This window comes from Musca autumnalis, unplaced genomic scaffold, assembly GCF_047663935.1.
Source record: "Musca autumnalis isolate F117 unplaced genomic scaffold, ASM4766393v1 scaffold_1, whole genome shotgun sequence".
Classification (NCBI taxonomy): Eukaryota; Metazoa; Arthropoda; class Insecta; order Diptera; family Muscidae; genus Musca; species Musca autumnalis.
Genome location: NW_027411644.1, coordinates 211,190,996 through 211,479,353, shown reverse-complemented (window position 1 = coordinate 211,479,353; position 288,358 = coordinate 211,190,996).

Here is a 288,358-nt window from a genome sequence, read left to right as displayed (position 1 = left end):
TTTGGTACAATTTGAATTTTAGTAAACGGATAGTGTTGAAATTAGGAATTAAGATTACTGTAGGAGTGTAGTATTGAGGAAATTTTGAAAAGTCGTACGTATGGGTAAGAGAAGTACTAAATGGTACTAAATATGGTACAATATGGATTTGGGTGAACGGGTAGAGCTGGAATCTTGAAATTTTTGTTTGGGAAAGAAATGGTACTAAATTTGATACAATTTGGATTCGGGTGAATTAATAGAGCTGGAATCCTGAAATTTGGAATTACGATTACAGTCGAAGAGTAGGATTCAGATTGTTTTGAAAAAGCAAACTTATGGTTACGAAAAGCACTAAATGGTACTAAATTTAGTACAATTTGTATGTAGGTGAACGGATAGCTGCGGAATCCTGCAATTTGAAAGTATGATTATTGTAGCCCTGTTGCGTTGAGGAAGTTTTGAAAATTGGTACGAAAATTATAAATTGTTCTAAATTTAGTACAATTTTAATTTGGTTTAACGGATAGAGTTTGAATCCTGAAATTTTGAAGTAAGATTACTACTAAAGTGAAGGATTGAAGTAGTTTTGGAAAATCTTACTTATGGGTAGGAAGAGTTCGACTCGATACTAAGTTTGGTACAATTTGGAATTGGACGAACGGATACAGCTGGAATCTTGAGATCTGTAATTATTATGGAATTTACTGTAATTATTTTGTATTAATGTCCGTGTATGGCTGAGATATGTCGTCACAATACGTACCATAAGTATACGAAAATTACTCAATGGTACTCAATTTGTTTTTGGGTGTAGGGACAGTGCTGGAATTTTTATTTTTTGGAGTTAGGGTGTGTATTGGTGTGCAACGTTGATCTCGCTGTTAACGTGTAAGGGTGAGATACGGCTGATCTTTTTGAAAATCGAACTTAAGGGGTACGTACAGTACTAAGATAAAAATAAATATTTATTAAAATTGGTATTAGTGCGACCAAATTTTCAGTGTTTGTCATTTCCATATTATATATTGTTTATTTGTTTTTTTTTATATCCTTTCCGCATACGAAGTAGCGGGCATTTTGCTAGTACCTCATATATTGAAAAATTTGTAAAAAAAATCAAAATTTTACTGTTTTTACTGTCGTATATCTTACTTAACTTTATCAACTAGTAATTTGTGGTTTCACTAGGGACATTTATTCACATAACGAGATAAGATTTTATTCTGAATTCAATAAAGTAATACCTTCTAACGGACGGGTAAGTGCAATGTTTACATTATTAAATGATTCTAAAATAATAATTGATTGAAATGTTATTAAACTAAGAAGACATCAGGTTTTTACTAACAAAGAGCAGTATGAATTTGGAATGGAATTAGACGATGGTGTCATGGGTCTAGGGATGATGATAAACTTCCTAAACGCAGGAAAACATTACATGCTAAAGATTCTACATGATTTGCAGACAAAAACAAAATATGCAGGGAGTTGGGGCAGAAATACTTGGGAAAACAAAAAAGGACACTATTTGGGATTACAATGTAGCTAAGAAACCACGTACATTAACGGAATTAATCATGAAAATAAATTGAAGGAAAAGGTCGTAAGGCAAAAATACAAGGTCGTAAGTACAACGTGTCATGTTTTATATTAAATATTAGCCAAACCGGTCCCCTCTGCTGGCCCTTGAAACAGTTTATGTTACCTTTTCTTATGTCAATTATATTTTTTGCATCGCAAATTAGTTAGAATATGCAAGTGACTATCAATAACAAGTAAGAACGTCGTTAAATTCGGCCAGGCCGAACTTGTTATACCCTCCACCATGAGTTGTATTGAATTTTACTTCAATTAGTTTCCTTTCGTTTATGAAGTAGACTAAATACCAAATATCAGCAATTTCCGCAATTCAACAAAATATATAGCCTCCTTCCACCAAGGGACATCCCTGTGCATAATCTGAAAATTACATGGAATAAGTACTTAGGGTCGGAGATTCAACAAGCGTTGCCTCGCAAATTAATTTTCTGACCGATACTTTCATAACTTTTGCAAAAAAGCATTTTTTAAAAAATAGGGCCTGCCCCCGACCCCTCCGTAATTCAAAAAAATATAAAGCTTATTTTCACCTCGGTTGTTCCTCGTATATTCTCTGAAATTTTCAAAAAAAAAATCGGTTCAGCCGTTTTTGAGTCTATGCGGAACATACAAACATACACGCGTTGTATTTTATACGAGGGCAGTTCGGAAACTTCTTAGCCTAGCACAAAAAGCGCGGTATAAACAGAAAAAAGTTGAGTGTTTTGGAAACTTCCATCTCTGTTATGAACACATGTTAAATTTTGTTTCGGTCTGGCAACTCTTTCATACAGAAACAGGTGTTCAAAAAAGACGCGTCCGCAATTTTTTTACAAAGGAAAAATTAGAAATGCGTGCTGTCATTAAATATTTATATAAAAAAGGTTTATCGGGACAAGAAATTCATAAAGATATGGTGAATGTGTTAGGTGAAAGTGCTCCTTCATATGCAACAGTAAAATATTGGGTTGCTGAATTTAAACGTGGTCGTACAAGTATTGAAGATGAACCACGTAGTGGACGTCCAAAAACAGCAACAATAACAGAAATTGTAGCCAAAGTGCATGATATGGTATTAAATGATCGACGAATAAAAGTGCGTGAAATTGCTAATATCATGGGCATCTCAAATGATCGAGTCCATTTAATTTTGCATGAAGAACTACAGATGAAAAAGCTTTCTGCAAGATGGGTGCCGCATTTGTTAACAGTCGATCAAAAACGCATAAGAATGAACATTTCTCAAGCTTGTTTGGATCGTTTTAAGCGAAATAAAATGGATTTTAAGCGTCGTTTCATAACTGTTGATGAGACATGGATCCACCACTATACTCCAGAGACAAAAGAACAATCCAAACAATGGACTGAAGCTGGAGGAAGTGCCCCAAAGAAGGCAAAAACAATTCAATCGGCTGGTAAGGTTATGGCAACAGTTTTTTGGGACTTCAAAGGTATTTTATTGATTGACTATCTGCAAAAGGGTAAAACAATAAATTCACAGTACTATTGCAACCTCTTGGATCAATTAAATGTACAAATTCGAGAAAAACGTCCTGGCTTACAACGCAAAAAAATAATTTTTCATCAAGACAACGCACAAGAATGTTTTAACAATTGCTAAAATCAACGAATTAAAGTACGAGTTGCTTGACCACCCACCTTATTCTCCTGATTTAGCTCCCAGTGACTTTTACTTGTTCCCAAATCTAAAAAAATTCCTTGCTGGCAAGCGTTTTACCTCAAATGAAGATGCAATTACAGTTGTAAACCACTATTTTGAAGACCTTGAGGAAAGCTATTTTAATCAAGGGATAGAATTGCTAGAAAAGCGTTGGACTAAGTGTATTGAAGTTTCAGGAGATTATATTGAAAAATAAAAATATTTTTGAAAAACTAACTATTCCCTATCATTGATAGGCTAAGAAGTTTCCGAACCGCCCTCGTATATAAGATTTCACCCAAAAGTTTTTGTCCATTAAACCCGCTAATAATTATCCCATCACCATGTTAAATTGCAAGCTTATTCTTCGTCTTAAATTCAAATCATTCTTAAAATTTCGCTCCGATCTGTATATTACTGCGATCTACAGGACAGCTACAAAGTCGGGTAAAAATTGCGGGTTTGGTCCATTTCACACCTTTCGATCATAACCAACATCTAATGGGGTCATATCTGGTCGAAACCCGACCTCTCCACGAAATTCCGTGACGATCGGTCCAAAATTGAGGCCTGGAGTTTTATTACAATTGTTAATGGATGGACGGACACACATAGCTAGATCGCTTTATCTCGTCAAGATATGAAAAAATGGCAAGGGGAGGGGGTCTACGACGAATACTTCGCTATGTCACACGAATATTGGACAAAACAAACTTATAATACCCTTTCCATATTGTTTTGTAAAGTATAAATATTTTATTTTAAAAACGTCCATAAATTGTAAGAAAAGGTCGTAAGTCCCTAGAAAAATACAAAACCGTACAAGGAAAAGGTCGTAAGTCCAAAGACATCCAATTATCTCCCAAACGCGACGGAATTTTATTAAACAAAGTACAGGTATTGAAGCGGAATAAATAAATAAAGAATACTGCCTTTATCACCATAATAAAATCTTTAATACAGAAAGCGCTGGAATGTTTTTTCTTCCTCCTGAAAAATTTATTGAGAGAGACTTACGACCTTTTCCGACGGAGCAGACGATATATCATTTTATAATATATATAAAATTATTTCGTATATCATAAAAATTAAAAGTGGTTTGAGCGGAACCTTTTCCAATATTTATGTGAAATAAAAGTTATTTTAGTCATTAATAGGCAAAAGGTCATTCATTCGTGCAACAGGAAGTAATTTTTTGAGAAAAAGAATTTCATTTCATAGTACTTTTCCAAAAAAAAAATCAAAGTGGATTGTGCGGAACCTTTTTTATAATAAAATGGAATGAATGTTATTTTAGGCATTAGTAGGCAAAAGTTCATTCATTCCCATCACAGAAAATAATTTTTGAGAAAAAATTTCAAAAAGTCATAAACCTCGAGCTTGCTCACCTATTAATTTTTTTCCCATTACTTTACTTAAACCCGGAACCCAACAAAGTTTAAGGATATTGCATATATAATGCAACGCTTTCTTGCAGTCAAAGCTAGCTCGATATTTAATGGTCTGTGACTTGAGAGCCGCTTGACTATCGTCGTGTATAGGCAGCCTAAGGAGTGCTTTTAATTGAGCCGGTAATCAGTATTGATGCAGTCCTCTGTACACTTGATAGTTTAGACAGTAATGCTTTATTCTTCGGTGCATGCTACCAAAGAAGTCCACCGTAGGTTAAAATGGTCTGAACAACGATTACATACAACCAGTGTTTGACTAGTGGTCTCAGTCACCAATTTTTCTGAATATAGTTGTTGCAGGAGTAGGGTGCAATTAGTCCTTTCTTCGTCCGCTTTTCGATATTCCTTTTCCATCTCAATTGGGCAGGACCAAGGTTACATAAAGTCAGTGTATGATTTGCCGTCTCAACCCAATTGAGTTCCTGCAGGCGTAGAGTGCAATGCGCCCTTTATTCCATTTCCATGTTAAGCGATGGTCCAGGGTTGCACCGAGGTAATTTGCTTCTGGAGTGCCAAGCAACTCATCCAAAAATGGAGGCTGAAAATATGGAATTTTGCGTATCCTTGTGAATAATACAATTTCCGTCTTCTACCAAAGCACTTTGCAAAAGGCCAGGCAGGGTTGGCCATCATCGGCATAGGCCGCCCCACCTTAGTCTTCAGCCGGTTGAAACACACAAGAATCTCTGCACCTCTGTTAACTATTTTCCTCACGGAACTCTCTCCTATGTACGTGTTGATGATTCCACCAGGATAGAGGAAATTCCTCTATTGCTGAAAACAATGAGGATGGATTCAAGCTTCACATTTCTGTCGAGAAAAGACGTCATTGTCATGTTTGAATTCTCCACATTCCATTGGTGGACTATTTTCATAGTCTCAAATTCACAAGCTTTTTGGGTTTTAGGTTTCAATTCCTTATCCCATTTCTGACTCAATTCGTCCTCGTTGGCGGTGGCTTTGCGTTTTCCGCAGTTCGATTCCAAATGGGGTCCCTGCTCGGGCGCCATTTGCAACTTGGTTTTCTCGTAGGGGTAAGTCCATTCGCGCTTGGATCTCCATAAGGACCCACTAAACCTCATGAAATAACAGACTTGTTTTATCCCTTCTAGGGGTTCAATCGGATATTTATTGATCTAAATTCAAGTATGTTCTAATTCAATGACGTGTGAAAGAGATAGACTTGAGGATCCTTGTAGTAAGGCAGGTGATAAGGGTGTCTAGTTGCTAGGCGTGATCGAGACTGATGATGTTGATTGATGTTTCAGTAATGACGATGTTCGTTAATAAAGAACGAACGGCCGACGACGGTCGTGACCTCGGCTGATGATAATCGGGAACGACTGTATGATGGAGTTCGGGAACGACGATGATCGATGAGAGTTGTCGATGATCGGGAGAGACGAAGCTGGTTAATTCTACGATTTAGTGATGATCGGGAACATGTTGATTGATGTCTTCGGGAACTCGGCTGATGACGATGATGTAACAACTAGCTAACGCTACTATAGTTACTGCTACGATCTCGTACAAACTACTAAATACAGAGGGACTGACTACCGAAGTATTTGTAAGGGGCGGAAAGCTGAAGCTTCGTGTGAGACAGAAACCTGAAATATCTGTGGGGGACAGTAAAAAATTACCAACACCCCACCTTGGTGGATAGCAAGCCGCCAGCAGTAGCAAACTGACTTCAAATGCGAAAACTGAAATGCTAAAGGCTCCACTGGTATGAGTAATTGCGAATTATTCTGGACTGGATTCACCATAGTTATGAGAGTCTTGGTTAGGGAATCCACAGCTATCTCGACTTCCTCCACAGTGTAAAAGCTATTGCTGCCGCACAATTTTAAAAACCGTCACAGTTTCGAATGTACACCAGTCCGTTCTCCTGGGATTTCTACGGGACTTTGTATTACTCCAAGTGTAGAGATTTGGAAAAGTATTATCCTGTGATCTGAGAAGAAACACTTTTCACATACCCTATTTTAGGGTCGTCCATATTGGTTATGGTTATATCAATCACTTCTCCACTTGAAAAGATGTTACCCCTGTTACATAACCGTAAATTATTTCGTAAAATGAAATTGAATATGTACTCACCCGTAACATTGGTGTCACTGCTTCCCCAGTGACAGTGGTGGGCATTTGCATCACATCCAAAGGTGACCCAGCCTATGCTCCCCAGTTCATCCATCAGCTCCTGTGTGACCTTGCCTAGTTGTTCGTGGTCCATGTAGATCGAAGACAGTATCAAAGGCCGGCTGCGACCTCCTTCCAGTGATGTCACCTCTACTGTAATTGGACAGAGAAATTAAATATTTAGCTACTGTCCATGCTCTCACCTTGCCCCCATTCGAGGCGGAGAACACTTGCCGCTTAGTCCGCTCACCTTATTTTTGTACAAATAAGTTTCCTGGACTAGGGATGTCAATGGTCGAGTGGGTTACTAGGAGCAGCAGCAGATTTGCAATGATGTAGATTTTTCTGCACAAAGCAAGGCTTTTGCTGCTTGCTATTTTTACTGCTTTAGCGTGATTCGGATGCACAATCTTCTATCCCGACTTTTTAAACACCCCTCGACTTTTTGAGTTGTCCTCTACAGACTTGTGGGTGGCAAATTTGATGACAAGTCCGTCGTTCTCCTGAAAGGAGTAAAGAATCCTCCACTTTGAAGACACTGTGCGACAACAACAAAAATGACGAGGAAAATCGAGTAGATTATGAAAGTAGAGCTAAAAATATGAGACACGTGTATCGGCGTTTTAAAAGTTTACGTCGGAAAGTAACCAAAATAGGCGGGGCAAGTTCCGCCCATTTTTAATTTTTTCGAAATATTCGAGTTAAGATATCTTTGAATCCTTGCATTTCAGGTATATAGTGTCTTTGGCAATTTTACAGAAGAGTATGTGGGCAATATTTTTGTTAAAAATTTTAACCCTCATGCGGTTCATCAAAGGGGTCTTTTTTGTCCTTTTTTCAAAAATCTTTCAAAAACTCCTTAAAAATGTGATTGTATCAAAATCAAATATTCTACAAAATTGTTCGCCATAAAATTTTACTATAGGTCTCAGAATACACCAAATCTGTAACTCTTGTCTAATCGCCAGGAATCTCTAAAAATGAAAAACACGTTTTAGGGTTAAAGTCGGACTTCATCTGAGTTTATTTAAAATTGTCCCACAAAACATAATTTTAGAGAGATGATGTCAGAGACAAAAATATTCTTCGTCAAATTTCACTATGGGTCACCAAAGAAATGAAATGTCTATTTACATTTTATAGCATGAAAATATCAGTATCAATTTTGCTGAAAAAACATGAAAATATTTCCCAATTTTTTTGATGAATAATTTTTCCTTCTTTTTTCGAGTTGATACATGGAAGTAATATAAAACTTGGTTATAGGTTAAAAGTGTCAAAAGATGAAAAATTCTACACAAAATTTCACTATGAGTTTCAAAATAAACCATAAATCTATGTACACTATTTCCTTAAAAAAATTAGATTACAAATTTATATATATTAGGATGAAATTATATGCTTTAATTTTGGACTGTTAATTTTACATAATTCCATACTGGATCAAAATCAAGAAAAATCCTTTACTTTTTGGGAATATTGTTAAAGAAAGAAATGTTCCAAATTAAATTTCATTATGGGTCTCTGAATAAAAGAAATCTGTGACCATAGCATATAACATTCTTAGCAGCACTTGTTTTTGATATATATGTTTTAGGGCTATATTTCCCAATTTTCATACAGATTGTCGTTGTGATTGGATACTGTAAATATCATATTGATGGTTTTTCGTTGTGAATTCATACAGAAGATGTTCTGCGTTCCATTCATAATGCTTTGTGGTGCATATATATTTGGAATATAAAAAACCCACATTGGACCTGCCCAAATTGCGTATTTTTAGTACTTTCAACTTAAATTCCGTAGTTTGGATAAGCCATTGGTTGCTTATATTGTAAGTGAAAATACATTAGAGGTCTACGGCTACGGGTCAAGTGAAAATATAGGTGTCATATGGGCTTTCACATGCACAATTTGGTGTGGCCCAAAATACTACATGGATGGGACTAGGTCCTACTTTGGTGGCATTTACGGAATTAACACTAGCATTTGACATAAATAGCTGTATCATGAATGGCCATAACGAACCCAGTTACGATATAGTGATTTATGTCAATTTCTAAGGTTTATTCCGTAAATGTCACCAAAGTATGAATTAGTCCCATCATTGTAGTATTTTGGACCACACCAAATTGTGCATGTGAGAGCCCATATGACACCTATATTTTCACTTGGCCATAGCCGTAGACCTCTAATGTATTTTCACTTACAATATAAGCAACCAATGGCTTATCCAAACTACGGAATTTAAGTTGAAAGTACTAAAAATACGCAATTTGGGCAGGTCCAATGTGGGTTTTTTATATTCCAAATATATATGCACCACAAAGCATTATGAATGGAACGCAGAACATCTTCTGTATGAATTCACAACGAAAAACCATCAATATGATATTTACAGTATCCAATCACAACGACAATCTGTATGAAAATTGGGAAATATAGCCCTAAAACATATATATCAAAAACAAGTGCTGTTAAGAATGTTATATGCTATGGTTACAGATTTCTTTTATTCAGAGACCCATAATGAAATTTAATTTGGAACATTTCTTTCTTAAACAATATTCCCAAAAAGTTAAGGATTTTTCTTGATTTTGATCCAGTATGGAATTATGTAAAATTAACAGTCCAAAATTAAAGCATATAATTTCATCCTAATATATATAAATTTGTAATCTAATTTTTTTAAGGAAATAGTGTACATAGATTTATGGTTTATTTTGAAACTCATAGTGAAATTTTGTGTAGAATTTTTCATCTTTTGACACTTTTAACCTATAACCAAGTTTTATATTACTTCCATGTATCAACTCGAAAAAAGAAGGAAAAATTTTTCATCAAAAAAATTGGGAAATATTTTCATGTTTTTTCAGCAAAATTGATACTGATATTTTCATGCTATAAAATGTAAATAGACATTTCATTTCTTTGGTGACCCATAGTGAAATTTGACGAAGAATATTTTTGTCTCTGACATCATCTCTCTAAAATTATGTTTTGTGGGACAATTTTAAATAAACTCAGATGAAGTCCGACTTTAACCCTAAAACGTGTTTTTCATTTTTAGAGATTCCTGGCGATTAGACAAGAGTTACAGATTTGGTGTATTCTGAGACCTATAGTAAAATTTTATGGCGAACAATTTTGTAGAATATTTGAATTTGATACAATCACATTTTTAAGGAGTTTTTGAAAGATTTTTGAAAAAAGGACAAAAAAGACCCCTTTGATGAACCGCATGAGGGTTAAAATTTTTAACAAAAATATTGCCCACATACTCTTCTGTAAAATTGCCAAAGACACTATATACCTGAAATGCAAGGATTCAAAGATATCTTAACTCGAATATTTCGAAAAAATTAAAAATGGGCGGAACTTGCCCCGCCTATTTTGGTTACTTTCCGACGTAAACTTTTAAAACGCCGATACACGTATCTCATATTTTTAGCTCTACTTTCATAATCTACTCGATTTTTCCCATCATTTTGAAAAAAATTGAATTTTGTTGCACAGTGAGATAAAAGTTTTGCTTCCCGACTAACATAAACATTTGTCGCAGTTATATCAAAGGCATATCATCGAGAAAGCGACCCAAAGCCATTAACTGTTTGAACAAGAAAATTTGCTGATTCCTTGTTCTCACAGCTTAACACCTTGACTTCCTTGAAAAGAGCAGCCAGGCCAGCCGCACATTTCTCTGGTTAGCCATGTGCGACATGAGGATGTCCTTAAGGATTACATTCGGTAAAAGTTTCTAAACGATTTCTGAAAAGTTCTTGAGCCCTTGAGAATTTAAAAACTAAAAAATTAACAGAATATAAGTTTAATTAGTGTTCTTATATGTCTTATTCAAACTCAAGAATATTAATGTTGTGTTAACACAATTTCAAAACAATTCCTTAAATGGAAATTAATTTATTTCGTTTTACACGCCTTATTCGAATTCAAAAATATTATTGCCATTTTAAAACTGCTTGCAGACACAAAATATATTTTAACTTATTTACTCAAACAAATTATTTAAAATGCTACACAAAATCAAAGTCTGCAAAAATTATTTTTACCCCAATTCCCCATGCCAAATATGGTTGCGAAAAATTTACATCAATCTATGAAAAGTGAAAATAAAAGTAAATTAACTTTGTTGTAAATGATATTATGAACTTCAAACATAATTATGGCAAAATACAACAACAGACGCCATCACCACCACACCAAAGACACTGGCACCGGCACCATCAACGTTGTCAAACACCTATAACGCCCATCTGCATACAGCAAATTGGCCAAAAGAAGACCTTTTTATGTCTGTTGTTGGACATCAAAATGAGCATAAATAAAAATCAAATTAATATGCAAATCACAGAATGTGCGTGCATAAATTACGAACTAATTTATGTATGTGATGAAGACCATAAAAAACGCTTGCTACTTGTCGATCATGTATTCACAAGACTTGTTGGCTGGCTGGCTGAATGGTTGTTTGACTGCCTAGACAGGCCGTTGACTGACTGGTTGATTGAATGAGAATGCATGAATGGATGGATGGATGTCATCTAAAAGCCATAACAACGCCGTATTAACCCCGGCTAGAAAGAAGATTCGTCTCTCACATCATTATATGTGCGTATGTAAGTATGTGTTGGCTTCTGAATTCAGCTAGAGTGGTTGGTCCCCTTTTCTACGTTCATGTTGTTTTAATATTAACTTCAATGAAGAAAGGAATTTAATGCTGTCAACTAAATAAATGCATTTATTTATGCTTTATTATCGCTTCACTTGTTCCGTTTCGTTTAGCATCAATAATTAAATCATAATAAAAAAGGATGAATATTTACCATAGACCCTTTCTAAAAAAATCCCCTCCGAAAGAAAGGGTGCTTTTAAAGACCCTTTCTAAAAGAAGGGGTGCTTCTAAAGACCCTTTTTGAAAGAAGGGGTGCTTTTAAAGAACCTTTCTAAAAGAAGGGGTGCTTCTAAAGACCCTTTCTAAAAGAAGGGGTGCTTCTAAAGACCCTTTCTAAAAGAAGGGATGCTTCTAAAGACCCTTTCTAAAAGAAAGAGTGCTTCTAAAGACCCTTTCTAAAAGAAGGGGTGTTTCTAAAGTCCCTTTCTAAAAGAATGGGTGCTTCTAAAGACCCTTTCTAAAAGGAGGGGTGCTTCTAAAGACCCTTTCTAAAAGAAGGGGTGCTTCTAAAGACCCTTTCTAAAAGAAGGGGTGCTTCTAAAGACCCTTTCTATAAGAAGGGGTTCTTCTAAAGACCCTTTCTAAAAGAAGGGGTGCTTCTAAAGACCCTATCTAAAAGAAGGGGTGCTTCTAAAGACCCTTTCAAAAAGAAGGTGTGCTTTTAAGTAACCTTTCTAAAAGAAGGGGTGCTTCTAAAGACCCTTTCTAGAAGAAGGGGTGCTTCTAAAAACCCTTTCTAAAAGAAGGGGTGCTTCTAACGACCCTTTCTAAAAGAAAGAGTGCTTCTAAAGAACCTTTCTAAAAGAAAGAGTGTTTCTAAAGGCCCTTTCTAAAAGAAAGAGTGCTTCTAAAGACTCTTTCTTAAAGAAAGGGTGCTTCTAAAGACCCTTTCTAAAAGACGGGGTGCTTCTAAACACCGTTTCTAAAAGAAGGGATGCTTCTAACGACCCTTCCTAAAAGGACGGGTGCTTCTAACGACACTTTCTAAAAGAAGTGGTGCTTAAAGGAAGGGGTGCTTCTAAAGACCCTTTCGAAAGTAAGGAGTGCTTCTACAGACCCTTTATAAAAGAAGGGTTACTTCTAAAGACCCTTTCTTAAATAAGGGGTGCTTCTAAAGATCATTTCTTAAAGATGGAGTGCTTCTAAAGATCCTTTCTTAAAGATGGGGTGCTTCTAAAGACCCTTTTTGAAAGAAGGGGTGCTTTTTAAGAACCTTTCTAAAAGAAGGGGTGCCTCTAAAGACCCTTTCTAAAAGAAGGGATGCTTTTAAAGACCCTTTCTAAAAGAAAGAGTGCTTCTAAAGACCCTTTCTAAAAGAAGGGGTGTTTCTAAAGTCCCTTTCTAAAAGAATGGGTGCTTCTAAAGACCCTTTCTAAAAGGAGGGGTGCTTCTAAAGACCCTTTCTAAAAGAAGGGGTGCTTCTAAAGACCCTTTCTTAAATAAGGGGTGCTTCTAAAGATCCTTTCTTAAAGATGGGGTGCTTCTAAAAACTCTTTCTAAATAAAGGGGGTGCTTCTAAAGACCCTTTTTAAAAGAAGAATTGCTTCTAAAGACCCTTTATAAAAGAAGGATTGCTTCTAAAGACCCTTTCTTAACTAAATGAAGAGGTGCTTCTAAAGACCCTTTCTAAATGAAGAGGTGCTTCTAAAGACCCTTTCTAAAAGAAGGGTTGCTTCTAAAGACCCTTTATAAAAGAAGGGTTGCTTCTAAAGACCCTTTCTTAAATAAGGGGTGCTTCTAAAGACCCTTTCTTAAAGAAAAGGTGCTTCTAAAGACCCTTTCTGAATGAAAAGGTGCTTCTAAAGACCCTTTCTAAAAGAAAGGGTGCTTTTTTTTTTTTTTTTTTTTTTTTTTTTATTTTTTTTTATTTTTCTTTATTTTGACAAAGTTCATTGTTACATATATTTATTGCTTCAGCGCCATAAAAAGGCATTGTAGAGGCTATTGACAACTTCACGTAACTGTACAAAATTCAAATAATTATTGATTCTATTTTTCATTTTGCTCTTCATAATTGTAATTGTTTATAATATATGAAATTATAATTATTTATGATACATAATAGTACATACATAAATTAGTTATCATACTTGTTTTTTAAATACATTTTACATTGTTGTTTAAATAATGAAATCCGGTCTATATTTTTAATGGAAGGGGGTAGTTCGTTGTATTTTATGCCACCAACATAATCTATTCGTTGCTTTGTTTTTTCGAATCTACATCTTGGTACCCATAGATCAGTTCGATTTCTTGTAGCAAAATTGTTTTGATTCTGTCTGAAATCAATTGTACAATACCCAATTCTGTTAACTGATTTATACACAAACAGAAGAGTTTGATATTCATATAAGTTTTTAATTGGCTGAACATTTTGAGCAATACTCCGATATAATACATTCGTGGGGAAATTTTGCGATAAATTATGAATTATTTTCAATGCTCTGTTTTGCATTGTTTGAAGAGATTTGAAAGCTGAACTATTGGAATTGAATCCGTAAACAATAGTCATATAGTTTATATGAGAATGTATAAGCGAGTTGAAAATGAGGTATTTCGTTTTCTCATCCAATTTTCTTTTCAATTTGTATAACAATCCAATCGCAGGAGCTATTTTCTTTTTTAATTCATTGATATGTAAATCCCACAATAAATTATTTTGCAGAGTTACTCCTAAATATTTTACTGATTCACTTTCTACAATAGAGTTACAATCAATAAAAACACTGAAATCAAAAGTTACTGGGCGACATCTAAACCTGACCATTTTAGTTTTCGACGGATTAAGTTTTAGACCATTCAATCTCGAATATTCAAATAAAAATGAAGCATCCCTTTCAATAACAGTTTTAAGAACCAAGTCATACTTGTATGGATAAAGAAGGCAAATATCATCTGCAAACATATATAGTTGACCGGCTAATCCTAGATTCTGCAAATCATTAATATAAATTGAAAACAACAACGGTCCCAAACCACTCCCTTGGGGCACTCCATACTTTACAGAATCCAAAGTGCTTTTGCATTCATTGATCTGCACGAATTGTTTCCTGTTAGAAAAGTAGCTTTGAATGAGTGACAATTCTGGTCCACGAACGCCATAATGTTGCAATTTTTTTAACATAATTTCATGATCAACCAAATCAAATGCCTTAGTCATATCATAAAATACACCAGCAACACCACTATATCCGTCATCAAGACCTTTACATACACCCTTTAATACATTCAGGATTGCAACAGATGTACTGGACCCTTTTCTAAACCCAAACTGGTTACGATAAAACATATTATTGGTTTCAAAATATTTTGAAAGTTTATCATAAATCACTTTTTCAAAAATTTTATCTATAGAAGATAGAACGGATATTGGTCTATATTTATCTTCTTTGGTAGCGTTTATTTGTTTTGGTATAGGTATAATTTTGTGTATTTTAAGCTGATCCGGGTAATCAGAGAAAATTAACATTTTGTTAAAAATTTCAACCAAGCATGGGGCGACAACATCGCAACATTTATTTAGAGTTAGCGGCAAGATATTATCACTACCAGCACATTTATTTACTTTTAAGTTTTTCGTAATATTTATTATTTCCGGTAAATCTATATTATCCATTTCAAAAACACTATTAGTGTGAGGCATTGTATTAAAAAAATTATAAGTTTCATTTGGCCCAATATTCAGCTGGCTTTTTAACTCATTGATAGAGGATACAAAATAATTATTAAGCAAATTGGCTATTTGTTCCTTACTTTCGACACGATTTTCCTCATTATCTGTGAGAATGACAGCATTTTCTTTAGTTCTTCCTAGGGTTTTATTAATAAAATTCCACGTCTTTTTTGTGTCATTTCCAATTTTTCTCAGACTTTCTTCATAATAGCTATTCCTACATTGCTTATTGGCCAAGCTTATAACTATCTATCAGACTATCATTAATTTCAGGTTTATTTTTGAACTTGCGTCTAAATTTCAGTAATTTCTCCTTTTTCAGAATTAGTCCTTGAAGGTCATTATTTATCCATGGGGTCAACATAAATCTACAATCTTTTTTGTATGTTGCGGTCACTGTTGCCTGGTTAGTTGCATAGTTAATACATTCCACTACATGTTTTGTTAAACCTGTGGCAGTATATGGTATTGATTCAGATGGTAACGGTAAATAGCGACGCAATAATGACTTCAGTGTTGAAAAGTTACAAACGTCTTTTTTGTACTCTAAAATGTTTGTAGTTTTGCTCAGCAGTTCTACTTTACAAGACAATAAATTATGATCCGAATTAGAGTTTTCAACTGAATCAATGGAAATGCTATCAGAAATATTGCTAAAAATGTGATCAATGCAGGTTTTACTTTCTGGTCGTGTTATTAACTGATGGGCACTTCTACAATCATAATTAAGAAACAAAGTCAATAGATCTTGATTGTGCATGTTGTTAAATATATCAATATTTGAATCGCCACATACAATCAGAGGTCCTTGAGCATTATTGTTTAAAATAATATCCATCATATTCAAAAACAAAACTTCGGTACATTTCTAAAGACCCTTTCTAAAAGAAAGGGTGCTTCTAAAGACCCTTTCTAAAAGAATGGGTGCTTCTAAAGGCCTTTTTTTAAAGAAGGGGTGCTTCTAAAGACCCTTTCTAAAAAAGGTGGTGCTTCTAAAGACCCTTTCTAAAAAAGGCGGTGCTTCTAAAGACCCTTTTTAAAATAAGGGGTGCTTCTAAAGACCCTTTCTAAAAGAAGGGGTGTTCTAAGGACCCTTTCTAAAATAAGGGGTGCTTCTAAAGACCCTTTATAAAATAAGGGGTGCTTCTAAAGACCCTTTATAAAATAAGGGTTGCTTCTAAAGACCCTTTCTGAACTAAGGGGTGCTTCTAAAGAACCTTTCTAAATGAAAAGGTGTTTCTAAAGACCCTTTCTAAAAGAAGGGTTGCTTCTAAAGACCCTTTATATAAGAAGGGTTGCTTCTAAAGACCCTTTCTTAAATAAGGGGTGCTTCTAAAGACCCTTTCTTAAAGAAGAGGTGCTTCTAAAGACCCTTTCTAAATGAAAAGGTGCTTCTAAAGACCCTTTCTAAAAGAAAGGGTGCTTCTAAAGACCCTTTCTAAAAGAAAGGGTGCTTCTAAAGACCCTTTCTAAAAGAATGGGTGCTTCTAAAGACCTTTTTTAAAAGAAGGGGTGCTTCTAAAGACCCTTTTTATAAGAAGGGGTGCTTCTAAAGACCCTTTCTAAATGAAGAGGTGCTTCTAAAGACCATTTCTAAAAGAGGGTGTGCTTCTAAAGACCCTTTCTAAAAAAGGGGGTGCTTCTAAAGACCCTTTCTAAAAGAAGGGGTGTTCTAAGGACCCTTTCTAAAATAAGGGGTGCTTCTAAAGACCCTTTCTAAAAGAAGGGGTGTTCTAATGACCCTTTCTAAAATAAGGGGTGCTTCTGAAGGCCCTTTATTAAATAAGGGTTGCTTCTAAAGACCCTTTCTTAAATAAGAGGTGCTTCTAAATATCCTTTCTAAAAGATGGGGTGCTTCTAAAGACCCTTTCTAAAGGAAGGGGTGCTTCTAAAGACCATTTCTAAAAGAAGGGATGATTTTAAAGTCCCTTTCTAAAAGAAGAGGTGCTTCTAAAAACCCTTTCTGAAAGAAGGGGTGCTTCTTAAGGCCCTTTCTAAAAGAAGGCGTGCTTCCAAAAACCCTTTCTGAAAGAAGGGGTGCTCCTAGAGGCCCTTTCTAAAAGAAGGCGTGCTTCCAAAACCATTTCTAAATGAAGTGGTGGTTTTAAAGATCCTTTCTAAAAGACGGGGTGCTTCTAAAGGCCCTTTTTTAAAGAAGAGGTGCTTCTAAAGACCCTTTCTAAAGGAAGTGGTGCTTCTAAAGACCTTTTCTAAAGGAAGTGGTGCTTCTAAAGACCCTTTGTAAAAGAAGGGGTGCATCCATAGACTCTTTCTAAAAGACTCTCTCTGAAATGAAATGAAGCTTCTAATGACTATCTCTGAAAGATATGAAGCTTCTAATTTCTCTCTCTGAAAGACATGGTGCTTCTAAAGACTCTCTCTGAAAGAGATGAAGCTTCTAATGACTCTCTCTGAAAGAGATGGTGCTTCTAAAGTCTCTCTCTGAAAGAGATGATGCTTCTAATGACTCTTTCTGAAAGAGATGGTGCTTCTGAACGCACAAACCACTTCGAAAAAAATGAAAATTAAAAAAAATCTCAAAAATTTATTTCCTTTTACACGAATGAATGACCTTTTGCCTTTTAATGACTAAAATGACTTTTATTCAATTCAAATATTGAAAAAGGTCCCGCAGAAACCACTTTTAATTTTTATGATATATGAAATAAAGTTATATATAATATAAAATAATATATATGTAACAATACGATGACAAAATTAGTGAGGAACAAACGGTTATGTCAGATTTGGTTATGTCGTGTGCCCCTATACCTTGTATTAGTTAAATATCAGCTTACAGTGACTTCAAAAATGTTCAAAAGTTCTGAAAAATAAAAACTTTAAAAGATTTTTGTCCGGAAGCTTTTTTATCGAATAACTTTATAACGATTTTATGTACTCCTATGTAAAAATTCATCAAAATATCATGCACGGATACGAGGTTATAAAACAGTTATAACCCTAGTGTGCATACCACTGCACAACGGTGCTATCCTCTCCGAAAGGAAGAGTGCCTTTATGAAAAAAACGTGCTTCTAAGGACGCCTCAGTAAGAAAGGGTGATTCTAAAAACGCGCTGTAAACAAGGGTGCTTCTAAAGACCGTCGGTGTATGAAAGGGTGCTTCTGAATACCCTGTCTGAATAAGAAGGTGCTTCTAAAGACCCTTGGTGTATGAAAGACTGCTTCTGAATACCTTCTCTGAATAAGATGGTGCTTCTAAATATTCTCGCTGAAAAAGATGGTGGTTCCAAAGACTTTCTCTGAAAGAAATGGTGATTCTAAAGACCCCTCTGTAAGAGAGGGGAGCTTAAAAAATCCCCTCCGAAAGAAAGGGAGCTTATAAAGATCCTCTCTGAAAGAAATGGTGCTTCTAAAGACTCCCTCTAAAAAATAGGGTGCTTCTAAATGCCCTCTCTGATAGATAGGGTGTCTCTAATATATTTAGCTCCCTGTCATAGTGAGGTTAGTACAGCAATATGTCGGCTGTAGAATAATAAGTAAGCAGGCTACCAGCCGAGCTGTCGGAGGCGACGAATTGATAAGGTGTATGCATCAGCTCTTTACCACCATCTGGCAGGAAGAACGCATTCCTGCCACTTTAGGTGGTCACTAATGGATTTTGTGAGCTTTTGGGTCATTATGGCCGAAAATATGGAACTGCCCACGAAAAGAAAACTTATATCATTGTAATCAAAAACACTTGGACAACCTTCGACAAAACATTTCAAAGAACTCCTCAAACTAACAAGTAATAAAGTATCAGTCGGCTTTGCCGACAGAGATATACCCTCAGCCTGTGTGGATTGAAGGGTGCCACCGTGGTGCAATGGTATGCACGCCCGCCTTGCACGCAGAAGATCGGGGGTTCGATTCCCCAGCCAGGCAACATCAAACATTTTTCAACGGTGGCAAAATACCCCTCAGTAATGTTGGCGACATTTTCTGAGTATTTCAGCCTTGAAAAACTTCTCCACAAGTGGTGTCTTAAGACACGCCGTTCGGACTCGGCGATAAACAGTAGGTCCCATATCATTGAGCTAAATATGAATCGGGGTGCACTCATTGATATGAGAGAAGTCTCCCTTGTCCCGTATGGGATGTTGTGGAACAATGTTTTTTTTTTGTGTGGATTGAAATACTTTTTTCCAAAAAAAAAAACTTATGTATTTATGGGGTTTTCAAAATTTTGGGCGTATGAACCGACAAAAGTCTGGATAGGATTAAGGCTCAAAAATTTGCGGGGATAACGATAGAACGGGTTTTTTATTACACTAGCCTACGAAAAACATAATATCGCTGTAAACAGGGCCACTAGGAAAACCTTCGGTAAAAATGTCCAAAGGATCCTCGAACAGACCCTTAACCACACAAAAATGTTGAACATTTGTGTGGGTGGTACTACAAGGATTGGACAGATAGGGCCCAAATTTGAACATAATCAAAGACTCGACAATATTTAGAGATCCAAAGTTTGGACCAAATCGGTTGCTATGTCTATGAGAAATCGCGCGTACCATTTTAGCGAATATTTTCGAACTTTTGTGGGGGAGGTATCGAAAGGAGTGTATCAAATATTCGAAGAAATAATATAATATCCCAAGTGTGGACGAACGCAGTATTAGGTTCGAGCTCTCCAGCCACTCATATGGTGCCATACGGGTTTTTTACAACTTTCGGGCTGTTTTCTCAAGAAGTATGGACTTGTCCCTGAAAAAACTGTTACTGTCGTAATTGAGGCAGTGAATGCAAGTTGCTTTAACAAAAATCAAAGTGATTCGAGAGCAGGTACCATTCAGGCTATTTTCTCAGGAAGTATGGACTTGTCCCTGATGAAACTTGTCCCATCGTATGGGGGCGGTGAATAAAAGTTGCTACAACAAAATTCAGAGCGATTCGAGAGCAGGTCCTAAACTGAACTATTACGAAATTTTGTGTGGGAGGTACCCGAAGGAGTGGACCGATTGAGTCCATATTGGAACCTTATCTAAGTCCGGTAGAAATTTCACGATGTGCAAAGTATGGACCAAATCGGTCACTCTCATCAAGGGTTATCAGACAGACGGACATGGCTAAATAAATTCCAAATTGTCTGAAACACATTTCTTCCAAACATACTTGGGGTATAAAACCATTATTTCGATGAGGCAATTTTGCCCGTATGAAAGTGTATATACCCTCGTTAGCATAAATGCTGAGGGTATAAAAAATTAAGCTTTTTTGAAGGAGGTACCTGAAGGTGTTCTCCGATAAAGACCTTCTGGTAACGTACATCAAGTACGTTTGAAAGAATTATACACTATGCAAAGTTTCCCTAGGATTCAGTTCGTTAGTTTTAGTGCTCATCAGTCATTTTAGTTGGTGCCGGCACGTTTTGATAGGGCTCTTGTGCCATTATCATAGGTAATATGTCCTTAGTTTGCACTTGTGCGACAAATTATGAAATTTTTGAGGGAAGTATTGGAAGGAGTGGATCGATATTTCCCATCTTCGAATTTTATCTAACTTTAGACAAAATATTACGACAACCTATGTTTGGACCAAATTGGCTTAGCCACTCGAGAGTTATCGTGTGTTTCGTCCATCCAGGCAGATGGACATTGTTTATGTACATACGAAACATTACTGCAAGATGGTAGTGTTACGAATCGATATTTACTCCTCAGAATCATCATGCCTCAACACAGTCGATGAGTAGCTTCTTACCACAATATGATCATTTTTAATGTTTCAATATTCAATCTTTCTAAATCTTCTGCATTTAGTTAATCAGGTTTAGTGGAAGAGTTGAAAAGATGCAGTGTGTCGTGTAAAGCTATACTACATGCGACTGTCAAAAATATTGTGGTTTGCGGATTCAGCTGACAGAATCGAATGCTTGGGGTGTAGTCATTATAAAAAAAACAGAAAAAAATAACTGACGTAGAAAAATCAAAATGAATAAACTAACAGAAATTAATTGCAACGATAAAAAACGATTACCAAGGCATTTATTTATTCAATTAATTGAACCATTGATGTTTTAACGAACAAACCAAACAAATACTCTTAACTCCACCCCTGGACGCGGTTAATAATTATTATTTATATTATTATTAACCATCGACTTCACATGAATATATAATTGACAGAGAATTTTCCACAGAAAATGTTAATGAATTAATTTACTTTGCAATGCCAACGCTATTCAACAGCATGTGTAATAGGGTGGGGCGATTTGAACACCACCACGGGCGCCTGGATTTTCTGATTATTGGGATTGTACTGAACAAAAAAGTCCACTAGACCATATGTCTACGGTGAAAATCGAGCCCTCGGATTTTGACTTGAAGTTTCTATTCAAGTTTTTTTTGGATATTTTGGCATGTATGTAACAGCCAAACCACTGAGATTTTCGATCCAACACAAAGACAAAAATTTTAGCCAAGACAATAATTAAAAGCTCTCTAGTACATCGCAAAAGCATTGGAATGCTCCTTCAGGCAGTTATGGTCCCGAGAAAGTGCACATTTTTCGGAATATATCGATAAATTACACTGTGCTACAAAATTTGACTCAAAGTCAGTGGGTGGAAATTTCCTTTTGGAGATGAAAGCCCTTGGTGCACTAAGAACGCAAAAGGAAATTTTCAGAATATGTCAAGTTTCTGAGATATGGTTTGGCCAAAATATCATTGAAACAAATTTCAAGTCAAAATCCGGAGGCTCGATTTTCACCGTAGACATATGGTCTAGTGGACTTTTTTGCTCAGTACAATCCCTAGAATCAGAAACTTCAGGCGCCCACTATCACGTTTTTCCTTCCATACAAATCGCCCCGGCCTAATGTGTAAGGGCCATTACCTAACCGTGGGGATACAATATCAAATCACTGTTTGTTAACTAACTAGGGGGGCATCAAAATCAAAGGAAATGGTAAACTGTATGACATTCAGATATATTTATTTATGTTCACATTTTCTGCTATTAAACATTAAAGGTTAAAATTGAATTACTTTTTAGAAGTATTTTCTTCCGCAAAAAACTGGGGAACCCCAGCAAAATTTGAGTGAAGGGGTTCCATGCGATGACGTGATTTCCTCATTTATATTTTGCATACTGCTGGAATTGAACATCCGAACTTCTTATTTGTAACTGAACGCCCTATGAACTGTGCCACTCTTACCAACATCAGGGGTTGTTAAGAACCTTAAGCGTACATCAACAACTCTTCGTATTTTTGACTCTCTTCAGATTTTTGCCTCTATTTACCAAAAGTTCAAAAGTTAGCATGTTCAATTCCATCGGGGACAAAATTAAAATATGGAATGTGGAGATAACGAACATAAGTTTTAACAAGTAAAAACGGTTTTAAGTTCGACTTGGTCGAATTTTGTTTACCCACCCCTTTTAATTATATTGAAACAAGTAAAAAAATATCAGTCGACTTTGTCGACAAATATATACCATCAGCTTGTGTGAACTGAAACTTTAATCTATTGACAATATCGAATCGAATACTGACTGCGCAGTTAAAAACTTTTTCCCCATTAATTATATATTTAAGAGGATTTTAGATTTTGTGGCCCTTTTTGGACATATGAACTGGTGACAAAAAATATTTTGAATTGAAGCACAAACGATTTGCGGAGGAGGTACTTGAAAGAATGGACCGACATAGTTCAATAAATATCGGGCTTAACAGTCATTTCAGTTGGTCACCGTATAACATAAAGATTTTGACCCACTGCCAGAAAGCATGGACTTGCCCACGAAAAACATAATATCGCTGTAAACAGGACCACAAGTAGTCGACAAGAGTACATCAATCTTATTAAATCTTTGTATGTCGACAAAGGACCATCCTATAGCAATATGAAAAACTCGCCAAACAAGTAAAAAAGTATTAGTCGGTTTTGCCGACTGAGATATACCCTCAGACTGTGTGGATTGAAATACTTTTTTCCCAAAAAAAAAACGTATGTATTCAAAATTTTGTATTTCAAATTTTGGGCGTATGATCCGACAAAAGTATAGATAGTATTAAAGCTCAAAAATAGATAGGCCTTTTTATCACACTAGCCTACGAAAAACATAATATCGCTGTAAACAAGGCCACTAGGAAAACCTTCGGTAACAATGTCCAACGGATCCTCGAACAGACCCTAAACACACAAAAATGTTGAACATTTGTGTGGGTGGTACCACAAGGATTGTACAGATAGGGCCCAAATTTTGAACATAAACTAAGTTTTGACAATATTTAGAGATCCAAAGTTAGGACCAAATTGGTTGCTACGTCGATGAGAAATCGCGCGTACCATTTTAGCGATTATTTTCGAACTTTTGTGGGGGAGGTATCGGAAGGAGTGGACCCATAAGCACCACCCTCGAATTTCATATAATATTCGAAAAAATATTATAATATCCAAAGTGTGGACGAACGCAGTATTCGGTTCGAGCACTCCAGCCACTACATATGGTGCCATAGCGGTTTTTTACAACGTTCGGGCTGTTTTCTCAAGGAGTATGGACTTACCCCTTTAAAAAACTTTTACTGTAGTAATTGAGGCAGCGAATGCAAATTGTTTCAACAAAAATCAAGGCGATTCGAGAACAGGTCTTAAAATGAATTTATCCAAAATTTTGTGTGGGAGGTACCCGAAGGAATGGACAAATATAGTACATATTCGAACCTGATCTATATCTGGTAGATATTTTAGGATATGTAAAGTATTGACAATCGGTCACTCCCATCAAAAGGCAGGTACCTGAAGGAGTGGACCGATATGGCTTATCTTTGATTTTAAACTAAGTTTGCACAAAATATTACGAAGGCCACATTTTGGACCGAATCGGCAGATCCGTTCGAGAGTCATTGGGGTTTTTGTAACTTTCAGGCTATTTTCACAGGAAGTATGGACTTGCCCCTGATGAAACTTGTACCGTCGTATGGGGGGCAGTGAATACAAGTTGCTACAACAAAAATCAAAGTGACTCGAGAGAAGGTCCTAAACTGAACTTTTCCGAAATTTTGTTTGGGAGGTACCTGAAAGAGTGGACCGATTGAATTCATTTTGGAACCTCATCTAAGTCTGGTAGAAATTGCACGATGTGCAATGTATGGACCAAATCGGTTACTCCTTCAAGAGTTATCGTGCGCACAAATTTTCCGAACATTTTCGAACTTTTGTGGGGGAGGAACGGAAGGAGTGGACCGATATAACCAATCTTCGAAATTAAACTAAGTTTGAACAAAATCGGCCGTTGTGCCAGAAAAAATAAATGCCGTGCTTGAACGAATAATGCGAGATCGCCATGTTATATACCGTGAGATAGAGGTATCCTTCGGCATTTCTTCCACCTACTAACATTTGATAATGAACACCTGGCCGCAAAATTGGATTTTTCTCGTTAGATCCGGCCAAATTGGACAATCGCTGTGGATTGGTTCAAAGAAATTATGCATAAAATCGATCGCGGTGCTTCAAACGACGTTTATAAGATCGTCACAGACGAATCTAGGATATATGCTTAGGATCCCAAAACAAAGCAAGAATCGGCCGTTTGGGTCATCGAAATCGAGCCAAATCCAACGAAAGTTGTTCATGTAAGAAGTTCTTCAAAGAAAAAGGTCGCCTGTTTCCTCAGCAAAACTGGTCGTGTGGCTACTATAGGGCTTAAGAAATATAGGATGGTTCATTTTGAGTAGTACACTACAATTTGTTTGCCTGAAGTCTTCTGAGAAATTCGAGAAACTGACAAGAGAAAACGAATCATTCTGCATCATGACAATGTGGGCTTTCACACATCGATTCAAACCAGCTCCTGTTTTACCGGACAAAACGTCGAGTTGATGGGTCATCCGCCGTACAGCCCTGACTGGGAATCCAATGACTTCATTTGATTCCAGCACATCAAAAAAAAACGCGGTCAACGATTTTCGTCGCCAGAAGATGCTGTTTTGGAGGTGTCTCAATCGGAGTGGAAGAGTTGATTCTACAATTGGTTTAAACGCTTAAAAGTGTGTGTAAATCATGCTGGAGACTACTTAAGAAAACAATAAAACTGTTTTTGATCTAAATATTCGCGTTTTCATTGTTAGGCTTAGGCTTAGTTTACATATTTCGCGCTACATGTCCTTGTTAAAATAATGGGTTAGTAGGGGGTTCTGTAATGAGTATTTTTTCTGGGAAGTTTTACTTCGGTAAAATTTCATTCATTCGCCGTCTCGTCAAAAATAGACGACACCAACTATCTGCTTTCGTTACATGTTTTATTGATAAACTAGTAAACCACCGCATTGGTTGAATTATATTTAAGAAGAAGAATTATCTGTAGTAAAATTTGTTTGGTTTTCGTATTTTTAAGAATGTTGGTGAAGTCAATGACATATTTATTTCACAAAAATGTTTTATGGCCGATAGAATGGCAACAAAACACCGGTAGCGCACATTCAAATTACTTAACCAAATTTTTATGATGATTTACTTACAGTCGCGTCCATATAATTTGAATTTCAACACTATCCCGTAAATATAATTCGAATAGTTATAAACAAAATAATTTTATTATAAATTTTGACAATTATGTGTACACTTCCTAGAAAGAAATCAGTTGGGAAAATTTAATTTTGATAAAGAGGAGGAAAAACAAGTGTTGGTTGAAAAAGACTACCATACATGAAAAATGCGTGATCTCAAGATAAGGTTAAAACTGTAGAGTTTTAAAGTAGAGTACAGGATCTGTGATCTGTGTTTCAATTCTTCTCCTTAATTAGCATTATCTAGAGTTTACTGTGTACATAATAAAGTCTCATTTTGGGTATAGAAGTAGTTGGTCTAATTTATCACAGCACCCAATTAAACAACAACAATAAATTAAATAAGACAAGTTTAAACCGTTATTCCCAAAAAAGACAAAAATCACACAATACATGACCACGAAGTGATATTTGTTATGTTGGCGTAGTTTACCTGTTCAAACATAGCAACCGGTGGCGGGCAACAAACAAAGCAACTGATCATGTTGTATGCGGAGTGTACGTTTCCCCCAAACAACAATAAAGTCATGACCGCAGTAGTTGTTGTTTTTTTAATTCTGATGCTTATAAAAATTCCCCAAAACAAAAAAATAAAAAAAAAAACACACACACAGTTTTCAGATTTATGTGAAATTCTTGATTTGAATGACAAATCATCTGTCAATTGACGACAGGTTAACATTATTTGTACGTAAATATATAAAAGTTACACAAACGTATAGCATTTTTCTTACGTAAATAATATAAATTGGGCATTTGGAAACAGATCATTCATTACTCAAAGGCTGAATGAATTCTTACTTAGCAAATTGTGGGGCAAAGTCATAGACTACGGCGGATTATTAATTTTTTTCCGCGGTCACGTAACTCAAACCCGAAAACTAAAAAAGAAGAGGATTTTTGGGGAAAAGTACAATATTTTCTTGGATATTTTTATTTGAGGATATAGTTCCCATCAGAAACTAACCCTAGGTAGACTTTTATCAAAACAAAATATTTGTAAAGTTGTATTTTTTGGCATTTGATATCGAGTTTCTTAGTTAACACACCCAATTCGAATATACTCGGTGAGAGCATTCCGTCGTCTATAAATTCATTAGTCTATGGTAAAGTCAATATGTGTAAGTCACATTTTATTTAAGTAAAAATTTTGCGAAAAAGCCCTATTTATAGCTGTAATTCAAACTACACCCAAAGAACTTCCTGTGGACCCAAGCTTAGGCATTGAGAACAAATATTAACTGCCGCACCCTATCCCACAGCAAAATATAAAAAAACATGGGAGACAAAAACTCGGGAGACTCGATTTCACCGCAGACATATGCTCTAGGAGACTTTTTTGCTCAGTACAATCCCATGAATAAGAAACGCGATGCGTCCATTAAGGTTTTTTCCTTCCATACAAATCGTCCTGGCCTACTATATACCCTCGTTAGCATGAATGCTGAGAGTATAATGAATCACCTATATACATAACTTATTATTTTTCAGGCACTTCGAATAATTTGGATAAACCCAGAATTTGCTCTAAATTTCACGGATATTATTATTACCAACCCTACGAATCTAAATTTTTTTTGCAAAAAATGCCAAACATGTTGCAAATTTATGTTAAACGTTTTTTTTTTTTTTTTCTTAGAAGTTCTAGGAAAAAACCTCAAATGCTATTGAACTTTTTATAGCTTCTAAAATTTTTGAAAAATGTTTGCAATAATAATTTGCTTTTCTTTTTTGTATAATTCGTAGACAAGAAGTATCTAATACTGACTACTTTGTATTCTTTTCAATGCGTATCAATATCGGTAATAATTGTTTGTTTCAAATGTGCGGGTATTGTAATTTTTCGTTGGTTGGTTCTCCCTACTAATTTATATGTATAGTTTCTGGCAGGCTGTGGCACAATTTTTGAATTAAAATCTATTATGATGGTCGGTCGGTAATTTGCATACCTCATCAATTAGCGTGACGTTAGATTCGTAGTGTAGATAATATTGTTGTTGTACTTCATTTGTAATTGGTCACACCCATCTAGCGCCTAGACTACCTTGAAGTATTTCTCTTTGCCTTTGGACAACAAAAGAAATTTCTGACAAGAATACAATAGTCAAATTATATAACCGTTATGCTTATTATGAAAGATTTGTTATGTAGGTGTAGTTATGGAACATAACCACATAAGAACGTTTCAATATGTACCTTTGGGAATAGAAATAAAAAGAGTCGAGCTTTTGATTTTATCTTACATCATCACAGTGTGGCCCACATATTAAAAGTTGGTTTTGGCTCAATAATTTGTAACATATCGTAATAATGACCGTAGACTTTCGCATAGGAAAGTAATTTTTTATTGATTTGTGTTTTTGAGTTGGCTACCTGTTAGAGATGATTTTTTACAGAAACCATGGTTATGAGCGGTCATTATTTAAAGCCATATTTAAAACTTTAAGCCCTATGGAGTAAAACATTAAAGTTGGTGCATATCAAACAATTTGTGCAAAATTAACAAAACTCCCGGAAAAGTACCAGCGATGCACAATAAAATACAAATACATAGACACATTGAATAGGAATTGTATTTATGTTGTCTTTATGTTTTTTTCGACTTGGTCCATTATGGAAGTGGATTTTATTTTGGGAGTCATATCTTTTCGATAGATGTCGCACCCACTGATAATTTCAGTGGGTTATCGTATAACTTTTGGACCGGTATGCCAGGAAGCACGGACTTGTCCAAGGAAAACATAATATAGCTATAAACAAAAGAGCATCGCTTTAAACACGACCCATGCTGTTCGTGTTTAAAGCGATGCTCTTTTGTTTACTTTTCCAAAGGGTCTTCGAACAGACCCTAAACTGCACTTAGACACAAATGTTGAACTTTTGTGCGGGGAGGTAACCTAAGGAGAGGACCGATATGGGCCAAATTTTGACAAAATATTAGGAGATCTAAAGTTTGGACCAAATTAGTTGTCCCGTTCAAGAGATATCGTGCATACCATTTTAGTGACATTTTTCAAATATTGGGGGAAGTACCTGAAGCTGTGGACCGGTATTGCCCATCTTCGAACTGAAACTAAGCTTGAACAAAATATGACGGAGCCTAAATTTTGGACCAAACAGGTTTGTCAGTTCGAGAGTTATGGTGGTCCCCAGCCACTACATATGGTGCCATAGGGGGTTTTTTGCATCTTTCAGGCTATTTTCTCAGGAACTATGGACTTACCCCTGATGGAACTTTTACCGTCCTTCGAGAGTTATCGTGCTTTTCAGCCAGCCAGAAAGACAGACGGAGGGATATGGTTGAATCAATTCCAAATTGTCGGAAACTGATTTCATCCAAACATACTTGGGATCTGAAAGCATTATTTCGATGATGCACATTTTGCCCGTTTGAAAGTGTATATACCCTCGTTAGCATAAATGCTGTTTTATTAATAAATGCATTAAACGCTAGAAAACAAGTAGTATTTTCTTCTTCATGATGGAATCTCTCAAATAAAACGCTTGCGTTTAAATTGAAAATTGTGACAAAAAAATTTCAAGAAAATCACTGATAAAAATTGATTTTAAATATTAAATCGCGAAAATTGCATCCCAGATGTGCAAAGACTTTTTCTATTTTTTATTAGATAGCTGATAAAAAAAAATAAAAAATACAAAACAAGATTTTTTCTATTTGGACCAATATTAAACAAGTCATGACTAGGGTAGAGTCTCGATAATCCGGACACCCGAAGGAGTGGACCATCTTCGAATATAAACTAAGTTTTGACAAAACATTACGAAAACATTCGAGTGTTATCGTGCGCACCAGCCAGACAGACACACACAGACATACGGACGGACATGGCTAAATCGACTCCAAATTGTCTGAAACGAATTTCGTCCAAACATACTTGGGGTCTAAAACCGTTATTTCGACGAGGCACATTTTTTGTTGTATCAAATACTTTTATATTCCATTTCCAAAAAAAAAAAAAAGGAATTTTCTGTTCGCGCTACATCAACGATTTTTGGTACATAGGTTAAGAAAGAATACCCCAGTACAAATCCACTCGCGAGAAAATTGTTTGTTGTCGCGGAAAAAAGTTATCACGGTCGTACTTCTGCTTTTAAGAAAAAAATATTATAAAAACGCTAATTCGTTTAACGAACACAATTGTCACTAAAAAGTTATCACGAATCGACGTCTGTGAGTAGATTTCATAATATTTGTAAAATGTTGCTCTGTATTCGCGGAATTTAAAAAAAAATTTACAAATCTTTAAATGTAATCCAACTTTTTTTTCAAAACATAGGCGCATTTAACCGTCAAAAATTACAAAAAAAAAATTTTCGAAATAAAAACATAACGGGGCATCAAATGAGACCAAAGCTATAATGATCGGTATAATAGTTTGGGTGTTATATGCAAAATATGCACATATTTGGAAATAAATTTTGGTTTTAAAAAAATGTTTTCAAATGCATTCTAGAGTTGAAAGTATTGGAAAAAATTTACCCCCAGTTATTGTAACTTATTTTTGTTAATTCGTCTATATCTATATACATAAAAATCAAATGTCGTTCGTTGGTAATGGCATCAGTTTAGAACGGCTGGACCAATTTCGATAATTTTTTCTGTAAAATGTGCGCCATAATCCGACTTGGGTGTTTATGCAAAGAAATTTTGACCACACCCACTTTTTTAAATTTTGTCATTTCTACAAAAACTACTGAACCTATTTTTCTGAAATTGCCAGGGAATGTACAGTGATGGCCCCCGGTTAAAATAGGCTACAAAAAACTTTTACCGTTGTAATTGATACAGCGATTGCAAGTTGCTTTAACAGAAAACAAAGTTAGTCAAGAGCAGGTTTTAAAGTGAACTTATCCGAAATTTTGTGTGAATGGAAGCAAATATAGTCCATATTCAAACCTGACCTATATCTGGTAGATATATTAGGATGCCTAAAGTATGGACCAAATCGGTCCTTCCCTACAAGAGTTATCGTGCGCACATTTTTTCCGAACATGTTTTAACTTTTGTGGGGGAGGTACCTGAAGGAGTGAACCGATATGGCTTATCTTCGAAGTTAAACTAAGTTTAGACAAAATATTATCTAGGCCAAATTTTGGATAGTTTGAGGGTCTACAATGATTATTTCGAGTAGTTACAAACGGAATGACAAACTTAATATACCCACCATCCTATGGTGGAGGCTATAAAAATGTGCGAAATTGCGCGCACTGTGCCTCATCTTGTTGCTAAAAATTTAATTACAAACTCTGCATTATTAAGATAGTTTTAAATCTACCAAAGGATACGAGAGCATTAAAAACTCTCCCAGAGATGCTCCAAGTGTCCCGCTTGCAGGAGGGGAATGTGTGCACTATGGAATACTGGAAGACTGCTTGACAGATTTGTTGTGTAATTCGGTTTATGATAGTTGCCAAGGCACCAAATGTTGCATAGGAAGTAATTTAAATTATAAGTTAACTGAAAATATTATAACATAGTGCAGCTGTTGAGACGTTGGACTCAAACATTCAGTTCGTTAAAATTCGTATAATTATGAGAAACAAACTTAACCCCAAAAAAGAAAGCCGGAGATTCGAACCCACACAACCACTGTAACGTGGTTTTCTCGTCGGCTGGTGTAATCTCAGTCGCGTCCAAGGTCTCCATAAGGACCCACTAAACCTTACGAAATGAAAAGACTAGTATTCTCCCTTTCCTGGGGGCTAAATCGGGGATTTATTGATTAAATATTAATTTACAATCTACTTGTGTTTAAATGCGATAAGAATGAATTCAATGGGTATATATTTGGATTAATAGTTTGCATAAGTATCATGCAGACTCGCTGGGGTTTGGCAGCTGAGGAGCTCGTTTTGAATTAGCGGGTTAGTCTTCGGGGAAAACGGTGTTGTTTGTGTTCGGGTGTGAATGATGTATTCGGTATTCGGCTGTAGATGGTCGGGAAGACGATGAATTCGGTGTTAGTCTGCAGATGATCGGGAAGACGATGAATTCGGTGTTAGGCTGCAGATGATCGGGGAGACGATGAATTTGGTGTTCGGCTGCAGATGATCGGGAAGACGATGAATTCGGTGTTCGGCTGCAGATGATCGGGAGACGATGAATTCGGTGTTCGACTGCAGATGATCGGGGAGACGATGTATTCGGTGTTCGGTTGCAGATGATCGGTAAGAAGATATGTTCGGCTGCTGATGTTTGGGAACACGATGGCTTCGGCGTTCGGCTGTTGATGTTCGGGAACACGATGGCTTCGGTGTTCGGCTGTTGATGTTCGGGAACACGGCTTCGGGTGTTGATGCTCGGGTATCGGTTTTCGGGAGGCGATATGTACGGCGTTCGGATATTGGCGCGATAAATTCGTCGCTCGGGTGTTAGTCTAGGACTACGGTGTAGTTTCTACAATGTACTACTACTACCCAAACAGTGGAACAGATGACCCGAAGGCCCTGTAGAACTGAAAAACCCGAAGGTCCAGTGCAATTTATTAGCTACCACAATTTAATGGGTAGCTGCCAAAAAGTATTCCCAACTCGGTAACACCAAGGTGTACGTTGGCGGATTCAGAACAGTCTTTAGTTCCAACCCGTGTAGCTAACTCCCTGCAGTAGCCAGCTCGCCATTTGCCTCCAAAACTGAAATACTTTAATAACTATGAGTATAAAGCGAATGAGAATTATTCGCCCTAAGTATAAATTACGATGGTTGCAAAAACACACTGGAGTTAAATTTAGCAGTGTGTGACCTGTGATGCCACTAGTGTCAAGTAGACAAGTGTTGTCGAAGCGATGTATGTAGGGGCGTTTCTTGGTAATAGTTGTTGTATTATGTACGTGAACATATTGTCACGTTACACCACCCTAATTATGTGACTAGTTTCGCTGATGGTTTGGTAGCTCTTCAGACATATCGGCTGTGCAGTGGCTTCACTGTCATCGAACTTTTGGTTTTTTCAAATGCAAATGTGTTTTATATAATAACGGATATTTGGCCGTTCAATTGTATTTCTTCAAGAAAATTAATAAAATTAAAGTTTTTATTTTAATACAAAACATATTTCCTTCTATAGGTGTATTATTTCATTTTTGGGTACCAAACAACTAGACTTTAACTATGTCACTATATATTCACTACTGTGAAGATAAAATTTCTATGCGCATGACATTAGTACTGTTGATCTATTTTTAAAAAAATTTTGTTTCTTTTTCTGAAAATTATCAAGGATGAGATACAAAAAGTATTCACAAAAAAATTCTCAATAAAATTTCAACAAAACACAAACTCTATTCGCCGTATTTTGTGGTGTATCGCTAACAATTAAAAATTCTCAAGAATTTTACAACATTTCCTTCCTACAGTGCAAGAAACCAAATATCAAAAAATCCAGGAATCGACATCAATTTAAAGTGAAACATAGTAAGGCAATTTAAAATTGTGTAACCACAATTATTTTCGAAACAATACTCCGCATACAATTAGTTTTGAACAAGTAGAACATTTCAAAATTAACCTGAACTTCTATAAAATGTACAACAACCATCAACGGCGACCACACCAGAAAGAGCAAACCATTGTCAGTAGACAAAATAAATTTGGCTCCAAGGCATTTCATTGCCGAGAACTGAAGAATAAACCAAAAGAGTGAACAACCACAACAATAATAATAACAACAAAAGCAAAGAATCAACAAGAATACAAATGATTATTTGTTGAAGAAATATTTAAACAAAATCAAGAACAACAAATTCTCTTTGGCACACCACAAGAACAACCGAAGAACACCTTGAAGAACTTTCACCAGAATTGTTGAGAAAAATACTTTTATTACTCCACCCAGTTGTGTTTCTACCGGTAACCAGAGGAGCTATTATGGAAGTTATTGTTGTTTTTGTTACAGCTGTTAAAATTGTTGTTGTTGTTGTTGCTGTTATTATTCATTGACTCAATCATTTGTTGGACATTTTGTCAATCGTTTTGTGTGTCCCTTTTCATAAGAAATCACTCGAAATAATTAATGACATAAAAACTTGATAGACAGACAGCCAGCCAGCCAGCAAGAACTAATAGCAAATGGCCTCTGTGTAGGAATCTGTAGAAAGTTGTTATGTTGATTTTTCTACAAAAAAAGGTTATTATTTAATTGTGAAATTATTAAATAATAATAAATAAATATATTCTTGGAATGGCCGTTTGGACATGGAACTAATAAAGAACTAGAAAGCGTCATATAATAAGGAATGCAATTCACAATTTTGTGGATTATGCGTGCAAATTAGTAATTTAAAATAGATCGGTATAAGTTAAGGTTAAGTTTCATATAGCACTATTACAATTTTGGTAACACTTCTCAAACAATTTGATTAAAACAATTAAATAATATTATACTGGTCAAAAAAATTAACAATGTTTGCTGTTTCATTCAAACTTTTTTTGTTTCTTACTCAAATCGGCGTCCTAGGCAACACGCAATGTCGTCAGGCGTCATTTGACATTTTTCTTTTTTTTTTGGAAAGTTTGACAGGTTTTAGCCTAAGCGTGCTCAGTAGAGTTGGGCAATTGAACGACCTAGTTCACTGTCCTAGTTCAAAAACGTATGAGTAACATCATACAAACTAACGTGAGATATTAAGTATACGCATTTTGTTCATACAAACGACCGGTGTCCAATGAACTAGATTGTGAACTAGGTCGTTCAATTGCCCAACTCTAGTGCTCAGTACAGTTTGAGCTACGACAATGTATTGTGTTGTTTATAGTGACTTGAAAAAATCACTTTGCAAAAAAAAATTAATTGGAATTTATAGCATTTCCAAATTAAATGAAACCTTTTCCAAATTGAATGAAACTTTTTCCAAATTGAATGAAACCTTTTCCAAATTAAATGAAACCTTTTCCAAATTAAATGAAACCTTTTCCAAATCAAATGAAACCTTTTCCAAATCAAATGAAACCTTTTCCAAATCAAATGAAACCTTTTCCAAATTGAATGAAACCTTTATTTTTATTAAAAGAAAAAAGCCAGAATATTTTGAAAACAGAAAGAAATAAAAAATATATGGGTTTTCAACGATTTTTTACTTAAATTCTAATCTTAAGTAATGACATAAAAGTGTACCTCCCTGCATGCTTTGCTTCCTTGAATTTAAACATTTCATAAGTTTTGGGCATCAATTAAGGTTATAGCGAAATAATGCTAAAGAGAGATTTAAGGGTTAAAAAATTGCTAATAATAACAGGGGCTAATTGTATATTACATAATGAAGTGGCTTACGATTTGCTGCTTTGCATTGAAAATTCCAATGGACATACTCATTACATAATTGGAGCAGTCCTGTTTATTGAGCTGTTTGTTACTATGCTCAATCACGTCAACGATATTAAAATCTATTGTCTGATCGCGTAGTACCACTCTGGTACACAATTTTATTTTTGAAAATACCTTTACTATTGGGTTCAACATTGCTGAATATGGCATTCAAAATTTCAAATTACTCGGGGTTAATTCTATCATTATGTGTATTCGTTTACTTATTAAGGTATTGCATAAAAATTATCCTAAAAAAAATTTTCAAAAATAAAAATGTGTGCCAAAGTGGTACTACGCGATCGTACAATAGATCGTAATACGGTTGACGTGATTAGGCATAGTATCGAACGGCTCAATCAACACGACTGCTCCATTTATGTAAGGAGCATTTTCATTGAGAATTCCCAAGCAGCAAATCGTGAACCACTTCATTAGGTACTACAATTAGCCCCTCTTATTACACTGTGAACAGAAATCTTGGGGCAGAGATAATTCCTTTTGGGGATGAAAGCCCTTGTTGAGTATATTAATAATCGTGATTCGAGATTCGTGTTATGGCGTGATTAAGTTTTTGGCGAAGACCTTAAAACAACTGTTAAGAAAGATATAACGTTAATTTCAGATGCCTTACATGGTCTTCAGCAGAAACTTAATCAGGCCATAACTCGGAACTTCGACTCACGGCTGATCTGTCCTTCGGGATTCTTAATATATTCAAAAAGGGTTTTCATTCCCATAAGGAATTATCTCTGCCCCAGATGTTCGCCTTCATTTTGTGTCACAGTGTTATTAGGAATTTTTTAAAAATAAATTCTCTCTTTAGGATTATTTCGCTATAACTTTAAAAATTATGAAATGTTTAAGTTCAAGGAAGTAAAACGTGCAGGGAGGTACACTTTTATGTCATTACTTAAGATTAGAATTTAAGTAGAAAAGTCGGTGAAAACACCCATAATTTTTTATTTCTTTCTCTTTTCAATATATTCAGGCTTTTTTCTTTTAATAAAAATAAAGGTTTCATTCAATTTGGAAAAGGTTTCATTTGATTTGGAAAAGGTTTCATTTGATTTGGAAAAGGTTTCATTTGATTTGGAAAAGGTTTCATTTAATTTGGAAAAGGTTTCATTTAATTTGGAAAAGGTTTCATTCAATTTGGAAAAGGTTTCATTCAATTTGGAAAAGGTTTCATTTAATTTGGAAATGCTATACTTGTGAACATTTTCGTCCTATAATTTTTCACAACGTTCGACGTGGATTATTACAGTAAGAGTGCATCGATAAAATTAAATCGTTGTATGTCGATAAAGGGCCATCTTATATTACTATGAAAAACTGGTTTAATGAATTCAATCGTGGTCGATAATGCAAGACCGCCATGTTTATATACCCTGAGATAGAGGCGTCCTTGGACATTCCTTCCACTAACTAGATTTGATATTGCATGAAAACCTGGTCGCAAAAATTGATTTTTCTCCATAGATACAGCAAAATTGGTCAATCCCTCCAAAAAAGGCTCTTGTCGATTTGTGCAAAGAAATTGTGAACAAAAACAAAAGCGATGCTTCAAACGACATTTATAAAATCGCCGCAGACGACGAGTCCTGCATCTATGCTTAAGAGCCCGAAACAAAACAGGAATCATGCAAGTAGTCCTTCGAAGCAAATGGTCACCTGTTTCTTCGACAAAACTGACCGTATGGCGACTATACGGCTTGAGAAATGTAGGACGGTTAATTCGGAAGTCTACTGAGGAATTCAAAAAACGTACAAGACAAGACGAACCATTTTGCATTATGACAATGCGAGCTCTCACACATCGATTCAAACCAGCGCCTGTTTGATCGGACAAAACGTGGAATTGATGGATCATGCGCCGTACAGCCCTGACTGGGGATCCAAAAACATCATTTTATTGCAGCACATCAAGAAAAAAGGCGTTGTCAACGATTTTCTTCGCCAAAACCCAAGTTTTGGACGTGTCTCAATCAAGCCGCTGAAAACAACCCAACACATGTTAGCATATCAAACTGTCCTGACTACACTTCGCTAAAAACTGCCAAACTTTCCAAAAAAAAAAAAAACGTCAAATGACGCCTGGCGACACTGCGTGTTGCCTAGGCCAGAAGATTTTTTAGTGTCCCTCTTATATGAGGAAAAGTCAACATTTTTTAGTTTCCTATCAAAAATATCTTAAAAACTTTAAAAAAAAACTTTTTAAAGCTACATGAAAGATTTTTGGTACACTGATTGAGAAAAAATTCCCATTCCCAAATCTGTTTGAGACACTAATTTTAGTTATTGCGCGCCAAATGTTATGGTGGTTTTAATTATGATTATAAGAAAAACAAGTAAAAAAGTATCAGTCGACTTTGCCGACAGAGTTATACCCTCAGCCTGTGTGAATTGAAATACTTATTTTTAAAAAAACGTAGGTATTTAGGGGGTTTTCAGAATTTCGGGCATATGAACTTGCCGACAAAAATATGGATTTGGGTTAAAGCTCAAAAGTTTTTTGGGGGAGGTACCTAAAGGAATGGTGTGTCGGTCCATTTTGGAATTGGGTCTTATTTTGGGAGTCATTCCTCTCTATAAATATCGCGCCCACCAGTCATTTCAGTTGGTCCCTATATAATTGAGACCCACGAAAAACATACTATGGCTGTAAACAGGGGTACTAAGAGTACCTTCGGTAAACATTTCCAAAGACATAGATGAGGTTCCAATTGCGTTGCTCACGGCTAATTTTATAGTAGAAATTTCCATTTCCCTGTTGAAATTTATACTTTTTTAGCCGAAGCACAGTGGATCCACTTGTATGGAGAATGTGGCCAAAAATATTTAGAGTGTAAAAATCAAGCCAATGCGCCGGTTACAGTTTTGTGCTGCTGCGAAGAGTGTTTTAAGAAACCACTAGCGTAACATTCTTCCCCCTTTCTCCTCTGGAGGGGGTATACGGTAAGAATTGTTTTATGCTGTTAATACAAAATGACATGAACAAAGGTCCGTATTATCTTATGATTCAAAAATAGGGTGGGGTAAACAAAACAATCTCCAAAACAACATAAAATCCAACCTACTTAGCGGATTAAAAAAATCAACAATTTTGTCTGAAAATTAGTAAAATTTTTAATATAGATCTTATGGCGTTCTTCCTGGAAGGCACGTAAGACAAATTTGGAAGAAGATTTCTTCATCTTTCCACTGATGCCAATTAGGTTAATGTACGTGGTCAGATAACAGAGTTATACGCTAATATATCCATAGAAACCCTATTCTAGGGCAGCTTTAGTCAACAACCCACCATTTATAGTCTGGCACTAGATGGCAACTGATTTTAATACTGAATAATCTTAAACCCATGGCCTACTTTGGAAAATTATTCCCGAGGTGGGCACTGGTGGGCATCATGACTAAAACCTTATGTCAAATTTAAGTATTTGATCGAATTGGCATTACAAAATACACTAAGAAAATATGCAGCTAACTAGAATTCCACAACACGCTAAAACACTATTTTTAATGAAAATTATGCTATTACATGCTCCTTCAAAATCCACTATAATATTTTGCTATACGTATTAGTTTCGCGATATTTTGAATATATATACTTGCACTTAAAAAATAGGTTGTACTCACAACAAAAAATATTATTTAAATGTTCCAAATTTTGAAGCTATTCTTAAGAAGATCTCGTTCGAATGAAACAAAAACTAATATATTTTTAAAAAGGTCCATGTCATAGCTGTCAGCGTTGCCAGATGTTGTACCAAAATTTTGACCTTCATTTTTTTATTTTTGGCCAATGGGTGGATCCACTGTGCAAAGGTTCAAAACATTGTTATTGAATGAATTTGACAAAAATTGTTTAGCTGTTTGCATATTATAGCAAAAACATGGCACTATTACACAGGTAGCGGTATCTTAAAATTTTGAATATGAAATGTCAAAATTTTCTTTATGTTGTTGGGGAAATTACAATTAATAAAGTGATTTGACATTTCATATTCCAACAGTAGTGCGATTCTCTACGTCATTTTTTGCAAAATTATGAATGAAAAGTTTTATAAAAGTTGACAGCACTGTTACTATCGGTAGAAGTTTACGACTACTTTTTATTCGTCGCTAACTTACAGAAAAATATCGTTAATTACCGAATGTATAAGCGTTTTAATTTTACCGATTTTTGTCGGTAACTCAAAAAATGAGTTAGAGAATCGCAGTATAGATGCACAGTGCGAAATATGGGAACTTTACTCAAAAACTAAAGTACATAGAACTACCTATATTCTTGTCGGGATCCATTGCAAAGTATCCCACGACAAATGCCTCATATTCAGTTTTGTAATTTACCCCGCGAAACAACTAGAAATGCACTTAAAAGTTGCACTTTTGGTTTACAATATTTATTATACCCTACACCACTATGTGGGGAGGGTATTATAAGTTGGTTTTGGCCAAAAAGTTTGTAACGCATCGAAATAATGGTCGTTGACCCATACTTATATATACCAAAATGAATGTCTCGGCGAGCTGAGTCGATCTGGCTATGTGTGTCCGTCCGTCCGTCTGTCCGTCTGTCTGTCCATTTAAACCTTGTAATCACGCTACAGGTCGCAATTTTGATCGGATCGTCAAATTTTGCATGTTGATGGGGGTCCCGGAGGGGAAGAAGCCTATTGATTTTGGTGATGGTCGGATAATATTTAGAGGTCGGAAAGGGCAAAAAACTTAGGTGGATAAAAAGACAATGTTTCTTTCCAAAGCGAATATCTCAGATTCTCAGCAAAACCTGACAATAAAAGCAGAAAATATAACCTTTCTAATGATGTAAAGTAGGTGCTCGTAGGTGATCAAACAACGAAGATATTACAATAGTAGCAAATAAAACCCCAATTTTCATTTTTGCGATTTTAATTATATTGACGAATATCACAGCTTTAGTTGTAAACTTTCCAAAAGCAAAGCCTGACTATGAAATTAGAAGTTCCCGTCTTTACAATGATGCAAACTATGTCGGCGTAGGTAACCAAATGACGGAGATATCGCAATAGTCGGTAATTTTTCTATTTTTTTTTGGAAATCATGCTACAGGTCGCAATTTTGATCGGATCGTCACGAAAAGTTGAGGGTTAATGAGGGTCTCACAGATGAAGAAGCCTATTGATTTTAGTGATGGTCGGATAATATTTAGGGGTCGGAATGGGCAAACACTTATTTGGAGAAAAGTCAACATTTTATTTCAAAGCCAATATCTCTGTTTCTTTAAGAGGTATATCAAAAGCAAATCTAGGCAAGGAAAGTAGAAAATATCACCTTTACTACGATGTAAAGTAGGTTGTCGTAGGTGGTCAAATAGCAGAGATATGGCAATAGTCGATAATGCATCCCATTTTCCGATTTTTTTGTAACAGGTCGCAATTTTGATCGGATCGTCACGAAATGTTGGTGGTTAATGGGGGTCCCACAGAGGAAGAAGCCTACTGATTTTAATGATGGTCGGATAATATTCAGGGGTCGTTTTATGGGGGGTTTTATTTCAAAGCCAATATCTCTGTTTCTTTAAGAGGTATATCAAAAGCAAATCTAGGCAAGGAAAGTAGAAAATATCACCTTTACTACGATGTAAAGTAGGTTGTCGTAGGTGGTCAAATAGCAGAGATATGGCAATAGTCGGTAATGCATCCCATTTTCCGATTTTTTTTGTAATCACGCTACAGGTCGCAATTTTGATCGGATCGTCACGAATTTTTTGGGAGTGGATGCGGGTCCCACAGAGGAAGAAGCCTATTTAGTTTGGTGATGGTCGGATAATATTCAGGAGTCTGAATAAGCGAAAAGCTTATGTGGAGGAAAGTCAACGTTTTTTATATGCGAATATCTCCGCTTCTGGTTTTAGTATTCCAAAAGGAATACCCGTCAATGGAAGAAGAAAAGATCTCGTTTATATTGATGCAAAGTATGTTGGCGTAAGTGAGCAAACCGAGATATTGCAAAATTCAGTAATAAACCCAATTTTTCCATTTTTTGTAATCACGCTACCAGTTGGAACTTTGATCGGATAGTGACGAAATTTTGGGGGTAGATGGGAGCCCCACAGAGAAAGAAGCCTATTGATTTTGGTGATAGTAGGATAATATTTAGGGGTCGGAATGGGGAAAAACTCATTTGGATACAAATTCAAAGTTTTATTCTTTGTTAATATATCGGCTTCTAGTAGTGGTATTCCAACGGCAAAACCTGTCAATGGAAGAAGAAAATATTACCTTTACATTGGTGTAAAGCAGGTTGGCGAAGGTGGTCAAACAAGGGAGATACCACAATAGTCGGTAATGCATCCAATTCTTCCATTTTTTGCAATCAAGCTACAGGTCGTAATTTTGATCGGATGGTCACGAAATTTTGGTTGCTTATGGGGGTCCCAGAGAGAAAGAGGCATATTATTTTTGATGGTAGTCGGACTATATTCCCTAAAAGAAATGTTTACCAGTGAAAAGCTTATGCACAGGGGTAGTGGTGTAAGGTATCACATGGTCGGTCCCATGCCGACTATAGCCTTTGCTCACTTGTTTTCCTTAAAATTGCTTCTAGCTTTGCTTAAGTAATATAGTGATACAAATAAATGGTAAGTTAATTGACAATATTTTTTGTCGGTGTTATAATTCTTGACAATGTTTTAATTATTTGGCGTTTATAGAGTTGTAATATCTTGTTTAGTTTGGTTGCTATTCGTTCCCCAAACTCTACTAAATATTTTTATACCATCCACCATATGGAGGGTATAATTAAATTTGCCATTGTAACATATCGAAATATTTGTCGGAGACCCTATAAAGTATATATATTGTTGATCAGCTTAAAATTCTATGTCGATTTGACCATGTCCGTCTGTCCGTCCGTCTGTTGAAATCAAGATACAGCTCGCAATTTTAAAGATAGAGAGACAAAATTTGGTACAGAAGTTTTTATTACTTGCAGGATGGTTGGTATTGAAAATGGTATATATATATCGGTCCACGTTTTGATATTGCCCATTATAACGGTACCTCCCGATTTTCGGTATTTTTAAGGTTTTAGCTTCATTATCCTACTAATATGGCTGAAATTTGGTACGTAGTCTTCGTTAGGGGTATAAAACTTTCCCCCAAAATTTTGTCGGTATCTGTCCACACCTTCATATAGCCCCCATAGAACGGTACCTCCCGATTTTCGGTATTTTGAAGGTTTTAGCTTCATTATTACACCGAAATGGCTGAAATTTGGTACTTAGTCTACGTTGGTGGTATAAAACTTTCCCCCAGAACTTTGTCGGTATCGGTCCATGCCTTCATATAGCCCCTGTGGTGGCACTTTGTATTAACAGTAACTGTGCTTATAAAAATAAAAAATATTTAGTAGGCTAAGAATTTTGTCAATAGGAAAAATGTAAACAAAAATATTTTTCATGAAATAAAATTTAGTTTTGTTATTGAAATTGAATTGAACACTCGTATCCATACTACATTGGTGACCCCGAACGAAAAAATTAAAAAAATTTTCAATTATGTCAACCGAAAATAAATCAATGGAAATATCCCGAGTTGCTGTACGCGTTCCTCCATTTTGGCGACAAAATCCACGACTATGGTTTATTCAATTGGAGTCCCAGTTCGTAACAGCAGGAATATCTTCTGATGAAACGAAATTCCACACGCTAGTTGGGTCCATGGAGAGCAACATCCTAAGCCATGTGAGTCATGTTTTGGAGAATCCTCCTGAGAAGGACAAATACGAAACGCTAAAGAAGACATTGCTGAACGAATTCATGGAATCGGAAGAGAAGAGACTACGGCAATTATTGGAAAATGTATGTATTGGTGACAAAAAACCCTCTGGATTGCTAAGAGAAATGCGGGAATTAGCATGCGGAAAAGTGTCCGAACAGCTTCTGAAGACATTGTGGATTCAACGCCTACCGCAAACAACAAGAGCTATATTGTCTGTGAGCGAAGATACTATTGATAAATTAGCAATGATGGCAGATAGAATACATGACCAATCGGATGCTTCTGGTGTAGTCAACGCAGTTTCAACAAATGATGATGGCCGATTACAATTTCTTGAAAGGCAAGTATCGGAACTTCTATCAAAGGTAAATAGCTTGGCAGTGTCAGCAAATGGTAGAAACAAAACGAATTATCGCCGCTCAAGAAGCAGTTCTCGGACAAGATCATCTATATGCTGGTACCATTTCAAGTTTGGTAAGAGAGCTACAAAATGTCGGCCGCCCTGTTCCTTCAAGCCATCGGAAAACAATTAGGCACCTCATCTACGGTGACGGATGAGAGTGGCCTACATATAAGTCGCCTGTTCATTCAAGATAAACAATCGAAGTACAGGTACCTTATAGATACTGGAGCCGACATTTCAGTATTACCACCGACGAGTGAAGATAAAAAGAGTCCACCAAAATCATTTGTGTTGTATGCAGCAAATAATACCAAAATACGAACATATGGAACGAAAATTGTGAATTGCAACATTGGTCTACGACGAAAATTTCTCTGGTCTTTTATTGTTGCTGATGTCGCACAGCCAATAATTGGATCAGACTTTTTGAAACATATTGGACTTCTTGTGGATGTTAAAAATAATCAGCTAATTGATTCAAAAACGAACCTCAATGTGACTGGTCATTGTTCCTTGGATCAGAATTTAACACTGAAGGTAATTTCCGATGCTCCAGGAAAGTATAACACAATTGTTTCCGAATTTGTTGAAGTCACGACACCGAGTATCAAGTTACCACCGGTTAAACATCCAATAACACATCATATTGATACGAATGGACCAGTGGTTTCCGTTAAGGCACGCAGATTATCTCCAGAAAAACTCAAAATAGCAAAAGATGAATTCGAATACATGATACAGTTGGGGATATGCAGACCATCAAGAAGTTCTTTTGCGAGCCCATTACATATGGTTCCCAAAGGTGACGGCATGTGGCGCCCTTGTGGAGATTATCGTTCTCTTAATAAAATAACTGTTCCCGATCGTTACCCGGTAGCAAATATCCAGGACTTTGGATATATGCTGGCTGGTAAGAAAGTATTTTCAAAAATTGATTTGGTCAAAGCGTACTTTCAGATTCCTGTAGCTGAAAAAGATGTCCCAAAGACTGCGATAATTACACCGTTTGGATTGTTTGAATTTACTCGTATGCCATTTGGTCTCACGAACGCTGCGCAAACATTCCAACGCTTTATTAATGAGGTTTTACGAGGACTTGACTTCTGTTTCGCTTATATTGATGACATACTCGTCGCATCTGAAAAAGAACAAGAGCACGAAAATCATCTCCGGCAAATATTCTCCCGGTTACAAGAATATGGTGTAACTATCAACAGTGAAAAATGCGAATTTGGCAAGAATTCCCTTGAATTTTTGGGATACTGTGTTACTCAAGATGGCCTTATTCCAAGTCCAGAACGTGTTTCTGCAATTCTTCAGTATAAATTGCCCCAAACCGTCAATGAATTAAGTCGATTCTTGGGAATGATAAATTTTTATCGACGTTTTATACCGAAAGCCGCTCAAGCTCAAGCAACTTTGAATGCCTTAAAAAGCGGTCAAAAGAAGAACGATAAAAGACCAATAAATTGGACTCCCGAATTACGAAAATCATTTGAAGATTGTAAGAACCAGCTTGCAAATGCTACGCTTTTGGCATATCCTGTCGAATCGGCCGAGACATCTTTATGGGTAGACGCGTCTGATACTGGTATGGGAGCTGTTCTCCAACAACGAATTGATGGTGAATGGAAACCACTCGGATTTTACTCTAAGAAATTGTCTGAGACGCAAACACGCTACAGTGCCTATGATCGCGAACTTTTTGCGGCTTATTCAGGAGTTAAGTATTTCCAACATTTTCTTGAAGGACGTCAATTTTGCATATACACTGATCATAAACCGCTTACATTTGCTTTTAATCAACGTCACGATAGAGCATCTCCTCGTCAACTACGTCATTTAGATTTTATTGGACAACATACTGTAGATATTCGCCATGTACCTGGAAAAGATAATATCACGGCAGATGCTCTATCCCGCCTCGACGCAATATTATTTCCATCTTCCTTGAATTATTCAGAACTAGCTGAAGATCAAGCGGAGGACGAGGAACTCAAATGTATGGTTACACGCACAGTACCGTCAAATTTGGAGCTCAAATCATTTGAAATTCCTACATCAAAGAAAGAAATCGTTTGTGATGTATCAACATCTAAGGCAAGACCGTATATCACACCTCGTTTCCGGAAACAAGTATTCGACATGATACACAACATATCACATCCCGGCTCAAAATCCTCAATAAAGATGATATCGGATAGATTTGTTTGGCCAAATATGAGGAAAGAAATTTCAACTTGGGCTAAATCATGCTTAAAGTGCCAGCAAGTCAAGGTAGGACGCCATGTGAAAAGTGCTGTTGGTCAATTTCCAATTCCAGACGGACGATTTAAAGCAGTAAGCATAGATATAGTTGGACCTCTTCCACCGTCGGAAGGGTATAGATACTGTCTAACTTGTATTGATCGATTTACGAGATGGGCCGAGGCTATTCCATTACAAGATATAACAGCTGAATCTGTTGCAAAAGCATTTTTAAGAGGATGGATGTCAAGGTTTGGAGTGCCTTCTCAAGTAGTGACAGATCAAGGGCGACAGTTCGAATCTGCATTGTTCCGAGAATTTTTAAAATTGATTGGAGTTCGTGTCGTTCATACTACGCCTTATCACCCCCAATCCAACGGTCAAATTGAACGTTGGCATCGATCACTTAAATCATCTATAATGTGTCACGCAAAAGATCGTTGGTCAGAGGTCTTACCAATTGTAATGTTGGGATTACGTACATCTATTAACCATGACTTGAACGTTTCGCCTGCGGCATCTGTTTACGGTATGGAGTTAACGTTGCCTGGTGAATTTTTTACGGAATCAAAAAACACGAAAATAAGTTCAGAATGGGTTACGCAATTCAAAGCTGATATGAATAAAATCAAAGCAACGAAGGTGCAGCGTCATGGCCATTCTAAAGTTTACGAACCGGAAGCATTAAAACAAGCAAACTTTGTTTTCATCAGAAATGATGCTGTACGACCTGCATTGCAACCTCCCTGCACCGGACCATATCCCGTGATATCCAAAGGAGTGAAAACATTTTTGGTTGACGTAAATGGGAAGCATAAAACGATATCAGTCGACCGCCTAAAACCAGCTTCAATTTTAAAAGATGACAATCCATTAGACGAATCACCACCACTTGCTGTTCCACCTAATATTCCAACGCGAACGCTTCGATCTGGAAGAACTGTACGAATAAATACCTAACGTTGTCACTGGGGAAGGAGTACTGTGGTGGCAGTTTGTATTAACAGTAACTGTGCTTATAAAAATAAAAAATATTTAGTAGGCTAAGAATTTTGTCAATAGGAAAAATGTAAACAAAAATATTTTTCATGAAATAAAATTTAGTTTTGAATTAATTCTCTTTCGAGTTGAGCTATTTAGACCTAATAGGTACATTGAAAAATTAGGAATCCACCGAAGTCCCACACATTCAACCACTATGCTACGTTTCACGGGTGGTTAGACCGATCATCAGGCATATTGAATGGTGTTTTTTAGTGGGTGGACGAAGGCTAAGCTTGGAGACTAGCATTTATATCACAAATCATTCGAAATTTGTATATTCGAATTATTTATTTATTTTAATGTTAGTCATTTAATTCCAAACCTTTCCTATAGCCCGACTTGGCTGGTAACCCTATTTTTCAATGCTTTATTACAAATACTAAGGCAGCTTTTTTCCACCTTTATTTTATTTGTTCTTCTGTATCAGAAGATTTTGATCATCAATATTTGTCATCGGAATGACAAGTTGATGGTGGCTTAGAACGCTAAGACGCCTGCAACCGTGTCACTTGGTTGTTGGGGTCCCAGGTTCGAATCCCAGCCTGGCTCATGCTGAAATCATTTTTTTTTTTTTTGTTTTGCCTTATTAAGGCGAAGGTCATTTTTAGAGTGATATTTGAATTAATTCTCTTTCGAGTTGAGCTATTTAGACCTAATAGGTACATTGAAAAATTAGGAATCCACCGAAGTCCCACACATTCAACCACTATGCTACGTTTCACGGGTGGTTAGACCGATCATCAGGCATATTGAATGGTGTTTTTTAGTGGGTGGACGAAGGCTAAGCTTGGAGACTAGCATTTATATCACAAATCATTCGAAATTTGTATATTCGAATTATTTATTTATTTTAATGTTAGTCATTTAATTCCAAACCTTTCCTATAGCCCGACTTGGCTGGTAACCCTATTTTTCAATGCTTTATTACAAATACTAAGGCAGCTTTTTTCCACCTTTATTTTATTTGTTCTTCTGTATCAGAAGATTTTGATCATCAATATTTGTCATCGGAATGACAAGTTGATGGTGGCTTAGAACGCTAAGACGCCTGCAACCGTGTCACTTGGTTGTTGGGGTCCCAGGTTCGAATCCCAGCCTGGCTCATGCTGAAATCATTTTTTTTTTTTTGTTTTGCCTTATTAAGGCGAAGGTCATTTTTAGAGTGATATTTGAATTAATTCTCTTTCGAGTTGAGCTATTTAGACCTAATAGGTACATTGAAAAATTAGGAATCCACCGAAGTCCCACACATTCAACCACTATGCTACGTTTCACGGGTGGTTAGACCGATCATCAGGCATATTGAATGGTGTTTTTTAGTGGGTGGACGAAGGCTAAGCTTGGAGACTAGCATTTATATCACAAATCATTCGAAATTTGTATATTCGAATTATTTATTTATTTTAATGTTAGTCATTTAATTCCAAACCTTTCCTATAGCCCGACTTGGCTGGTAACCCTATTTTTCAATGCTTTATTACAAATACTAAGGCAGCTTTTTTCCACCTTTATTTTATTTGTTCTTCTGTATCAGAAGATTTTGATCATCAATATTTGTCATCGGAATGACAAGTTGATGGTGGCTTAGAACGCTAAGACGCCTGCAACCGTGTCACTTGGTTGTTGGGGTCCCAGGTTCGAATCCCAGCCTGGCTCATGCTGAAATCATTTTTTTTTTTGTTTTGCCTTATTAAGGCGAAGGTCATTTTTAGAGTGATATTTGAATTAATTCTCTTTCGAGTTGAGCTATTTAGACCTAATAGGTACATTGAAAAATTAGGAATCCACCGAAGTCCCACACATTCAACCACTATGCTACGTTTCACGGGTGGTTAGACCGATCATCAGGCATATTGAATGGTGTTTTTTAGTGGGTGGACGAAGGCTAAGCTTGGAGACTAGCATTTATATCACAAATCATTCGAAATTTGTATATTCGAATTATTTATTTATTTTAATGTCCACTAAAAAACACCATTCAATATGCCTGATGATCGGTCTAACCACCCGTGAAACGTAGCATAGTGGTTGAATGTGTGGGACTTCGGTGGATTCCTAATTTTTCAATGTACCTATTAGGTCTAAATAGCTCAACTCGAAAGAGAATTAATTCAAATATCACTCTAAAAATGACCTTCGCCTTAATAAGGCAAAACAAAAAAAAAAAAAATGATTTCAGCATGAGCCAGGCTGGGATTCGAACCTGGGACCCCAACAACCAAGTGACACGGTTGCAGGCGTCTTAGCGTTCTAAGCCACCATCAACTTGTCATTCCGATGACAAATATTGATGATCAAAATCTTCTGATACAGAAGAACAAATAAAATAAAGGTGGAAAAAAGCTGCCTTAGTATTTGTAATAAAGCATTGAAAAATAGGGTTACCAGCCAAGTCGGGCTATAGGAAAGGTTTGGAATTAAATGACTAACATTAAAATAAATAAATAATTCGAATATACAAATTTCGAATGATTTGTGATATAAATGCTAGTCTCCAAGCTTAGCCTTCGTCCACCCACTAAAAAACACCATTCAATATGCCTGATGATCGGTCTAACCACCCGTGAAACGTAGCATAGTGGTTGAATGTGTGGGACTTCGGTGGATTCCTAATTTTTCAATGTACCTATTAGGTCTAAATAGCTCAACTCGAAAGAGAATTAATTCAAATATCACTCTAAAAATGACCTTCGCCTTAATAAGGCAAAACAAAAAAAAAAAAATGATTTCAGCATGAGCCAGGCTGGGATTCGAACCTGGGACCCCAACAACCAAGTGACACGGTTGCAGGCGTCTTAGCGTTCTAAGCCACCATCAACTTGTCATTCCGATGACAAATATTGATGATCAAAATCTTCTGATACAGAAGAACAAATAAAATAAAGGTGGAAAAAAGCTGCCTTAGTATTTGTAATAAAGCATTGAAAAATAGGGTTACCAGCCAAGTCGGGCTATAGGAAAGGTTTGGAATTAAATGACTAACATTAAAATAAATAAATAATTCGAATATACAAATTTCGAATGATTTGTGATATAAATGCTAGTCTCCAAGCTTAGCCTTCGTCCACCCACTAAAAAACACCATTCAATATGCCTGATGATCGGTCTAACCACCCGTGAAACGTAGCATAGTGGTTGAATGTGTGGGACTTCGGTGGATTCCTAATTTTTCAATGTACCTATTAGGTCTAAATAGCTCAACTCGAAAGAGAATTAATTCAAATATCACTCTAAAAATGACCTTCGCCTTAATAAGGCAAAACAAAAAAAAAAAAAAAATTTAGTTTTGTTATTGAAATTGAATTGAACACTCGTATCCATACTACACCCCCATAGAACGGTACCTCCCGATTTTCGGTATTTTCAACGTTGTGGCCTCAATATTCCACCGAAATGGCTGAAATTTGGTATTTAGACTTCGTTGGGGGTACTCAACCTTCCCCTTTAAATTTGTCGGTATAGGTCCACGCCTTCATATAGCCCCCATGGAAAGGTACCTCCCGATTTTTCGTATTTTGAAGGTTGTGTCTTCAATATTCCACCAAAATGGCTGAAATTTGGTATTTAGTCTTCAATGTGATATAAAACTGTTCCCCAGAAATATGTCTGTTCAGGTCCACTCTTTAATATTGCCCCATTTCTGACTAAAATTCGTCGGTATAGGTCCACGTTTCGATATAGCCCCCATAGAACGGTACCTCCGGATTTTCGTAATACTGAAGATTGTCAAAATCCAACCGAAATGGCTGAAATTCGTTATTTCGTCTTCCAAGAGTTATAAAATATTCCAGAAGAGTATTATCAGTATAGGTGCACGTCTTCCTATATCCCCATAGAAGCTTACTTCTTGATTTTCGGTATTTTTTTAGTTTTAGCCACATTCTATATACCTACATTTTTGAAAATTTGATAGAAGAACCAGCATTAGACGTCATTGTTGGTTTCGTTTATGCCAAAATGGCTTCACCAATACTAAGAAATGTTGCTTTTTATAGTTTGAAGGCTATTCATGCTAATTTCATTCACATTATATAAAAATGTTCAAATTTGAGCAGTTTTCGCAGGACATCGTAAAGTACCTAAAACAAATCATAGTTACACCATATGCTTTTAGGCGATGGCCTCATTTGTAGACGCGTGTAATAAGATAAACATATCCTCAAACGAACAGTTCAATTTGTAAAATGTATGATATATCAATGACACTATACTAAAAAGAAAAAATCTCAAAAATATATTTTTTTGATTTTCATTTTTTAATGTTTGTGTATGTTTGGGGGAAGGGCGGTTCGGACCAAATCAAGGATCTATACTGTAAATTGTTTTATTATTACATTTTCTATTCAACGAATACAAATTTTCAAGTAAACTAAACTCGGTTGGCAATAATAACCGAACACCTTCAAAATATCTCAAATGGGGGACACCTCATATTGGAGCTATAGCAAAACGAGAACCTACGTTGCTAATACTTTGCAAAGCGCCTTTCTACCTGCGAAGAACAAAAAATGCCAAAATACAGTCAAATAGGTTGGTAATTGTGCCGTACGGTACCGCTCAATGGGGACTATAACAAAACGCGAACAGATATTGACAATATTTAGTACATATGTTCTCCATCCACTGAAACTACAATATACCAATTTGCAGGAAAATTGGTTGAAAAATGAACCGAATACGTAAAAACGGTCGCCACGGTACATGAGCGCAACCGAAAACCGAGGTTCTATCTGGCCTATATTTAGCACCATGCCACCCACTTATATAAGAAACGTTTTTGCAAAATTTTGGTATCCTACGTCCTTTAAATTAAAAGTTATTAGTAAAGTTCCACTAAAGTGCTCATATTTCGCACTGTGAGCTGGTGTGATGCCACTACCTTGGTAATTGTGCCATGGGCAAAAACAAAAAAATAAATTGAGCAAATTTATAAAATTTGTGTAAGATAAAAAATATTTTTCAAATTTGTTTTGTGAGTTTGTTGAAAAAATTGTAGGAAAATAGTTTCAAGTTATTCTTCTATTTTAGTCAATTTTTACGCAAAAACGCACATATATTATTGTAATTAATTCTCGAATCCATGTTAACATCATGCGGAAGATATGTAGGATGTTCAAATAAATTTTGGGTTCCCTAAAATGGGGAATAATTTTGAAGTTAAACGGTATCGGGTTATATACATTTTGTAATGCGTGTAAATTGCGAAATCCTAAAAACCAAAAAATCTAGCGAATTCTTCTCTTTCAATTTGTAGACATTAATCAAGATATACTTCGGTGGCTGCGATGTAGCATCGTCTACAGTTTAGAGTTCTAAAATCTGTATGACGCTTATGACTTGCATAAAGTGCACGCCCTTTTTATGCGCATCCGATTTCATTATCAACCATGAAAAAAATACATCGATCTAAACCTATTTCAATAAAATCCATCGAGTACCGTGGATATACATACACAATCAATTTTTGGGATAAATCTGATACAGCTTCCCTACCGCTAAACTTGTAAAACCGCAAATAACGCGAGTGATGTGTCGGTTTCTTAACTGAAAAGAAACGATCCACAGACAACGAGAACAAATCAACGATATTTAAAAAAAATCGCAAATTTCTAGTTGATGAATTTTCACGATGTACGATTTATATCATCCGTACCATAAAAAAAAAACTAAAATATCCCACAATCAAGAGGATTTGAAAAAATATAGAACTTATTTTTTGCAAAAATATCACACTATTTTTTGGCCTATGGCATTTGATTACTATGATGCTTTGTGGGCTATATAGTCATTATACATATCAAATTATCCGCAATCGCAGAGCCAATGATTGGCTCTTTGAAATAGGCGAATGCACCTCGCGGCCATATTAAAAATACAAAAAACATATGAAATACTTTTACTTTGGACAGATATCCGTAATTTAAAAAACTTCATAAGCTTCAACGTGTTTTTTATTTTTATACCCTCCACCATAGCACTATGGGCCCAATGACAGGTTTTTGAGGCAACAAGTCACTGGAAGCTGCTGGACCATTCAAATTTAGCTCCGATGTTTATAATGAGCATAAAAATACATCTGCAAAATTTGGAAGGAATCGGTTCAGATATATGTATAGCTTTCATATATATGTTTCAACCGATTTTATCCGATTTTATATTTAAGGCGCACTAAAATCACAAATTGCATCCGATCGCTTTAACATTTGATATGGTAAATCCTGTTCAATTTAATATCACGTCGGAAATTTTGGTTCTGATCGGTTCAGGTATATATTTCTAGATATATGTATATAGAAAATTGTTCAGGTCTGTGGGACATCAGACATTTGGTTGGCGGGGTTGTTAAATGCGATAAGAACGAATTCAATGGGTATATATCGACACCTCCAAATAATAGTATGCTAAGTGTAAAAAGTGAGTTTTGCAGGAGAAGCTCTCAAAGTGTGGACATTTTTTGAACTTCAGTACTATGCTAAGTCAATATTTGTTTATAACTTCTGTTCGGATTGACCGATCATTACCAAAATTTGACAGAATTTAAGTTAAAGGACGTTCGACACCTCCAAATAATAGTTCGCTAATTCTGAACAGTGAGTTTTGCAGGACAAGCTCTAAAAGTTTGGAAATTTCTTTGACCTTCAGTACTATGCTAAGTAAATATTTGTTTATAACTTCTGTTTGGATTGTCCGATTATTACCAAAATTTGACAGAATTTAAGTTAAAGGACGTTAAATATAAAAATGTAAAGAACTTGAAAACATGCTAAGTCGACTTAGCATACTATTGTTTGGAGGCGTCGATATTTGGATTAATAGTTTGCGAGCAGCTGAGGAGCTCGTGTTGAATTAACGGGTTATTCTTCGGGGAAAACGGTGTTGTTTGTGTTCGGGTGTGACTGTTGTATTAGGTGTTCGTCTGTTGATGATCGGGAAGACGATGTATTTGGTGTTCGGCTGCAGATGGTCGGGAAGACGATGAATTCGGTGTTAGGCAGCAGATGATCGGGAAGACGATGAATTCGGTGTTTGGCTGCAGATGATCGGGAGGACGATGAATTCAGTGTTCGGCTGCAGATGATCGGGAAGACGATGAATTCGGCGTTCGGCTGCAGATGATCGGGAATACGATGTATTCGGTTTTCGGCTGCAGATGATCGGGAAGAAGTTGTGTTCGGTGTTCGGCTGCAGATAATCGGGAAGAATATGTGTTCGGCTGTCGATGTTCGGAAACACGGCTTCGGGGGTTGATGCTCGGGAACACGGCTTCGGGTGTTGATGCTCGGGTATCGGTGTTCGGGAAGACGATTTCGTCGCTCGGGTGTTTGTCTAGACTACGGTCTAGTTTCTACAGTGTACTACTATTACTCAAACAGTGGAACAGATGACTCGGAAGCCCTGTAGAACTGAAAAACCCGAAGGTCCAGTGCCGAATGGAACAGATGACCCGAAGGCCCTGTAGAACTGAAAACCCGAAGGTCCAGTACCGAATGGAACAGATGACTCGGAAGCCATATAGAACTGAAAAACCCGAAGGTCCAGTGCCGAATGGAACAGATGGCCCGAAGGCCCTGTAGAACTGAAAACCCGAAGGTCCAGTGCCGAATGGAACAGATGACCCGAAGGCCCTGTAGAACTGAAAAACCCGAAGGTCCAGTGCCGAATGGAAGAGATGACCCGAAGGCCCTGTAGAACAGAAAAACCCGAAGGTCCAGTGCAATTTATTAGATACCACAATTTAATGGGTAGCTTCCAAAAGTATTCCCAACTCGGTAACACCAAGGTGTACGTAGGCGGATTCAGAACAGTCTTTAGTTCCAACCCGTGTAGCTAACTCCCTGCAGTAGCCAGCTCGGCATCAGCACCCAACTCTGAAATATATGAGTGCCTCGAGGTATGAAGTTAATGCGAAATATTCGCCCTAAGCACGATGGTTGCAAAAATACACTGGAGTTAAATTTACCGGTGTGTGGCCTGTTATACCAGTGTTAGTGTTGTCTAGCGCTGTTTACCCATGACTTTAAGGGGTTTCTTGGTAGTTACACTATCTTATGTTAAAACAAGTAAGCAGCGGCTATAGCTGGGATGGAGCCCACTATGTGATACCCTACACCAGTACCCTCTTGCATAAACTTTTCACGAATCCAATTTTTTTAGGGAGATACTAAATGTTTTTCGCCGGCCTGGCTTTTTATAACATATGAGTAAAGGTATTTTAATGAATGAACATACGTCGATTACATTACGACCATTGCAAACTTTTAAGTCAGAACCAACTTATGATACCCTACCCATTGTGTCACGCGTACGAACAGTAATGGTTGTTTAAACGCTTACATGTGCAAAACCAACTCTTCGTAATTTTTTTAACAAAAAAAAAATTGTTTGCCGACGTGAGCATTAAACACACAACCCTCGAATTTGTAGTTGGACACACACACTCTCTGTTACCGCACTCATTACATAGCAAGTAAGTAGTTTTTCCTTTTAAAATTTTTAAGAAACAAGTAAAAAAGGATCAGTCGGCTTTGCCGACAGAGATATACCCTCAGCCTGTGTGAATTGAAACACTTTTTCCCAAAAAAATTTATATATTTATATTCCAAATATCGATTTGGATAGAAGCTCAAAAGATTTGCGGGAAAAGTTTCTAAAGGAATGGACCGACATAGTCCATTTGGAAGTGGGTCTTATTTTGAGTGTCATTCCCCTCGATAGATGTCGCGACCACCTGTCGTTTCAGTTGGTCACCATATAATTCTGAGGTTTTGGACCATTATATCAGGAAGCATGTACTTGCCTACAAAAAATATAATATCGCTGTAAACAGGGCCACTAGGTAAATATTTTTAAGGACTCCTCGAACAGACCCTCAACCGTGTTGCTCTTTTTATGAAACATCGCGCGTACCATTTTAGCGATTTTTTCGAATTTTTTGTACAAGCACTACCTTCGAATTTCAATTTCATCTAATATTCGAAGAAATATTACGATATGCCAAGTGTGGACCAACTCAATATTTGGTTCGAGAATTGTCGTGCTCTTCAGTCACTACATATGTTGCCCTTTTGGGCTGTTTTCTCAATAAGTATGGACTTCCTCAGAAAAACTTTTACCATCGTTATTCAGGCAGCGAATAAAAATTGCTTCAACAAAAATTAAAGTGATTCCAGACCAGGTCTGAAAGTGAACTTATCCAACATTTTGTGTGGGAGGTACCCGAAGGAGTAGACAAGTATAGACCGTATTCGAACCTGATATATATTTGGTAGATATATTAGGATGTGTAAAGTATCGACCAAATCGGTCACTACCATAAAGGGATATCATGCGCAAAATTTTTCCGAAAATTCATGAACTCATGTGAGGGAGGTACCTGAAGGAGTGGACTGATATGGCTTATCTTCGATCTTAAACTAAGTTTGGACAAATTATTACGAAAACCAAATTTTGGACCGAATCGGCAGATCCGTTCGAGAGTTATCTTACGCTACCACCACTACACACGGTGTCATGGGGTTTTTATAACTTTTAGGCTATTTTATCAGGAAGTGTGGACTTGCCCCTGATGAAACTTGTACCGTCGTGCAGGGGACAGTGAATAGGAGTTGCTACAACAAAAATCAAAGCGATTCGAGATCAGATCCTAAACTGAACTTTTCCGAAATTTTGTGTGGGAGGCACCCGAAGGAGTGGACCGATTGAGTCCATATTGGAACCTCATCACGATGTGCAAAGTGTGGACCAAATCGGTTACTCCCTTCAAGAGTTATCGTGCGCACAAATTTTCCGAACATTTCCGAAGTTTTGTGTGTGAGGTACCGAAAGGAGTGGACCGATATAACCCATCTTCGAACTAAGTTTGGACAAAACATTACGAATGCCAAATTTTGGACCAAATCGGTTCTTCCGTTCGAGAGTTATCGTGCGCACCAACCAGCCAGACAGACAGACGGACGGACATTTCTAAATCGACTCCAAATTGTCTGAAACGGATTTCGTCCAAACGTACTTGGGGTCTAAGACCATTATTTCGATGAGGCATATTTTGCACGTATGAAAGTGTATATACCCTCGTTAGCATAAATGCTGAGGGTATAAAAAAACTAACTTTAAATACAGGGTGGCTGCTTATACCTGGAAGTCTTTGCGGATTCTGAAACACCAATGTTCATAGATGAGAAAAAAATCTGCCGGAGGGCTTTTTAAATAAATCGCGGTCAAAGTTCACAATGGGACTAAAGAATGTTGTATCAGTTATAATTCTCTACAGGAATGATCTCTATGATATTTTCGTAGGTTTTACCGTTTTTGGGATATATAAGTGCAAATTGGGACAATGCCCTGACTGTATCACCTCTTTATGAAACAATGTCCTTCACGTTGCGCCTTAACTAACTTTAAATGAAAACCGCTTACACCTAGGAAGTTTTTGCGGATTCTGAAACAGCAATGTTCATAGGTGAGAAAAATCCAATAGCAAGAAAAAATCGCTGGGGGATTTTTAAATAAATCGCAGTCAGAGGTCACATTTTTAGGGGTTTTTAGGTTTTCCCGAGTTTGATTGAAAATGGAAAAATCCTATCGAAATGGGCTTTGAGAAAATAATGTAACTGTGAAAATTCTCTACAAGATTGAACTTTGTGATATTTTCGTATGTTTTACCATTTTTGAAATGTAGAAGTTCAGAGGCTGGATTCTTGTTCTATGAAAATTTGAAATGAAAAATATTTCCTTTATAATTTTTTTCATTTGACAGTTTTCTCCTTTATAAAAGTTTTCATTTCACATTTTCATAGAAACAGAATTGAGCCCCAGTAGTGGAATTCTGTAACTCATTTTTCGAGTCACCGACAAATATCGGTAAAATTAAAATGCTTATAATTTCGGTAATTAACGAAATTTTTCGGTAAGTTAACAACCAAAATAAAGCTGTTGCTAAATTCTACAAGTGCAGTCAACTTTTATACATACTTTTCATTCATAATTTTGCGTTTTAATGTTACCGATTTTTGTCGGTAACTCAAAAAATTAGTTACAGAATTCCACTACAAGTCACATTTTTCGGTTTTTTGATTTTGATTGAAAACAGCAAGTCTTATCGATATGGGTCTACAGAAAATCTTAAGGCCTCGACACATAAGAAGCATGGCATTCGTGCTTAACCCATATCTGGTAAATGACTAAATTTTGAAGTCTTTTTATTAGGTCGAACTTGGTCTTTAGTCTTTTATCAGATATGACTTAAGCAAGAATGCCATGCTTCTTATGTGTCGAGACCTTAATAGCTGTGAAAAGTCTCTACAAGATAATTTTTCCTGGGTCACACCATTTGTAAGATATACAGCAGAATATTAATAATTCGTACCTCGATAAATCGAAATCTTCGATAATTCGTATAAAATTGCCGATCACTTGGATTACGAAATATCGAGTTTCTACTGTGTTAGTTTAAGTTGGGGAATTGAGCAGAGCATTGTCCCAATTTGAACTCCTATATCCCAAAAACTGTAAAATCTACGAAAATAGCATACAGGTCAATCTAGTAGAGAATTTACACTTCTATATTATTTTTCTTAGTCCCATTTAATAGGTTTGGCTAATAGTGCTTCCCAATTTTTGGTAGATAGTAGCATGATAACAACGGTCACTTTCCACACAACAACCAGTAGTAGTAGGTTTGTAAAGGGGAATTATTTAAATGTCATTTCTCATTTGGCCAATGATGTTGTTGTCTGTCGTTGATGTTGATTTTGAAAGAGTAAACAAGAAATTGTATTGGGAACATTGAATGAATAATTTATCGAATGTAAATTTTTCAAAATTTTATACAAACACAAGTTCATTGAGTATGAAAATTGTATGACTAGTCATTTGAGTGTCGAAAAGGTAATGGATTTTTGATTTTTAAGCAAATCGATAATTCATCAAATGTTGACTTGATTTAAATTTAAATTACTAGTAATATTGTGGTAGGATATGTACTTATTTGAGGCAGCTAGTTTTATGCTATGGTTTTAATTTGAATATAGACTTAAGGCAGTGTGCGATTATTGAGAGCAAGTGAGCATACATTTCAATGCATTATTTACGCTCACTTGCTCTCAGTAAGCGCACACTACCGGTCGCTGGAGCAAATACATATTTGCGTAATGTGATCTTACCTTTATTTCGGCTTATATGAATTATATAAAATGTGAGTTGCCATAGATTGTAAATGCAATTAAAATTTTTCGAATTATAACTGAAGAAAGTGTACAAAAGCATTTCACATCCGGTAAAAAGGACGCTAAAGAATAAATCCGTATTCCTAGCAACCTAGCATGTTGTTCAACTTTTACTATTACTAAATTATAAGCCTACTATTACTAAATTGGGTGCCACGGTGGTGCAATGGTATGCACACCCGCCTTGCACACTAAAGGTCGTGGGTTCGATTCCCTGACCAGGCAACATCCAAAATTTCAACGGTGGCAAAATACCCCTCAGTTATGTTGGCGTCATTTCCTGAGTATTTCAGCCATGTAAAACTTCTCTACAAGTGGTGTCTTAGGACACGCCGTTCGGACTCGGCAATAAACAGTAGGTCCCTTATCATTGAGCTAATATGAATCGGGGTGCACTCATTGGTATGAGAGAAGTCTCCCTTGTCCCGTATGGGATGTTTGTGGAACAATTATGTATATAAATTATAAGCCTGTGACTTTTAAAGTTTCATGTTTAAATATTCCTTCTCAAAATATCAAAAAATCTGTTATATGCCCATTTTGACCCAATGCACAGTGCGAAATTTGGGAAGTTTAGTGGAACTTTAAGGTATTTTCAAAGTTCATGAAATTAATTAAACTTTTATTGATTTCGTTAGCTAAGTACTCCTCTGCAAATGGTCCATACTCAGTTTACCGATTTACTCCACCAAACGACTTAAAAATGCACTTAAAGTTGCATTTTTGTTTAATAATTTTTTTTTTTTTTTTTGTAAGAAATGTATTTTTTATTTCATTAAAAAAATGGAGTGGCGCGGACAAGTGGTAAGTCAGTATGCCATGATTTATTTTTCTTAATATTTTACAAAACATTTATGATATTTTACACTTTAAAAAAATGCAAAAAAAACTTATTGTTTTGCTGCAATTTTAGTCGGAAAGAAGTGATTTTTTATGTTTTCAAAATTATAATTTTTTTATTTTCCGTGGACATTTCAAAAGTGAGTTCCGTACATTCACGTGTTAAGACATATATAATCTAAAAGTTTGGATTCTCCTCTATTCTCAAAGCTATAAAACTGCTGCGGTATCGCGCGGTCTTTGGAGATATTCAAGATTTTCTAAAAAGACTTCGGGAATTTGATTCCGTTGCATTTTACAAAAGTGGATGGTAAACGCGACAACGAACGCCGTTGTTGACTGAGTTTTGAAGAAATGGACTCACTAATTCTAACAATGATAATTTCTGTAAAATTAAGAAAGCTCTCGCAATTTTTCATAGTTTTGACCTCTAAATGTTGGTGATTTACATATAGTGCAACATTTTTAGATGCTGTGGTGCAAATACCACCTGAACTTGATCTTAGAGATATTATTAACAAAATTAATGGTATAGACCCGCCGAATAGACCAATAAACATTATAGATACAAATGAAAACAAAAAATATTGACATTTTACTCCTTAATAGATGTGTAGGGTTGTGGGGCTTCACCCCGAAGTGAACCTATGTTGACAGCTTTTGTGGGAGGAGGTTTTTTATTCGCTAACATCTTAAAATTTACATTTGCATCAAAATCGGCTGCAATTTTTGTCTTTAACCTTTAAAATATTCCAAAAAGCGAACCTATATTGAAAATATTTTGTACATAAGTTTTCTATTCGCTAAAAACTCAATATACCAATTTGCATCAAAATCGATTGAAAAATGAATGTAAAACTTAAAAACGGCAGCCACCGTTACATGAGCGCTACAGGAAACCGCGGGTCTATGTGGCCCAATTTGAGCCCCAGACTGTCCACTAATATAAGAAACATTTGTACAAAAATTTAGGAATCTACACCTTTTCCTTTAAAAGTTATTAGTAAAGTTCCGCTAAAGTGCTCATATTTTGCACTGTGCAATGGCCTAAATATTATACTTCATTTGCATTAAATACGTCTGTAATAATTTAAATATTTTCTTATAATTAATACTATTAATATTTAAATTCTCTGCGGTTCAGCAAATTTAAGTTCATTTACCTGATTATGCATTTTCGACTACACGCTGTACGGTTCTACTTTTGAAAAGAAATTTCTGTGGAAAATTTCATTTAACAAATTCATATAAAACCACATTAAAATTAATCCCTTATTATATTCTCTGAAAGTAAGAATACAATTAATTCATCTACTTATGTGTAACATTTTATTTGGTGTTGTTGTTGTGGTTTTTCACTGCAAAAATATAATCTTTACACAGCTCACCGACCAGTCCAAATAAATGAATTCGATTCAAATTTGTATTAATTGAATATTTTATCATCAAGCTGCGTTATGTGGCAGCTGTCCATTGGACTTGGTCTTAAGCCTTTTTTGTTATGTAGTTTGAAATACGTTTTAATGTAAATTATTATAATAATATAATTAAAATAAAAAATAACAATTTTGATACAGTGGGATGCCTTCCTTGTAAGAGTGGTGTAAAGAATGATGATGGAAAGTGAGAATTCACAGAGCCCTATATTCCAGAGGCAGCTTGTATGAGGGGAAATGTGACCAAGAATTTCAAAATACGTACAACGTAACGTAACGTCATATGGGGGCTATACATACATACATACATATAACTATATAAGAGAAAGACAAAACAATTTTGTTTCCATTAAGCTAATACGCGAACTATTGTAGCTTAGCAATTTGACAAAATAATTTAATTCGCTTGGAAGTTATGGCCGTGTAAATGAATAAATATAGATAAAAACACGTTGAAGCTAAGGAGGGTTTTTACAGTCCAAAGTAAAAGTAGAAGAATACAAAATGTAGATTACATTTCCAATGTATCACTTTTCAAAATTTCCAATGCATCCACCTTTTATGGATGCTGATATTTTGAAGCCGGATTTGGTACGCTCATTCGGGTATTTCAAAAAACCAATAGTAGGATTAAAGTACTCGTGATTACGCATAATTTGATATGTATGGTATGCAGCGTGGTGCAATGGTATGTACACCAGCCTGGCATGCAGAAGGTTGTGGGTTCGATTTTCCGACTGGGCAACATCAAATTTTTAACGGTGGCAAATTACGTCTCAGTAATGTTGGCGACATTTCCTCAGTATTTCAGCCATGTAAAACTTCTCTACAAGTGGTGTCGTAGGTCACGCCGTTCGGACTCGGCGAAAAACTGTAGATCCCATATCATTGAGCTAATATCAGGGTGCAATCATTGATATGATAGAAGTCTCCCCTGTCCCCCCTGGGACACACACGCAGCATCACAGTAATCTACTGTCAAATGTCAAAATTTAGTGCGAGATTTTTTCTAAAAAACATATTTTTTGGGTACAGTATTTACAAAATCCGTTTGATTGTGCTGGTACACCGCGATATTTTAGTTTTTCGACGGTCCGGAGCATATAAATCATATTTGTAAAGTTGTGGTTTCATTGAAATCTTTGTGATATTTAGATTACGTACATATTTTTTAAATATTTTTGAGATGCATAAACATCTTGGATTTTATTAAAACAAGTTCCAAACTACCAATTTTTTTATTCTTATTCTTATTTTCCGCGGAAATTTACAACTTTTTTACTTAAGTTGTGGGACCTCAGTAATCATAGAGTACGTAGGAAGCCATTATTAGTTAACAATTGAATCCGCCATAACTATTGCGCGCAATAACCGAAATTAGTATCTCGAACAGATTTGAGAATGGAAGTTGCTGTATTTTGGTATTTAGGGTCTTCAGGGGGTATAGAACATTATTTCTAATTATGGGGGTCGTAGGTCTACGTTTTGGTATAGCCCCGAGATTTTAGTTATTTTTAGGATATTCTTCACATTTTCCAACCAAATTGTCTGTACTTTCGTATTTCGGGTTGTAACAAAACATCTATACATCTATGTACTTAGGTTCATGTGTTGGTATTTCCCCCATACAAATGCCCTGCTTTTAATCACGAATTTTCATGAAAAACTGATTTATAAAATTATTAATAACACGAAAAAGGCAAAAACAAGACAGATGAAATTTTGGGAGTAGATCGTCGGAGTATGTCATTTAATACTAAACAAGTAAAAGAGGGCCATAGTCCAACGGAGCCGACCATGTGTTACCCTACACCACATCCCCTGGGCACTAGTTTTCCGCGGAATTTATTTATATGATTACGAAGTCTCCCTTGTTCCTTCGGGGATGTTGTGGGTATATATGAATGTCTGATTGCGTCGTTATATATTATTTTAATTATTTCGTAAAGGACAGATGACCATTTTGGCTACATATAAATACAGATTTCTTAAAAAAATTTAAAATTTGTATTAAGAAAGACAAAATGCCAAACATATTTAGAAATATCGTTTGGTGATTTTATCCGTTTGGATCAATGAAAGAGATCAACATTTCGAGGTATTACGTAACTTCTAATCAAAGGTAGCATAAAAACTTCAAAATCCCAATACAGCATCGTATATTGCATTAATAAAAAAAAATTGGAATTCCTCTATCATGGCTTTAATACCTTTCTATAATGGTTGCGAAATTTTGTAGCACGGAAAGTAAACGTAGTCCTTTATAAACAATCCAAAACTATAAAGGAAAACACATTAATATGTCACGATGCACATGAACCAACTTTAAATGGAAGGTGCTTACACTTAGGAAGTTTTTGCGGATTCTGAAACTACAATGTTCATAGATGAGAAAAAGGAAAAAATCGCCGGAGCGCTTTTTAAATTAATCGCGATCAAAGTTCACATTTATAGGATTTGTTTAAGTTTTCACGATTTTGCTTGAAAACCGCAAGACCTATTGAAATGGGATAATAGAAAATTCTTTACAAAATTTACCATTATGAGTTTTTCCTAGCTTTTATTATTTTTGAGATATAGAAGTTGAAATGTGATGCACGGTGCGCCTTAACTAACTTTCAATGGAAGGTGCTTACACCTGGCAAGTAATCTTCATATATGAGAAAAATCAAAAACAAAAGAAAAACAAGTAAGCAAAGGCTATAGTCGGACAGGGCCGACCATACGATACCCTACACCACTACCCTGCGAGTTAGTTTCAGCAAATCAAAGTTTCTTTTGGACAAATAAGCTCATTGTAAGAAATAAATTTTTGGAGTCTGCAACCTTATCACATTAAGTTTAAATAACAGTATAATAATTGTTCCACAAACATCACAGAAGGGACAGGGCGTGCACCACGATTCATATTACAGCAATAGTATGGGCCTACTGTTTATCGCCGAGTCCGAAAGGTATGTCTTAAAACACCACCTGTAGAGAAGTTGTACATGGTTGAAATACTCAGAAAATGTCGCCAAAATTACTGAGGGGTATTTTGCCATCGTTGGAAATTTGATGTCTGCTGGCCGGGAATCGAACGCCCGACCTTCAGCGTGCAAGGCGGGTGTGCAAACAATTGTACCATGGTGGCACCAATAAGTAATTCTAGAACGGACACTTAGTCTGGACCTAATTTTTTTGCATATTTTGACATATTTGCTAAACCATATGCAAGACTTTGTGCCCTAAATATCCCATCGAATTGGCTGAAAGTTTGTATTAAGTATACGTTCATCACAATTTTCGACCTGAAATTTATCGGTATAGGTCCAGGTCTTCATATAGCTCCCATAGAACCGTACCTCCCGATACCCGGTATTTTGAAGGTTGTGGCCTCAATATCAAACTAAAATGGCTGACATTTTGTATTCAGTCTTCGTTGGAGGTAAAAAAAACTTTCCACCTGAAATTTGTCGTTATATACATAGCTCCCATAACCAGTGTAACTCGTTTTTGGTTACATTTTATATTATATTTAATTTATTGTTTTAATTAATTTAAATAATGCCTATTTCAAATATTAACGGTCAGAAAGGCCACCTAGCGAGGATATTAAACATCAACACATACATGCACCCCTGGCGGCTAATAATGAGACTAAAGCGACAATTAATAGTACCGCTGACAGAACAACGTACTGTAAACATTGCCTGTGGGAGAGCAGTGAGTGGATGAATGAGCGGCCGTTCTGCTATAAAAGGAGCTGTTGTTCACACATTCTGGGCAGTCGTCTGTTGATGGCTGATGAGTTAAGTGTGATTGGGAGGAAGAAAAGGTGCGCAACTTTGGTTGGTCTGAGCCTTAGTAAGCTGAACAATAGGCCTTAACTCTTTGGTGGTGACTGGACCGTGCGCAGGGCCAAGTGGGGGCTGTAGCAATACACCCTATTCTTCGGGCTGCGTTGACGCCTGACTGACCGCAGGGCCAAGTGGGGGCTGTAGTAATACACCCTATTCTTCGGGCTGCGCTGACGCCGACTGAACGCAGGGCCAAGTGGGGGCTGTAGCAATACACCCTATTCTTCGGGCTGCGTTGACGCCTGACTGACCGCAGTGCCAAGTGGGGGCTGTAGCAATACACCCTATTCTTCGGGCTGCGCCGACTGACCGCAGGGCTAAGTGGGGGCTGTAGCAATACACCCTATTCTTCGGGCTGCGCCGACGCCGACTGACCGCAGGACCAAGTGGGGGCTGTAGCAATACACCCTATTCTTCGGGCTGCGCTGACGCCGACTGACCGCAGGGCCAAGTGGGGGCTGTAGCAATACACCCTATTCTTCGGGCTGCGCTGACGCCGACTGACCACAGGGCCAAGTGGGGACGGTAGTAATACACCCTATTCTTCGGGCTGCGCCGACGCCGACTTATCGTACATTGACCGTGTCGGCATAGCGTCACCAAGTGTCATCGTTGTGAGCTTCGGGCAGCTGTTGTGTCGAAGCTGCCGTCATCATAGCGTATCATCAGCGGGCAGTTGTTGTGCCAAATCTGCCACCATCATAGCGCTTCATCATCGGGCAGTTGGTCAAAGCTGCCGCCATCATCTTTATCGTGCCGCTACTGTCCAAGTGGCCAATATCACCATTCGTCGTCATCCGCATCGGGCCGCCGCTGTACCAAAGCCGCCGCCAGTAAGAATCTACGCCATCCACATCGGGTCGCCGCTGTGGCCAAGCCGCTGCCAATACAACTCGCCGTCATCCAACCTAACTCATCGTCCCGCTGTTGCTGCATCTCGTTAATAACTTCAACAACAGATCCGCTGCTGAATTTACAATGCTCCCGTATTAACGATAAGCTGTTTTTGTGGTATTGTTGCCGTGCAGTCAAAGTGTTCAGTGCAGTGTAGTGATAGTGTTTAAGTAAATAAAGACATTTATAACGATTTATTAAACAAAATATGTCAGTGTGAGTTTCTCTCCCTTACGTCCAATATCTGAAATAAATTCTTGTGACGACCCTGGCCCCCGCTGAACCTACCCCAGCTTCAAAGTGAGATAACACGTCGTCACACCAGAACCAGAAAACTTTCCACCTGAAATTTGTCGTTATATGTCCACGTCTTCATATACATAGCACCCATAACCAGAACCTACGGATTTTCTGTACTTTGGTCTCAATATCCCTCCGAATTGGCTAAAATTTGGTATTAAGTCTTCATTGGGGGTATTAAACTTTCCATCTGAAATTTGTCGGTATAGGTCTAGACGTTCATATAGCTCCCATACAACGAAAGCTCCCCATTTTCGACATTTTGAAGATTGTGGCTCTGGTTACAGATTTCTCTATTTTATTGACTTGTCTGAAGTGAATTTCAAACAGAAAAATGTACACATAAACATTTTAGAAGATATTATTGAAATATATGTAGCATACGAAAATATGTGAAATACAGAAATTTTCCATATGCAAAAATAATATTTGCATATGCATAATTTATACATTTCGCATATTTTTGCATATGTGACATATTTCGATTGGAATTTATTTAGAAGCCAAAAATATGCAAATTTTACAAAAATAGGTGTTGCATAAAATTCCGCTGTCTACATATCATTGAGCTGATATTAATCGGGGTGCTCTCATTGATATGAGAGAAGGCTCCCTTGTCCCTACTGGGATGTTTGTGGAACAATTATATACAGTATATTTTAAGAAATATTCTTAAATTTGAAAATTGGCGTTGTTTAGCAATTTCTGCTACATCTTTAAATTTTGAACAATTGGACAGGTAATATGATAGGGTTCCACGCAATTTGTAAGAACTTGGAATTTGTCTGTCATGATAGAGAAAATTTGTAGCATCGGAGGAGGATGTGGTTCTCTTCACAAAACTCATTATATCTTAGGTAGTAGGTCCGTTACCAAGAACACATATTATTGCAATTTTCATTAGAGGAAAGACCGGTAGTAAATTTTTCATATATAGGCGACTTTGTCGGTATATGGCCTCCAGGGATTCAAATATGGACCAAAAACAAAATGTTTTTATTTAGCATACAAAAGTAATGGTCCATTGCAACCGCTAAATAATATCAGATCATCATCAAAAATTGTAGGCATCTTCTTCGACCTAAACCCTTACCTCGTGCAAAATTTCGTGACTATTGATCTATAATTGCGACCTCTAGTATGCTTTTGATTACATTACAAGCAAAACACTCGATATATTAGGATGTAACTCTGTTATCTGACCACATAAATCAACATAATTGGCATTAATTGAAAGGGCAAGAGTTGTCATTCCAAATATTATTTATGTGGGCGGAATGTGTGGTCCAGGAATAAAGATATTACCGGTATATTAAAAATTTTCACAATTTGCACACAAAGGTTGTGGTCCATTTAACCCTCTAAACATCAGCCGATCACCATCTCAAATTGCAAGCTTCTTCTTTGTCATATAATCTTACATTTAAAATTTCACAGAGCCGCTACAAAATCGGATAAAAATTTTGTTTTTGGTCCATTTCACCCGCTTAATATTTCTCGATCATCACCAATAAGAATAGGGATCTATTCTGTTCTGACCCCGCCACCATAAAAGACGGAATAATTATTTTCCTCCATGTCCACAATTTAAGGCGGAGATATTTTGTGACTATTGTTACCTAAATAAGCTAAAAACAAGTAAGAAAAGTCTATAGTCGGACGGAGCCGACCATGGGATACCCTATACCACTATCCCTGGACAATCGCTCTCCACGGAAGTTTTTTCAATGATTGTGCAAATTTAATTATCAAATATCAGAGATGTAATGTATAATACTTATGACCAAAACCAAAAAGTTATCTAGCATGTCAAAGACATTTTTGCAGCAGGAAAGGTTAGTTAGTTCACACAAACTACAATGTAATCAAACCCACTTATGTAGTACTACTACTTCCGTTGTTTAACCGCTACGTTATTGAAATTTTTACCAATTTCACACAAAAGTTTTAGTCCATTTAACCCGCTAAGTATTATCTGATCTTCACGTTGGTTTGTACGCTTCTTCTTCATCATAAACTCAAACTTTGTTTAAAATTTTGCGGGTTATTATTTTGACTTACAGAGACGCTACAAAATTGGTTAAAATTGTGTTTTTGGTCCATTTCATCCCCTGAACATTTCACGATCATCACCAAAAACTAATTATTTCTATTCTGACCCGAACCCAACCTCCTTAAAAAATTCGTTACAATCGGTCCATAATTGCGGCGGACACACATCGCTAAATCGCTTTATCTCGTCGAGATATGAATTTCGGCATACCAAATAAGGGGTCTAGGACGAATATTTCGTGGTGTTACATAAACTTTTGGAGAGACAATAAGTAGCATGGGATAAAAATGTGGTTCTCTACACAGAACCCATTATATTTTAGACAGTAGGCCCGTTATCTAGCAAACACTTTATTGTAATTTACATCAGAGGAGAGGTCAGTAGTTTTTTTCCATATGTAGGCTACTTCGCGAAATATATATGTCCTCAAGGAATTTAAATATCGACCAAAAATAATTTTTTTTTTTATTTTTCATACAAAAGTAATGGTCCATTTCACCCGCTAAAGAATACCTATACTCATACCCGGTGCAAAATTTCGTGACTATTGATGTATAATTGCGACTTCTATCGAGTTTATTATTACACTACAAACAAATAACGGAATATATTAGACTGTAACTCTGTTATCTGATCATGCACCAACATAATAGGCATCAATTGAAAGGTCAAGCGTTCCACTTTCAAGTATATCTCACTTGTCCGGAATGTCACTTCCAGGAATTAAGATATAAGCTGTATATTAAAAATTTTCACAGTTTTCACACAAAAGTTTTGGTCCATTTATCCCTCTAAATATTATCCGATCGCCATCTCAAATTGCAAGCTTCTCCTTTGTGATATACTCTTACCTTATTTAAAGTTACGCGTTGATCGGACTATTAATGAGACCTACAGAGCCGCTAGAAAATTGGATAAATATTATGTTTTTGGTCCATTTCAAGCGCTAAATATTTCACGATCATCACCAATAAGAATAGGGATCTATTCTGATCTAAACCCGACCTCCATACAAAATTTCGTGACGATCGGTCCACAATTGTGGCCTGGAGCGTGTTTACAATTTATAATGGACAGACGGACGGACAGACACACATCTCAAAATCGTTTTATCTCGTCGAGATATGAAGATTGGTATACCACATTGGGGGTCTCCGACGAATATTTCGCGGTGTTACATGATTTTTTACCAAAACAAACTTATAATACCCTTTTCCACATTGTGGTATAGGGTATAAAAAGCATAACAAATTATTTAATCGGTCCGGAACCTTATATGGGGCTATATCAAAGTGTGGACCTATGTTTTGGTTGGGAAGTTTTGTGACCAGTAGGAACCTCAAACGTCGAATAGCACATACTTTGGAAAAAATTGTAGCTAAAATCCAAAAAAACCGAAAATCGGGAGGTACCGTTATATGGGGGCAATACCAAAACATGGACCTATGTTGACAGTTTATGGTGGAAATGTTGTGTGACCACTGGAACCTCAAATGTCGACTTACAAATAGTTCGGTCGAAAATTCTAGCTAAAATCTTCAAAATACCGAAAACCGGGAGGTAACTTTATAGGGGGGCTATACCAAAACATGGTCCTAATTTGACAGTTTTTGGTGGAGATGTTTTGTGACCACTGGGAACATCAAACGTCAAATCACAGGTAGTTCGGTCGCAAACTGCAGCTACAATACTCAAAATACCGAAAATCTAGAGATACCGTTATATGGGGGTTATACAAAAAAATGGACCTATGTTGACAGTTTTTGGTGGAGATGTTTTGTGACCACTGGGAACCTCAAATGTCGGCTTACAAATAGTTCGGTCGAAAATTCTAGCTAAAATCTTCAAAATACCGAAAACAAGGGTAGTTACTTTATACGGGGGCTATACCAAAACATGGACCTATATTGACAGTTTTTGGTGGGGATGTTTTGTGACCACTGGGAACATTAAACGTCAAATCACAGGTTATGAGTGCTGTTCCAAAACGTGGACCGATGTTTACAGTTTTTGAAGGAGATATTTTGTGACTACTGGAAACCTTTAAATGTTAACTTACAGGTAGATCGGTCAAATATTGTAGCTAAAATCCTCATACTACCGAAAATTGGGGGGTACCGCTATATGGGGGCTATACCAAAACATGGACTTATGTTGACAGTTTTAAATGGAGATGTTACAGGTAGTTCGGTCAAATATTTTAGCTAAAATCCTCAAAATACCGAAAATCGGGAGGTACCGTTATATGGGGGCTATATCAAAACATGGACCTATATTGATGGTTTTTGGTGGAGATGTTTTGTGATTACTAGGAACCTCAACTGGGAACCTAAAATGTTCAATTGGTCAAAAAATTTAGTTAAGATCGACAAAATACCGAAAATTAGTAGATACCCTTATATTGGGGCTATACCAAAACATGGACTTATGTTGACAGTTTTAGGTGGAGATGTTTAGTGATTACTAGGAACCTCAACTGTCAAAAATTGTAGATAAAATCCTCAAAATACCGAAAATCGAGAGGTACCGTTATATGGGGGCTGTACCGAAACATGGACCTATATTGACCTGGCTATGGAAACAAGACACTCGGGTGTAAAAATATAGCGCTCTAGCTCAATTTTTGGGAACGCTAGAGTGATTACAAAAGACGGACAGACGTACATGGCTAGATCGTCTTAGAATTTTATCCTGATCAAGAATATATCACGAATATTGTCAAATATTTCATATTCCATTTCAGAAAAAAAGATAAATTTTTTTCGCGCTACATCAACGATTTTTGATATGTAGGTTAAGAAAAAAATTCCCAGCATGAAGGTGGTCGCTCGCCAATTTTTGGTTGTTGCGGACAAAAGTTATGGCGGTTTTATTTCGGCTTTTAATAAATAAAATATTATAAAAACGCTAATTAATTCAAAGAGTACAATTGTTACTAAAAAGTTCCCTCGAAGTGACTTCAGCGAGTAGATTGCATAATACATCTAAAATTTTACTCAGAATTCGCGGAATGTACATAAAATTGATAAATTATTGTATATAAGTAAACTTTTTTCGAAATATAGGTCCATTTACCAGTCATAAAATTTCATAAAAATGTGTAGTGAATCAAAATTTCACGCCTAAACAAATGAGACTAAAATCATACAGATTGGTATTATAGTTTTGATGTTACAGCCAAATAAGCACATAAAAAGAATTTTTTTATTTGACAAAATATTTTTTCACATGCATTATGTAGTAGAAAATATTGGAAAAATCTATAGGAATACTTCCTTAATTTTGCTTAAATCTCCCAATAAAATAGACGGATTTTGCTTTATTGACATTCATATTAAAGCTTTCCCATTAGGGAAGGTAATTGGGTTGATGAGGATATATCTCAAAGCTTCTGAAATGGAAACAGAGGTCAAATAACCCATTTTAATTTATATGAATTTTAAAATACGTGTAAATCGCGTAATTATCAAAATCATTTTGTCCGCATGTGATTTTCATGTACAGCAAGACCATATCTTTTAATTTGTATACATTTTTCGAAATTTAATTTGTAGGCTAAGATGTAGCATCGGCTGCACCTAAGCACTTAAAAACCTATAAAATATCGCTAATTTGCGCAAAGTGCATACAATTTTTGACCGCATCCGATTTCAGTGTTCACCATGAAAATCTATATCGAAATATATCTATTTCAAGGCGATCAATCAAGAACCGTGGATGTAGCATCACACACTATTTTTTTGGATAAAATGAATGTAGCTCCCTTATCAGTGAAGTTTTCAAATCTCTGTTTCCGCTAAAACGAAGATGCTGTACTAGTTTTTTCATTGCAGTGGAAACGAACCGTAGAAAACGTGACAAACTACGCGATATTTCCAAAAACAATTTTAGATGATTTTTCTACTTTGGAATTTCTTGTAACTCGCGTTTTAGTAGATGGATTTTCACGGGGAATGATTTGTTGGATCAGGAACGTAAAAAACTAAAATGTGCAATCAAGTACGAAGAAATCGAATGACAATTGTTAAAATTAGGCCCGAAAAATACGATTTTTAGAAAAATGTTCGCACAAAATTTTCGCATTTGGATGCAGATTTCTATGAAGCTGTGCAGACTACATTCACAATATTCGTATCAAATAACTCAGAATCGCAAGTACTACAATCCTATATACAGGTTTTTGAAAACCTGTTTGCGGAATGAAATTAGAATAAAATTTCAAAAAACACTGTAAATCTGGCTTCAAAATGTCAGCATCATTTAATGGTAGAAGCAGACGAAATTTTGAAAAGTACTACACTAGTGAGATTATCCTTATTTAGTTTGCTTCTGCTTTTACTTTGACAGGAAACTCGAGAGAAGTGTGGTTTACTCACAAATCCAGAGAAAACAAAAAAATACATGGTGTCTTCAACCCATTTTCACCAATTTTTTAACATAAATATAGCCACAGCTTCCACCCAAATTATCTTTTAAGGCCAATATTTTTTGCCACGTCCAAAAACATTTCATTTTATCCAAAAGTATTTAATTTGTATAATATACAATCACGAGTCACGTGTTCTAAAAGGGTAAACCTTGGCTTCAGCTATGTTAAATTTTCAAAAATATTGGTGATATATACTTTATATGGTCGCAAATGATTAGTTCGATGTGTTACAAACAGAAAAACAAACTTCATATACCCTCCATACTATGGTGGAGGGTATAAAAACGGCGAAGAGATTTTGAAATAAATCGCCGTCAAAGGTCACATTTTTAGGGTTTGTAGGTTTTTAGGATTTTGCTTGGAAATTTTTGTAGTAGTGAAAATTCTCTACAACATTTTTTAGTCATATTTAAATAGGACTTGCGGTTTCCATACAAAACACTCCTGAAAACCTAAAAAAACCCTAAAAATGTGAACTTTGACCGCGATTCATTCAAAAATCCCTCCAACTATTTATACCCTATACCACAATGTGGAAAAGGGTATTATAAGTTTGTTTTGGTAAAAATTCATGTAACACCGCGAAATATTCGTCGGAGACCCCCAATGTGGTATACCAATCTTCATATCTCAACGAGATAAAGCGATTTTGAGATGTGTGTCCGTCCGTCAGTCCGTCCGTCCGTCTGTCCATTATAAATTGTAAACACGCTCCAGGCCGCAATTATGGACCGATCGTCACGAAATTTTGTATGGAGGTCGGGTTCAGATCAGAATAGATCCCTATTCTTATTGGTGATGATCGTGAAATATTTAGCGTGTGAAATGGACCAAAAACATAATATTTATCCAATTTTTTAGCGGCTCTGTAGGTCTCAGTAATAGTCCGATCAACGCGTAATTTTAAATAAGGTAAGAGTATATCACAAAGGAGAAGCTTGCAATTTGTGATGGCGATCGGATAATATTTATAGGGTTAAATGGACCAAGACTTTTGTGTGAAAATTGTGAAAATTTTTAATATACAGCTTATATCTTAATTCCTGGAAGTGACATTCCGGACAAGTGAGATATACTTGAAAGTGGAACGCTTGACCTTTCAATTGATGCCAATTATATTGGTGTGCATGATCAGATAACAGAGTTACAGCTTAATATATTCCGTTATTTGTTTGTAGTGTAATAATAAACTCGCTAGAAGTCGCAATTATACATCAATAGTCACGAAATTTTGCACCGGGTAAGAGTATAGGTCGAAAAAGATGCCTACAAATTTTGAATGATGATCTGATATTCTTTAGCGGGTGAAATGGACCATTACTTATGTATGAAAAATATAAAAATTTTATTTTTGGTCGATATTTTAATTCCTTGAGGACATATATATTTCGCAAAGTAGCCTACATATGGAAAAAAACTACTGACCTTTCCTACTGCCTAATATATAATGGGTTCTGCGTAGAGAACCACATTTTTATCCCATGCTACATATTGTCTCTCCAAAAGTTTATGTAACACCATGAAATATTCGTTATAGTCCCCTTATTTTGTATGCCAAAATTCATATCTCGACGAGATAAAGCGATTTAGCGATGTGTGTCCGTCCATTAAAAATTTGTAAACAAGCTTAAGGCCGCAATTATGGACCGATTGTAACGAATTTTTTAAGAAGGTTGGGTTCGGGCCAGTATAGAAATGATTAGTTTTTGCTGATGATCGTGAAATGTTCAGGGAATGAAATGGACCAAAAACAAAATTGTAACCAATTTTGTAGCGGTTCTGTAGGTCAAAATAATAACCCGCAAAATTTTAAACAAAGTTTGAGTGAAGATCAGATAATACTTAGCGGGTCAAATGTTCTGAAACTTTTGTGTGAAATTGGTAAAAATTTCAATAACGTATCGATTAAACAACGGAAGTAATAGTACTACATAAGTGGGTTTCATTACATTTTAGTTTGTGTGAACTAAATTTTGCTTGCCTGCTACAAAAATGTCTTTGTCATGCTAGATAACTTTTTGGTTTTGGTCATAAGTATTATACATTCACAATCATTGAAAAGAAGTTCCGTGGAGAGCGATTGTCCAGGGATAGTGGTATAGGGTATCCAATAGTCGGCTCCGTCCGACTATAGACTTTTCTTACTTGTTTTTCTTATTTTTGATTTTTTTCTGTTTCAGAATCTGCAATAACTTCCCAGGTGTAAACGGTTTTCATGTTTTATAAGGAGATAATACATTCAGTCAAAATTCAAAATGGTAAAACCTACGAAAATATCTTTAAGGTAAATCTTATAGAGAATTTTCACAGCTGCAACATTTGCTCTAATCCCATTTCAACAGGACTTGCGGTTTCCAAAAAAACCTTAAAAATGTTAGTTTTGATCGCGATTAATTTTAGAAGCGCTCCGGCGATTTTTTTATTTTTCTCATCTATGAACATTGTAGTTTCAGAATCCGCAAAAACTTCCCAGGTGAAACCACCATCCATTTAAAGTTGGTTTAGGTTCACCGTGATGTTAGACACTAGCTCTTTTATCTAGCTGCTTCATTGATATAATTTGCATTAAGTAAGAGGTCAACAGTTGGTTTTCAAGTTTAGTTTTCGTAAGTTGTCCGAATATGCCACCAGATTTAAATAAATTACTGATTAAAAATAAAATTTGGATACTTTTGAACACAAAAGTTATGGTAAATTTCAAATTCTTATCAAATGTTTCCGATTAGAAAATAATTGGAAAGTTGTAAATAGGCTTTTGCAGAGCTAAAGTTTGGTTATCCAATGTGTTTCCCGTAAAAACACCCCACTGTATTATTTCCATTACCATTCAACAAGTCATGGTGGTGTTAATGATCTTTTTTGTTCATAATGGTTGATGACTTAACCAACAATGATGACCACCACATCATACCGTTGGCAAGGAAGTGTCCAAAATCAAAAGCACAAGAACACATCAACCAACGGCTAACTAGGGCCATACATAAAAAATGCTCAGGTAAGAGCGGAAAAATACCAAAGTATGAAAAATGCAGTGGCTAAATTTAGACAACATTCAACAGTCCTACATTTTAAAGTTTAATTGTGTGGTAAAGAATTTTTTATGATGTCCGTTGCAAAGTAATATTCGTGCTTTGAAACAACAAAACGGCAGACAAGAAATGGACAAATCACATATGTACATATGTATGTGCCTGTGTCTGTCTCATCGTTGGTGAAGGCCACGTAACATACGGACAACAGTGGACAGACAAATATGCTTACAACAGCAAAAGCTTTGGTAACGACCTTGCCTCAATATTCTCTTTATGTCCATTGATTGTTGGCTTCGTCGTCTGGTCGATGATGCCTTGCTTGATGGTTTTGGGCGTTTATTTGCTTTGACTTTAGTGCTGATCGCATTACACCATAATTTTTATCAAATCATGGCCATGGGCAAAAATCATTATTTCGACTCTTTATAGAAAGCGTTCTTCCTCTATATTAAGTTATATTTTTAAAAACTAAAGCGTTTAGAGCTGGGTGAACTTTATTGCAATCAATACACATTGTGTTGTAAAATTCGTTGTTAATTGAAGGGATAAAAATCAATGAGTGAATCATAATTTTTTGAATTATAACCCTCCGGCGGGATATAAATAAACTGGGTGTTTATAATTGAATTTTATTAGTCATTTGTATGCGATATAATGGACATCATCCTTGTATGTATGCTGGAATTTATTATATTACATATGTTTGCTATTCTTGAAATGTTGACAAATTTAATTTGGTGATTTTCAAATTATATCCATTTATAGCATCATTTTAGCTTTGAAGTTTTCTTTTCGCTTGATTCATCACACCATTACCAAAGTGTTTCAGCGATATTCACTCAACAAGTGAACTAATTTAGATGATCTCATTTTTTGTGGCATTTTGGTTATGATTTGCAAAAATAAAGGTTTTTTTTACTTTACTTGATATCCAGCTTTCAGTGCTTATCGAAAATGTTCTTATACCATTATGGTTAAAGCCCGAAAATAGATGCAGGTGAGTTAAAATATCGTATAGAAATTTTACAAATTGAAGGTAACGACTAAATCCACAGTAAATATTTTGTTATTAATAAAAATAAATAAAAATGGGGTAAAGTCTTACGGCACGACCGTTTGATGTCCCACACTCGAGATCGTTGCCTTTTAATAAGTATTTTGAATGTCGTCTTTACATTTTCCAATCACATTGGCTGTATTTTGGTATTTCGGGTTCTAAATACATACAAAACCTCCGTATCAAAAATGTTGGACGTAGATCCAACATAGATATAGTGCCCATATATACCTATCTCCCGATTTCCAGAATTAAAAAGGTTTTAGCATCATTTTCCAACGGAAATGGATGTAAATTTCGTTTTCGGGTTTTTAATAGACAAAACATGTACACACCAAACATTATTCACTTAGGCTCACGTTTTGGTATATCCCCCATATAAATTCCTTACTTTTAATTACGTACATATTTTTATGTAAAAATGGATTTGTAAAATTGTTGATAACATGAAAAAACGCAAAAAGAGTATCTAATTTAATATTAAAAAGGTCCGATAGTGTTTCCCATAAGTTGCACTTTACTCAAATGCTCTAAGTAGAAAAAATCTCATATAAATGTTCAAAGATCGAAAATCTCAATGGTTAAACTGTTATATGCCAAAATATCCAAGAAACGTCAATAAAAAACTTAAAGTCAAAATCGGGAGGCTCGATTTTCGCGGTAGATATATGGTCCAGTGGACTTTTTTGCTCAGTTCAATCCCAGGAATCAGAATCGCGAAGGGCTCATCTAGGTTTTTTTCCTTCCACACAAATCGCCCCACCCTAATACCTATGTATGTTGAAAATTGTTGGTGTAGGAACTTTGTGGCAACTGTAGCAGTAATAGCAAAACCCCCAAAAAACTCCAAAATTTGGGAGGAACCGTTTTACAGGGGTTATAGCAGAACATGGAGCTATGTTGACAGTTTTTGGACTACTGGGCAGGGACGTAGCCAGGATTTCATTTCGGGGGGCCCACCTGACCAAATTTTTGAAAGTTCATGTTAGCGAAAATTTCTTATTTAGCAATGACGTAGACTTATATTACTGAAGAAATAATTTTCATTACTATTTTTTAGTTAAAATAACGTAAGACTTCTTGGTCAATTTCCACTTGTTTTCAGAACATTTTCGACAATATATCAGAGTTAATATATGTTCAAAACAATGGATACATTAATACTAGTAATCGCATATATTTTTAGGTGTATCATTTACACTGTGCAACATTTTTAAGGTGATCTTGTGCAAACAATTCGAACTGAGGATTTTTTGAAAGTACAGACCCAAACGACAAGAAACCCTAGTTGGGTTTTGTTGTGTCAGATCCAGCTCGGATTTTCTGGCCCCATCTAAACATGGTTAAATTTTGAGTTTTTAAAAAAATTCGGGGCTATATATCTGTAACCGATGCGAATCTTCTTCTGACCTCTGAAGCAAATTTGTAGATAAAGACAAGAATAAAATATTTGGAGAAATAATGAACTCGAAAAACTACATTTATTGCCTCGAATTTCAAAATATATGCAAAAATTCCACAATTTTTATACATTTCGCACCGTATCTCCAAAACCGTTAATTTTTTCTGAATATTTTCTTTTGGAAAAATATTCCCTGGAATGTAATTCACAACTCTTCAGAACATGTCATTGTTGTAAAATGTCTCTATGCCGTTGTTTTCAGTACATTTTTCAACGACGATTTAATAAATATGTCAATAATGAAGTGAAATCCGAGATGCGAGAATAATCTGTTGGTGTGAACTGTGTTTGAAATACGTGTTGTAAAAGATATGATGCAAAATACCGCTGAAACAACATGAAGTAAGCATTTTGGAGTTTCAGAATGTTCTAAAGAATTGTTGAGAACTTTATTTGAAAGATTTTTGCAAAAGGTTACTTGGTTCAACTCCCAATAGTTTAGCCGCTACTGACCACAATTTCAGCAATTATGTAAAATTTTCTATATTTTATAGATTTTGATGCCCTAGATTGAGTTTTTCTTATGTGGTGTGTTCAAAAGATAAGTTCTACTAATTTAGCGCTACAATATTGCTAAAGACAGCAAGGCCAAATTCCTATTCGTTTTTGAGATAAAGGCCTGATAAATGCAAACAAGTGTAGATTTAGCCCGGTTTAGATGAGGCCATAAAATCCGAACTGGATCTGACAGGACAAAACACTACTAGGGTTTTTGTAGTCTAAATATGTACTTTCAAAAAATGCATACTAGAAGTTGTTTGCATTTTCAGTGTTGCATAGTGTTATCAAATTACTCACTCACAACTATAGTGAATGTCATGTAATTCAGTGATATAACTTCAGTAAGACCAAAAGAAAGAATATGCAATCGGAAAACCTTAGAAATATCCTAAAATTATTTTTTTTGTTTCCATGGAATGTTGAGAACCTTTCCTTTGTTTCCTACTTCACAAAAGTTCAAAATCACTGCTTTTCCACTCCAATTTTATTGAGTAATTTATGGAAGGAAATGGGATTAGTAGAGAATTGATTTATGCAGAGAAAACGTTTGGATGTCATGGTGTTATCCACTAGTGTTTTTTATATTTACAGGTATAATTTAGGAGGTATATAAATAAAGGAAAAACGCCGAGACACGTGTCTCTTTTTTTTGTATTTTATCTCGTTGCGGTGTCAGAATATGGTAAATTTTTCAATTTCGGAAATTCAGGCGTCCAATCGTTGTTATTGTCATAAAGAAACCATTGTAGTTATTTCACTAAAGATATTTTGGTTTCAAATCGTAGATCTTATCACAAAGAATTCCTGAAGGCCGAGAGTGTTTTTTTGATAGATAACTAATTGTGAGCAATAGTGAGTCTATACATAATGAAAGTCTAGCACTCAATCGCGTGTATGTAAATGACACATCCTGTCGCCCAATGGTACATCTGTCAATATACTAATTTCTTATAGAAATAATGGTTTCCTATCGTGGATCTTCTCATAAATTGATCAGGAACTAGGAAAACTTTGGCAACCAGTCTTGAATTCTTTTAAAATGAAATGCTGACGCCCAATCCAAGGTATATATACATGTATACATTCTATTAGCAAAAATTCATAAATACATTTTTCCCAATCTACATCTTTTATACTCTCACGTTATAGGGTCAAAGTGTGTTTGGAAGAAATCTGTTTCAGGAAATTTGAAGTCGACTTAGCTATGTTCGTCCATCTGGGTGGCTGCTGGAGAACACGATAATTTTCAAACAGATCAACCGATTCGGTCCAACATTTAGCCTTCGAAATATTTTGTCCAAATTTTGATCAACATCGATCATGGACCATATCGCTCCACTCTTTCGGTAACCATCCACAGAGTATTTCAAAAATGGTCAGAGAAATGCATTATCTGGATAATTAGAAAATATACCTGTATAATCTTACGACCTAAGTAGTCATGGCTTCACTTCCTTTATGCTAATAATTTAGTTATAAGTAAAAATATGAAATAAATTAATAAATAAAAAGACTTTGCTTTGCTTGGCTTTGCTTATTTGCAACAAGTGTTCTCGGGCCCCTGTTACTACAGTACAAGTTTTTTTCAGGGGCAAGTCCATACTTCCAGAGAAAATGGCCCGAATGCTGTAAAGAACACCTACGGCCATTATGTGTAGTGGCTGGTGCGCACGACAACTTTCGAACGCAATATTTCTGCGAGTATTATAACTTGTGATCCAAAAAGAGGTACTATTTTCAGCATCAGTTTTTTGGCATATCATGCGTGAGTCGTGTTCACGTTATTTTGTTAGTACTCTTTGTCATTTTATCATGGAAAAGCTTACGCCTCTGCAACGTTTACAAATCATTCAATTTTATTAGGAAAATTCGCGTTATGTGGGGAGTGTGTTTCGAGCCAAATGTTGTTCAGTGATGAGGCACATTTCTGGCTTTATAGGTATGTAACGAAGCAAAATTGCCACATTCCGGAAGAAGAGCAACTTAACGATATTCAAGAGCTGCCGTTACTGCTCCGTGTAAACCGACTATTTGATGTCTGAAATTGAAGCTCGTAATCTCGGCGACATTTGATTTCAAAAAAACCTTAAAGCCGCTTCGATTCCGGTCTTGGGGGAAAACATTAGACGTGTCATTCGCCAGTTACCAGTCGAACAGCTTGAACGAGTCATTGAAAATGGAACTCAACGGATGGACTGTCTGAGACGTAGCCTCGCTAAATATTTGTTAGACATAATTTGCAAAGAATAAATGTCATCGAATGTTCTTTCAAATGATAATAAACATTCACCCTTCAATTTGATTTTTCTGTGTTTTTTCTTTCTTTAGGAACTTCTAAATGTATCACCCTTTATAAAGTTCGAATATGGTGATTTTCGGTCTACTATGATGAACTGAAATCACTGGTGGGCGCACTATCTTTTAAAAGGAATGACTCCCAAAATAAGATCTACTTCCAAAATGAACCATGTAGCTCCGGCCCATTTCTTCAGGTTAAATAAAATCCATTTTTTGTGGGCTAGTTCACACGTCCGAAAATGGCTACACAATTCTGAAAATCTCCTAAATGATTTTAGTTGAGTTGAGGCGCTACTCGATCTGGCTATAGAAGAAAGTTTCAATTCACACAGGCTCAGGGTATATTCCTGTCCGCAAAGCCGACTGTTTCCGTTTTTATTTCGTTTGTCGTCACAAAGTCCTTTTCCGAAAAGGAAAAAGGAAGATTTCTAGAAATGTGCATCCATTGAAAGTACTTCCCAAAAAACAATTCAAAGAGTAATCGACAGAAAAATCCCTCAAGCACCGATTTTATCTTTTATTGTTGAATTGCTCTTATCAAAATTTTCACAAACAAAAGATCGCAATAATGTTCTTTCTTGATGTTGTTTATAAGCCAAAGTATTGACAGTAATATGCAACAAACGTTCAATAAATACGAATAAACGTCTTGTTCTGAACTGAGTAACACTTACAGTCAGCCTAAAATTACAATTAAATGCTTAAACAACACTTTAAAACTTAACAACAACTATGCAGAAAATTGCTCAAAAAGCCTTACGTGTTCATTATATTTATACTTTCAAATATGTTGGACAAGAAGTGTACCAATGTAGTTCAATAATTCTCTGTAATAACTCCTCCAAATACTTTACATATTTCTTGAAAATTTTAAAACAGTTTAAAATTTGACTCAAAAATTAAAAAAAAATGTAACATAAGCTAATATCCTATGGGAGCGAAAATCATAATTATGCCTACCACACCCACAAAGACATTGTGCAATGAAGGCTTTCACAATATTAAACCATTCATTTTTGTTCGGTGTACCGTTAGGCCAATTTTTGTACAAAACGAAATTATTTGTTATTTCCTGTCTACTACCTGCAGACAACAATCCTAGCGATTTATAAGGTTGAAATGGTTTATTCGAAATTATTTTCCACACAATTCCCTCGTAAAGGACTCAAAGAAGTGGGGTAAAAACCAATTTAAGGGTGAATAAGCGCCGACTATGGAACGACAATCACAGGGTTTCGTTTAGAGCGTCATTGAGGGGATGAGAGTAATCCAAACCTGTGGCTTTAGATCACAAAAATAAAATAAATTCGGCAAATTATGGGCAAATTTTGGAAAACGTTAGGTATGCCCTAATTATCAAACGTAGACTCAATAATATGTACCATTGAAGGACATTTGATACCAGAAATGGATCAAAGTAACCGATTTCTAAAATACATAACGATATATTCACATATTGTGCATGAAAATTACCTTTAGGTAACCTTTACGTATATCGTTCTTAATTAAGTGGCCAGGTCGATTTATAACTATTTAAATAAATCGAGGTTTCTTTCGTATAAACGAGGGGGAATTAAAACATGTTTTGGCTTTATTTAAAAGAGCTTACCGTGTACTTTATTTACAAATTGTATTCCATATAAATATTCAAATATTTGGAACGTATACGTTGCTATAGAAAGTCAAATTCTTTTTAATACGTTGTCGTTCTTAATTATATGGCCGCCACTGTATGTAAGTTAAATATTTCTAGTGGATTGTGATCAATGGGATCATAACAGCTAGTTCGGTTAAAAATTGTGGCTAGAATCCTCACATTACCGAAAATCGGAGGTACCTCTTTATATGGGCTATACGAAAATATAGACCTTAATTAACAATTTTTGTTGTAGAATTTTTGTTATCTCTCAAATTTCAAATTACAGAAAATTCGGCCAACAACTAAAGCTAAAATCCTCAAAATACTGAAAATCGGGAGGTTTCGGCAGGTTGTATGGGGGGTATGTAGATACAATTCTCAAAATAGGGAGTTACCGTTTTATGGGGGCTATACCGAAACATTGGCCTATGTTGACAGTTTTTTACAGTGATTATTGGGGCTATACCGATACATGGACCTATGTCGACAATTTTTGGTAGAGAAGTTTCGTGATTGCAGGGAACCTTAACGGGTAGTTCAGTCAAACATTTAGGTAAAATCTTTAAAATACCAAAAATCTTTACTTTTTAGTAAAGTAGTTTCGTGTCTGCAGGGAACCTCAAATGTTACGGGTAGTTCCAAACATTGACCTATGTTGACAATGTTTGATGGCGTGGTGTGGTGACCACTAAGAACTTCAAATGTCAAATTGCAGCTAGTTCGTTTAAAAAATTTAGCAAAAATTCTTTATATACCGAAAATCGGGAGGTACCGTTATATGGGACTATATCCAAAAATGGACTTATGTTGACAATTTTTGGTGGAGAGGTGTGTTGACCACTAAGAACTTCAAATGACAGCTAGTTCGGATAAAAATTGTAGGTAAAATGCTCAAAATATACCAAACATGGACTAATGTCAATAAATTCCTCCATAGTATGGAGGGTATATTAAGTTTGTAACATATCGAACTAATCATTTGAGATCAACATAGGTCCATGTTGAGGTATAACACTCATATTACTGTACTTCCCGACTTTGGGTATTTTGAGAGTTTAAGCTACAATTTTAATCCAAACTAGCTGTAATTCGACATTTAAAGGTTTTGAAGCACCACTCCACTAAAAACTGTCAACATATGCCTATGTTTAGGTGTAGCCCCCATATAACATCCTGAATTTCGGTATTTTGAGGTTTTAGTAATTTTTATAATTTTTCCTTGAATTCTGTAATGAATATACTCCATATTTGTTATGTCATATCCGAGATATATAGAGGTCTCGAGGCTTTTCACTCATCCTGTATCAACAAAAACACGAGTTCTGTATTGTGGGAATGGAAGTGCATGAAAAAATGTCTACTGGATAAAATTCATAAAGGGTTATTTGTGGACTATATCTTAAAAGTCAATTAGAAATTCTTTGAACAAAATTCTTAAAAAATTTTTGTGCTAAACTGCTGGAGAAAATAATGAAGAAAAATTATTTTTTATGCGTCAAACACTGCTAAAATCTTTTAAATGTAGCATACCCACTTAAATGTTTACCCTTTCATCAATGATGTATAATTGTACCCTCCGCCTTTAGAGTCAAATTTGTATCGTATCAAAGTGTATATAATCTCACTTTTATACGATACAAATGTGCCTCATCGAAATAATGATTTTAGACTCCACATATGTGTTGACGATATTTGTTTCAGACAAGCTGGAATTACTTAGCACCGTCCGTCAGTATCTCTGTTTGTGTGACGGGCTGGAGCGCATGATAACTCTCGAACGGATCAACCGATTTGGTCCACGTTTTGGAACTCGTAATATTCAGCCCAAATTACATTTAAGTCATATCGGTACCTCCGCCATAAAATTTAAAAATTGTTTTTAATCTAATCTGTCTATGCTTTGCAAGTCACAATATTTCTTCGAGGCATAGATCGAATCTTATATGGATTAATATATAATATAATTGTTCCACAAACATCCATGAAGGGACAAGCGAGATTTCTCTCATATCAATGAGTGCACCCCGATTCATATTAGCTCAATGATATGGGACCTACTGTTTAGCGCCGAGTCCAAACGGCGTGTCTTAAGACAACACCTTGTAGAAAAGTTTTACATGGCTGAACTACTCAGGAAATGTCGCCAACATTACTGAGGGGTATTTTGCCACCGCTGAAAAATGTTTGATGTTGCTTGGCCGGGGAATCGAACCCACGACCTTCAGCATGCAAGGCGGGCGTGCATACCAGTGCACCACGGTGGCACCCTATCCTATATGTATTATATGGTGAAATTACTTCCAAAAGTACACTAAGGTACCTCCCTCACAGAAGTTCAACATAACTGCAGTTAAAAGACTGTTCGAGGATCCTTTGGACATTTTGTAGTCTTGTTATAGCGATATCCTATTTTTCACGGACAAGTCCATGCTTCCTGACAAAGTACGGTGAACAACTAAAATAGCTTATGGGGGCCTTCTAATTCATTGAAGTCGCGTTATGGTTGGGTCGAACTGTACGCTCCAACACATTAAACCAATGTATAACTCTATTCGACCTAGTCGCGAATAGAGTTATATAGGGATTGGATTAAAACGTGGATATATATTAAGCACGTTCTGCATGTAGGTTCTCCAACTAATGGGAATCCCAAAATCTGTATTACAGTCGATATTCTTAAAAATTAGTCTACGATCTTCGAAATACCGAAAATTTTGCTATAGCAAAAACAATGACAATTCTTTGTTGTTAAAAAATTCTGCGATATACCACAACGTGGACTTAAATGATTACAAACTTCAAAATACTGAAAACGGGCCGACTTTACCGAACGTGGCCCGATATTGTCTACGTTCAATTCTAAATATGCTACTCTGTAAATATTTAAAATTGTATCCTAAATATTGTAAACTCTCCCTATTGAATTTATATACTTTGTACCAATATTGCATATAAAATCTACTAAAAACAGTTTTAAAAAATCTAAATTTATTTTATTTTAAAGTACAGGTATAACAGAATATGTTGCAAATAAATTTCGAGTCGATCGGACTAAAATTGACTGAGGTATGAGTGTTGGAAGGGAAACATTTATTGTGTTTTGTATATAGCATAGACACTAAGGGGTAGTTTACACTATATGTAAATGCCATATGACACGAAATAAAAACATTCCATATCTACCCATGCAGGCAATGTGGAGACGTAATTTTATTAAATTTTTGCTGGTGTGGACGCAAAAATTAAATGGCGTAAGGAAAATCCCCAATATTGCACATATTAGCGACTATATAGTGCTGGAAAATTTCATGTAATATGACATTTACATATAGTGTAAACTACCCTTAAAGACGTGTTTTCCTCGAAGTGCCACATTTGAAAGCGGTGCCCACTGTATCTCGAAAACGATGGTGCGACCTTCATATGTTTTGTGGGACTATTATACACAAAAATCTTGTGCATAACCGAGAGTCTTTAAATAGACTGTTGGCGGAGGCCAAAAAACTATCAATTTGTTTCGTTAAATAGTCCGGTCAAAATAGACATGCGTATAAGGGGGAAATAGCAAAAATTTCCACAAAGCTGAATTTTGGTGGAGAGCTAGGGTTGGCCATTAGAAGCAACGTCCTAAAAGTCCCCATCGATCCCATGTGTGCAAAACAAGTTATTCGGGGTCAAAGGTCATTTTTGGAGGCATTATTCAGTTTTTTTTTTAATTTTTCTCAAAAACGGTAATACTTAGCAAAAGCCCGCTAAAGTAAAAGTTGCAGATTCAATAATTGTCTACAAGATTGGTCCTTATGATTCTTAAAAGAGACTTACCATTTTCGAGATATCTCGATCTAAAGGTCAAATAAAAAATTAGCCGCGTAAGTACATTATGAGGCGAACCGGTTAAAGTAACGACACTATGTGTTAGATACTTCCGTAAGCTTTCAAACGATATCCACTTTGCAGTAATCGGTTCAGTAGAACCGGGTCTAACCCTGTTTTTAAATTTGGCCTTTCGGGTCTAATAACCGGCGAACCGGATCCGCAACCGTTGAAAATTATACATTTCCATAATCAGCGCAACAAACCCTACCTTCGGACAAAACTTGAAAAAAATCGGAGAGTTTTCGTTGGGGTCGTTCCCGTTGGGCTTTCGATTATACATGTGGGTTAAATGGGCTATTTTTGCATAAAATGACTCTAACATTGAATAACTCTACTAAACAGACTCCGATTTTGTTGGAATTTTGTTTAAAAGATAGCTATACTTTCGCACTTCAAGAAAATATATATATTTTTGGGGGACAGACCCGATTACTTCGCTTATTTTAGCCGGTTCGTCTGAATATGTGCATATTTCCCTTATAAGTGCATAAAAATCATGTGTTTTTTAGAACAGCTATATCTCAAGAATGGTTCCTTCTAAGAAAAAAATTGTAAGGGTCAAACTTGTAGATAATTTTTTCTACAATATTTACTTTAGTCACTTTTTGATTAGATCAACCGTTTTCAAAAAATAAATCCGGAAACCTAAAAACCCTTAAATTTTGACCTTTGACCCCGAATAATTTTTTTTGCACACATGGGATCGATGGGGACTTTTAGGACGTTGCTTCTAATGGCAAACCCTAGCTCTCCACCAAAATTCAGCTTTGTGGGAATTTTTGCTATTTCAATGTCTATTTTGACCGGACTAAAAACCGGAATTTTGATTTTAACAGTTCACACTTTTTATACCCTCCACCATATGGAGGGTATAATTAAATTTGTCATTCCGTTTGTAACACATCGAAATATTCGTCGGAGACCCTATAAAGTATATATATTATTGATCAGCATAAAATTCTATGTCTATTTGACCATGTCCGTCTGTCCGTCCGTCAGTCCGTCCGTCTGTCTGTTGAAATCTAGATACAGCTCGCAATTTTAAAGATAGAGAGTCAAAATTTGGCACAGAAGTTTTTATTACTTGCAGGATGGTTGGTATTGAAAATGGGATATATCGGTCCACGTTTTGATATAGCCCCCATAGAACGGTACCTCCCGATTTTCGGTATTTTTAAGGTTTTAGCTTCATTATCCTACCAAAATGGCTGAAATTTGGTACGTAGTCTTCTTTAAGGGTATACAACTTTCCCCCAGAATTTTGTTGGTATCGGCCCACACCTTCATATAGCCCCCATAGAACGATACCTCCCGATTTTCGGTATTTTTAAGGTTTTCGCTTCATTATCCTACCAAAATGGCTGAAATAGTCTTCTCTAGGGGTACAAAACTTTCTCCCAGAATTTTGTAGGTTTCGGTCCACACCTTCATATAGCCCCCATAGAACGGTACCTCCCGATTTTCGGTATTTTGAAGGTTTTCTCTTCATTATCACACCGAAATGGCTGAAATTTGGTACTTAGTCTAAGTTGGTGGTATAAAACTTTCCCCCAGAACTTTGTCGGTATCGGTCCATGCCTTCATATAGCCCCCATAGAACGGTACCTCCCGATTTTCGTTATTTTGAACGTTGTGGCTTCAATATTCCACCGAAATGGCTGAAATTTGTTATTTAGACTTCGTTGGGGGTACTCAAACTTCCCCTTTAAATTTGTCGGTATAGGTTTACGCCTTCATATAGCCCCCATGGAAAGGTACCTCCCGATTTTTCGTATTTTGAAGGTTGTGTCTTCAATATTCCACCAAAATGGCTGAAATTTGGTAGTTAGTCTTCAATGTGATGTAAAACTGTTCGCCAGAAATATGTCTGTACAGGTCCACGCTTTCATATTGCCCCATTTCTGACTAAAATTCGTCAGTATAGGTCCACGTTTCGATATAGACCCCATAGAACGGTACCTCCCGATTTTCGTAATACTGAAGATTGCGACGTCAATATCCAACCGAAATGGCTGAAATTCGTTATTTCGTCTTCCAAGAGTCATAAAATATTCCAGAAGAGTATTATCAGTATAGGTCCACGTCTTCCTATATCCCCATAGAAGCGGACTTCCTGATTTTCGGTATTTTTTAAGTTTTAGCCACATTCTCTTACCGAAATATAGGTAATTTGGTATTTAGTCTTCTTTGAGCCTAAAAACTTTCCGTCAGAAATTTGTCGGTATAGATCGACGTTTTGAAATAGCCCCCATAGAAGGGTGCCTCACATTGTTTTACCGAAATTGCTGAAATTTAGTATTAAGTCTTCTTCATACACGAAAGGAAACAAATAATTCCATTTTACTTCAATACAACTTGTGGTGGAGGGTATAACAAGTTCGGCCCGGTCGAACTTAACGCCGTTCTTACTTGTTTAAAAAAAATAGTTATTTCATAATTCCGTTTCGCTAGAGGACAAGATTATTAGGTTCGCAATGATCCCACAAAAATATATGTTGTTCGTTTTATTAGTATTAGAACTACAGTGGATACCGCAAAAAATTCAGAAGGTAGCTCACTGTGTGACCTTTCAGATGAAAAAAATATTCTAAAAAGTTTGGTAGATTTCTTTTAAAAAATTCATGAAAAATGGATGCGCAATAAGTGGTCATAACCCCTTAAAATAGCTTAACGAAAAGCTACGCAACATTTAAAAATTGCATGAAATGAAATCCTGCGTACGTCCCTGACCTTAACCGATCGTCATAAAATTTCATATATAAGCTTTTTGGGTCAAATGAACAAATTCAGGGGGTAAGAGTTCAAATCAAAAAAATGTTTGTTTTGTTTTCTGGTTCAATCTAATATACACTTTATAGGGTCTCAGACGAATATTTCAATATGTTACAAACGGAATTATAAGGTTAGTATACCCTCTATCTTTTGGTGGTGGGTTTAAAACAGTGTTAATCACCACTGGGCTCGCGAGCCGTGTCTGTGTGAACACACACAATCTCAATTGTGGTGAGTTTGAACATTGCTTTCACCACCGATCATCTTCTTTGTTTTAGCAATGAATTAACGCACACGATGTTTATCTAGAGAGGGATAGATAATCTCGTGTGTGTGCCCAACACAAATTCAACCGCTGCGTTTGTGTTGGGCACACACGACATTATCTATCCCTCTCTAGATAAACATCGTGTGCGTTAATTCATTGCTAAAACAAAGAAGATGATCGGTGGTGAGAGCAACGTTCAAACTCACCACAATGGAGATTGTGGGTGTTCACACAGACCAGGGATGGAACATTCAGTACAATAGTACTTTTTTCAGTACCATTTCACTATAAAAAGTACCGAAGTACCCCCGTGGCCAATTCAGTACCATTTCACATTGCCCCAATTTACATTAGGCAAGTTTCTCGTACCGGCAATTTTCAGGCAATTCCTTTTAAATTGCTAGTTTTTGACATTATTTCCAATGTTTTGAAAACAAAATTTGTCGAAACAAAATTGCTTGTACAAACGCAAGAGGCAAGTTTAAAAGAGAAAGAGAAAAATTACCGTAAGGAAAATGTAAGTCGCGACTTACTCTAGTATAGAAAAATTTTATGTGGAACTAAAAATGGCAAATTGGAGATTAAAATTGCTAGAAATTTGCTGTGCTGGCAAACTATCGACATTTCGACTATTGTTTTGATTACTGACGAAAAACAAAGTTTACATCGGACACCAAAACATTTTCTGGCCTATCTGTCAAAACGATAGTTGGACTATCGACAGTTTGTCAGTTCTATGCTATTTAAAATGTGCATTTATACACATTTCTCCATAGGAGAATATACCCATATCGAATACAAAGTATCTAATTTCAGTAATTCCGTGGAATAATGGGGCTAAAACTTTTAAAATACCGTTCTATTGGGGGTATATCAGAACGTGGATCAGAACAAACAAATTTCTGGTGGAGAGTTTTGTAGCCCCAACGAAAACAAAATACCAAATTTCAAAAATTTTGGTACGATTATGTGGCTCAAACCTTTAAAATACCGAAAATCGGGAGCTACCGTTGTATGGGAGCTATATCAAAACGTGAACCGATACAGCCCATTTTCAATACCAAACTTCCTAGGAGTAATTGATGCTTGTGTACCAAATAATAAAAGCTCCATATTAAATATTGAGAGCTGTATCTTGAATTCAGTATACGGACGGACCTGGTTATATACTTTATAGGGTCTCCGACGAATATTGCGATGAGTTACAAACTGTATGATAAAGATAAGTATACCCTCCAGTATGGTATAAAAATATATGCCATTTTGCAATATTCTTCAGATTTCATAGATATAATAAAATAATAAAAAAAATATTTTTTTATAATAAAAATTACCTTTTGAATGAAAAAAGTACCATTTTAGTACTTTTTGAAATGTTTAATTTTCCATCCTTGACACAGACACGGCTCGCGAGCCCAGTGGTGATTAACACTGATCTATACCATACAACTCTCTGTAGAAATGTTTAATTACCTCATAGTACATTAGGCATTTTCGGTTCGATAATGTTGTAAAATCGGGCTGTTCCGTTCTATATAGGCAATGCCACAACATGAATCTTTTCTGACAATTTTCTCTATACATGTTTTGCACACCTAGCAAAGACGTCATACCAAATTGTAGCCAAACAATATCTACTTCGTTAAAAAGTGTGTTTTACATTATTTTAAAATTAAATTGAGAAACTTTTAATTTAGTAAATTCAGTTACTCTAATATATATTATATCATCTGAATATTATTTAAAATATGTTAATTCATATTTCATATGAAAAATATATTTCTGCCAAAAAAGGGAAACAAACAATTCGTAAAACAAACAAATAAAACAAGAGTGTTATAATATTTCAACACTGAATCACTAAAATTCCACACTTGCCACTCAGCGGAGGTAAATTTGCATAATTCATGATTAAAATATTTCGTTTGTTTTTATTTTTTTTTTCTTCGTTTCGCAGCTTATCAGACTTCAACAGAAATCTTCGGCATCGCAGATGATGCTGAGCATTGATGATAGCTTGGCATTATAAGTTGCTCATATGCAGAATATGCATGCATACATTCCCGAATACATATTTATTAACATGTCTTTAAAATGCCATAAGTCTTTTGTCGATTTTATGTAAATGTTCTTTTTTCGGGGGAAGACAACGATTTTCGTTAAGTCGCGATAAGAAATTCCAAATTGACACCCACAATGCCACAACCAACGAGAATATTTCTTGAATAATTTTCCAGCGAGAAAATAATGGTACAGAGAACAAACATCACTAAGGATGTGGCAAAAAATAAAAGAAATTATATTTTATCCATATAATGCTCTGCAATTAAAGAGTTATTCAGTGGGTATGGAAGTAATGGAAGATTGGTAGTTTGATGCCCATATGAGGTAACAATATAGTGTATAGAGCAGAATAATTACTTCTACCGGTTACATATGTACATATAGCAAATTTCTATAAAATAGATGCTCCTTAATAAAACAATTCTGAAATCAATGAATGTATAATACTCTCTCCCACATGATTGTGTAAAGTGTAAAATCAATACCCCTTTTATTTCCCACGCAATTGTTACAGTTTAAAGCGGAGAGAGAAATACACAAAAAAGGGGGACGAAAAATAGCAAATGTTTTATTATGGCAAAAGACAGTGACACTGTCATTGTTAACTCATTAATCACGTGACATTGTTGTACTAAATAAAAACGCTTAAAACAGAAACATTTTAATTTTTAAGTAGCTGTGTTTTCTTGTTCGATGTGCGTGTATGTGTGAGTGAATGAGTGGGTGGGTGAACGGATGAACAAACACCTATCCCTTTTCCGTTTCTTCTTCTTCTCCAATGCACTGTTATGCTTGTTGTTATTGTTGCAATGTCTTCAAGAGTCTTCAGAGGTCGTTGTCTGAATAATGGCAGCAACATCAACAGTAGCAGCATTCATTGCCAGCAGAACGGGAGTTTGTCGAATCAACTCAAAAAGAGTTGGAACGAAGCACAAAATCGTGACTTGACAATTGATGGTAATGAATGCAACAATGGAGAAAGAGCCAACAGAAAAAAAAACGTCGGAATGATGATATTGCAGTGGGAGTTAGGCGTGTAGATAAACTCATATTGTACACTTGTCGTTAGGTCAGGCACATGGTATAAGTAGTCGTCACATACTTGAAAACTTTTTTTGTCCCACAGGTTTTGCATATCGCTGCTGTGATGTACCTTGAACGGAATTGTATAAATGTTTAATGAATGAAATTGCATTTTCCCATGTTGCTGATGTTCTTATTCACAAACTAAACCAAATGCACACAAGAGAGGGAGAATGAGTAAGAAACATAAACTCAACACTTTCAACTTGACTGCTACCTACATAGAAACAGAGGCGGATATAAATCTTTTGTTGTGGTATTCCCATGATAAGGACATTTTTAAAACATGTGCAATTTATAGCAGCTTAGTTAGGTGGGAGATGTGTAAGTTTTAGAGAGAATATTTTGTGGATGATTTAATGAAATCAGTCATATAAAATCTCACGTATGAAAGATACAAAAGTAACTTTCAACAGTGTAGTTTAGAATTTTCAATGACATTATGGTCTCGATAATCCAGTTATCACTATTTTACAGTGTTTTATTTAACTTGCTTTGTTTCATGTCTGTTTAGTTCAAATATAGTAACTGAACTAAAACTTTGCACACCTTTGTGATTTGGATGACAATACATGAATATTGAACCAAAATCATTATGGGTCCATTTTTTCCTATAGCCCTATATCACGGTACCACCCGATTTTAGGTATTTTGAGGCCTTTATCTTCATTCTTAGCCCGAACTGGCTGTAACTTGGCATTTGGAGTTCCCAACCAAAAATTGTGAACATAGGCACTTCTCCACCAAAAATTGTGAACATAGATAGAGGTTTTTGTATATCCTCCATATGACGGTACCACCCGATTTCAGGTATTTTAAAGTTTTTATCTACATTTTAGGCCAACATTCGCTGTTATTTGGTTATGGGGTTCTCAGTGGTCAAAAAAATGTATTTACTAAAAAATAACCAAGTAAAAAATAATCACTCGGCTTTGCCGACAGAGGTATACTCGCAGCCTGTGTGAATTGAATCACCTTTTCCCCAAAAAACATATGTATTTAGGGAGGTCTTCAGAATTTTGGGCGTATGAACTTGCCGACAAAGATATGGATTAGGATAAGATCTCAAAAGTTTTGCGGGGGAGGTACCTAAAGGAATGGACCGACATAGACTATGTGTTGAAAGTGTGTCTTATTTTGGGAGTCACTCCTCTCGATATGATCATTATATCAGGAAACATGGGCTTGCCCACGAAAACCATCGTATCGCTTTAAACAGGGCTACTAGGAGTACCTACGATAAATTTCCAAATTATTGTCGCAAAAAACCTTAACCGCACTTAAAAAAAAAATACCATTTGTGTGGGTGATACCCTAGGAAATGGGCCGATAGAGCCCACTCTTGAAACAACTTTAAATGGAAGGTGCTTACACCTAGGAATTTTTTTGCGGATTCTGAAAACTACATGTTCATGGATGAGAAAAATCAAAAAAAAACAAAAAATCGTCGGATCGCTTTTTAAATAAATCGTGATTCAAGTTGACATTATTAGGGGGTTTTAGGTTTTTTTCAAGATTTTGCTTGGAAACCGCAAGTCCTATCGAAATGGGACTAAAAAAAATGTTATAGCTATGAAAATTCTCTACATGATTGACCTTTATAATTATTTCGTAGGTTTTACCGTTATTGAGATATAGAAGTTCAAATTGGGACAATGCATTGACTGTATCGCTGCCTTTTGGAGTGGACCTATAAGCACCATGTTCGATTTTCATCTAATATTCGAAGAAATATTACGATGACCAAAGTGTGGATAAATGCAGTATTCGGTTCGGGAGTTGTCGTGCGCACTAGCCACATCGAGAAGCAAAGACTTGCCACTTAAAAAACTCGTACCAATCAAAACAATTTAAGAGGAGGCCCTAACCTGCACTTTTCCGAAATTTTGTGCGGCATTATTAGAATACCCAACTTTTGGAACGAATCGGTTTATCCGTTCAAGAGGTACAGCGCGCTCCATCCACAACTTATGGTGCCAAAGCGAGTTCTTACAGCTTTCAGGCCATTTGCTCAGGAAGTATGGATTGCCTCAAAAAACTTGCACCGTCGTAATGTGGGCAGTGAATACAAGTTGTTATAACAAAAATCGAAGCGATTCGAGAGCAGGTCCTAAGCTGAACTTATCCGAAAATTTGTGTGGGAGGTACCCGAAGGAGTGGACCGATTGAGTCCATATTGAAACCTCATCTAAGCCTGGTAGAAGTTTCACCATGTGCAAAGTATGGACCAAATCGGTTACTCCCTTCAAGAGTTATCGTGCGCACACATTTTCCGAACTTTTTCGATGTTTTGTGGGGGAGGTACCGGAAGAGGTGGACCGATATATACCATCTTCGAACATAAACTAGGTTTGGACAAAATATTAGGAAAGCCAAATTTTGGACCGAATCGGTTGATCTTTCGAGAGTTATCGTGCTCTCCAGCCAGCCAGACAGGCCGACGGACATGGCTAGATCAACTCCAAATTGTCTGAAACACATTTCGTCCAAACATACTCGGGGTCTAAAACCATTATTTCTATGGGGCACATTTTGCCCGTATGAAAGTGTATATGGTAAATTTCAAATTTCCTTTACAATTACATAGAAAAAAAAATTAAAAACTTTTTTGGCGAGCACATCCGCCATTTTTGGTACATGGGTTACGAAAAAAATCGTGGTTTCAAATCTGTTCGCGTTCACAAAATTGGATGCTGCACTCAAAAGTTATATGCGGTTATACTCTCTTGTAAAGAAAAAATATTTAAAAATTCCTATTGTGTTGTAATAATAACATGTATATATGAATCGTTAGCAGCATTTGATATCTATCCGTAGATGCTGAAATATTTGCTACATTTATTTTTATTTTCGCGGAAAATCAAGAAATATTGAAGAAATCTTGGAATAAATTTTATTTATTCTAAATCAGAGGCCAAAAAATCTCTAAAAAAATAATTTAAAAATACGTACAGAATCTAGACAACACGTACAAAAATGTGAGACCAAAATTATAAAGATCGCGCTTATAACTTGCATATTACAGCAACAACAAAGAACGGAAACTTATTGTTGGAAATTATTTCAAAAATATATTTTTGGTTAAATACGAAAAATTTGAAAAATAAATGTTGGGAGTTATTCCATTATTTCGCTAAATTTCGATCCAAATCCTGAAGTATTTTGCTTAAACTTCTACGAAAAAAGTAATTAGCCATCGTGAAAGTATATTTGCATTCTGTGATAAGCAATAGAAATAACAAGTAAAAAAGCATTAAGTTCGGCCGGGCCGAACTTTTCATACCCTCCACCATAAAATATTCATTCCTGTCCCCAACTTTAAGTGAGTACGTTAAAATGTCAGATAATGTACATAAAATGCTTCATTCGGTAGGCCCTTTTTTATGGTGCCTATATCTAACTGTTGACAATTTTTGGTGGGCTAGAAATTGGGAGGTACTGTTATATAGGGGTTATAATAAAACATGGGCCTATGTTGACAGTTTTTGATGGGAGCCTTTAGTGTCAAATATCTCCTAATTCGGTTAAAAAATTTAGCTAGAATCCTCAAAATATCGAAAATCGGTACATAACGTGGGAACTTCAAATGTCATTAACAGCTAGTTCGGAGGTATCTGGGCTATACGAAAATATGAACTTAAATGAACAATTTTTGTTGCAGAATTTTTGTTGACTTTTAAATTTCAAATTACAGAAAGTTCGTCCAAAAAATAAAGCTAAGGTACGGAAAATCGGGAGGTTTGTTTTGGGGCTATACAAAAACATGGACCTACGTTCGGTTAAACATTTTAAGTAAAATCCTCAAAGTACCGAAAATAGGGAAGTATCGTTATATTGGGGCTATGTTGAAAATTGTTGATGCAGATGTGTGGTGACCACTACAACCTTCAAATGTCAAATTACAGTTAGTTCTGTTAAAACTTGTAGCTAAAATTGCCAAATTACTGAAAATCGTGGGTACTGTTATATGGGAGTTATATCCAAACATGGACCTATGTTGACAATTTTTGATGGAGAGGTGTTGTGACCACTAAGAACTTCAAATGTCAAATTACTGCTTGTTCGGTTTAATATTGTAGCTAAAATCATCAAATTACTGAAAATCGGGAGGTACCGTTATATGGGGGCTTTCTTGACAATTTTTGGTGGAGAGGTGTGGTGACCACTAAGAATTTCAAATGTCAAATGTACAAATTACAGATAATTCGGTTAAAACTTGTTGGTAAAATTCTCAAAATACCTGAAATCGGGCGGTAACGTTATATGGGGGCTATTCCAAAACATGGACCTATGTCCACTAGTTATATAAGTTTATTGACATTTAAGAACCCTAAATGTCAATTGATAGCTAAATCGGTCTGAACATGTAGATAAAAACGTCAAAATGCCGTAAATCGGGAGTACCGTTATATGAGGGCTATACCAAAACTTGGACCTAGGTCCACAACTTTTGTTATATAAGTTTAGTTACACTTAAGAACCCTAAATGTCAAATTATAGCCATATCGGTCTGAAAATGTAGCTAAAAACGTCAAAATACCGTAAATCGGGGGGTACCGTTATATGGGGGCTATACCAAAACGTGGACCTATATCCACAACTTTTGTTATATATGTTTGTTGACACTTAAGAACCCTAAATGTCAAATTATAGCCAAATCGGTCTGAAAATGTAGCTAAACCCGTCAAAATACCGTAAATCTGGGGGTACCGTTATATGGGGGCTATACCAATACGTGGACCTATGTCCACAACTTTTGTTATATAAGTTTATTGACTTTTAAGAACCCCAAATGTCAAATTATAGCTACATCGGTCTGAAAATGTAGCTAAAAACGTCAAAATACCGCAAATCGGGGGGTACCGTTATATGGGGGCTATACTAAAACGTGGACCTATGTCCACAACTTCTAATTTATAAGTTTATTAACACTTAAGAACCCTAAATGTCAAATTATAGTTACATCGGTCTGATAATGTAGCTAAAAACGTCAAAATACCGTATATCTGGGGGTACCGTTATATGGGGGCTATACCAAAACGTGGACCTATGTCCACAACTTTTGTTATATAAGTTTATTAATACTTAAGAACCCTAAATTTCAAATTATAGCTAAATCGGTCTAAAAATGTAGCTAAAAACGTCAAAATACCGCAAATGGGGGATACCGTTATATGGGGGCTATACCAGAACGTGGACCTATATCCAACTTTTGTTATATATGTTTGTTGACACTTAAGAACCCTAAATGTCAAATTATAGCCAAATCGGTCTGAAAATGTAGCTAAAAACGTCAAAATACCGTAAATCGGGGGGTACCGTTATATGGGGGCTATACCAAAACGTGGACCGATATAGCCCATCATCGAACTTGACCTGCCTGCAAACAAAAGACGCATTTTCCCAAAATTTCAGCGTCCTATCTCTATTTTTGTGGATGCTAGAGTGATTACCACAGACGGACGGACGGACGTGCTCAGATCGACTTAGAATTTTACCCTGATCAAGAATATATATAATTTATAGGGTCGCAAATGAGTATTTCAATGCGTTACAAACGGAAAAACAAACTTAATATACCCTCCATACTATTGTGGAGGGTATAAAAAGTAGAGAGTAATATTGAAATTACAACCAAAGGAAAAACATAGAAGTTAAAAACCCTATAATTCGCGAATTGGTTTAAATCGGTTGAGGTGCATGTGCTTTTCGGATACAGGGAGTCCGTGTCTATCAATATGCATGGATTTTCCCATGTTTCATTCAGCGGCCAAAGTGTGCCATCTTAGTGTTGCATCTTACTATTCAAAAAACCTTCAAGTCAGCAAAAATTACGCGGTGTACATATGATAATAAGGTGCATCCGATTTCAATGACCGCCTATTAAAAATACGTCAATATAAATTATTTTAGACAGATTCGTCAAGAACTGCGGATGTGCCACCACTTTCTATTTTGGGATAAATATTGATATTACTCCAGAATCTTTGTAATTTGTGACACACCTTTTTGGCAAATATAATAATCGCGTATAAAGGATTACATTTATGTAAAAATAATCAAAGAAAATTTCGGTTCAATTCGCGGAATTGTCAAAATATATTTTTGCAGATTTTCCTACTTTCAAGGTATCTATGTCCGGCGTTTTAGTAGATGGATTCGACCGCGGAAGAGCTCATTAGATCCGGCACGTAAAAAAACTAAAATCACGCGGGGATCAGGGGTACCTGTACGACAGTTGTAAATTTTAAAGCCAAAAAATAGGTTCTTTCAGGAAATTTACGCACCAAATTTTCGCCTTTGGACTCCTATTACTAGGAAGCTGTACGGAGCACACTCATGAGATATACATCGAACGACGTGGAATCGCGAGTTCTACAATCCTATAAACTGGTTTCTATTATTATCTAGTTGCACCCTCTAATTATAAGAAAAATTCGAAAAACACTGAAATCAAAACTTCAAAATGTCAGCATCGATTTTAGGGGGATGCAGTGTATATATCGAAAAGTCATACACTAGAACCATGTTGCCCAAGGAGTATTCTTTAGATCTATCTTTGAGCACAGGTTTGAGTTTTGCGTGGTTTGGCCAGAAATCAAGAAAGACCACAAAAAAAACTTGTTTACTTCAACACATTTTCCCCATTTTTTTATATTACCACCAACGCAGCTTCCACGAAAATTATTTGTTATGGCCCATTTTATGAGATCGTGGCTAAAACACTTCAATTAATATAAATATATTCATATTTTATAAAATATATTAACAGTTCGAGACTTATTAAATGGCGAACCTCAACTTCAACGATTGAACAACTTTTTTGAATATTACCATATATATGTTTCAACCAATTTTATCCGATTTTATATTTAAGGCGCACTAAGGTCACAATTTGCATCCGATCGATTTAACATTTGATATGGTAAATCCTGTTCAATTTAGAATCATGTCCGGAAATGTTGGTTCTGATCGGTTTACGTATATATATCTAGATATATAGAAAATTATTCAGGTCTGCCATGATGTACGAAGTATAAATCCTCTGAAATGGCTGGACCGAAAAAATAAAACTTTGATTGTAGATTATTTAGGTCTTAGAATTGATCGTAAGGTAGTTTTTATACCGAAAAATGGAGGTGGCGGGGGACCTCCCCCACAACGGGTTTTAGCCAAACGCGAAATCTCAAAGATTATTAGACGTATTTGTATACAATACAATAGTAATTGTGACCTCCATCATTAATTGATGATTTGGAAGTAGAATACCGCGATCGCGTCCGATTTTTGAATACTTTATAATTACAGGTTAAGATTTTTAAATTTAGTAGGTGTTTGTATAGTCCGGTCAAAATAGACATTGAAATAGCAAAAATTCCCTCAGGGCTGAATTTTGGTGGAGAGCTGGGGTTTGCCATTAGAAGCAACGTCCTAAAAGTCCCCATCGATCCCATGTGTGCAAAAAAAGTTATTCGGGTCAAAGGTCAAATTTTAATGGTTTTTAGGTTCTCAGATTTATTTTTTGAAAACGGTTGATATAATCAAAAAGTGACTAAAGTAAATATTGTAGACAGAAAAATTATCTACAAGTTTTATTATTATAATTTTTTCCTAGAAGGAACCATTCTTGAGATATAGCTGTTCTAAAAAACACATGATTTTTATGCACTTATAAGGGAAATATGCACATATTCAGACGAACCGGCTAAAATAAGCGAAGTAATCGGGTCTGTCCCCCAAAAAAATATATATTTTCTTGAAGAGCGAAATTGTAGCTATCTTCTAAAAAAAATTCCAACAAAATCGGAGCAAGTTTAATAGAGTTATTCAATGTTAGAGTCATTTTATGCAAAAACAGCCCATTTAAACCACATGTATAACCAAAAGCCCAACGACCCCAACGAAAACTCTCCGATTTTTTTCAAGTTTTGTCCGAAGGTAGGGTTTGTTGCGCTGATTACGGAAATGTATAATTTTTAGCGGTTGCGGATCCGGTTCGCCGGTTATTCGACCCGAAAGGCCAAATTTAAAAACCGGGTTAGATGCGGTTCTACTGAACCGATTACTGCAAAGTGGATATCGTTTGAAAGCTTATGAAAGTATCTAACACATAGTGTCGTTACTTTAACCGGTTCGCCTCATAATGTACTTACGCGGCTAATTTTTTATTTGACCTTTAGATCGTGATATCTCGAAAATGGTAAGTCTTTTTTAAAAATCATAAAGACCACTCTTGTAGACAATTATTAAATCTACAACTTTTACTTTAGCCGGCTTTTGCTAAGTCTTACCGTTTTTGAGAAAAATTAAAAAAACTGAATAATGCCTCCAAAAATGACCTTTGACCCCGAATAACTTGTTTTGCACACATGGGATCGATGGGGACTCTTAGGACGTTGCTTCTAATGACCAACCCTAGCTCTCCACCAAAATTCAGCCCTGAGGGAATTTTTGCTATTTCAATGTCAGCTTTGTGGGAATTTTTGCTATTTCCCCCTTATACGCATGTCTATTTTGACCGGACTGTGTAGTCCCAGTTACTAAATTAAGAGATCTTGAACATAAAAGATTTCAATGCTTTGTATAACCCGATTAAGATAACTATCAAATTTGGCGACTTGTGTTACATTTACAAGTCCCACTCTCAGCAAATCCCAATACTTAAAAAATATCCTAATTTTTATGTATCACGCTATTTGTAAGTATTTGTCTATAAGCTTACGGATCCATACGGGGATAAAATTTTCTACACATATAGTACTCACTATTACCTTCTACCTTATATATACAGTTTCGCGAATACGTCGCAATACCTTTACGCGTGTTATCCATTAAAAAAACTGTTTATTATGTTAGCGGTTTTTAATTGTCGAGCGAAACAAATTTGTTCTTCGTTTGATAGAGTTTTATAAAATTTTACAGTGTAAGATGCAATATCTTTGACAGCCCGATATGTGGTCATGAAGCGTTGTCAGGTTGAAATGATTTCTAAGTGGCTCAAAGTGTTAAGAATGTAATCCCGTTACTATTTTATCCAAATATATGACTTCAAAAATATACTTTTTGCCTCAGAAACCTGCCATTGGGCCTATAGTGCACTGGAGCTTACACTATATGTCAACTTGGTATGGAAGTAAAAAAATTTTGATTTAATTGCAGTTTTATTAACTTATTTTATAATTTTTGGAATGAAAAATGGTTGAAGGTTGGTATTGAGTCTTCTTTGGGTCTACGTAGGGAATGGAAGATACCAAGCAACGGTCCTGACCGGTTTTAACATGGCAAAGCCCAGGATTTATCTTGGTCCCTCTTTCATCCCAAGTGGACACTGACCTCCACGTGGTGTCACCTGGGGAACTGCCTTTAACACCCGTTAAAGGTAGTGAGCTAACATGTGCCGCGCGTTCACCCATAAGAACGTTAAAAACTTGGGTTTGGGCGTCGGGTTAGTAACCCTCCCCTAGAAAAAACAGCCTACTATGAAAAAACGAAAGAAAAGAAAAACAAACCCCTCTAAAGTTGACGAACCCCGCAAACTTTTTAAGGACCATGATCTGCGAATCTGCACCTGGAATGTTCGCACTCTTTATAGAAAAGGTGCAGTCTTCGCATTGGCAGACGTACTTGAAAAGTACAAGACCGATATTACTGCCATACAGGAAATACGATGGATTGGGAAAGGCGTCACAACAACACCTAAAGGTAACGCACTGTATTATAGCTGTCATGACGTAAAGCATGAGTTTGGTTGTGGATTCGTAGTTAGTCAGAGACTAAAACATCTGGTATCCAGCTTCACCCCAGTGAATGAAAGACTTGCTGCAATTCGAATAAAAGCTAAATTCTTCAACATCAGCTTTATTTGCGCTCATGCTCCCACTGAAGAAAAGGACGAACAGACCAAAGATATATTTTACGAGCGCTTAGAAGAAACATGTGACCGTTGCCCTGCCCATGACATTAAAATCATTCTAGGCGATTTTAATGCCAAAATTGGAAAGGAGAATATCTTTGGCCCAACAGTCGGGAAATTCAGTCTCCACAGTGAAACATCTGACAATGGTATGAGGCTGATAGACTTTGCAGCTGCAAAAAACATTGTAGTTAGCTGTACCAGATTTAATCATCTCGATATTCATAAGGGCACCTGGCTGTCTCCAGATCAGAAAACAAGAAACCAAATTGATCATGTTGTGATAGATGGAAGACATTCATCGAGCGTGTTGGATGTACGATCGTTCCGAGGCGCAAACATTGATTCGGACCACTACCTTGTTGCAGCAAAGGTACGCACCCGCTTAAACATAGCAAACAAAGTACGAACAGACACAACACGAAAGTTAGACATCGGTAAGCTGCAATCACAACAGATAGCCACAGCATATTCCACTCAACTAGCCCAATTGTTTAATCAAAGCACTCCTCATCCCGATAACATATCAGCGCAATGGCCCACTCCATGCAAAAAGCCGCAAAATCCATACTTGGATACCAGAGACCTCCACCAAGGAATCCATGGTATGATCAGGAGTGTCGTGCTGCCACCGAAGAGAAAAATGCGGCATATAGGGCTACTTTACAATCCGTAGCAACGCGTAGCGCACGAGAGAGATACAGGGAGAAAAGGAGAGAGGAGAAACGTCTTTTCCGCAGGAAAAAGAGAGAGATGGAAAAGAATGAAGTCCGAAAATTCTACCAAAGAGTCAAGCATCAAACTGATGGCTTTGGTACAGGCACATCCTCCTGTAGAGACCAGCAAGGTAATTTGGTAACTGATACAGATAGTGTACTCAGGATATGGAAAGAACATTTTTCAAATCTGTTGGTATCCACTAGCAGCGAAGACGACGAAGATACCACAGTCCCAATCCCAGAAGATGGTATTGAATGTATACCGCCCAGCCAAGATGAGGTAAAGACAGCAATAAATCGGCTGAAGAATAATAAGGCAGCAGGGGCCGATGGCTTACCAGCCGAGCTGTTCCAAACCTGAGGCGACACGCTGATAAGGTGTATTCATCAGCTAGTTAGCACCATCTGTCAGGAAGAACGAGTACCCGACGATTGGAACCTGAGTATCCTGTGCCCCGTCCACAAGAAGGGAGATAAGACTGTATGCTCTAACTATAGGGGCATAAGTCTACTCCCTATTGCCTACAAGATCGTGTCAGGGATATTGTGCGAACGACTAAAGCCTATGGTCAAGAAGACCCAAGAGATGCAGATCGACACCTACCACCTTTTTGTCGATTATAAAGCAGCCTTCGTCAGCCCGCTGCGTTCAAAGGTATTCCAAGCCATGTCTGAATTTGGTATCCCCGCAAAGCTCATCCGGCTTTTCAAAATGACTTTAACTGACACGAGGTCCTCAGTTAAAATAGGAAAGAACCTCTCCGAAGAGTTTGGTACCAAAAGAGGTTTCAGACAAGGAGACAGTCTTTCGTGTGATCTCTTCAACACCCTGCTAGAAAAGGTTATACGAGAGGCAAACGTCAAAAGAAGTGGCACAATCTACACCAATAGTCACATGTTACTTGCTTATGCTGATGATATAGACATCATGGGCCGATCAGTAAAAGAAGTAACTGATACCTTTATAAAGGTCAAAGGAGAATCTGCTAAAGTGGGTCTGGCGGTAAACGGTGAGAAGACCAAGTTGATGGTGTCGACGCGCAATGCGTCCATTGAGCTCGGACCGATTGTGAAAGTTGGTACCTATAATTTTGAGGTAGTAAAAGACTTCGTCTACCTCGGCACCGCCGTAAACACAACAAACGACATCAGTTGTGAAATAAAAAGAAGAATTGTATTGGCCAACAGATGCTACTTTGGTTTAAGTAAGCAGTTTAAAAACAAAGCCACATCTCGTGAAACAAAAAAAACGCTCTACAAAACACTGATACTACCCGTGCAGATGTATGGCTCCGAAGCCTGGGTACTTGCGCAAGCAGACATGGCAGTGCTTGGTGTGTTTGAGAGAAAAATTCTTCGAAAGATCTACGGACCAATCTGCGTTGACGGTGAATATCGACGTCGCATGAACCACGAGCTGTATCTGCTATACTACGACATCAATATTGTTAAACGTATCGAGATGCAGCGATTGCGTTGGCTAGGCCATATCATAAGAATGAGCGATGATGAACCCGCTAAAAAGGCGTATAAATACGGACCGCTTGGTGGTGCACGCAGAATTGGCAGGCCAAGGAATAGATGGCGCATACAAGTGGATGATGAGATGACAAGGTGCGGTATTCCCGAGTGCGAAGCAACAAATAGAGAGGAATGGAGATCTCTTCTTAGTTCGGCCCATAGAACAAATGTTCTGTAATGGGCCAGCTAAGTAAGTAAGTAAGTTGGGTCTACAAAACTTTTCCCCAGAAATGTGCCAGTTCTGGTCCACGTTTTGCATTACCCCCCCCCCCCCCCCCCATAGAACGGTACAGCCCGATTTTCGGGGTTTTCAGGGATTTAGCCGCATTATCCTAAACAAATGACTGTAATTGAATACATATTTCGTCTTCTTTGAGGCTATTAAAGTTTCCTTCAGAAATTTGTCAGTACAGTTCCACGTTTTATATAGCCTCCTTAGAACGGTACCTCCCGATTTTAGGGTTTATTCTGCAGTTTCGGAGTCGGAGCCGGTGTCGGGCAATTTTGCTGGAGTCGGAGTCTGAGTCGAAAAAAATAACTCGACTCCGACTCAGGGCAAAATTTTTTCATACATACTCGATTTATTTTGTTCTTATATGAAAAATATGTTAACAAATATGTTTGCTGGTTCGTTTATTCATATTATATGAAAACTTTGCAAACTTGTATGCCAAAACTATATTATACTCAGGAAGATAAGGAGGCAGAGGATATTTACAATCATTTGAGCTCCACCAATCAATTTCTATGTCTATTTTGCCATGTCAGTATGTCTGTTATATGTACATTTTAAATTCGTCACAGAATTCTTATCAAGCCGAAATGTTTTAATTTCATATATTTTTTCTTATATAGGTCAACGTTTTTACAGCCCCTTCAAGCTGACAATGTTCAAAGCATAAACATTTTCTCACGGGAAGGGATGCCACTGGAACATAACTTCGGTTGTATTGAGTTTTCATTTTAATGAGATAAGTTCAGGATTTATATGCAAGTTTTGTAGCTGAGTATTATATTAGAACGAATGTTCTCTCAAGGAATACCTTATGAAAAAACCAACATATAGGAAAACAAATTGGAAACTTGTACATATTTAATCTTTCTGAGTGGTATCTGGAGTCGTGAAAAAAGTCGACTTCTGAGTCGGAGTCGAACAAAAATGACTCGACTCCGAAACCCTGGTTTAGCCACACTATCATACAGAAATGGGGTTTGAATTATAAAACCGAAACCGGTTTTCGCCAAAATCGTAATTTTCGGTTAACCGAAAAATACGGTTATTTGTGTCGGTTAACCGGTTTTTAAAAAATAGTAATATTTTTAATATTTCATAAAAAATGTATTCTTGAACGTTAACTAAACTAACACAACGGGCAAAGTTATAAGTGTCAGATTTTGTGTAAAATGTAGAGCTGTGCAAATGCATATATGGTTAGGATGGTCGTAGAGAAAATCTTATTAGACAGAACATAGTTTTATCACAAAATAAAACGAATTAGGCCCAGAAATTTTTGCATATTTTGCATATCGTTCATATTTTGACATATTTGCATAAAATGAGCATATGCAAAATCGTATGCAAGGATTTGAGGCCTGAAAATCCCACTTAAATGGCTGAAAATTTTTATTAAGTCTTGGTTGGGGTTATGAAACTTTACACCTTAATATAGTCCCCATAGAGCGGTACCTCCCGATTTTCGGTGTTTTGAAGTTTGTGGCTTCAATATTCCACCGAATTGGCTGAAATTTGGTATTAAGATTTCGCTGGTGGTATAAAAATTTCCACCTGAAATTTGTCGGTATAGGTCCACGTCTTCATATAGCTCCCATAGAACGGTACCTCCCGATTTCCCGTATTTTGAAGGTTGTGGCCTCAATATCCCTCCGAAATGGCTGAAAGTTGGTATTAAGTCTTCCTTGTGGGTATAAAACTCTCCACCTGAAATTTGTCGGTATAGGTCCACGTCTTCATATAGCCCCCATTGAACGGTACCTCCCGATTTCCGGTATTTTGAAGGTTGTGGCCTCAATATCCCCCTGAAATGGCTGAAATTTGGTATTTAGTCTTCGCGGGGGGTATACAACTTTCCCCCAGAATTTGATTGGTATAGGTCCACGCCTTCATATAGCCCCCATAGAACGGTACCTCCCGATTTCCGGTATTTTAAAGGTTGTGGCCTCAATATCCCTCCGAAATGCCTGAAATTTGCTATTAATTCTTCCTTGTGGGTATACAACTTTCCACCTGAAATTTGTCGGTATAGGTCCACGTCTTCATATAGCCCCCATAGAACGGTACCTCCCGATTTTCGGTATTTTGAAGGTTGTGGCCCCAAAATCCCTCCGAAATGGCTGAAATTCGCTATTAAGTCTTCCTTGTGGGTATATAACTTTCCACCTGAAATTTGTCGGTATGGGTCCACGTCTTCATATAGCCCCCATAGAACTGTACCTCCCGATTTCCGGTATTTTGAAGGTTGTGGCCTCAATATCCCTCAGAAATGGCTGAAATTTGCTTTGCATATGCAAAAATGTATGCATTTTGCATAATTTTGCATATGCCATATGTTTCGATTGCAATTTAATTAGAAGCCAAAAATATGCCCAGTCCCAAATAGGGGTTGCATAAAATTCCGCTGTCTACTTATAACCGATGTTCGCTATAACCGAATTCTGCCGTATAATTCCTTGCTTTAGTCCACTTTTATATATAAATCATTAAACATGTATAAAAAGCCCATAAATCCACCGTTATTTTTTTTTTGCCTCAAAAACAGGCCAAGTTACCTATAGTGGAGTGGTGCAACCTATTTAAAAATCCATCATTCGATTTTGTTTTGATTTTTCTCATCTATCAACATTGTAGTTTCAGAATCCACAAAAACTTCCCAGGTGTAAGCATCTTTCATTTAAAGTTAGTTCCGGAGATCCGTGTTTAGTTATCGAATACGTTCAAAGGTATTTCAAGGCATGTCTGAATTCGCTACACCACTGGCTTTCTTCACTCATCTCCTTCTTCTCTTCTTTCTGATAATAGCTCTTATAAAATATATACAATTGTAACACTAAAAACAACAATAACACAAAAACATTATACAAATTATACAATGTATGTTCATGAAGTGTGAGCATTAGTACCTGTCATGTTTTAAACAAAAGCTTTAATGTCGTATTTAGATGATAAATTTATTAAGAACCTTGTCTTTCGTGTTTTATTTTCAGCTTCAACTGCAGCTGTCCACAAATTTTACACAAAAAAAAAAAAACGAGGAGTAATGGAAACCAATTGTAACGACATCAAGTCCAAAGCTACCCCATAGAGCATCTCAGACACTGCCTTAAGACTTGAAAGAAATAAGTAAGCATCATGCTGATATCCTCTAACCATACGTAACCTTTTGTTGTCTATTATTCTAAGAGGGTGGATACAAACGATGGAAGCAGGAGCCCCAGAAAAAAAGGTAAGGACAACCTTTGACACTTTTACTCATTAATTTGCTTACATTTAAACGCTTATCGTTTTGGCACTAAATCAAAACATATTCAAACAGATAAACATTTTTTATATATGTGACGTGGTTGGTTTGATGGCTGGGTGAGTGGTAGGGTAGAATAAAATACATATTGTCTGTTATATGGTACTGATGATTGCGTACAATGTCTTTTGCCAATGAAATGAGTTTCGTTGCTGTTTTTTGCTCTTTTGGCATTGCTAAAAAAACCAACAACAACGAAAAATGTCAACAGCAGAATATAAATATCTTTGTTTAGCAAAAGTTGGTTGGAAAATGTTTTTTTTTTTTGAAATAGTGATAATGATGACAACATTTTCATTTTGTTTTGTGGCCGGGGGAGGATTCGAAAAAAGGCAAACATTGGAGGAATCCTTTTTGTGGAAACCAGTTTGTGATAAATTACTATGCTGATTGCCAAACAAATATTTGTTTTATTAATGTTCACAGATATACCACCGCCAATGATGTGTTCTTTTTCTCGGTTCTTTTTCAATGTTGACAGCGACAATATTTGGGTTGAAAGATATATATTTAGCAGAGATATAAATCGATTTTTCATATGTGGGTGAAAAAATGTTATTCAATAATTGAATTCATTTCTAAAAACGAATTCACAGCATTTATTTCAGATATATCATAAATAAATGTGTAAATTATCGTTGATTAGATGTAATTTCGTACAGACTATGAACTAAAACCTTTTCTGAAAGGAATAATTTATACCGTTTGCAGATATGTCAGGAGATAAATCTGGCTTCTTCTATTAACAACGATGATACAGAAATGCTGTTTTCCGTTGTGATCTTTTTGTTCTTTTATTCAGCCTTATAATTAGGGAGATTTTTACAAGGTCTTCTTAACCTACCTCTGTTGTCTCTGTTGAGGGTTTGTCGGGAATCCAAGAGCTTATGTGCTTCTTTGCAAAACGATCAGATAAGTAGCACCGCTATATTTATTGGCAAGTTCCGTTGATTTTGTCTAATTTTAATGTTTGTCCACGGTGCATTGAGTTTGATGCTTTCTGGCCTGCAATCAGCTATAGCTTGTTTTTCTGACTTTCTTTCGGATATTGTCATAACCTAGCAACTTCTTTCACAAACCCGATATGACGAATTTTCAGAAGCACTTAAGTACTACATATATAAAGCTCCTTGGAAGAGTACGAGAAGTTGTCATGGAGGATGAGCTCCATGGGTCGACTAATTCACCAAACATCGATTACTTCTTTGTGCTGGATTTGATGAGCAAGTGTGCCCAATTGAGAGTAATCTTCACCAATGGTAAAACTGAGATTAAGGAAAATACAGAGACGACATGAAGTTGTTATACCGTCAGAATTTATGCTTACGAGGGTATATACACTTTCATACGGGAAAAAGTGTGCCTAATCGAAATAATGGTTTTAGACCCCAAGTATGTTTGGACGAAATGTGTTTCAGACAATTTGGAGTAGATTTAGCCATGTCCGTCCGTCTGTCTGTCTATCTGGCTGGCTGGAGCGTACGATAACTCTCGAACGGCTCAACCGATTCGGTCCAAAATTTGGCTTTCGTAATCTTTTGTCCAAACATAGTTTAAGTTCGAAAATGGGTTATATCGGTCCACTCCTTCCGGTACCTCCCCAACAAAAGTTCGAAAATGTTCGGAAAATTTGTGCGCACGATAACTCTTGAAGGGAGTAAACGATTTGGTACAAGACTTAGATGAGGTTCCAATATGGACTCAATCGGTCCACTCCTTCGGGTACTTCCACACAAAATTTCGGAAAAGTTCAGTTTAGGACCTGCTCCCAAATCGCTTTGATTTTTGCTGTAGCAACTTGTATTCACTGCCCCCCATACGACCGTACAAGTTTCATCTGGAGCAAGTCCATACTTCCTGAGAAAATAGCCTGAAATATGAAAAAAACCCTATGGCACCGTGAACAGTGGTTGGAGAGCACGATAACTCTCGAAGGGATCAACCGATTTGGTCCAAAATTTGGCTTTCGTAATATTTTGTCCAAGCTTAGTTTATGTTCGAAGATGGGTTATATCGGTCCACTCCTTCCGTTACCTCCCCCACAAAAGTTCACTATAACTCTTGATGGGAGTGACCGATTTGGTCCATACTTTACACATCCTAATATATCTGCCAGATATAGATCAAGTTCGAATATGGATTATATTTGTCCACTCCTTCGGGTACCTCCCACACAAAATTTTGGATAAATTCACTTTAAGGCTTGCTTTCGAATTTTTATTGAAACAACTTGCATTCGCTGCCCCAATTACGACAATAAAAGTTTATTCAGAGGCAAGACCATACTTCTTGAGAAAATAGCCCGACATTTGTAAAAAAATTCCCTATGGCAGCATATGTAGTAGCTGAAGAGCTCGAACCGAATACTGCGTTCGTCCACACTTTGAATAGCGTAATATTTCTTCGAATATTAAAAGTAATTCGAAGGTGGTGCTTATAGGTCCACGCCTTCCGGTTCTTCCCCCCCTCCCCTCCCCCCTAAAGTTTGAAAATATTCGCTAAAATGGTACGCGTGATTTCTCATAGACGTAGCAACTGATTTGGTCCAAACTTTGGATCTCAAAATATTGTCGAAACTTAGTTTATGTTCAAATTTGGGCCCTATCCGCCAAAACCTTGTGGTAGCACCCACACAAATGTTCAACATTTTTGTGTGGCTAAGGGTCTGTTCGAGTATCCTTTGGAGATTTTTACTGAAGGTTTTCCTAGTGGCCCTGTTTACAGCGATATTATGTTTTTCGTAGACTAGTGTGGTAAAAAAGCTCTATCTATCGTTAACCCCAAAATTTTTTGAGCTTTAATCCTATCCATACTTTTGACGGTTCGCACGCCCAAAATTTTTAAAATCCCCATAAATACATACTTTTTTTTTGGGAAAAAAGTATTTCAATCCACACAGGCTGAGGGTATATCTCTGTCGGCAAAGCCGACTGATACTTTTATACTTGTTGTATGCTTATTTAGAACATAACGATCTAGTCCTTCATCGATCGAAAATTAAAATTTAAATTTTTGGCTTAAAACTGATATTTTGTGGTCATAAAACGAACAAAAAAATTTTAAAAATAAAATCGATCAATGAAGGACTAGTTTTTGATGTCCTTCGTAATCTCACAAAATTATATGACAATCGGTTCATTAGTTTTTGGGCTAGAGTTGGCGTTTTCGGTCATTTCGAGAAAACACGTTTTAACTTTCTATTCCTTCCAACACTCATATCTCAGTCAATTTTGTTCTGATCGACTTGAAAGTTATGGCACATATTCTATGCTACTTATCGTCACCATAAATGCCCAAAGACGTAACCCACAAAACCAAAACTTTACAGGAGAAGCAAAAAACGTTATAAAATGAAAAACTGTTTTATAGAATATCAATCTTATGAGGGCGAGTATTTGGAGTATTATCAATCATGTACGAATGAGTGTAAATAATGAATCTAAAACCGCGAAAACGCTTGGTTTTGGGATCCGTCATTACAGCAATATCTGCAATTTTATCCCATTTTCCAAAATGCCATTTCTTGAATAGGATTGTTATTTTTGAACGTAGAAGCTTGAAATTTTGCCAGAGCATGTATCTTAGCTTTATGTATCAGATTCAATCGAAAAACGAATTTCGATTTTCATGTGGGTCACTTTATACTTTAAAATAGGTAGGTTTTTTTGATTTTCTAAAATTTACAAGTGGGGGTCACCCCTTAACCTAAAGAATGTGGGTATAAAACTTAAATTGATTTATACATCATTTACTAGTCAATAATCCCACGTACTGTACTTTCCATTCCTTAGACTGGTTAATTGTCACCCAAACAATGACTTTTATTATTTTGTTATTTTATCCTTGAGCTTAATATTCTCCCGGCAGATTGGTGTCTCTGTGAAATTTCTCAAATTACCCAATACATGTCTTGTCCATTATCTTGAATGGTGACTGACTGATGACTGGCAATGCTGACATTCTTTTCATAGAATTCCAGCGATTTATGAAAATGAAAAGAAAATATTTTTATTTATGATTTCGTCCGAAACGGGCCGACCACAAGACCAGGCCATAAAAATAAAGCAAACAAAAAATGTACTCTCTGTTCACCCAAAAAGAAGATGGGTGGTGGAAAATATTGTCACGTCGTTTATGTTTTTAATTAATTAACGACACTACGGAAAACAATGCGAAGTAATAGACGCTGCATGGAGGGATCGTGTGCGAGTATAAAAACATTTAGGACGACGGAACAATGGGAGGACATTGAGAGTGTGATTCAGATTTAAATTGTTTGGGAGTAAGTGGTCAAAAGATTAACTTTGGCCTACCTAAAATACAAAAGTAATAACAAAAAAAGAAACATGCCAAAGTTACAGTGATATCGTGGCCAATAAGAAATTCTGGGGATAAGTGATTGGCACAGTGGTAAGAAAGGGATTCAATTTATGCGTAAGAAAAATGGAAAATTGTTCTTAAACTGTATGATAAGAAGTGGATCGACTTCTCTTACATAAGTTTGATTTTGATCAACAATTGTATCCAGCATTAAAATATGCTCTCTTGTCATCGTGTGAAGCACCAACCTGTTTAACAACGACTGTGCCCACAGCATTTCAATCCACCTTAAAAATAACAACTATGTCATAAAGTGTGTCACACCCACCCACCCCATTAAAGGAAACATTTCTCGGCATGATTTCGATTCAGTTCTGGCTTGTTATGCTTTCTAGATGACACAAAAACCCAAATCATGTACGCCTACGTACACTTTTCACTTAACCAGGAGATAATACCCATCGGGTTGTACCACCTTGTCCATAATGGCTATGAAAGCAGAACATATGTACAGGCGACATAAAGACATTTGAAATACCCGGCAAGTCGAAAGTGTACGAGAATGTATGTTACCACCAATCATTGTTTTAGTCCCGTAGTCGTCATTATTGTTTGTCATCATCGTCGGCGTCATCCTCATTGTCGTCATCACAGTCATTGTCGATATTGCTGCTGTCATATGTAATGGCTACAATAACGTCAATATTACCACACTCTACAATTTCAACTGCAATGCGTCTTGTCAGCCGTCAACGTCAAAGGTAATATTTCCATGGATAAGTTGCGGGTGGGCAACTTCCACAGAAATGTTACGAAATAAACAAAAGGAATTTTTCGCATCATAGCAATGTAAGCGCTTAACATGTCCCAGTAATGTCCACCAGTTGTCCTCATTCCGAATACACTTGAGGAATGTAAATGAACATATGCAGGTATGCAAAGTGTATGCCAATCATCATTATTGTTTTAAAGGAGAGAAAGAAAGTGGTAGTTTAATATGGCATACATTGCGTACGGAGATTTTATCGTGACATGGTTTATTGTAGACTTCACATAAGCAAACCTTAGATACTCCTCCTCATAAGATGTTCCTTCTAGAGAATGGAGTTTAATGGAGAATAGATTATGCAGTCCTTGGTTATACGATGTCACAAATTAATTGGAACGAGCTGTATACATTAGGGTTATGACTTTTTGACATTTTTCGTCAAAAATGATTTCCTGTAGCAGAGATGAATGAACTTTTGCCTATTAATCACTATGCTATCGTTTATTCCCTTGAAATATAAAAAAAGTTCACGCACAAATCGATTTTAAAAAAATAATTTTTTGAAAAACTATATGAAACGAAAAAAAATTTTTTTTCAAAAATGTATTTTTTGTTGCTCGAATCAAGCTCAATATAAGCCTACTAATGACTATAATAACGTTTATTTCATTCAAATATTAAAAAAGTTGCGAAAAAATTCACTTTGAAAAAAATTTAAATTTTTTGTTTTTTTTTTTTTAAATATATTTTTGAATAAAAGCGTTTACGACATTTTTACGATTCTCAGAACTGAAGAAAACTAGTGAGAAATAAATTTTATGTCATTTTAATTATCTCATGTGGCTCTAAAGTTTATTTTCAATTATATATCTGTTTTCAGTGACTTCAAAAAATTGTCCATAATTTTGATAAATTCAAATTTTAAAATCATTTTGTGCGTGAGGTTTTTTCACCGAATCACCTTATAATTAAGATTTTATGTAATCTTATGGCAAAACTCATCACGCTATGATACAGGGATATGAGGTTGTAAAAAAGTCATAACCCTAGTATACATATACTTCTGTCGATCAACAAGTCAGCTTTCTTCAAGAAAATATCGTCAACCTTTATAATGCTACGGTTCCCATTAAATATAAAAGCCAGACCTCAAATAACAAACCTTGGTTTAATTCTAGAATTAAAAAACATATAGAAGATAGGGATCTAGCATATTCTAGATGGAAGCGATTCAAAACGCCGGAGTTATTTGAGGAATTTCGATATGCACGAAGTAAAGCTAATCGTTTAATCAATGCTGCGAAAAGAGAATATTACGCTTTGAAATTCAGATCAGCTGTTGGGTCGAAAAGAAAGTGGAACATCATTCGTGATATCGGTATTGGAAAATCCAAGTCTTACACCAATTACCAAGGGGATTTGGATGACCTAAATAAGGCATTTATTGACATACCTACTGTACCTGCAAATCCCTCTTTCTATGGTTCTATTGATGAACACACGGATAACCCAGTATATGGTACAGGTTTTGAATTTAGATGTGTATCTCAAGACGAAGTACTGAACTTTTTTTCACGTGTGAAGTCAAATGTAATTGGCCTTGATGGCATTGACCCAAAGTTTGTGCGCATTTTACTTCCTTACCTGATACCTTTTTTTACACATCTATTCAATAGTATATTAACTTCAAGCGTGTACCCAACCATATGGAAACATGCAAAAGTTATTCCAATTCCAAAGTCAAATGTCGAATTCCGTCCCATATCTATTCTTTGCTACTTATCCAAAGTGTTTGAGAAGATTTTACATTCTCAAATAATTGAGTACCTCCATAATGAGTCCTTGCTAACTGATATCCAATTCGTCCAGGCCGTAGTTGTGTTAGCGCCTTAATTGACGTGTCAGAATCCATAAGAATTGACATCGATAATAATAAAGTAAGCTTTTTAGTACTACTTGATCACTCTAAAGCCTTTGATTCTGTCGACCATTCTTTACTAAGCATGAAGCTCAGACGACTTTTTAATTTTTCATCTTCCGCATCAAACCTTCTTATGTCCTATCTTCGCGACCGACTTCAATCAGTCTATGTTGAACACTCACAATCAAAGCCGTTACCAGTACTTAAGGGAGTTCCGCAAGGATCAATAATAGGACCATTGTTGTTCTCTTTGTATGCAAATGATTTACCCCTACAACTTACCCATAGTAAAATTGTTATGTATGCAGACGATGTCCAAATATTTCTAAGTGACTTTGTTGTAAATGCTAATAATTGCATTAACAAACTGAATGAAGATCTTACTAATGTTTTCAAGTGGGCTTCGGCAAATGGGTTACTTTTAAATCCTCAAAAATCAAAATGTCTCGTCATTTACAAAAATAAAAATTTTTCTCTTCAGAATACTGATGTGCTCATAAACCAACAAAGAATTGCTGTTGTTTCTAGTGCAAAAAACTTGGGTGTCATTTTTAACAGCTCGTTAAGTTGGACTGACCATGTCAATACTGTGACTGGACTAACATTTGCAAAATTGCGTGCACTATGGGCGACACAACCATTTACGCCTTTTAAAGTTCGTTTACTACTGGCTAAAACTTATCTAGTGCCAGGTCTAATTTATGGGTGTGAACTTTTTGCCAACTTTTTGTCAAGGTAAATTAAACGTTACGTTTAATGATATTACTCGTTATGTGTATGGCTTGAGAAGATCCCAACACTTTTCAATCTTTGCAAAATCCCTCTACGGCTGCACTTTTAACACATATCTGCGAATTCGAACCTTAATTTTCTTACATAAAATTATAATAAAGCAAAACCCAAAAACCCTTTTCGATAAATTAAGTTTTAATCGTTCCTTAAGAGGTAGACGACTAACCCCCCACATACGGCAGAGCTTAGTATCTGATTGGCATTTCTACATCTTTGCGATACGTCTTTGGAATACTCTTCCATATGACATTCAAAACATCAGCAACGCTTTCCTCTTTAAACAAGTGAGCAAAGGCTATAGTCGGGACGGGGCCGACCATGTGATACCCTACACCACTACCCCTGTGCATAAACTTTTCAATGGTAAACATTTCTTTTAGGGAATATAATCCGACTACCACCAAAAATAATATGCCTCTTTCTCTCTGGGACCCCCATAAGCAACCAAAATTTCGTGACCATCCGATCAAAATTACGACCTGTAGCTTGATTGCAAAAAATGGAAGAATTGGATGCATTACCGACTATTGTGGTATCTCCCTTGTTTGACCACCTTCGCCAACCTGCTTTACACCAATGTAAATGTAATATTTTCTTCTTCCATTGACAGGCTTTGCCGTTGGAATGCCCCTACTAGAAGCCGATATATTCACAAAGAATAAAACTTTGAATTTGTCTCCAAATGAATTTTTCCCCATTCCGACCCCTAAATATTATCCGACTATTACCAAAATCAATAGGCTTCTTCCTCTGTGGGGCCCCCATCTACCCCCAAAAATGTCGTCACTATCCGATCAAAATTCCAACTTGTAGCGTGATTACAAAAAATGGAAATATTGGGTATATTACTGAATTTTGCAATATCTCGGTTTGCTCACTTACGCCAACATACTTTGCATCAATATAAACGAGATCTTTTCTTCTTCCATTGACGGGTATTCCTTTTGGAATACTCCAACCAGAAGCGGAGATATTCGCATAAAAAACGTTGACTTTTCTCCACATAAGCTTTTCGCTTAGTCCGACTCCTGAATATTATCCGACCATCACCAAACTAAATAGGCTTCTTCCTCCGTGGGACCCGCATCAACTCCCAAAAAATTCGTGACGATCCAATCAAAATTGCGACCTGTAGCGTGATTACAAAAAAATCGGAAAATGGGATGCATTATCTACTATTGCAATATCTCTTTTGTTTGACCACCTACGACAACTTGCTTTACATCCTTGTAAAGTTGATATTTTCTACTTTCCTTGCCAGGTTTTGCTTTAGATATACCTCTTAAAGAAACAGAGATATTGGCTTTGAAATAAAACATTGACCTTTCTCCAAATAAGTGTTTGCCCATTCCGACCCCTGAATATTATCCGACCATCATCAAAATCAATAGGCTTCTTTCTCTTTGGGACCACCATTAACCCCAAAAATTTCGTGACGATCCGATCAAAATTGCGACCTGTAGCGTGATTACAAAAAAAAACGGAAAAATGGGATGCATTATCGACTATTGCCAAATCTCTGCTATTTGACCACCTACGACAACCTAATTTACATCGTTGTAAAGGTGATATTTTCTGCTTTCCTTGCCAGGTTTTGCTTTTGATATACCTGTTAAAGAAACAGAGATATTGGCTTTAAAAAAAATTTTGACTTTTCTCCAAATAAGTGTTTGCCCAGTCCGACCCCTAATTATTATCCGACCATCACCAAAATCAATAGCCTTCTTCATCTATGAGATTCCCATTAACCCTCAAATCTTCGTGACGATCCGATCAAAATTGCGACCTGTAGCGTGATTTCCAAAAAAATAGAAAATGGGATATATTACCGACTATTGCGATATCTCCGTTATTTGGTTACCAACGCCGACCTAGTTTGCATCATTGTAAAGAGGGGATCTTCTACTTTCAGAGTCAGACTTTGCTTTTGGAAAGTTTTCAACCAAAGCTGTGATATTCTTCAATATAATTAAAATCGCAAAAATTAAAATTGGGGTTTTATTTGCTACTATTGTGATATCTTCGTTGTTTGATTACCTACGAGCACCTGCTTTACATCATTAGAAAGGTGATATTTTCTACTTTCATTGTCAGGTTTTGCTTTTGGTATACCCCATATAGAAGCCGAAATATTCACTTTGGAAAAAAACGTTGTCATTTTATCCACCTAAGTTTTTTGCCCTTCCCGACCCCTAAATATTATCCGACCATCACCAAAATCAATAGGCTTCTTCCCCTCCGGGACCCCTATCAACATGCAAAATTTCGTGACCATCCGATCAAAATTGCGACCTGTAGCGTGATTACAAGGTTTAGATGGACAGACGGACAGACGGACAGACGGACGGAAGGACGGACTGACGGACGGACACACATAGCCAGATCGACTCAGCTCGTCGAGGCATTCATTTTGGTATATATAAGTATGGGTCTGCGACCATTATTTCGATGCGTTACAAACTTTTTAGCCAAAACCAACTTATAATACCCTCCCCACATAGTGGTGTAGGGTATAATAATACCCTCCCCACATAGTGGTGTAGGGTATAAAAACGGATTTTCAGTCTTTTATCATAATTAAATATTCCAAAAATGTTTTATTATTTTTTTAATCTTTTATTTCTCTAAATTTGTAATAATCTTTCATATTTATATTTGTAATTACATTTTTTATCATTTTCCTATGCCTAAATTTGGATACTGTAAGTTTGGATATTGTATTCCTTAAATAATCCTGCACTGTAATTATAAGATTTTTATGTCTTGTTGTGTAGGTATTCAACAATAAATAAATAAATAAAATAAATAAATGACCGAAGTAGCCGCACATGTCTTTTGTGGAGACCATAGACTTACGTCAAGTTCGACTATGGACAATATCGGACACAATATTTCAATTCGGCAATTGGGAGAATGTATAACGATACCGCCCGATGTGAGTTATTTGAAAGGTCTTCGGAGTATTAGAAAGAAACGACCAATATAGGTTAATGTTTTGGTATACGAGGGGCACTAGAAAACCTTCTGGCTTAGGCAACACGCAGTGTCGCTAGGCGTAATTTGACATTTTTATGGAAAGTTTGAGGCAGTTTTTAGCCTAAGCGTACTCAGGACAGCTTGACATACGACCATGTGTTAAGTTGTTTACAGTGATTTTGAAAATAATATACTTTGCAAAAAAAAAAAAATAGAAAATTTTTGTCCGATAATTTTTCACAAATTCCACGTGAATAATCACGGCGATAAAGAGCCATCCTATATCACTATGAAAATCTGGTTTAATGAATTCAATCGTGACCGACACTCGCAGAAAGACGAAGGTCGTGAGGGTCGACCAAAATCGGCCGTTGTGCCAGAAAAAAAAATTAAGCCGTGCGTGAACGGATAATGCAACATCACCATGTTATATACCGTGAGATAGAGGCATTCTTGGGCATTTCTTCCAACTAACAACTAACATTTGTAATTGCATGAACACCTATCCGCAAAAATTGATTTTTCTTACTAGGTCCAGCTAAATTGTTCATTCGCTGAAAAATGGCTCATGGATAGATACAAAGAAATTGTGAATAAAACAATTGCAGTGCTTCAAACGACATTTATAAGATTGTCACAGACGAATCTTGGATCTAAGCTTAGGAGCCCGAAACAAAACAGGAACAAAACAGGGTCTTCGAAAGCGACCCAAATCCATCTAAACTTGTTCATGTAAGAAGACCTTCGAAGCAAATTGTCGTCTGTTTCTTTGGCAAAACTGACCGTGTGGCGACTATATGGCTTGAGAAATGTAGGACGGTTAATTCTGAGTGTTACACAACAATTTGTTTGCCTGAAATCTCCTGAGGAATTCGAAAAACGAACACAAGAAGACGAATCGTTCTGCATCATGACAATGCGAGTTCTCACACATCTATTCAAACCAGCGCCTGTTTGACCGGCCAAAACATTAAATTGATGTGTCATGCGCCTTACAGCCCTGACTGGGGATCCAATGACTTCATTTCATTCCAGCACATCATGAAAAAAGGCGTGGTCAACGATTTTCGTCGCCATAAAATGCTGTAAAAGCGTTCAAAAACCATGTTTTGGAGGTGTCTCAATCAAGCCACTGTAAAAAATCCAACACATGGTCGTATGTCAAACTGTCCTGAGTACGCTCAGGCTAAAAACTGTCAAACTGGCGACAGGCCCAGAAGGTTTTCTAAGCCCCTCGTATGGGAAACTTTGCCAATTCTTTCATATTCCATTTCCAAAAAATTTAAATCTTTCTTTGCGCCCTACATCAACGATACCGATGGTATTTGTTAGTTCACCTACTGGCGCGTCCCCACCGGCGGATAGGGGAGACGAATGATCGCACTAATTTGTTCTAGATCGAGGGAATTCACTTTGTGACTAAAACTGTTCCGTAGCGGATTAGTACGATCACCTGCCTCAGGGAATTTATTTTTCCCCGCGGGCAAAAAATTGACTAAAAAAACACAATAATGAAGAAAGTTGGACAATGTGGAAAAGTTACTGTGCAGGGCCTAATAAACCCAGTACCGGCGGGTGTTTTTGAACTGCCTATGAGTCCCACCCCGTCGTCATCATGCGATCGTGAGCAAATCTCTCCCACAGGCACAAGGCACCCACACGCCTTGGCACCTGTGGTCAAAGGTACTGTGACAAGCACACATCCTAAGGGTAAACACAGAGAGAAATAGACAGAGAAGCTAAGGAGAAGTTCATGCTCGACCCAGACTTCAGATACAGGTAGCGACTCAAACTGATAGCGAAAGCAACAAAAATATAACCGTCATGGACAACCCAGATAAGGAGGAGGTTCACAAGATGGTAGACGAAGTGAGCGAACAGCATTGCAAAGCTCACAACTTACAAGAAACAGCTGTCTGGGGCTCAACAGCGCAAGTTCAGGAAGCAACGGACAAACAAAAAGGCTATACCGCAGGATGTTCCAAAAGGGATCATGAGTACTCCCTCCACTTCCTCGGAAGTGGCGAAGAGGATCAAATCCCCCGAAGACCAGAACACTGCAAAGACAACAAAGAAGAACAAGAGAATCGACTGCAGTGTCTGGGAATTCTGCGATGAAATCCCGGACCAGCCAGAAGAGGGAGAGGACTGCGGACACTGGTAGAGAGCCGCCATCTTACACCAAGGTAGCCAAGAAACGCTACAGGGACGAAGTCTGATATGCAGTGATCAATACCAATAGAGGTTCCGGAAAGCTATTCAAAGACCATCTTCCAGCAATTGACGAAATAGTCAACAAAAAAAATATTGGATGACATAATGAATGGAGGTGATCCAATTCAAATTATCAGCAGCGGGGTCAAAGGGGACGTGATGGAGTTCCAATTTGCCCAGCATGCAAACGTTGCCGCCCTCAAGGATATTATCAGCAGCATAATACATCCATGGGAAAGTGGCAAACTCAAGTTGGTCAGGAAAGACCAAATTCCTCAACTGACTAAGACATCGGTATTTGTCAGAGGTTAGGGCAGCAAGTTCAAAACGTAACGCATTTTCGAAGTCTTTTGTCGCCAAAACAAGGATTTGGATGTGAAGAAATGGGAGGTCTTCCACAGGGAAAAGCAGGAGGACGGTACTCTCCTTGTGATCGGAATTGACCATCTCTCCATGGCCAGTCTGACAAAGACTAAGGGCATGGCTTTCTATATCTCTAACGCTGTCCGCTTCAAAGCAGGAAAAACGGTAATCGGCATAAACGTGGAAGCCAAATCAAACAGCGAAGAGGTTTTACCTCCTAGGAACACCGACTCTCAAGAATCCCGTTTGCTGGGGGGACCAATGATCGAGGTCACCCAGATAAACCTCCATCAGAGCGATACGCCAACCATGGCCCTGATGGAGCAAAATAATACAGCTAAAATCCATATTGGCTTGATCCAGGAACCTTGGATTATTCAGAATAAGGTCTCTGGACTAAACCATATAAACTACCAACTGTTTAAAGCAAATATGGGGTCTCGAACGAGAACCTCTCAAGAGTTGCCAACATCGAACTCAACTGTGCTGAAGCTGGGGAATGACAATATATAACTTGCGTCAGTATATTTACCGTTCGATTCGCCGACACTACCACCTACGTCGAAGCTGCAGCGGTTGGTGAGGAAAGCAAAACGAACAGGTAACAAAGTACTAGTAGGTAGCCAAGCCCTTTTAGATTTCTTCAATACTAACGACCTAATAACCCTTAACATAGGAAATAAAGCCACCTTTGTTAACAAGATTAGGGAAGAAGTATTAGATATAACAATATGTTCTGAAAATCTTAAAAACGAGGTGTGGAATTGGAGGGTCTCGGAAGAGCATTCCTTGGTACATAAGGTTTGAACTAACACGACCACCGCCGAAACCTATAAGTTTCCGAAACAAATCCAAAACTAATTGGACAAAATTTGGAAAACTAATAAAATAAAGGCTAGGACATGATAGTTATGAATGCCTATGCACGGAAGATATAGAAATGACAGAAATGACAACATTATAACGGAGGCCTTAGTAGAATCATTCAAAGAAAGTTGTTCCCTTCGAGAGAGAAAATCTGCCTGCGAAAAACCCTGGATGGCAAGAGAAATTCGCAACAAAGGCGAAGAGGTCCGAGTGCTTTATAAGAGAGCTCGACGTAAAAAATTAGCTGTGTTCTCGGACAACTATCATACAAAACTTAAAGAATACAACAAAATGACTAGATCAGCAAAGCCCAATTCCTGGAAACTCTTCTGTGAAAAGGAGACAGCGTAAATTATGTAAAAAAACAAGTAGGCAAAGGCTATAGTCGGACAGGGCCGACCATACGATACCCTACACCACTACCCTGCGAGTTAGCTTTCAGCAAATCAAAGTTTCTTTTGGACAAATAAGCTCATTGTAAATAATAAGTTTTTGGAGTCTGCAACCTTATCACATTAAGTTTAAATAACAATATAATAATTGTTCCACAAACATCACAGAAGGGACAGGGCGTGTACCACGATTCATATTACAGCAATAGTATGGGGCCTACTGTTTATCGCCGAGTCCGAAAGGCATGTTTTAAAACACCACCTGTAGTTGAGTACATGGTTGAAATACTCAGAAAATGTCGCCAACTTTACTGAGGGGTATTTTTGCAATCGTTGAAAATTTGATGTTTGCTGGCCGGGAATCGAACGCCCGACCTTTAGCGTGCAAGGCGGGTGTGCAAACAATTGTACTATGGTGGCACCAATAAGTATTTTTAGAACGGACATTTAGTCTGGACCTATTTTTTTGCATATTTTGACATATTTGCTAAACCATATGCAAGACTTTGTGCCCTAAATATTCCATCGAATTGGCTGAAAGTTTGTATGAAGTATTCGTTCATCACAATTTTCGACCTGAAATTTATCGGTATAGGTCCAGGTCTTCATATAGCTCCCATAGAACCGTACCTCCCGATACCCGGTATTTTGAAGGTTGTGGCCTCATTATCAAACTGAAGTGGCTGACATTTTGTATTCAGTCTTCGTTGGAGGTAAAAAACTTTCCACCTGAAATTTGTCGTTATATGTCCACGTCTTCATATAGCTCCCATAACCAGAACCTACCGACTTTCCATCTGAAATTTGTCGGTATAGGTCAAGGCGTTCATATAGCTCCCATACAACGAAAGCTCCCTATTTTCGACATTTTGAAGATTGTGGCTCTGGTTACAGATTTCTCTATTTTATTGACTTGTCTGAAGTGAATTTCAAACAGAAAAATGTACACATAAATATTTTAGAAGATATTATTGAAATATATGTAGCATACGAAAATATGTGAAATGCAGAAATTTTACATATACAAAAATAATATTTGCATATGCATAATTTATACATTTCGCATATTTTTGTATATGTGATATATTTCGATTGGAATTTAATTAGAAGCCAAAAATATGCAAATTTTACAATTGCATAAAATTCCGCTGTCTACATATCATTGAGCTGATATTAGTCGGGGTGCTCTCATTGATATGAGAGAAGGCTCCCTTGTCCCTACTGGGATGTTTGTGGAACAATTATATAAAGTACATTTTAAGAAATATTCTTAAATTTGAAAATTGGCGTTGTTTAGCAGTTTCTGCTACATCTTTGAATTTTGAACAATTGGACAGGTAATATGATAGGGTTCCACGCAATTTGTGAGAACTGGGAATTTATCTGTCATGATAGAGAAAATTTGTAGCATGGGAGGAAGATGTGGTTCTCTTTACAAAACTCATTATATCTTAGGTAGTAGGTCCGTTACCAAGAACACATATTATTGCAATTTTCATCAGGGAAAAGATCGGTAGTTAATTTTTCATATATAGGCGACTTTAACGGTATATGGCCTATGGGACTCAAATATGGACCAAAAATAAAATGTTTTTATTTAGCATACAAAAATAATGGTTCATTGCACCCGCTAAATAATATCAGATCATCATCAAAATTGTAGGCATCTTCTTCGACCTAAACCCCTACCTCGTGCAAAATTTCGTGAATATTGATCTATAATTGCGACCTCTAGTATGCTTTTGATTACATTACAAGCAAAACACTGGATATATTAGGCCGTAACTCTGTTATCTGACCACATAAATCAACATAATTGGCATTAATTGAGAGGGCAAGAGTTGTCCTTCCAAATATTATTTATGTGGGCGGAATGTGTGGTCTAGGAATAAAGATGTTACCAGTATATTAAAAATTTTCACAATTTTCACACAAAAGTTGTGGTTCATTTAACCCTCTAAACATCATCCGATCACCATCTCAAATTGCAAGCTTCTTCTTTGTCATATAATCTTACATTATTTAAAATTTCGAGGCGATCGGACTATAATTGCGACATACAGAGCCGCTACAAAATCGGATAAAAATTTTGTTTTTGGTCCATTTCACCCGCTTAATATTTCTCGATCATCACCAATAAGAATAGGGATCTATTCTGATCTGAACCCGACCTCCATACAAAATTTCGTGTCGATCGGTCCATAATTGCGGCCTGGAGCGTGTTTACAATTTATAATGGACAGACGGACGGACAGACACACATCTCAAAATCGCTTTATCTCGTCGAGATATGAAGATTGGTATATCACATTGGGGGTCTCCGACGAATATTTCGCGGTGTTACATGAATTTTTACCAAAACAAACTTATAATACCCTTTTCCACATTGTGGTATAGGGTATAATAAAAAAAGTTTCTATCGAAAACCCATACACAAACCGATATTACGGTGAATGGTATGGGAAACAAGTAAAAAAGTATCAGTCGGCTTTGCCGGCAGAGAATAGCCTCAGCCTATGTGAATTGAAACTTTTATCTAAGAACAGATCGAATGTATTTTGGGTCTTTTCAGAATTTTTGGGCCTTTTTGGACATTTGAACTTGCCGAAAAAAATGTGGATTAGGATTAAAGTTCAAAAATGTTGAGGACGAGGTATATAAAGGAATGGATCGACATAGTCCAATTTGGAAGTGGTTTTTATTTTGAGGGTCATATCTATTCGATAGATATCGCGCCCACTTGTTATTTCAGTGGTTCGCCATATAACTCTTGGACCAGTATGCCAGGAAGCATGGGCTTGTCCACATAACATTATATCGCTGTAAACAGGTCCACAACGAACAGCATCGGTATATATTTCCAAAGGATCTTCGAACAGACCCTAAACTGCACTTAGACACAAATGTTGAACTTTTGTGGGGGACGTATCCTAAGGAGATTGATATAGGCCATTTTAGAAGTTTAACTAAATTTGGACAAAATGTTAGGAGATCCAAAGTTTGGACAAAATTAGTTGCCCCCTTCCAGAAGCAGACCCTTTTAGTGACATTTTTTAAATACTTGGGAAGTACCGAAAGTTGTGGACCGGTATTGCCCATCTTCTAAGTGTGGACAAAATATGACGAAGGCCAAATTTTGAATCCAACCAATTAATCAGTTCGAGAGTTATCGTGCTCTCCAGCCACTACATATGGTGCCATTTTTTACACCATTCGGGTTGTTTACTAAGGAAGTATGGACTTGCCCCTGAAAAAAACTTTTCCCGTCGTAATTGAGGCAGCGAATGCAAGTTGATACAACAAAAATCTAAGTGATTCGATTCCCGAAACTTTGTGTGGGAGGTACCCGAACCTGATCTATATCTGGTAGATATATTAGGATGTGTAAAGTGTGGACCAAATCGGTCACACCCTTCAAGAGTTATCATGCGCACAATTTTTCCTAACATTTTGAACTTTTATGGGGGAGGTACCTGAAGGAGTGGACCGATATGGCTTATCTTCGAACTTAAACTTAGTTTGGACACAATATTCGTTCGAGAGTTAGCTTGCGCTCCAACCCCTTCACACGGTGTCAGTGGGGTTTTTTGCAATATTTAGGCTATTTTCTCAGGAAGTATGGACTTGTCCCTGATGAAACTTGTACCGCCGTATGGGGGGCAGTGAAGACAAGTTGCTACAGCAAAAATTAAACGATTGGAGAACAGGTCCTAAACTGAATTTTTCCGAAATTTTGTGTGGGAGGCATCCGAAGGAGTGGACCGATTAAGTACTTATTGGAACCTCATCAAAGTCTGTTAGATGTTTACAATGTGCATAGTATGTGGACGAAATCCGTTTCACGCAATTTGGAGTCGATTTAACAATTTCCGTCTGTCTGGCTTGCCAAAATTTGGCTTTGGTAATATTTTGTCCAAACTTAGTTTAAGTTCGAAGATGGGTTATATGGGTCCACTTCTTCCGGTACCTCCCCCACAAAAGTTCGAAAATGTTAGTAAAATTTGTTCGCACTATAACTCTTGAAGGGAGTAACCGATTGGTTCATAATTTGCACATCGCGACATTTCTAACAGACTTAGATGAGGTTCCAATATGGTCCACTACTTCGGGTATCTCCCACATAAAATTTCGGAAAAGTGCAGTTTAGAACCTGCTCTCGAGTAGCCTTGATTTTTGCTGTAGCAACTTGTATTCACTACCTTCTTTACGTCGGCAAGAGTTTTTTTCAGAGGTAAGTCCATACTTCTTGAGAATATAGCGTGAAATGTCCAAAAAAACCCCTATGACGCCGTGTGTAGTGGTTGGAGCGCAAGATAACTCTCGAATGGATCAACCGATTTGGTCCAATATTTGGTCTTCGTAATATTTTGTCCATACTCAATTTAAGTTCGATGATAAGCTATATCGGTCCACTCCTTCAGGTACCTCGCCCACAAAAGTTCAAAAATGTTCGGAAAAAATGTGCGCACGATAACTCTTGAATGGAGTGACCGATTTGGTCCATGCACATCCTAATATGTCTACCAGATATAGATCAGGCTTGAATATGAACTGTATTTGTCCACTCCTTCGAGTACCTCCCACACAAAATTTCGGATAAATTCACTTTAAGGCCCGCTCTCGAATAACTTTGATTTCTGTTGAAACAACTTACATACGCTGCCTCTTTTACGTAGGCAAAAGTTTTTTCAGAGGCAAGTCCATACTTCTTGAGAATATGGACTGAAAGGTGCAAAAAAACCCCTATGAAACCGTGTGTAGTGGTTGGAGCGCAAGATAACTCTCGAACGGATCCAAATTTACTCTAAAATTTGGTCTTCGTCATATTTTGTCCAAACTTAGTTTCAGTTCGAAGATGGGCGATATCGGTATTTCCCCCAATATTTAGAAAATGTTACTAAAATGCTATGAACGTGGCCACCAATTTGGTCCAAACTTTTGATCTCCATTTAGTTTAACTTCTAAAATGGTTTATATCGGACCTCTCCTTAGGGTACCTCCCCCACAAAAGTTCAAAATTTATGTCTAAGTGTAATGTATACCGATGCTGTACGTTGTGGTCCCGTTTACAGCGAGATTATGTTTTCCGCGCACAAGTCCATGCTTCCTGGCATACTGATCCAAAAGTCATACTATGACCCACTAAAGTGACTAGTGGGCGCTATATCAATAGAAGAGATATGACCCCCAAAACAAGATCAATTTCCATAATGGTCTATGTCGGTCCATTCCTTCAGGTACCTCCTCCGCAAAATTTTGAACTTTAATCATAATCCACATTTTTGTCGGCAAGTTCAAATGTCCAAAAATAGCCACAAAATTCTGTACGTAGATGAAAGTTTCGATTTATATAGGCTGAGTGTATATCTCTGCCTGTAAAGCCGACTGTTACTTTTTTACTTGTTAGTATTTATTTCAAAAGGTTACTGTTAAATCTTAATAGTCAGTTTTATTTTTTTGGACATGTGGGTTAGGCCGTTTTAGCGCTGAGCGCCTCATATGATCGTATATCCTGAGTACGTTGAGGCTAGAAACTTTCACTACATGTTGCCTAGGTCGCAAACTTTTCTAGTTCCTCTCGTATGAAACTGTGTAAACATTGCGAAATAATACCTTGTGGCGATCCAGATCTTCGCTTTACAACCTTAAATTTTTACGACACTATTTTATTTTACTCGATTCTCAACATTTACTTAAAAACTATTTCCCTTCAATGCTAAAAATTTAAAGGAATATTATTTTTGTAATTAAATGAGTCCGAACTTCGTGCTTTAAATTACAATCGTATTAAATTCTCATCAAATGTTGTTGAAAGATTTAACCACAGCTGGAACATGTTATGTTGTACTATCGAAATTTTGAACCCACGACCTTCAGCGAGCAAGAGGTTTCTGACAGTGCTTACCCCAATATTACCCGTTGTTTTTGCCTTATTTTTTCTGTTTTGTTAAATTCCTTAGCACTGATAATGATTTCTCATTTGTCTGTTACACATTTTTAACATTCCTTTGAATTAATTTCTATACAACGAATCATTTGCTGCCATCTGTTCTTAATCGGTATACAATAAAGATAATAAAGAACTAAAGTCAAGAAGAACAAACAAACTTAACTAAAATTAAATCAAGATGAAATAAAATGATAAGTCAACACACCTGTAATATGTCAACTGCACATTGACGTGTCCTTGTAATACCAGAAGCCTTTTTAAGTTATTCAAGCACTACGCGGTAAGATATTCAAAAAGGAATAGCAAAAAAACTCAGACATGTTGTCAAATACACTCGTTTGTTGCTGCCATTAACATTATTAGCATGTGTAAGCCATGGTAGTGGCTGTGATGACAACATACGCCATCATATATCCTAGCGACAACTGTCCATCCACATAGCCAGGCAATTCATCTATCCAGTATTTCGTGGCTGGAACTGTTGGGATCAACTGGATGGCTAGCTGGCTGGCAGACTGACTGACTGAGTGGTTGCTTGTCATTTGTTTGTACACTTTTACGCTTTGCTTTATCTAAAGATATCTGGCGATTTGCATGAAGCGTTACAAGATTTATTGCCACATTTGACTTGATTTAGCTTGTTTATGTTTTCCAAGCTTAACTTATGGCCATGCATTATGGTAGCAATTCCCTGCCACCAGACATCAGACATATATGTAGATGACGACACACATTCGTCTATTTAAGCAAATGGAAGAAAACTATAAAGGCACACACAAGCGCACATTCCATCATTGCACATGAGATGATGGCACATATGCGTTCTTCTCCGTTTTTGGCTAAAAAAAATAAAAAAAGGGATTTTTGGTTAGTTGGCCACTTGACCAAAGGTACTTTTGAGTTATATATCAAATACATAGTGAACCCAATAGGTGGTTGGTATATTAATAAAAAGTTAAAATTTCTTAGTGTTATTCTGCCAAGTCGAGGGACAGGTCGTTATCCTACACTGGACATAAAATAATTAAACACATGTAATTGGGTATATGTTCTTGGCGCTAATAACCATCTGCTGCATGTGCTTTAAATTCGGATCGCACCCGCAGTTCAACAGAAACTGCTCGAAACCAAAAACATGTTTATACACTCAGCATTTATGCTAACGAGGGTATATGGGCAAAACTGCAAAATTATTTCATATTCCATTTCCAAAAAATTGAATTTTTTCTTTTCGCGCTACATTAACGATTTTTGGTACATAGGTTAAGAAAAAATTCCCCAGTACAAATCCGCTCGCGAGCAAATTTTTGGTTGTTGCGGACAAATGTTATCGCGGTTTTACTTCTGCTTTTAAGAAAAAATTATTATAAACACGCTAATTATTTTATTGAGCTCAATTGTCACTAAAAAGTTATCACGAAGTGACGTCATTAAGTAGATTGCATAATACTTGTAAAATGTTTCTCAGCATTCGCGGAATTTACAAAAAATTGACAAAATTTTAAATGTAATCCGAATTTTTTGAAAATATAGCTCCATATACCCGTCAAAAATTACAAAAAAGTAACAGTTTTAAATAAAGACTTCACGGGGAATCAAATGAGACCAAACTTATAATCATCGGGATAGTAGTTAGGATATTATAGCCAAAATAAGCACATATTTGTGTTACAAAAAACTAATTTTGGTTTGGAATAATAGTTTTCACACGCATTCTAGAGTCGAAAATATTGGAAAAATTCTATAAGAGTACTTCTTTTATTTTTCTTGAAACTCCAAGAAAATGGGTGGATTTTGCTTTATCTACATTCACATAGAAGGTTTCCCATTGAGGAAAGTTATCGGGTTGTTGAAATAAATCATTAGACTTCTTAAACGGAAACAGAGTTCAAATAAACCGCTTTAACTTATATGCATTATTAAAATATGTGTAAATCGCGTAATTATCAAAATCGTTTTGTCCGCATGTGATTTTCATGTACAGTAAGACCATATCTCTTAATTTGTATATATTTTTCGAAATATAATTTGGACGCTAAGATGTAGCATCGGCTGCATCTTAGCATTAAAAAACCTATAAAACATCGCTAATTTTCCCAAAGTTCATACAATTTCGTTCCGCATCCGGTTTTAGTGTCACCATGAAAATCTGCATCGATATATACCTATTTCAAGGCAATCAGTCAAGAACCGTGGATGTAGCATCACACACTATTTTTGGGATAAAATGAATGTAGTTCCCTTATCAGTGAAGTTTTTAAATCTTTGTTTCCGCAAAAAGGAAGATCCTGCACTAGTTTTTTCATAGCAGTGCAAGCTGCCGACAGAATACGCGATAAAATACGCGATATTTTCAAAAACAATATTAGGTGATTTTCCTACCTTGGAATTTCTCGTATCTCGCGTTTTAGTAGATGGAATTTCACGAGTATTGATTTATTAGATCCGCAACGTAAAAATCAAAAATTTGCAATCAAGTACGAGTAAATCGAATGCCAATTGTAAAAATTAGGCCCGAAAAATATGATTTTTAGACATTTGTTCACACAAAATTTTCGTATTTGGATACAGATTTCTCTGAAGCTGTGTAGGCTACATTCACGACACATACATCAAATAAATCAGAATCGTGAGTTCTTCATTCCTATATATGATTTTTTGAAAAACCTGTTTGCGGAACGAAATTATAAGAAAATTTCAAAAAACACTTAAAATCTGGCTTCAAAATGTCAGCATCATTTAATGGTAGACGCAGATCAAATTTTGAGAAGTTATACACTAGTGAGATGATCCTTATTTAGTTGCCTTCTACTTTTACTTTAACGGGAAAATCGTTAAAAGTGTGGTTTAATCACAAATCGAGAGAAAACAAAAAAAGACACGTTGGCTTCAACCCATTTTTACCCATTTTTTAACATAAATATAGCCACAGCTTCCACGCAAATCAACTTTGAAACCCAATATTTTTTGCCAAGTCTAAAAATATTTCATTTTATCCAAAAGCATTTAAATTGTACAATATACAACCACTATTCGCGAGTTATAAAGGGGTAAACCTTGGCTTCAACGATGTTAAATTTTCAATAATATTGCCCATATACACTTTCATACGGGCAAAATGTGCCTCATCGAAATAATGGTTTTAGACCCCAAGTATGTTTGAACGAACTCCGTTTCAGACAATTTGGAGTTGAGTTAGCCATGTCCGTCCGTCTGCCCGTCTGTCTGTCTGGCTGGCTGGTGCGCATGATAACTCTCGAACGGATGAGGCGATTTGGTCCAAAATTTGACTTTTGTAATATTTTGTCCAAACTTAGTTTAAGTTGGAAGATGGGTTATATCGGTCCACTCCTTCCGGTACCTCACCCACAAAATCTCGAAAATGTTCGGAAAATTTGTGCGAACGATTATTCTTAAAGGTAGTAACCGATTTGGTCCATATTTCACACATCGTGAAATTTCTACCAGACATAGATGAGGTTCCAATATGGACTCTATTGGTCCACACCCTCGGGTACCTTCCACACAAAATTTAGGAAAAGTTTAGTTTACGACCGATTCGAGAATCGCTTTGATTTTTTTGTGTAAGAAGTTGTATTTGCTGCCCTTATACGACGGTACAAGTTTTATCAGGGGAAAGTCCATACTTCCTGAGAAAATAGCCCGAAACTTACAAAAAGACCCCTATGACACCGTGTGTAGTGGTTGGAGTGCAAGATAACTCTCGAACAAATCTGCCAATTCGGTCTGAAATTTGGCAATCGTAATATTTTGTACAAACTTAGTATAAGTTCGAAGATAAACCGTATCGGTCCACTCCTTCAGGTACCTCCCCCACAAAAGTTCAAAAATGTTCGGAAAAATTGTGTGCACGATAAGTCTTATACGGTGTGACCGATTTGGTCCACACTTTACACATCCTAATAAATCTACCAGACATAGATCAGGTTCGAAGTTGGACTATATTTGTTCACTCCTTCGGGTATCTCCCACACAAAATTACGGATAAGTTCACTTTAAGACCTGCTCTCGAATCACTTGGTTTTTTGTGAAGGAACTTGCATTCGCTCCTTCATTTACTATGGTAAAAGTTTTTTCAGGTGCAAGCCCATACTTCCTGAGAAAACAGCCCGAAAGGTATAAAAAACTCTTATGGCACCTATATAGTGGCTGGAGAGCACGATAGCTCTCGAACCAGGGTTTCGGAGTCGGAGTCTACGAGTCGGAGTCGAGCAATTTTGCTGGAGTCGGAGTCGGAGTCTGAGTCGGAAAAAATAACTCGACTCCGACTCCGGGCAAAATTTTTTCCACGTTATAGAAACATAAGATTAAATTTGGAACAAGAACATTTTTTTTAAATCATTATTTATTTTAAAAGAAAATTATAAGAAAACATATATGCAAACGGTAGTTTATACTAATTTAAAGGACAATTCACAGGATATATACTATCCTCTGAAGTGTAGTCTATTCATCCCTCTTTTGTTGATCCAAATCATTCTTTACATTTTTGCAAACAAAAGTAAAGTTCTATGACAATCAAATTAAGATTGGACCTTTAACCTCTTTCGTCAGAAGTCTTACCGGTCTTCTCGCAAAGGTCTATTGATATTATCATCCTGTTTTTTATGAGAAATCATCCTTGTCCTCTATTAAAGACATTGTGGTCTTAAGTATTTCGGTAAATTTCGCATAATCTATTAACTGTATATGAAATTCAGATTAAATTCGTTGTTTGTCAACGACAGATTCATCCCGCCATAACTCAGAAGTCTGACAATCGGCGAATCTTTCTTCTAAGATTCTTTATGTACTCAATGAGGGCATTATATGTAGACATCCAAATAACCGAATCTGTCCGCCAGGAACAGACATAGTTCATGTGTATCCGAGTTTTCTACACAATCAATAGCATATACGAAATTCAATGAAATACATAACCACAGAGTTTTCATGAGAAAGGATCGGGTAAAAGTGATAAAGGACAATGGAAACATGACAATATCGATTTCTTGTCTTACATGCACATTTTATTCATTTTTAGTGGTATAGGAATTCACTCTCGGAGTCGACCCGGAGTCGGAGTCGGAGCCGGAGTCGTGAAAAAAATTCGTCTGGAGTCGGAGTCGGAGTCGAGCCAAAAAGACTTCGACTCCGAAACCCTGTCTCGAACTGATCAACAGATTTGGTCCAAAATTTGGTTTTCAATTCAATGGTTTCAATTCACTTAGGATGAGGGTATATCTTTGTCGGCAAAGCCGACTGGTACTTTTTTACTTGTTTTCAATTGTTTTTACCCTCTACCATGCATGCGTGAACACTATAAAATTAGTTTTTATATCCTCAGTCTTTAGGCTAACAGGGTATATACACTTTGATACGACCAAAAATTTGCCTCATCGAAATAATGGTTTAAGACCCCAAGTATATTTGGACGAATTTCGTTTCAGACAATTTGGAGTCGATTTAGCCATGTCCGTCCGTCTGTCTATCTGGCTGGCTCGTGCGCACGGTAACTCTCGAACGGATCAACTGATTCAACCAAAATTCGAACTTCGTAATATATTTTTTTAAGTTCGAAGATGGGCCATATCGTTCCACTCCTTCGGGACCTCCCCCACAAAAGTTCAAAATTGTTCTGTAAAATGGTGTGAACGATAACTCTCGAACGGGGCAATCGATTTGGGCCAAGCTTTGCCCATCATAACATCCCTTCCACATATAGATCGTGTTCGAATATGGCCTACGTCGGTTCACTACTTCGGGTACCTCCCACACAAAATTCGAAATAAGTTGAGTTTAGGAGCTCCTATCGGATCTTTTTAAATTTGTTTTTTGTTTTCGAGGGCAAGTTCATACTTACTGAGGTAATAGCCTTAAAGCTCTAAGAAACTCTGACGACTCCATCTAAAAAGCAAATCCGCAAGAGAACTCTCGCAGGGAGTTTCTGATTGGTCCATGTTTGCACATCGTAATAGTTCATCCAAGCATGTATCAGGTTGAAATATCGAGTATATCGGTCCTGTCCTTAGGGTACCTCCCACACAAAATTTGGGAAAAGTGCAGTTTGAGGTCTCGTCTCTGTTTGAAATTTTTTTGCAGAATATTGTTTTCACGGTCCCTACTACAACTGTACAATTTGATTCCCGGAGTAAGTTTATACTTCCAAAAGAAAATGGCCCAAAGTCCAAAAAAAAAAAAACCTGCCGACGCGTGCTAAAGTGGCTACAGTGCAAAATTTTTCCAAAAATATCTTTGTTTAAAATAAAACTGTGAACACAAATTTTGGGGCAGAAAAAATTCCTTTTGGAGATGAAAGCCCTTGGTGAGTATATTAAGAATCCCAAAGGACAGATTCACCGTGAGTCCAACTTCCGCGTTATAGCGTGATGAAGTTTTTGCTAGAGACCCTGTAACGCATCAGGAATTAGCGTTATATTTTTGTTCACTGTTGTTTTAGCTTATTTTTGAAATGACATTTCTTCAGTCAATCGAATGACGATTATTTCCTTCTAACTCGCTTCCTTCAATGTCCTTTTGGTCCTTTATTTTAAGAACCGCTATAAAAGTACCACAAGATGGCGCTTTTCAGCTTCGAAATGTTCGTCAAAAACGTCGCTCAGAAAATGTTAGGTACTGCTCTCATTGAAAACTAATCGATTTTGTCGCTTTTTCGTGGTAGTTTTGTGCATTTTGTACCTAAAAGTTTCTGAGCGACATTTTTGCAGAACATTTCGAAGCTGAAAAACGTCATCTTGTGGTACTTTTATAGCGGCTCTTAAAATAATGGACGAAAAGGACATTGAAGGAAGCGAGTTAGAAGGTCAAAGTGCTCTATGAAAATAATCTTCATTCGATTCGACTGTAGACATGTCATCTCAGAAATAAGCTAAAGCAACAGTGAACAAAAATATAACGCTAATTCCTGATGGCTTACAGGGTCTCTAGCAAAAACTTCATCACGCCATAACGCGGAAGTTCGACTCACGGCGGATCTGTCCTTCGGGGTTCTTAATATACTCACCAAGGCCTTTCTTCCCCAACAGGAATTTTCCGTGCCCCCGACTTTCACCTCCATTTTGTTGCACAGTGTAATTTAATATTTCTCTATGAATAAGATTTCTTATATCTCCGTCAGCACGTATATCTGATACTTTCTTACTTGTTTTTTAAGAAAATTAACATACCTACCAGATTGTTTTGTTACCTCCACCATAAGATAAAGTCTTAGTTGGGGCTACAAAATTTTCATGCAGAAATTTGTAGGTATATTGATATATTGGAATTTTGAAGGGCTTTTTTTAGACTAATGGGAGTATATATGGGGATTTCTGAGTAAAATCGGGCACTTTTTCCTTTACACTATTTCCTTTATTTTTTTCAGTATATTTTCAGATTTTTTTTTTGTTTTGACTAACTGTTCCAGAGATATCGCGACTTGAAAAAGTCGAATTCTGCAAAAACTTTGTGCTAAGAAATACTGATAACTTCTTTAATATTGGTCCAAAGATTTAAAATCTTTTTTAGTATTTTTGGTTGTTTATCAGCCATATAATAAAAAATAGAAAATGATTTTACACAGTGGTCTTGGATGCAATTTACGTGATTTAAAATTTAAAATCATTTTTTGTTTTAAACTACGATTAATTACAAAAATTGTAAGTATTAGTTGGTAGTAGGATTCAAATCTTTATAAATACAAAGCAAATGTCGTTCGCTGTTAATGGCATCAGTTGAAAATGTTCGCCATAACCCGACTTAGGCTTTTATACAAAGCAAATTGACCACGCCCACTTTTACACCCATTTTTTTCATTTTTTATCTTTCCCACAAATTCCCACCGATTTTTCTGAAATTGTCAGGGAATGTACAGGGACGGCCCAGGGTTAAAATTGGCTACAAATTTTGTTGAATTTCGGAGGTACTTCTTTATATCTTTATAATTATCTTTATTTATATCTTTATAAATAAAAATCAAATGTCGTTCGTTGGTAATGGCATCAGTTGAGATCGGCTGGGCCGTTTTGAATAATTCTTATTGTGAAATGTTCGCCATAGCCCGACTTAGGTTTTTATGCAAAGAAAATTTGGCCATTCCCACTTCTACGATCACTTTTTTTTAAATTTTTATCTTTTCTACAAAAACTACTGAACCTATTTTTCTAAAATTGTCAGGGAATGTACAGGGATGGCCCCCGGTTAAAATGGACAACACATTTTGCTGAATTTCGGAGGAGGCGGAGGGAGGAGGGTACTTCCCCTACTTCTTTTAAAATGCTATATCTTTATAATTAACAAGTAAAAAAGTATCAGTCGGCTTTGCCGACAGAGATATACCCTCAGCCTGTGCAAATTGAAACACTTTTTTTTTCACAAAAAACTTATGTATTCAAAATTTTGGTCGTATGAACCGACACAATGGTTGATTAGGATTAAAGTTCAAAAGTTTTGCGGAAAAGGTACTTAAAGGAATGGACCGACATAGACCATGGGGCTGCCATAGGGGGTTTTTATACCCTTCGGACTGTTTTCTCAAGAAGTATGGACTTGCCCCTGAAACAACTCTTACCATCTTAATTGAGGCAGCGAATGTAAGTTGCTTCAACAAAAATCAAAGTGATCCAATAGCAGGTCTTAAAGTGAACTTATCCAAAATTTTGTGTGGGAGGTACGGGATGGAGTGGAAAAATATAGTCCATATTCGAACCTGATCTATATCTGGTAGATATTATGAGAATGTGTAAAGTATGGACCAAATCGGTCACTCCCATCCGGAATCGCATTTCCGTTCGAGAATTATCTTGCGCTTCCACCCATAAACATGGTGTCATAGGGTTTGTTTTTCAACTTTCAGGCTATTTTTTCAGGAAGTATGGACTTGCCCCTGAGGAAACTTGTACCTTCGTATAGGGGACAGTGAATACAAGATGTGACAACAAAAACCAAGGCGATTCGAGGGCAGGTCCTAAACTGAAATTTTGTGTGGGAGGTACTCGAAGGAGTTTACCGATTGAGTCCATATTGGAACCTCATCTAAGTCTGGTAGAAATTTCATAATGTGCAAAGTATGGACCAAATCGGTTACTTATTTCAAGAGTTATCGTACGCACAAATTTTCCGAACATTTTTGAACTTTTGTGGGGCAGGTACCGGAAGGAGTGGACCGATATAATCCATCTTTGAACTTGAACTAAGTTTGGACAAAATATTACGAAAGCCAAATTTAGGACCGAATCGGCAGATCCGTTCGAGAGTTATCTTACGCTCCAAGCACTACACACGGTGTCATAGGGTTTTTTTATAACTTTCAGGCTATTTTCTCAGGAAGTATGGACTTGCCCCTAATGAAACTTACAGCGTCGTATAGAGGATTGCGAATACAACTTGCGTAAACAAAAATCAAAGCGATTCGAGACCAGGTCCTAAACTGAACTTCTCCGAAATTTTGTGTGGGAGGTACCCGAAGGAGTGGACCGATTGAGTCCATATTGGAACCTCATCTAAGTTTGGTAGAAAATAAACGATGTGAAAAGTATGTACGAAATCGGTTATTCCCTACAAGCGTTATCGTGCGCACAAGTTTTGCGAAAAATTTTGAACATTTGTGGGGGAGGTACCTGGCCCATCTTCGAACTTAAATCGAATCTGGACAAAATATTTCGATACCCAAAATTTGAACCGAATCGATTGATCCGTTCGAGAGTTATCGTGCGCACCAGACAGACAGACGGACAGACAGACAGACAGATAGACAGACAGACAGACAGACAGACGGACGGACATTGCTAGATCTACTCAAAATTGTCTGAAACGGATATCGTACAAACATACTTGGGGTCTAAAACCATTATTTCGATGAGGCACATTTTTGGTCGTATCAAAGTGTAAATACCCTCTTTAGCCTAAAGGCTGAGGGTATAAAAATCAAATGTCGTTCGTTGGCAATGGCATCTGTTGAAAACGGCTGGACCGATTTGGATATTTTTTTTAAATGTTCGTCATAAGCCAAATTTGGGTTTTATGCAATGAAAATTTGACCATGCCTACTTTAACGCCCACCTTTTTCTATTTTAATTTTTTCTACAAAAACTACTTTATTGATTTGCCAGAAATTGTCAGGGAATATACAGCGATGGCCCCCGGTGAAAATAGGCTACATATTTTGTTGAATTACGAATGTATCGAATTGGAAATTAATTTGGGAGACAATTGTGGTTGTGTCTTTGGGACCCAAAGACTTGACCACGCCCACATTTTAAAATATGTTACATCTACAAAACTACTGAACGGACCTTCCTGAAATTTTCAGGTAATGTATGTTTAAAAAACCGCCATATCTTTATGAATAAAAATTAAATGCCGTCATAACCCAACTTAAGTTTTTACGGAAAGAAACTTTTCAATTTTCAATCTAAATTTTTTCTACAAAAACAACTGAACCTGTTTTCTTGAAATTGTCAGGGAACGTACTGGCATGGCCCCACGAAAACAGGCTACATATTTTATTGAATTCCAGAGGGTGCGGGATACATCCCCTATGCGATATTTTTAAAAACGCTATATTTGCAAAAACTACGAATGTATCAGTTTAAATCTTTACGAATTAATCTACAATCTAGTTATTTCTTTGGGGCCTAAAGACCCGACCACGCCTGCTTTTTAAAATATGTTATATATCCAATACTACTGAACCGATTTCCATGTAATTTGCAGCAAAAGCTCAAGGTTTGGCGTTGTTATGCATATTTTATGCATTTCGCCTTTCTTTTAAACGCTATATGTATAAGCCAAACTTATGATTATATCGGTTTCAGCATAAACGGTTTCAGCACTAATGGGATTATGTGTACCCTAGCTACATATTTGGAGCTAAAATACCCGACCACGCCCACTTTTTTAAATATGTTATATCTTGAAAACTGATGACCACGCTTAATTAATGTTCGAGACAACGGTGGTTGCGATCAAGAAACACGATATAGTTACAAATTCGACTTAACCATTTTTTATTAACTAGATAGCTTTAGGATAAAGACAGGGGACATGGACGATAATAAATCCTAAACTGCATCAATGGGCGAAAAAATCCGACAAATTTCGTAAGAGAAAAGAAAGGTTACAGACAAAATCGGTTGATAAATTTAATATCCTCCTCGGTTTGACAATGGACCAAAGAAGTGAGGTAGAAAATACCTATTTTTGAATTGTCAAACATAAAGTCCACAAAAAGTTGTCACTAAAACTCATTACGACGGGTCAGCAACGCGGACGGGGTCTTTTAATAATTATTAATTAATTTTAATAAATGCAACGTATTATTTTTTGGCAAAATAGCATATTTTGCACTGTGGTATATAGGAAAAACTTGATTGACAAATTTAAAAAAAAAAAAATAGAAATTATTCGAATCCCACTTTGGTAGCACTTAAAATTGATGTAATTAATGTAGTTTTATACAAAAATTTTCAAGAAAATCGAAGAGTGTAATCATTGATAAAAAATGATTTAAAATCTTCAAAATTGCATCCAAGCCCACTGAGCAAAATTTGTTCCCAATTTTCTTATATAGTAGATAAAAAAATAAAAAGCACCAACAAGATTTGTACCAATATTAAAGAAGTTATGCGTATTTTATTGCATATTGTTTTTACAGAATTCGACTTTTTAAGGCGCAATATCTCTGGAACCGTTAGAAAAAAAAACTGAAACCAAGACCTCGATTTTTTTTTACTGTGCGTCGTACGTTTTTCGATGTTGCGTTGTTTTGGGTTCAAAGCTACAACATTATTTTTGAAAACTTGTGATAAAATATACACTCCACGTCAGTAGAATAGAACACCTAAATGTTTGTTAATGTTAGCTTATTTATCCCATAACGACTGAATCTACGATTTTAATCTTGTAGGGATTTAAAGCCTATGATGTTCGGTATCAATCACAGAAAGAATTATGTTTCTAGCTTTTCGCGAAATGATTTTCTGATAATTTTTCCGATAGTACTATGAAAAATAGGCATTTATTTTCGGTCATCAGGATAGAACAGTCATTTTATTTTCGCGAATTGTAGAGATATTAACGCCGAATTTTCTTTCAGTCGATAAAGCGGGGCTTTCTAATCACTTTTCACCAATAAAACCATATAAATAATTCCGCGGACGCCGAAATAACAGCGTAAAAGGGTTTAAATTGACGGATAATTGAAACATCTCGGAATATCAATTAGAGTCGCGCAGTTATGTCATATTTCTTCACAATAAGATAGAATATGACACAGACAACCTCGACGGATACATTCGAGTGCTGCGGATGCTGATAACATGGAACATTTTCAAAATGAGTATGAAAAATGTCAAAATTTCTTATAAAAACCTTGATGTTTTGTTCAATAAAATGATTTTTCCGAGAAAAAGTCTACCGTTTAAAGGTTTGAAAATAGGCTCCACATTTAGAGAAAGATAATCTGATATGAAAACAACCGCTATTTTAATACACTAGGGAAATTTTAGCACATTTTTCAAATTGAACACACCCTTTGGAGTCCAAAGTTTGGACTTTGCATTTTATATGTGTTCTGTTTTCGGCGTCCGCGACTGTTCTCAATAGTGTTATGTTCCAATAATAATGGACCAGGTTATGCTCTCCATACCGGATTTTACGAATTAGTCGTTTTTTAACTGACCTCGCATATGTAAAAGCCCAGTTTTCGCGGGAAAACACAGTCATGGAAATTGAGGTTATAGGTTGCGTAAGTTGCTTTTAAAAATTACTAAAATTTCGCTCAGTGTATTAAAATAGCGGTTGTTTTCATATCAGATTATCTTCCTCTAAATGTGGAGCATATTTTCAAACCTTTAAACGGCATACTTTTTCGGGGAAAAATCATTTTATTGAACAAAACATCAAGGTTTTTATAAGAAATTTTGACGTTTTTCATACTCATTTTGAAAATGTTCCATGTTATCAGCATCCGCAGCACTCGAATGTATCCGTCGAGGTTGTCTGTGTCATATTCTATCTTATTGTGAAGAAATATGACATAACTGCGCGACTCTAATTGATATTCCGAGATGTTTCAATTATCCGTCAATTTAAACCCTTTTACGCTGTTATTTCGGCGTCCGCGGAATTATTAATATGGTTTTATTAGTTTAAAATGATTAGAAAGCCCCGCTTTATCGAATGAAAGAAAATTCGGCGTTAATTTCACTACAATTCGCGAAAATAAAATGACTGTTCTATCCTGCTGACCGAAAATAAATGCCTATTTTTCATAGTACTATCGGAAAAATGATCAGAAAATCATTTCGGGAAAAGCTAGAAACATAATTCTTTCTGTGATTGATACCGAACATCATAGGCTTTAAATCCCTACAAGATTGAAATCGTAGATTCAGTCTTTTTGGGATAAATAAGCTAACATTAACAAAAATTTAGGTGTTCTATTCTACTGACGTGGAGTGTAAGATTTTTTTCGAAATCGTATAAGTTTTAACCATACTGAATGCATAGTGACTGGCTGGCGCTAAAAAAATTTCGTTCAATGGCTATCTTTGAGGATAAATATTTTACCTCCAAACCTATTTTCAAACAAAGGATTTCTTTTTCATTTTTTAAAAAATCAAACTTTCTTAGAAAATCCTAATTCGATTTGCGTCGTTTCACTTTGAGTCGTGTTTTTCTTGTATTGTATCAAGGACGCAAAGCGAGGTCTTGGTGTATACTAAAATGTGTTGCTGTTTGTAAAATTGTCCGAATTTACTCAGAAATCCCCATATATACACGTTCGTAGGACAACGAAATAATGGTTATAGACCACAAGTGACAGTTTAGACAGTTTAGAGTCGATTTAGCTATGTCCGCCCTTCAAAGGCGGTAACCGATTTGGTCCAAACTTTGCACATCGTAATATTTCAACAAATATGTGGGTACCTCCCATACAAAATTTCGGAAAAGTGAAGTTTGAGATCAGCTTTCGAATTCCTTTGATTTTTGTTGTGACAACTATTCGCTGCTCCATTACGACGGTATATGGAGCAAGTCCGTACTTCTTGAGAAAATGGCCCGAATGGCCCTAAGGCACCGATTCATTCGGGTACCTCCTCCACAATAGTTCAAAACATTTTGCTGAAAATATGATCACATTCATTTGATTCTTTTTGAAGTAACTTGTATTCGCTGCACCCATTAAGACGGTACACGTTTTCAGGGATAAGTCCTGTGAAAATGGACCGAAAGCTACAAGCTACGGTCACCACGTATAGTGGCTGGTGCGCTCGACAACTTTCAAACTGGGTACTGCGCTGGCCCAAACATTGCATGTAGTAATATTTTTGCGAATCTTAGATAAAGTTCGAAGATCCACATATTCCGGGGGAGGTACTTAAAAAAAATTTCACTTGCGTAGTACGCAAGATTATCTAGAACGGAGCAACAGATTTGCTCTTCTCCTTAGCGTACTTCTTCCACAAAAGTTCTACATTTTTGTGTAAGTTCAGTTTAGGTTCTTGTCTGTTATGTTATGTTTTGTTATATTTGACCAATTGAAATTACTGGTGGGGATTACATCTTTCGAAAAGAAATGACTCCCAAAATAAGATTCACTTCCAATATGGACCTAGCTGATGCATTCCTTCAGGTACTATTTTAGCAACGCGTTTAAGCTTCAATATGGAAAGTTCGTACGTCCTAAAACGGCTACATAATTCTCCTATATACCTACATAATTCTTAAGATCTTAGGCTGTGTACTCGGCCCGTTTTGAAGTAGTCCCCGTTAAGCGGTACCGCCCAGTGCGAGACATTTTTAGCCAAATTTTAAGAGCAAGTTATCTACTAAAATTTATGGACACGGTATATCCCGGTTTGGTGCCTTTAACGCCTGGGTATATAAGCTGCCTCGCCTGCTTGCCTTGCTTTCCTCCTTCATTTCTGACATAACACAAAATAAAAGAATAAAGAAGGCCGAGCTAATTTCGAACTAGGTTGCCCCTTTCTTATTTATTTTTGTTATGTCAGAAATGAAGCAGGAAACAATGCAACCAGGCAAGGCAGCTTATGTACCCAGGCCTTTAGTCACATTTTCAAAGCATATAATTTGGCATGGTTAATATTTGACATTTAGGTTAGGTTAGGTTAGGTTTAGGATGCGCAGCTGCCGTGCTGGCAGCCACTCCACTCGGAGATCTTGAGGTCCATTGTGATCATCCTGACGACATTTAGGTTCCTATAGGTCAATAAACTTATGTATCAACAATTATGAACATGTATCCATGTTTCGGTATAGCCCCCATACATATAACGATACCGCTCGATTTGAGGTATTTTGACGTTTTTAGCCGAATTTTAAAAGCAAATTGGCTATAATTTCTCATTTAGGGTTGCTAGAAGTTGGAAAACTTAGAGGTGAAAACACTTGTCTATCAAAAATTATGAATCTGTGTTCATGCTTTGTTGCAGTCCCCATTTTACCGAATTAACTAAGATTAGGTATTTGGTGTTGCCAGTGGTCAAAAACTTCTTTAACTAAAGTTGTGGGCATTGATATTTTCGTAACAGAAAGAAAACTAATTATTCCTTATTAGTTTGGTCGAACTTAACAGTTTTTTACATATTTTATTAATTTTTGTCTTGTTTAATGGCTGGCGTAACACAGTGTGTCACTTTAAGCTGTTGTTGTGAGACATTTCCCGTTTCATCGTACTTCCTTCGTAGCATAAGTCAGACTCTATTGCTGCCGAGGTGACTGCGGAGTGCCGTGTATTCCGTCGAGGACGAGGAGCCAGCGACATAATTTCTAAGAACAAATGTGAGTTGTTTTAGAGCACAATACCCGTCATGTGTCCTAGTCCCAGATGACACGCTGCATCTTTTTTATGATAGATTAAACCCAGTCACATGTCCAGGGATTTTTCATGGGTGAAGAGCTTTTGAGTTATATACACGAATAAAAATATTCTATTGGTTACAACAAAATCAGTATCCATTTGAGATAAAACTTTTCTCATCTATAAACTAACATTATTCCACACACTGAACATTAATTTTAATTGCCAATCGTGGTATGGAGTAACACACCGCGTCGCCAACTAAAGCATTTTGAACGATTTCACGTTTTGAATGGCTAAAAAATACCAATCCTCCTTAAAACGGAAATAATTTACGTACGTTTATTTCATTATTTACTTCCTTATCACACCGTCCATATCAACATTTTCCTGCGTATGTGTATTTATGTATAGCCCCTGTAAATGAAGTTCACTATCTGCTAAAGGATAAAGGGAATAAATGGCTAACGAAATTCCTTCGTGTAAGAAAATAAATTGGTATGCATGCGTTAATGTGTGTTCATGAGTAGCTAGGTTCTGTTGACCACTGGTTGGTTGGATACCGGACAATGTTCGGTGTTCAAACACGTAACGTTAACACCTTACCGTGAAAAAACCATGGTCTCTCTACCTTACCATGTTTAGATTTTCATAATTTATTTGATGTGTTGATGTGAGTGGCGGGCAGAAGGGAAAAAAGGAGATTTTTATCAACATGGAAATCCCATTTTTTACACGTGCTCCCACATGAAATTCCTTTTCTTCAAAATCCTTTACACTACCCTCACTAAGTGTTGATATGATTTTCATCAACCAAATACCAACACAAAATCACATTGCGGTAGATTATAACCATGGTAATTTAAACATTGATCGTATGTATATATGTTGGTAAGTGGAGAGGAATCCCAAGAATTCAAATGGCACAAAATTGAGTTAATTGGCAGTAAACACACGTCGGAATGTTAAATGAATTTATTTGGCTAGATAAAGGATTGTATGATGTGGAAAATAGTTAAAACCAATAAAAAGGGACGAATTATTGTTTGGTACCGATATATAAAACTGGTCAGTAAATTGCATAGCAATCGTTGATTGATTGCTGGGTACATTTAGTTTAATTGAAAGCAAATATAAATATTTTTGCAGCACAATTGAGGTAGTGTATGGGTTGATAAATATTTATAAATGTCCCCAATTGGTTTTAATATGACAAAGTCCACCACTTGTCTTAGTGTCTCCAGATTATTTTACCTGAGAAGTTAGCTCTGATAACAATAAGTATTTAGGTCATTTTATGAATCGAACTACAACGATTGCGTTGGCGGAGCCACGTCATCAGAATGGATAACGATGTCCCCGCCAGAAAGGCATTTGAATATGAGCCATTCCGTCGAGTGGCCCCAAGAGAAGACCAAAACTCCGATAGAAAGACCAAGTTAAGGAGATATCACAAAACATGACATACAAAATTGAAGAGGTAAAGCAAACGATTGGTGCGTTTGGCAAGCTATTCTCTGTTCGGCTTATGGAACAAGACGTTCTGTTTAGTATAAAAGCTATCTCAGTAACTAAGTAATGTCCACGCCTTCATAAAGCCCCCATAAAACAATATCTCCGGATTCCGGTATTTTGAAGTTTGTGGCATCAATATTCCACCGAAATTGTTGAAATTTGTTATTTGGTCTTCATTTGGGGTATGAAACTTTCCATATTCAATTTGTTGGTATAGGTCCACGCCTTCATATAGCCCCCATAGGACAATACCCCCCGATTTTCGGTATTTTGCAGGTATGGCCTCAATATTCCTCCGAAATGACGGAAATTTGGTATTTAGTCTTCCGTGGGGGTACAGAACTTTCCACCTGAAATTTTTAGGTATAGGTCCTTGCCTTTATAGAACATTACATCCTGATTTCCGTAATTCTAAGGGTGTGACGTCAATATCCCACCGAAATGACGGAAATTTGTTATTTAGTCATACATGGGGTTATAAAATATTCCAAAAGAGAATTACCATTATCCCCCATAGAACCGTACCTCTAAAAACTTTCCGCCAGAAATTTGTCAGTATAGATCGAAGTTTTGATATAGCTCCCATAGAACAGTAACTCCGGAATTTCGGCATTTTGAAATTGCTGAAATTTGATATTAAATCATCTTCATAAACGAAAGGAAACTAATTGTTCCATTTTACTTCAATACAACTCATGGTGGAGGGTACAAAAAAAAGAACTTAACGCCGTTCTTACTTGTTTTTTTTCCATGCACAAATAATAAAACCTTCAGCAAAAATATCTTACGTTCCTTTAAACGCATGCCAAGTTTTTGCGATTATTATCCTTTATCGTGCACTTTGGCGCCTTAGTCATATCTTTAAGCATATCACGGACATTTAACTGAGATTTATCAATTAAGCTCTGGCAATTCCAGAAAATTGACATAAAACAGAGGAAAGTAAAAGCAATTTCCTCTGTTTTCATTTTTGTTTTAGCTAACCATCCATAGAAGCTGTTATCTTAGCTGGCTTTTAGTCTCCTGTGTTCGCACAACTAAGTTCTTATGTTTCCTCATTTAATTTGCCTTTTGCTTTGTAATCATCATCTTTTAGTTCTGCAATTGTACGCTGTGTCAGTATTAGCGACAATTTTCCTCCTTTAATGGCATCGTTTAATTTCAACTTAATGCTCAGTCATGCAAGGCGTTATTCTAGAGCATGTCTGGCAATGTAAGAATCACACTGATGGGATGATTATCCTCTGATTGCTTAAGGCATGTTTTGTCACTGCATGCTCACCCCACCGTGCCATTCATTCATCGAGGCTTCTTATGATTCTTAAGGATGTTGCATTTATCAATGCGTTTCATGGCTTACGATTACTATTAGTCTCATGGCGGTCGGATGGTTCGATGGTGGCGGTTTCATTTTTCAAACTCGAGTGCATTCGTATGAAAGGAGGTTAATGTTAATCGCTTAGAAACTCATTAACCGTGAATATTTTGCGGACGTAAACTCATTTCACTATAGAAGTGCATTTTTGGTGGGAAATCAATATTCGATTTAAAGATTTCTTGATAATGATCAATAAAATTTCAGCTCTAACCGTTTAAAAGCTGTTTCACAAAACTTCGAACATTGGAAATACATACATACATCTCATCGATGTGATAATTGGAGATTTGTCGCATACCTTGGGCTCCCATGTAAAGTTACCTATAATTTTTATTATAAAAGTACAACATACAAGTTTGTAATAGGATTTAAGACAAAACGCAAGTATTTAGGGCAACGAGTACTCTATCCCACGACGTTCCGGACTCAACAAAAACTTAACTAGTTTTTCCACCAGCTGAGTAAATCATACCTACAGCTTTGCTCTTAATCCAGCTAGTCATTGATGGCTTCGAACGGAATCCTGGCCAGCGTTGCCAAATAGTCAAATAGTCTTTTTCCAATTTTGGTCCAAAAAATCGTCAAAATAACGATAAATCGTAAAATTCGGCAACACTGTGTTCTGTGTGTCACACTAATATTAACCGTAACAAAACTCAGGTTCATTGCACTGGCTGCCAACAATGCTGTCATATGTGCCGATGTTCATTGACTGTTTGCGCCAGCGGAGTTGCAGATACAGTACCCTTGTAACTAACTATATCAGACACTCAACATCTAGCGTCCAGAACCAGGAAGTGTTCAGTCAGCCACGAAGTTATACGCAGGAATATTTTTGCTATTGTAATGGCTGAAATAATTGGTTCCACATGATATACCAACCTTCGTTCCCACAGGCAGTGGAGTAGAGACTTGGTGCCAAGTAGCTGCTCATTCACTACAGTCGCTCTTTACATATCTATCCAGGAGAACATAACTCAAACAGTTGACACCATTCATCATCAGTCTGTCGATCTCTTCTTCTTTATTTGCTAATTCGACTTTCGAATGTAAGCGACCATACAATTATATCGAGGTACATTTCATTTACTTATTTATATACATATTAAATTTGATATTATTTAGTACTATATATACATATATAAATTATTAACGATTGTCTCAAAAGTGTTTCTGTTTCTTGCCGCATTTAGAAGGTTTGCCGAATTATTATATTTTGTCCATTCTTCTATGTTCTTTAGCCAGGTCATCTCTTTTCGGCCTCTGGTACGCCGACCTTCAACTGTTGCTTTCAGGATTTTTTGCAATAACCTATATTTCACATTTCTCATGATGTGTCGCAGATATGAGGTTTTTCGTTTTTTGATTGTAGCTATGAGCTCTCTTCTTTGATTCATTCTTGTCAATACTTCGGCATTTGTCACGTGCGCAGTCCATGGTATTTTTAAAACTCTGCGGTAGACCCACATTTCGAAGGCTTCCTGTCGTCGTATATCAGCAGCTTTAATAGTCCACGTCTCCACGGCATACAGTAGAACTGACCAGATGTAGCATTATATAAACTTTGCTTTTGTTTCGATGTTTATATCATGATTGACAAGGACTTTCTTATATTTAAAAAATCCATCTCTTGCCATCTCTATCCGACATCGTATTTCCTTCGAGCAATCCCATTGGTCATTAATAAGTACACCCAGGTATTTGAAGGTTTGTACTCTCTCGAAATATGCATTATTTTTAATTTAGCTTCATTATGTAGATTTTTCTTACTAACAATCATTAGCTTTGTTTTGTTAGTATTAATTTTTAGTCCATATGATGTAGCGAATCAGGTGAGTTGGGTTACTAATTTTGGAGTCCTCAGCGATTATAGTAGTATCATCTGTATATCTAATGCAAACCCGTTCGTAGGTATTGATATGGTTACGAAGTTTTTCGGCAAATCACACACACGCGACCCGAACGCAAAGTAAGAGAGCAAATGTTTTGATTTTTTTACTTCAGTCTTGTACTGAATGTCATGCAAGCAGGTTGATGCCGCTTTATTTGTTTTTTTGGGTACACTGAAAAGATTTTGCAGTTGTACAGCAAATATGTGGAGGGAAGAATTTGAAAATGATTTTTTGTTTTGTATTAATATTTTTAATGACGCAGAATGCCTCGTCTGCAATGCAACAATAAAAAATGTATATAAACAAAGGAGAGGATTCGAAATGCGGTATATGTATCTGTTTGCTTTGATGAAAGCACTGATATAAGGGACACAAGTCAAATGCTAATTTATATTAGAACCGTAGACAATTTGTTCAATGCATTAGCAATCGCAGTTTTAATAAAAGAAACTGAAGTGGATACTTTTGACTGTGATTCACTGTATATTATTCTTAATTTTAGTCATACAAAGCGAACGCGCCAACAATATATTTTTTCTATTTGAAAATTTTGCCTTTTTAGGCGAAGATCATTTTTAGTATTATTTTTTTTTTTAATTTATTAATCGAGCTTTTTTATGATCTATAATGCAAATGAAAAAGGAAAGCCGACGATTCGAACCCACACACCCACCACTATGTTTGGCTCTGAACGCTAACACGCCGTGACAACTTTTTTCCTGTGTTTTTCATTTCATACTCAATATGAAAATCATCACCCTGTTCTGTTCTGTCAGTGTAATTTTACCCACACATAAACAATTTAAGCGCTCGCTCTTCTTGGTCGGCTATGCATTAGAATCTAATGATTAGATTCTAATGCATAGCCGACCAAGAAGAGCGATCGCTTAAATTGTTTACGTGTGGGTAAAATTACACTGACAGAACTGGGTGATTATTTACATATTGAGTGTGAAATGAAAAATATATTGTTGGCGAGTTCGCTTTGTATGACTTAAATTAAAAATAATATAAATAACTTCATAATTTGAAAAGTATTTTTCTTCATATGTTAATTTTTTTGAGAGAAAAAACAAATCTATATATCGTCTGCTCCGTCGGAAAAGGTCGTAAGTCCCTCTCAATAAATTTTTCAGGAGGAAGAAAAAACATTCCAGCGCTTTCTGTATTAAAGATTTTATTATGGTGGTAAAGGCAGTATTCTTCGTTTATTTATTCCGCTTCAATACCTGTACTTTGCTTGATAAAGTTCCGTCGCGTTTGGGAGATATTTGGATGTCTTTGGACTTACGACCTTTTCCTTGTACAGTTTTGTATTTTTGTTGGGACTTACGACCTTTTCCTACAGTTTACGGACGTTTTTAAAATAAAATATTTATACTTTACAAAACAATGTGGAAAGGGTATTATAATTTTGTTTTGTCCAATATTCGTGTAACATCGCGAAGTATTTGTCGTAGACCCCCTCCCCTTCCCATTTTTTCATATCTTGACGAGATAAAGCGATCTAGCTTTGTGTGTCCGTCCATCCATTGTAATAAAAATCCAGGCCTAACTTTTGGACCGATCGTCACGAAATTTTGTGGAGAGGTCGGGTTCCGACCAGAAGTGACCCCATTAGATGTTGGTCATGATCGAAAGATGTGAAATGGACCAAACACACATTTTTTACCCGACTTTGTAGCTGTCCTTAGATCGCAGTAATATTTCGATCGGAGCGAAATTTTAAAAATGATTTGAGTTTAAGACAAAGAATAAGCTTGCAATTTAACATGGTGATGAGATAATTATTAGCGGGTTTAATGGACCAAAACTTTTGGGTGAAATCTTATATATAAAAGACAATGTGTGTATGTTTGTATGTTCCGCATAGACTTAAAAACGGCTGAACCGATTGTTTTTGCAAATTTCAGAGAATATACAAGGAACAACCGGAGTGAAAATAGGCTCTATATTTTTTTGAATTTGGAAGGGGGCGGGGGCAGGCCCTATTTTTTAAAAAAACTTTTTTTTTGCTAAAGTTATGAAAATATCGGTCAGAAAATTAATTTGCGAGGCAACTGTTGTTGAATCTCCGACCCTAAGTACTTATTCCATGTAATTTTCAGATTATGCACAGGGATGTCCCTTGGTGGAAGTAGGCTATATATTTTGTTGAATTTCGGAGGAGCGGGTTACACCTGTGCTCTATTTTTTAAATGCGCTATATACATATATAAAACTTGCGAACGATTCCATTTCCCCAATCTACATATTTTAGGTATATAAGAAAGCAGGTATATAAGAAACATTTTAAGAAGGTGGACACAGTCGGCTTGCCTTAAGGCATCAGTTATTTGGCGGTAGGTTAAAATTGCATATCAACACCAACATTTCCACCATAATATGGAGGGTATAATTAAATTTGTCATTCAGTTTGTAACATATCGATATATTCAGCGGAGACCCTATAAATTATATAATTCTTGATCAGAGTAAAATTCAAAGTCGGTATAAACATGACCGTCTGTCCATCTTTTGAAATTAGAATACAGCTCGCAATTTTAAAGATAGATCTTCGTGATTTGGTATAGAAGTTTCTATTACTTCTAGGATGTTTGGTATTGACGCCTTCATATAGCCCCCCATAGAACGGTACCTCCCGATTTCCGGTATTTTGAACCATGTAGAATCTTTAGCATGTAATGTCTTCCTGGGCTTAGGAATTTTATCATCAGAGCTTTCAGAATCACCGTGAAAACCATAGGAAACTAGACCCATGACACCACCGTCTAATTCCATTCCAAATTTGTACTGCTATTTGTTAGCAAAAACCATGATGCCTTCTTAGTTTAATAACATTTCAATCAATTATTATTATAGAATCATTTAATAATATAAATATTGCACTTACCCGTTCGTTAGAAGGTATTACTTTATTCAATTCAGAATACAAACTAATCTCGTTATGTGAATAAATGTCCCTAGAGAAACCACAAATTACGAGTTAATAAGTTAAGTAAACAGTAAAAGTCTTGTTTTTTTTACAATTTTTTCAATATATGAGGTATTTAAACACATACAGCATCCCAATTTTTATTAATGAAAAGGCCAGAAGTCCATCTTTCATAATCAGTTCGCTTATAGGGGAAAATAGATTTCAAATGTAAATTTTCGTTGCAATATAGAAATTATCACATTTTTGTTCAAAAGTTTGGTCCAAAGGCTCCGCCAAATATCATCCGATTATCGTCCAAAGGTGTAGGCTAGTTCTTTACATTGTACCCCAACCAAGGATGGCGTTAAACATTATATCTGAACTACATTAGCTGTAGTATTCTTTTAAAGTATACATTTTCCTGTGGACTTACGACCTTTTCGTACTCAAATTTGTACGTTTTGTGGACTTACGACCTTTTCCGACAAGGCCAAAACATGTAGAAAAACGCGACATACTACCATTTTCTTTGTATCATACGACGTGTTTTGACGTGTACTATCATCCTGTAACAAAAACGCGATTTCCAAAAAAAGTGGACTTACGACCTTTTCCGACGGAGCAGACGATATGTATATAAAAATGGTGTAAAAAATGTATAGTAATTCATAAAATGAGAACGGCTAGGCCGATTTCTGTAAAATTTTTTGTCAGTTATTCGTATTTTCGAGGAGAAGGTCTTTACGGGAGAAATTTTTGGAAAATCTCTCTGGAAAAGTCGGAAAATTGGAAAAATCGAAAATTGAGTTTTTGTATGAAATTTTATTCCTTAATAGCGAGACGAAGTTCGCCGGGTCCGCTAGTTGCATATAAAAATGATTTTTTAAGACTTTCTAAGCATACATACATTTTTTATTGTTGCATTGCAGACGAGGCATTCTGCGTCATTAAAAATATTAATACAAAACAAAAAATCATTTTAAATTCTTCCCTCCACATATTTGCTGTACAACTGCAAAATCTTTTCAGTGTACCCAAAAAAAAAAACAAATAAAGCGGCATCAACCTGCTTGCATGAAATTCAGTACAAGACTGAAGTAAAAAAATCAAAACATTTGCTCTCTTACTTTGCGTTCGGGTCGCGTGTGTGTGATTTGCCGAAAAACTTCGTAACCATATCAATACCAACGAACGGGTTTGATCTAATGTTGTTTATAAAGGTGCCGTTTATTTGTATTCCTACCCGCATATTTGTAGCGGATTCTTGGAAAATTCTCTCTGAGTATATATTAAATAGGAGTGGAGATAAAATACATCCTTGTCTGACTCCTCTTGATATTGATATCTCATCGGTCAGATTTCCATTGACATTTATCTGTGCAGTTTACTGCCAGTATAAGTTTCTAATGCACCGCATTTCTTTATCATTAATTCCGATAAACACAAGTATTTCCATTAACTTATCGTGTTGCACTGTGTCAAATGCTTTCTCATAATCTATGAAGCATAAGAAAATGTCCTTGTGAACATATCGGAATTTTTGTATTAGGACTTGGACACAAAGTAGAACGGAATAACGGTACATTTAAAATTGATATTTTTTACAATGTTAAAGTTGACCTTTTTTAGGTGTAAAATTGCAATAGACGGGTGAATTCTGTGAATATAGTATTGTGTAATCTTTTATATTTTTGATAAACCGTAATAGTATTTAAATAAATTAAATAGTTTTGTAACCCATAAGTTATTTTAATTTACATGTTTCGGGATAAATAAGCGTAAGGCCCATCTTTTCTAAATTCTTCAATTAAAATAGGGGTTTAGTATGGAAATTAGTCGAGTTTAGTTTGTTATGGGATTATGATAAATAAGATATCACTTGGAATTGATCGCAGCATTGCAGATCAGAAATTACAAAATTAAAAAGTCCGCCCTACGGGTCCAACGATGCGGGTTTAAGTAGGAAAATTATGCAGTGATGCGTCTCCAAACAAACTGTTCAATACAAGTTTCTATTTCCAAAAGTGCACCCTTCACCATAATTATGTATACATATTCTAATCAGATTTCAGCCATTTCGGTTGGATGATGTGGGTGAAATTTTAAAAATACCGAAAATCGGTCGGTATCCCTCTATGGGGGCTATATCAAAAATTTGACCTGTACCGACAATTCTCTATTGGAATATTTTATACCCCCAACGAAGACTAAATGCCAAATTTCAGCCATTTCGGTTGGATATTGCGACTAAAATCATCAAATTACATAAATCGTGAGTTACCACCCTATGGGAGTTAGATCAAACAATATATAAATAATACAAATGGACCAATTATATCAACAAATGGAGTAGAATTGCCAATCTAAGCTATTCTTATCATAATTATACAATAAAACATCGACTTTTATTTTCTGCACGCTAGATCTGCATTTTTCCGCTGTGCAGTGCAAGGAACCTGCTCGTCACCATTTAGCATCATTCCTTTACTGTCTCCAACCATATCCCAATCCTCCAAAAATACCCCAAAATCATCCAACACACTAAAAATATCCACTAACATGTCATCTTTTATAAGTACACAAACAACAACAACCTACTTCCATAACCAATTACCATTTCAGCCGTGTTAACTAATCCTTCCTTTAATTGCAGTGGTATTAAGAACGAAATGTGGAGATTTTCATTTAGGAGACCAAAATACCGCCAGAGTGCACGCTGACCAGTCATGGTAACGTTATGATCGTTTAAAAGGATCGAAGTATAAGACAAGGTGAGGGGCTTGCGTTCATTACCGAAAGGATCGTAAATGCCAAATTAGAGACGATGGTGAATTAGGTTCTCCCCTCTTGGCTTGACGGAAAAAAATGAGATGAATCAACCCCGACTATCCACTGGTAGTGTAAAGGCTGTTCAGGCACCAGACTATCTCTTGGAAACTTGTTAGCCACTATCCGTGGAATGAGAGCCATGTTATCAGAGTGTCCTTATTCCGTCCAGTCTTGGTAGGTATGTGAATTAGAGTAACCCAGAAAAAACATTGGATTTTTTCCATTTAATACAAAAACCTTATATATGAAATATTATGGCGATCAGTTAACTTTAACCTTAAGCGGGGTACACACGATCAGTTTTGAATGTCAGTTTTGCTCAAATAATCGGTTGCTTGCCAGTGTGGCCGTTCAATTTTGTCAGTCATAAGGCAACCACAAAGTATTTTTTGGTTGCTGGACGGTTTGGCACTTATCGATATTTCCGAAAAAATCGACGGTCAAAACTGATCGCTTTACGATTTTTGTCAACCTTGCGATTTATGTTTCCATAGTAATTTGTATGCCCCAAAGGTGCATTTTAACGGAAATTCTCTAAATGCCGTAGTTATGGCCCAATCGATAAAAAAACGCTATTCATTGTTGTGGCTAAAAACGAATCCTATAAACCTAAAAAATCGGCTCGGATTTTAATTCTGTAAATTTCCTCAAAGTACTCCAAAGGTGGTGCTCCCATCATAACATTATTTAAGATTACGCCAAAATTGTGCATCATGTCATAAGAAACCCATGGCTTATCTTTATTACGTAATTTAACTTTAAGGTACTAAAAATGCCTAATTTTACAAAGTTTTCTGGGCTTTATAATTTAATTTACTACAAATATTTAAAAATTTGTTTAAGTGGAGCGCATAACAGCTTCTATGCGAATTCGTGACGAAAAAACATACATGAAATATTTTTGGTGTTAAATGATAACGACAATATGGCCTTAAGCTATGTATTACACGGTGCTCTTGAAGCAACTTTAAATGGAAGGTGCTTTCACCTGGGAAGTTTTCTGAAATTACAATGTTCATAGATGAGAAAAAAAAAACAAAAAAAAAAATCGCTGGAGCGCTTTTTAAATAAATCGCGATTCATCTCGGCATTTTTTGGGGGTTTTTAAGGTTTTCACGATTTTGCTTAGAAACCGCAAGTCCTATCGAAATGGGATAGAAGAAAATTATGTAGCTATGACAAATTTCTACAAGATTGATCTTTATGGTAGTTTCACAGGTTTTACCTTTATTGAGATATAGAAGTTCAAATTGGGACAATGCATTGACTGTATCGCCTCCTTATAAAACAATGTCATAACTGCAATTTCCCAACTTAAACTCTTATATCTCGAAAATGGCACAATCTAGGAAAAAATTACGAGAGCCAATCTTATAGACAATTTTCAAAGCTAAAAGATTTTCTCTAGTCCCATTTCGATAAGATAGAACGGTACCTCTCAATCTTCCTCCGAAATGGCTGAAATTTGGTATTTGGTCTTCATTGGGGGTATAAAACTTTCCCCCAGGAATTTGTCGGTACAGGTGCATGCCTTCGTATAGCCCCCTAATACGGTACCACCCGATTTACCGTAATTTCAAGGTTGTGGCCTCAATATTCCTCCGAAATGGCTGCAATTTGGTATTTAGTCTTCGTTGGGGGTATACAACTTTCCCACAGAATTTCGTCGGTATAGATCCACGCCCTCATATAGCCCCATAGAACGATACCTCCCGATTTTCGGTATTGTGAAGATTGTGGCCTCAATATTCCTCCGAAATGCCTAAATTTTGTTTCTTAGTCTTCCAGGGGTTTATAAAGTTTTCCTGAAAATAATTATTGGTATAGGTCCACGTCTTCCAGAAGCATACCTCTTGATTTTTGGTATTTGTAGGTCTTAGTCACATTATCTTACCGAAATATCGGAAGTTTGGTAATTAGTTTTCTTTGAGTCTAAAAACTTTCCGCAGGAAATTGAAATTTTCTGAAATTTGGTAATTGGTCTTATTCATAAACGAAAGGAAGCTATTTGTTCCATTTTACTTCAATATAACTCGTCGTGGAGGGTATAATAAGAACTTAACGCCGTTCTTACTTGTTAGCACTACTTTCATTATCTAATCGATTTCCCATCATTTTGAAAAAAATTGAATTGAATTGCATTGAATTACAAGCACAGTGTTATTGGCCAAATATACAATCCGGCCCTATTTTCATAAATTGTTGTATGACACGTTTTTTAGCCACAACAATGAACTGGTAAGGTTTTTTCATCGATTGAACCATAATTACGGCATTTAAAGAATTTTCGTGAAAATGCACCTTTGTGCCCATACAAATTACTGCGGAAACAAAAATCGCTAGGTTGGTACGGTTTAAAGTTAACCGATTGCCACAAAAATGCATATATAATCTTTTTGGATCTAAAGGGAAAAATATATGGGGTGGGAGTTTCAAAATAAAAGTGTTTTTTTGTATCGCTCTAATGTGGATAAGATAGATAATAGAAATCGGTAAAATTATTTACAGCACTCTCAACGGCTTCAACAAGGGTCCGTAGTTCCTTTTGTGGATTTTTGACGATTCACCATTATATTCTATCGTTATCTTCAACCTCATTTCTAACTACTTTATGGAATGAGGTCGTTAATAGAAATAAAATTGACCAAAATAAACCCTGAACTCGCTATGTTTAACCCAACCGTTACCGTTGGAATTCATATACTGTACTCTGGTAATATTTAATTTAGCTTTTTTACATGCTGCTATAAACATGCATATCCATTAGGCCGGGGCGATTTGTGTTGAAGGAAAAACCCTTACTAGGACCTTCGCATTTCTGATTTCTGGGATTGAACTGAGCAAAAAAGTCTACTAGACCATATGTCTACGGTGAAAATCGAGCCTCCCAGTTTTGACTTGAAGTTTTTTATTTACGTTTTTTGGATATTTTGGCATATAACAGACAAACCTTTGAGATTTGCGATCTAACACAAAGACCAAAAATATAGCCAACACAATAGATAAGAACTCTCTAGTTCATTGCAAAACTATTGGAATGCTCCTTCAGGCAGTTTTGGCCTTGCGAATGCGCAAATTTTTCGGCAAATATCGATAAATGACACTGTGTTACAAAATTTGACCAGAAAAATATTCAAGCCTTCTGTTACAAAATTCTATCGGACAACGAAAATACCTTTGGTTCGTTTGGATCACTTCGTTTTATTTTTTATAACGGTTAAATTAGTGAAAATCTGTGTTTGTTACATTTTCAAATTTAAACGGGCATATCTTCTTTTTTTCCCAACGGATTTGAATAATATCTTTAAAATAAGCTTTTATTTTTAAATAGGGTAACAAATGACTATTTTACAGTGGTTCAAGTCTAAAAACCCGGACCAAAAACGGGAAAATTATATTCCTCGTGCACTGAGCTGCTTACAAGACACCACACTGTACAATTATTTATTTTAACCAAAAAGAGAAAAACTAATAAAATCGGTTCAAAAATAGAGGAGCTATGCAATTTTTTATGTGTTAACTTTTTGGTTGGTAATGTGTGTGGTAATCACTCTAGCATCCACAAAAATTGACACTGACATTTTGGAAATATTGGTTTTTTGTGTGGGGGCATGTAAAGTTCGAAAATGGACCATACTGGTGCACGTTTTGGTATAGTCCACATATAACGATATCCCTCGATTTGAAATATTTTGACGTTTTTAGCTAAATTTTTTGGGCGAATGAACTATAATTTACCATTTAAAGTTCTCAGTTATCAAGAAACGTCTGCACCAAAAATTATGGACACGGGTCCATGTTTTCGTATAGCCATCATGTAACACTACCGCCCGATTTGAGATATTTTGACGTTTTTTGCTCCATTTTTTGGCGAATGAGCTATAATTTGACATTTAGGGTTCTCAGTGATCAAGACGATAGAATCTTGTAACAGAACGCCTGAATCTTTTTCTGGTCAACTTTTGTAGCATAGTGTCATTATCGATATATGCCGAAAAATGTGCACAATCTGAAGGCCAAAACTGCCTGAAGGAGCATTCCAATACTTTTGCGATGTACTAGAGAGTTCTTAGCTATTGTGTTGGCTACAATTTTGTTCTTTCCCAGCAAAAAAAGTCATTACTAAGTAATGACTTTATTCAGTAAAATTTGGCAGTAGTAACTACTTACAAATATACCGTAAAAGTCATTATTTTTACATGGGGATGTCATAGGAAGGAAGTACTTCCTTAATTATGTTTTTTAAGTACATACTTAACCACATACCGACAGTCGAAAAGAAGCTAAAAAGCATAGTTCTATTTTTAGAAAAAATTGAGGTGAAATTATATTCAAATTCAACACTACACATTTTTTGTTTTTTTCTTTTTCATTCGATACCAGCTAGTTTTGAACACACGAACTTCTGATTTGTAGCCAAAGACACTACACACTAGGCCACTCGCACGAACAACAAGGGTTGGTTTAACTCATCCATGTACATCAACATGTGTTTGTAATTTTGTAAACAAAAAACACCCATGCCGACGCTGAGCTTTGAACACACAACTCTAGAATTTGTAGTCGGACACACTAGCTCTGTGCCACCATACTCATTACTTAGTAAGTAAGTAGTAAGTAAGGATGTAACTAGTTATGTGTTAACTGTTATATATGCACTGTCTGATAATGCGGAGGGTAATGAGTACTCATTACCTGGTAATGCAAGAAGTAATGACATGTGCCTACCAAATTTTTGCTGGGTTGTGTTGGATCGAAAATTTCAAAGGTTTGGATGTTATATGCCAAAATATCCAAAAAACGTCAATAAAAAACTTCAAGTCAAAATCGGGAGTCTCGATTTTCACCATAGACATATGGTCTAGTGGACTTTTTTGCTCAATTCAATCCCAGGAAGCAGAAACGCGAAGGGCCCATTAAGATTTTTAAATCGCCCCGGCCCAATATACATACATATGTATATCGATTAACCTTCATTCATTAAAATAACGTTCTTGTTTTTTTTCTTCTTCAATTCTATGTGTATTGCATTTAATTACCGGAAACCGTCAATTTCCATTGCATTTTCCTTTCTTGTTTTTTTTTTTCAACTGTTTGTTCAATTGCTAATTCGAATTGTACTTTTGTTTTTGTTGCTTTCACTTTTCATTCTACGTTGTTGGTTTTTTTTTTCTTTCTATCTCTCTGTTTTTCCGGCATCACTAATTGTTTGGATTACATAACTAAATAAACAATGAGTGACAACAGAGATCAGTGTCGAGTCGTAGATATTTTTTATCGCATCATTTTGTTTTTCCTGTCCCAAGTGAGTCTGGTTCAATGATGCAGCAGATGATGAAAAAAAAGATGAACTGTAATCAATTGCTTTTCTTTCTAGTTTTCTCTTTATTTTTTTATTAAGGACATTTTTTGATATAGAAATGGGCCATTTCTTACGAATTTAGACTACATTCTAGCCTGTTCTTATAAAATATATGTGTAAAAATCAATGCCCAAGATTTCACTGGGAAAATTGCGAAGGGAAATTTAGTGGTGTCAGAACCGTGTCTATGCAAGTCAATGGCTGGCATTTCTGGCTGGCAATTCGCAGTATCTGCTTCAAATTTCCCCAATACTTAATTTTCCTTTTTCCTTGTGGAATTTCCCCAATACCAAGGGTCCACTTAAAGTTGCAAATGATGCTGGTGTTGATTTTTGCTCTTCCTTTAGTGCTGCTGCTGCTGTTCCTGACTCTAAAATGTTGTTGCAACTGTGTGATTCTGTTGGCATTTGCTTCACAGCTATTTATGCCGGCGTTGTTGTAGTTCGTGAAAGCTGCCATTTTTGCTGTTTGGTCAATCAATTGCCTTTTGTTTACAATTCCTTCATAGACTGTTCTGGCTGGTGCTGATGAGGACGATGGTACTGCTCCTTTGACTTTCACTATTCTCTGTCAATGACGTGTTGTCTTTGTTGTTGTTGTTGCTGTTGTTAGAATAGCATTGCAAAACCGGATTCTTTCCAATTTGTCCATCTTTCTTTTTTCACCAACCCCTCGGGGGATTCATGGATTTGTGCTCCTTCGAGGCGTTATAGCTGTTGTTGATGGCATTCCTTGTATTGGTAATTTGTTTGACTTGTCCATCTCGATGTTCGATGTTGATTTCATATCTGCGTGTGAGTGTGTGTGTGCTTCTTTCTCTGGCGCATTCCGTGTTGTTTTGTTTGCTATTCGAGACGTAGTACAAAGCTCGTTTAATGCGCCATTGACAAGTAGTATAAGTCATGTAATCCAGTTGCATTAACTTAAGTTTTACACAATTTCTATGGATTTTTATTGTAAGTAGTAATGTAAATTGTTCTTCTTATCGAATGATTAAAATGCGGTAATGTCTTCACACAATGAGACCAATTCACTGGAGGTTATGTGTTTTAATAAAATTTAATTATTTTTTTATTGAAAAAATTGATATTTTAAGTGCAGCCAAAAAGACAATAAACCTTAATCTGTTTAAAGATAATGATAATTAAAAATAAAAATATTAAAAGGGAATTAAAATTGAAATTTTGACCTGCGTGTATACAGCGAGCGGCTGCAGTAAAAGGAAAGGAAAGGAAGGAAGTGATAACGTCTGTCAAAACGAAATTAAGAATGTCCACTTTTAAAAATTAGTGATCTCTTAATGTTAAAAATGCCTAAACTAAAAACAAGTAAAAAACTATCAGTCGGCTTAGCCGACAGAGATATACCCTCAGCCTCGGACCTAAAGAAAAGAAGTAACACACAATACTTCTGACTATATAATACGATGTACAACGTTTGGACCACATCAGTTTCTCCCTTCGAGGGTTATTTCACGCGCTACCCAGTTTAGATGGTGCCGACAGGCTTTTTAGTAGCTTTTGGACAATTGTCTCAAGAAGTAAGGACTTGCCCCTAAAAAACATGTACCGTCGTAATGGGGAAAGCGAATACAAGTTGTTACAATAAAAACCAAAGGGATTTGGAGTCCAAATTATGGACCGATTCGGAGATTTATAGTTTTGACACAAAAACATATGAAGATCAAATCATCCATTTTCAAGCTACAGTGCGCAGCGCCTTAAAAAATGCGAGAAAAACTACGTTTTAAACTTCAATGTTAAATACAAATCACGAAGGATTTTTCCTCTCTAACGCTCATATCTCATAAAATTTTTCCGATCGACTCGAAATTTTTTGCAACATATTCTATTCTGCCAGTAATTAAAAATGAGCCAATAACAAGTAAAAAAGTATCAGTCGGCTTTGCCGACAGAGATATACCCTCAGCCTATGTGAATTTAAACTTTCATCTAAGGACAGATCGAATGTATTTAGGGTATTTTCAGAATTTTGTGGCCCTTTTTGGACATTTGAACTTGCCTTTGAACTTAGAAGTTAGTTGGACTAAATATAAGGAGATCCTATGTTTGGACCAAATTGGTTGGCCCATCCAAGAGATATCGTGCATACCACTTTTTAAACACTGGGGGGAAATACCGGAAGTTGTGGACCGGTATTGCCAATTTTCGAACTGAAATTTGGAAAAATATGACTAAGTCCAATTTTGGACCAAATCGGTTGACCAGTTCGCGTTGTTTTCTCAAAAAGTATGGATTATCCCTGAAAAAACTTTTACCGTCGTAATCGATGCAGGGAATGAAAGTTGCTTCAACAAAATCAAGGTGATTCGCAGGTCGTTAAGTGAACATTTCCGAAATTTTGTGTGGGAGGTACCGGATGGAGTGGACAAATATAGCCCTTCAAGAGTTAACGTAACGTTTTTTTTTAAAAAATTCGTTACAATCGGTCCATAATTGCGGCCTTAAGCTAGTTTGAAATTTTTAATGGACGGACACACATCGCTAAATGGCTTTTTCTCGTCGAGTTATGAATTTTGATAAGGGGTCTAGGACGAATATTTCGTGGTGTTACATAAATTTTTGAAGAGACAATAATTAAATTTTTATATTTTTCATACAAAAGTAATGGTCCATTTCACCCGTTAAAAAATATCAGATCATCATTCAAAAGTGTAGGCATATTTTTCGACCTATACTCTTACCCGGTGCAAAATTTCGTGACTGTTGATGTATAATTGCGACTTCTAGCGAGTTTATTATTATACTACAAACAAATCACGGAATATATTAGGCTGTAACTCTGTTATCTCATCATGTACACCAACATAATTGGCATCAATTGAAAGGTCAAGCGTTCCACTTTCAAGTATATCTCACTTGTCCGGAATGTCACTTCCAGGAATTAAGATATAAGCTGTATATTAAAGTTTTCCACAATTTTCACACAAAAGTTTTGGTCCATTTAACCCTCTAAATATTATCCGATCGCCATCTCAAATTGCAAGCTTCTCCTTTGTGATATACTCTTACCTTATTTAAAATTACGCGTTGATCGGACAATTAGGGAGACCTACAGAGCCGCTAGAAAATTGGATAAATATTATGATTTTGGTCCATTTCACCCGCTAAATATTTCACGATCATCACCAATAAGAATAGGGATCTATTCTGATCTGAACCCGATCTCCATACAAAATTTCGTGACGATCGGTCCATAATTGCGGCCTGGAGCGTGTTTACAATTTATAATGACAGACGGACGGACACACATCTCAAAATCGCTTTATCTCGTCGAGATATGAAGATTGGTATACCACATTGGGGGTCTCCGACGAATATTTCGCGGTGTTACATGAATTTTTACCAAAACAAACTTATAATACCCTTTTCCACATTGTGGTATAGGGTATAGAAACATGTATTTGGGGGGTTTTAAAAATTTTGGCCGTATGTACCGACAAAAGTATGGATAGGATTAAAGTTCAAAAATTTTGCGGGGATATCGATATATAGGCTTTTTTATCACACTAGCCTGCGAAAACTATAATATAGCTATATTCGGTAATATATTCGGTTCGAGCCCTCCAGCCACTACATATGGTGCCATAGGGGTTTTTTTACAACTTTCGGTCTGTTTTCTCAAGAAGTATGGACTTTCTCCTGAAAAAACTTTTACAGTCGTAATTGAGGCTGCGAATGCAAGTTGTTTCAACAAAAATCAATATGATTCGAGAGCAGGTCCTTAAGTGAATTTATCCAAAATTTTGTGTGGGAGGTACCCGAAGGATTGGACAAATATAGTCCATATTCGAACCTGATCTATATCTAGTAGATATTTTAGGATGTGTAAAGTATGGACCAAATCGGTCACCCGCATCAAGAATTATCGTGTGCACAATTTTCCGAATATTTTTGAACTTTTGTGGGGGAGGTACCTGAAGGAGTGGACCGATGTGACTTATTTTCGAACTTAAACTAAGTTTGCACAAAATATTACAAAGTCCAAATTGTGTGTGTATCTGAAGGACTGCAGCGATATAGCCCATCTTCGACCTTAAACTAAGCTTGGACAAAGTATTACGATGCCCAAAATTTGGTTCGAATGCACCAACCAGACAGACAGACGGACGGACGGGCATTGCTTAATCGACCCAAAATTGTCTGAAACGGATTTCGTCCAAACATACTTGATAAATATTGCACAGTGTTCTGCCAAATGCCCACCTACGAAACACTGTTTTAAGCAGCATATGTTTTTGTGGAATCATTAAGAGCCTAATAATCTTGTTCTTTAGCAAAACGGAATTAAGATGTCATCATTGAGCTAATATGAATCGGGGTGCACTCATTGATATGAGAGAAGTCTCCAATGCCCCTTATGGGATGTTTGTGGAACAGTTATTATTATTATGATCTCTCGGATTTTACCTAAAAAAATGTGTTTTTTTCAAAAAAGTCTCTGTTAAGGACAAATTTTATGTGTATAAAATGACACGAAAACATATGAAGAACGGATCATCCGTTTTGGAGCTACAGTGGGCATCGACTTCAAAAATTCAACTATTCTCATATATATATATATATATATATATATATATATATATATTGACTGGACTATTATTCCGTTATATGTGGTCTACAAATGTTTGCGCGGATGACTTAAACATGGGATGTCGAATATGACCTTAAGGATTTTGAGATAGTTGTGGTTCAAATTGTTCTGGACATTCAGAACAACAGCATAGACTTCAAGGCAAATAAGATTCAAGGCTTAAGATTGACGGATACCTCAAAGGGAGTGCAGAAGGCATTCCATATCCAAGAGTACCGAACTCCTCAGGAGATAAACTAATATGGGTACCCAAGGGTTCAGAACAATTAAAGGGTAAGATACGAGGCACCCAAGATTTGCGAACACCCCAAGGAGTTTTTGAAGGAGTCTTTGAAGATTTACGAACATTTTTTGCAGTCTAGAAAAGACTTTAGAAATGATTTTTCGTGAAGGACACCGAAGGGTTACGAACACCCCTTGCGTTCTTCGAAGTTGTCCAGATATGATTACTCAGGATGTACATCGTAGGGTTACCACCCTGACTCGCATGGTTTTCCGACTGCTGTATACACTGCGTGTTGCCTAGGCCAGAAGGTTTTTAGTGACCCTCGTTTCCATGGACCGGTATTGCCCAATTTTATGTATTTAGAGGGGGTTTTTCTCAAATTTTCGAACCGATATTACTGTTATTTGGCATTGTGTTTAGTCAGACGATAAAAATCACAACGGTGAGCTCTCTTTAAGAGTGTCGCTACGTTTTCCTTCTGAAGTGGATTTAATTGGTATTTTGGAATCTCAGCATAAAGAGATTATCATCAGTTAATATATCATTTTCCCAGAAGGAATTATCCTTAACGTAGAGAAAGAGTTTACTTACTTACTTAGCTGGCCCATTACAGAACATTTGTTCCATAGACCGAACTAAGAAAAGGTCTCCATTTCTCTCTGTTTAGTGCTTCGCTTTCAGGAATACCGCGCCTTGTGATCTCTTCATCCCCTTGCTTTCGACATCTATTCTTTGGCCTGCCAATTCTGCGTGCACCGCCATGTGGCATGTATTTATACGGCTTTTTAGCGGGTTCATCATCGCTCATTCTTATGATATGGCCTAGCCAACGCAATCGTTGCATCTCAATACGATTATTTATACTGATGTCGTTGTATAGCTGATACAGCTCGTGGTTCATGCGACGTCGATATTCACCGTTAACGCAGATTGGTCCGTAGATCTTTCGAAGAATTTTCTCTCAAACACGCCAAGCACTGCCTTATCTGCTTGCGCAAGTACCCAGGCTTCAGAACCATACATCAGCACGGGTAGTATCAGTGTTTTGTAAAGCGTTATTTTTGTTTGACGAGTTGTGACTTTGTTTTTAAAGTGCTTACTTAAGCCAAAGTAGCATCTGTTGGCCAAAACAATTCTTCTCTTTATTTCACAACTGATGTCGTTTGTTGTATTTACGGCGGTGCCGAGGTATACGAAGTCTTTTACTACCTCAAAATTATAGGAACCAACTTCAACAGCTGGTCCGAGCTCAATGGACGCATTTCACGTCGACACCATCAGCTTGGTCTTCTCGCCGTTAACCGCCAGACCCACTTTAGCAGATTCTCCTTCGACTTTCATAAAGGTATCGGTTACTTCTTTTACTGAACGTCCCATGATGTCTATATCATCAGCATAAGCAAGTAACATGTGGCTATTGTTGTAGATTGTGCCACTTCTTTTGACGTTTGCCTCTCGTATAACCTTTTCAAGCAGGATGTATTGTATTGTAGGCGATAGGGAGAAGACTTATGCGCGTATAGTTGGAGCATAAAGTCTTATCTCCTTTCTTATGGACGGGACACAGGATGCTCAGGTTCCAATCGTCGGCTACGCGTTCTTCCTGCCAGATGGAGCTAACTAGCTGATGTATACACCTTATCAGCGTGACGCCTCCGGTTTTAAACAGCTCGGCTGGTAGGCCATCAGCTTCTGCTACCTTATTATTCTTCAGCCGGTTTATTGCTGTATTTACCTCATCTTGGCCTGGTGGTATACATTCAATACCATCTTCTGGGATTGGATCTGTGGTATCTTCGTCGATTTCGCTACTATTGGATACCAACAGTTTGGAAAAATGTTCTTTCCATATCCTTAGCACACTATCTGTATCAGTTACCAGATTACCTTGCTGGTCTCTATAGGAGGATGTGCCAGTTGCAAAGCCATCAGTTTGATGTTTCACTTTTTGGTAGAATTTTCGCCACTTTTTCCATCTCTCTCTTTTTCCTGCGGAAAAGACGTTTCTCCTCCCTCCTTTTCTCCCGATACCTCTCTCGTGCGCTACGCGTTGCTACTGATTGTAAAGTAGCCCTATATGCCGCATTTTTCTCTTCGGTAGCAGCACGACACTCCTGGTCATACCATGGATTCCTTGGTGGAGGTCTCTGGTATCCAAGTACTGATTTTGCGGCTGTTAGCATAGAGTGGGCAATGTTTTGCCATTGTGCTGATATGTTATCGGGACGGGGAGTGCTTTGATGAAGCAGCTGGGCCTGTTGAGTGGGATATGCTGTGGCTATCTGTTGTGATTGCAGCTTATCGATGTCCAACTTCCGTGTTGTGTCTGTTCGCACTTTGTCTGCTACGTTTAATCTGGCACGTACCTTTGCTGCAACAAGGTAGTGGTCCGAGTCTATGTTTGCACCTCGGAACGATCGTACATCCAACACGCTTGATGCATGTCTTTCATCTATCACAACTGGATCAATTTGATTTCTTTTTCTTTGATCTGGAGACAGCCAGGCTCCTTTATGAATATCGAATTATTAAATCTGGTACTGCTAACTACCATGTTTCTTGCAGCTGCAAAGTCTATCAGTCTCATATGGTATGTCAGATGTTTCACTGTGGAGACTGAATTTCTCGACTGTTGGCATTAAAATCGCCTAGTATAATTTTAATGTTATGGACAGGGCAACGGTCATAATTTTCTTCTAGGCGCTCGTAAAATATATCTTTGGTCTGTTCGTCCTTGTCTTCAGTTGGACCATGAACGCAAATAAAGCTGATGTTGAAGAATTTTGCTTTTAATCGAATTGCCTTTACCTCCGACCAACTAGAAATCCGCAACCAAACTCATGCCTTGTGTCATGGCAGCTATAATACAGTGTGTCACCTTTGGGTGTTGTTGTGACGCCTTTCCCAATACATCGTATTTCCTGTATGGCAGTTATATCGCCTTTGTACTTTTCAAGTACATCTGCAAGCGCGTAAACTGCACCTTCTCTATAAAGAGTGCGAATATTCCAGGTGCGGATACGCAGATCATGGTCCTTAAAACGTTTGCGGGTAGTCAACTTTAGAGGGGATTGTTTTTCTTTTCTTTGTGTTTTTTCATAGTAGGCTGCTTTTTCTAGGGTGGGTTACTAACCTGACACCCAAACCCAAGTTTTTAACGTTCTTATGGGTGAACGCGCGGCACATTTTAACTCACTACCTTTAACGGGTGTTAAAGGCAGCTACCTCAGGTGACACCACGGGGAGGTCAGTGTCCACTTGAGATGAGAGAGGGACCAAGATAAATCCTAGACTTCGCCATGTTAAAGCCGGTCAGGTCCTTTCCTTGGTATCTTTCATCCCCTACGTCATCCAGTTTACTAAATACTAATTTTTCATTTATTAGTTACTAATTTTTCATTTATTAGTTACTAATTATTCATTGTTACTTCAATACAGTGGTGGTGGAGGGTATAAAAAGTTCGGCCCGTCCGAACTTATCTCCTTTCGTACTTGTTTTTATATTGCGGGGTTACATTGCACATCGAACGTATTGTACTATAAAGAATAATTTACTGTAAGTTAGTACGCTCGCCTTGAACGCTGAATGCATTGGTTCGATTCCCAGCCCAAATAACATCAAAAGTTATAAATGGTGAAAAAATCCTGGTTTACATTTCCTGAGTATTATCTACAAGTGTTGCGACGTTCGGACTCGACTGCTCCCATTGATATACTCGTAAGAGAAGCTTGCCCCTTCCGAGATATTCATCAGAACTAATGTTTGCTTGTCAAATTCCCGTCTTTAATTGTTCTGTTTTTCAATATTATAATTTTGTTGCTTCTAATTGTATTGACAACGAGTTGATGTATTATGCCCCATACATTTCCCTTTACCTGCCTCAATAATCCAATAAATTGATTCATCAAAACAAAAACAATTTACACTTAAATGAAATTACATAATATATAATTACCATACAACATACTACAAATTTGTTCATACAAGCAGTAGCTTTTGTTTGGCTTAGCTAATAAAAATGTTAGCACATTTATCACGACTTCACACCAATTACGTCTTTGCTACTCTACTTTGTTGTACACTTCAAAATGAAAACTATATTAGAATTAACAAAGTTCCATTTAAGTGACAACTAACACATGTCACATTAACTGGACGGCGTGTTTTTTTTTCTATCTTTCTCTAAATGGACAACATTTTGTAACCAAACATATGCATGTTTCGTGTCGTGTTGGCCAGTTGTCCAGGGCAAAAACAGTCGGCCTGTATGCATACCAAATAAACGGACAGACAGATATACAAACGTTCATGACGATAAGACCACACTAAACCAAAGAACATGCATTAAAATTCAAACGTGACTATCATACTGGATTATTATCGCCATCATCACCACCACCGTCACCACCTCTACCGACCAAGCAGTAGCAACTCTAACAAAATACCATTGATTTGGTCACAATGTGATGTGATATTGGGAAGTGTGAAAGCCAACAACCATCGAAAACAGCCAACAATAAAAAAACATATAGAGAAGTTAAAAACCAGAAAACACAACATCAAAGACAACTTAATAAACACATGCAGTCAGACAGACAGACACAAGCACACATTCTCCCCATACTAGGTAAAATAATCATCATCACAAATCTAATTCCCAACTAAATGGCCATAAAATAGGCCTTTTAAGCCAAATTAAAACTATTGTCATTTATTGTCATCATATCGACACGATTTTGATTGGCAGCACGTGTAACTTGTGCAATTGAATGGTTGGTTGGCTTGTTGGCTATTTAGTTGATTGCCTACTTTCAGTTGTTCATGACATGCATTTCTTCACATTGTCAGGTGGCGTTCTAACCAACTCATATGAATTTGTTGGTATAGAACAGTGGTCACTTTCTTTACGAACTAATTTCAATTGCAATGTTTTTGAACATTAGTTTTTTAATATCTGTCTTATTAGTGCGAAGGTGTATGGAACGTTCGTACGGCCTATAAAAATGTGGACTTATTGTTGACAATTTTTTTCTCTACTCTATAGGAACCAATATGATTGCATAATGCAAGATAAATCTAAAAAATCTACTTTTTATACCCTACACCACACTGTGGTAATGCACTGTCTTTGTGCATTTGTATGTAACATACAAAAGGAAACGAAATATACCCATAGTTCACTTTCTGAGTCGATTTATGCATGTCCGTCCGTCTGTCCGTCTGTCCATGTATTTTTGTTCGCAACGTACAGGTCGCATTTTTTGTCCGATTCAGCTGAAAATTGGGGAATATAATTTTTTTAGCCATAGGAAGAACGCTATTGCTTTTGAAGTTGAAGAAGTTTGAAATATGTGACTAAACTCAGCCTAGAAATAAGTGTGCCAAATAATATCAAAATCGGTTCAGATTTGGATATAGCTCCCATATATATTTTCGTCCGATTTGACGTATTTGTTGCACAAAACACTCTATATAAGTCCGATTTTCATGAAACTTGGTATGTGTGATTGACTTCGATCTAGAAATAAGTATGCCAAATTATATTGAAATCGGTTCAGATTTGGATATAGCTCCCATATATATTTTCGCCCGATTCCAGGTAAAGGGTGTTTTTTTAAGCCCGATAGAACTTGAAATTCTAAAAAATAACACAAAAAATTAAATTGTAATCAAAATTTTTATACCCTCAGCCTTTAGGCTAAGGAGGGTATATACACTTTGATACGATGAAAATGTGCCTCATCGAAATAATGGTTTTAGACCCCAAGTATGTTTGGACGAAATGTGTTTCAGACAATTTGGAGTCGATCTAGCCATGTCCGTCCGTCTGTCTGTCTGTCTGTCTGTCTGTCCTGCTGGCTGGAGCGCACGATAACTCTCGAACGGATGAACCGATTTGGTTAAAATTTTGGCTTTCGTAATATTTTGCCCAAACTTAGTTTAAGTTCGAAGATGGGCTACATCGGTCCACTCCTTCCGGTACCTCCCCCACAAAAGTTCGAAAATGTTCGGAAAATTTGTACGTACGATATCTCGTGAAGGGAGTAACCGATTTGGTCCATACTTTGCAAATCGTGAAATGTCTACCAGACTTAGATGTGAGTCGAATATGGACTCAATCGGTCCACTCCTTCTGGTACCTCCCACACAAAATTTCGGATAAGTTTAGTTTAGGACCTTCCTTCGAATCGCTTTGATTTTTGTTTTAGCAAATTGTATTCACCGCCCACTACACGACGGTAAAAGTTTCATCAGGGGCAAGTCCATACTTCCTGAGAAAATAGCCTGAAAGTTGCAAAAAAAACCCTATGACACCGTGTGAGGTGTTTGGAGCGCAAGTTAACTCTCGAACGGATCTGCCAATTCGGTCCAAAATTTGGCCTTAGTAATATTTTGTCCAAACATAGTTTAAGTTCGAAGATAAGCCATATCGGTCTACTCCTTCAGGTACCTCCCCCACAAAAGTTCAAAAATGTTCGGAAAAATTGTTCGTACGGTAACTCTTTAAGGGAGTGACCGAACTGGTCCATACTTCACAAATCCTAATATATCTACCAGATATAGATCAGGTTAAAATAAGGACTATATTTGTCCACTCATCCGGTACCTCCCACACAAAATTTCGGATAAGTCCACTTTAAGACCTGCTATCGAATCACTTTGATTTTTGTTGAAGCAACTTGCATTCGCTGCCTCAATTACGATGGTAAAAGTTTTTTCAGGGGCAAGTCCATACTTCTTGAGCAAACAGCCCGAAGGGTGTAAAAACCCCCTTATGACACCATGTGTAGTGGCTGGAGACACTCTTCCTTATTGGTCAATCCATTCCTTTAAGTATCTCCTCTGCAAATCTTTTGATCTTTAATCCTAATCAACATTTTTGTCGGTTCATACGCCCAAAATTTTTAAAACCGCCTAAATACATAAGTTTTTTGGAAAAAAATTGTTTCAATATTCGCAGGCTGAGGGTATATCTCTGTCGGCAAAGCCGACTGATACTTTTTTACTTGTTTTTTATTCGAAAGATCAATACGAGACATTAACATTTGGAAATGATTCGGGCATATGGGCACCGCGGCTGTTCTTGACGAAGTGCATTCTGGACGTCCAATTTTTGGCCACTTTTTCGAGCACTGCTGGCCGTATGTCACGAATAACACGAACAATGCTGGCCTCCAAGGCATCAATTGTTGCTGGTTTATCAGCATAAACCAGTGACTTCACGTAGCCCCACAGGAAATAATCGAGAGGTGTCAAATCGCACGACCTTGGAGGCCAATTGACAGGTCCACTTCTCGAAATCAACTTATCGCCAAATTTTGATTTCAATAAGTCGATGGTTGCGTTCGCCGTATGGCACGTAGCGCCATCCTGTTGAAACCACATCTCCTCCGGATCAATGTCATCCATATTTTCAAACAAAAAATCATTGATCATGGTGCGGTAACGATCTCCATTGACCGTAACGCGAGCTCCGGCCTCATTTTTGAAGAAATAAGGTCCGATGATGCCACCAGCGTGAAAACCGCACCATACGGTGCATTTTTCTGGATGTAATGGAGTCTGTAGGGTCTCTTGTGGATTGGTCTCACTCCATATGCGGCAATTTTGCTTATTAACAAACCCGTTAAGCCAAAAATGCGCCTCATCGCTGAACACAATTTTGCGATAAAACAAATGACGAAGTCGTCTATAAGTTGCGCGAATCGACGACTGATTTTCAAAGTAAATTTGGATAATTTCGTAGCGTTGTTCAAGCGTGAGTCTATTCATGATGATTTGTCAGAGTATACTGAAACAAATAAAAAAAAAGTTTCATCAAAATTTAATTTTTTGTGTTACTTTTTACAATTTAAAGTTCTATCTAGCTTAAAAAACACCCTTTATTTGCATATGAAATATGGAATGTGTGACGGAATTCGGTCTAAAAATAAATGAGCCAAATTACATCGAAATCGGTTCAGATTTGGATACAGCTCCCATATATATTTTCGGCCGATTTGACGTATTTGCTGCACCAAACACGCTATATAGGTCCGATTTTTATGAAGTTTGGAATGAGTGACTGAACTCAGTCTAGAAATAAGTGTGCCAAATTATATCGAAATCGATACAGATTTGGATACGGCTCCCATATATATTTTCGTCCGATTTGACGTATTTGTTGCACCAAATACTCTATATAGGTCCGATATTGATGAAAATTGGTATGTGTGATTGAATTTGATCTAGAAATAAGTATGCCAAATTATATCGAAATCGGTTCAGATTTGGATAAAGCTCCCATATATATTTTCGCCCGATTCCAAGTATTTGCTGCACCAAACACGCCATATATGTTTGATTTCGATGAAATTTAGTCTTGAAACAATTCTGCCAAATTATATCGAAATCGGTTCAGATTTAGCCCCCATATATGTTTGTAAGGTTATAAAAACCCCCTACGGCACCATATTTAGTGGCTGGAGATCCACTTCTATAATCATACGCCCAAAATTTGTAAAACCCCTAAATACATAAGTTTTTTTGGAAAAAAGTGTTTCAATTTACACAGGCTGAGGGTATATAAAAACGACATATAAATTTAATCATAAATGTTACATTCACATAAATTCAAGGATTTGTTAGGGATATAGTAAGAGTATTTTCTCAATCAAAAACCATGGGATTGTCATCTAAAAACACATCTATATTATACTTCAAAGTTTTCGTCATTTTTAAAAGAAGGCTCGATTGCAGGAAATCTATTCGTTTTAGAGGAACAAATTATTCGTTAAGAAATGCTTAAAAAGTCTCAAAAATATTATTTTCATATACAATTTTAAGTTTTCTAGCAAAATAGTGGGCTAATTGAGCTATTCTGACGTAGGGGGAGTAAGATTGGCAAACTATATCTAACGAAGTCCCACACATCCAACCAAATTCATTATTAGATCTGATTGGCTAGATGATTAATTAAATTAATTAGAAATTTCACAAATAATGACCGTCGTTCTAATAAGACAAACACATTTTAAGTATAAGCCCGGCAGAGTTTCGAAGCTAGGTCCTCGGCATTTCGAGCTGGCGATTTATGTTGGGGTACACTGTGAGCATTTTTTAAGTCATGGTTAATCAACCGTATTCTAACGAAGCAGCGTGATAGAAGACCAAAAATAAGAATATACGTGTCCTGCGATTTTTCCTTTCACTTCAACTTTCGCGGTTATGGGTCCACAAAGACCTGATGCATTGATTTCAAAAGGGTTCACTTTGTGGGGCTCATATCTCCTAAATCGCTGAGAATTTGGGTTTACTCGTGGAAGCAAAGATATAGCTCTCGTCTTAAAGAATAATAATTGTGAACACATAAAATCGATTCAACCTAATCTTCAGGGTCGAAATCGTCAAAGTCAAATTTCCCTTAAATTTTTTTTTCTTGGATTTTAGGCTACTGATATTAAACCGATCAGAATTGACGCAAACAACCACCTGCATAAATGTACCCTAGGTCTCAATAAACAACTTTCTAAAACATACGAACTCTGTAGAAACGGTTCTTAATGACCCACATAGCAATACAATTGCGATTTTTATCCTTTTTTCTCGGTTTCTGCTCCATATCTACTAAACCGTTGAAAACTCAAGAAAAGAATTAACCGCATTAATGTAGCAACTACATTAATGTGGCCTAGGCAACCAGCAGTGTCGCCAGACATCATTACACATTTTTTTTTGGAAAGTTTGACAGTTTTTGGCCTAAACGTACTCAGGATAGTCTGTCGTACGACCACTTGATGTATTGTTTAAAGCGACTTGAAAAAATCACTTTGCAAAAAAATGGAATTTATTTGTAAACATTTTCGTCCTACAATTTTTCATAAATTTCGATGTGGATTATCATGGTAAGAGTGCATCGATCAAGTTAAATATTTGTATGTCGATATAGGGCCATCCTATAGCACTATGAAAAACTGATTTAATGAATTCAATCGTGGCCGACACTCTCAAAAATACGAAGGTCGTGAGGGTAGCCCAAAATCGGCCGTTGTGCCAGAAAAAATTAAGCCGTGCGTGAACGGATAATGCTTGATGGCTATGTTACATACGGTGAGATAGAGGCATCCTTGGACATTTCTTCCACTTACTAACATTTGAAATTGCATGAACACCTGGCCGCAAACACTTTTGCACTTTTCTCGCTAGATCCAGCAAAATTGGTCAATCGCTCACAGGCGACGAATCTTGGATCTATGCTTATGAGCCCGAAACAAACAGGAATCGACCGTTTGGTTCTTCGAAAGCAATCCAAATCTAACGAAAGTTGTTCATGGAAGAAGACCTTCGAAGCAAATGGTCGCCTTTTTCTTCGCCAAAACTGCCCGTGTGCCGACTATATGGCTTGAAAAATGTTGGACGGTTAATTCTGAGCATTACACTACAATTTGTTTGTCTGAAGTCTCCTGAGAAATTCGACGAATCGTTTTGCATCCTGACAATGCGACCTCTCACACATCGATTCAAACCAGCGCCTGTTTGACCGGACAAAACGTAGAATTGATGGGTCATGTGCCGTACAGCCCTGACTGGGGATCCAGGGACTGCATTTGATTGTAGTATATAAAGAAGAAAGGGCGTGGTCAACGATTTTCGTCGCCAGAAGATGCTGTAAAAGCGTTAAAAAACCATGTTTTGTAGATGCCAAAATCAATCCGCTTAAAACAACCCTACACATGGTCGCATGTCGAACTGTCCTGAGTACGCTTAGGCTAGAAACTGTCAAACTTTCCAAAAAAAATTACAAATGACGCCTGGCGACACTGCGTGCTGTCTAGGCCAGAAGGTTTTTTAGTGCCCCTATTATCTATGGAGCAAAAACTAATAAAAGAGGATAAAAATCGCAATTGTATTGATATTTTGGCCATTAAGAACCGTTTCTACAGAGTTCATATGTTCTAGAAAGTTGTTTACTGAGACTGAGGTACATTTTTGTAGGCGCTTGTTTGCTTCCATTCTGATCGGTTTGATTTCGGTAGCCTAAAATCCGAGAAAAAATTATAGGGGAAATTTGACCTTGACGATTTTGACCTTGAAGATGAGGTTGAATGGATTTTGTGTGTTCACAATTATTATTCTTTAAGTCGAGAGCTAAAACTTTGCTTCAACGAGTAAACTCAAATTCTCAGCGGTGTTAAAGATATGAGCCTGATAAAATGATCCCTTTTGACATCAAGGCCTCAGGTGGAAGTGATAGGAAGTGGAAGTGATAGGGAAAAACGCCGGTAAAATGTCTTCTTATTTTTGGTCTTCTATCACGCTGTGGTGTCAGAAAATGGTTAATAATTTCCGTGTTATTAAAAGTTTTTTGTTGAAGAAGTTATTGAAAGATACCTTTGGCTAAGAATATACGACAAAAAAAAAACAATAACAATGGAATTAATTAAGCCGAACTTTGTATACCCTCCACCACGGGTTCTATTGGATTGAAATGGAAAAAATAGTTTCCTATGGTACTAAGCTCTTCCAACACGTCAAGGCTTATTCCCAGGAGAAGTGGAATACGCTTACATATATAACATCCCCGAAGGGATAAGGGAGACTACTCTCAGCAGATTACCAACATGCTGGAAAATAGCACTCCTAGTCACTCCTTGTCCCGATATTACGGAAGGCACGTGGCAGAGATTAGCCTACTCTTTTCAAACTGCCGCAAAACCTATACTTGGTTACCAAAAACCACCACCTACAAACCCATGACCAGAATATACACCTATTGTTATTGGTGATGATCGTGAAATATTTAAGGGGAGAAATTGACCAAAATCGAAATTGCTCTGTAGGTCGCAATAATATATATGTATATATCTTATATCTTTTTTTTTTTAAATAGTCTGGCTTAATTCCATTGTTGTTGTTCTAATATTTTAAAAATTAGAGGAAAAAAATTAATTGTGGCATTTTTCGCCAAGGGTAAGGCAGGGAAGACGTTTGTCTAGTTTGACTAGGTTTGTCTTGTTTTGCAAACACTTTCGCCGGGGTTGTGTGAGGTTGCCAAAGAAAAACATCTCATTGAAGTTTTTTCTTTGTTCACTTTATACTTTGAGCTGACGATTGTTGTTTGGGTATAAAAAGCTTTTTGTTGAAGAAATTATTGAAAAATAACTTCGTTGGAGAATATCCACAAACAAGATACAAGGGGACTGATGAGATCCTGTGGCGAGGATCGAAAATAGTCTTCTGGCCTTAACCCTTGGCGAAGAATGCCAAACTTTCTTCACTAATAAATTATTAAGGCCGATAGTCCTAGTTGCTACTGCTTTTTTATAATTTTTTATTATGATTTTTAATTGTAATAAATATTTCGAAAATAAAAAATAAAAAAAATATATTGTTTTAATATTAAAACAACAACAATGGGATTAAGCCACACTATTAAAAAAAAAAAACAAAATTGTAACAGCAATCCCAATAACGAAACGCCACCAATGTTCTATATATCTCATATCTTTATTCCTGGTAGCCCAGTCAAAATAGACATGCGTATAAGGGGGAAATAGCAAAAATTCCCACAAAGCTGAATTTTGATGGAGAGCTAGGGTTTATCATTAAAAGCAACGTCCTAAAAGTCCGCATCGATCCCATGTGTGCAACAAAAAGTTATTCTGGACCAACGTTTTTTTGGAAGCATTATTCAGTTTTTTTTTTATTTTTCTCAAAAACGGTAAGACTTAGCAAACTCCGGCTAAAGAAAAAGTTGTAGATTTAACAATTGTCTACAAGAAATTACTTTATGATTTTTAAAAAAGACTTACTGTTTTCGAGATATCGCGATCTAAATGTAAAATTAAAATCTAGCTGCGAGGCGAATCGGTTAAAACAGCCGCACTATGTGTTAGGTATTTCCATAAGCTTTCAAACCATATTTACTTTGCAGAAATCGGTTCAGTAGAACCGGGTCTAACCCGGTTTTTAATTCTGGCCTTTCTGGTCGAATAACCGGCAAACCGGATCCGCCACCCATGAAAATTATATTTTTCGGTAATCAACGCAAAACCCCTAGTTTCGGATAAAAATTAAAAAAATAATCGGAGAGCTTTCGTTGGGATCGTTTTATTTTAGCATAAAATGACTCTAACATGGAATAACTCTACTAAACACGCTCTGATTTTGTTGGAATTTTTTTAAAGCTTAGCCTTCGTCCACCCACTAAAAAGAATAATATTGCAATATGCCTGATGATCGGTCTAACCACCTGTGAAACGTAGCATAATGGTTGAATGTGTGGGTCTTCGGTGGATTCCTAATTTTTCAATGTACCTCTTAGGTCATAACAGCTCAACTCGAAAGAGAATTAATTTAAATATCACTCTAAAAATAACCTTCACCTTAATAAGGCAAAACAAAAGGGATTCGAACCTGGGACTCCGACAACCATGTGACACGGTTGCCGGCGTCTTAAGCACGGTTGCCGGCGTTTAAGCCACCATCAACTTGTTAAAGATTCCGATGACAAATATTGATGATCAAAATCTTCTGATACAGAAGGACAAAAGCTGTTTTAGTATTTGTAATAAAAAGCATTGTATAATAGGGTTACCAGCTAATTCGGACTATAGGAAAGGTTGGAATTAAATAACTAACATTAAAATAAATAATTTGAATATACAATTTTCAAAAGATTTGTGGTATAAATGCTAGCCTAAAAATGAAAATAATATAATATAATAATTGTTCCACAAACATCCCATAAGGGACAAGGGAGACTTCTCTCATATCAATGAGTGCACCCCCATTCATATTAGCTCAATGATATGGGACCTACAGTTTATCGCCGAGTCCGAACGGCGTGTCTAAGACACCACTTTTGTAGAGAATTTTTACATGGCTGAAATACTCAGGAAATGTCGCCAACATTACTGAGGGGTACTTTGCCACCGTTGAAAAGTGTCTTGATGTTGCCTGGCCGGGGAATCGAACCCACGACCTTATATGTGCAAGGCGGGTGTGCATACCATTGCACCACGCTGGCACCCATAAAATAAAATGAAAATAATAACATTCCAATATGGAGGATGATCGGTCTAACCTCCCATGAAACGTAGCATAATGGTTGAATGTGTGGGGCTTCTGTGGATTCCTAACTTTTCAATGTACCCTTAGGTCATAACAGCTCAATTCGGAAGATAATTAATTTCAAATTTAGAATGTTTGACTGAATTCAGTCTAGAATAGAAATAAATGTGCCAAATTTAATCGAAATCGTTGCAGATTTGGACATAGCTCCAATATATATTTTTGAGCGATTTCACGTATTTATTAGCTGCACCAAACATCCTTTATCTGTCAAATGTTGATGAAATTTGGAATGTGTGACTGAATTCGGTTTGATCGGTTCAGATTTGGATATAGCTCCCATATACAGTCGAAATCGCTAAAGTCGATAGTAGTTTGAAAAGATATTTATTTATTTATTTAAAGTATGTAAAGTGACTTTTGGGTACAGATACCTTGTTTTATTAAGTAAATATAAACTTCAACGTTAAAATGTCAGATAATGTACATAACATGTTTCATTCGGTAGGCCCTTTTTTATGGTGCCTATATCTAATTATGTATGTTGGCAATTTTTGGTTTGCTAGAAATTGGAGGGCACCGTTATATAGGGGTTATAATAAAACATTGACCTATGTTGACAGTTTTTGATGGGAGCTTTTAATGTCAAATAACTCCTAATTCGGTTAAAAATTGTAGCTAGAATCCTCAAAATACCGAAAATCGGTACATAACGTGGGAACTTCAAATGTCATTAACAGCTAGTTCGGAGGTATGTGTTAAAATCATCAAATTACTGAAAATCGGGAGGTACTTTTATATGGGAGCTTTATCAATACATCGACCTTTCTTGACAATTTTTGGTGGAGAGGTGTGGTGACCACTAAGAATTTCAAATGTTCAAATTACAGATAATTCGGTTAAAACTTGTAGGTAAAATTCTCAAAATACCGAAAATCCGTTATATGGGGATACCGAAATCCGTTATACCGAGGTACCGTTATATGGGGCTATACCAAAACATAGACCTACGTTCATAATTATTTCGAATATAAGTTTTTTGGTCACTAGGAACCCTATATATAAAATTATAGCTAATTCGGTCTAGAAATGTGAATTTAAATGTCAAAATACCTGAAATCGGGCGGTAACGTTATATGGGGGCTATTCCAAAACATGGACCTATGTCCACTAGTTATATAAGTTTATTGACATTTAAGAACCCTAAATGTTAATTTATAGCTAAATCGGTCTGTAAATGTAACTAAAAACGTCAAAATGCCATAAATCAGGGGTACCGTTATATGGGGGCCATACCAAAACGTGGACCTATGTCCACAACTTTTGTTATATAAGTTTACTGACACTTAATAACCCTAAATGTCACATTATAGATAAATCGGTCTGAAAATGTAGCTAAAAACGTCAAAACACCGTAAATCGGGGGGTACCGTTATATGGGGGCTATCCCAAAACGTAGACCAATATCCATAACTTTTGTTATATAAATTTAGTGGCGCTTAAGAGCCCTAAATGTCAAATTAGAGCTAAATCGGTCTGAAACTGTAGCTAAAAACGTCAAAATACCGTAAATCGGGGGGTACCGTTATATGGGGGCTATACCAAAACGTGGACCTATATCCACAACTTTTGTTATATAAGTTTATTGACACTTAAGAACCCTAAATGTCACATTATAGCTAAATCGGTCTAAAAATGTAGCTAAAAACGGCAAAATACCGTAAATCGGGGGTACCGTTATATGGGGGCTATACCAAAACGTTGACCTATGTCCACAACTTTTGTTATATAGGTTTATTGACACTTAAGAACCCTAAATGTCAAATTATACCTACATCGGTCTGTAAATGTAGCTAAAAGCGTCAAAATACCGTAAATCGGGGGGTACCGTTATATGGGGGCTATACCAAAACGTGGACCTATGTCCACAACTTTTGTTATATAAGTTTATTGACACTTAAGAACCCTAAATGTCAAATTATAGCTAAATCGGTCTGAAAATGTAGCTAAAAACGTCAAAATGCCGTAAATCGGGGGTACCGTTATATGGGGGTTATACCAAAACGTGGACCGATATAGCCCATCATCGAACTTGACCTGCCTGCAAACAAAAGAAGCATTTTCCGAAAATTTCAGCGTCCTATCTCCATTTTTGTGGATGCTAGAGTGATTACCACAGACGGACGGACGGACGTGCACATTCGACTCAGAATTTTACCCTGATCAAGAATATATATACTTTATAGGGTCGCAAATGAGTATTTCAATGCGTTACAAACGGAAAAACAAACTTAATATACCCTCCATACTATGGTGGAGGGTATAAAAATAACGATATTAAATTAATTCTGCAGCAGATATTTTACGTTAATATAGGACATTGCTCTAATAAAATGGTATGTTATTTTAGTTTGGGCTTTTGAATTCCAACATAAGTTTTAAATTTAACACAGATCTGAGTTTTGAAAGGTTTTCCAAGAGTTTGAAGAGTTTCTACAGCTAAACACGTCTCTGGCACTAACGGTTTGTGGCAATGCGATTTTAATGTTTTTATTACATCCCATGGACCAAGCATTGTAAACCAGATGTGTCATTGGGTGGCAAAAATTCAAGCTTAATTGACTTGAGACCGCCTTCAAGTTAGTCGTAATTCAGCTGTCCAATCCCTCCTTCGAACATGTTGTGCATATGTTTAGTATTTTCTTGTTGTTTGAGTTCGACAATAAAACATACAACAAAATATTTAGAGACATTTTTTTTTCTTTGTATTGTTCGACGTTGTAACCGATAGCAAAATTCAAATATTTCACAAAAAACCGATGTTACAACCGATATGACGTTACAAGCGATATTTATTTGTGTGGAATATAAAGGGCAACAATTCGGGACTTTCGGATTTCGTTGTTATAAGAGATTTCGACTGTATATTTTTTTTGCAGAATTTACGTATTTGCTGCACCAAACACCCTATATCTGGTCTAGTAATAAGTGTACTTTGTAATATCGAAATCGGTTCAGATTTATATACATCTCCCATATATATTTTACATAGTCACAGTGGTATCATATGGTCGATGATGCCAATAATTTTGGATAATGATCGTATAGTATTTAGCGGATAAAATTGACCAAAACTTTTGTGGGAAAAATATCCATATATATTTTTGGGCCCATATTTAAATTTCTGGGGGACATATTCCGGCAAATTACGAAAACGAAACTTGAAAACCAGCTCTTGACCTCTACCTTGATGCAAATTCCATAATGTAGCGGTTAGATAACTGAACTACACTCTAACAAAAAAATGGGTTCCTTTATTGTTTTGTTTTTATTATATAACTACATTTTACTTCCATGCTACAAAATGTTGCAAGAATGATAGAGAATTTGCCAAACCAAGAACTCCCAGTTTTTAATTTCTGCCAATTACAATGAAGTACGGGGTCTTGAAGGCTTTGTGCTACCTTCTGCTCTAGAGTTATGTAGTAACTCGAAATATTGATCGTTTTTTCATTGGTCAATTCGGTAATATTGTTTTCTTAAATAGGTGCGAATGTCCATTATAAAATAAGACAAATAACAGCCTACGTTTCCAGTAATGACGGCGTATGTCTATGCTATATCTCTGGTATGTCATCGTGTATATCAAAATATGACGCAATCATACAAAAGAAATTCCATGGAAAACTAGTGTCTAGGGGTAGTGAAGTAGTATGTGATACGGCCCTGTCCGTCTATAACCCTCTCTTACTTAGTCCCATTTTGATATGGCTTGCGGTTTTCATGCAAACCCCTGAAAACCTAAAAAACCCTACAAATGTGACCTTTGACCTCCATAAATTTCGTGAAGATTGGTCAATAACTGCGGCCTGTAGCGTGATTAAAATTTTTAATGGACAGGCGGACAGCAGGACGGACACACATCTCAAAATCGCTTTAACTCGTCGAGATATGAATTTTGGTACGAATATTTCGCGGTGTTACATGCATTTTTCGAAAAACAAACTTATAATAACAGTTCCACATTGTGGTGTAGGGCATAAAAGCTCAAAAGTTTAACTATGACCATGTATTCCTCTGCAACCACTAGACCGAATTTGATCGCTTCTAATTCACCAGAAAGCTGATTTTTTTATCTGTTGAACAAGAAAAATGCAAATATCTCTATCCCTTCAAAAGTGACGGAATTTTGACCAGGAAAAACGATTCTGAACCACTGTTCGATGGAAAGACCAAGTTGATATCACAAAACGTGATATCAAAAATTGGAGAAGAATTGCGAGTATTTATAAATGGAGCAAGGAACATTTATTGGCAAGCCTTTTCCTTGAAATTGAATAATTTACGTCATCCCAGCAAAAAAAAGTCCTCCCAAAATCATGGGTTTTGTAAGGGATTTTTGGCAGCCGTAACTACTCGCAAACCCCCTTTCTTCCCCATTATTTTTACAAGGGCATGTCGCACTCAGTTTGTAGTCATTTTATGACCACTAGAATAACTAGTTATTCAGTGGCCACTAGAAGTTGAAAAGTAAGTTGAAAAAAATTCTATTTTTAGAACAGTTAATATAGAGATTTTATTTAATTTCATCACACTTCTTACTTTTATTTTACTTTATTTTATTTCGCTCGCTGTGCGAGTTGAACACACGAACCCTCTGATTTCTAGCCAAAGACACTACATACTAAGCCACGCATACGAACATTAAGGATTGCTTAAGAACTTAAATGTGCAGTGCACATGTGCACCACGAACTGTTATTTTTTAATTAAAAAAACTCGCGTGCCGACAGTGAGCGTTGAACACACAACCCTAGGATTTATAGTCGGACACACACTCACTGTACCACCGTCCTCATTACTTAGTGAGGAGCAAAGTAAGTAGGTTTGCCTTGTAATTTTTTTAAGAAGTATCCCATTACTTTTCAGATTACTTGTAATGGGAAAAGAAGTTTACATTACTTTGTAATGGGTTACGTAACGACTAATGGATCCGAATTTTTGCCTCCAGCCTCTTAAATACATAATATGTATATCTACATTTGTTATCTCTCAGCTCTATGCATTGGTCATTATTGTTCAAAAGGTGTTAAGATGTGAAAAAGATTGATGGTTGTGGTTTCAAAATCCTAGCTAATGAATGTTCATGTAGACGAATTAATGTGTGGTACTGGTAAATATGTGAGTGCAAGTGTTGCCGAATCACGTTTGGTGGATTATTTAATTAATAAACGTTGAGTGGTGGCGATAAAGCCATTAACACCTGGACAACAAGTCTCATGCATTGAGTAATGTTAGTACAACGTAAATGAAAATATACTTGCACATACATACATGTGTATGCAAGTTCTTGAAGTGTTTAAATATCCTACAATTTTCAATGTAATTTTATGGTAAATTTTAACTTCCAGACATTGAAACCTTTTAAAAGCAAATATAAAAACACAACGATCGATTAAAACGATTCCCAACATATTTAGTAATTTATATAATTGCCTAATATCCGCAATCCGTTTTATATTTTGCAATAAATTTCCTATTTTCAAATCGTTTTCAATAAAAAACCAATCGAATATATGGTTTGTTTTATGTCATTATTGCTTCAATGTAACGCGTGTGTTTTATATGTACGTATATTGATCGCAACATTGATGTAATCGCTTAACGTATTTTATTGCATAGAAAGTACCCTGTTTATGAACATATGTATGTCTTAACGACGTAATATACATACACATTAGGGATATAAAGTTATTCGTTGCAAATATTGCTTTGTTGGGAAGTTTACTAACTAGGGTTATGACTTTTTGAAATTTTTTCTCAAAAATGATTTCCTGTAGTGAGAATGAATGCCTAAAACTTTCATTCCATTTTATTATAAAAAAAGGTTCCGCACAAACCACTTTGAAAAAATTTTTTTAATAGTATTTTTAAAATGAAAAACAAAAAATTGCTTAACAAATTATTTCCTGTTGCACGAATGAATGACCTTTTGCCTATTAATGACCAAAATAACTTTTATTTCACATAAATAATGAAAAACGTCCCGCACAAACCACTTTTAATTTTTATGATATATGAAATAGTGTTATATGTAATATAAAATGATATATATGTATGTAATAATACGTGTGCCCCTTTACCTTGTTTTCAGTTAAATATCTGCTTATAGTGACTTCAAAATATGGTCAAAATTTCTGAAAAATGTAAACTTTAAAGGATTTTTGTGCGGAAGCTTTTTTATCGAATCACTTTATAATTAAGAATTTATGTAATCTTATAGAAACCCATCACGATACACGATACAGGGATATGAGGTTGTAAAAAAGTCATAACCCTATTACTCACTATATTTTACCTTTATCGGAGAATTTTACTTACTCTACTCCATACACAATCAAATCACGTACTTAATTCATAAGTTATATTACAAGTTTTAAGAGCTTTTAAGCTATTATCTCAGGGCTATTATATATGGGCTGTTTACTATGAAATTATATCATTGTAATCAGGAGCAAAATAATGGCAAACAATTCTGGAACACTTAGTAAACATTATTGAACTTTACCGGTGTAATGGTATGCACGCCCGCATTGCACGCAGAAGGTGGTGGGTTCGATTCCCCGGCTAGGAAACATCAAATTTTCAACGGTGTCACAATACCTCTCAGTAATGTTGGCGACATTTCCTGAGTACTTCAGCCATGTAAAACTTCTCTACAAGTGGTGTCGTAGGACACGCCGTTCGGACACGGCTATAAACTGTAGGTCCCATATCATTCATTGAGCTAATATAAATCGGGGTGCACTCATTTATATGAGAGAAGTCTCCCTTGTCCCGCCGGGGATGTTTGTGGAACAATTATAATTACCCTAAAATTAAAAAATTAAAATTAATATTAAAGTTTTATAAATCTACCTAATATATTAAAAATGTATTAACAAATATTTCTCGTGACAAATCAAAAAACCACGTTTTACAAATTGATGTATGTAAACTGTAATTTTTGTGACAGATATTTTGATTTTTTGTCGGAGGCAAGGACCACAGTTTATAGATCCTGGGACATTTACACAGAGACTCTAATAATTTATTTATTTGGCTCCAAATATGTACATAGTATACACACAACCCCATTGTCTCCCAAAATTTATGCTGAAACTGATATAACCATAGGTTTGGCTTATATATATAGGGAAGTACCCCGCCCCTCCGAAATTAAACAAAAATTAAATTTTATGCTAACGAGGGTATATGTAAAAAAAAAATTTCCTCTACAATTCCATTTGAAAGAAATTAAAATTTTTTTTGCGACCACATGTACGATTTTTGTTATAGAGGTTAGGAATAAAATTCTGATTTCAAATCTGCTCGCGTTCACAAAATTGGCCGATGCGTAACAGCATTTGACATACATTCGTAGATGCATCATAATTTCTTTGTTTTTATTTTCGCGGGAAATCAAAAAAATTACAAAAATCTGGGAGCAAATCTAAATTATATATATACATCAGAGTCCGTATAAACCTCTAAAAAAATAAATTAAAATTACGTAAAGAATGTGTAGTTGGGAGTTCTTCAACTATTTCGCTAAAATCCAATACAAAAATTAATGTGTATTGCTAAAACTTCATCAAGAAATATGGTTTACCATCGTGAAAGCTTATTTGCTTACTGTGATAACTTATAAGGATAGGAAATTAAGAGTAATATTGAAATTACAATCATTCAAAAAATATGAAAATTAAAAAACCTGTTATCCGCGAATTAGTTAAAGTCGGCTGATGCGCATCCGATTTTGGATACAGCGGCACAATCTCTTTCAATATTTATGCATATTTCGATGTTTCACTCGGCGGCCAAAGTGTGCTGTCAGTTGCATCTCACAATGCCAAAAACCTTAAAGAGAATAATAGCAGCGCAATGTGCATACGATTTTGATGCGTATCCGATTTCATTAGCGCCCATCAAAAATACGTCACTATACACCTATTTCAAATAGATTCTTCAAGAACCGAGGATGTGCCTCCACATTCTATTTTCCATAAAAGGCCCATATTAATCGCGTATCTCTGTAATTTATGACACGCGTTTTCGCAAATATTATAATCGCGTATAAAGGATTCCATTTATGTAAAAAATTTTAAAGAAAAGCGCGGTTTAGTAAGCGGTTTTGTCAAAATATATTTTTGCTGATTTTCCTATTTCCAAGGTATCTATATCCGCGGTTTTAGTGGATGGATTCGATTGCGGAAGGGCCTATTAGATCTGTCGCGTAACAAAAACAAAATTCACGCGGTGTTCAAAGGAAATTGAATGACAGTTCTAAACGCAAAAAATAGGTTTTTTTAAAGAAAATTCACGCATCAAATTTTGGCCTTTAGACTCCAATTACTAGGATGCTGTAAGGAGCAAACTCATGAGATATACATTAAAGAACGTAAAATCACGAGTTCTATAATCCTATTATGAGTTTGGAATATTATTTTGTTGTGCGTCCGGATTATTAAAAAAATTCAAAAAAACCCCGAAATTCCCGCTTAGAAATTTCAGCATCAATTTTAGGTGGATGCAGTGGATATTTCGATAAGTCATACACTAGTATCATGTTGCCCATGGAGCATCCTGTCATTCTTTTTTAGGCATAGGTCTATAAAATGTAAGGTTAAGCCAGAAATAGGAAGGGAACATAAAAAAACTTGTTGGCTTCACACCATTTTTCTACATTGATGCCAACAGCTTCCACGTAAATTAATTTTCACTTTCATACGGGCAAAATGTGCCTCATCGAAATAATGGTTTCAGTCAGTTTGCAGTTGATTTAGCCATGTCCGTCCGTTTGTCTGTCTGGCTGTAGTGAACGATAACTCTCGAACCGATCAACAGATTTGGGCCAAAATTTGGCTTTCGTAATATTTTGTCCAAACTTATTTTAAGTTGGAAAATGGGTTATATCGGTCCACTGCTTTCAGTACCTCCCTCACAAAAGTTCGAAAATGTTCGGAAATTTTGTGCGCACGATAACCCTTGAGGGCTGTAACCAAGTTGGTCCATACACATGATGATGATGCTTCTGCCAGACTTTGATGAGTTTTCAATATAGACTCAATCCGTTCATTCCTTCGGGTACCTCCCAAACTAGATTTCGGAAAAGTTAAATTTTTGATTTTTTTGTGATTTTGTTGTTTCGGCTGAAGGTCATTAAAAAATCAGTGTTTTAGTTTTGATTTTATTTTCTCTTTATTTATTCATCCGATATTTCGATTGTCATCGACAATCATCTTCAGGGATCTGTTACAAAAAACAATTTATTACAAAATTATAAACAAACAAATATAACACAAATATTACATTTATTTATGGAGAACAGCGTCTACACGAATTTAACGTCAAAGCTAAACTAAGTTTTCTTTCGTCTGTGCTTATGAACTAGATTCCTATAAATGTGTGCACAGTGGTCCGTATCAGTTTTGTAATTCATTCTTTTGTCGTTAGGTATGTTTATTATATGTAGCATCTCTAATGTGAATCGTCTCTTGTAATTGTTTTCTTGAGCTAAAATGTCGACTTTTTTAAAATTGGGCTTGTGTCCTGTCAATGTGCAATGCGCTGCTAATGCTGTCTTTTGCTCAAGTGGCTTGTTTGATTTTTGATCCGACTTATGTCCGGAAAGTCTAGTTTTAAGTTTAGTTTTCGTCGTGCCAACATATACCTTCTGGCATACGTTGGTTTCGTCACCGTTACAAGCTATCTTATACACTACATTACACTTGTCATCTTTTTTGGTCTTCGACTTTGTTTTGCTAAACATATTGTTGACATTATTATTGGTTCTTAAAGCTAGTTGATATTTGTCTTTATTATAAACGTCTGAGTTACAAAATCTCTCCGAAAAACCAGGGATATAAGTTACAGCTTTGTAGGACTTTTCGTTTTCTTTCGTTAGTTCCAGTTTGCGTTCCTTTTTAGCATGTTTTAACAGTTCGTCTATAGTTTTTTGTGGGAAATCATTCTTCGCTAATATTTGTCTTATTTTTAATTCATTGTTTGAGTGGAATTGCTTGTCACTTATATTGAAAATCCTGCTGATGAAATTTGTCGCTGTATTCACTTTCACTCTTCTGGGGTGCTTTGAGTAGAAGTTTATTAATCGTCCTGAGGCTGTTGGTTTTTGGTACCAATCTAACTTGAGTTCGTTATCTTGTCTTATTATAATTGCGTCTAAATATGGTAGCTTGTTCTGATTTTCTACTTCATGTGTAAACTGGATGTTCTTGTCGAATGAGTTCAATATCTTCAATGTGTTTTCGATTTCAGTTTTTTTGATTATGCAGAATATATCGTCCACGTATTTTGTTAATAATCTCGGCTTCGTCGTCAACTTTTTCATAGAAGCGTCCAACAATTCTTCCATTACTACGTCAGCTATAATCGGTGACGCTGGCGATCCCATTGGAAGTCCTTTTCGCTGCTCGTACACTTTGTCATCAAATATGAAATATCTAGACTCTTTTATGCAAAGGGTCAGTATTTCTATAAATAAATCTTTGGGAATTCTTGTGTGGTCCTTAAGTATATTCCATTTTTCCGTTATAGTCTTTAATGCTAAATTTATTTATATATGTTGGCACGACGAAAACTAAACTTAAAACTAGACTTTCCGGACATAAGTCGGATCAAAAATCAAACAAGCCACTTGAGCAAAAGACAGCATTAGCAGCGCATTGCACATTGACAGGACACAAGCCCAATTTTAAAAAAGTCGACATTTTAGCTCAAGAAAACAATTACAAGAGACGATTCACATTAGAGATGCTACATATAATAAACATACCTAACGACAAAAGAATGAATTACAAAACTGATACGGACCACTGTGCACACATTTATAGGAATCTAGTTCATAAGCACAGACGAAAGAAAACTTAGTTTAGCTTTGACGTTAAATTCGTGTAGACGCTGTTCTCCATAAATAAATGTAATATTTGTGTTATATTTGTTTGTTTATAATTTTGTAATAAATTGTTTTTTGTAACAGATCCCTGAAGATGATTGTCGATGACAATCGAAATATCGGATGAATAAATAAAGAGAAAATAAAATCAAAACTAAAACACTGATTTTTTAATGACCTTCAGCCGAAACAACAAAATCACAATTAAAAATTTACCAGGTCAACGATAAACAACAACAACATTTTTGATTTTTGTTGTAAAAACGTATATTCACCGTCCCCTATTCGACGGTTCAAGTTTCAGCAGGGGCAAGTCCTACTTCCTGAGAAAATAGGCTGAAATTTGCAAAAAAAAAACATCACACCGTGTGTAGTGGTTGGAGCGTAAGATAAGTCTTGAACGGATCTGCCGATTCGGTCCAAAATGTGGCCTTTGTAATATTTTGTCCAAACTAAGTTTAAGTTCGAAGAGAAGCCATATCGGTTCACTCTTTTAGGTACCTCCCCCACAGAAGTTCAAAAATGTTGGGAAAAATTGTGCGCACGATAACTCTTGAAGGGAGTGACCGATTTGGTCCATACTTTACACATCTGAATATTTCTACCAAATTTAGATCAGGTTCGAATATGGACTATATTTGTCCACTCCTTCGGGTACCTCCAACACAACATTTCGGAAAAGTTCATTTTAAGACATGCTCTTGAATCACTTTTGATTTTTGTTGAAACAACTTGCATTCGCTGTTTCAATTGCGACGGTAAATTTTTTTCAGGGGCAAGTCTACTTCTTGAGAAAACAGCCTGAAAGGTATAAAAATCCTCATATCACCATATATAGTGGGTTGAGAGCAGGTTTATTCTGATCAACCGATTTGATCCAATATTCCGCCTTCATCATATTTTGTACAAACTTAGTTTCAGTTCGAAATTGGACAATACCTGTTCACAACTTCCGGTACTTCCCCCAATATTTAATACATTTCACTAAAATGGAATGCACGATATCGCTTGAACAGGTTAACAGGTTATTTTCGTCCAAACTTTGGATCTCCTAATATTTTGTCCAACTTTAGTTTAACTTCTAAAATGGCCCATATCGGTCATCTCCGTAGGGTACCTCCCCCACAAAAGTTCAATATTTGTATCTAAGTGCAGTTTAAAGTCTGTTCGAAGATCCTTTGGAAATGTATACCGATTACTTATTAATTTAGTGATAAAGCTACACAACAAGATCAATATTCTTACAGTTACAGTGTAGGCTCAAATTTACAGATCTGCTGCATGGTCCCAACGGCATAATTAAGTAACAGTATCCAAAATATCTACTAGAATTCCTCTTCTCCGCAACCTGTGGAAGCATGCGGTATCACTCAGCTATCCTCCCAAGAGGGCGAAATTAAAAATCGGTTACAAAAATATTGCACAAATACATCAGTGAATGTTGTCCACCTTATGGTATATCTTACATATATGAATATCTAACATATATAAATACGTACATACATACATATATACATACATATATTCATATACACGATGATGTGTTATTATTCCCCCTTCGATACACTTATGTTTAAAAGCATCATTGATGTTATTGCGTGTGGCAGGAAAAAAGTCGTAAAAATAAATCTTACAAACATTTCGCATACACTTGTGAAACTGAACAAACGGTGTTTTTTATCTTATAAGAATACATTGTGGAATTTATAATGCCAACTCGATGACTACACTTAGGTGTACACCATTGCCATCATCATCATTGTCGTCGCCATATCATCAATGTTCTTTGCGGTGGAATTTATATTACCACCAAACAACCCACATGCCATCAACATCAACATAAGTCATATTTTCCAGACTTTCTCTTTTGGCAAAATTGTGTAAATTACACTTTTTATGGTATTGATTTAAATTTATAATCAGTTAAGATGAGGGTGGCGGTTACTTCATACATTGTGAATACTTAAACAATAAAAATAAAAATTCGTGCAACAAGGTAGACAGACAGTATAATATAGAAAATCAAATTCAAAACATAAATTTTACATTAAAACCAGAGGGTTTGGTCCTGTCATTTATGCAAATATGCTTTAAAGAAAGTTTGATTATAATTGTGGGTATAACATAATCAGCTAATCATTGAATTTATTATATATTAATGTGTAACTACATCCCTACGGGATGTGGTGGGGGCATATGTATGCATAATAGGCCGTTGCGATTTGAAAACCTTAAGGGTAGCGTTCTGATTGCTGGGATTGTACTGAGCAAAAAGTCATCTAGACTATATGTCTACGGAAGCTTTTTTTATCATGTAGAACAGCAAGTACCAAATTATAGCTAATTCGGTCCGAAAACGTAGCTAAAAACGTCAAAATATCTCATATCCAAAATTATGTTTTTTATTTTAAAAATTATGATAAATTCAGTTAATGTTTTTTGTGCGTTATTTCACACTTCAACCACTATAACTTAAAAATTTCCCTTTAAAAGGAAAAAGGATCAATAGAAATCCGTTGTAACAAATAAAAAAGGATCAGTCGGCCTTGCCGACAGAGATATACCCTAATCCTGAGTAAATTGAAACAATTTGTTTTCCACAAAAAATATGTATTAAGGGTGTTTTCAAAATGTTGGGCGTATAAACCGACAAAAATGTGGATTAGAATTAAAGTACAAAAGTTTTGCAGAGGATGTATTTAAAGGAATTGACCGACATTGTCCATTATTGATGTGGATCTTTCTTTGGGAGTCATGTCTTTTCGATAGATAGATATCGTGCTCACTAGTCATTTCAGTGGGTCATCGTATAACTTTTGGACCAGTATGCCAGGAAACATGGCCTTGTCCACGGAAAACATAATATGGCTGTATATTTACCGTTATACAAAAAATAAAAAATTGCCGATAGCCTTAGATGCTAGTACTATTTTTTATATAATTTTATTGTAATTTTTTATTATAATAAATATTTGAAATAAATTAAATAATAAAAGAAGAAGTGACTGAAAGGAGCCAACGGTATTTTCGTTGTCCATGAACCCCAATATGATAGAATTGTTGCATCAGAACGCTTGAATATTTTTCTGGCCAACTTTTGTAGCACAGTGTCTTTTAACGACATTTTCCGAAAAATGTGCACTTCTTCAGGCAGTTTTGGCCTTTAGTGATGGATTGAAAATCTCAATGGTATAGCTGTAATATGCGAAATATCCAAAAAACGTATATAAAAAACTTCAAGGAAAAAATCGGGTGGCTCGATTTTTGCCGTAGACATATGATCTAGTACAATCCCAGGAATCAAAAACGCGACGCCCCCATTTAGGCTTTTTTCTTCCATACAAATCGCCCTGACCTAATGTATATACAATCGATTTTTCTCAATACAACAGTAAAAAAGATTAGAAAATTGTGCATTAGGAAGTTATCGTAATTGGTACAAGTTGAAATACCATAATAAACGACCAAGATCTTCACCTGAGGGATTTATGGAGAACGTGTATTATACGGAAACAAGTAAGCAAAGGATATAGATAGGACGGGGTCAACAATGTGAAACAGGGACGTAAGCGGGGGGGTGGGCCGGGGACCCCCCCGAAATATTTTGGTCCGACAAAATTTTTTGAGCTACTTTAACAATTTTTACGATTTTTTCTCTAAAATAATTTTTGTTTTTACCCAGCAAAAAAAGTCCTCCCAAAATCATGGGTTTTGTAAGGTATTTTTGGAGCCGTAACTACTCGCAAACCCCATTTCTTCCCCATTATTTTTACAAGGGCATGTCGCACTCAGTTTGTAGTTATTTTATGACCACTAGAATAACTAGTTATTCTGTGGCCACTAGAAGTTGAAAAGTAAGTTGAAAAAAATTCTATTTTTAGAACAGTTGACGTGGAGAATTTGTTTTTAATTTCAACAAACTTCTTACTTTCATTTTACTTTATTTTATTTCGCTCGTTGTGCGAGTTGAACACACGAACCCTCTGATTTCTAGCCAAAGACACTACATACTATGTCACGCACACGAACATTAAGGGTTGCTTAAGAACTTAAATGTGCAGTACACATGTGCACCACGAACTGTTATTTTTTTATTAAAAAAACTCGCGTGCCGACAGTGAGCGTTGAACACACAACCCTAGGATTTATAGTCGGACACACACTCACTGTGCCACCGTCCTCATTACTTAGTGAGGAGCAAAGTAAGTAGGTTTGCCTTGTAATTTTTTTAAAAAGTATCCCATTACTTTTCAGATTACTTGTAATGGGAAAAGAAGCTTGTTTACATTACTTTGTAATGGGTTACGTAATGACTAACGGATCCGAATTTTTGCTGGGTAATATTTCAAATGAAAACTGATATTGTTCTGAAGTTTCTGTACTGAAAATGTACTTTATCAACAAGTTGTCTGAAGAAATATTAAAATTTTTTTGTTTGAATACGCTCTTTGAGGGAAACTTCCAGTAAAACTGAATTCCTTCTTTATGCCATGCCTGTGTTTTGGAATTCGTATTCAAAACAATTACAAATTCATTATTGTGCGGATTAGAAGAATATAAAATGAAGTGTCTATTGGACAATATGTACGATATATCAAGGCTTTTCCGTGGAGTTTATCTCGAAAACCAATTAGAAAATTGATTTACTGCCTTAAGCAAAATTTTGTATTCCTATTTTATCTTAACTTATTGCTAAATAGTGGGAGAAAATAATGGAGATAAATTTATTGTTGCGCATCATAAAGTGATAATATCTGCTATAAATTGCATGCCCTTCTGAATTTTTTCCTATCAGTAACAAATTTGTAGCTGAAAACAACCGTAATCGAAATTAATGCTCAAACTTTGGTTATTGGGTATTTATTAAAATCTGCTGTTGTTTGTATTGTATACCACGGTGCTCTTGAACCAACTTTAAACGAATGAAGCTTACACCTGGGTTCATAGATGAAAAAAAAATAAAAAAAAAATTACGAATCCCAATCTTGTAGAGAATTTTCACAGCTATAAGATTTTTTGTAATCCCATTTCGATAAGACTTACTGCTTTGAGCAAATCGTGAAAACCTAACAAAAAACCTAAAAATGTGACCGGATCTTCTATATCTCAAAAATGATAAATCCTAGGAACAAATTTTCAAAGCTACAACATTTTCCTTATCCCCATTTCGATAGGACTTGCGGATTCCAAGCAAAATCCCGAAAACCTAAAAATGTGAACTTTGAACGCGATTTATTTAAAAATGTCTTCAGCGATTTTTTTTGTTTTTGGATTTTTCTCATCTATGAACATTGCTGTTTCAGAATTCGCAAGAACTTCCCAGTTTAACGTTGATTCAAGAGCACCGTGATATTGTACCCTCAGCCGTTATCGTAATGAAAAATATGTAACCCGCGTTATAATTTGGAGTCGATTTATCCCAGTTCGTCCGTCCGTCAGACTGTATGGCTCGAGCCCATTATAGCTCTCGAACAGATCAACAGATTTTGTCCAAAATTTAGATCACGCAATATTTTGTTCAAACTTCCTTCGGGCACATTCCCAGCCAGACATCAAAATGTTTCCCTAAAATCTTGAGTAAAGTCCAATTCGATTTTTTCGAGACCTAGAGTAGGTTCGAATATGGATCGATTCACTCCTTCAGGTACCTCCAACACAAAATTTCAATTATCCGATTTGACAGAAACTTTAAACATCCTCAAATTACTTCCAAACGTTATATGGTTATATCCGGATTAGTCCAAAAGCTCTAAATCTTATGCCGACCAACTAATTTGTCCACTTCCAAAATGGACTATATCAGTCGATCCTTTCATGTATCGTCTGTACAAAAGTGCAAAATGTTTGCGCTTTCATCGAAGTCAAATTTTTTTATCATAACGCCAACAATCGAGAAGTTGTACACCTTAAATATTTCGAAGTTATTGTCGGAAAGTTTATACGTGCAAAAAAGGAGACGAATTTCTGAAACTTCCTGGCTATACAATTTACAGTACAAAAATTGGCTATGAAGCCCGTATTCGATCTGTCTATATATAAAAGTCTCAACTCACACAGGCTGAGGGTATATCTCTGTAGGCAAACCCGACTGTTACTTTTTCTTCTTTTCCATAAATCAAAAGTGATGAATTTTTCGACTCAACCTATTTTTTCAGAATTTCGCTAAAATGTTGCCGAGTTTGTTTTGGAAATATTTTTTTCGATCATGTGTTTGCGAAGTCTCAAACAGTACTGCGAGTTGGACTCGGAGTCTATGAGTCGTAGATTGCATCGCCCAGATCCTGATAATTTTTTTAATGTAATTTTCCGAATGTTTTGTTGGCTTTCATTGACTCTATCACTTCTGGTAAAATAGTAAAGCTTTGGTGTTTTTATGCACTTAAAAAATATTATTTTCTTGCGTATTATTGTAAGAAAATAATACACTTTTTAATGGCACTGATATTAGTGTGTAATATATGTACTTTAAAGAAGAAACGACGTTATGTTCGGGTCGAACTGTTTATATCCTCCAATCACTGTATATATCTATTGGACATATTCTAACTTTTTGCATGGAAGTTCTTCCACCAAAAGGATTTCCAAAATCCATATTACTGACGATATTGTTAAAAATTCCCAGCAAAATGTTCGATGCCAAAGATGCCATTCAATCATGGGTGCAAGTGATCTGGCATGTCATCTTTTTAGCATCTTCATCGATGAATTTTATATGAGCGTGGGCCCCAAAAGATGCTATTCATTTTTGGATCCAAAGCATGTCATTTCCACCAATGCTTTGGCATGTCATTTTCACCAATGCTTTGGCATGTCATTTCCACCAATACTTTGGCATGTCATTTTCACCAACCCTTTGCAATGACATTATCATTACAACGAGAGTTTTAACAACGTTGGTTGTGATTTCGAGTCTCCGACAACATCATGCCTATTGTATATAATTAATCTTATATATTTAGAAAAATGTGTATAAATAAAAACACAAAATTCATCTCTATTGGATAGATGGAATGGGTTGAAATGCTGATGAAAAGATCGGATCTTTCACGACTTCCTTTGCATGGGTACATATGCTGATGAATAGATCGGATCCTTCACGAGTTCCTTTGCATTGGTTCAAATGTTAATGAAAATATCGGATCTTTCACGACTTCGTTCGAACCAATGCAAAACATGCCATGAAATCACGTCATCGCATGGAACCCCTTCCATCAAATTTTGCTGGGTTATGCTAATAGCCTCAACAACACAACACATGGTCGTATGTCAAACTGTCCTGAGTATGATTAGGCTAAAAACTGACAAACTTTCCAAAAAATGTCAAATGACTCCTGGCGACACTGCGTATTGTCTAGCCTAGAAAAAAAAACTTTAGAACAGCTTTACGTAACGATACACAACATTTTTAATTTTCATGATTTTTGGCCACGTTGGGCCCCCCCGAAATGAAATCCTGCGTACGTCCCTGATGTGATATATATTTGTTTGTTTGAACATCTACACCAACCTTTACACAATTTTAAAGTTAAACTTTCAGCTTTCATTGGCGATTTTTTCTTTGATTTATTAATAATTTATATGGAGACTAGCAAAGTGCCCGCTACTTCCGCATACGAAGGGAATAAAATACAATTAAACAACTCTGATGGTGAACACGGATTTTTTATATTAATATCTACTTTAATTTCTTTTTAATTTCATTTATCGTTCGCCTTTAGTTGGATTTGGTACAAATTTTAAATTTACTTACCTTAGTTTGTACTTCGAGTACACTCTAATAGTGACCACATCTAAGAGTGAACCTAATAATAATTTTCAAAATTCCACCTACATTCCGTCGTTCAATACCAAGTTTGATACCCCTTAGTACTTTTCATACTCTAGTAATTTAATGCCCACTTTATTGCTTCCACCAACACAAAATTTAGTACCATTCTGTACTTACCAACACAACCTGCATAACTCACAACTTTTTGTACACATGAGTTCACATTTCCAAAACCACCTCCTTGTATCAACTCTACTTCTCAACCTTGATTTTAATTTAAAATGTCAAGCTTTTAGCTCTATCAGTTGATATAATACCAAATGTTACCAAATTAAGTACAATTTAGTACTTTTGTGACGTAGGGGATGGAAGATACCAAGGAACGGTCCTGACCGGTTTTAACATGGCAAAGCCCAGGATTTATCTTGGTCCCTCTTTCATCCCAAGTGGACACTGACCTCCCCGTGGTGTCACCTGGGGAACTGCCTTTAACACCCGTTAAAGGTAGTGAGCTAACATGTGCCGCGCGTTCACCCATAAGAACGTTAAAAATTTGGGTTTGGGCGTCGGGTTAGTAACCCTCCCCTAGAAAAAACAGCCTACTATGAAAAAACGAAAGAAAAGAAAAACAAACCCCTCTAAAGTTGACGAACCCCGCAAACGTTTTAAGGACCATGATCTGCGAATCTGCACCTGGAATGTTCGCACTCTTTATAGAGAAGGTGCAGACTTCGCATTGGCAGACGTACTTGAAAAGTACAAGACCGATATTACTGCCATACAGGAAATACGATGGATTGGGAAAGGCGTCACAACAACACCTAAAGGTGACGCACTGTATTATAGCTGCCATGACGTAAAGCATGAGTTTGGTTGTGGATTCGTAGTTAGTCGGAGACTAAAACATCTTGTATCCAGCTTCACTCCAGTGAATGAAAGACTTGCTGCAATACGAATAAAAGCTAAATTCTTCAACATCAGCTTTACTTGCGCTCATGCTCCCACTGAAGAAAAGGATGAACAGACCAAAGATATATTTTACGAGCGCTTAGAAGAAACATATGACCGTTGCCCTGCCCATGACATTAAAATCATTCTAGGCGATTTTAATGCCAAAATTGGAAAGGAGAATATCTTTGGCCCAACAGTCGGGAAATTCAGTCTCCACAGTGAAACATCTGACAATGGTATGAGACTGATAGACTTTGCAGCTGCAAAAAACATGGTAGTTAGCAGTACCAGATTTAATCATCTCGATATTCATAAGGGCACCTGGCTGTCTCCAGATCAGAAAACAAGAAACCAAATTGATCATGTTGTGATAGATGGAAGACATTCATCGAGCGTGTTGGATGTACGATCGTTCCGAGGCGCAAACATTGATTCGGACCACTACCTTGTTGCAGCAAAGGTACGCACCCGCTTAAACGTAGCAAACAAAGTACGAACAGACACAACACGAAAGTTAGACATCGGTAAGCTGCAATCACAACAGATAGCCACAGCATATTCCACTCAACTAGCCCAATTGCTTAATCAAAGCCCTCCTCATCCCGATAACATATCAGAGCAATGGCAAAGCATTGCCCACTCCATGCAAACAGCCGCAAAATCCATACTTGGATACCAGAGACCTCCACCAAGGAATCCATGGTATAATGAGGAGTGTCGTGCTGCCACCGAAGAGAAAAATGCGGCATATAAGGCTACTTTACAATCCGTAGCAACGCGTAGCGCACGAGAGAGATACAGGGAGAAAAGGAGAGAGGAGAAACGTCTTTTCCGCAGGAAAAAGAGAGAGATGGAAAAGCGGGAGTGTGAAAAAATCGAGATGTACAGGAGCCAGAATGAAGTCCGAAAATTCTACCAAAGAGTCAAGCATCAAACTGATGGCTTTGGTACAGGCACATCCTCCTGTAGAGACCAGCAAGGTAATTTGGTAACTGATACAGATAGTGTACTCAGGATATGGAAAGAACATTTTTCAAATCTGTTGGTATCCAATAGCAGCGAAGACGACGAAGATACCACAGTCCCAATCCCAGAAGATGGTATTGAATGTATACCGCCCAGCCAAGATGAGGTAAAGACAGCAATAAATCGGCTGAAGAATAATAAGGCAGCAGGGGCCGATGGCTTACCAGCCGAGCTGTTCAAAACCGGAGGCGACACGCTGATAAGGTGTATTCATCAGCTAGTTAGCACCATCTGGCAGGAAGAACGAGTACCCGACGATTGGAACCTGAGTATCCTGTGCCCCGTCCACAAGAAGGGAGATAAGACTGTATGATCTAACTATAGGGGCATAAGTCTACTCCCTATTGCCTACAAGATCGTGTCAGGGATATTGTGCGAACGACTAAAGCCAATGGCCAACGAGATTATTGGACCATACCAATGCGGCTTTAGACCTGGCAAGTCCAACATTGACCAGATATTTACCCTGCGGCAAATCCTGGAGAAGACCCAAGAGATGCAGATCGACACCTACCACCTTTTTGTCGATTATAAAGCAGCCTTCGACAGTCCGCTGCGCTCAAAGGTATTCCAAGCCATGTCTGAATTTGGTATTCCCGCAAAGCTCATCCGGCTTTGTAAAATGACTTTAACTGACACGAGGTCCTCAGTTAAAATAGGAAAGAACCTCTCCGAAGAGTTTGGTACCAAAAGAGGTTTCAGACAAGGAGACAGCCTTTCGTGTGACCTCTTCAACATCTTGCTAGAAAAGGTTATACGAGAGGCAAACGTCAAAAGAAGTGGCACAATCTACACCAATAGTCACATGTTACTTGCTTATGCTGATGATATAGACATCATGGGTCGATCAGTAAAAGAAGTAACTGATACCTTTATAAAGGTCGAAGGAGAATCTGCTAAAGTGGGTCTGGCGGTAAACGGTGAGAAGACCAAGTTGATGGTGTCGACGCGCAATGCGTCCATTGAGCTCGGACCGACTGTGGAAGTTGGTTCCTATAATATTGAGGTAGTAAAAGACTTCGTCTACCTCGGCACCTCCGTCAACACAACAAACGACATCAGTTGTGAAATAAAAAGAAGAATTGTATTGGCCAACAGATGCTACTTTGGATTAAGTAAGCAGTTTAAAAACAAAGCCACATCTCGTCAAACAAAAATAACGCTCTACAAAACACTGATACTACCCGTGCTGATGTATGGCTCCGAAGCCTGGGTACTTGCGCAAGCAGACATGGCAGTGCTTGGTGTGTTTGAGAGAAAAATTCTTCGAAAGATCTACGGACCAATCTGCGTTGACGGTGAATATCGACGTCGCATGAACCACGAGCTGTATCTGCTATACAACGACATCAATATTGTTAAACGTATCGAGATGCAGCGATTGCGTTAGCTAGGCCATATCATAAGAATGAGCGATGATGAACCCGCTAAAAAGGCGTATGAATACATGCCACATGGCGGTGCACGCAGAATTGGCAGGCCAAGGAATAGATGGCGCAAACAAGTGGATGATGAGATGACAAGGCGCGGTATTCCGGAGTGCAAAGCAACAAATAGAGAGGAATGGAGATCTCTTCTTAGTTCGGCCTATAGAACAAATGCTCTGTAATGGGCCAGCTAAGTAAGTAAGTAAGTAAGTTAGTACTTTTGTAAACATAGGTATGAATTTCCAAAACTACAACCATATCCAAATTTACCAAATTTAGTACTACTTAGTACTTTTCGTACACGTATGTATGTACGAATTTTAAAAACTGCCTCCATATCTCAATCTTACACTCCAACAGTAATCTTAAATTCAAATTTCAGATTTATAGCTCTATCCGTTCATCCGAACCAAAATTGTACCAAATTTAGGACCATTTAGTACTTTTCGTACACATACATAAGTACCAATTTCCAAAACCATTTCTTATATCACTATCCTTTATTCCCATACCAAATTTCAAGATTCTAACTATATCCTTTCAAAATATACAACTTGTACTAAATTTAGTAACTTTTAGTACTTTTCGTACACTTATAGGTCGAATTTCCAAAAACCCTTTGGTAAACCTTTCTAACTCTCCATCAGTGACCCTCATTCCGAATTTCAGAATTGTAGCTCTATCGTTTCGCCAAATGCAAATGGTACCATATTTAGTACCTTTTAGAACTTTTCGTACCGTTCTAGTTCGAATTTCAAAAAACCCAGCCTTATCTGACCTATTCGGACCAAGAGTGACCCTCACCCAAAATTTCAGGGTTCTAGCTCCACCGTTTCTAGAGTAAATTATGTAAAATTTTTCAACACAGGTCTAGAATTCATTATGAAATTTTCAAATTTGTTGACATCTTTATTTTAATCGAAAGATAGCCACGGCCATTTTAACATACAATATGATATATCCATTGGTTTGTCCTTATGACGAACATAATTCTTCTTTAAAGTACCCAAGATACGCAATTTTTACCAAGTCCTATATGGGGTCTTCTATTTTTTATACCTTCCACCATAATATGGAGGGTATAATTAAATTTGTCATTTCATTTGTAACACATCGAAATATTCGTCGGAGACCCAATAAAGTATATATATTATTGATTAGCATAAAATTCTATGTCGATTTGTCCTTGTCCGTCGATCCGTCCCTCTGTTGAAATCAAGACACAGCTCGCAATTTTTAAGATAAAGCTTTATAATTTGGTACAGAAGTTTCTATCACTCCTAGGATGGTATTAAAAATGGGCTATATCGGTCCACGTTTTGATATAGCCCCCATAGAACGGTACCTTCCGATTTTCGGTATTTTAAGGCTTTTGCCTCATTATCTCACCGAAATAGTTGAAATTTGGTTTGAGGTATAAAGCTTTTCACCTGAAATTTGTGGGTAAGGTCCACGTCTTCATATAGCTCCCATAGAACGGTACCTCCCGACACCGAAATGGCTGAAATTTGTCGGTACATCCCGTGTCGGTATTTTGAAGATTTGGTCTTTAGTCTTTGCTAAATTTGGTATTTAGTTTTGCAAAGAATCAGCAGGTAAGCATTCGAACTGTCCATATACATATATCCCGTTTTCAGTGTAGCCGGTATTGCCAAATTTTATGTGTTTTGTATTTTATATCTTTTTTTGCAAATTTTCGAACCGCGATTGTGTACTTCCAGAGGATACAAAAGCTCAATTCGGAATATTAATAATATTGGTCCATATTTTGGAAAGAACAACGATGACGCGATGGACTATATCGGTCCATTCCTTCGGGTACCTCCCTCACAAAATTCGAATAAAGTGAAGTTTAAGAGCTCCTCTCGGATTGTTTTGGACATTTTTTTTTTTCAGTAGCTTATCCTTTGCGACGGTACCGTTTTTTTTTTCTTGCGCAAGTCCACATTTCCTGATATTTTGGGCTAAAAGCTTCAAGAAACCCTGACAGCATAACCCAAAATGGCAAATCCACAACACAATTCTCGTAGGGAGCTTCTTATTGGTGCAGACTTTGTACATCGTATTATTTATTCAGTTATGTGTCAGGTTGGAATATGAACTGTATCGCTCCACTCCTTCGGGTACCTCCCACACAAAATTCGGAGAAGTGAAGTTTAAGAGCTCCTCTCGCATCGTTTTGATCTTTTTTTCAGTAGGTTGTTCTAACGGCCTCATTTGCAACGGTACATTTTTTTCGGAGTAAGTCAATACTTCCTGAGATAATGACCCAAAAGCTCCAAAACCCTACCGGCACATACTAACATGGCTAGTGTGAATGATAACTCTAAAACATTTTCAAAAATTTCTTCCAAACTTTATTTAATATGTATTTCAAATCCTTAATGAAGATGTTCGGTTACTAAAAAATTTTGGTATTAAAAAATTTTTTGGTACAGCCCCACATTACGGTACCTACAGATAATTATAATTGTAATTATTTTTTGGTCAGAGGCTGAGGGTATATCTCGTCATAAATAAAAAATAATAAATTTTCTGCGAAAAAATTTACAAAAAATCGTCACCACAAAAATACGCATATACTAAATCCCAACATAAATGTTGTTTATATTCATATAAATGTATGTACATACATACATATGTATGTGACACCTTACTTGACCCAGTTCCGTGATATCTAACTATGAATTTTTTTCTTCTTACCACCTATCAAGTTTAACTACGAATGTGCCATGCCATGTTCCATTCATGTACAAGGTTAACAGAATTCTCTCTTCAAAAAATATACACAAGTGCAAGTACTTACTTTCATTTCTACGCGAATTGCAAATGCTGGAAAATCCTTCACAATGACAACAACAAAAACATTGAACAAAACAAATTCACTACTTAACATAGACTTTGTGCGGTTGGTGCGCGTTTATTTAATGTTAATACGCGATTTTTTTCATTATCCTTTTTGGTGCTACTTTTTTTTAGTTTGGCTTAAACAGAATATAAATAGTTGGAATTAAAATTAACATAAAATCATTCAACAAATATGTAGGAGTGTTAATCTGGTAGTAGATGCAAAACGAACCATGATGAGCACCTAACAAGTGAGCATTTGATACTTAGCATTTTCTGTTAAAAATTTCAAAAATTGTGTACTATTATTAGCAGAAAAGCTAGCTTCTTTACAATTTCTTTAAATGCTTTTGCAATTATAGGTCTATTTACAACTCCTGATCTTGTGGAAACACCCTCATAGCCGTATGAAGTGTTGTAGCCATATGTTTGGACAACTTTCAGCACTTTCGTAGACAATTAAAAATTCACCTTGACGCGTCCCAATTATATAATTTGTTTGAATATACAATTTTGGTTTGTATTGAATAATCTGAGAGGAGCAATGGCATATAACGGTAAATTAACGTGCAGAACAAAAACAGTAAAAGTAGGGTGCGGGCATTAGCAACCTGATGATATTCGTACAATCGTTCTTCGTTTTCCCTTTGCTGTTCATCAAAGCTTAAAAGCACATACTACATACATATAAATGTACATTCACACATAAATATGCAAATATGAATGTTGAAATGAGACTCGCGCACTCACACTCACAGTCAGTACACATTTTCATACTTTCAAACAACATACATTTTTATGAGCGTGTAAAAAGTGTCACTGTTTTTGAAATTTTTAATAAAAATAACAAATTTATGATTATGCTAAGAACGGTTTCTCGCTCTTAGCTTTACGAGCAGCAAAAGAAAACACAAAAACAAAATGTGAATTGAAATAAGGTACAACCACAGTTACGTATTCGCCTACATTCCCACCAGTTATTTGTTATGAAAGTACGAATATTTATATTTGAACGTGAAATAATTTTTTTTAATGGTTTCTGTTTCTGTTGTTTTAAATCTTTGCTTAAAATACAAGATAATCTGCATTAAGTTTAAATATATTCATATCAAATGATCTATTTAAAATTTTGAATGAGATCATTAAACTCTAAAAAAAAAATAGTTAGTTAGTGAACAGAAAGGAAAGATTTTAGAAATCTCTGTTTAATAAACCAAGAAAGTATCATTCTGCGGTGCAGACAGAGACATACCTTCAACTTCGCACCTAAAGAAAAGAAGGCAATTGCTCAGGAAACAAAAAAAAAATATATACTGTTCTAACTAGGGCCGCATACAAAACATGGTGCCAAAAATTTAAAAACTATCCCAGACGAGTCCTTAAACTGCACTCTTTCTTAACTTGGTGTGGAAAGTACCCGAAAGACTGGTCCGATGTAGTCGATATTCGGTCATAATTCAAGGATTTAAGAACTAAATCAGTGTAGAACGCTTGGCCCAATTCGGTTTCTCCCTTCGAGGGTTATCTTGCGTACTACCTAATTTAATTGGGCATTATCTCTGGAAGTATGGACTTGCCTTATAAAAAGTGCGTTGTCTTAAAAGGGCCGCAAGAAGGAATTTAGGCCTTTATCTCAGGAAGTATGGTCTTGTCCCAAAAAATTGTACCGTCGTAAAGGAGGCCGCGAGAGGAGCTTTTAAACTGTACTTTTTCCAATTTTTTTGTGGGATGTACCCGGAGGAGTAGACCAATTCGGTTACACTCTTCGCAAATTATCGTGCGCACCATTTTAGCAAAAAATCTGAACTTTTGTAGGGGACGCACAGTGGATCCACCCATTGACCAAAAATAAAAAAATGAATGTCTAAATTTTGGTATAACATCTGGCAACTTTGACAGCTATGACATGGACCTTTTTAAAAATATATTAGTTTTTGTTTCATTCGAACGCGATCTTCTTAAGAATAGCATCAAAAGTCGGAACATATGACTAATATTTTTGGTTGTGAGTACAACCTATATTTTAAGTGCAAGTAAAAGTATTCAAAATATCGCGAAACTAATACAAATAGCAAAATATTATATTGGATTTTGAAGAAGGAGGTAATAGCTTAATTCTCATTAAAAATAGTGTTTTAGCGTGGTGTTGAATTCTAGTTAGCTGCGTATTTTCTTAGTGTATTTTGTAATGCTAATTCGATCATATACTTAAATTTGACCTATGGTTTTAGTCATGATGCCCACCAGTGCCCACCTCGGGAATAATTTTCCAAAGTAGGTCATGGGTTTAAGATTATTCAGTATTAAAATCAGCAGCCATCTAGTGCCAGACTATAAATGGTGGGTCGCTGACTAGAGCTGCCCTAGAATTGGGTTTCTGTGGATATATTAGCGTATAATTCTGTTATCTGACCAAGTACACTAACATAATTGGCATCAGTGGCAAGATAAAGAAATCTTCTTCCAAATTAGTCTTACGTTGGCGGTATGTGCCTTCCAGGAAGAACGCTATAAGATCTATATTTAAAATTTTACCAATATTCAGACAAAAATATTGATTTTTTTAATCCGCTAAATTTGTCGGATTTTATGTTGTTTTGGGGATTGTTTTGTTTCCCCAAGCCTATTTTTGCATCATAAGATAATCGGGACCTTTGTTCATGTCATTTTGTATAAGCAGCATAAAACAATTATTACCGTATACCCCCTCCAGAGGGGTAAGGGGGGAGAATGTCACGCTCGTGGTTTCTTAAAACACTCTTCGCAGCAGCACAAAGCTGTAATCGGCGCATTGGCTTGATTTTTACACTCTAAATATTTTTGGCCACTTTCTCCATACAAGTGGATCCACTGTGGGACGTGCCGAAAGGAGTGAATCGATATGGCCCATCTTCAAACTTAAACTAACCCCCTGTATTTGTAAAAAAAATTATTCTTTTCACACGAATTGTCAAATTTTGTAGATCGATTTACTCGCTTTAGCGCAATTGTAGAGCACTGATTTTTAAATGAGGAATTTCTAACGATATGTGGAACGGGTATACGAAAAATTAGGTATGTATGTCTTCTGGGGGCTGAGCTGTGGAGGCCTAAATTATTACGAATATACCCGAACGAACAAAAACAGGGAATAAGTTCGGACAAAATATTAAAATACCCATCATTTGAACCAATTTGGGATCAGGGATTCGGCGTCGAACCATTTTTGGTCAGACTCCAACTTCGACTCCAGTCCAATTTCTTCACAACTCCGACTACAAATACGAAGTCGACTCCAAAAATAAATTCCACCGCTCAAAATATACTAAATATTTACTAAGAAGTTAGGTTTACCTAGCTGTTATCTACTTAATGATAAAACAAAATCTAAATTACAGTCACTCAACTGTGAAACTTTCACGATATGTTACATCAGGAGGTATACCAAAACACGGACTTATATTTTTTGTTTTCTTCACGGAGGTTTTCCATCCTTTGGGAATCTGGAATACAAAGTAACACCCACTTCAGTAGGAACATGTATCAACAAAACCTTTCAAAATAACTAAAATCGAACGGTATCGTTAAGAGTTTTCTCTTAAAAAACAAAGACCTACTACGAGTATATTTACAACTTACGAATTTGACTTTGAATGAGACCCAAAATACCAAATTTGTGTAATTGCTGTCCGATAACACTGTGTGCAATTTTTTGAAAAAGATGACAGGTTATGGGCTCAAAAAACTTAAAACTTTGATGTCAAAATTTTGCCCAAACCGATAAAAATTTTGATTTACTCTTGGAGGTGGTGTTTCTGTAGTTGTAACTCTTCATATTTAAGGTCAAAATCGCCGAGATCAAAATACTATTATAACTTTTCTGGGGTTTGTAGAAACGGAGAAAATAATTAACTACTAAAATGTTCCTAAGGTATCAGTAAGTAAATTTCTAGAATATCTAAACATTCTTGGAACGGTTTTTAAAGATCAAAATAGTAAAACAACTTAAAACAAGTAAAAAAGCATTAAGTTCGGCCGGGCCGAACTTTTTATACCCTCCACCATAAAATATTCTGAACTAAAATGGAATAATTGGTTTTCATTCCTGTCCCCAACTTTAAGTGGGTACGTTAAAATGTCAGATAATGTACATAAAATGCTTCATTCGGAAGGCCCTTTTTTATGGTGCCTATATCTAACTATGTATATTGACAATTTTTGGTATATATAGGGGTTATAATAAAACATGGGCCCGTGGCAAATATTTCTTTGTTTTGAACTGTTTAGGATGATCTTTGAAGCAGATGCACATTAGATAATTGTACTTTCGACAATTGTCAGTTTGACGAAGAGAGAAGTTACTGAGAGGCAAAGCGTTTCTGTTTTCTTCGACTCTCTCTCCCATAAAATGACAATAAATTAACCTATTTTGAGCAGAAAGATCCGATCGTTATCAGGTAACCACCTCCGTCAGCTTTTTTCTGACTTCTCTCCGAACATAGTTCTGTGAACTTGAATGTATTGTGTATAAGTTCGATACATTGGTTACGCCAATGTATATGTTCGATACTTTGTTTCCCCTTCCGAGCATTCCAATTACCCACGCTAATTGGCCGCTCTTATGAGCCCTATGGGGATAACTTCTCTGCACTTCTTCCAGGAGCCGTATTCGCCTAGTTCGGATTGTAGAAGAGACTTTGCTCTTTTCTACTCACTCTCCTGGAAGCCTTATTCGCTTAGTTCGGATGCAGAGGGGCGCTTTCCAATGCTGCGGTCGTAGTTGATGTCACGGCCTTGTGAACGTTATTCTGCCCACCTGCAACTACACTTGCTATTTAACATTCGAAGGAGTCACACTCCTATTGCAATCATTTCGTTGTCGAGTCACACAAAAGGTAATGTTTCTCATTCGCAGAAACCCTATACCAACAATAAACCGAAAATATATTTAAAACTGATACACTCGTGTTTGTCTTTTTATTTTCTTCTCTTTTCATCCCTGAGCTATCGACGGTCAGTGGTATCACGCCAACATTTTGATCCAATCGAGCCGGATCTGTTCCAGTCGAAGCCATTTGTTGTTGCCCGCAAAACCAATTACATTTGTTCAAGAAGAGAAGAAACTCGGACATTGGATTCTTTGTTGTTGCCATCAGAGCAATTTGCTATAGTTGTGGTGGATCTAACTCATCATTTCACATGATTATCCATCCACCCATCATCATACATTCCATCAACAAAACACAGGTACGTAAATCAGTTTCTGTGCAAAAAATAGAGCATACGCGAGTGTTTGTTTTTCAAAAAAAATAATCTCTCGAAAATATTAAATTTTTCGGTTTAAAATTGTTCGCTACATCGCGCATTGGTCGCCTTGATATTGTCCTTTTGTTTGTACATCGTCATTTCTTTGCTTTCATCGCATAAAATACAGTCCACTCACTTAGTCGTAGCAGTAATTGTAGTGATCCTCGCCAACAGTGCTGCTTATTTCAATTTATTGCTGTCCCTTAATTATTTTGGTTCTATTTTCGAAAATAAAACTCTTTAATAGTTAACACAACAACAAATTTCCATTTGTCGTTGATCTTTTCAGAGATCATTTCTAGCAGTGCTGTTCCTTTGAATTTGTTGTTTTCTACTTTTCTCGTTTTGGTTCTGCTTTCTAAGACAGAACCCTTTTAGAGAAATAATTACAACAACATCACTACAATTATTCGCTATTCATTTCGCAGTGTTTATTTATTTCTCACTTAAAGGCTTCATAGACCCCCCCGCTTTCTTGTTGATATCCACAGCCAGCAGTGAGAAATAACGACACCCCTTTCTTCCAATAACTTTGCGGCTACATTTGAAATCACGTTTCTAACACAACCGATCTTTTTTCTTAGTAGTTATTGTTGTTGTTATTGCCCAAGGTCTTTTCTAACGAAGCCCTTTAGTTGAGAATTTGCATTGGCAAATTTACCATACAACACACATTGCTACAGTCATACATTGTCGTTTGGTTTATTTTGTTGTTACAGTCCTCTCCAACTAAAAAATATTTGACGTGTTGTTATTCTTCTCGTTTTACAAAAAACACTTTGAAAATTTGAATTCCCAAATTTGCAATAACACACATTCTCGCACCTTTGGTTTATTTGTTGTATAGATCGTTCTTCACCAACCAAACGCATTCGTTTTTATTCTCCTGGAAGTATTAATATTCCTATTTGAGAATTTGCATTCTAATTGCAATAACAACGTACATCTTTCCACGCACAATTATAAAGCGTCGGTTAGATTACATTGTAAACATACCAACAAAGTTCTGTCGATCACTGTTTGGACGTTTGTAGCGTCGGTACTTGAGTGGGAGCTTCGCTGCCCACACAGAGCCATTTCTCTGCTTGTGTTTTATTACGTTTTGTGCGGATATTCGTAGTAGACACTCGCACAATGGGACATATCGTCTCAAAATATTTATTTTTTCTTATATTTTTTGTTGAATATTTTCGATTCGATATTTTTGCTTTTTACTTCGTGTGGTGCTACAATACCATTTGTTGTTGTTTATCTTCGGTTAAGGCACCCTACTTTCGGCATTTTTGCAGTTTATAAATATAATTATATTAAATTTGGTTGAATTGAATTACAAATAATATCGATATTATTTATCTATATTTTTTATATAAATCAGTCGCTTTTGAAAAAAAAATCTCACATCCAAAAATTGTGTACCCTACGGTCGGTACTGGTACATTTCCTCATTGGTCGAAGCAAATAACTCTAAAAAAAAATCTGGCAATTTAAACATTTTTCTATTTTTACCCGCTGCTTTCGTTTAGAAATCTCGTTCTTGAAATTTGTTTGACTTTTTTGACGTCTTGTTCATTGTACCCTACACCCTGCAAGCTAGGTTTGGGTACAACATTTGGCAAAATTTGCAATTTTTGGAAATTTTCTTCTTGTCTTTCGTTGCTTGCGCTAAATTCTCAGTTGGGAATTACATATCTGTCGTCATTCTTCAATTGTTTTAGAAACAATATTGATAATTTCTATATTCTCTAGTCGGCAAATTGTCCCAGTGCGGTACTTGTGTTCAATTTCTTATCCTTCCTGCAACTTTGCTATCAACTCACGTACTATTCTGGTGGAATTTTGCATTTTATATTTCATTGTCGCAAATTAGAACAGTTTTCGACCCTTTCATTGGTTGAGTATTCACACTCGTTTGTACATCCTTGTTTTTTTTCTTTCCCCAATTAGTAGGATTCGCATTTTCTATAGTTTGAATTTCGCTTCAAGTATTTCCATAGTTATCGCTTTTCTATACTTGCGACGCTTGGACTCGTTAGTCTTGTCCTAAACTTCTGAGCCCACATACCTTTTTGGAACTGATTCGTTTCCCTCTTTCGTCCCCATTCTCTTATTAGTTGAAATCATGTCCATAAATCCCCTCGTGCGTTTCATTCGAGCTGCCGACGCTCTTGTTAAATATGACTCGTTTTTCGAACGTATAAAATCTGAGAAGCACACCGTGTTTAGTCTCGAAATACATGGTTCCGAGCTTTCTCAGTTATGGACAACATTCAAAAGCACTCATCAGAAGTGTCTTGACCATCTGGCGACACCACAGAGTCCTCAACCCTCTGACAAAAATGTCGTCGAGGGTAAATACGACAGCTCCTTTCGGGCTTATCAACATTGCCTTTCGGCAATAAACCAGAAGCTAGACGAGCTAAAATCGTCCAAGTCTTCTCCATCATTGAATGGACCAACTCCACAAAACAGTCCACCAATGGTTCCTCAACCACTTTCACCTTCGGAGGAACTCCCAGTGAGTACGTCTATTCCCCCATCGACTTGTTTGAACACAAAACCCTTTATGTCAAATAATTGTAAAGAAAGCCAAACTTCTCCTTTACATCCCAGCGAATCACTCGCATCATCGATTTCAACCCAACCACACTCCATTAGTCGTCTCCCTCATATCGATCCACCTTCTCACAATTTAGTTTTGCCTCCTATCGACATCGAAGTCTTTAGTGGAGATTTCATTTCATGGCCAACCTTTCGAGATCTTTTTAGTACAATTTATATCAAAAATTCTCGATTAAGCGACATTGAAAGATTGTGTCACTTAGTTCACAAAACCAGCGGTGAGGCTCGGGAAATTGTTTCGAAATTTCCACTCACCCATTGTAGTTTTAAATTGGCTTGGAAGGCATTGACGGATGCGTATGATAATAAACGTATCCTCGTGCATAGTAACATCAATCTTCTTTTCGGTCTTCCCGCCATAGAAAAGGAATCGATCTCTGGTCTTAAAACAATTCAGCGCGGAATCAATAGTTGCATTTCCGCTATGTCTGCTTATGATGTTGTAACGGATCATTGGGATCCAATTCTTGTTTATATTTGCATGCAACGTCTTCCTAAACAGACAATCGCTCTGTGGGAACAAAGTGTCAAAGAGAAGTCGTCTCTTTCGACATGGAAACAATTAGATTCGTTCCTTACGGAAAGAATACAAACATTGTCGTGCATTGAAAACTTCACTGCGTTTTCTTCGATAAAATCGAATTCTTCAAGTTGTCGATCTCCACCACAATCTTCACCTATTGGTCGTTCAAATTCTAAAACTAACTCGTCGTCCTTTCGTTCTCTGAAATCGTTGTTGAACCATACATGTGTGATGTGTCCAAATTACGGGCATCTACTTCGAAACTGTTCTCGATTTATAAAACTTTCGTTCGAGGACAAGTTTTCTATTGTTAAAAAACATCGCCTTTGCATTAACTGCCTCTCGAATGGGCACCAAGTTAAAAAATGCAATAGCAACCACAATTGTTCAGTTTGTAAAGGTAGACATCACACTCTACTCCATCGTAGCAAAAATAGTAAGAATTCCTCAAGCTCGTTGAAAAACTCTTCTCCTTTATCGTCCAATGTTAGTTCTAATTCGAATAAACGGCAAGTTCTGCACACAACACAAAATAGAGATGTGCTCCTAGGAACTGCCGTCGTTAATGTCGTTCATAATCACAAAAATTATGCTGTTCGAGCTATAATTGACCCTTCGTCGGAGGTCTCTATTGTCACAAAGAGACTACAAAGAACAATTGGAGTTAAAACTCGTTCATCTAATGCCACTCTGTCTGGCGTAAATAGTAATAGCAATTCAAAAGAAATTTGTTATTTGACTTTATCGTCCCCTCAGAATTCGGAAAGTATCCTACATGCTGATGTGTTAGTCTCACCTAACATTTCGAAAAACTTGTTGTCGTTGTCTTCCATATCGAGTCTGCGTTCTAATTTGTCTCACCTCGAACTAGCAGATACATCCGAAGACAAGCCAATTGATTTGTTATTGGGCGCAGATCTATACTCCAAAATTTTGTCGGCTGAGTCGCCTCAAATTGTTTCGAATGCATTGGTGGCTCAGAAAACTATATTCGGTTACATCATTACCGGTCCAATACCTCGTAGTAAAATTATATAGCACATAGTCGATCAAAGCGAACACTTTTAACTAAATCGTAGTTTAATTGCATTTGAAAATCTTACACATTATTTGACCATGCTCAATAGAAACTTGATTTGCGTACCTCTAATTTGAAACACAACCCACTAACTCTAGTTTAAGTTTGCTCGCGAATTTAGTCTAACCCTGTTGCCTTGCAGATAGCGCGTCAAGGTGGGCGGCAAATGTATAAGTTCGATACATTGGTTACGCCAATGTATATGTTCGATACTTTGTTTCCCCTTCCGAGCATTCCAATTACCCACGCTAATTGGCCGCTCTTATGAGCCCTATGGGGATAACTTCTCTGCACTTCTTCCAGGAGCCGTATTCGCCTAGTTCGGATTGTAGAAGAGAGCTTGCTCTTTTCTACTCACTCTCCTGGAAGCCTTATTCGCTTAGTTCGGATGCAGAGGGGCGCTTTCCAATGCTGCGGTCGTAGTTGATGTCACGGCCTTGTGAACGTTATTCTGCCCACCTGCAACTACACTTGCTATTTAACTTTCGAAGGAGTCACACTCCTATTGCAATCATTTCGTTGTCGAGTCACACAAAAGGTAATGTTTCTCATTCGCAGAAACCCTATACCAACAATAAACCGAAAATATATTTAAAACTGATACACTCGTGTTTGTCTTTTTATTTTCTTCTCTTTTCATCCCTGAGCTATCGACGGTCAGTGGTATCACGCCAACATATTGTGTAAATTGACTGATCTAGTTTATATTAGTCTCTCATTATAAAGAATCGTTCGAATGAACTAAACAACTGTAAATCAAACTGTTTTCGGTATCCTGACTTCAAAATACATAATATTTAGCTCTTATACGAAGCACATGCCGCATCTTTAAAAACGTATTAACCGCCTGGTATAATGATTTCACTGTTCATCATGGGCCCCTATTCGTTTCATAATCGATGGGTTTCTACAATTCTTGTTTTCACCACTGAACACGATATTTCACTCAAGTAATTGAATTCAGAATATGTGTTAGCGTTTTAATCAATTAACTTATTTTGAGCAGAAAGATCCGATCGTTATCAGGTAACCACCTTCGTCAGCTTTTTTCTGACTTCTCTGTTTAACGTGATCTCCCGAATTCTGCGTGCATTGCAGGTTCGGAATTAGATGCAATGGCTCTGGTAACACGGACAAATGCAGTAATTGAATTTTGACTGACACTGTACTATCCAGTACTTGGTACATTGATCCTTGTTAGCAGAGCTTGAAGTCTTGTCACACTAACACGTGACTGTTGTCGATTACTTGGTCACCCTATATTTAATTTCGACGTATATAACATAGTCAAATTAATATCACAAACTTATTAACGTTTAATAAGTATTTACCTACTTATGTCGCCCGATAAAGAATATTTGTCAGATAATTCGACCAAAAAAATCTCCAGTACCTCCGATTTATTGCTTTTTTTCTTTCCAATTTTGAATATCATCCTTTTTCGATGTACATACATACAGCCTTCTAGCTCTGCGGGAACTAAACTGATTGAATTCATACACCTTTTCAGTGCGGATATCATTTTTTAGTATCATGGCAGGATCTGAACAGTATCAATATATATCTGGTACAGCGTAAATTTTATACCGCATAAATCGGAAGTTGATCTTTCGAAGATGTTTTTACTTACAGTTTAAAAGTATACATATATGCCACAACCTCACTTCCAATGAAATTACCTCGGAGCTCTTGATTTTTCAAATAACCCACCAATTTTGTGGATTTGTATTTTTTTCCTCAAAACTGTGAAAACCACTTTCGGCGTTATCATCTTCATCTTTTCAGTCGGCATCTGACCGAAATCACCACTAATCTTTACAAACTCTAAACTGAGCCCTCTCCTTTTAACCAGTTTTCGCTGGTAATTTCCTAAAAAGACGCTTAAAAATAAATGAAAATCTATTTGATTGTGAATAAAAAATTCTATACAACTTTCAAAATTTACAAACAATGGACCCTCACAGTTGGTGCATATACAATTTTCGCCAAAAACTGTCCAAATAAGTGTCAAGGTATGCTCCAAACGCGAATCACGATAGAAATTTGTGGAAAAATTTACTTTCATGAAAAAATATGTTTGCAAATTTTTCTAAAATTTTCGCGATTTTTTTTAGGTTTTATCCTTTTCTGCCATGAGAGCATTCCGAATTGGTGCGAATTGTCAAAATCTGTTCAGCCGTTCTTGATTTATAAGCGTAGTAACTAACATCATCCTTTTATATATATAGATATATATATATATATATATATATATATATATATATATATATAGATTAACACTTAAGAACCCTAAATGTCAAATTATGGCTAAATCGGTCTGAAAATGTAGCTAAAAACGTCAAAATACCGTAAATCGGGGGGTTACGTTATATGGGGGCTATACCAAAACGTGGACCTATGTCCACAACTTTTGTTATATAAGTTTATTGATACTTAGGAATCCTAAATGTCAAATTATAGATAAATCGGTCTTAAAATGTAGCTAAAGACGTCAAAATACCGTAAATCGGGAGGTATCGTTATATGGGGACTATACCGAACCGTGGACCTATCTTGACAATTTTTAGTGGAGCAATTTTGGGAACCTCAAATGTAAAATTTCAGCTGGTTTGGGCAACAAATGCGGCTAAGATCCTTAAAATACCTTAAATCGGTAGGTACCGTTATATGGGGGCTATACCAAAACTTGGACCGATATAGCCCATCTTCGAACTTGATTTTCCGACGGCTAAAAAAATGGTATTCCATTATTTTCAGCGAAATCGGTCAACAAATGCGACATGTATGTTGCGAACGGACGGACGGACGGACATGCATAAATCGACTCAGAAAGTGATTCTATGTATATCCCTAGAAGGAACTATGGGTCTATCTCGCTTCCTTTTGTATGTTACATACAAATGCACTAACACATAATACCCCTTACCACATAGTGGTGTAGGGTATAAAAATTAAATTTTCCGGGACCTCAAAAAGAATACATGTAAACCCAACGTTACGTTCGGCTAGGTCGAACAGAAAACAGGAATTGATTAAATGTCATCCTATAGAGGTAATGCCCGTAAGTTAATGTCGATTTGTTAAACATTTTTCCATTCAGACATTTCAATAATATATACGTATAAGTTAAGAAAAACTTCCCCAGTACGAATCTGCTCGCGAGCCAATTTTTTGGTTGTTGCGGACAAAAGTTATGTTGGTTTCATTTCGGCTTTTAAGAAAGAAAATGTTATAAAAACGCTTATTATTTAATGAGCACAATTGTTACTATAAACTTCTCTCGAAGTGACTTCAGCGAGTAGATTGCCTAATACATGTAAAATTTTACTCAGAATTCGCGAAATGTGCATAAAATTGATAAACTATTAAATATAAGTCAACTTTTTTCAAACTAAAGGTCCATTTACCGGTCATAAAAGCAATAACTTTGTAGTAACACCATATATGGACAAAATTCTTTCAAGGTTATCATATCTAATATAAATAAAACTATAAAGTAACACATTTTTCGATGTTTGTCCACTTAGGCATCATTGTGCGTCGTTTCTATTCCAAATATATCAATGTACATATGGGGTGACGTAGTGGATGGAAGACACCAAGGAACGGTCCTGACCGGTTTTAACATGACAAAGCCCAGGATTTATCTTCGTCCCTCTTTCATCTCAAGTAGACACTGATCTCCCCGTGGTATCACCTGGGGAACTGCCTTTAACATCCGTTAAAGGTAGTGAGCTAACATGTGCCGCTCGTTCACCCATAAGAACGTTAAAAACTTGGGTTTGGGCGTAGGGTTAGTAACCCTCCCATAGACACAAAGCATGAGTTTGGTTGCGGATTTGTAGTTCGTCGGAAATTAAAACATCTTGTCCCCAGCTTTACCCCAGTGAATGAAAGACTCGCTGCAATTCGATTAAAAGCAAAATTCTTCAACATCAGCTTTATTTGCGCTCATGCTTGCACTGAAGACAAGGACGAACAGCCCAAAGATATATTTTACGAGCGCTTAGAAGAAACTTATGACTGTTGCCCTGCCCATGACATTAAAATTATTTTAGACGATTTTAATGCCAAAATTAGGAAGGAAAATATCTTTGGCCCAACAGTCGAACAATTCAGTCTTCACAGTGAAACATCGGACAATGGTATGAGGCTGATAGACCTTGCAGCTGCAAGAAACATGGTAGTTAGCAGTATCAGATTTAAGCATCTCGATATTCATAAGGGCACCTGGCTGTCGCCAGATCAAAGAACAAGAAATCAAATTGATCACCTTGTGATAGATGGTAGACATGCATCAAGCGTGTTGGATGTACGATCGTTCCGAGGTGATTAAACGTAGCAAACAAAGTGCGAACAGACGCAACACGGAAGTTGGACATCGGTAAGCTGCAATCACAACAGATAGCCTCAGCGTATTCCACTCAACTGGCCCAACTGTTAATCAAAGCACTCCTCGTCCCGATAACGTATCACGACAATGGCAAAACATTGCCCACACCATGCAAACAGCCGCAAAATCAGTACTTGGATACCAGAGACCTCTACCAAGGAATGCATGGTATGACCAGGAGTGTCGTGCTGCTGGCAAAGAGAAAAATGCGGCATATGGGGCTACTCTACAATCAGTAGGAGTGTGAAAAAATCGAGATGTACAGGAGCTAGAATGAAGTCTGAAAGTTCTACCAAATAGTAAAACATCAAACTGATGGCTTTGGTACAGGCACATCCTCCTGTAGAGACCAGCAAGGTATTTTGATAACTGACACATATAGTGTGCTCAGGATATTGAAAGAGCATTTTTCCAAATTGTTGGTATCCAATAGTAGCGAAGTCCACGAAGATACCACAGATCCAATCCCAGAAGGTGGTGTTGAATGTATACCACCCGGCCAAGATGAGGTAAAGACAGCAATAAACCGGCTGAAGAATAATAAGGCACCAGGAGCTGATGGCCTACCAGCCGAGCTGTTTAAAACCGGAGGCGACACGTTGATAAGGTGTCTGCATCAGCTAGTTAGCTCCATCTGGCAGGAAGAACCCGTACCCGACTATTGGAACCTTAGCATCCTGTGTCCCGTCCATATGAAAGGTGATAAGACTGTATGCTCCAACTATAGGGGCATAAGTGTTCTCCCTATAGCCTACAAGATAGTGTCAAGGATATTGTGCGAACGACTAAAGCCAATGGTCAACGAAATAATTGGACCTTACCAATGCGGCTTTAGGCCTGGCAAGTCCACCATCGACCAGATAATTGCCGTGCAGCAAATCCTGGAGAAGACCCAAGAGATGCAGATCGACACCTACCACCTTTTTGTCGATTATAAAGCAGCCTTCGACAGCCCACAACGTTCAAAGGTATTCCAAGCCATGTCTGAATTTGGTATCCCCGCAAAGCTCATTCTGCATTGTAAAATGACTCTAACTTACACAAGATCTTCAGTTAAAATAGAAAAAAACATCTCCGAAGAGTTTTGTACCAAAAGAGGTTTCAGGCAAGGAGACAGCCTTTCGTGTGATCTTTTCAACATCCTGCTAGAAAAGGTTATACGAGAGGCAAACGTCAAAAGAAGTGGCACAATCTACACCAATAGCCACATGTTACTTATTTATGCTGATGATATAGACATCATGGGATGATCAGTAAAATAAGTAACCGACACCTTTATGAAGGTCGAAGGAGAATCTGCTAAAGTGGGTCTGGCGGTAAACGGCGAGAAGACCAAGTTGATGGTGTCGACGCACAATGCGTCCACTGAGATCGGACCAACTGTTGAAGTTGGTTCCTATAATTTTGAGGTAGTAAACGACTTCGTATACCTCGGCACAGCCGTAAACACAACAAACGACATCAGTTGTGACATAAAAAGAAGAATTGTATTGGCCAGCAGATGCTACTTTGGCTTAAGTAATTACTTTAAAAACAAAGCCATAACTCGTCAAACAAAAATAACGCTTTACAAAACACTGATACTACCCGTGTTGATGTATGGTTCCGAAGCCTGGATACTTGCGCAAGCAGATAAGGCAGTGCTTGGCGTGTTTGAGAAAAAAATTCTTCGAAAGATCTACGGACCAATCTGCGTTGACGGTGAATATCGACGGCGTATGAACAACGAGCTGTATCTGCTACACAACGAAATCAATATAGTTAAACGTATCGAGATGCAGCGATTGCGTTGGCTAAGCCATATAATAAGAATGAGCGATGATAAACCCGCTAAAAAGGCATATAAATTCGAGCAACATGGAGGTGCACGCATAACTGGGAGGCCAAAGAATTGATGGCGCAAACAAGTGGATGTAGAGATGACAAGGCGCGGTATTCCAGAAAGCAAAGCACTAAACAGAGAGAATTGGAGATCTTTTCGTAGTTCGGTCTATGGAACTAATGTTCTGTAATGGGCCAGCTAAGTAAGTAAGCAATGTACATTAGGGATATAACTTTTTGCACTTTTTCGCAGATATCGAAAATACCACCACATAGTCGTGAAGAGCATGAAAAACTATTATGAAATAAGGTGTAATTTTTTCTCTATCGCGAAACAAAATACCAAAAGAGTTTTAGTAATTGCGGTCGGTGCTGAAACTTTTTTCATCGAATCGATCTTAGAAACGCATTTTCATTATTAGGACAAAATTCCCCACATGGTAATGGAGTTCTATTTTTGTAGAAAACAAATACAATTCTCACAGGCAAGATCAACAAAAACAGCCTGTAACTTTCGCGAATTTGTTGCAAATGACCACAAATTCTCTGGTCCGATAGGTACAAAAAATATAAACATAAAATTCACGAGTTTATAAAGAAAAACCAAAAATTGCAATAGTGTCAAAAGTTCCTAATATGCTCCGAAGTGGCGCGATTTGAGAACAAATTGGTCCAGAACGCTTTGATAATGATTTTAAATTAGATTACAAAAAAATAAAAATTTTAATGAAAAGCAAATATGCTGTTATAACAGATAAAATTAAAAAATGCATTTCTGAACTTGCATGCATTTGGTGCGGAAACTTTTTTCGCGTTAGAGAAAAATTGACAATTGAATGGTGGTATTTTTTTGGTTATAGCCCTAATGTACATATGAAAAAAAATAAAAGTAATTTTTCATTTAAATGTATATGGAGGTTTATGGATATATTTTCTTAAATTTCACCCATACAGATTTCCATCAAATTCAAGAACTGTCAAATAAGAAAACATTCATATCGACCGTTTTCATATAGCCCGTTATTAGAAGTGACACGATAGCGACAATTTGTTGTCTCACAACATAGCTCTTCCTTTAGTAACGCTTTGCTCTATATTTGGCCTTTTATTTAAAATGCCGCTTAATGTGGCACACTTTAAGCGTTCGTTAACTGCACAAATTACGCTAAACGATAGTTCTCTTCATTTAATTTAATTTCAATTACACACAAACATTTTTATCCATAAAATTTTTAATAACAACTTTTTAATTACTTATTCATGTTCACAGTTCTTGGTATAAAGCTGTTGTTTGTTGCTGGTCGTCCTGCTGCAATCGTCGTTGTCCTTTGCTACTACAGTTCGCCGATTTAAACGCTCGCTTCGTTGCAGTTTCTATAGTTTAACATCCATCGATGTAAGTTGTCGAGGAGCGGTGGGACAGAGGAGACACATTTTAGAGTTGTATTTTGTAGTGAGCTTGAGGAGAAAACTTCAAGGGAGTACAAAACACCATTACGACGACCATCGACAACAACTACTACTGCTGCTTGTACAACAGCTCTAAATCTACAAAAGTAGTGGAACATTACATTTTAAACTGCATAAGCGGCTGCAATAAGTGCTTAACAGCACGCACACCCGCACACATACACAATTGAAGGCATTGCATTCGCCATAATCTTACTAACACAAACACACACACAAACTCCCCATTAGGAAAAAAGTTTCTGCTCTAAAAGCAATTACTACGTTAAATCTTTGTACTTGAGCCACTAACTGCTCAAACTTGTTGTGTGCAATGGACGCCATTTAAGCCTGTAATGCGTTACTATTTGCCAGCGGTCATGATGCGAAAAACTTGTAAGAGTTCAGCCTGTTTGAGTTTAGTGTTCAAACTTTGTTTACCCCTTTTCGAAACGATATATAAGGGGTGAAATCTTACAATTTATTGAATTGGTAGAAATGGCACTTTCAGTTCAATGAACCGACCTTGAGGATCATTTCATATATTTGTGAATTTTTATTGATGTGTTTTCTCTGCACTTGTTAGCTACCGGATAGAAATGATTTTTTACAGGAGCCAAATTTATGAGTGGTCATTATTAAAGCCCTAAAGCTTATAGCCATATGGAACAATTTGTGCAAAAGTACGAGGTTCAGCGAAGGAACTGTTTGGTATCACCAAATTAAAAGTCGAATGGATGTGCAAAAAGATAATAACCTCTACACACTGCAAATTGAGAGCAAAGGCCGTGTTAGTTACCCCAGCGGCGAATCTGCTGGTGCCAATAAAATCCATCCACCCAAGCGAATGAGGACAATGGAAGATACTTTATCCACACTCATCAACACTTTCTTACGACCAAAATGTGCCTCATCCAAACAATGGTCTTAGACCCCAAGTATGTATGTTTGAAGCAAATTGTATGAAACAATTTGGAGTCGACAGACATGACTAGTCCGTCCGACTGTTTGGAGCGCACTGTAACTCTAGAACGCATCTACCGATTCTGTTAAAAATTTTGGCTGTCGTATATTTTGTCCTAACTTAGATCATATTCGAAGATAGGCCATATTGGTTCATCCCTGGGGTTCCTCCCCCAAAAAATTTCAAAATTTTGCGTTAACCCTCGAAGGGAGTAATAGTACGTTTATATATAACCGGATTTAACAAACCCACTGGGTTTTAAATGTCAGTTCCATTACATATACGTCAAACAAATCCTCATGAAGAAGGTTAACCCTGCAAAAGGCTATAATATAAACGTGGCCTAACCAATTTATTCAAAACTTTGCACATCGTAATATTTTTACTAGATTTAGATCAGGTTCGAATATGGACTATATCGGTACCTCCCTTACAAAATAATATCCACTTCAAAATTTACTATGTTGGCCCATTCCTTTAGATACCTACTTCGCAGGTTGAATACTATTTTAATTATTTTATTAATATCGTGTATAACGACTATCGCTTATAGCGTTCGAATTTCGATGACCCCTTAACCGTTCTATTAAGTGATTTCGACAGTATTTCTATCATGCCTCAATATGTCGCTGACACGCTTCTTACGAGTTTTTATACCCTCAGCATTTGTGCTAACGAGGGTATATACACTTTCATACGGGCAAAATGTGCCTCATCGAAATAATGGTTTTAGACCCCAAGTATGTTTGGACGAAATGTGTTTCAGACAATTTGGAGTCGATTGAGCAATGTCCGTCCGTCTGTCTGGCTGGAGCGCACGATAACTCTCGAACGGATGAACCGATTCGGTTTAAATTTTGGCTTTCGTAATATTTTGCCCAAACTTAGTTTAAGTTCGAAGATGGGCTATATCGGTCCACCCCTTCCGGTACCTCCCCCACAAAAGTTCGAAAATGTTCGAAAAATTTGTGCGCACGATAACTCTTGCAGGGAGTAACCGATTTGGGCCATACTTTGCCCATCGTAAAATTTGTACCAAACTTAGATTATGTGTCAATATAGACTTAATCCGCCCACTTCTTCGGGTACCTCACACACGAAATTTCGGAAAAGTTCAGTTTAGGGCCATCTCTCGAATCGCTCTGATTTTTGTTTTAGCAACTTGTATTCACTGACCTCCATACGACGGTACAAGTTTCATTAGAGGCAAATCCATACTTCCTGAGAAAATAGCCTGAAAGGTGCAAAAAATCCCTATGACACCGTGTGAGGTGGTTGGAGTGCAAGATAACTCTAGAACGGATTCGGTCCAAAATTTGGCCTTTGTAATATTTTTTCCAAACATAGTTTAAGTTTGAAGATAAGCCATATCGGTCCACTCCTTCAGGTACCTCCCCCACAAAAGTTCAAAGATGTTCGGAAAAATTGTGCGCACAATAACTCTTGATGGGAGTGACCGATTTGGTCCGTTCTTTACACATCCTAATGTATCTACCAGATATAGATCAGGTTCGAATATGGACTATATTTGTCCACTCCTTCGGGTACCTCCAACATAAAATTTTGGATATATTCACTTTAAGACCTGTCTCAATTACGGAAATAAAAGTTTTTTCAGTTGCAAGTCCATACTTCTTAAGAAAAGAGCCAGAAAGTTGTAAATCCCTATGGCACCATATGTAGTGGCTGTAGAGCTCGAACCGCATACTGCATTCGTCCACACCTTGGATATTTGTAATATTTCTTCGTATATTATATGAAATTCGAAGATGGTGGTTATAGGTCCACTCCTTCCTGTACCTCCCGCACAAAAGTTCAAATATATTCGCCAAAATGGTTTCTCATAGACGTAGTAACCGATTTGGTCCAAACTTTGGATAAATATTGTCGAAACTTAGTTTATGTTCAAATTTGCGCCCTATCTGTCCAATCCTTGTGGTACCACCCACACAAATGGTTAACATTTGTGTGTGATTCGAGGATCCTTTGCAGAAGGGTGTCCCAGTGGCCCTGTTTACAGCGATATTATGTTTTTCGTAGGCTAGTGTGATAAAAAAAGTCCTTTCAATTGATATCCCTGCAAATTTGTGAGCTTTAATCCTATCCATTCTTTCGTCGCACAGAGGGGAAACATAGGCCTAAAGTTGCTCAAAACTCAAAATATGAAAATCGTTTTTTATGAAAAAAATATTGATAAACGGCAACCAGACTCTTTTCTACATTTGCTATTACCATCCTCGACTTTGTAAGATTAACCAATCAAATGCAGCAGTCGATTGAACTCAGCCATACTGAAAACAAAAAGTAAATTTCGAAAACTAAGAAATTAAGTGAACATTAAAATGACATTATTTTCGCGAAAATTTATATTTTTCAAGATTTATTGTTTTTGTACAGTCTTCGAACAAGATTAGCATTTAAAATTTTCAGATTGATTTTACATCTTTGCTCTTTATGAACATTTTTTATGATAATTTTTAAGATTACTACAATTTCAATAGTGAAAAAGTCTATTTCCCCGTCGTTTCCCGACCATAGTTTCTTCTAATGTTTTATGCGCTTGAGTCTCAAATATCATATTCAATCATAAAAAATTGCGCATATTTGCGCCATTCCGAAAAAATCTAATTTTTCTCAACTAAAATATGAAATATTTTTATATGGAATTGCAAGGTTTACTCACACTAAATTTTGTTCCGTATTATAACCGGGACTCTTATTTGTCAGACTAAACCAACACCTATCAAATATGTTTGCATTATTCAGAAACATTCACGGCTTTTCTCATGTGAATTGAGAAAAATTTAATTTAAGTAAGTTTCAAAAAATAAAATTTGGAATGAAATATATGTATATGGGACTATATATACATCTGTACCGATTTGTTTGAAAATTGGCTCAATGTTTTTTTAGGCTAGTTCAGGTTGCATGTGTCAAATTTCAGTGATTTTGGTGCATTTTTATCTCATATCAGAAGCGAATATATATGGAAGCTGCATCCAAATCTGGACCGATTTTCATTATTTTCTATAGGATTAATCCTTGTACAGAAGAGATGCTTTGTGCAATATTGTATATCAATCCGACTATAAATGAGCTTTCTAGGGCTTTTGATCAACTTTTAACAAAATTTCCCCCCTCCCAATATTTTGAAAACCCCCCTAAATACATGTTTTTTTTTTTTTTGGGAAAAATGTATTTCAATCCACACAGGCTGAGAGTATATCTCTGTCGGCAAAACCGACTGATACTTTTTCATATGAATAAACTCAAATTTAAAATTTGACCTTGAATTCCTCTGCAACTACTAGACCGAATTCGAAAGTTTTTAATTTTTAAAATTATTATCTCTATTCGTTTAAAAGTTACAGAGTTTTGACCGAAAAAAACGATTCCTTACCACTGTGCGGCGAAACTTAACGCTGTTTTACTTTTTTAATATTGCTTTGCCTTAATCAAACTTATTATCACATTTGTACAAAAATATGTAGACTTTACAAACATCTTGGCAAAAAAAAAAAACATTACAAACAATAGCGTTCAAAAATTAAACTAAAGCCTTGAATCGAACAAAAGTTTCAGGTTTTGATATTAACGATATATTCAGGTGACAAAATTCGTTCCTAATAGTTTCTATCTTACACTCACCATTTTTATGTTCTTGACAAAACTTTCAGGTTTTGATATAAACAAAATAGGAGGGTTGGCGTTTTTTATTTGGGAAGACGACTTCTATTTTGTTTTTCACAATAGTCAGGCTTAACCCTATAGTCGTTGTTTTAATAAAAAACGCCAACCCACCTAATGGTGAGACCGGGCACCGTCGAAATGTTGTTTATTGCTGCAGTATGCAATACCATCAAATTAGTTATCAGCCCAATCATGAATATTCTCGGGAAATTTAATTCTCTCGGTAGTATAGGATTTTCTCGAGAGAATATTCCTCCAATCACGAATAAGAAAGGAAAAATTATTGCTGAATTTGGCATTACTTAATCATCAACTGTGTGTCATTTTTGCATCTGGTGATCTCTTTTAGCGCCATATTAAAATTTTGTTATTGTAAGAATAAGCAATTTATTTTCTTTTTTTAAAAATAATTCATTAAAAAATTAAATAAAACAAAAGCATGAATAGTATTGCAATGCGTATATATTTGAATGATTTTGTTACTGGCGAAGAAATAGAAAAAAGGTTAAAAAGAATAGAACGAAGGCAGTTGCGAGATGACACTAACCCTCTGGAATTGCCACAACCATTGTAAGTATTTATTAAACAATAAACAATTGTCGTTTAAAATGTTTTTATTTATTTACAGGTTTAAGAAATACTACCGGGTTAATAAGCCGGTGTTCCAGTACTTGTTGAACGTTTTAACAACAAATGTACCACCAAACAAGAAACAGTTTGGAGTTCCTGCCATAGTTAAACTGAGTGCTGCACTGCGTTTCTTTGCGGAAGGTGGGTATCAGACTGGTGTCGGGAAAGACTCGGATGTGGCATTAGCGCAGTCAACGTTCAGTAAGGTGCTTATAGAAGTCGTTGCTACGCTGGAAGCGCATCTTTGCCAAGATGGATAAAAGTTGCCGACACCACCGAGGAAAAGCAGAGTATATCGTTGGCTTTTTATAAAAAGCACAACATTCCAGGGGTTGTCGGATGTATCGACGGAACCCATGTTCAAGTGATTGCTCCTTCAAACAACAAACACCTTTACTACAACAGAAAAGGGAAATTCAGTATGAATGTTTTGCTGGTATGTATTATTTTACAAAGTGAATGTTTCGTATGTACTTGCATGTCACATTCATCAATTTTATTTAAGCTTTGTGACCACAATAGGCCATGCTCTTGCTTGTAGACCCTCAAAAAAATCGTGTGGTTTGGACAGAATTCCTGACACAGCGTTGAAAAAAGCGGGCAATGTCATATTTGTCTTTCTGTCCATTCTCTTCAATCATTGTTTGAATCTAGGCTACTTCCCATGCGCATGGAAGCAAGCCATGGTTGTTCCCATTTTAAAGAAGGGGTCTCCACCCGAAAAATCTGAAAGCTACAGGCCAATCTCTTTGTTGTCTGCTTTTGGGAAATTATTCGAGTCTTTTATTCTCACTCGGTTAAAAATCATTGTTGAGGATAAAAGAATTCTTAAGAATTGCCAGTTTGGATTCAGAACTGGCCACTCCACATCACATGCCCTCACTGTTTTCTCTAATTTTGTTGTGAAGGGATTCGATCGGAGACGCGGAACCATTGCTGTAGGGCTTGATTTTGCCAGAGCATTTGACTCAGTCTGGCACAATGGGATCCTTTACAAGATGAAGCAGTTAGACTTCGACCACCAAACCTGTAGGCTTATATCCAGCTTTCTAAAGGACAGAGGGTTTAGACTGAAAGTAGGAGATAGTCTTTCTAGCGCAAGACCAATTATGGCTGGGGTCCCCCAGGGCTCTCTCCTGGGTCCCATGCTATATAATATATTCGTCAGCGATATGCCTGAACCTCCTCCAGGTGGTATTCAACTATTATACGCTGACGATGTAATCCTGGCCATGTCCGGATCTAAAGCCAGTACGGTGACATCATGCCTTAACATGCATCTTGAGGACTTACATAGATACTTCTCTATGTGGGGCCTCAAGCTGAATGTGGGCAAATGTACAGCGATCGTCTTTAAGGGGAAAAAGAAAGTGGTATACCCTAACTTCAGATCCGCTCGCCCGATCCTGAAAATTGGGGGCGAGACCATTAAATTGGCTGACAAGATTAGATATCTTGGCGTTATTTTCGATGAAAAGTTTGAGTTCATCAGACATGTGGACTTCATATTGGATCGAGCCAAGAAAATATATTTCAGCTACCATGGTGTATTACGCCATAGTGGCGGTTTAGCGAACAAAATTAAATTATTAATTTATAAGCAGGTCATAAGACCAATTGTTGCTTACGCTTTTCCGGTTTGGTATTTAATCTCCTCAAGCCAAATGGATAGGTTGAGAAGATGGGAAAGGTCGATTATCACGTACTGTCTGGGATTGAGGCCAACTATCACCAATAATGGCACATTTAAAAGACCATCGTGTAGGGTAATATATGATACTTCAAACCTTGAAAGAATTGACAGATTCCTCATGAGGGGAGCCCTGAATTTTGTTGAGACAGCATGGACGGTGCAGAATGAGCTCATCGAGGAATCCCTGCAATATTCGAACGACGCAAGTGCCTTAAGCACCAAAAAACATTTACCCCCTGCAGCCCTTCCATTGCTTAACAATGAAGGTCTTCTTTATAACAATGAGGAAAAACTTGTATTTTACCATAGAAGGTACAATACGATGGACACCAACAATACAGTTTATATAACAACCCAGTGATTGCTATATATTTTAAAATCAATGTAAATAGTAGCTTTAGTTTTTCTTAGTTTTAGTCCTTAGTTCTAATATTTTTCTTAAAAAACAACCGACTTTGGCCCTTTTTAATTGATTTTTTTTGGGCACAATTAATAAACTTGAATTTAAATTTTTGTTTGATGTAACTGCTAGTGGTTATCCACAGCATAGTTTAAAGAATTGATCTTAGAAGGTAGCGAAAAGCCACATGTTTAATTATTATAGATTAGCAATAAGTCATTTTGTATAGTCATAAGATTTTCTTCAATAAATAATGGCTCTAGCCGAAAAATGTAAATGTAAACTTGAAAATACGATACGTTGATGCCTCTCATCCTGGTGCCTGCCACGATTCCTTCATATGGACTACTAGCGACCTACGAACGTACTTCGAACAAAAATATTTACAGGGAGAAACCAGTTTTAGGCTGCTTGGTAATTTAACATCGTGTATGAACGCATAACACCAAATTCAAATTTATGTTTTTTTTTTATAGGAGATGCAGGATATCTGCTAGAGCCTTGGCTCCTTACTCCGCATAGAGTACCAGAAGTTGGTTCTTCGGAAATGACATTCAACGAAGTACATTCAAAATGTCGAAACATCATTGAAAGGACAAACGGTGTATTGAAGAACCGTTGGCGGTGTCTCATTGGTGCAAGGGAACTGCACTATAGCCCTGAAAAGGCTGCAAAAAAATTATTAATGTGTGTTGCGCTCTGCATAACTTGTGCATACATTATAATGTAGAAGAAGAAATTTGTGAAATTCCTATCGATATGCCCAAAGATGTAATACCGCCACAATTTCCAAACCAATTCCTTAATGTAGCTCAAAATATTAGGTCTAGTATTGGACATACATTGCATAATTTACCATAGGATCAGTTCGCCTACGCCTCAAAGACACAATGAAAACAATATTTACGAATTTTGAATTTTAATTTTATTTTTATAGGAAACAAAAATAAATCTCAATTCACAGCATCGATAAAAATATTTGTACTCATTTTTAATTTGTACTTTCAAGGTTAAAAAAAACGCAAATGTTGTAATCCATGAAACACAAATACTATAAAATTCACTTATTTGTTGTTAGGGTCAACTTCTGAATTAATTTCTCGCAATTGCAAGTTAGTTTTTTCCAACTTACACTCGATTTCTCTTATTCGAAATCTTTCCATCGTATTATTGTGACGTCTAGTTTCCTCCAATTGCTTTGTCTTTAAATTCTCCATCTCTTGGAAATGCTTTTTTTTGGAGATCATCCAATTTATCTATCGATCTGTATATACGTCGCTGAATTTCACTTTGGTGATTCACATTTTCCGCAACACTTTTTATCGTTGCCAATAGTTCCTTTTGAATCTCCAACTCACTCTGAAGAATTTCATGGGACATTTTTGAATCAAAGCTTGGTTTTTTCTTCGATGATTTTTCTGTATACCCAGATGTTTTCACGATTTTCAAGTAGTGTTTCAGTAAAGTCCACGTCTGAATTTTCTAGTTGTGGTGATGTCGCTTCTTCGTTGGGAAGACCATACGACTTTGCAGTCACCCCCTCCACAGAAGATTTCATAAAAATTAAATTGTATATGGCTTCTTCTGTGGAGGATAACACTTGCTCCTTGTTGGGGCCTCCTCCAGTACCCTTTGTTTGCTTCAGGTTTTGGGCAGCCTTATGTCGAACGTATTTTTTTGATCTGCCCACACCTAAATAAGCAAAAGGAAATTATTTTTACCTTGTCAATATTAATTAGATATCATCAAACCTTCTTCCACTCCGTTATGCACTTGGCAGGTGGCCCCAAGGAGTTCAGTTCTGTTTCTAATTTTTGCCAGAAACGGGTAAGTGCCTCCTTGTTTCCTTTAAAGAAACCACGCGCTATGTCTGGGCTGGATTCCATGACAGTAACCAAATGTTGCATTTGGGATTTATTTGTAAATTTAGACCTGAGAAAAGAAGAAATAAAGTTATATAAGTGTTTTAATTGTATTTCAGACAAAAAATTTAATTTTCTGAAAACTCCCTTAAATTTTGCAAGAGAATTTTTTTGGAGGAAAAACACAAAACTATCGCATTCGTGATACCTACTTTTGTCTCTTTTCCCCAATTTTCCGCTTTTTCACGGTTGATAAAAATAGTACAAAACTACGAACAGAGAATTCCGTATGGATTTTTATTGATGATAGGAGAAAAGAGAAATGAGAAAAATTTCTCGCGGAATTGTCATTCATGATTGGGCTGTATGTGTTTTTCGCTGAGAATCAACGAACGCATAGCAGTGGGAAAGATTTGGTTTTGTTTGCAAGTGAAGTTGCTCGAGTTTAGGTAGTGCCAAAGAAATTCTTGATCAGAGTGTTTCTTTGCACACGTACATATCTATTGACACTTGGGTATAAAAAGTTACTTGTTGAAAAACCAGGGAACTGATGAAGATCTGTGGCGAGATCTGAAACTATAGTCTTCCCTGCCTTACTTCTTGGTAAACATCGCCAATTTTTCCCACTAATAAATTAAAGTTGTTTTAATAAAATATTAAAACAACGACTATGGGATTAAGTCTGACTATTATGAAAAATATAAACAAAATATTCAGGTGGAAACATCCACTCTCTTTAAATTTCAACTAATGATTTTCTTTCTCTCCACCACAGTTGTTAACATCTTACAAAAGTTTAAGGTTTCAGTTAACGAAATATTCATGTGATGGATAACACTGTGCAACATTTTTAAGGTGATCTTGTGCAAACAATTCAAACTGACGATTTTTTGAAAGTACAGACCCAAACGACAAGAAACCCTAGTTGGGTTTTGTTGTGTCAGATCCAGCTCGGATTTTATGGCCCCATCTAAACATGGTTAAATATTGAGTTTTTAAAGAAATTCGGGGCTATATCTCTGAAACCAATGCGAATCTTCTTCTGACCTCTGAAGCAAATTTGTAGATAAGGACAAGAATACAATATTTGGAGAAATAATGAACTAGAAAAACTACATTTATTGCATAAAACTTCAAAATATATGCAAAAATACCACAATTTTTATACATTTCGCGCCGTATCTCCATAACCGTTAATTTTTTCTGAATATTTTCTTTTAGAAATTATTCCCTGGAATGTAATACACAACTCTTCAGAAAATGTCATTTTTGTAAAATGCCTCTATCCCCTTGTTTTCAGTACATTTCTCACCGACGATTTAATAAATATGTCAATAATGTGGGGAAATCCGAAATGCGAGAATAAACTGTTGGTGTGAACTGTGTTTGAAATACGTGTTGTAAAAGATATTATGCAAAATACCGCTTAAACAACATGAAGTAAGCATTTTAGAGTTTCAGAATGTTCTAAAGAATTGTTGAGAACTTTATTTAGAAGATTTTTGCAAAAGGTTACTTGGTTCAACTCCCAATAGTTTAGCCGATACTGACCAGAATTTCAGCAATTATGTAAAATTTTCCATATTTTATAGATTTTGATGCCCTAGATGGAGTTTTTCTTATGTGGTTTCTTCAAAAGATAAGTTCTACTAGTTTAGGACTACAATATTGCTAAAGACAGCAAGGCCAAATTCCTATTCGTTTCTGAGATAAAGGCCTGATAAATGCAAAAAAGTGTAGATTTAGCCCGGTTTAGATGAGGCCATAAAATCCGAACTGGATCTGACAGGACAAAACCCAACTAGGGTTTTTGTAGTCTAAATATGTACTTTCAAAAAATCCATGCTAGAAGTTGTTTGTATTTTCAGTGTTGCACAGTGTAATGTAGAGGGAAACTCTCCGTAAGTTCAACCAATGATTTTGTTTCTCACTCTCACAACATGTCCATTTCGAGTTTGTGTCTTAAGTCATCTATTAAAGTGATTCGAAATGATGATAAATTGATTGTAATTGTACCTATCTTCAGTAATGACAATGAAAATGCTGTAAAATGAAGATATTTATAGTCGACATTTGCAGTTAGGCTACAATATGTACTGTACATATTATGTTAATGTCATTCGTCGTATTTATTTGTTTAAATCAACCAACCCCATGACATAAATACAATTTCATAATTACCTTTTAAATGTAAAACAGTGTATTTTATGACACAACAGAAACATTTATAAATTTAAGTCATATTCTTACCAATATTTAACGACATGCAATTTTTCGGCATTCATTTTGAAAACAAAAGGCCAAAATGTCATAACAAAAATTCCCCTTTGTGTCCCGTACAATCATTGTTTAATTTATTGCGAAATAATATTTCAATAATCTTTGAAAAGAAGTCATTTCAAGAAGTGGGTTAACCATTTTTGTTCTTAATCAAATAAAAGAAGCAGAAGAAAATAACAACAACAGAAAAAAGTACAATTTCAACAAGTAAATACGCCAGAAAACGACGCACACATAAAGTTCACAAATCCAACGTTGACGACAACAATAGCAGTCATCGGTCGCAGCATTTAAACAGAGAAATGGAATGAAAAACAAGTTAATAAAATAACCATAAAATTTTTCACAACAAAAAGGGAAAAGTGAAGTACCCACCACACCATCACCACACTTTTATGAAGTGCACCACTACATGCATTGGCTATAACGGTAGTCGACAGAAGGGGGTGGAGAAGAGTTGCAGTGTGGGAGAAAGATTGTTATGTATATAATACCGAAAATGTTGAAAACAATAATGACAACAACCATGAAGAGGCAGACAGACAGACATTTAAAGGAAGAATGAGAAGCGGCTAGCAACAGCCAATCGAGCAATGAATATGCAACACATTGTCACTTTAAATTGCAATACATATATGGAACGGTGTGTGGTAGGTCTCTTTATGGGTTATTTTTAATTTAATGGGGTGTAACGCAAATACACCGTATTCAAAACGAACAAGCAAAAAGGCAATTATTCAAAACAAACAAGCAAAAAGGCAATTAGTTTGACCGGGGCGAACTTTTAACACCCTCTTCAAAATATTCCAAATTGTGCCGCCCGATGAATAACTGAGGTTTCGCCCTTCCGACGCCCATTCAACGAGTTAAGTAAGGGCTTCCTATGACTTATTTCGTTCTGTGGCTACAACAGAACGTTTGTTACTTGAAGTCAAACGTAGAATATATTTCCAAGTCGTTGTCTCTATCTATGGTATATTATTTTTCAACTTTTTTCTTGGGCCATCATGGCCACCATACGTGGATTTTTTTAAGAATATTCTTTCATGGATCATCTGATCACAAAATGTGGATTTTTAAAGAATATTTTTGTCATGGACCATCTGTCCACAAAACTTGGATTTTTAAAGAATATTTTTACATGGGCCATCTGACCACAAAACGTGAATTCTAAGGAATATTTTTCATGGACCATTTGACCATAACACCTGGATTTTAAAGAATATTTTTTCGTGGACCATCTGACCACAAATTATGTATTTTTAAAGAATATTTTTTCATGGACCATCTGACCACAACACCTGGATTTTTAAAGAATATTTTTTCATGGACCATCTGACCACAAAAAGTGGATTTTAACGGAATATTTTTTCATGGACCGTCTGACCAGAAAACGTAGATTTTTAAAAAATATTTTTTCATGGACCACATGACCACAAAACGTAAATTTTTAAAGAATATTTTTTCATGGACAATCTGCCCAAAATGGACCATCTGACCACAAAACGTGGATTTTAAAGAATATTTTTTCATGAATCATCTGGCCACAAAACTTGGATTTTTAAAGAATATGTCTTCATGGACCATCTGACCACAAAACGTGGATTTTAAAGAATGTTTTTTCATGGATCATCTGACCACAAAACCTGGATTTTTAAAGAATATGTGTTCATGAACCATCTGACCACAAAACGTGGATTTTTAAAGAATATTTCTCTATGGAAAATCTGACCTCAAAATGTGGATTTTTAAAGAATATTTCTTCATGGAAAATCTGACCAAAAAACGTGGATCTTTAAAGAATATGTCTTCATGGACCATCTGACTACAAAACTTGGATTTTTAAAGAATATTTCTTCATGGAAAATCTGACCAAAAAACGTGGATTTTTAAAAAATATTTTTTCATGGAACATATGGCACCAAATCCTGAATTTTTAAGAATATTTTTTCATGGACCATCTGACCACAAGACGTAGATTTTTTAAAGAATAATTTTTCAAGGACCATAAAACGTGGATCTTAAAAGAATATTTTTTCATGGATCATCTGATTTTGTTAAGATTATTTTTCCGTGGGCCATCTGAATATATTTTCAAGGACCATCTAACCACAAACCGTGGATTTCTTAAAGAATATTGTTTGAAGGACCATCTGACCACCAAACGCGGATTTATTAAAGAATATTTTTTCATGGACAATTTGATCACAAAACGTGGATTTTAAAATATATTTTTTCTTGGACAATCTGACCAGAAAACGTGGATTTTAAAATATATTTTTTCTTGGACAATCTGACCAGAAAACGTGGATTTTTAAAGAATATATTTTTTTTCATGGACAATCTGCCAGAAAACGTGGATTTTTAAAGAATATATTTTTTTTCATGGACAATCTGCCAGAAAACGTGGATTTTTAAAGAATATATTTTTTTTCATGGACAATCTGACCAGAAGAAGTGGATTTTTAAAGAATATTTTTAATGGACAATCTGACCAGAAGAAGTGGATTTTTAAAGAATATTTTTAATGGACAATCGACCACAAAACGTGGATTTTTAAAGAATATTTTTTTCATGGACAATCTGACCAGAAGAAGTGGATTTTTAAAGAATATTTTTAATGGACAATCGACCACAAAACGTGGATTTTTAAAGAATATTTTTGTTCATGGATCATATGACACCAAAAACTGATTTTTTTGTGTATATTTTTTCATGGACCATCTGACCAACAAACGTGGGTTTTTAAAGAATATTTTTTCATGGACCATGTGACCACAAAACGTGGATTTTTAAAGAATATTTTTTCTTGTACAATCTGACCAGAAAACGTGGATTTTTAAAGAATATTTGTTCATGGACAATCTTACCAGAAGACGTGGATTTTTAGAGAATATTTGTTCATGGACCATGTGACCACAAAACCTGGATTTTTAAAGAATATTTTTTCATGGACCATTTGACCAAAAAACATGAATTTTTTAAAGAATGTTTTTTCATGAACCATCCGACCACAAAACGTGGATTTTTTAAAGAATGTTTTTTCATAGACCATTTGACCACAAAAGGAGGATATTTTAAAGAATATTTATTCATGGACCATTTGACCACAAAAGGAGGATATTTTAAAGAATATTTATTCATGGACCATTTGACCACAAAACGTGGATTTTTTAAAGAATATTTTTACGTTGACCATTTGACCACAACACGTGGATTTTTAAAGAATATTTTTACATTGACCATCTGACCACAAAACGTGGGTTTTTAAAGGATATTTTTCATGGACCATCTGACGACAAAACGTGGATTTTTAAAGAATATTTTTACATTGACCATCTGACCACAAATCCTGGATTTTTAGAGAATAATTTTTCATGGACCATCTGAACACAAAACGTAGATTTTTAAAGAATATTTTGTTCATCGGCCATCTGTCCACAAAACGTGGATTTTTAAAGAATATTTTTTTCATTGACTATCTGACCACAAAACCTGAATTTTTAAAGACTAGTTTTTCATGGACCTTCTGACCAAAAAACGTGGATTTTTAAAGACTAGTTTTTCATGGACCATCTGACCATAAAACGTGGATTTTTAAAGACTAGTTTTTCATGGACCATCTGACCAAAAAACGTGGATTTTTAAAGACTGCTTTTCATGGACCATCTGACCAAAAAACGTGGATTTTTAAAGACTAGTTTTTCATGGACCATCTGACCAAAAAACGTGGATTTTTAAAGACTAGTTTTCATGGACCATCTGACCATAAAACGTGGATTTTTAAAGACTAGTTTTTCATGGACCATCTGACCAAAAAACGTGGATTTTTAAAGACTAGTTTTTCATGGACCATCTGACCAAAAAACGTGGATTTTTAAAGACTAGTTTTTCATGGACCATCTGACCAAAATCGTGGATTTTTAAAGACTAGTTTTTCATGGACCATCTGACCAAAAAACGTGGATTTTTAAAGACTAGTTTTTCATGGACCATCTGACCAAAAAACGTGGATTTTTAAAGACTAGTTTTTCATGGACCATCTGACCAAAAAACGTGGATTTTTAAAGACTAGTTTTTCATGGACCATCTGACCAAAAAACGTGGATTTTTAAAGACTAGTTTTTCATGGACCATCTGACCAAAAAACGTGGATTTTTAAAGACTAGTTTTTCATGGACCATCTGACCAAAAAACGTGGATTTTTAAAGACTAGTTTTTCATGGACCATCTGACCAAAAAACGTGGATTTTTAAAGACTAGTTTTTCATGGACCATCTGACCAAAAAACGTGGATTTTTAAAGACTAGTTTTTAATGGACCATCTGACCAAAAAAATTGAATTTTTTAAAGAATATTTTCATATCACCATCTGATTTTGTTAAGATTATTTTTTCCGTGGACAATCTGACCACCAAACGTGGATTTTTTAAAAAAAAATATTTTTTATGGACCATCTGAACACCAAACGTGAAGTTTTAAAGAAGATTTTTTCATGGACATCTTACCACCAAGCGTAGATTTTTAAAGAATATTTGTTTACGAACCATGCGACCACCAAAGTGCATTTTTTAAAGAATATTTTTATGGAACATCTGACCACCAAACGTGGTTTTTTAAAGAATATTTTTCCATGGGCCATTACACCAGAAACGAGGTTTTTTAAAGAATATTTTTTCATGGAACATCCGACCGCCAGACGTGGGTTTTTTTTAAAGTCAACCCATGAAATTTGGATTTTTTATTTAAAGAGCATACTGCTCATTATCCGTAAATAATTCGTACATTTTCAGCTGCAAATTTACATTTAAGGCTTTCTAATACGTTTACCCACTACTTCTTGTTACCACCTTCGAATCGAAAGCCGATAACAATTTTATGAAACTCCTAATATTTTTCCTTACTACCAGAACACCCTGACATATTTGTCATATGCATAAAATTTCATGTGTCTGTCTGAAACTGTCTGCAACAACAAAAAAGAACATACATTGTTTTCACATTCTACGAAAAGAATAAACAAACAACAATAATAACCAACATGTTGGCCGAAAATAAACAGAAAACAAAATTACCCAAATAATAAAAAAGATGTATTAAAAAACAACAAAAACAAAATGTTCCTCTATATTCACTTTTGGCAGTGGTGTGACACAGTTATGTATTTTTTGTTTTGTCCCACCACACCCTTGTAACGGGTGCGAGTCATACTCTTGTTTATTTGTCCAAACCTGAGTACGTGAGCCTTTGGGATATTCTACAGAAATGATACTTTTCTTTTTTTTACTTTTGATGGTTTGCATATCTCTTCTCTGTTTTTGTAAACGAAAAGGATAATTCAATAAAATATTTGAGAATATGGACGTGTTGGTAAACCAAAACTCTTTTATCTATATGATCCATGGGACAGCAGAGTCTTATAGACGTGGTGGAAATACAAACGAAGCCATTGACCCATTTTATAACACTTCATTGGGGGGTTTTTCCTCTCACTGAAAGAAGTAAAAGTTGAATTGCTGAATTGTTTGCAGTTTTGCACAGGAATGCAGAATATATTAAAGATATGCTCAATTTGCCAAAAATATTAAAGAATTTCAATTTGCCAAAAATATTTATTTTCCCGGGAATTACTATTCGTATATACACCATACATATGTATATGCAGGCCGTGTTTATACCCTCAGCCTTTAGGCTAGAGAGGGTATATCACGAATATTGTCAATTATTTCATATTCCATTTCAGAAAAAAGGATACATTTTTTTAGAGCAACATCAAAGATTTTTGGTATATAGGTTAAAAAAAATTCCCAGTACGAATCAGGTCGCTAGCGAATTTTTTTTATTTCGGCTTTTAATAAAGAAAATATTATAAAAACGCTTATTATTTTAATGAGCACAGCGAATAGATTACATAATATGTACATGTAAAATTTTACCCAGAATTCGCGGAATGTACATAAAATTGAGAAATTACTGAATTTAAGTCAACTTTTTTAAAATAAAGGTCCATTTACCAGTTATAAAATTACATAAAAAATTGTGGTGGATCAAAACTTCACGGCTAATTAAATGAGACTAAAATCATACATATTGGTGTTATAGTTTCGATTTTACAGCCAAAAAAAGCACATATTTTGGCCAAAAAATAATATTTTTGTTTTGAAAAAATATTATGTTGTAGAAAATAATGGAAAAATCTGTAGTAATACTTCCTTCATTTTGCTTTAATCTCCCAATAAAATAGACGAATTTTGCTTTAATGACATTCATTTTAAAGCTTCGCCATTGAGGAAGATAATTCGGTTGCGGAGGATATATATCAAGGCTTCTGAAATGGATATGCATTTTAAAATACATGTAAATCGCGTAAATTATCAACATCAGATCTCGCCACAGATCTTCATCAGTTCCCTTGTTTCTTATTTTTCAACAAGAAACTTTTATACCCAAGTGCCCGCTCAAATAGATACGTGTGCAAAGAAACACTCTGATCGAGAATTTCTTTGGCACTACCTAAACTCGAGCAACTTCACTTGCAAACAAAACCAAATCTTTTCCACTGCTATGCGTTCGTTGATTCTCAGCGAAAAACACATAACTAATTTGTTGGTATTGGTTGGTATTTGCATACTACAGCAATAGACAACATTTCAACGGTGCCCGGTCTCACAATTAGGAGGGTTGGCGTTTTTTATTTGGGATAACGACTTCTATTTTGTTTTTCAAAACAGTCAGGCTTAATCCCATAGTCGTTGTTTTAATATTTTATTAAAACAACTTTAATTTATTACTTACTTAGCTGGCCTTTTACAGAACATTTGTTCCATAAGCCGAACTAAGAAAAAATCTCCAATCCTCTCTGTTTGCTGCTGTATTTTCCCAATCTGGGATATGTAGCTTTGTGATATCTCGTTTCACTTGTTCGCTCCAACGAAGCTTTGGCCTTCCAGATCTGCGAGAACCTCCATGCGGCCCGTATTTATACGCCTTTTTAGCGGGTTCATCATCACTCATTCTTATAACATGGCCTAGCCATCGCAATCTTTGTATCTCGATTCGTTCAACTACATTGATGTCATTGTATAGTTGATACAGCTCGTTGTTCATACGACGCCGATATTCGCCGTCAACACAGATTGGCCCGTAGATCTTTCGAAGAATTTTTCTCTCAAAAACACAAAGCACTGCCTTATCTGCTTGAGCAAGTAGTACCCATGCTTCGGAACCATACATTATAGCACGGTTACACTACAGCTTTTTGCCGGGTTAACCCACTTCATGAGGATTTATTTGCTTAATCTGTTCAAATCTGACCAGATTTGCCATACAAAAATTAAATCCTCTCATGGCTGGGTTTATTTTAAATCCGGCACAAATCCACCAAAAATACAGTGTTGTATTCGGTATTTGTGCAAAAAAATCCAACTCTACTCAAAAAGTACCAAAAGTTGCAACTGTTTTTGCAACAGAGTTTGTCGTGGTTTACACGTTTACGATTGGTCGCATGAGATTTTATGGAGTTAATAAATCTAAAGTTATTTGGAAATCATAAAATTATTTTTTTTTTTCATTAGACACTTTTTTAACAAAAAGTACGTTTGATACCATGATACAAAAATTTATCCCTATGTGTAAAATATACCAATATGAGCAAAGAAGGGACGATATCTCATACGAGAAATTGTAAAAGTGTAACACACGACTTTATTAGTTATTTTGTATGTATACGTAAACAAACATCAGCTGACAGTTTATATCCTCGAAAAGCTAAGTGTAACCAGCAAAGATTAACCCACTGGATCTATTAAACCCAGTGGGTTAACCTTCAATAGTGTAACCGGGGTATTAGCACGGGTAGTATCAGTGTTTTGTACAGTGTTATTTTTGTTTGACGAGAGGTGGCTTTATTCCTAAACTGCTTACTCAGCCCAAAGTAGCATCTGTTAGCCAACACTATTCTTCTTCGTATTTCACAACTGATGTTATTTGTTGTGTTTATGGCGGTGCCGAGGTAGACGAAGTCCTTTACTACCTCAAAATTATAGGTACCAACATTCACAGATGGTGCGGTGTTTATGGACATATTACGCGTCGATACCATCAACTTGGTTTTTACGCCGTTTACTGCCAGACCAACTTTAGCAGATTCTCTTTCGACTTTTGCAAAGGTGTCAGTTACTTCCTTTACCGATCGACCCATGATGTCAATGTCGTCGGCATAAGCTGTTCGTGTATATCGTTCCATTTCTTTTGACCTTCGCGTCTCGTATGACCTTTTCCAGCAGGATGTTGAATAGATCACACGACAGGCCATCTCCTTGTCTGAAACCTCTTTTGGTAGTAAACTCTTCGGAGAGGTTCTTTCCAATTTTAACTGAGGATCTTATCTCAGTTAATGTCATTCTACAAAGTCGAATGAGCTTTGCAGGAATACCAAAATCAGACATGGCTTGGAACACCTTTGAACGTATAGGGCTGTCGAATGCTGCTTTATAATCGACGAAAAGATGGAAGGTGTCGATCTGCATTTCTTAGGTCTTTTCCAGAATTTGTCTCAAGGTAAATATCTGGTCAATGGTGGATTTGCCAGGTCTAAAGCCGCACTGATAGGGTCCAATAATTTCATTGACCATAGGCTTTAGTCTCTCACACAATATGCCAGATACTATCTTATATGCAATAGGGAGCAGACTTATGCCCCTATAATTGGAGCACACAGTCTTATCACCCTTCTTGTGGACTGGACATAGGATGCTCACGTTCCAATCGTCGGGTACGCGTTCTTCCTGCCAGATGGTGCTAACTAGCTGATGCATACACTTTATCAGCGTGTCGCCTCCGGTTTTGAACAGCTCGGCTGGTAGGCCATCTGCTTCTGCCGCCTTATTATTCTTCAGCCGGTTTATTGCTGTCCTTACCTCATCTTGGCTGGGCGGTATACATTCAATACCATCATCTGGGATTGGATCTGTGGTATCTTCGCCGTCTTCACTGCTATCGGATACCAACAGTTTGGAAAAATGTTCTTTCCATATCCTGAGCACACTATCTGTATCAGTTACCAAATTACCTTGTTGATCTCTACAGGAGGATATTCCTGTACCAAAGCCATCAGTTTGATGCTTCACTCTTTGGTAGCATTTTCGGACTTCGTTCTGTCTCCTGTACATCTCCATTTGTTCACACTCCCTCTTTTCCATTTCTCTCTTTTTCCTGCGGAAAAGACGTTTCTCCTCTCTCCTTTTCTCCCGATACCTCTCTCGTGCGCTACGCGTTGCTACTGATTGTAAAGTAGCCCTATATGCCGCATTTTTTTCTTCGGTAGCAGCACGGCACTCCTGGTCATACCACGGATTCTTTGGTGGAGGTCTCTGGTATCCAAGTACTGATTTTGCGGCTGTGTGCATGGAGTGGGCAATATTTTGCCATTGTGCTGATATGTTATCGGGACGAGAAGCGCTATCATTAAGCAATTGGGTCAGTTGAGTGGAATATGCTGTGGCTATCTGTTGTGTTTGCAGCTTGGCGATGTCCAACTTTCGTGTTGTGTCTGTCCGTGCTTTATTTGCAACGTTTAGACGGGTACGTACCTTTGCTGCAACGAGGTAATGGTCCGAATCTATGTTTGCTCCTCGGAACGATCGTACATCCAACACGCTAGATGAATGTCTTCCATCTATCACAACGTGATCAATTTGATTTATTGTTCTTTGGTCTGGAGACAGCCAAGTGCCCTTATGAATATCGAGATGCTTAAATCTGGTACTGCTAACTACCATGTTTTTTGCCGCTGCGAAGTCTATCAGCCTCATTCCATTGTCTGATGTTTCACTATGTAGACTGAATTTCCCAACTGTTTGTCCAAAGATATTCTCCTTTCCAATTTTGGCATTAAAATCGCCTAGAACAATTTTAATGTCATGGGCAGGACAACGGTCATATGCTTCTTCTAAGCTCTCGTAGAATATATCTTTGGTCTGTTCGTCCTTGTCTTCGGTTGGGGCATGAGCGCAGATAAAGCTGATGTTGAAGAATTTTGCTTTAAATCGAATTGTAGCAAGTCTTTCATTCACTGGGGTGAAGCTGGAGACCAGATGTTTTAACCTCCGACCAACTACAAAACCGCAACCAAACTCATGCTTTGTGTCATGGCAGCTATAATCACGCAGAGAAAAAAATATGTTTGATGCAACAATATTCCAAGAGCAAAATATGTATTGTTAACATATTGTTGGATTCCTTATGTGGTATTGTGAATCCAACAATCGTTTTTGTTAAATCCAAAAATAGTTTGTGTCAACTGAACAATATTTCTTCTTTTCTTTGAAAAATTTTTTCTCTTCTCTCGCTATTCGATGCGTGTTGAAAAAACAATTTTGGTGAGTTGTGGTGTTAGTATGACATGCTGCCTTTATCTATGTTTTTGTGTGTATCTATACCAACAATGAGACTCTTGTTTTTATTTGTTTCTGTTTTGGTTTCATTCTTTTTCTTTATTTCATTCTCCTTTCCTTTTCATGTTTGTTATGGTGTTTAATTATTCCTTATGTTGTGGTGGCTGCTTGTGGCTTTTTGTTTGTCTTTGTTGTCAGCTAAAGTAGCAAACCATGTATTGCGTTCATCAATGCTCGTAATATTATACGCGATATTTATATCAAAGTTGTGCGGAAAGTGTATATGAGAAGTATATACGCTCAAATCAAAAAAAAAAAAATAGTATCTGGTTTTCAGGGCTGACAATATGTTTTGTAAAACATTTAGATTATCATCGTTCCTACAATCGGTATTGTTAACGATTTTTACAATATTGCGGAAATTCGAAAGTTGTTTTAGTTTTCTATGTTCGGAACAAAAGATGGTATTTTTGGATTTGGATTACAATGTTTGCACAAAACAAACACATTTTTGGAACCAAAATAGATATTTTTGTTCCAACAAAACCGAAAAATATTTTTTCTCTGCGTGATACAGTGCGTCACCTTTAGGTGTTGTTGTGACATCTTTCCCAGTCCATCGTATTTCCTGTATGGCAGTAATATCGGCTTTGTACTTTCCAAGTACGTCTGCCAATGCGAAGACTGCACCTTCTCTATAAAGAGTGCGAACAATCCAGGTGCAGATTCGCAGATCATGGTCCTTAAAACGTTTGCGGGGTTCGTCAACTTTAGAGGGGTTTGTTTTTCTTTTCTTTCGTTTTTTCATAGTAGGCTGTTTTTTTTTTCTAGGAGAGGGTTACTAACCCGACGCCCAAACCCAAGATTTTAACGTTCTTATGGGTGAACGCGCGGCACATGTTAGCTCACTACCTTTAACGGGTGTTAAAGGCAGTTCCCCAGGTGACACCACGGGGAGGTCAGTGTCCACTTGAGATGAAAGAGGGACCAAGATAAATCCTGGGCTTTGCCATGTTAAAACCGGTCAGGACCGTTCCTTGGTAGCTTCCATCCCCTACGTCACCCTTTAATTTATTAGTGGGAAAAAATTGGCGATGTTTACCAAGGGGCAAGGGGTTTTTTCACTAATAAATTAAAGTTGTTTTAATAAAATATTAAAACAACGACTATGATATTAAGCCTGACTATTTTGAAAAACAAAATAGAAGTCGTCATCCCAAATAAACAAAAATAAACAAGTAAAAAAGCATTAAGTTCGGCCGGGCCGAACTTTTCATACCCTCCACCATTACATATTCATTCCTGTCCCCAACTTTAAGTGAGTACGTTAAAATGTCAGATAATGTACATAAAATGCTTCGGGAGGCCCTTTTTTATGGTGCCTATATCTAACTGTTGACAATTTTTGGTGGGCTAGAAATTGGGAGGTACTGTTATATAGGGGTTATAATAAAACATGGGCCTATGTTGACAGTTTTTGATGGGAGCCTTTAATGTCAAATAACTCCTAATTCGGTTAAAAATTGCAGCTAGAATCCTCAAAATACCAAAAATTGGTACATAACATGGGAACTTCAAATGTCATTAACAGCTAGTTCGGAGGTATGCGGGCTATACGAAAATATGAACTTAAATGAACAATTTTTGTTGCAGAATTTTTGTTGACTATTAAATTTCAAATTACAGAAAGTTCGTCCAAAAAATTAAGCTAAGGTACGGAAAATCGGGAGGTTTGTTTTGGGGCTATACAAAATCATGGACCAACGTTCGGTTAAACATTTTAAGTAAAATCCTCAAAGTATCGAAAATCTGGAAGTATCGTTATATTGGGGCTATGTTGAAAATTGTTGATGCAGATGTGTGGTGACCACTACAACCTTCAAATGTCAAATTACAGTTAGTTCTGTTAAAAATTGTAGCTAAAATTGCCAAATTACTGAAAATTGGGAGGTACCGTTACATGGGAGCTATATCCGAACATGGACCTATATTGACAATTTTTGATGGAGAGGTGTTGCGACCACTAAGAACTTCAAATGTCAAATTACTGCTAGTTCGGTTTAATATTGTAGCTAAAATCATCAAATTACTGAAAATCGGGAGGTACCGTTATATGGGGACTTTCTTGACAATTTTTGGTGGAGAGGTGTGGTGACCACTATGAATTTCAAATGTCAAATGTTCAAATTACAGATAATTCGGTTAAAACTTGTTGGTAAAATTCTCAAAATACCTGAAATCGGGCGGTAACGTTATATGGGGGCTATTCCAAAACGTGGACCAATGTCCACTAGTTATATAAGTTTATTGACATTTAAGAACCCTAAATGTCAATTGATAGCTAAATCGGTCTGAAAATGTAGATAAAAACGTCAAAATGCCGTAAATCGGGGGTACCGTTATATGGGGGCTATACCAAAACGTGGACCTAGGTCCACAACATTTGTTATATAAGTTTAGTTACACTTAAGAACCCTAAATGTCAAATTATAGCTATATCGGTCTGAAAATGTAACTAAAAACGTCAAAATACCGTAAATCGGGGGGTACCGTTATATGGGGGCTATACCAAAAGTTTTGTCACATAAGTTTATTGACATTTAGGAACTTCAAATGTCAAATTATAGCTAAATCGGTCTGAAAATGTAGCTAATACTGTCAAAATACCGTAAATCGGGGGGTACCGTTATATGGGGGCTGTATCAAAACGTGGACCTATGTCCACAAATTTTGTTATATAAGTTTATTGACATTTAAGAACCCTAAATGTCAAATTATAGCTAAATCGGTCTGAAAATGTAGCTACAAACGTCAAAATACCGCAAATTGGGAGGTACCGTTATATGGGGGCTATACCCAAACGTGGACCTATGTCCACAAGTTTTGTTAAATAAGTTTAATGACACTTAAGAACCCTAAATGTCAAAATATAGCTAAGTCGGTCTGAAAATGTAGCTTAAACCGTCAAAATACCGTAAATCGGGGGGTACCGTTATATGGGGGCTATACCAAAACGTGGACCTATGTCCACAACTTTTGTTATATAAGTTTATTGACATTTAAGAACCCTAAATGTCAAACTATAGCTACATCGGTCTGATAATGTAGCTAAAAACGTCAAAATACCGTATATCGGGGGGTACCGTTATATGAGGGCTATACCAAAACGTGGACCTATGTCCACAACTTGTGTTATATGTTTATTGACACTTAAGAAATCTAAATTTCAAATTATAGCCAAATCGTTCTGAAAATGTAGCTAAAACCGTCAAAATACCGTAAATCGGGGGGAACCGTTATATGGGGGCTATACCAAAACGTGGACCTATGTCCACAAGTTTCGTTATATAAGTTTATTGGCACTTAAGAACCCCAAATGTCAAATTATAGCTAAATCGGTCTGAAAATGTAGCTAAAAACGTCAAAATACCGTAAATCGGGGGGTACCGTTCTATGGGGGCTATACCAAAACGTGGACCTATGTCCACAAGTTTTGTTATATAAGTTTATTGACATTTAAGAACCCTAAATGTCAAATTATAGCTAAATCGGTCTGAAAATGTAGCTAAAAACGTCAAAATACCGCAAATCGGGGGGTACCGTTATATGGGGGCTATACCAAAACGTGGACCTATGTCCACAACTTTTGTTATATAAGTTTATTGATACTTAGGAACCCTAAATGTCAAATTATAGCCAAATCGGACCGAAAATGTAGCTAAAAACGTCAAAATACCGTAAATCGGGGGGTACCGTTATATGGGGGCTATACCAAAACGTGGACCGATATAGCCCATCATCGAACTTGACCTGCCTGCAAACAAAAGACGCATTTTCCCAAAATTTCAGCGTCCTATCTCCATTTTTGTGGACGCTAGAGTGATTACCACAGACGGACGGACGGACGGACGGACGTGCTCAGATCGACTTAGAATTTTACCCTGATCAAGAATATATATACTTTATAGGGTCGCAAATGAGTATTTCAATGCGTTACAAACGGAAAAACAAACTTAATATACCCTCCATACTATGGTGGAGGGTATAAAAACGCCAACCCTCCTAATTGTGAGGTGTACGAGGTATTCTAATGAAAATTGCAAATATTAGACCCGAAAAATATGATTTTTAGAAAAATGTTCTCACAAAATTTCCGCATTTGGATGCAGATTTCTATGAAGCTGTGCAGACTACATTCACAATATACGTATCAAATAACTCAGAATCGCAAGTACTACAATCCTATATATGATTTTTTGAAAAACCTGTTTGCGGAATGAAATTAGAAGAAAATTTCAAAAAAAAAAACACTGTAAATCTGGTTTCAAAATGTCAGGATCATTTAATGGTGGAAGCAGATCCAATTTTGAAAAGAAATATATTAGTGAGATTTTCTATATTTAGTTGGCTTTTACTTTTACTTTGACAAGAAAATTTTCAGAATTGTGGTTTACTCACAAATCGAGAGAAAACAAGAAAAGACCTGTTGGCTTCAACCCATTTTTGCTGTCTCCCTTCCACGCACATTACCTTTTAAGGCCAATATTTTTGCCAGGTCCAAAAGCTTTTCATTTTACCCAAAAATATTTAATTTGTATAATATACAATCACAAGTCGCGTGTTCTAAAAGGGTAAGAATGGCTTCAGCTATGTTAAATTTTCAAAAATTTTGGTCATATACACTTTGATACACCAACAATGTGCCTCATCGAAATACTGGTTTTAGACCCCAAGTATGTTTGGACGATATTCGTTTCAGACAATTTGGTGTTGATTTAGCCATGTTTGTCTGTCCGTCTGTCTGGCTGCCTGGTGCGCACGATAACTCTCGAAGGAATTAACCAAATTGAATAAAATTTTGTGTATCGTAATATTTTGTCCAAACTTAGTTTAAGTTCAAAATGGGCCATATCGGTCTACTTCTTCGGTAACCTCCCCCACAAAAGTTCTAAATTTTTCTGTAAAGTGGTGTGAACGATAACTCTGGGAGGGAACAATCGATTTGGTACAAACTTTGCACATCATATTATTCCTTTCAAACATAGATACGGTTCGAATATGGACTATATCGGTCTACTACTTCAGGTTCCTTCCACACAAAAGTCGGATAAGGCGAACTTTAAGAGCAACTCGCGGATCGTTTTGAATTTTTTTTCAGTAGGTTGCCGTTTCGGGTCCCTTTACGACGGTACAATTTTTTTCGGGCGCAAGTACATACTTCCTGAGATAATCGCCTAAAAGCTCCAAGAAAAAGTTCCTGACGGCACCAACCAAAATGGCAAATCCGCAAGTTACTTCTCGCAGGAAGTTTTTGATTGATCCAAACTTTGCACTGATTGATCCAAACTTTGCACTTTGCGTCTTTACGGCGGTACAATTTTTATCCGCGCATGTCCTTACTTCCTGAGATATTGGCCTAAAAACTCCAAGAAACCCTGACGGCACGAACCAAAATGGCAAATCTGCAAGATAAATCTCACAGGCAGTTTCTGATTGGTACAGACTTTGCACATCGTATTATTTCTTCCATTCATGTATCAGGTTGGAATATGGTCTACATCGGAGTCTACATCGGTCCACTCCTTCGGGTACCTTCCGCACAAATTTCGGGAAAAGCGAAGTTAAAGCTCCTCTTGGATCGTTTTGATTCTTTTTTCAGTAGGCTGTCCTATTGACCCCATTTACTACTGTACAATATTTTCCGGAGTAAGTCCATACTTCCTGAGATAATGACCCAAAAAACTCCAAAAACCCTGCCAGCACATTCTAAAATGGTTATAGCGCAAGATAACTTTATGTATTTCGAGTTCTCTATGAATCGGAAGTTTGTAACTAAAATTTTTTGTATACGTCGATGATTTGGTGTTGCCCCACATTACAGTACACACAGATTCCATGTATTTTAAAGCAAATTCGTGATTATTGTGATTTTTTCAGTGGCTGAAGGTATATCTCCGTCAGCACAGCTGACTGATACTTTCTAACTTGTTAGTATATAACGTTTCTCTAGCAATAAATATGACAAACAGCGACATTTCCAAAGTGACAAATTAGCGGGAAATGTGGAAATTCCAGGGACGGAAATTCCCGATCAAAAACTCTAAGATAAGCGGATAAATTGCACATTTTTAGAAGTTTCTTCACGTGGTAGCTATAACCTTCCCCGAAATATATCTTCCCAGGTTTCGTCGATATTGGCTAATCAGTATGAAATACACTGCAGTCATCAGGTAACTTAATTGCTGTCTCTCTCGGTAGTTTGTGAAGTCCTCTGTTAGGCATGTAACATTGCAGCATTAAAAGTCGCACTTGCTTTGATGTGTATATCTACACGCAGAATATGAAACATTATGTTGAGGGCATCTGCCTGGCATGTCAGCATTGTCCCGGTAACTCCGAGGCACGCGGATCCTTTAATACTATATTCTGTATTGCTTTCGTTTACACTGTAGGCCACCACACCAATGCTCCACATGTGAATATTGGTCTATATACAGAAAACTAATTTATTCACTCACATTACCGTCTTTACTCAACGCTTGCCTTGAGGAAATTGAAAAAAATGCTCTCTGTCTTTCTCGCAAAAAGAACAAAAATATTTCATACTATTTTTTTCCTTTTCTCTTCGCCCAATAAGTTGGATAACTGTGAGTTACAGAAAAAACCTGCTCAGCGTTGTCAGTATTGGGGATTTTTCCCCGAATTGGAGATTTTTTCTGAAATGGGGAAAAATAATTCGACTTGGGAAATTGCGGAACGTTTGGGGAAATCTGAAAAATATTTGGGGATTTTTGGGGAAATCCTTTTTTGAGTAATTATTTCAGATTATCTCAACTTGTTTAATAGTAGCGCACGCGTAACGCACAAATAACATGCGTCATATATACTAAATGGTCACAGTGTTATCATGCGATTCGGCATTTGATGGTGTACTAGAACGATGGGTTGAATTGAAATACAATTTCATACAATTCATAATTTCAACTGCTGAATGGGACTTAACTGCCAAATGATTTCTGGATTGATAAGCAATGATGAAATTAAACTTTATTTAACATTCATGGATCTAATAATAAAAGAGATAAATATGCTTAATCTAAGTTTTCAAAGCGATAAAATGGGCCCGGAAACAGCTTATAATAAATTGCACTCGAATTTTGAAACTGTCACCATAAAGCGGGCTACACACTGTTTTGCTCAAATAATTGGTTGCTTGATAGTGTGGCCGTTAATTTTTGCCACTCATCACGTAACCACAAAATATTTTACCATTCGGAGCCATGGATCTAGGCTTTACTTTTGAAAAAAAATTAATGCTTGGATGAGTCAACAATTACACTGTGCTACAGTGAAAATTTGCAGGGGTTCTAATGCATAAATTCGGTTTTGTGGGAGTCCACAGAAGACGAAAATACATTTGGTTTCTTTGGGTCACTTCGGTTTTTCATTTTATAACGGCAAATGTAGTGAAAAATGGGTTTTCTTGGATTTTGCCTTTCGAACAAGCCATAGATTTTTAAAATTGGTTAACAAATTGCTAAGTAATAGTGGTTTAAGTGCGACAAAAACGCATTAGAAAACAGTAAACTGTTTTTCCTTGTGCTCTAGACTGCGTAAACGACACCTAACAGTACAATTATTTACTGTTAACAAGTAGGAAATATAGTTGGCTTTCCAAAATGGGAAAAAACAACAAAATCCGTTGAAAAATGAATCCGTTATGACATTTTTTGTGTTTCAACTTTTTGTTTTTTTTTTTTCATATTTTCCTTTATCCCAAAATGTGCCTCATCGAAATAATGGTTTTAGACCCCATGTATGTTTGGACGACAATTTGGAGTCGATTGAGCAATGTCCGTCCGTCTGTCTGTCTGTTTAAGTTCGAAGATAGGCCATATCGGTCTACTCCTTCAGGTACCTCCCCCACAAAAGTTGGAAAATGTTCGGAAAATTTGTGCGCACGATAACTCTTGAAGGGAGTAACCGATTTGGTCCATACTTTGCACATCGTGAAACGTGCACCAGACTTAGATAAGGTTTCAATATGGACTTAATCGGTCCACTCCTTCGGGTACCTCCCACACAAAATTTCGGAAAAGTTCAGTTTAGGGCCTGCTCTCGAATCGCTTTGATTTTTGTTGTACCAATTTATATTCACTGCCCCCCACACGACGGTACAAGTTTCATCAGGTGCAAGTCCATACTTCCTGAGAAAATAGCCTGAAAGGTGCAGAAAACCCCTATGACACCGTGTGTAGTGGTTGTGCGTACGATAACTCTCGAACGGGTTTGTCGATTCGGTCCAAAATTTGGCATTCGTAATATTTTGTCCAAACTTAGTTTAGGTTTGAAGATAAGTTATATCGGTCCATTCCTTCTGGTACCTCCCCCACAAAAGTTCAAAAATGTTCGGAAATTTTGTGAGCACGATAACTCTTGAAAGAAGTGACCGATGTAATCCATACTTTGCACATCCTAATATATCTACCAGATATAGGTCAGGTTCGAATATTGACTACATTTGTCTACTCCTTATGGTACCTCTCACACACAATTTCGGATAAGTTCACTTTAAGACCTGCTCTCGAATCACTTTGATTTTTGTTGAAGCGCTACCTTCATTACGACGCACAGTGGGTCCATCCATTGGCCAAAAATAAAAAAATGAATGTCAAAATTTTGGTACAACCTCAGGCAACTCCGACAGCTATGACATGGACCTTTTAAAAAATGTATTAGTTTTTGTTTCATTCGAACGCGATCTTCTTAAGAACAGCTACAAACGTAGGAACATTTGACTGATATTTTTTGTTGTGAGTACAACCTATATTTTAAGTGCAAGAAAATATATTCAAAATATCGCGAAACTAATTCTTATAGCAACATATTATAGTGGATTTTGAAGGAGGAGGTAATAGCTTAATTTTCATTAAAAAATAGTGTTTTAGCGTGTTGTGGAATTCTAGTTTGCTGCTTATTTTCTTAGTGTATTTTGTAATGCCAATTCTATCATAAACTTAAATTTGACCTAAGGTTTTAGTCATGATGCCCACCAGTGCCCACCACGGGAATAATTTTCCAAAGTAGTTTATGGGTCTAAAATTATTCTGTATTAAAATCAGCTGCCATCTAGTGCCAGACTATAAATGGTGGGCCGCTGACTAAAGCTGCCCTAAAATAGGGTTTCTATGGATACATTAGCGTATAACTCTGTTATCTGACCACGTACATTAACATAATTGGTATCAGTGGCAAGATGATGAAATCTTCTTCCAAATTTGTCTACTCCTTATGGTACCTTTCACACAGAATTTCACTTTAAGACCTGCTCTCGAATCATTTTGATTTTTGTTGAAGTGATTTGCATTCGCTACCTCCATTACGACGGTAAAAGTTTTTTCAAGGGCAAGTCCATATTTTTTAGGAAAACAGCCCGAAAAATGTAAAAAATCCCTATGTCACCATATGCGGCTGTCGAAGAGCACGATAATTCTCGAACTGTTCAACCGATTTGGTCTAACATTTAGTCTTCGTCATATTATATCCTAACTTAGTTTCAACCCAGTCAGCATTTTTTGGAAATCCTAATCAAATTCGAGTCTTTTTTGATCCGACTGCACGATTAAAAAGCTGGAATATGAGCTCATTTTCTGATCATAAATGACTCCTTTGTCGGGAGGAAAACGTAACCTCAGGCGACTCTTCTAAACAAATCACAAATGAGTCTTCCTCTGCATTAGTTTCGAGTAATTTTTGACCATTTTCTGATGGTATATAAAGTCTTTTTCGAGTCGTATTTCAATCATTTATTGGTGATTTGTTGATTAATTTGGGACTCTTCTTCGAGTCTTTTTAGAGTCATGTTTATAATCGTTTATGAGTCTTTATGGAGTCATTTATGAGTCTTTTTATTAGACGAAATAAATTAAAAAAATTTCTTTTTATTCTTTTTTGTTTTTTGTTTCTTTCCTTTGCTTTGTTGTCTTTTCTGCTTTGTTAGTCCTTTTAATTATCCTTTAAGTTGCGCGGTGATTAGTGTACTCCTCTTCATTTCACTTGGCAAAACCTGAACATGTGTTGTGTTTGTCTATACTCTTAATGTTATACGTTACGTTTATATCAACGTTTTGTAGAAAGTGTATATGAGAATTATTTACAACCAAACAAAAGTAAAACAAAACAATCAGTTGTTAATCACCTATCTGTTCAAAATATGATCAGAAGATACATAATTATAATCACTTTTCAAACACCTGCATGACCCTTTTTTGATGAAGCATTTTTCAATCTGCATGATGATCAAAATGTGACAATAAATAACGAAAAAGTAGTCACAATTTAAACGCCTCAATGATTTATTTATGATTGCTACACATTTGTTGTTGTATTCTAAATTGAACTCTTTTTAATCGTTACAGGGAGTCACTTTCGAGTCCCTTTCTGATCATAAAAGTGACTTAATCAGTTTTTGATCACAAAAATGACTATAAAAAGACTCCGCAATGTGATTTTTGAAAAAGTAATCATCCAAATGCTAGCTGGGAATATTTAAAAAATGTCACTAAAATGGTAGGCCGATATCACCTGAATGGGGCACACAATTTGGTCCAAACTTTGGATCTCCTAATATTTTGTCAAAATTTATTTTAACTTCTAAAATGGTGCATATCGGTCCTCCCTAAGGGTACCTCCCCCACAAAGGTTCAACATTTGTGTCTTAGTACAGTTAAATCCTAATCCACATTTTTGTCGGCAAGTTCAACTGTCCAAAAAGGGCCACAAAGTTCTGAAGAGACCTTAAATACATTCGATCTGTCTGTAGGTGAAAGTTTCACTTCACATTGGCTGAGGGTATATATCTGTCGGCAAAGCCGACTGACATTTTTTAACTTGTTTAAATATTATCTGATCATCATCTCAATTTGCAAGCTGCTTCTTTGTCATACACTCTTACCTTAATTAAAATTTCGAGGTGATCGGACTATTATATTGACAAGTAAAAAGCATCAGTCGGCTTTGCCGACAGAGATAAACCCTAAGCATGTGTGGATTGAAATACTTTTTTCCCAATTTTTTTTTCAAAATTTTGGGCGTATGATATATGTTCGAAATTTTGTGGGGGAGGTACCGGAAGGAGTGGACCTATAAGCACCACCTTCGAAGAAATATTACAATATACAAAGTGTGGACGAACGCAGTATTCGGTTCGAGCTCTCCAGCAACTACATGTTGTGCCATAGGGGTTTCTTACAATTTTCGGGCTGTTTTCTCAAGAAGTATGGACTTGCCCCTGAAAAAACTTTTACTGCCGTAATTGAGGCAGTGAATGCAAGTTGCTTTAACAAAAATCAAAGTGATTCGAGAGCAGGTCTTAAAGTGAAATTATCCAAAATTTTGTGTGGGAGGCACCCGAAGGAGTGGACAAATATTGTCCATATTCGAACCTGATCAATATCTGGTAGATATATGTGTAAAGTATGGACCAAATCGGTCATTCCCATCAAGAGTTATCGTACTCACAATTTTTCGAACATTTTTCAACTTTTGTGGGGAGGTACCTGAAGGAATGGACCGAAATTGCTTATTTTCGAACTTAAACCAAGTTTGCACAAAATATTAGGAAGGCCACATTTTGGATCAAATCGGTAGATCCGTTCGAGAGTTATCTTGCGCTCCAACCACTACACACGGTGTCAGAGGGGTTTTTTGTACCTTTCAGGCTATTTTCTCAGGAAGTATGGACTTGCCCTGATGAAACTTATACCGTCGTAATGCGGCAGTGAATACAAGTTTCTACAACAAAAATCAAAGTGATTCGAGAGCAGATCCTAAACTGAACTTTTCCGAAATTTTGTGTGGGAGGAACCCGAATGAGTGGACCGATTGAGTCCATATGGGAACCTCAGCTAAGTCTGGTAGAAATCTCAAAATGTGCCAAATATGGACCAAATCGGTTACTTTATCCATGAGTTATCGTGCGCACACATTTTCCAACTTTTGTGGGGGAGGTACCTGAAGGAGTAGATCGATATGGCTTATCTTCGAACTTAAACTAAGTTTGGACAAAATATTACGATAGCCAAATTTTGGACCAAATCGGCTCATCCGTATGAGAGTTACCGTGCGCACCAGTCAGCCAGACAGACGGACGGACATTGCTAAATCGACTCCAAATTGTCTGAAACACATTTCGTCTAAACATACTTGGGGTCTAAAACCATTATTTCGATAAGGCACATTTTGCCCGTATAAAAGTGTATATACCCTCGTTAGCATAAATGCTGAGGGTATAATTATGTTTTTGGTCAATTTTACCGGCTAAATATTTCACGATCACTACCAATAACAATAGGTGTCTATTCTGGTCTGAACCCGACCTCCATGTAGTTTCGTGGTGATCGGTCCATAATTGCGGTCTGGAGTTTGATCACAATTTATAATGGACAGACGGACGAACGGACATATCTCGCCGAAATATGAAAATTGGTATACCACACACATTGGGGGTCTCCGACAAATATTTCTCTTTGTTAAATGATTTTTTTTTTGGGTATAAATACAATTGACATTTCCATCGAGGTGGTTACAAGAGAAAATCAGAACAATTCGTACTCTTGTTAATTCATTTCTGCAATTCATTCAAAACACATACTCGTATCTCGAACAAATTTTTATTACTAATAATTCATTAGGTTTATTTGGTTCGTTTTCATGTCGTCAATGTCGTCTCTTAATATTTATATTTACATTTCATTTACATGACGTTACGAATTTTAATTTCCCTTTGGTTTCAAATTACTCAGCGCACCTTGTAGTTTGCCGAAATGTTTGCTCAAATTTTTCATGTTATCATAAATTCGGCAATAAAAGTGGTCGTAATAATTTCAAAGATGTTGGTTGGCTGTTTTGTAAATTGTGTTGTTGTTAATTGCAAATTGATGTAGAGATGTATTTTATGAATTTGTTCTCGATTTCGACCAGTCACAAGAACGTTATCCCCAATAAAAATTAGCACAGATGCATATAAAGGTTATTACTAAAACGATTGCATGAATTGAGGTGGAAATTTTGTAACGGATAAACCGGGTTTTTACTTCTGATGAATATTAAATAAGTATGGCAGGAATTAACATAAAATTTTGACGAAAACAAAAATAAGTATGTCAAAATATTTTTTTTTTTTTTTGGGAATTTGTACTTTCTTTTTAGGATGTCTCATGTCGTGTTTGTGAGCTGTTTTGAAAAAAGTGAGGAGTGGGTTTATATGTTCTTTGAAATAATTTTAAACCAAGATTCTGACTCAGACAGATTTTTAATGTTCATTTTACTAGTTCCTTTGACAATTATTTAACTTTATTATTAAAAATTGCTTTAATACTTAATTTACTTATTTTTCCTTAGCAGTTAAAAAATAAACAAAACATCCCTCAGTGAAAAATTGCTCACCGATTAAGGAATGTTTACCCACAGGTGTCACATGCAAACACACCTTTTTTTAATTTACACCATATTAATGTGCCGCCCTAAGTGCAAATAAGAAGAACTAAAACCAAATAGGCTCCCAATAATGATGTGAACAATTTATTACCCCTGAACAAAACACTAACCACCAACAATTAATTCAAGTGTCAACAAGTTGCATGCTATCCCTACCAGCCAGCACCATGCTGGGAAATCGTTCCTAATTGAAACCTCCACAAAAAACGAATAACCGCAATGCACACAAACTCTGTTGCAATAGATGGCCGGAAAGGAGCAAGAGGAAGAGTGGCACAGCGCACAGTAAATAAATAAACACCAGAATGTGGCTATAAAATTTATGGAGTACTTAACGAAAAAAAACAAGAACTGTGTACTTTATTTTAAAAACTAATTAACAATTTTATTACAAATTGAATCATTTCCCACAATTTACCGATACTTGCAGTTAATTTTATGATTCAGGAACGAATTTGAAGGTTTTTTTCTTTTTGAGAATTTGATTAACAATTATAAGCTGATAAAGGTGGTTGTAATTTGCTTTTATTATGTGCTGATGATGATTTTGTGTTTATCGCAGAGTGTTTGCTCAAATTTGACATGCACCTTAAACATATTTTTAACACCTCTATCTTCTGAGTTTTTTTCCTGCACCAAAAATTAACATCTGTAATATTTAATTCTTGGCTTTTAAATACATTACCCACAAAGGTTTTCCGAAATAATATTTCCAATCCACTTTCCAAAGTAACTTTTCAACCCAACGTTACCTTGAATATTTCCCTTAAGTTAATAGTCGAAGGGTATAATTAGTAGAAACGATTATCTTGTTCTCTTTAAAATAAAGATCCCTTTTAGGAAATATGTTCTTTAGTATATAAATACTAGACAAATAACCCTCACCTCAACATGTAGGATAAATAAACAAAGTATAGAAAGAGAATGTCCACCTGTCATCCTTAGATATGCTTAAGGACATACTCATACAACGACTACTTACGAAAAAGTAAACCCACAGAAGACCTTCTGTTCTCAACATTAGAGAATATTCAAGAATATTTGGTATGGTATGTGAAATGTATTTTTATTTCATATTTTGTTTTTGTATTCTGCAAAAACATAATGTTGACAATGAATATTCACGTGCTAACATCGCTACAATCATATTTATTTTTGTTCTTACAGTGCATAGCTAACATATTATGACTGAACTAATGTACATGGTATTAAAATTATTATATCCTTCACCATTCCCTTTGTAACACATTGAAATATTCATCAGACCCTATAAATTCACGGGGAGTAAGGGCTGCATAAGGTAAAGTGGCTAAAGCGACCCCTTCTAAGACTTACAATCCAAATAAGCAGAAGGTAAAGTGTTCCCACAATCCTTAATAAGACAAGTCAAGTCGGCTCGTAGATCAATATCTTGGTCCCATTGCAGAAGCAATGGCCTCCGCGTGGTACTCCCTGGGGACCACTTCATAGTTATGTAGTGGAAGCTAATACGAGCGGCGTTTTGCCAGGCTGGTGGCAAAGCTGGCAACCCCAGCAACAGTCTAGGATGCCTTAGACCAATCATCTACCTATCCGAATACACATTGATTACTGAAACCGTTACAAATGAAAATCAAACACCAACCCCCTCGATGACGACCATTGGAATGAAACAAAGGATACGAATAGGCTCTTGGAATGTACGTACTATGTTGGAACCATCGAAGCTTGCTCAGATAGAAAAAGAATTCATCAACTACAAAATGCTGATACTTGGTTTAAGCGAAGTGAGATGGCCGGATAGTGGGGAAATCAACACTATCGGTGGATCAAAATTTGTGTTCTCGGGAAAACCTCCCGACCAACCCCGAGCTAGCGGCGTTGGAGTCCTCCTTTCTGCAGAAGCCAAAAAAGCTCTAATTGAGTGGAAACCACACACAGATAGAATAATTGTGGTCCGACTTAAAACAAAAGCAAGACCCATATCATGCATTCAATGTTATGCACCCACCGAACTCGCCGCCATGGAATGCAAATCACGTTTTTATAGCGAACTATCGAATGTACTTAACAACATTAATCATGGCGACATCAAAATTCTAATGGGTGATTTCAATGCACAGGTTGGGAGTGACAACCGCAACCGTGAAAATGTTATGGGCAAACATGGACTTGGTCACCTGTCTGAAAATGGAGAGCTGCTACTAGAAGTATGCGACAACTTCAACCTTGTATTAGGCGGAACACTTTTCCCGCACAAACAAATTCACAAAGTATCATGGGTTTCCCCGGATAGGCTAACTGAGAATCAGATAGATCATATTGTCATCAGCAATATGTGGAGAGGATCCCTGCTTGATGTGAGAAACAAGAGAGGAGCAGACGTTGCGAGCGACCATCACCTGATTGTAGCTGATATATGATTAAAAATTCGATCTGTAATTCGCAACAACAGAAGTATGAGAAGATCATTGGACATCACAAAACTCAAAAACCATGACACCTGCAACAACTTCATGAACAAACTGAAGGAAAAAAGTCAACAACCTCTCAGAGAATGAAGAAATTGAAGAATACTGCAAAAAGATAACATCTGCGTTCACTGAAACAGCAATAAATGAAATTGGCTGCACCAAAAAAGATAGTAAACCATGGATTTCAGACACAACATGGGAACACATTGAAAAGAGGAAACAGTTGAAAGCCGAAATCAACAAGGCCAATTCTCCCAATCAAAAAGGAGAAAAGTTAAGACAATACAGCTCTGAAGATAAGAAAGTAAAAAGAAGTGCCAGGAAAGATAGGAGGAACTGGATACAAAGTCTTGCAGAAGAAGCAGAAAAAGCCATCGAGACAGGAAGATTGAAAGACCTATACAAAATAACAAAACAAATTGCAGGAAACAACAAATGCAGCGCAAAACCCCTCAAAAATGAAAATGGAATCCTTACATGCGATAAGGACAAGCAGTTGAAAATCTGGGAAAAGTACTATAAAGGACTATTGACAACGAGCAACAATGAAAATATAAATATATGTGACTGTGATCCAATGCAGCACACAAACAACATCAGAGAAGATATTAATGTTTTAACTCCAACACCGGCCGAAATATCGGAAGCAGTCCAGCAACTTAAAAGTGGCAAAGCGGCAGGGCCAAACGGCATACCTCCTGAAATCTTAAAAATTGATATTCCAATTATTAATCACTTTTGGACAAACGAGCACCTGCCGAAACAACTAAAAGAGGGATTAGTCATAAAGTTACCCAAAAAAGGCGATCTTCAAAACGTTAGCAACTGGAGAGGAATAACGTTGCTAAATATGTTAAAATCATTGCACTTATTCTACATAAGCGCTTATCAACAATTATTGAACCCCAACTAAGACCAGAGCAAGCAGGTTTCAGACCAAACAAGTCATGTGTAGACCACATTAACAGCATCCGAGTGATCGTGGAGCAGTCTGCTGAATGGCGTTCTCCACTGTATCTAATATTTGTGGACTTTAAACGAGCGTTCGACACAATCCACCACAATGCTATTTGGAATGCATTGGAATGTAAAGGTGTACCCCGTAAAATAATTAACCTGATCAAAGAGCTATATAAAGATGCACATTGCCGTATATCTCACGAAGGCCTTGTAAGTGAAGAAATAAAGGTTAATGTTGGAGTGAGACAAGGTTGCGTCCTATCGCCGCTTCTATTTAACATTGTTCTTGATGTTATTATGAGAAGAGCTATGGCAAAACAATGTGGAGTGACAATAGGCCTACATGGAAATTTAGATGATCTTGACTACGCAGATGACATTTGCCTCCTGTCACACCGTTTCTCCGACATGTCTTCAAAACTTACAAATCTTACGGACAGAGCTGTTAGAGCTGGACTTCACATCAATATAACAAAAACCAAATCAATGAGAATACATAGCGGAAACACCAACCACTTCCAAGTGATGAACCATTCAATTGAAGATGTATCCTCATTCAATTATCTCGGCAGCATTATAACTACAAATGGCGGTAGCGACAAAGACATACAATGTAGACTCAACAAAGCTAAAACTGCAATTGGAATGCTTAATAAACTATGGAGAGATAGGACTATATCCTCGGGAACCAAACTAATAGTATTTAACAGCAATGTAAAATCTGTTATGTGATATGGATGTGAAACCTGGATGATTCCAAAGAACCTAATGCGCTTCATGTAAGCGTTTACGAATAGGTGCCTGCGTCGCATATATGGCATTTACTGGCCCAACACCATAACCAACAATGCTCTGTAGAATATGTCGAATCAACAACCACAGGAAGACGAAATTAAACGAAAGAAATACAGATGGCTTGGTCATACCATGAGGAAAGCTTCGACTGACGTAACCAAACAACTAATCGAGTACAATCCCCAAGGTTCGAGACGTATTGGTCGACCGAAAAACACCTGGAGGCGCCAAGTAGAATCTGAATTAAAAGAGAGCCCAATAACATGGAGTGAAATGAAAAACCTTGCCATGGATAGAGATAGATGGAAAACATTTGTGACGGCCCTATGTTCCAGTCGGAATAAAAAGGACTATATATATAAATTCACCCTATAAATTACAGTGGTGGCAAATACATTTGCAACAAATTTGGACGTTTTAGAAAATGTTCTTTAAAATATGTTTTTGAAAGACAAATTAGATATTTTTTGCAATTATTTATAGTTTAATGTTTCAAGTATAAGAAAATAAAAAGTTTTGATACAATATCCAACAAGAATTATGAAAAAATTTAAAATACATAAAACGCCTTAAAAAAACATGTGCAACTGAACCAAATCGCATACAAAAATCTTCAATATTTTGTAAAATATCATTTTTAATATGATTCAAATTATTTGTTTTTTTTTTATGTTTACCTGTTAAGGCGATGATGATCGTATGTTTTAATTTTGTTATTTTTCTCTTTCGAGACGAGCTGATTCATCAGAAATTTTCATAAAGAAATTTCAAGAAAATTTCATTATTTTCTATGTTTCTGCCTCTTGCACCCATGTTCATACTCCTCCCCTAGACCCGCCACTCCACCGATGAAGTACGTATGACTGATATCAGTTTTAAAATTTTACTCACTTTTAAACTTCCCAAACCAAAAATGCAAATAACTTGAATCATATTAAACAAGTAAGAAAAGCGTTAAGTTCGGCCGAAATTTTTATCCCCTCCACCACGAACTGTATTAAAGTGAATAGGAACAGGAGTTACAGATTACAGGAGTAGTACATATATCTCAACTGATAATACTCCCTTCAAAACAGTTCATAAGGGGCGACATTTTTGTTCTTTCCAAAACATGGACCAATATTTACAATTTTCCGAATTGAGCGAAATACATAAATTTGGCCAATACCGACTAGACCTAAAACTGGATATTCTGGATTTATATAGTTAACAACATCTGGGCATCGTTGTATGGAGCCTGTATAAAACGTTGACCTGTACCGATAAATTTCTGGAGGAAAGTTTCGTAACTCCAGCGAAGACTAAATACCAAATTTAAGTTATTCCCGTTGAATAATGTGGATAACACTTTGAAAATACCGAACATTCGGAGGGATCTTTCTATGAGGGCTATATAAAAACATGGCACAATACCGGAAAATTTCAGGTAGAAAGTTTTATACCACCAACGGACTATTAAATATCATCCGTTTCGATAGGACCGAAAATCGGGAAGTACGCTTCTATGGGGTTATTTGAAGAAAAGGGTTTATACTGATAATTCTCTTCCGCAATATTTTATATACCCATGGCAGTTTAAATACTAAATTTCAGTCATTGAGGCCACAACTTTCAAAATACCTTAAATCGGGAGGTACGGTCCTATGAGGGCTATTTGAGGACGTCGACCTATACCGGCACATTTCGGGTGGAATGTTTCATATCAAAAACTTATGTCAGTCATTTCGATGGGATATTGACCAGCAACCTTCAAAATACCGAAAATCGGGAGGTACCGTTCTATGGGGGCTATATGAAGACACTAGCAAAGTGCCCGCTACTTCGTATGCGTTAAATATACAAAACAAATAAACAATATATAATATAGAATGGTGGAAACATTTTGTGTACTAATACGTACCACTTTAGTCCGATTTTCGTCACGCCTACACATCAAGAGCAGTCCACATTTTTTGAGATATTTTAATTGAGGTTCTCAGCGCAAATACGGCCTAACCCAACAACCGCCATCCTCATTTCCAGCTCTATCTGTTCCCCCAAAACCAATTATAGAACTATTTAGTACTTTACATGTAAATGCATAAATACGAACCTCCTCCTAAATTCCCTTCACACAATAACAAATTGTACCAAATCCTGTGTAAATCGGACGTTATAAGCAAATGATAACAGTAATCTTAATTCCAAATCTCACGAATCCAGATCTATCCGTTCAACCAATACAAAATTGTACCACACATGGAACCATTTCGTACCCCTAAGTGTACCTAATTCCACATTTTAGGATTCGAGCGCTATAATTTCACCAAATCCTAATTGTACAAAATGTAGTTCTTTTCGTACTCATAAGTACGAATTTCAAAAACTACTTCCATATCTCAATCCTACTCTCCAACAGTAATCTTAATTCCAAATTTCTTGATTCCAACTCTATCCGTTCGCTCAAATCCAAATTTTACCAAATTTAGTACTATTTAGTACTTTTCCTACCCACAACTAAAAATTTTAAAAATTTTATCAATCCTACAACTCAACAGGTATTTTAATTCCAAACTTGAGTATGGCAGCTACATCAGATCACCGAAATCCAAATTGTACCAAATTTAGTACCATTTAGTACTTTTCGCACCCATAAGTACAAATTTTCAAAACTACCTCAGTGCTATGTTCAAACAATAAGCTTAATTCCGAATTTCAGGATTCTAGATATATGCGATAACTCAAATCCAAATTTGGTACCATTTAGTACTATTCGTATCCATAGTACGAATTTCTAAACCTTCATCTATCAACACTCCAACATCAACATCACATAAATTAAAATAAAATATCTGTTCACCCAAATGCAAACTGTATCAAATTTGGTACCATTTAGTACTTTTGTACCCATGAGTACGAATTTCTACAACTACCTCAATCCTACACGCCAACAGTAATCTTAATTCCAAATTTCAGGATTACAGCTGCATCCGATCACCGTAATCCAAATTGTACCAAATTTGATACCATTTAGTACTTTTCGTATCCAAAGTACGAATTTCCAAACCTTCCTCTTTCAACACTCCAACAATAATTCCGAATTTCAGGATTCCAAATGTGTCCGATCACATAAATTAAAATTTGGTACCATTTAGTACTTTTCGTACCCATAACTAAAAATTTCAAAAACTTCATAAATCCTACTTACCAACAGTAATCCTTATTCCGAATCTCGGGATTCAAGCTATATCCGTTCACCCAAATCCAAATTGTACCAGATTTGGTACCATTTAGTACTTTTCGTACACATAACTACCAATTTAATTCCGTATTTCACGATTCCAAATGTATTCCAACATTGAAATCTAAATTGTACCAAATTTAGTACTATTTAGTACTTTTCCTACCCATAACTAAAAATTTCCAAAACTTTATCAATCCTACACTCCAATAGTACTCCTTATTCCAAATCTCGGAATTTCAGCTATATCCGTTCACCCAAACCCAAATTGTACCAAATTTGGTACTATTTAGTACTATTCGTACCCAAGAGTACGAATATCCACAACTACCTCAAGCCTACACGCCAACAGTAATCTTAATTCCAAATTTCAGAATTACAGGTGCATCAGATCACCATAATCCAAATTGTACCAAGTTTAGTACCATTTAGTGCTTTTTGTTCCCATAGGTCCGAATTTCCAAACCTACCTCTATCCAACACTCCAAAAGTAATCTTAATTTCGAATTTCAGGATTCCAAATGTATCTGATCACCCAAATCCAAATTGTACCAAATTTGGTACCATTTAGTACTTTTCGTTGCCATAAGTACGAATTTCCAAAAGTATACCAATCCCACACTCCAATAGTAATCTTAATTCCAAATTTCACTATTCCAGCTCTATCCGATCACTTAAATTCATATTGTACAAAATTTGGTACCATTTAGTACTTTTCGTACCCAAAAGTACGAATTTCCAAAATATGTACCTCTATCCTACACTCCGACAGTAATCCTAATTCTAAATTTCAGGATTCCAGCTCCATCCGTTCCCCCAAATCCAAATTGTACCTTATTTGGTACTATTTAGTACCTTCCGTACCCATATGTACGAATTTCGAAAACTACCTCCATATCTCAAACCTACACTCCAACAGTAATAGTAATTCCAAATTTCAGAATTCCAACTTTATCGGTTCGCCCAAATTCACATTTTACCAAATTTAGTACTATTTAGTACTATTCGTACAAATGAGTACACATTTTCAAAACCACCTCCTAATATCAACTTATCTTCTAAACCTTGATTTTCATTCCAAATTTCAAGATTTTAGCTCTGTCCGTTCACGTTATACCAAATGGTACTAAATTTAGTAACTTTTATTACTTTTCGTACACTTATAGTTCGAATTTCCAAAAACCCTTTGGTACACCTTTCTAACTCTCCATCAGTGAACCTCATTCCAAATTTCAGAATTCTAGCTCTTCGCGTTTGCCTAATACTAAGGGTGCCATATTTAGTACCTTTTAGTACTTTTCGTACTGTTCTAGTTCGAATTTCCAAAAACCGAGCCTTATCTGACCTATTCGGACCATGAGTGACCCTCACCCAAAATTTCAAGATTCTAGCTCCAGCCGTTTAGTCTGGGCGTTGATTATCAGTCAGTCAGTCAGTGAGTCAGTGAATCAGTGAATCAGTGAGTCAGTGAGTCATCATTACTGAACTCTTTTATAAGTATAGATGGACCTATACCGAAAATTTTCAGGTGGAAAGTTTTATACCCTCAACGAAGACTAAGTACCAACTACCATCTATTTCGGTCTTATAATGAGGCTAAAATCTTCAATATACCGAAAATTCGGGTATACCGTTCTGTCGGGGGTACATCAAAACGTGGACGTATACCGACACATTTCTGAGCGAAATTTTTGTAGCCCAGAAAAAAACTAAATACCCAAATTCAGCCACTTGGGTGGAGTAATGAGGCAAAAACCTTCAAAATACCGAAAGTCGGGCGGTACCATTCTATGGGAGCTATATGAAGACGTGAGCTACACCGACCAATTTCAGGTGGAAAGTTTTACACCCTCAACGAAGACTATGTACAAAATTTTAGCCATTCCGGTGTTATAATGAGGCTAAACTTTTCGAAATACCGAAAATTGGGATGTATCTTTCCATGGGTGTACATTAAAACGTGGACCGATACCGATAAATTTCTGGGAGAAAGTTTTGCATCCCAAGGGAGGACGAAATATAAAACTTCAGCCATTTTGGTACGATAATATAGCTAAAAAATTCAAAATTACCGAAAATTTGGAGATATCTTCCCATGGGGGGTATATGAGGGCGTGGACCTATACCGACAAATTTCAGGTGGAATGTTGTATATCCCCAACGAAGACTAAATACCAAATTTCGCTGGAATATTGAGGCCACAACCTTCAAAAACGGAAAATAGGTAATTACCGTTCTATGGGGGCTATGCTAAGGCGAGGACCTGTATCGACAAGTTTCTAGGGGAAAGTTTTATACCCCCAAAGGAGACTAAATACCAAATATCAGTTATTTCTGAGGAATATTGAGGCCACAACCTTCAAAACACCGAAAATTGGGAGGTATGTTCTTTGGGGGCTATAAAAAAGCGTGGACCTATACAAACAAATTTCATATGGAACGTTACCCCAAATGAAGACCAAATCCCAAATTTCAGCCATTTCAGTGGATTAAGGTGGCCACAACCTTCAAAATACCGAAAATCGGGAGGAACCGTTCTGTGGGGGCTATATGAAGGCGCGGGCCTATCCTACAAATTTTTGGGGGAAAGTTTTATGCCTCCAACGAAGACTAAATACTAAATTTGAGCGATTTCGATGTGATAATGAGGTATACAACCTTCAAAATACCGCCAATCCGGAGATATCGTCCTATAGGGGCTATATCAAAACGTGGACCTATATAAATATTTTATGGTAGAAATGTTTCTTAGCCTCTGGAAACACAAAATACAAAGTTGCAACCGATCCTGTGGTCAAATGAGACTAATACATTCAAAACATCTTAAAGTGACGCGTAATATATAAGCGGCGTTATATGGTGGTTATACGAAAACGTGGACCTACATAGCCCGCATTCAATACCAAAAGTCATACGTACATATAATAGATTCTACCAAAATTTCATCCACCTACTTCAATCCGTTTGGACGCTAGAGTGATTTCCACAGACGAACAGACGGACGGACATGGCTATATCGATGTAGAATTGCACGCTGATCAAGAAGATATATAGTTTGTGGGGTCTGCAATAATTATTTCGAGTAGTTACAAACGGAATGACAAACTTAATATACCCCCATCTTATGGTGAAGGGTATAATAAAAAATTATATTTTACAAAATATTGAAGATTTTTGTATGCGATTTGGTTCAGTTGCAATATGTTTTGACCATTAATTTTAATGTATTTTCATATTTTTTCATAATTTTTGTTGGACATGGTGTCAAAACTTTTTATTTTCTTATACTTAAGTCATTGAACTATAAATTATAGCAAAAAATACCTAATTTTACTTGAACAAATTTACAAAAAAAAGTTCTATTACGTGGAATTTTGTTGCAAATGTATTGGCCACCAGTGTATATCCGGGAATTCTAAGTGAAATCGGACACTTTTGCAAAAAGTGGTTTTTCCTTTGTTTTTGATGTATTGATGCTGCTCGTCAGTAAAACATTTCAGTATATTCCCAAAGCGTTTGTGGTGAAAAAAGTAAAACACATATATTCTTATGAATACTACAAAAAATATTTTTGGAGGGTTGGCGTTTTTTTTTTTATTTTGGATGACGACTTCTATTTTGCATTTCAAAATAGTCAGGCTTAATCCCATAGTCGTTATTTTAAAATTTTATTAAAACAACTTTAATTTATTAGTGGGGAAAAAAGTATTGGTGTATTGATGTATTAAGCAATACCAACAAATTAGCTATGAGTTTTTTCGTTGAGTCTCAACGAACGCATAGCAGTGAGAATGATTTGGTTTTGTTTGCAAGTGAAGTAGCACGAGTTTAGGTAGTGCCAAAGAAATTCTCGATCAGAGTGTTTCTTTGGACACTTATCTATTTGAGCGAGCGAGGAACTGATGAAGATCTGTGGCGAGATCTGAAACTATAGTCTTCCCTGCCTTACCCCTTGGTAAACATTGCTAATTAAAATTAAATTAAAGTTGTTTTAATAAAATATTAAAACAACGACTATGGGATTAAGCCTGACTATTTGGAAAAGCGAAAATATTTTTTTAAAGTTGGAAAAAAACTCAACCCTGACAGACCTATTATACGTTCTGTTTTGTATATATATGTGTGTATTTTGTTTTCTAAAACAAAACATCAAAATCAAATCATTAAAGTACAAAATGTCTTCCTTGAGAAGACCAAACGTTCTTGCTATAGAAACCGAATCTTTTTCCTACAGAAGACCAGAAGGACTTTGTATAGAAATCAGAAAGTCTTCTTATAGACTGTGTCTTCCTATAGAATACCAAAAGTTCGTCCTATAGAATAACAGAATTTGTTCAAATAAAAACTAAAAGGTCTTCCAATAAAAAACACAATAATTAAAAAATTAAGTTACAGTGTTTTATTTATAAATGCACTGAAAACTAGGAAATAATTTTTCATGATAGAATCTCTCAAATAAAACGCTTGCCGTTTAATATTGCCACAATTTTTAATTCGAATGCAAGAGTTTTATTTGAGAGATTCCATCATGAAAAATTATTTTCTAGTTTTAAGTGCATTTATAAATAAAACACTGTAACTTAATGTTTTTAAATATTTTTTATTTTTAACTTTTCAGTTATTAATTTTTTTGACCACTGAGAACCTCATAACCAAACTACAGTCAATTTAGTCCGAAAATGTAGATAAAATTAAAATTAAATTGCCTGAAATCGAGTGGTACCGTTATATGGGGGCTACACCAAAATCTGACTAATGTCCAAAATTTTTGTTGGGGGAGTTTCTGTACAATTGGGAACTCCAAATGCCAAGTTACAGCCAATTCGGACTAAAAATGAAGACAAAATCCTCAAAACACCTGAAATCGGATGGTACCGCTATATGGGGGGCTATAGGAAAAAATGGACCCATATTGTTTTGTTTTCATATTCCAAATCTGAAAACTGCGCAAAGTTTGACAAAGTTTAAATAAAACACTGTAAAAAACAGAATGTGTTTCCATAGAAGGCCAAGGAGTCTTTCTATAGAGGAACAGGAAGTTTTTCCACAGAAGACTGGAAGGTATTCCTATAGAATACCGGAAGGTCTTCCCATAGAAGATGAGAAAATCTTCCCATAGAAGAGTAGAAAAGAGCCCAGAAAGTTTTCCCATAGAAGAGCAGTTCTGTGACCTTCTGCTCTTCTATTGAAATACCTTCTGCGTTTTGCCAGCTCGTCTTGTTTTCTGTCAGACCTTCTAAAATTGCTCTTCCTAAATGAGATTGTTTACTCAGCTATAAATAAGTTTTTGGGTTTTTATGGAAAATCGCCTTACTTTAAAGGGAAGACATTGGGAGCTATAGGAAGATCTGTAAGTCTTCATTAAAATATACAGAGTTATAGATCTGTAATGAATAGGCTTACTGGTAGTCTGGTCTTCCGAAGGAAGATCTTCTGTTCTTCAATTTGAAACCCATAATATTGTCCTTCTTTTTCTAGACGCTCTTAAACTATATTTGTTAACATAAAAAATGTGCGTTCACGTTTTTGAACATTAGATAGGGTTTTTGTGGATTTTTCATTTTCATTAGTCTCCCAAAATAAGTAAAAAATATGTCTTTCCTAATAACCAACCAGGAACAGGTATGTACATGCGTATGTATGTGTGACAATGATTCCATAATTAAAAGTAAAAGAGGTAGCTAGCATTGTAGCTTTGAGTAGGCCAGCGGCAGAATTTCCTCAAGAGTATGCAAATATCCACTTGGTTTTTTGCTGTTGTTTTTTTCTGTTTCGTATAATTTTCATTCATTCTTTAGCGACATTACAAAACAAACTCTCGACAAAAGGTTGACAATGATGATTTCGGTTGATGGCCTTAGGCTGTGTTAATGTTTATCCCCTCCACCTTTCTCGTTTACCCTTGGTCAATCCCTTTGCGTGTTGAAATGACAAAAGTTGAGGTAAATAGCGCCATGTTCACTAATTAAAGCAAACACTGATGCTATTTACGAATAGTCAGTCGTCCTACTAAGGTATAGTCTTTGTTGTTGTTGAGCTGTAGCATTGCTGCTGATGAGATCCACTGCTGGCAAAGGTCACGCACAGTCCTCATAAGCCATTTTGTTGTTTTATTTTGTTGTTGTTATCATTGTTGTCGTTGGTGCTTACCAATGGCATTGTCAACGTTACCACTGTCAGCGTTATTATCATCATAACCAGGACCGTTCATGGTCTTTTACAGTCCATGCGGCCTTTAAGCAAAAACAAAAAGCAAAATCATCATTGCTATTTACTTTGAGACAGTGACAGTAGTAGTTTTTAGTTTTTGCCTCAATTGTTTGGCACACAACTAGAGTCATCATGGTATTTGGTGTGTTTTCATTTTGATTTTTTTCCATGCCCAGTTTTTAACTTTCATTGGGAATATTAAAAACGTACTGAACCGAACGAACATTTTGCTTGCTTTGAGTTCCACTTTTTATTTGATTTATCAAAGATTTATAAACAATATCAACATTGAGCAACAATATTGTCAGCACTTTTGCTTCCCCCCCGAGCAACCGAACTGGGAAATTGGTTCCATTGCACAGAGATGGAAGGCATGTCAAGGTTATCCATCATCGCTATTGTCATCAGCATCATCAACATCATAAGTGAAAGGTTATGGTTTTAGCAGAGTCACAATTGTGTAGAACAGCTTAATAAATGTTTATCAATTTAGTTCATGGTTTGTTTAAAGAAGGAGAGGGGAATTCTAGCCCTAAGGAGTTTCGTTTAATTTGGAGTTAACTGAATTAATATAATGCCAGGATTTGTCACATCTGTCTAAAACAAAAGATAAACTGGGCAAAAATATGTTGTCACGCAACTAGAGAAAGCGTATGAACGCTTCCCTGGACATGTCATTAACATTACAATATGTGCTAAAATTGGTATCATGATAGCTTATACCTTTATTTGCTGATTTAAGCGTGTGTAACGCCCAAACGTCTTCATACTGTATTAATTAAATTATTAATACATATGACCGAGCATTCCGAAAATCGGGAGGTATCGCTCTATGGGGGCTATATGAAGGCCTGAACCTAAACCGAAAAATTTTAGGTAGAAAGTTGTTCAACCCCAAGGAAGACTTAATACCAAATGTAAGCCATTTCGGAGGGATATTGAGGTCACAACCTTCAAAATTCCGAAAATCGGGAGGTACCGTTCTGTGGGGGCTATATGAAGACGTGGACTTTTGCCGACAATTTTCAAGTGGAAAGTTTTATAACCAAATCGAAGACAAAGTGCCAAATTTCAGTCATTTCGGTGGGATATAGAGGCCACAACCTTCAAAATACCGAAAATCGGGAGGTACCATTCTATGGGGGCTATATGAAGACGTGGACCTATACCGATAAATTTCAGGTGGAAAGTTTTATACTCCTAACGAAGACTTAATACCAAATTTCAGCAATTTCGGAGGGATATTGAGGGCACAACTTTAAAAATACCAGAAAACCGGAGGAACCGTTCTATGGGGGCTATATGAATACGTGGACCTATACCGACAAATTTCAGTTGAAACGTTTTTTACCCACAGCGAAGACAAAATGCCAAATTTCAGTCATTTCGGTGGGATATTGATGCCACAACCTTCAAAATACCGAAAATTGGGAGGTGCCATTCTATGGGGGCTATATGAAGACGTGGACCTTTATCGAGAAATTTTAAGTGGAAAGTTTTATACCCCCAACGAAGACTTAATACCAAATGGCAGCCATTTCGGAGGGATATTGAGGCCACAGCCTTCAAAATACCGGAAATCGGGAGGTCCCATTCTATGGGGGCTATATGAAGACGTGGACCTATGCCGACAAATTTCAGGTTGAGTGTTTTATACTCCCAACGAAGACCAATTTTCAGTCATTTCGGTGGGATATTGAGGCTACAACTTTCAAAATACCGAATATCGGTAGGTACCGTCCGGACAGATTTCAGTTGTAAAGTTGCATACCCCTAACGAAGACTTAATACCAAATTTCAGCCACTTCGGTGGGATATTTAGACCACAAAGCCTTGAATATATTTTTGCATATGGTTTTGCATATGCTCATTTTATGCCGATATGTACAAATATGTCAAAATATGCACGATATGCAGAATATGCAAAATATGAAAAATTTTCTGGGCCTAACACTATGCAACACTGAAAATGCAAACAACTTCTAGTATTAATTTTTTGAAAGTACATATTTAGACGAAATAATTTGGTCAACGAAATAATTGGACCATACCAATGTGGCTTTAGACCTGGCAAGTCCACCATTGACCAGATATTTACCCTGCGGCAAATCCTAGAGAAGACCCAAGAGATGCAGATCGACACATTTCACCTTTTTGTCGATTATAAAGCAGCATTCGACAGTCCCCTCCGATCAAAGGTATTCCACGCAATGTCTGAATTTGGTATCCCCGCAAAGCTCATCCGGCTTTGTAAGATGACTTTAACTGATACTAGGTCCTCAGTTAAAATTGGAAAGAACCTCTCCGAAGAATTTTGTACCAAAAGGGGTTTCAGACAAGGAGACAGCCTTTCGTGTGATCTTTTCAACATTTTGCTGGAAAAGGTAATACGAGATGCAAATGTCAAAAGAAATGGCACAATTTACACCAATAGCCATCATCAGACATCATGGGACGATCAGTAAAGGAAGTAACTGATACCTTTAGGAAGGTCGAAGCAGAATCTGCGAAAGTGGGTCTGGCGGTAAACGGCGAAAAGACCAAATTGATGGTGTCGACGCGCAAAGCGTCCATAGAGCTCGGACCAACTGTGGAAGTTGGTACCTACAATTTTGAGGTAGTTAAAGACTTCGTCTACCTCTGCACTGCCATAAACACAACAAACAACATCAGTTGTGAAATAAGAAGAAGAATTGTATTGGCCAACAGATGCTACTATGGTCTAAGTAAGCAATTTAAAAACAAAGCCACATCTCGTCAAACAAAAATAACACTATACAAAACGCTGATACTACCCGTGCTAATGTATGGCTCCAAAGCATGGGTACTTGCGCAAGCAGATAAGGCAGTGCTTGGTGTGTTTGATAGGAAAATTCTTCGAAAGATCTACGGGCCGATTTGCGTTGACGGTGAATATCGACGTCGTATGAACCACGAGCTATATAAGCTATACAAAGACATGAATATAGTTAAACGTATCGAGATGCAAAGATTGCGTTGGCTAGGCCATATCATGAGAATGAGCGATGATGAACCCGCTAAAAAGGCGTATGAATACATGCCACATGGCGGTGCACGCAGAATCGGCAGGCCTAAGCTTCGATGGAGCATACAAGTGGATGAAGAAATGAAAAGGCGCGGTATTCCAAAAAGTCAAGCGAAAAACAGAGAGGAATGGAGATCTTTTCTTAGTTCGGTCTATGGAACAAATGTTCTGTAATGGGCCAACTAAGTAAGTAAGTAAGTAATATTTAGACTACAAAAACCCTAGTTGGGGTTTGTCCTGTCAGATCCAGTTCGGATTTTATGGTCTCATCTAAACCGGGCTAAATCTACACTTTTTTGCATTTATCAGGCCTTTATCTCAGAAACGAATAGGAATTTGGCCTTCCTGTCGTTAGCAATATTGTAGCCATAAACTAGTAGAACTTATCATTTGAAGAAACCACATAAGAAAAACTCTATCTAGGGCATCAAAATCTATAAAATATAGAAAATTTTACATAATTGCTGAAATTCTGGTCAGTATCGGCTAAACTATTGGGAGTTGAACCAAGTAACCTTTTGCAAAAATCTTCCAAATAAAGTTTTCAACAATTCTTTAGAACATTCTGAAACTCTAAAATGCTTACTTCATGTTGTTTCAGCGGTATTTTGCATCATATATTTTACAACAAGTATTTTAAACACAGTTCACACCAACAGTTTATTCTCGCATTTCGGATTTCACTACATTATTGACATTTTTATTAAATCGTCGTTGAGAAATGTACTGAAAACAACGGGATAGAAGAATTTTACAACAATGACATGTTCTGAAGAGTTGTGTATTACATTCTAGGGAATATTTTTCCAAAAGAAAATATTCAGAAAAAATTAACGGTTTTGGAGATACGGTGCGAAATGTATAAAAATTGTGGTATTTTTGCATATATTTTGAAATTTGAGGCAATAAATGTAGTTTTTCGAGTTCATTATTTCTCCAAATATTGTTTTCTTGTCCTTATCTACAAATTTGCTTCAGAGGTCAGAAGAAGATTCGCATTGCTTTCAGAGATATAGCCCCGAATTTCTTTAAAAACTCAATATTTAACCATGTTAAGATGGGGCCATAAAATCCGAACTGGATCTGACACAACAAAACCCAACTAGGGTTTCTTGGCGTTTGGGTCTGTACTTTCAAAAAATCTTCAGTTCGAATTGTTTGCACAAGATCACCTTAAAAATGTTGCACAGTGTAATTCGTTTTATTTTGTAATAAAACGAGTTTCTGTCTAATCAGATTTTCTCTACGACAATCCTAGTCATATATGCATTTGCATAGGATTCCGCTGTCTAGTTATAATTTAAAATTAGCACAAAGTGTTCCTTGACACCTTCTGATATTCTCATTAGAATGTTTGATATTTTTTATCATAGACATACTCACCCAGTAAAATTTTTGATCCGTTAGTCATTATGTAGCCCATTACAAGTAATGTAAACAAACATAACTACTTATATTACTTTCCTTAGTAATGAGAGCGTGTGTGTCCGACTACAAATCCGAGCTTTGTGCGTTCAACGCTCTCCGTCGTAAAGTGTCACGACCGTGGCTAAAAATGGTCAAAAGCAAGTACTTCGGAATACAAATTTACACCGTGTGTAATTTTTTGAGTCATGTTTTATTATCCATATTCTGACTCCACAGTGTGATAAATCACCGAAAAAGAGAAGACACGTGTCTCGCCGTTTTTTCCTATCTCATCCACTTTCGCGGTTATAGTCCGCCAAAGTTTTGAGCTTTGAGGTAAAAAGGGGTCATTTAGTCAGGACTATATCATCCAAACCGTTAGGAAATTTGAATTTATCTCAGAGGCAAAGTAGTAGCTTTTGTCTTAAAAAACAAAAATTGTTAACACATATAATCCATCAAACTTCATCTGCAAGGTCAAAATCAACATGGTCAAATTTCTTTTAAAGGTTTTTCTCGGGTTTTGGTCTACAGATATCAAACCGATCAAATTAGAAGCAAACAACCAACTAAAAAATGTACCTCAGATCTCAATAAACATTTTTCTAGAATATACGAACTCTGTATAGACGCTTGTTAAAAGTCAAAATAGCAAAGCAAATGTGATTTGTATCCTGTTTTCTCTGGTTCTGGTCCCCAGATAATAAACCGTTCAATATTCAAGAAAACAACCAACTACAATAATGTAGCAAAGGCATCAATAAACAACTTTCTGGAACATGTAAAATGTCTATGAACGGTTCTTAATGGTAGAAATAGCAAAAATCTTTTGAAAATATCTAATTTTTATACTTTTTTCTCCGACTCTGATCCAAAGATACGCCACCGCCCAAAAATTAAGGATACAGTCAACTACAAAATGTACCTTAGATTTCAACAAACAAGTTTCTAGAACAAATGAAGATTCTAGGAACGATTCTTCAAGCTTAAAATTCGATTATATTATTTTCCTGTTCAGGTCCGTAAATACTAAACCTTTCAAATTTCCTCGAGTTTTTAACAGTTTGTTATTTCCAAACCTGAGCAGGGGGAATGTTAAAAATAATTGAATTGTTCGTGAATTTCAGCCCTAAGATTCATTCCTAGAATCTTCATATGTTGTAAAAAGTTGTTTATTGAAATCTTAGGTACATTTTTGTGGTTGACGGTATCCTTAATTTTTGGGCGATTCGGTATCTGTGGACATGAATCGGAGAAAAAAGTGTAAAAATTGAATATTTTCGAAAGTTTTTTGCTATTTTTACCATTAAGAAGCGTTCATAGACATTTCGCATATTCCACAAAGTTATTTATTGATGCCCTTGCTACTTTATTGTAGCTGGTTGTTTTCTTGATATGAGGTACATTTTTGTAGTTGCTTGTTTGCTTCAAATTTGATCGGTTTGATTGCTGTAGACCAAAACTTGAAAAAAATTAAAAGAAATTTTACCATGGCGATTTTGACCTTGCAGATGAAGTTTGATTGATTATATGTGTTCACAATTGTTGTTCTTTAAGACAAGAACTACAACTGTGCCTCTGAGATAAATTCAAATTTCCAACCGGTTTGGAAGATATAGTCCTAACTAAATTACCCTTTCTAAAGGCTCAAATCTTTGGAGGTCTATAACCGCGAAAGTGATGAGATAAGAAAAAACGGCGAGACACGTGTCCTCTCTTCTATAACGCTGCAGTGTCAGAATATGGTTAATAATTTTCGTGTTGCACAGTGTTATTGATGATTGTTGATAGTAAACATCTCAATTTGAAGGAATTTGAATTATGGTATTGATTATTCAAGTAGGTTTCTTCTGGTGATGGTCGGATAATATTCAGGGCTTGGAATGGGCAAAAAACATATTTGGAGAAAAAGTCAACGTTTTATTTCACGGCGAATATCTCCGCTTCTATAAGGGGTATATCAAAAGCAACGATGTAACGTAGGTTGTCGTAGGTGGTCAAACAACGAATATATCGCAATAGCCGCTAATATAACCCAACTTTTTATTTTTGCGATTTTAATTATAATGCCGAATATCACAGCTTTTGTTGGGGACCTTCCAAAAGCAAAGTCTGACTATGAAAGTAGAAAATCCCATGTTTACAATGATGCAAAGTAGGTTGGAGTAGGTGGCCAAATAACGGAGATATTGCTATAGTCGGGAATACATCCCATTTTTTTAATTTTTTTTGTAATCACGCTACACGTCGCAATTTTGATTGGATCGTCACGAAATTTTGGGTGTTAATGGGGGTCCCACAGAGGAAAAAACCTATTGATTTTGGTAATGGTCGGATATTATGCAGGGGTCGGAATGTGAAAAAAACTTATTTGGACAAAAGGCCAACGTTTTATTGCAAAGCGAATACCTCTCTTCTGTAAGAGGTATATCGAAAGCAAAACCTGGCAAGCAAAGTAGAAAATATCACCTTTACAACGATGTGAAGTAGGATGTCATAGGTGGTCAAACAAAAGAGATATCGCAATAGTCGGTAATGCATCACTTTTTCCATTTTTTGTGCAATCACACTACAGGACGGAATTTTGATCGGATCATCACGAAATTTTGGAGGGTTGATGGGGGTCTCACAGAGAAAGAAGCCTATTGATGGTTGGCGTACATCCCAATTTTCCATTTTTTTATTTGAGTTGTAATGGCGATGCATTTTAATGCGTTTCAACAAAATTGACCTGTTTTAATGAAGACTTAAAGTGCAAATGCGCTAAGCTATCCCAATTTTTATACATTTATGCTAACGAGGGTATACATTTATGCTAACGAGGGTATGTACACTTTCATACGGTCAGAATGTGCCTCATCGAGATAATGGTTTTAGACCCAAAGTATGTTTGTACGAAATATGTTTCAGACAATTTGGAGTTGATTTAGCAATGTCCGTCCGTCTGTCTGTATGGCTGGCTGGAGCGCACGATAACTCTCGAACGGATCAACCGTTTCGGTCCAAAGTTTGGCTTTCGTAATATTTTATCCAAACTTAGTTTAAGTTCGAAGATGGGTTATATCGGTCTACACCTTCCGGTACCCCCCCCCCCCACAAAAGTTCTTAAATGTTCGGAAAATTTGTGCGCACGATAACTCTTGAAGGAAGTAACAGATTTGGTCCATACATCGCACATCGTGAAATTTTTACCAGACTTAGATGAGGTTCCAATATGGACTCAATCGGTCCACACAAAATTTCGAAAAAGTTCAGTTTAGGACCTGATCTCGAATCGCTTTGATTTTTGTTGTATCAACCTGTATTCACCGCATCTCATATATGGTAACATGGGGCGCCTTCGCCACTGGGGCGGGTACGCCATCGCCGATTTTATCGTAAACTATAAGTGATAGAAAAAATCCTTTAAAGGCAAAATTGTGAGCTTAATAAAGATCTATCATCTCCCAAAAGTTGGCAATTGTGTCATAGGTATGATAGCGGACGCTCGCGGTTTTGTGTTTTGAGGGTATTGGGAAAAATAATTATGGTAGATGTTTTTTGTTATAACTTCTTCACCTTTTGTGATTTCAAAAACATATTTTATACCGTTAGAAGACAACTACTGAAGAATAGAAATCCCAATAATTTGCATGAAAAAAACAATAACAAATGTTAATATATTCATATTATGAGATATGTTGGGGGTGGGGCGCCTACGCCATGTTAGGGGTGTGGTGGGTTAATGTCAGAAATTTGACATGTTTAACTTAAATTCTTTATGTCATAGATATACCACACTGTAATGTGAAGTTAAAATCAAATAGTATCATAAACGTATCTTGTTTTGGTTATATTATGATTTTTGTACCTAAATTCAAGGAACCTATTTCAATTAACCGATAGAATCGGTTACTATTTGTGAATTTTAGAATCATTTTTGATTATTCAATAGAAAACATGTTCCTTTTTCGCATAATGTTGATATTTAAGGAAAAAGTATGGTAAAGAGTCCGTTGGAAAATGTTCAATATCGATGGCGAAGCTGCCCCATGGGTGGGGAGGCTTCGCCACTTTTTAGACATTTTGTAAATTCTCAAAAATAATATTTTAAAAACAAAATTATAACCACTTATATATCAAAACTTATAGTCAAGATACGCTAATAATTGTACCAAAAATAATATTTGAAAAAACTTAAACGGTGTCGGTATGAGAACATTTTTAACAAAAACGTGGCGAAGGCGCCCCATGTTACCATATATAAGTTTCATCAGGGGCAAGTCCATACTTCCTGAGAAAATAACCTGAAAGGTACAAAAAACCCCTATGACACCGTGTGTAGTGGTTGGAGCGCAAGATAACACTCGATCGGATCTACCGATTTGGTGCAAAATGTGGCCTAATATTTTGTGTAAACTTAGTTTAAGTTCGAAGATAAGCCATATCGGTCCACTCCTTCAGGTACATCCCCCACAAAAGTTCAAAAATGTTCGGAAAAATTGTGCGCACGATAACTCCCATCAAGAGTTATCCGAGTTATTCGAGTGACCAATTTGGTCCATAATGTACACATCCTAATATATCTACCAGATATAGATCAGGTTCGAATATGGACTACATTTGTCCACTCCTTCGGGTACCTCCGACACAAAATTTTGGATTAATTCACTTTAGACATGCTCTCGAATCACTTTGATTTTTGTTGAAGCAACTTTCGTTCGATGCCTCAATTACGACAGTAAAAGTTTTTTCAGTCCACACTTCTTGATAAAACAGCCCGAAAGTTGCAAAAAACCACTATGGCACCAAACGTAGTGGCTGGAGTGCTCGAAGCGAATTCTGCGTTCGTCCACACTTTGGATATTGTAATATTTCTTCGAATATTAGATGAAATTCGAAGGTGCTGCTTATACGTCCACTGCTTCCGGTACCTCCCCCACAAAAGTTCGAAAATATTCGCTGAAATAGCAACTGATTTGGTCCAAACTTTGGATCTCTAAATATTGTCGAAACTTAGTTCATGTCCAAATTTGGGCCCTATCTGTCCAATCCAACATTTTTGTGTGGTTCGAGGATCCTTCGGACATTTTACCGAAGGTTTTCCTAGTAGCCCTGTTTAAAGCGATAGTATGTTTTTCGTAGGCTAGTGTGATAAAAAAACCCTATCTATCGATATGCCCGAAAATTTTTGAGATTTAATTCTATTGATACTTTTGTCATACGCCCAAAATTTTGAACAATTTTCAATCCACAGATGCAGAGGGTATATCTCTGTCGGCAAAGCCGACTGATACTATATTTTGAATGTTACCAGTCAAAAGCTTATTCACAGGGGTAGTGGTGTAGATTATCACATATTCGGCCCCGACCCGACTATAGCTTTGGCCCACTTGTTTTGTATCAGTTATCAGATTAGCTTGCAAAGGGAATATTCTAATGATATGTTTCGTTTAATTTACATTCCGCCCTAGGGCAACTGGTATGCGTATTCCCAGCATTAGGCCTCTGGTACGGCCTCGCAAGCAGAAAGCTATTTCCACTTAGAACCCAAACGGTGGCGGGTTAGGAGGTCCGATTTTTCTCTTCAGATGGATGTCCCTGTGCCAAAGTCATCAGTTTATTGCCAACTGAATTTATTTCTTTACTTTCTGGCTCTGCTTTTTTTTGTTAGGGGTTGCTTTGTTTCTGCTGCTTACCTAGTCCTAAGTAGCATTTATTTCATACCGTCATTCACTGTCATTCCGATCGGCCTATAGGCCGATGTCGTCGGCATAAACGAGTAGCATATGGTTATACCCTCAGCCTTTAGGCTAAAGAGGGTATTTACAATTTGATACGGCCAAAAATGTGCCTCATCGAAATAATGGTTTTAGACCCCAAGTATGTTTGTACGATATCCGTTTCAGACAATTTTGAGTCGATCTAGCAATGTCCGTCCGTCTGTCTGTCTGTCCGTCTGTCTGGCTGGCTGGTGCGCACGATAATTCTCGAACGGATCAATCGATTCGGTTCAAATTTTGGGTATCGAAATATTTTGTCCAGATTCTAATATTTTGTGTAAACTTAGTTTAAGTTCGAAGATAAGCCATATCGGTCCACTCCTTCAGGTACCTCCCCCACAAAAGTTCAAAAATGTTCGGAAAAATTGTCCGCACGATAACTCTTGAAGGGAGTAACCGAATTAGTCCATACTTTGCACATCGTGACATTTCTACCAGACATAGATGAGGTTCCAATATGGACCCTATTGGTTCACTCTTTCGGGTACCTCCCACACAAAATTTTGCTTAAGTGCAGTTTAAGGCCTGCTCTCGAATCGCTTTGATTTTTGTTGCAGCCACTTGTATTTACTACCCCCATTACGACGATATAATTTTTTTCGGGAGCAAGTCCATATATCCTCAGCAATCAGCACGAAAACTGCAAACAACCCATATAATACCATGTGTCGTAGTTGGAGTGCACGATAACTCCCGAACGGATCAACATATTTGGTTAAAATGTTGGGTCTTTCAATATTTTGTCCAAACTTAGTTTAAATAGAACCATATCGGTCCACTCCTTCCGGTACCTCCCCCACAAAGGTTCAAAATTTTTCGCCAAGATTGTGGGCATGATAACTCTAGGAGGGAATAACCGAATTGAGCCAAACTTTGCTATTGGTAATATTACTTTCAGGCATAGATCGAGTTCTAATATGGACTATATCGGTCCACTCATTTGAGTACCTCCCACACAAAATTTGGAAAAAGTATAGTTTAACAACTCATCTCTGATCTTATTAATTTGTGACGCAGCAGGTTGCACTTGCGGGCCCTGTTACGACGTTGCTGAGATAATGACCCAAAAAGGTCCAGAAAATCCTACCGGAACCACCTAAACTGGCTAATGTGTAAAATAACCCTTTAAGAGAGAAATCGATTTAGCTCAAACTTTGTAAATTGAAAAGTAAAATTGTAATATATTTAAATTCAGAAAATTAAGTACAACATATTTAATTATATAGTCTGTAAGGAAAATATCCATAGACTTTTAAAGAAAAAAATATTTCGTACAGATTTGTATTAGGTCCGAATATGTACTACATCGGATCACTGCTATGGTTACACCCTACCCAAAGTTTGGAAAAAATGCACTCGTCTTGGATCATTCTGAATTTTGTTGCAACATATAGTTTTTTGCGGCCCTTTTCATCCTGGAAAATTTTCCCAACAGCTAAAAAACCTACAGAAGTATTGTGTTAACTTTTTTTCTTCGGGTACGTGGCTGAGGTTATATCTCTGTCGGCTCAGCTGACTGATACTTTCTTACTTGTTTTTGTTGAATATTATGCTATTTCTGTTTGTTTTCGCGTCTCGTATGGTCTTCTCCGGCAGGATATTGAAAATATTCATATCTGCTCGGAGAGGTTCCTTACTAATTTAACTGACGATTGCGTATAAGTTAATGTCATCTGGCAAAGTCCGCCGTAAGGTGAAGATTGGGTCAATGGTGGATTTGCTTGGTCTAAAGGCACATTGATATGGTTCTCATTGATCTTAAAAATTCGTGGTTCGTATCTTACTCTGGATACAATTTTATCTGCTCCCCGACTTATGTACAAGGCATAGAATGCTCAAGTTCATATCGTCGGGCATGCTTTCTTCCTTCCACATAGTGCTAACAAGCAGATACATACTAGGGTTATGACTTTTTTACAACCTCATATCCCTGAATGATATTTTGATGAGTTTTTACCTAAGATTACATAAAATCTTAATTGTAAAGTGATTCGATAAAAAAGCTTCCGCACAAAAAACTTTTAAAGTTTTAATATTTCCAAACTTTTGAAAATTCTTTAAAGTCACTGTAAGCAGATATTTAACTGAAAACAAGGTATAGGGCACACGACATAACTAAAATGACATAACCGTTTGTTTCTTACTAATTTTATTATCGTATTATTATATATCATTTTATATTATAAAACTTTATTTCACATATCATTAAAATTAAAAGTGGTTTTTGCGGGACCTTTTTAAAATTTAAGTGGAATAAAAGTTATTTTAGTCATTGATTGACTTTTAATTTTATAGAATATTTTCAAAAAAAAAAAACCAAAGTGGTTTGTGCGGAAACTTTTTTATAGTAAAGTGGAATGGATGTTATTTTAGGCATTAATAGGCAAAAGTTCATTCATTATTACTGAAGTCATAACCCTAATGCATACACCTTATCAGCTTGTCGCTTCCGGTTTTAACAGCTCGGTTGGCAGCTCATCAGCTTCTGCTATCTTATTACTTTTTAGCCGACTTATTGCTGCTGGCTGGACCATATGCATTCGATTCCATCATCTGCGATTAGAACTGGTACATCATCGCTATCATCAATGTTGCTTGCCCCAGCTCTGTGTGCGGCTTTTTTCTCTCTGGTAGCAACACGACACTCCCCATCGTATCATGTGTTCTTTGGTGGAGGTATTTCGTACACAAGAGCTGTTTGCGTGGAATGGACAATCTTTTGCCACTGTGCTAGTATGTTATCGGGACTAGGAGTGCCAACATGTATCAATTTCGTTAGATAAGTGGAGGAAGCTGTGACTGTCTGCTGATATTGTAAATTTCCGTTGTCATGTTTTCGAACGGTGTTGGGCATGTATCAAATTCGTTAGATGAGTGGAGGAAGTCTGTCGGGATGTGAAAATATGGTGCTGCTAATTACCATTTTTCTTCGCGCCGCGACGTCAAAACGCTGCACTATAGGTAATTTGGACAGGTTTTTAGGCAAAAGTCGATTCTTGCACTTTTAATAACGCGAGTTTTCTTAATTGATTCGAAAAAAAGAACATATCAAATTCTACGGATGTGCAATTTGTTTTCAAAAATATTCAAAACTCGAGGTATAATTCGAATTTAAATTCAAAATTTCGAAGACAAAATAAAACATTTTAAAACTCAGAGCAGTATTTAACGCAATTTGTAAGAGTTTGGTAATAATCAAATACATAGATATGATATTCAGTGGAATGGTGGCGGTGTGTACTTTATGTTTTAGGAAATTCTTTTCTTCAAAATGCTTGTTACCGCAGAAAAAATCGTCATATATGATACAAATTAAGAATTATTTTTTTTTACGAAATTATAGTTTTATATTGTAGACTTTTACAAAATTGTCCAACTTTGTCCGAAATTCTGCCGACCGGAATGTCTTCGGCAAAGGGTTCTTTTTTGAGTTATATAACTTTTTTGAAGGTGCCCTCCTTGAAGAAAAAATATTTTTTTTTAATTTTTTGTTTGGTGAAGGAATTATTAAAAACAAAAAAGCATCCTATTTGGACTTAAAAACGTTTTCTTTAAAGAAATATTCACCATGTGTTCTAATCATGTACAGATGTGTTGTGGTCAACATTTTTGTAATTATAGCCGTAATACGTTCTAACTAGGGATCATGATTGCATGATTTATTTGGTCCTTTTAAAAAATAATATTTATAAAGATATCTTCGCGAATCAATATTTTAAACATATCAATGTTTATAAAAATCTTTTGGCGGATCAGTATTTTAGTTCATTATAACCGTTTTTCTTTTGTTTTAACCGCATTCATTGGATTGCACAGTGGATGCGCCCAACGACAAAAGTCAACAAACTCATGTCGTCATTTTAAAAATTTAAAGATGCAAATCGCTTCAAAACATTCCAACTTTTTCAAAACTAACTTATTTTTCAATTTTTCGCTGTTCTTGAGGAGAAAAAGCCCCACAAACATGACTAATTTTGAAGAAAAAAATGTATTTAAAAATGAGAAAAAATAGTTATATTCTAACGAATTTATGAAACAAAGGACTATTTTTAATGCCTTAACTTAAGTTGAATCATTTAGTAAATTGCCTAAGCTTCATTTTTTTACTTAGAAAAATTCCTCTAAATTGCAAGGGTTGCAATTGGTTATAATATTGGTAAAAATGAAATTATTTAATATATATATAAAGTTTTAGTCACTATCCAAAAATACGCAAAATTGGCCACTAGCACCAAATTAAAGCCCAGCGCCTGTAGATTTCAAATCTGAATAGACTTTTTGCGGAAATTTGCGGTTTTGCCAGTTATGCCCAAAGGTTTAACTCCCTCTTTTAGTTGCTGAATTCATATTTTTTGAATTTTTAAAATTATTTTTATTATCCTTTCTTACATTTACATATGTTCAATATAATGTTTTTGTGCTATTAGTGATTTTTTTTATCATGGTAACTCGCGTTTGAAAAATAAAAGGTTTTGGGGGTATTGTATATATTAATAATTTTTTTTCTTGTTTGGGAAATTTTCCTCGGGCTGAGAACCAAAAATACGTTATTACAGGTAATTCTGCAGGAAAAAATCGTATGAAGTACAGAAAAATATTTGGTAGCCCTATGGAGCCTGTGGCCAAAAGTGGACCAATGTCACATTTATTTATAAAATCCTATTCTAAACTCTGAGTTCACTATTAAAGCCTACTCCGTTTAGAATTTGTTAAATATCTGTAAAATACATTAAATCGAAATAGAAATCATATATGGGGGTATAGCAAATCATGGACCAATATTGACAGTTTCTCGCGGGAAGGTTTACGATGCAATAACAACTCCCATTATCGGATTACAGCTAATTCGGTTAAACAATATGTTGGCAACAGTAAAATATTTCTATTCAGAATGATTCGTTACATGGGAACCACGCAAAATTTTGCACCTAGGACTCCAATATTTTTGTTAGAGTGTTTTTAGCCCCCGAGGACCAATTGATAAAAATTTCATTTCGATATATCATCTAGAAGTATTTTTGTCACACCTTCCCATGTAAGTGCCACCACTGTGGATTGGAACGAATAAAATAAGTAAAATGAGAATCGGGGGTAGGAAAAATAATAGTTGTTCGTTATATCCGGCGTTCGTTATAAACGTGTTTATCTGCAAAATTCTTGTTAAAGCTTACTTTTAAAAATTGTTAGAATATTTGAAAATTTTAAAATATTTGAAACAGTGCTTGAATTCGACGTTATCCGCCTGTGCTTAAAAGCGGGCCTGTAAATTCTAACAAATTGTAAAAAAATCTACTCGCGGGGTAACAATTTTTGTTCGTTATAATCGTGGTCGTTTTAATAAGTTGAATGTGCGTAAAAATATTAAGAAAATTTCTTTGGAAACACAAAACTTTGTTCGCTATATACGTAATTTCTTATAACCGATGTTCGCTATAACCGAATTTTACTGAGTAATACTTTGTTTTTTCTTACTTTTGCATATAAAGCATTAAAAATGTATAAAAAGCCCATAAGTCCCCCGCTATTAATTTTTGCCTGAAAAACAGGCCACATTACCTATAGTGCGCTGGGATGAATCTAGAGACTAGCTGTTTTAGCCTCCACTAGTTTATTCCAAGCGCTCCACACTGGTCGAAACCACTAATCTAGCGGCGCAAAAGTCAAAAAATCGAACTGTAAAATTGCGAAATATTATCCGTTGTACCGATTACAGACACTTTGCAGACAAAGTTTTTGTTTTTTAATTTTTGTTGTTGTAAATATTCACTCAGTTATTCACTATCAAATACAAGAGTTTTTGTTGCATCAGATTTTAAAAATTGTCGCAAAAAATTAGATTCATATTTGTTTAAATGTTAAATAAATTCGTAATGAAACTGGACAAGATTTATTTTTAATTAATAGCAGAGGGTGTGATTTAAATTATAAAAATTAGTTTGGGGTCTGGAGGTACTTAGTTATATAGCAATAAATTTTCAAAAAATTCAATTTTTTTGTGTTTTTATGGGTTGTACGTGCTTGTTCCATAGAGTGCATCTTGTAAACTTAGCCGAACTTAGGTTCGATTATTTTTTGGGGAAAGAAAATGGACTCTCTGGATACGGAATAACCACATTTGGGCTGCAAATATTTGCAAATCTTTTGATGACTGCACTTTAAAAAAAAGGGATTTTGCATGAAATTCATACAAATTTAGCTGTGCATTTTTATGGGAGCTAAATCAAAATATGGACCAATCTTGAGAAATGTTTGCAAGGAGGATTTCTACCCCCGGATACACTATAATACTATATTATAGCTAAATATTTTATTAAATTTGGGATAACACGTAAAGATTCAACGAATCGGGGTACCATAAAAGGGGCTACATCGAAACATAAATCTGGGTTGAAAATGTTTTGAAAGAAGATTTTATACGCAGTGAGAAAACGGAATGCAAAATTACAGCCAAGCTGGTTTAAAAATGTGGTCATGATATTCAAAATACCCCTAAATTGGGAGGTACGGTTACATGGGGGCTATATCAAAACGTGCACCTATGTCTTTAATTTTTGGTGGAAATATTTTGTGACCACTAGGAACCCTAAGTACCAAATTACAGCTAATTTGCTATGAAATTGTGGCTTAAATCCTCAAAATACCGAAAATCGGAAGGTACCGTTATATGGGGGCTATACCGAAACATTAGCCGATATTGTTCATATTTGGCCCGTTATTACCTACAGGTACAAGCTGAGTTTGTGCAAAATTTCAGTGACGTATCTCAATTCGTTTGCAAGTTATTAATTTTACGCCGCTAGATCAGCGTTTTCGACCACCGTGCGCTCGTAAAATATAATTTTGGCCTGCTCGACTATTTATCGATTTGGACATTAGCCTGCGTCCAACTAATGTCGAAAATTTAGCTTTTATTCGACTTGTAGCTACAAGTGCACAGAAAAACTCAAGACAGGTAAATTACATCGTAATATTAGCTTTCTAGTTGGCAAGTACATCCACTAGTGAGTAAAATCCAACTTGTCTAAAACGAATCCGAGCATTCTAGGTGCAGATTCGCAGAACATCGACCTTAAAACGTTTTGCGGGGGGGTTTGGAGTTCCTCTTCTTTGTTTTTGCTCAGTAGAAACATTAACCCAACCCTCAGCCCACGTTAAGGTCATATTTCTTCCAAACTTAAATATAATTTGAATTAGGACCAGTCACCTCCTTTTGACACCAGCCCTACATTCAAAAATTGTCGCGCAATTGAAACTTGCATTGCTCATCCACCTTCATGAACATATCAACTCTGTATACTGTTCAATTCCCCCGCCGCCACCGGCCCAAAGAACTTTTCACATTTGCATGTTACATCCTAATATCAGCTACAAAATTAATCTACACAGACAATTTCCTAATTAAAATACCGCAAAGTTTTCTTAAGTTTGTTAAAATAAATGAAGTCCCACTACAAAATGTATGTATGTATGTATTTATTGCATGCACACAATCGTCTATTCAAAATATATATTTTCAAGTACAGTGTGTGATTGGATTTGTGTGCCTTTA